The sequence below is a fragment of the Daucus carota genome, chromosome 8, assembly GCF_001625215.2.
Source record: "Daucus carota subsp. sativus chromosome 8, DH1 v3.0, whole genome shotgun sequence".
NCBI classification, from domain to species: Eukaryota; Viridiplantae; Streptophyta; class Magnoliopsida; order Apiales; family Apiaceae; genus Daucus; species Daucus carota.
In genome coordinates this window covers 28,932,381-29,160,726 of record NC_030388.2, presented here as the reverse complement: position 1 = coordinate 29,160,726, position 228,346 = coordinate 28,932,381, and the positions used below count along the sequence as shown (strand labels likewise).

At 34.5% G+C, this 228,346-nt stretch overlaps 21 protein-coding genes, 5 long non-coding RNA genes and 1 other non-coding gene across 52 annotated transcripts; 18 read left to right on the top strand and 9 right to left on the bottom strand.

The window, feature by feature from the left end:
* Positions 1-2,046: 2,046 nt before the first annotated feature.
* LOC108198880 (uncharacterized) lies at positions 2,047-5,070 on the bottom strand. The gene is made up of 4 exons (XR_010286263.1): positions 4,530-5,070; positions 3,548-4,170; positions 3,410-3,478; positions 2,047-2,268 (listed from the first exon to the last, which is right to left on the bottom strand). It is a non-coding gene; the product is annotated as an uncharacterized LOC108198880 (long non-coding RNA).
* Positions 5,071-9,383: 4,313 nt separating this feature from the next.
* LOC108199010 (cytochrome P450 CYP72A219-like) lies at positions 9,384-11,910 on the top strand. The gene is made up of 5 exons (XM_017366777.2): positions 9,384-9,500; positions 9,661-9,878; positions 10,163-10,404; positions 10,491-10,866; positions 11,382-11,910. The coding sequence occupies exons 1-5, from the start codon at positions 9,389-9,391 to the stop codon at positions 11,805-11,807; spliced, it is 1,374 nt and encodes a 457-aa protein (XP_017222266.2). The 5' UTR covers positions 9,384-9,388; the 3' UTR covers positions 11,808-11,910.
* A 1,711-nt stretch (positions 11,911-13,621) lies between these two features.
* On the top strand, positions 13,622-17,034 carry LOC108198947 (cytochrome P450 CYP72A219-like). The gene is made up of 5 exons (XM_017366720.2): positions 13,622-13,950; positions 14,675-14,892; positions 15,175-15,416; positions 15,503-15,878; positions 16,512-17,034. The coding sequence occupies exons 1-5, from the start codon at positions 13,671-13,673 to the stop codon at positions 16,935-16,937; spliced, it is 1,542 nt and encodes a 513-aa protein (XP_017222209.2). The 5' UTR covers positions 13,622-13,670; the 3' UTR covers positions 16,938-17,034.
* A 238-nt stretch (positions 17,035-17,272) lies between these two features.
* Positions 17,273-22,490, top strand: LOC108197782 (uracil-DNA glycosylase, mitochondrial). The gene is made up of 7 exons (XM_017365481.2): positions 17,273-17,632; positions 18,056-18,285; positions 18,779-18,937; positions 19,628-19,658; positions 20,074-20,209; positions 21,172-21,255; positions 22,147-22,490. The coding sequence occupies exons 1-7, from the start codon at positions 17,365-17,367 to the stop codon at positions 22,211-22,213; spliced, it is 975 nt and encodes a 324-aa protein (XP_017220970.1). The 5' UTR covers positions 17,273-17,364; the 3' UTR covers positions 22,214-22,490.
* Positions 22,491-22,900: 410 nt separating this feature from the next.
* LOC108199330 (uncharacterized) lies at positions 22,901-36,605 on the bottom strand. 2 transcript variants are annotated; one of them, XM_017367107.2, is made up of 11 exons: positions 36,209-36,605; positions 35,663-35,706; positions 35,335-35,415; positions 34,885-34,992; positions 34,326-34,417; positions 34,069-34,143; positions 33,916-33,985; positions 24,023-24,124; positions 23,648-23,756; positions 23,428-23,490; positions 22,901-23,350 (listed from the first exon to the last, which is right to left on the bottom strand). In XM_017367107.2, exons 1-11 carry the CDS (start codon positions 36,423-36,425, stop codon positions 23,262-23,264), a joined length of 1,050 nt encoding a protein of 349 aa, XP_017222596.1. In that variant the 5' UTR covers positions 36,426-36,605; the 3' UTR covers positions 22,901-23,261. The 2 variants fall into 2 exon arrangements, with proteins under 2 accessions (XP_017222596.1, XP_017222598.1); XM_017367109.2 differs by lacking the exon at positions 35,663-35,706 and having other exon boundaries at positions 36,209-36,434.
* On the bottom strand, positions 28,367-33,909 carry LOC135148312 (uncharacterized). 2 transcript variants are annotated; one of them, XM_064082954.1, is made up of 4 exons: positions 31,247-33,909; positions 29,856-30,960; positions 29,546-29,782; positions 28,367-29,409 (listed from the first exon to the last, which is right to left on the bottom strand). In XM_064082954.1, the coding sequence occupies exons 2-4, from the start codon at positions 30,958-30,960 to the stop codon at positions 28,496-28,498; spliced, it is 2,256 nt and encodes a 751-aa protein (XP_063939024.1). In that variant the 5' UTR covers positions 31,247-33,909; the 3' UTR covers positions 28,367-28,495. The 2 variants fall into 2 exon arrangements, with proteins under 2 accessions (XP_063939024.1, XP_063939023.1); XM_064082953.1 differs by having other exon boundaries at positions 29,856-33,909.
* A 1,066-nt stretch (positions 36,606-37,671) lies between the features above and the next one.
* Positions 37,672-43,032, top strand: LOC108197048 (histidinol-phosphate aminotransferase, chloroplastic). Its single transcript, XM_017364526.2, has 10 exons — positions 37,672-37,799; positions 37,953-38,211; positions 38,593-38,676; positions 38,804-38,958; positions 39,086-39,183; positions 39,406-39,514; positions 41,546-41,703; positions 41,922-42,064; positions 42,156-42,296; positions 42,590-43,032. Exons 2-10 carry the CDS (start codon positions 37,957-37,959, stop codon positions 42,719-42,721), a joined length of 1,275 nt encoding a protein of 424 aa, XP_017220015.1. The 5' UTR covers positions 37,672-37,799; positions 37,953-37,956; the 3' UTR covers positions 42,722-43,032.
* An 890-nt stretch (positions 43,033-43,922) lies between these two features.
* LOC108197193 (uncharacterized) lies at positions 43,923-49,656 on the top strand. Of its 6 annotated transcripts, none has more exons than XM_017364739.2 (12): positions 43,923-44,384; positions 45,777-45,893; positions 46,024-46,216; positions 46,404-46,570; positions 46,674-46,830; positions 47,111-47,175; positions 47,402-47,483; positions 47,952-48,009; positions 48,176-48,276; positions 48,696-48,779; positions 48,885-48,955; positions 49,318-49,656. In XM_017364739.2, the coding sequence occupies exons 1-12, from the start codon at positions 44,050-44,052 to the stop codon at positions 49,442-49,444; spliced, it is 1,557 nt and encodes a 518-aa protein (XP_017220228.1). In that variant the 5' UTR covers positions 43,923-44,049; the 3' UTR covers positions 49,445-49,656. The 6 variants fall into 6 exon arrangements, with proteins under 6 accessions (XP_017220228.1, XP_017220227.1, XP_017220226.1 ...); XM_017364738.2 differs by having other exon boundaries at positions 46,656-46,830; positions 47,114-47,175; XM_017364737.2 differs by having other exon boundaries at positions 46,656-46,830.
* A 957-nt stretch (positions 49,657-50,613) lies between these two features.
* LOC108199619 (BTB/POZ domain-containing protein At1g50280) lies at positions 50,614-52,935 on the bottom strand. The gene is made up of 3 exons (XM_017367526.2): positions 52,745-52,935; positions 51,512-52,675; positions 50,614-51,248 (listed from the first exon to the last, which is right to left on the bottom strand). Exons 1-3 carry the CDS (start codon positions 52,805-52,807, stop codon positions 50,709-50,711), a joined length of 1,767 nt encoding a protein of 588 aa, XP_017223015.2. The 5' UTR covers positions 52,808-52,935; the 3' UTR covers positions 50,614-50,708.
* Positions 52,936-55,951: 3,016 nt separating this feature from the next.
* On the bottom strand, positions 55,952-64,131 carry LOC108199618 (tricalbin-3). Its single transcript, XM_064082823.1, has 9 exons — positions 62,933-64,131; positions 61,907-62,148; positions 60,770-60,788; positions 59,208-59,413; positions 58,807-58,916; positions 58,603-58,701; positions 57,446-57,890; positions 57,195-57,321; positions 55,952-56,369 (listed from the first exon to the last, which is right to left on the bottom strand). The coding sequence occupies exons 1-8, from the start codon at positions 63,730-63,732 to the stop codon at positions 57,233-57,235; spliced, it is 2,010 nt and encodes a 669-aa protein (XP_063938893.1). The 5' UTR covers positions 63,733-64,131; the 3' UTR covers positions 55,952-56,369; positions 57,195-57,232.
* Positions 64,132-64,677: 546 nt separating this feature from the next.
* On the top strand, positions 64,678-67,433 carry LOC108197730 (uncharacterized). 2 transcript variants are annotated; one of them, XM_017365423.2, is made up of 3 exons: positions 64,678-64,821; positions 65,375-65,715; positions 67,043-67,433. In XM_017365423.2, the coding sequence occupies exons 2-3, from the start codon at positions 65,445-65,447 to the stop codon at positions 67,120-67,122; spliced, it is 351 nt and encodes a 116-aa protein (XP_017220912.1). In that variant the 5' UTR covers positions 64,678-64,821; positions 65,375-65,444; the 3' UTR covers positions 67,123-67,433. The 2 variants fall into 2 exon arrangements, with proteins under 2 accessions (XP_017220912.1, XP_017220913.1); XM_017365424.2 differs by having other exon boundaries at positions 64,695-64,821; positions 65,357-65,715.
* A 1,060-nt stretch (positions 67,434-68,493) lies between these two features.
* Positions 68,494-72,944, top strand: LOC108199854 (F-box/kelch-repeat protein At1g16250). Its single transcript, XM_064083291.1, has 3 exons — positions 68,494-68,725; positions 70,511-71,086; positions 72,156-72,944. Coding segments are annotated over exons 1-3 (1,152 nt in total). The 5' UTR covers positions 68,494-68,723; the 3' UTR covers positions 72,730-72,944.
* A 2,444-nt stretch (positions 72,945-75,388) lies between these two features.
* Positions 75,389-80,299, top strand: LOC108199685 (DEAD-box ATP-dependent RNA helicase 50). 2 transcript variants are annotated; one of them, XM_064083054.1, is made up of 8 exons: positions 75,389-75,850; positions 76,532-77,136; positions 77,289-77,483; positions 78,072-78,259; positions 78,671-78,884; positions 79,263-79,394; positions 79,491-79,663; positions 79,858-80,299. In XM_064083054.1, exons 1-8 carry the CDS (start codon positions 75,448-75,450, stop codon positions 80,093-80,095), a joined length of 2,148 nt encoding a protein of 715 aa, XP_063939124.1. In that variant the 5' UTR covers positions 75,389-75,447; the 3' UTR covers positions 80,096-80,299. The 2 variants fall into 2 exon arrangements, with proteins under 2 accessions (XP_063939124.1, XP_063939123.1); XM_064083053.1 differs by having other exon boundaries at positions 75,390-75,850; positions 76,529-77,136.
* A 656-nt stretch (positions 80,300-80,955) lies between these two features.
* On the top strand, positions 80,956-83,606 carry LOC108197520 (large ribosomal subunit protein uL18c). Its single transcript, XM_017365166.2, has 3 exons — positions 80,956-81,187; positions 82,538-82,699; positions 83,268-83,606. The coding sequence occupies exons 1-3, from the start codon at positions 80,993-80,995 to the stop codon at positions 83,415-83,417; spliced, it is 507 nt and encodes a 168-aa protein (XP_017220655.1). The 5' UTR covers positions 80,956-80,992; the 3' UTR covers positions 83,418-83,606.
* Positions 83,607-85,825: 2,219 nt separating this feature from the next.
* On the top strand, positions 85,826-88,619 carry LOC108199132 (protein NRT1/ PTR FAMILY 4.6). Its single transcript, XM_017366875.2, has 6 exons — positions 85,826-85,946; positions 86,089-86,179; positions 86,277-86,494; positions 86,612-87,034; positions 87,178-87,305; positions 87,420-88,619. Exons 1-6 carry the CDS (start codon positions 85,944-85,946, stop codon positions 88,324-88,326), a joined length of 1,770 nt encoding a protein of 589 aa, XP_017222364.2. The 5' UTR covers positions 85,826-85,943; the 3' UTR covers positions 88,327-88,619.
* Positions 88,620-89,144: 525 nt separating this feature from the next.
* On the top strand, positions 89,145-92,077 carry LOC108198502 (protein NRT1/ PTR FAMILY 4.5). 2 transcript variants are annotated; one of them, XM_064082640.1, is made up of 6 exons: positions 89,145-89,219; positions 89,391-89,481; positions 89,609-89,826; positions 89,932-90,354; positions 90,455-90,579; positions 90,699-92,075. In XM_064082640.1, the coding sequence occupies exons 1-6, from the start codon at positions 89,217-89,219 to the stop codon at positions 91,603-91,605; spliced, it is 1,767 nt and encodes a 588-aa protein (XP_063938710.1). In that variant the 5' UTR covers positions 89,145-89,216; the 3' UTR covers positions 91,606-92,075. The 2 variants fall into 2 exon arrangements, with proteins under 2 accessions (XP_063938710.1, XP_063938711.1); XM_064082641.1 differs by having other exon boundaries at positions 89,191-89,219; positions 89,391-89,451; positions 90,699-92,077.
* Positions 92,078-95,687: 3,610 nt separating this feature from the next.
* Positions 95,688-96,738, bottom strand: LOC108198698 (uncharacterized). Its single transcript, XR_010286094.1, has 2 exons — positions 96,466-96,738; positions 95,688-96,149 (listed from the first exon to the last, which is right to left on the bottom strand). It is a non-coding gene; the product is annotated as an uncharacterized LOC108198698 (long non-coding RNA).
* Positions 96,739-109,363: 12,625 nt separating this feature from the next.
* Positions 109,364-111,373, top strand: LOC108199431 (1,4-dihydroxy-2-naphthoyl-CoA thioesterase 1). Its single transcript, XM_017367239.2, has 3 exons — positions 109,364-109,555; positions 110,038-110,229; positions 111,001-111,373. The coding sequence occupies exons 1-3, from the start codon at positions 109,424-109,426 to the stop codon at positions 111,154-111,156; spliced, it is 480 nt and encodes a 159-aa protein (XP_017222728.1). The 5' UTR covers positions 109,364-109,423; the 3' UTR covers positions 111,157-111,373.
* A 663-nt stretch (positions 111,374-112,036) lies between these two features.
* Positions 112,037-124,883, top strand: LOC108199432 (uncharacterized). The gene is made up of 24 exons (XM_064083274.1): positions 112,037-112,284; positions 113,176-113,233; positions 113,338-113,426; positions 113,521-113,576; positions 113,851-113,926; positions 114,095-114,161; positions 114,710-114,776; positions 114,927-114,993; positions 116,553-116,636; positions 116,719-116,760; positions 117,337-117,492; positions 119,062-119,139; positions 119,419-119,487; positions 119,577-119,642; positions 119,742-119,870; positions 120,230-120,286; positions 120,757-120,846; positions 121,320-121,385; positions 122,650-122,718; positions 122,794-122,898; positions 123,045-123,170; positions 123,890-123,948; positions 124,027-124,063; positions 124,511-124,883. Exons 1-24 carry the CDS (start codon positions 112,156-112,158, stop codon positions 124,700-124,702), a joined length of 2,034 nt encoding a protein of 677 aa, XP_063939344.1. The 5' UTR covers positions 112,037-112,155; the 3' UTR covers positions 124,703-124,883.
* Positions 124,884-126,982: 2,099 nt separating this feature from the next.
* LOC135148256 (uncharacterized) lies at positions 126,983-128,035 on the top strand. Its single transcript, XR_010286222.1, has 3 exons — positions 126,983-127,066; positions 127,168-127,220; positions 127,832-128,035. It is a non-coding gene; the product is annotated as an uncharacterized LOC135148256 (long non-coding RNA).
* Positions 128,036-130,558: 2,523 nt separating this feature from the next.
* Positions 130,559-134,207, top strand: LOC108199434 (uncharacterized). 2 transcript variants are annotated; one of them, XR_010286513.1, is made up of 4 exons: positions 130,559-130,698; positions 130,931-131,037; positions 133,234-133,779; positions 133,938-134,207. It is a non-coding gene; the product is annotated as an uncharacterized LOC108199434 (long non-coding RNA). The 2 variants fall into 2 exon arrangements; XR_010286514.1 differs by having other exon boundaries at positions 130,923-131,037.
* A 4,233-nt stretch (positions 134,208-138,440) lies between these two features.
* On the bottom strand, positions 138,441-140,144 carry LOC135148530 (F-box/FBD/LRR-repeat protein At2g04230-like). Its single transcript, XM_064083824.1, has 4 exons — positions 140,112-140,144; positions 139,107-140,015; positions 138,879-139,025; positions 138,441-138,767 (listed from the first exon to the last, which is right to left on the bottom strand). Exons 1-4 carry the CDS (start codon positions 140,142-140,144, stop codon positions 138,441-138,443), a joined length of 1,416 nt encoding a protein of 471 aa, XP_063939894.1.
* Positions 140,145-143,936: 3,792 nt separating this feature from the next.
* Positions 143,937-147,507, bottom strand: LOC108199435 (F-box/LRR-repeat protein At3g26922-like). The gene is made up of 5 exons (XM_064083823.1): positions 147,439-147,507; positions 145,597-145,659; positions 144,595-145,500; positions 144,367-144,513; positions 143,937-144,260 (listed from the first exon to the last, which is right to left on the bottom strand). Exons 1-5 carry the CDS (start codon positions 147,505-147,507, stop codon positions 143,937-143,939), a joined length of 1,509 nt encoding a protein of 502 aa, XP_063939893.1.
* A 3,783-nt stretch (positions 147,508-151,290) lies between these two features.
* Positions 151,291-173,021, top strand: LOC108199430 (uncharacterized). Of its 5 annotated transcripts, XM_064083434.1 has the most exons (14): positions 151,291-151,411; positions 151,544-151,671; positions 152,258-152,694; positions 152,817-152,948; positions 154,035-154,163; positions 154,526-154,582; positions 155,058-155,147; positions 155,621-155,686; positions 171,035-171,103; positions 171,179-171,283; positions 171,431-171,556; positions 172,379-172,437; positions 172,516-172,552; positions 172,761-173,021. In XM_064083434.1, exons 5-14 carry the CDS (start codon positions 154,104-154,106, stop codon positions 172,950-172,952), a joined length of 861 nt encoding a protein of 286 aa, XP_063939504.1. In that variant the 5' UTR covers positions 151,291-151,411; positions 151,544-151,671; positions 152,258-152,694; positions 152,817-152,948; positions 154,035-154,103; the 3' UTR covers positions 172,953-173,021. The 5 variants fall into 5 exon arrangements, with proteins under 5 accessions (XP_063939504.1, XP_063939506.1, XP_063939507.1 ...); XM_064083436.1 differs by having other exon boundaries at positions 151,544-152,690; XM_064083437.1 differs by having other exon boundaries at positions 151,544-152,690; positions 152,810-152,948.
* A 7,268-nt stretch (positions 173,022-180,289) lies between these two features.
* LOC108198501 (uncharacterized) lies at positions 180,290-181,872 on the top strand. Its single transcript, XR_010286529.1, has 4 exons — positions 180,290-180,556; positions 181,236-181,294; positions 181,373-181,409; positions 181,618-181,872. It is a non-coding gene; the product is annotated as an uncharacterized LOC108198501 (transcript).
* Positions 181,873-201,327: 19,455 nt separating this feature from the next.
* Positions 201,328-214,582, bottom strand: LOC108197758 (uncharacterized). 6 transcript variants are annotated; one of them, XR_010286117.1, is made up of 8 exons: positions 214,364-214,582; positions 213,986-214,057; positions 213,445-213,509; positions 213,090-213,176; positions 203,158-203,221; positions 202,154-203,065; positions 201,927-202,073; positions 201,328-201,820 (listed from the first exon to the last, which is right to left on the bottom strand). XR_010286117.1 is itself a non-coding variant. In XM_017365452.2 (6 exons), the coding sequence occupies exons 1-5, from the start codon at positions 214,502-214,504 to the stop codon at positions 212,053-212,055; spliced, it is 459 nt and encodes a 152-aa protein (XP_017220941.1). In that variant the 5' UTR covers positions 214,505-214,576; the 3' UTR covers positions 211,699-211,945; positions 212,037-212,052. The 6 variants fall into 6 exon arrangements, 1 of the variants encoding a protein (XP_017220941.1); XR_010286118.1 differs by having other exon boundaries at positions 214,386-214,582; XR_010286119.1 differs by having other exon boundaries at positions 201,344-201,820; positions 214,386-214,582.
* A 2,189-nt stretch (positions 214,583-216,771) lies between these two features.
* Positions 216,772-223,524, top strand: LOC108197159 (uncharacterized). 6 transcript variants are annotated; one of them, XR_010286477.1, is made up of 5 exons: positions 216,772-216,907; positions 217,040-217,428; positions 217,754-218,197; positions 218,322-218,453; positions 219,510-223,524. It is a non-coding gene; the product is annotated as an uncharacterized LOC108197159 (long non-coding RNA). The 6 variants fall into 6 exon arrangements; XR_010286476.1 differs by having other exon boundaries at positions 216,789-216,907; positions 217,040-217,167; XR_010286475.1 differs by having other exon boundaries at positions 216,773-216,907; positions 217,040-218,193.
* The last annotated feature ends 4,822 nt before the right edge of the window (positions 223,525-228,346 follow it).

The window sequence follows — 228,346 nt, the reverse complement described above, 5'->3', positions numbered from 1 at the left end:
CGTGTATATTAAGCGCAAGAAGTTACTCTTTTTAAAATTGGTATTTCAAATTTATGTTAACTTATTAAGAATTATATATATATTTTTTTTATGTCGAGAAGGAACGTGTTTTACTTTTACATGGTTTAAGGTTAGATTCTTTTTTAACTTATGGGATTAAATGGCATCTTTTGAAAAAAAATATAAGATCTTTTTTGAACACATTAGCCAATGCCATCGTACTTATTAATACATACTAGCCTTAAACCCGTGCAAAGCACGGGCGACTATGTAATTGTATATTTATTATTTATAATTTAAATTTTAATATTATTTTATTAGTGTTTTAGTATTAATGAATTAAAATTTTATTAAATTATATTAATTGGATAATTATATTCATTCCTGAAAATTTAACTAATTATAAATTATATTTAGAAAAGGAATGGTGGAGTTTTTAGTATCTCCTGGTACATGACAAAGTGTTTGTAATTTGAACAATATAAAACTGTTTAATGGTGTAAGGGGGATAGAACTCTACTTGTTGCAGACGTGTAGTTATAAAGGGAAATGACCGAACCAAACGACTACAAATTATACCTGGCTTATTATATTATAATATAGATATCTACACTATCTATATAAAATATAATATCAAATATGATATAACTCAGATTTTAGTCCCTCATCAATCTTTATCATCATGTTTTATACAGGTTATGAAAATTTTCAATTTATATTGATGAGAATTCTCAGATAGTTGAAGTTTGTTCCTACAGAAGCTTAAGATTAGGTCATTCAAAGATATATTAAAATTACTTTTTATAGCATTAGTGTTTAGGAAAAAGTAAAAATAAATAAATTAGAACGGTCATACATTATGTTAGAATTATTAGATAGAATATAAAAAAAATTATTAAAATGACATTCCCTCTGTTCCATTTAATTTTATACACTTTTTTCGCACATGCAATTTAATTTTCGCACACGCACTTTAAAATGACACTAGTTTTGCAATTTTTTTAAAGATTTGTTTACCTGAATAAAATTTAATATCTAAATTTTTATTTGAAAACAGAGAATCTTAAAAATAAATTTATTTTTATATATTATAACTCAAAATAAGCAAATAACAAAAAAAATACCAAACAACTATCTCATTCCTATAACAATATTTTAACATTTTTCTGATAACAACACAATTTTTAACTACATTCCGACTCCAATACTCATGACATTTTGAAATCGTACTAGATACGTGGTGGATTTCTATTGATTACAAGATACAATTTCTTCAGCTAAAAAGGAAAGTTGTTAGTAATACTAAAAAAATTGTAAGATCACACAAATCCCTAAAATCAATTGTACAAAGCGCAAGTAACATTTTGAAAAATAATTTGGCTTTCTAACATCTTCCATTTTGAAGTCTTGGGAACATAGGATCCCCCATTTTCCATTAGTTTATAAAAGCAGGAGAAACATGCGTAAACAACCAGAACAACTCTCCACTAGCTAGTGAATATGGAAGTAGTGTTTGTAGCTTCAGTAGCAACCTCAGTTATTCTGGCCATACTTGCTCAGTTTGCACTGAGATTATATCAAAGGCTATGGGTTAGGCCAAACACTAGTACAAACTGGACTTTCAGCGTCGGTCAAATAACCCCTAAAGCGTCGGTTAAGTGGCGTAGCTAATGTAGGAGAAGCTATAGGTATAGGCTTTTAGCGTCGGTTAAGTAGGCGACGCTGTTGTCTTGACAAAAGCGTCGGTTATTAGAATTGCCGACGCTATAGGCCTGACATTAGCGACGGTTATCTAAAATGCCGACGCTATAGGCCTAACATTTAGCGTCAGTTGTTTGAATGACCGACACTATAGGCCGACCAGTTGCGTCGGTCATCTAAAATGCCGATGCTATAGTCCTAGCCAACTGCGTCGGTTGTTCAGACAACCGACGCCTAAGGTATTTTTTTAAAAAAAAAAATAATATTTTAAAAAAAATATTTTTATCTCCTTGTAAGCACATGACAATTTACTAGGATCATAAAAATAGACTCGGATTACGTAAGAAAAGTGAACCATCGATTCGATCTTATTAATAATAAATATCACATAACTGTTTATTACATTGAAAAATATGACTCTACAAAGCATTATGTAATCTAAACTTAACAATTAATAGCATATTTATACATTTGAATGCACTGTCAACTTTCTCCCGCGTCCAGGCATGACCACAAAACTAGAAGCATTCACATATTCCTCTCCAGGGAGCTATCAACTCCTAGCATCTGCAAAATATGATTATAATATATCAGTATTGCTTGAGTATTAGTCTTAAAATTGATGTCTTGCCAACTGCACCTATAGATTTTAAAAATCAGAGAATATTAGTCCTTACAGATCCAACGTGCGGATTAATTAAAGGATTTTCCTTAGGCAAGCATGGGGGCCCTAGTTTGTGACTAAGCCATAACTTTCTTGAAACCTATTAATTCCTTGGCTTCAACACATTTAATCAAAACCTATACATCCAGAAGTATGAGCTGTATGGACTTGGTTCATTACTCTTCTGATCATTATAAATCAGACTTGTAAGTAGATAAGAATATATCCGCCTTACAGAGCAAATGCACAAAAAAACAAATAAAAAAAATTCTCATTCAAAATTCAAATTCATATCCAGATTCACATTCAAAATCCTCTCATAATAATACGTCTGCTCAGACAAACACATACATCTAAAAAATCAAAGCAAAATAATAAAGACCCCAGAAAGTTTAAGCTTTCAAGTTAAGAGAAAATAAAACCACAACACCGATCATTCTTGTTTCTTTAACTGTGTATTCTGCAGACATATATCTAGTTCTTCACACTTTAGAAGTGTGTATATGTCATTTGCTATTTAATCTTTAATGTCAGGTTTGCATATGACAATCAAAATCTTAATTGATCTGACATTATCGCTATCGGGCAATGTTACTTGGGTTCTGGACATATTTCATGTCCAATACAAAAATTATTATCGAGACACTATGGCGTACTAATAGGCACATATGTGATATAAGAAAAAAGAGCAAAGAGACTTGCCTTGGTATTAAAATTTATAGGGTGACAAATTAACTGATGGGAGCTTAGCAATCGGTGCTAGTGTTGTTTATGGTAATGTCTGTTTTAAGTACCAGATGATCTTTTCTGCAGATAAACTTTTGAGCACTACAAGTACACTGCTCTTAATAGACAGAAGCAAGTACTATGACTGGCAGCAATTTTCTCTTCATATGATATTCAAATATAAAAGCTCAGAAAATGAAGTTAAGAAGAACATAAATGCATGCTGAAACAGAAACATGCTACCAAAAAAACAGAGAATGCCGAAATAAGCAAAAGTAACAGACAAGTCAAAATTTTATCGGATAACTTAGATCTTACCGGAATTGAAAGCTTTCGATCTTTTATTATCGGAAAAGATGGAAAGGAGAAACTGTCTGCTGGATCTAGCTGTTATACATGCTGACAGGAATAAGAATACAGCTGACATTAACAATAAGAAAGAAAACATTAGAGTACCTTTCATTCTGTTATTTCCCCATAACTAGGATGCTCCTTGGCGCCGGAAACTAGTGCGTGATTTAAGCCCGAGAAGCAATGCCTTGATATATAGCAGCAAGAACTGAAGATAAGGAATGCAAGTAAGGTTGTGACTTTTCAGATCTCTGCAAAGCCAGCACTATACTATTGCATAAAGCAGGTTAGACTAAAAAAGTACACATGGCAACATAAAAGCAGGTTTCTCAGTAATGATCCTCAAAATAAGCCTTCTACCCAGAGACAAAACCTGGATTGACAAAATCAAAGAATAAAAATAAGAACTGAAATCATCATAGTGAATTACACCTGAGAAGAGGCAGCATTCATTAAACATTTTGCTAATGCAAGTCGTAAGAAAGGACTCAACACCATTTGACCAAAAGGTAAAAGAAAAAGAAAAGAAAAACATATAATCACAAGAATCCTCAATCAACATCAACAGAAAAGTGTGTACACCTTATATATTAAGAACCTGAAATGACTAGAAAGCCAAAAAAAATCCAGCAATGGATAAGTAACACAGATGGCCAGTGGAGCAAAGAGTTATTGACTTGATTTTCGTTGCTACGATCAATATAACATAGAGAAGCCAGCAATCGCACCTGAGGAATCGGACCCAGCAGTAGAACTTAATAAATTTAAGAAATTTCAATAAGACTAAAAATATGCTTATATAAGAAGAAAACTGTAGGTATATCCCTACGCAATTTCTACTTTCAGAAATTATAGCTACCGAAGTATTCAACAAAAGAAAAACAGAATAATAAAGCACAATAACGAACAGAGCATAATTGCACAATTCAAAATACTTTCTTTGAAATCAAAAAAAAAAAAAAATAATAAAATCAAAGTAAAAAACAGAGAATCCAGTAACTTAAATTAAAAGAAACATAACAATTAAAAATAAAAAAAATAGATACTCTCAGCCAAATTTTGTTTATCTACCAAAGAAACTACAAACCTTTTGGGTGTAAAAACACACCAGTAGTAGCAGTAGTAATCCAACAAAACCCAGCAGCAGTACTCGAAATCACCAAGCAACACAAAGAATCAATCACAGTAGCAACCCCTGAATATAAAGACCAAATAATCCCAAACTCGAACTTAGTAGCACAAAAGATCCTAAATCAAGGCAACCCGGTAGCAGCCCAAAATCGAGAGTAAAATCAACCCCTAAATCGAGAGAATTGTGTCGGAGCCCTAAATCGAGAGAACCCTAACCCACAACTAAACCCATAAGTGGGGAAGCCCGGCATAATAAAACGATCTGTAGTTGGAATTAATTGAGAGTGGCGTAGAGTAATTAATCGATGGTACAGTAGAGAGTGGAGATTTCTCGGCAGCAGGACGGAGTTTAGAGCAAATAGAAAGAGTTGAAGAGCCTGCAGGCATTTTAGATTAATTTTATTTTTAAAATAAATACAGTTACTCTCACGTGGGTGACTATGAGTTTATGACCCAGCACAAGGGACTTAGAGATTAATTTAGAATTTTGTATTCAAAAATAAAGAAATAATTTCAGTTATAATTTTAAAATAATTATATATAATTTTATATTATAATATAATTTGAAATATATATTATAATATCAATTTTAAAAATATATTATATATAATATAATTTTGAAATTATAACAAAAATTATATATTATATTTTGAAATATATATTATATATTTTAAATTATATATTATATATTATATAATTATATTTTTATTATAATTTTAAAATTATATTATGATTGTGTACAAAGATATAATTATATATGGACAAACTATGCACTAGTGTAATATACATACAAGCTCGTGAAGAGTTTTGTGAATCATGCAGAGATTTGACTTATAAAATTTAATTATTGAAGAAACAAATTTAAAACATTATATATATATACATATATATATATTATAAAAAAATTTAATTATAAAAAATATATTTATAATTATAATATATAAAATTAAATTTAATTATATTTAAAAAATTATATGAGATTATTTTAAAACTATGTTGTACATATAATCATATGTTAAATTATAGTTATAAAATTATATAATATAATATAATATAAAGTCAATATACAGTAGAAACTCTTTAAATGAATACCTGGTAAATTAATAAACTCTCTAAAATAATAAATTTGTCCGGTCCCGACTTGGGGCAATGTGAAAAATTGAAAAATTCGATAAAATAATAAGATAATAATGTTTTGGGAGATCCTTTTATAATTTTCGGTCCCAAGAAAATCATAAATTAATAATTCATAGAAACTGAAAAAAAATATATTACACTCAATTAAAATATGATTCAATAGTTGTCTGTTTTTCTTTTAGATTTTAGGCTATCCTGTGATATATGGATTGAATACTCTAACATATTCATATAATTTATACATGCCAAACTTGCAGAGACTAATTTGCCTTTTTGTTTGGTATTTTATATACAATATGTTTTTTTGTTTGGTATGTACAGTATAATCAATTAAAAACTCTTTAAATTAATAATTATTAATTTATCGATAAATTAATAACTCTCTAAATAAATAGATTTTCATTGTCCCGACATTATTAATTTATAGAGGTTTTAATGTAACACCTATAGCGTCGGCATTCTTTTGACCGACGCTACAAGTGAATCTATAGCGTCGGCGTTTTCCCGGCCGACGCTACAAGTGACTCTATAGCGTCAGCTTTCTCCCGACCGACGCTACAAGTGAACCTATTGCGTCGGCATTCTCCCGACCGACGCTACAAGTGAACCTATAGCGTCGGCATTCTCTTGACCGACGCTACAAGTGAACCTATAGCGTCGGCATTCTTTTGGCCGACGCTACAAGTGAGCCTATAGCGTCGGCATTCTCCCGACCGACGCTACAAGTGAACCTATAGCGTCGGCGTTTTGCCCGACCGACGCATAAAAGTATCTATAGCATCGGTTCTGCCTTTAACCGACGCTAAAGGGGCGATGCAGAAAGTCATTTTTCTACTAGTGAAAGAAGATGGAAAAACAATTGAAAGAGCTGGGATTTAAAGGCAATCCTTATAGATTTCTGCCACTACAAGAAAAACGGTTATTTTCGACCGTCAAAATATGGTCGAAATTAGCTATTTTCGACCGTTAACGATCGAAAATAGCTAATTTCGACCAGAAGAGAGATGGTCGAATATAAGCTAGTCGAAATTATAAATTCGGTCGAAAATAATTGTTTTCGACCGTTAACGGTCGAAGTTAATTTCGACCAACATTGGTCGAAATTATAAATTCAACTGAAATTCAAAATTTTGAAAATTTCAAAAACTTTTGGAAATTTTAAATTTGGCGCCTACAAATTTTTATTCGACTGAAATTGGTCGAATTTATAAGTTCGACCGGATTCGGTCGAAATTCCAAATTCGACCGAACCCGGTCGAATTTAACGGACCAAATTTTTTTTAAAAAAAACCGGATTTATGTGCCTTGCTGATGCGATGATTGTTTGGTTTATTAGGTGGTCTGTTATTGTTGTTTAATTCAGTCAATTGCCCCGAAGAAACGTCAATGATACTAAAATCTACTGGAACACCAAACTGAGAGGTTGGTTTGATTCGGAAACCAGCGACGTAGTGGCTAGTCGGAGGAACGAAGGTGGAGATGTAGCAGTGACGGCGAGGTGTTGGAGGGGCGACTTGCCGCTGTTGCAGTGAGTGCGATGTCTCCAAGGTTGCAGCCCGTACGGAGATGAACAGATGAAAGGAAGCCATTGTCGCCAAGATCTAAAGCTCCTGCTCGCCAAGATCTAAAGCTTCATTGTCATCGTTGAGAGACACGGTGGAAGCCAGGTCATTGCTGAGTGCAGGAGATGGAGGGGAGTAAGAAGAGGAGGAGGAGCGTAGTGGTGAAGATGTTTGGTGGAGAGGGGAGCCATGGGGGAAATAATTAGGCTAGGTGTGGTAGTGATGATAAAAATGGAGTATATTTAAGTGTGTGAAATCCAGATGGGAGTGTACAGATAATAGACTGTGTTGTACCAGTAATAAGGGGAGTAACCGATGGTTAGGATTCATACAGGTAGAAGGACAATCCATGTGCTTGTTCTTGGCCAATACAAGTGTGACACATGGCGGTGGAAATATAGCAATTCTATATACTCACTTGAATTCGATAATATTGAACTTGTGTTTGAATTAGTGTAAATTATATAAATTTCTTATTATATTCACGGTATTAAATTTGAATTAATTTTATTTAAGAAGAATATTATCCTTTGTCATATCCTAAATTTAAAAAAAAATTATTAAATTTAATAGATGTGATACTTTAATAATCAATTAGTAATTGTCTCATACTCCTAATTAGTGTTTATTTTCATATTGGTATTTCGAACTTTTCTAAAAATATTTATCGATGATCCGACCTTATAGATGTTAATATCAACATATTTTAGTCATATTCCTAAAATTTCAATAAGTATTAAATCTATACGATTTGAGATTTTAACAGTCAACTTATTATTTGACCAGTACATCTAAATAGTGTATACTCCTAGTTTGAAAATTTGAATTTTTTAAGTATAATTATCGACGATCCAACCTTATAGATGTTAATATGTATATATTTTAGTCATATATCTAAATTTTCAATAATTAAAAAATTTATTTGATTTGATATTTTAACGGTCAACTGATAATTTGACCATTACATTTAAATTGTGTATACTCGTGGTTTGGTAGTTTGAATTTTTTTTTAAATAATTATTGATGAGCCAATCTTACAGATGTTAAGTTATATATATTTTAGTCATATTTCTAAAATTTCAATAAATATTAAATTTATATGATTCGAGATTTTAATAGTCAACTGAAAATTTGACTATTACATCTAAATGGTGTATACTCTTGATTTAGCAGTTTTAATTTTTTTTAAATAATTATTGATGATCCAACCTTATAGATGTAATGATCGACATATTTTAGTCATATTCCTAAATTTCAATACATATTATATTTATATGATTTGAAATTTGGAGTCAACTGATAATTTGACTAGTACATCTAAATATTGTATACTTCTGGTTTGTTAGATTAATTTAAAAAAAAAAAAAATTATCAATGATCCAATCGCAAAAAATTATTATCAATATATTTTAGTAATAATCCTAAAGTTTGATAAAATATTAATTTATTTGATATAAGATTTTAATAGTCAACTAGTATTTCTAATCCAGCTTTAGTCCAGTCATATCTTGTATGATTGAATAAAATAAAATAAAATTTATGACAACACATAATAAATGATATTCTTGTTTGTTTTAATTTTTATGTTGGTTTATGCAAGAATTTGTATTAAACTAGCAACATTTGTGATTTTATAAAAAAATATAAATTCAATTATATTTTGGCCGATGTAATAATTTCGACCAGAAATGGTCGAAATCGTTAAATTCGACCAGAAATGGTCGAAATTATTAAATTCGACAAGTACTGGTCGAAATTATTAAATTCGACCAGACCTGGTCGAAAATAATAAATTCGACCAGAAATGGTCGAAATCAGTTCGAATTTTTTTGAACAAAATTAGGCGGTTTAGGGCGGTAATTTTCCCGCTCACTTTTTTTGGGCGGGAACTTTCCCCCTTCATTTTGTGGTCAAAACTAATTCGACCAACTAAAAAACGGTCGAATTTATGTCTATTTTCGACCAACTAAATTCGACCGGAAATATTTTCGACCAACTAAATTCGACCGGAATTATTTTCGACCGAGTTTGGTCGAAATAAATATTTTCGACCGTTTACGGTCGAAAATAGCTGCCGGTCGAGATTAGCCGCTTTTCTTGTAGTGTGCATGGAGACATGAAGGAATACTTCAGCATAGCTCAAGCAGCAAATTCCAAGCCTATCAACTTCTCCCATGACATTGGAGCCCGGCTCTTGCCATATGAGCATCGAATCTTCGAAAAGCACGGTACATATTTTTAAGTTAACATACATTTTTTTTTTAAATTTTAGTATAATCAAGTCTTCTGCAGAGTACCATGTCATTTTGTGAAAGATTTTGTACCTAATTTTGTGCATGAAGCATTTTCCGAGTACTGAATGTGGTGGACTGTGATCGTGTTTTGCAGGTGAAAACTCATTTGTGTGGTTTGGAGCCAAACCAAGGCTGAATATTATGGATCCGGTGCTAGTTAAGGAGATTTTGTTTAAGCAGGAGGAGTTTCATAAAGTGTATCCAGATCCGGTTGCTGACCTTGTTGTAGGAGGGCTTTCGACAGCTCATGCTGAGACATGGTCAAGACATCGGAAAATTCTTAATGCAGCTTTTAATGTAGAGAAGCTAAAGGTACACTAAAGATGGACAAACTTGGTTCTTGGTTCTTGCACTTGCTATATAGTAGTAACTTGGATTTTCTTAGTGTGTGTCCACTAACAACCAATTTTTAGTTAGGTGTCAGGATTTTTATTGGCCCATCTTATTAATAATGATGGCCCTGCATGCACAAAAATCTTCCACCTAAGTAAAAGGTAGTTGTTGGTGTGTGTCCATAAGTACACACTAGAAAGATCCATAGTTTTAAGTCGTAGATTTATCATTTATTTATTGAATTGGATTGATTTGTATTGAAGGGCACATTACCGGTACTTCACTTGAGTTGTAAAGATACAATCAGTAAATGGAAGGGATTAGTCTCAGCAGGAACAAGTGAAATTGATGTTTGGCCTTATATAGAAATTCTGGCTCGTGATATGATTTCGCGAGCAGCTTTTGGCAGTTTTTATGGAGAAGGAAGAAGAATATTTCAACTCCATGAAATGCAAGCTGATCTCGCCTTCCAGTTCATGGGATCTAGTTACATCCCCTGGTCGAGGTGATACTAATTTATACGGCACATATTATTTGATTAAGGAATGTCAAGATTCTGAGAATTTGACAGAGATTCTCTATTTTTTTTAGGCACTTCAAATTTGGAGCAAACAAGAAAATGAAGGAATTAAACAAAGAGATGATTGGTCAACTGACTGGAATAATCAAGAAACGAGAGAAGGCACTTGAAATGGGACATAAGGTAAACACTGACGACTTATTGAGCGTATTAATGGATGCCACCAAGAAGGATATACAGGAAGGATCAGGAATGAGTATGGAAGAAGTGATTGATGAGTGCAAATTCTTTTACTCAGCTGGAGCCGATTCAACTGCACGTTTGCTTGTGTGGACTATAGTATGTCTGAGCAAACATGGTGACCGGCAATCTCGTGCCAGAGAAGAGGTTTTGCAGGTTATGGGTGATAAAGATATCGACTATGAAAAGCTGAACCAGCTCAAAATTGTAAGTGAACTTTTTCTACACTCTCGAATCATTTATACTACTTGCTGTTAAAAAATATTGTGACAAAATCAACTAGTGATGGAACTATTAAGGTTAAGGTCTTAAGGTTACATACTGAGTAGGCGTTTGGTTCATGGTTAATAAGAGGCGTAGGGTCATCTCATTCCTTCATTCTCATTCCCGATTCTCATTCCCACTCACGATCCAAATGCCCCCAATAAGGTAGCTCTTCATAGCAAACAACATAGTTACAGAGTTTTACTTTCCTCCTGCAGAGTCTTTTTTGGTCACATTATCACTTGGTACTTTTAATTGCCGATAACAAGGGGCATAGGGTCATCTGACACCAATGAAATTATAAAAAAAAAAACTTTTAAATGTACTTTTTTGTTTGGAAAAATATTTATAGTAAATTTTAATATTGACGCCACTGGATGAAAAACTTCTATATATTTATTTCAGATGTTGTAAATTTTTGACACCGCTTGATATAAATCCTGACCACGCCCCTGCAGATAACGATGATATTGAACGAGGTGCTTAGGCTATATCCACCAGCACCTCTGCTTCTGCGAGCCACTTCTAAGAAGATGAAACTAGGAAACCTCACCATACCCGCGTGGGTGCACTTGACCATGCCAGTCATTTTTCACAACCACGACACTGAAATTTGGGGTGAGGACGCGAAAGAGTTTAATCCACAGAGGTTTTCTGAAGGCATTTCTAATGCAACAAAAGGATCTCCCGTGTTCATTCCTTTCAGTTGGGGTCCTAGAACGTGCATTGGCCAGCACTTGGCCCTGATAGAGGCAAGGATGGCGGTTGCAATGATCCTGCAGAGCTTCTGTCTTGAGCTTTCTCCGGCTTATTTACATGCTCCCGAGCTTAATTTTCTCCTTCGGCCTCAGTATGGTGCTAAAATTATATTGCAAGAGCTATAAACTGCAATTTTTTGCAGTGAAATGGTTCAGGTTTGCTGCTGTATTTTAGAAAGGGGCTACTTATATGTCTTCTAATAATGATCAGTGAAATTTATAATTTGAATTCAAATCCATCCGCACTTGCACATAACCGATGCTTTCAAAGTCATATAGAACTTATTGTGCCATTCCACTAAATTTCATCTCAGCATCAAAAATTTCCTGCAAATGAACCCTGATTCAACAAATAAATGTCTCAGTTTTGTTTTTAATTTCATTTTTCTTTAATTTACAAGTCAACTAATGAGATTTTAAAAAATTATCATGTCGTCAATCAGAACGACCGTTCTTGGGAAACAAAATAATAAGATTCAAGGAAAGAGCGCAATTCAAATTATACTCGAACTTAAACCCGCACCGAACCGAAATATAAACCGAATTTAAATCTTAAGAAACGCGACCTCATCTGATCGTTCATTTAAAAAAATTGAAACTGGAGCTGTTGTTATTCATGGATTCAAATAATTTTAAACGTTCTTGTGTCCACATATTTAGGCAATAATATCCACTCAATCTACCCGGGCCCGCTAGAGCCTCGCCAAGGCTCCTCACGGGCGGTAGACCGGCTCCAGATAGTCTTAAAGAGCCAAATCTTGGCCTCACCATTGTCTTACTAGGCCCCCACCCGACCCTATTAGGCTCCACTTAGACCCGTCTAGGCCCATCTCGAAGTCCATCCCCAATGCCAAAATCCGCATCACTCTACTTAATCGAATTGGTTTCTATTCATTTTTTATTATAGTACTTTCCATCAGAGTAGTACCCTGGATATTAGAATACAGTTTATGCTTATCTATCTATTAAATAATAAAAAACTGCTGAAAAATGTAAGAGAGACCGATGGGCTTTTATTTTCACGAAGCGGACAAAGCGTTGCGCAGGAGATGCTATGATTATTGCATACACGAATCTTAATTGAATAAACTATAAACAAATTCTAAATAAACAATGTACAGGTACAAAAAATAAGATTTCATGTCTGAATATTCACCAGCTCCAGCTCCAGCTCCATTATAAAAATACTTATTCGGTCAGAAAGATGAACGAGATAAGGAACGCATACCAAACTTGCCAAAAAATACTCTGATATATTGACAAAAGGCCAGTTAGGAATGCTGCACACTAAGGGGTAGTTTGGCCGAGGGGGTTATGATTTTTGATACGCAAGAGATGAGATGGGTATAAAATGCGGTATAAGTATCAGTTTTATATTTTTTTTCTATTTAAGCAATTAAATATTAATATTTAATATAAAATTTATCAATAATGCAAAAATATATAACAATAATAAATTTATGAATATTTTAATTATTATAAATAACTAATATAATTATTTTTGAAAAGTTAAATATATTTATTTCAGCAATCAACCAGACACATGATGTTAGATATTATACCTTAAACTCATACCACCGATTTCTCATTCCAAATTCATACCATTCCGCGAACCAAACAACTCTAAACGCGCACACCAATAATCAGTAAGATAGTGTTAATTTTTTTTTGACATATTATCCAAATGTGAGTTTATGAGTTGATTTTAGACAAATTATTGGACTTGGCTTCTTAAATCGATGCTTGAAAGTTGAATCACTTGTGTCCCAATTTTTTACATGTTAGTTAGATACACAAGGTGTCATTAGTATAAGTAAAATCTATACAATATTAATTAAATATTTATAAAAAATTTGAAAATAAATATCAGGTACCAGCACTTCTCATTTTAAATTGTTGGGATCACATGACTCCCCATTTTCCATTAGTTTATAAAAGCAAGAGAACCATACTTAAACAACCAGAACAACTCTCCACTAGCTAGTGAATATGGAAGTACTGTTTGCAGCTTCAGTAGCAATCTCAGTTATTCTAGCTATACTTGCTCATTCTGCACTGAAATTACATCAAAGGCTATGGATTAGGCCCAAAAAGTTGGAAAAACAATTGAAAGAGCTGGGATTTAAAGGCAATCCTTATAGATTTCTGCATGGAGACATGAAGGAATACTTCAGCATAGCTCAAGCAGCAAATTCCAAGCCTATCAACTTCTCCCATGACATTGGAGCCCGGCTCTTGCCATATGAGCATCGAATCGTCGAAAAGCACGGTACATAAATTTTTAAGTCAACATACAATTTTTTTAATTTTACTATCATCAAATCTGTTAGAATATACTATGATCCTAGTAACCCACCTCCTAACACCTTAAGGTATTAGGAGAATTGGTCACTTAACATGATATCAAAACTTAGGCTCGCGGGAGACTTGAGTTGGAGTCCTTGTGACTAGGGACGGATCTACACTGGGGGCAGGGGGTTACTTGCCCCCAGTAGATTCTGTAGTGTGTAATATTTTCTACTATGCAAATTTTCTTAATTACAGCTTTGACACAGTGGTTCAAGCTTGAGTGTGGTTCACCGTTGGTTTTGGTTCGAATCGAATCCTGCCAACTGCACTTTGTTTTTGTTATCCAGGCACTTTTTCTTCCCAGGCTTGTAGTAATGTTTTTTTGCAGCAGTTGGGAACCCAGGCTTGTGTGCAGCAGTAGTAATTGTTCAGATGTTTCTTTACTGCACTTTTGTCCTTATTATATTAGGCTGCAAAAAAATTTTGCACCCACATTGTCGGAAACCTGGCTCCATCCCTGCGTGTGACCCCCGATATTCTCATAATTTATTAAGGACACGAACGTAAGTTTATGCCCCAAATATGGGCGCCCGTGATCCTGCAGAGTACTGAGAGTTCATTTTGTTAAAAAAATTTGTACCTAATTTTGTGCATGAAGCATTTTTCAAGTATTGAATGTAGTTGACTATGATCATATTTTGCAGGTAAAAACTCATTTGTGTGGTTTGGAGCCAAACCAAGGCTGAACATTATGGATCCGATGCTAGTTAAGGAGATTTTGTTTAAGCATGAGGAGTTTCATAAAGTGTATCCAGATCCAATTGCTGACCTTGTTGTAGGAGGGCTTTCGACAACTCATGCTGAGACATGGACAAGACGTCGGAAGATTCTTAATGTAGCTTTTAATGTTGAGAAGCTAAAGGTACACTAAAGATGAACAAACTTGGTTCTTGGTTCTTGCACTTGCTATATAGTAATTCGGATTTTCTTAGTCTGTGCACACTAACAACCACTTTTTAGTTAGGTGTCGGATTTATATTGGCCCATCTTATTAATAATGATTACACTCTGCATGTACAAAAATTTCCACCAATCAAAATCTTCCACCTGGGTAAACGTAGTTGTTAGTGTGTGCTCATGAGCACACACTAGAAAGACCCATGGTAATTTTTTATTTATTGAATTGGATTGATTTGTAATGAAGGGCACATTACCGGTACTTTACTTGAGTTGTAAAGATACAGTCAGTAAGTGGAAGGGATTAGTCTCAGCAGGAACAACTGAAATTGATGTTTGGCCTTATATAGAAATTCTGGCTCGTGATATGATTTCGCGAGCAGCTTTTGGCAGTTTTTATGAAGAAGGAAGAAGAATATTTCAACTCCATGATATGCAAGCTGATCTCGCCTTCCAGGTCATGGTATCTAGTTACATCCCCTGGTCGAGGTGACACTAATTTATATGGCACATATTATTTGATTAAGGAATGTCAATTAAGATTCTGAGAAATTGACAGAGATTTTTTTTAATAGGCACTTCAAATTTGGAGCAAACAAGAAAATGAAAGAATTAAACAAGGAGATGACTGGTCAACTGACTCGAATCATCAAAAAACGAGAGAAGGCACTTAAAATGGGACAGAAGGTAAACACTGATGACTTGTTGAGCGTATTAATGGATGCAACGAAGAAGGATATACAGGAAGGATCGGGAATGAGTATGGAAGAAGTGATTGATGAGTGCAAGTTGTTTTACTCAGCTGGAGCCGATTCAACTGCACGTTTGCTTGTGTGGACTATTGTATGCCTGAGCAAACATGGTGACTGGCAATCTCGTGCCAGAGAAGAGGTTTTCCAAGTAATGGGTGATAAAGATATCGACTGTGAAAAGCTTAACCAGCTCAAAATTGTAAGTAAACTTTTTTTATACTCTCGGATCATTTCTACTACTTGCAGTTAAAAAATATTGGATTATGCCTCGCAAAATATATTGGATTATGCCTCGTAAAATATATTGGATCTTGTTGAAGATGTACCCTTCGAAAGACAGGCTTTAGAGCTAGCTAGGAGAATTTATGAAGTTAAGTTTCATTATTAAGCTGTTATACTCGCTTTTGTGACAAAATTAACTAGTGTTGGATACATACTGAGTAGGCGTTTGGTTCATGGTTAAAAAGAGGCGTAGTTTCATCTCATTCCTGATTCCCAATCCCACTCACGAGTCACGATCCAAACCGCCCCAATATGGTAGCTCTTCATAGCAAACAACATAGTTACAGAGTTTTACTTCCTTCCTGCAGAGTGCAGAGTCTTTTTTGGTCACATTATCATTTGGTATTTTTGGTCACAAGGGGCGTAGGGTCATCTGAGACCACTGAAATTATTTAAAAAAAAACTTTTAGATATATTTTTTTGTCAGGAAAATTTTTTATAGTAGTAAATTTAAATATTGACACCACTGGATGAACAACTTTTATATGTATTTTCAGATGTTGTAAATTTTTGACACCACTTGATATAAATTCTGGTTACGCCTCTGCAGATAACGATGATATTGAACGAGGTGCTTAGGTTATATCCACCATCAGCTCTGCTCCTGCGAGCTACTTCCAAGAAAATGAAACTAGGAAATCTGACTATACCCGCGTGGGTGCACTTGACCATGCCAGTCATTTTTCACAACCACGACAGTGAAATTTGGGGTGAAGACGCGAAAGAGTTTAATCCACAAAGGCTTTCTGAAGGCATTTCTAATGCAACAAAAGGATCTCCCGTGTTCATTCCATTCAGTTGGGGTCCTAGAACGTGCATCGGCCAACACTTGGTCCTGATAGAAGCCAGGATCGCGATTGCAATGATCCTGCAGAGCTTCTCACTTGAGCTTTCTCCGTCCTATTTACATGCTCCCGAGCTTACTTTTCTCCTTAAACCTCAGTATGGTGCTAAAATTATACTGCAAGAGCTATAAACTGCATTTGTTTGCAGTGAAATGGTTCAGGTTTGCTGTTGTATTTCAGAAAGTGGGCTACTTATATGTCCTCTAATAATGACCAATATTTTTTTTAGACGAAGATATCTAAATTAAATAATTTTAGATGTTAAAGGACCCAAAATATATATTTTGCTATAAAATCAGAATAATTTAAGGATAATGGGGCCGTTCTTAAAAAATAATTTCCTGCGTAAAGTAAAAAGGTGGATTAGAAGAAAAAAATAAATAAATTATAAAAATGTTTGAAAAATAAGTAGAAACTCCGAAAAAACAACTTCTGCTTCTCCAAAACAAACAGCCCGTGATCCGATAATATAATGAATACAGGCGCGCGAAGAAAACGCCAACGCTCTAAATTCTCACTCTTTCCCGCCACAACACCATCAACAAAACCCCCAACAAGATGAAAAATCTCCTCTCCCGAACAACACTACCACTACCAAAAATGTCCTCCTCATCTTCCTCTAAAACCCTAACGGACTTTTTCCAGCGCTCCTCAAAACGCTTAAAAACAACCACAACGCTCTCCTCTCCTTCCGATTCCATCACGCTTCCCGATGACTCCGATCTCTCTCCGGACCAGAAATCGAGGATCGAATTTAACAAGCTCCTCGCCAAGTCCAAGCGCAACCTCAAACTATGCTCTCAAAGAGTCTCTAAAGCCTCTACAGGTCGATCTCTTTTTGTATATTCGTATTTATTTAGTTGAATACTCTTCCATTTCCTGTTACCTGCACGTATTTTGAGGTTCTTGTAAAATATAATTTTTTTATTTTTTTAAATTTTTTTTATCTAAATAAAAGTTTGAGATTTAAATTTTTATTCAAAAAAAACTTTAAAAAAAGTCATGAAACTATGCCGTGAACATAACAAGAAATTACATTTTGAATAAAAATTTAAACCTCAAACTTTTATTTAGGTAAAAAAATTTTAAAAAATATATTATAAAACTATACTTCAGAGTCTCAAAATACATGCCAACATGTAAACTAAAGAACCGGTGCGACATATGGGGTAATGTTTAGTTTATTTTATTGTTTAACTAATTGGATAAAAAATAGGAATTAATGTTTAGAAATGTTTTGATGATGAAGGTGATGGTGTGATGAGGTTGAATTTGAAGTTGGAGGAGTTGCTGGTGGAGGAGACGTGGCTGGAGGCGCTGCCGAATGAGTTTGAGAAGCCGTATGCGAAGAAGCTGTGTGAATTTGTGGAGAACGAAATATGTGGCAGTGGTTTTCCGATTTATCCGCCGCCTCATTTGATTTTTAATGCGCTTAATACGACTCCGTTTGATAGAGTGAAAGCTGTTATTATTGGACAGGTAGTTAAGTAACTACTGTTAGCTATATTATCATGCTGGATTGTAATTTGTTTGTTGCTGGTCGGTTCAATTGTTAAATATGCCCTCTGTTTGAAGTCCTTTTTATTTTGGTTTGGTGGTTATAATAAACATACTATTGTTTCAAGTTCCTGTGGCATATGATGCATAATTATCTTAAAAGGAACTATTATATAATTTAGTGGCACAAAAAGTTCACGGAATATGAAAAGAGCAAAAGAATGTGTAGTGACATTATTTTGCCCAGTTTGATGTGTAGATAGAAAATTAAGTCAACACGGACTTGGACATATAAGTGAGAAAGGAGAAATCGATGTAGTACTATAATTTCATATAAATCTTTACATGACACTGTTTTTTTCTTTCACTGGTTGATATTGGAGTTGAATGAAGACGGTATTTTCTTTGCAATAGTAATTAATATGAATTGATTACCGAGTACATGAAACTTGATATGACGTCTTTAACTTGTTAGGATCCATATCACGGACCAGGTCAGGCAATGGGTCTCTCTTTCTCCGTTCCAGAGGGCATTAAAGTTCCCTCAAGTTTAGGAAACATGTATAAGGAACTTAAACAAGATTTGCAATGTTCAATTCCATCTCATGGAAATCTGGAAAGATGGGCTCTACAGGTAAAATTTACGAAATTTTTGTTTCTGTTTATCTCATCTGCCCTGGTTATGGTCATCAGCTATATCTTACGTACATACAACACATTTGTTACTATTATTTTACATGATATACATTATAATTTAACTAGTCTCCAGACATTTGATGTATGCAACTAAGCAGCTTGCCACACGTCTAGTTAATGCTGTATTAGTTCTATTATAAGCTTAAACTGATTTTAATATCCTTTCAATAGTTTTTCAAATTTTGCACCTCTGCACGTTTCAGATGAAATTGCTTAGATTAATCTATGTGATGGTAGGTGGGATTTATAAATTATCACATTGATCCTCAAGTCTCCATTGTCGCACTAAAGAGTTACCGGTTTTTGATCTATGACTTTTTGTGGTTCCTTGCACCTCTTAAATGGATCATTCGAAAGAACAGACTTGCTAGAATGAGAAGAAGTTTACATTATTGGTGGAAACAATGATAATTAATCACCCATAGCAGTTAAAGATTACAAAATCCACATGAAGTTAAAAGAAACTACCAATGTCCTTGTTAGGCTAAGATATCATTTGCCGCCTTGTCATTAATTTAACATTATATTTTCTGTCAGATGTAATAAGTGTGTGTTCTGATGAAACAACATGGAGTCCCTTTCATTTTACTAATAAACTGAATTCTAAGACGAGCGCTAAATTTTTCAGGGTGTTCTACTTCTCAATTCGGTTCTTACTGGTAAGAATTCCATATATATCTGATTCATTCTAAAGTATACAACTATGTGATACTTATCAGATTCTGTGACAATCTTAATATGACTGTAAAATGGATGCTTTCTAAATCTGTTATTCTGAATCTAGCACATTTTACCTCATTAGACTGGGATGGTGTTATTTAGTTCATCCTGAAACAAGCTCCTCAATTCATTGCTTATTGTGTGGATTGTGTGGATACCAGAAATTCATTAGCAAGATCTTAATTTTCAGTTGTGCAAACATATTGCTGCATCTAAAGTTATTTGGAGTATGAGTTACCATTTGTTACAAACACAGGTTCTCCCACTGCATTGTTCTATACTCGATGCCTTGTAGGGATATTATTGTCCTTTTAGTTATGTTTACTGCTTTCACCATTTCTGATTTCTCCACAGTTAGGCAACATCAGGCAAACTCACATGCAAAGAAAGGATGGGAGCAGTATACTGATGCTGTTATAGAGACAATCTCCAAAAAGAAAAGAGGAGTTGTTTTCCTTCTTTGGGGAAATTATGCTCAGGTGAAATCCAGGTACTTCTATCAGTAAGTTTTATGGGTTAAGTTTTGCTAGTTGGATATTTTATCACTTTGTTATATGAATATGCTCTTGTGCAAAGTTCTTAAAGTGGAGCGTATATCTTAGAATTAGGCACGTGAACATATGCAGCAGTGGCTATCTGGAAGTTTTAATTAACTTAAACAAGCTATCAATAAGCACATGAACTAATGACATGTTGATGTCACCATTTAAACAACCTTCCATTACATGTTGGTTGAATAAACATCGTGTAGTTGTCAACATCTATGAACACAGGACACTACTCAGATACCAACTTTTTTTTTTTCTGGAATGCATAAGTGAGCATAACAGCTTTTAAATGGCTGTTTTCTATTAAAGTTGTACTAAGATGCTAGAAACTATTGTTTTAAGCCAAAAAGGAAGAGGAAAAAAAGACATAAGGTAGTGACTCTCAGTGTGATCTGGCCCAAGTTCAAAAAAGACTGGATTTGACCCAATCCGGAAGAAGTTCGAATTTGTCCCGGCCTAGAATAGAAGCCTGGTCTGGCTCGGATATTATCCAAATTTTATATAAAAATTGTAGCAAAATCCGAATAAATTAAAATGTTACCCGAATTTTAATTACTTTTTTTAAGAAAATCAGGCCCAGCCTGATTCGATTTCAAAGAATCCGGACTTTTTGAAGCCCGGCATGACTCCAGCCTGATCCGGTTTTCGGGCATCTCTGCCTGTATGCATGAAGCTGCTTCTGATCATAAGAAATTTTCATAAAGCTAAACTTGGGAAGTTACAAGTCCCACTTGAAAGTCAGTTTGAGCTCAAGTTGTTGGAACCTTGCAAAGAATACTTTGATTTATTTTTTCGCGAGTATTCTTTTGGTCCTCTGCCTGATCAAAATGTGAAATTCATCATTAAGGAGAAGTATTACCCAATTTTTTGCATGCATAAAAACTTATTTTGAAGTTTTTAACAGGTTGATTGATGGGACAAAGCACCACATTCTCAAGGCAGCACATCCTTCTGGTTTATCCGCAAACAGGGGCTTCTTTGGATGCAGGTTATTAATTTTACTGATAATTACAATCACATTGATTTCTGTCTCAAATTGTTAAATTTGGAAGTATGAGCCATTTTCGAAAATTTCGCCAGCAAATCCAGAACTATAAAATGTTCCTTTTATGCTTTCCGTGTATTTAATTGTGTGCACCAGCTATCTGCTTGGCCTAGGTTCGAGCCCAGGAAACACCCTCTTTTTGAAAATTAAGGACAGTGCTGTATACATAGGGATTAATCCCAAACGTTGCTTATGCGGGAGCCTTCCGCATCGGGTACAACCTTTATGTGTATTTGTTGTCTGATACCTGCCATGTTAAGAGCATTGTGTTTGCATCTTTTAGGAATCGACTTGTTTATTCGCTCTTATGGTTAAGTGTACCAACAGCCTGAACCAATATCGTGAAATATATTCTGGACCTGGTGATTTTGTAGTATATTGGACCACATTAATACACTTGAAGCAGCAGCATAAAAGTAAAACATCTGCAAAATGTTGAACCAAGTTGCAATTGTTTTTTTTGCTTACACACTGCCGTGATCAGATAAGAAATTGATTAACAGAAATATCTTATCAGCATCACCAGGCATTTGACAAACTAATTAACAGAAAATAAGGTAGATTATAAGTTTTTATTTGGATAAAGATCCTGCTGGGCAGTTTGTTAGTTTCTGTAGTCTTCAGATATTGATATCTCATATTATTGTTCATGATCTGATAAAGATACAATTTCGTTAACTGTATCATCATTGCAATAGGTAGAACTGGTTAATTTCTTTAGGAACATTGTCTATAAAAGCATATCTATGAACAACATATTTCTTGTAACAAGTTAATGGTTAGATTACTCTATGTAGTACATGAAATGTCCTTGATTACCCTCCCGTTATACAGGCATTTTTCTCGCACAAACCAGCTGTTGGAAGAAATGGGAATGTCTCCCATAGATTGGCAGCTATAATCTAGAGAAGTGACCAGCAACCCTGATGTAGTTTTGTCTTCTGGGCTCAGATATCACGACTGTTACTCACCTGGACACGTGGCAAATGTCGGACCCGGATTTTAGTTATAGGTTTGTAATGTATCATATGTAAGGGGTCCTAATCTAGCATTGAATTTTTCCTTCAACTGTTGAAGTCGATTCCTGTTTAGTAGCTATGTTTTTGGCTCTAATATGTAACTGGATTTTTTAAGACGTAGCACTGGTTATTAGTTGCCAAAACAGCTAAATTTGTTTATTATCATCTCATATCTAAACTTCAGAACCTATATTGTTGTAACTGATACGTGCTAATGTTTAACCATAATTTGCAGTAGATTTTTGGAGTGAAATTTGTATCACAGGAAAAAAGTATTGAGAAGCTGTTATAGGACAACTTTTAGTCTCATGTGATTTGATCAATTTCAGATCTGAAACAGAAATAAGGTCTTCCTAGTTCCTGCCCTTCCAACTGTATAAAATATGGCCTCCCATTTAGAATTGGAGAAAGCTTGAAATCAATTAAAATTCCGAATTTGAAAAGAATTAAACTGAAGTGTGGCTCCATAACTGAAGTTTCTTGTGAGCTGTCTCACTGCTCAGTAATTCTGCAATGGTGTGTACAGGCTCAGTGTGAGCGTAATCGTCTGCACTGTCTAGGTTCTGTAGTTTCTTAATTTGTCATACTAATCAAAGTCATTTCATATTAAGATTTTCCAGGCAGGCAGCATTTCTATATACAAGGATAATTTCAGAGGTCATGTAGATGGACGGATTTGTACAAACATTAAAGACGGCTTATACAAGTTGGTCAAATGCCTTACTATTTCACGAAATTCTGGTTATCATCTCCCCCAGTACGACCATTCAACTTTTTTGTAGTTATACAAGGATTACATTCAAGTTGTAGTACAATACCTATAGGATCATCAGAGCATGACCCAAGCATTCTGCAGTTGGTGAGTAGACATTGACATAGAATATTATCCCGAACCCTCCCCTTGTCGTGTTCACCAATGCATGCAACGAATCAAGTCATGCGAGGTGATGCAGCTAAGAAGCTTTCGAAAGCAGAGTTTTTTTCTTCAATGTCCCTGAATTCAGCTCTCCTCCCATGGCCTGCAATTTGTTTTAGCCAATCAATATATCAAAAGAAGTATTTGGGATAAAAGACCAGTTTTTCTAAATCAACCTACCTGGTAATATCCATTCAAAATCAAATTGCATCAACTTCTTGACACTCTTAATCTGAATCGGAACTGCCAAACACAAATAAATAGCATATACAAGTTAGAACACGTAACAGCCTACTTCACCAGCTGTACTACTTGACCTTTTCTGTTCATGCACTATAAAACATTTTCTTTGTGCACTCCCTCGTGAACGAGTGATAAACACTAATTTCATGTCTGGTACCCGAAAACCAGTTGTATGTCTCTGAAATGCATAGTCCAGATTCATCCATTGCCACGTGATCCCCAGCAAAAAGCACCTTGAGTGACTTGTGTAACAAGCAGACGGATCCCTGCCACAAAGAAAACAAATTGCAGGATATAAAACTCAAACTATAACATTTTAACCGAGTAAAGAAGCATCAATCTGATTAATGGATTTCCTTTTAACCGACTATCCAGAATAAAATAAAAAACAGAGGTTATCAACTTTGAAATATGGACATATAAGATTCAAGTTTAACAAATTCCTGCATGTTTCAAGCAATTATATCGACACAGATCACATTGAATAAATTGCTGGTCAGTCTATGGATAACATAAATTCATATCTACTCACTTTTGTGTGGCCTGGAACGTGTATAAGCTCGAGATCATCAGCAAGGCTCCATGGTCCAGTCCCGTTTAGCTTACGCTCTACGTCTTCAGTAGAAGAATCAACCTGTTGAAACATATATACAGCAAATTAATATAGTAAAATATCATTCTGATTAAACAAATAAGAGCTAGAATTATGCTGTGAAGAGTTTACAGATGATTAACTTTAGACCTGTCCCAAAAAAAATTTATTGCGATCTACATAGTGATTTAAATGTCGAAATGAGAAGGTGTTTCAAGCTTGGGACTTGGGACAGATGAATTGTTTATATAAACAGTGTTTATTCAATATACATAAATAAGCAAGCTGATTCAGAAATTGCTGTGACATGGATAGTTTGCCTTGAAGGCGGATCAAAAGGATATTGTCTATACACTTATCTTGAACCAGGTAAAGACGGGTTTGCCTTTTCAACTATAAACCTGCAGTTTACTTAGTTCTGTCGAGTGCTTTCATAAACGGACCTTTGATGTGTAGCAAAAATATTTTTATAGAAGCAATATGGAGATTGTTATGGCCAAATATCAACTCGGAAGATGATTGCATAAATCTCGCCTTAATTCAAGGAAAGGACCGATCTCCGGGATCGTCCTCGCCCATTACGTGGACCTCGCCATCTATGTGGCCCAGGAAGTGAGGACCAGCAACAGATGGACCCGGGTCAGCAGAAGGGTCCTCGCCCAGTAAGGGTCCTCGCCCAGTGTGGACCTTCGTCATAGGCATGTGTCGGCCTCGCGGCCCAATGACTGGCGGCCCGTCTTCAAGGAGTCCTCGCCCTCTGTGATGAGGCCTCGCCTAATGCTTACCTTCCTCGCCATCAGCATGGTCCAGGGCACAAGGCCCGGCATCAGGTAAGACCCCGTCTTCAGCCAAGTTCTCGCCCGATATGGAATCTCGCCCTTAATGTGGGTCAAGTCACGCGGCCCAGGTCTTCGATGGGGTCCTCGTCCTCAGCTATTGAGTCCTCGCCCAATACGCTTCTTCCTCGCCCAGTGCGGAATGGACCAGATACGCCTGCTTCTCAGGCCTGATTATTATTGTTTTATCTGGGCCCAGGTCCACCATCAGCCTCGCCCTAAGAGAGGACGGAGGGCTAGCCCATACAGCTGAGTCTGAGGAGGTCCACGTGGGCTAGTGCTGGTCAGCCCACCTAGTTCCATGCTCCTCAGAGGAGGCTGGGCTCCAGAAGCCCACGTCCGTCTGATCTCAGGCGGTGGCCCATCGCTGGAACCAAGGAATGAGAAACCTATTCTGATTAGGTTACTTGTTCCCCAAGAACTACGTCTGGCTTGATCCCTATAAATAGGGTACGTAGGCACATTGTTTGGGGGGAGGTCGCAACCCTTGCAAGAGCGAATACTCCTTCGATCTTGTGAGAAAACCCTAATCCCCCAAACGATCTCAGCCAAAACCAAAATCACCACCCATACTCCGTCGTCCGCCGTCATCGTCCACCACAAGTTCCAGCAACCCTCCCCGAATCTTGTTATCACCAGATTCCTCCGTTAACAATTGGCGCTAGAAGGAGGGGTTTTTGACATCTATTGGAGGAAGGATGTCACATGAGACGAAGAACGACGTTGTCAATCTAAGGAAGGGAAGGAAGACCTCGGAGACTCCGGCTACCAATCAGCTACCGTCGCCTCCCTTGACGTCCGGAACCAGCTATCCAGAACATCTTGAAGGAAAGGATATTCTGAGGACATGGAGCGCTGGACATCAGCATTATTATCAGGAAAGTTCATATTCTCCTTCTCTAAATTTGTGGTTATATTTTCTATTTTGATATTTGCGTAACAGTCCTGGAATCGATGAGATCACTCCCAAGACTCGGGGGTAGCAATGGTACGTTCCCTCCGACCACGCTATCATGTAAGCATGCTATTAACAACAAATTTAGAACCTTTTGTGTATCTTTTTTCGAATCTATATATTTGTGTCTTGTTTGGAGCGTGAAGACCAGGGACAACCTCCCTGCTGCTTTGGAATTCGTCTTCATGTGTAATCGAGGCACATGTTTGACACCCTCGGGATGCCTGGACAACCATCTTCATAAGATGGTTCGAAAGAATTCCTATGCCCTGGTGGCCCGTACTTCCGGTAAACCATCAGGAAGACCCTCAGGGGTGCAGCTTTGGAAAACCCTCAGGGGTTGGAGTTTTTATTCGAAAATATTTTTTATTTGTTCGTCCCCAAGTGCGGTGGAGGGCGACGACCCACCTACTTGGATGCCTAGGATTTAAGTGGATGTTGTCCCTACTGTCCTAGATGCCTGGGATTTAAGTAGATGATTTCCCTACTGTCCCGGAGGTTGATCGTCCCCAAGTGTGGTGGAGGGCGACGACCCACCTACTTGGATGCCTGGAATCTAAGTGGATGATTTCCCTACTGTTCCAGAGGTTGTTTTTCCCCAAGTGTGGTGGAGGGCAACGACCCACCTACTTGGATGCCTAGGATCTAAGTGGATGATGTCCCTACTGTCCTAGATGCCTGGGATTTAAGTAGATGATTTCCCTACTGTCCCGGAGGTTGTTCGTCCCCAAGTGCGGTGGAGAGCGACGACCCACCTACTTGGATGCCTGGGATCTAAGTGGATGATGTCCCTACTGTCCCAGAGGTTTATGTTCCCAAGTGTGGTGGAGGGCGACGACCCACCTACTTGGATGCCTAGGATCTAAGTGGATGATGTCCCTACTGTCCTAGATGCCTGGGATTTAAGTAGATGATTTCCCTACTGTCCCGGAGGTTGATCGTCCCCAAGTGCGGTGGAGGGCGACGACCCACCTACTTGGATGCCTGGGATCTAAGTGGATGATGTCCCTACTGTCCCAGAGGTTTATCTTCCCCAAGTGTGGTGGAGGGCGACGACCCACCTACTTGGATGCCTGGAATCTAAGTGGATGATTTCCCTACTGTTCCAGAGGTTGTTTTTCCCTAAGTGTGGTGGAGGGCAACGACCCACCTACTTGGATGCCTAGGATCTAAGTGGATGATGTCCCTACTGTCCTAGATGCCTGGGATTTAAGTAGATGATTTCCCTACTGTCCCGGACGTTGATCGTCCCCAAGTGCGGTGGAGGGCGACGACCCACCTACTTGGATGCCTAGGATTTAAGTGGATGTTGTCCCTACTGTCCTAGATGCCTGGGATTTAAGTAGATGATTTCCCTACTGTCCCGGAGGTTGATCGTCCCCAAGTGTGGTGGAGGGCGACGACCCACCTACTTGGATGCCTGGAATCTAAGTGGATGATTTCCCTACTGTTCCAGAGGTTGTTTTTCCCTAAGTGTGGTGGAGGGCAACGGCCCACCTACTTGGATGCCTAGGATCTAAGTGGATGATGTCCCTACTGTCCTAGATGCCTGGGATTTAAGTAGATGATTTACCTACTGTCTCGGAGGTTGTTCGTCCCCAAGTAAGGTGGAGGGCGACGACCCACCTTCTTGGGTGCCTAGGATTTAAGTAGATGTTGTCCCTACTGCCCTAGATGCCTGGGATTTAAGTAGATGATTTCCCTACTGTCCCGGAGGTTGTTCGTCCCCAAGTAAGGTGGAGGGCGATGACCCACCTTCTTGGATGCTTAGGATTTAAGTAGATGTTGTCCCTACTGTCCTGGATGCCTGGGATTCAAGTAGATGATGTCCCTACTGTCCTGGATGCCTGGGATTTAAGTAGACGGGGTCCCTACTGTCCCGGAGGAGGTACGTCTGAACTCTTTGTATTCTGAACTCGTTTTCAGAGAAAGGTCGCGACTCTTCAAGGGAAGCCGACCGTTGAGTAGCTCGGAGAAGCTTTGAAACGAAGAAGAAGAACCTCGCCCCCTGCTACAGGCGAGGACAAAGGAAAAGACGAAGTAAGTAAGCAAGAATAAGACGCAAAGACCAGAGGCACAGTCCTCGCCCGTTGAAGAGTCCTCGCCCTGAATGCTAGCGAAGCAATGTTCGGATGCATGAGGACGGCGACTGCATATGAGAACAAGGGAGAACTTCACCTTTTGCTAAAGGCGAGGACGAGGACACTCGGATAAGGGAGATGCGTGAAGTGAGAATGAAAGTAAACAAGGGGAAGGACAGTCCTCGCCCTCTTAGATTTCACGAGAAAGAGGGCAAGGGAGGGGTGAATCCTCGTCTTCATTTATGAGCATACAAGGAAGAATAAAAATAAGAGGCTAAGAGCCTCGCCCGAGGATGGATCCTCGCCCTGTGCAGCTATCTTAAAGATGAGTGGTCAAGGGAAGGATGAGCCCTCGAGGTGCAAGTAGATATAAAAATTATCAAAAAGACATGGCGAAGACGACGAAGCAAGATAAATTAAAAGCACAAGACTACAACAGCAAAAGAGTTAGAATTCAAATACAACTGGCAAGGCCAATTACGGAGGGCTCGCACTCCAAATGTACTTAAGACTGTTCAAAATAAAAAGTTCATTCCTTCTGCTACTCAGTGGTGGTGGCCTCACCGTCGCCCTTGTCTCCTGCCTCGCCCTGTGTGGTCTCGCCACCTTTCTTGGCAAACGCCTCCTTCTCTGAAAGGATCTTCGCCTCAAGATCCTTCCTCGCCTTCTCAATGGCGGTAGCATTAGCCTCTTTGAAGCCCACCATGAAAGCAGGAGTAGAAGGGGCGAAGAACGTCGTCCAGTCGTAGTCAGGGTCCGCAGCCAAGAAATTGATAAGATATTCCGAGAACCCAAGGCGGTATGCGTCGCTCAGCTCCTTGGATTTGGAGGCTTTCTCGCCCTCAAGCTCATACTGGAGACCTGCGATGGTAGAGTTGGCGAGGTTGGCGGCTGAAGTTGAGGACTCAGTGAGTTCATTGAGGGTATCCTGAACATTCCTGATCTGGGCATCCCTTGTCTTGATATCATCTTTGTATTTCTTCTGGAGGTCTTTCAGACGATTCGCGGACGTTGTTGCCTCGCTCTTTAGCTTCGTGTTCGCCTTTTCCAGCTCTGCTATGTGAGCATTTTTGGCGGCAAGGACGTTGAGTCCCTGAAAAAACGCCTCGCCCAATCCTAACTTGAAGCCATGTTCAGCTTCATCAGCTTTCTTTGACGACCAGACTTTGACGTCCACAGCATCATAGTTGTCTTCGGCCAAAACACTGAAGGCGACAGACACAACAGAGGGGGTCGACTCCTCGCCCTTTCTTGGTTTCTTTTTTGAGGCTGCAACTTCGTCTTCGTTCCCCCGTTTTTGCTTGTTCCTCGCCCTCAATTCTTTCTCAGGTGGAGGGGTCTGGTTCCGGCGAGGAGTAGGAGTGGCATTCACAGAGATGGTGGGGCGAGGCTGAGAAACGGGGACTTGCCTTCCAGCAAAAGGGTTATTACCAAAAGGCAGTTCGGCCATCTTCCCTAAAAAAAAAAAAAAAACCAAGTGTAAACATTATGCGATGAATATATGATTGGCAAGGAACATGTATCAAGAAAACAGTCAAGCGTGAAAAAGATAAAGGGCGAGACGCGAGCAGACAAAGGGCGACGCTTCTACCTTTACCAGTCAAGGACGCTAACGACTTTTTAAGGCACTCTAGAGCTTTCTTCGACCGATTCCTCTTGTCGAATTTTATCAAAGGGACTTGGCCAAAACCCTTGTTATAAAAGCCATATTCGCGAAGCGATTCCGGAGTAACGATCTCGTCGAGCTTCTTCTGGGCGGCATCAAGATTGTCAACAGCCTGGGCACGAGTCAAGAGCTCGCCCTCGAGGTCGGTTTGTTGAGGTTTATCTGATAAGGAGTTAAAGTTAAGTACAGATGATAGACGGGAAGGTGAGAAGAAGGTGATGAAGATTATACTTACAAGGGTCAAGATTAAAAGACACCCTTTGGCGAGGAATGTCGTAGAAGTAGAAGTAATCCGGCTTCCAGAATTTCATGTTGCTAGGATTTCCAACGGAGAAGCCTTTCTTGTGATGGCAAGGATGGAGCGTTAGATAGAAAAAGCCATAATCGTCGCCTGTCTTCCTCAACGAGAGAAAGTGATCCATCTCAAGCATTGAGGGTTCGGGAAACCCAAGGCGGCGATACACTATGTAGATACCTATGGCAAGCCTCCAGCTGTTGGGACCGACTTGGATTGGGGCGACGTCATAATGGTTTGCCAACTTTAGCAACCACGGGTGCATAGGCCATCCGAAACCCAGCTCCGCAAGCTTATTAGTTACCACCATGCGAGGACATGGGAGACCGTCAAAATTGAACCTGTGCATCCTCATGAAGCGGCGAGGCCTATACCACTTGCCTTGGAAATTGTAGTACTCAATCATCCACATTATTTCGTCCGAGGAAATTTGCGAAGAGAGTCCCGCACAGGTTACTGTCTTATTGACATGGCGCTGTCGATTCCTCTCTTTCTCTGGGACGTCTTCGTCAAAGTCAAAGTCATAGTCGTGATTGAAGGTCTCTGGAACAAAAGGGTTGTTAGCAGGCGAGGGGCATTCCATCTCATAACGAATTGGCGAGGCAGATATAGCGTTTGCATCATCCTCGCCCTCAGATAAGTGTTTACTACGGCTTGATTCCCCAGTTTCAGTTTCATTATTGTCCTCGCCCTTTATGTCTTCCTCGCCATTTGAGTGATCAGCATAGGCATCTCTGACCATTTGAAGCTGCTTCCCCTTGCCAACTCCCAAGAGGGGGCGAGAATGACCGGAACGTTCGAGGTTTTTGAAGAGGGAATCCGGAGAATCGTCATCCATCTGGGGATTGTACACACTATCTTCGTCGCTCGAGGAGATGCTGAGAACTTCGAGTGGATCTGGCCGGCGAGAAGGACCGGCCCCGTCCTGATGAGCCCTCAGCCACGCCTGATCTAAGACGTGGCCAGCTTTTGGGTCGACGTCAAGAGATGACCACGAATCGACCTGAGCATTAGCGTTGGGAGGAGATTGTTGAGAGTTCGTCATCTGAAAGAAAGATGGCGGGGAAGGAATCAATGCGGGGAAGGAATCAATGGTGATATTTAGTATGGGGCTACAGATAAGGAAGAAAAGAGAAAATAAAGTCATGAAGGGCGACGACGTTGGTAACAGGTCCTCGCCCTAAGCAAGCATGTTATCGATTTGACAGAGCCTTCGCCTGCAATTACTCTAACTCTTGCGAGCGACGCTTATGTTAATAATTGGGAAACCCTAGGTGCCTACGTGGACAAATAAAATTGAATTTGAAAAGGAAGAAAGAGAACATGCGTACCTGCAATTTCTGAAAGCGGTAGAAGGTGCGAGGCTTTGAGAAAAGCGTCGCCTGATGCTACCAATTCAGGAGAATAATCCAGCAGCACTTCGTGTGTATACTTTTGGAGTGAAAAGAGCTGCTCTTATATAGAGGAAGGAAGAGGCGGGATAATTACTGACATCAAAGCCACGTGGCACGCCCCGAATGGCCAGTTTTCTCACGCTTCGAGGCAGGACTTTTGAATTCTGCTGGCGTCTCTTGTGTAGCCAATGTGATTTTTCCACCATTTTTGCAAGAATCTCTGAGCCAAGACGAAAATTTTGATATATGACGAGCAACAACAGGCGAGCACTTACCATCTTCCTCGCCCGATGCTTTTTTTTCCGCACTTATGTTACAAGGAACTGGGGGGTTGTCGTTATAGCCAAATTTTGCGTCATCCTTCGAAGATAACGTCTACCTCAGCGGGTGATTGTCCTCTCACTCATTTGATGATCGTCGTCTACCTCAGCTGATGAGCTTCGTCTACCTCAGCTGATGATCGTCCTCGCCCTCAGCAGATGATCGTCCTCTCACTCAGCTGATGATCGTCCTCGCCCTCAGCAGATGATCGTCGTCTCACTCAGCTGATAAGCTTCGTCTACCTCAGCAGATGATCATCCTCGCCCTCAGCAGATGATCGTCCTCTCGCTCAGCCGATGATCGTCATCTACCTCAGCTGATAAGCTCGTCCTGAGCTGATGATCGTCCTCGCCCTCAGCAGATGATCGTCCTCTCCCTCAGCTGATGATCGTCGTCTACCTCAGCTGATAAGCTTCGTCCTGAGCTGATGATCGTCCTCGCCCTCAGCAGATGATCGTCCTCTCCCTTAGCTGATAAGCTTCGTCTACCTCAGCTGATGATCATCCTCGCCCTCAGCAGATGATCGTCCTCTCACTCAGCTGATGAGCTTCGTCTACCTCGGCTGATGATCATCCTCGCCCTCAGCAGATGATCGTCCTCTCCCTCAGCCGATGAGCTTCGTCTACCTCAGCTGATGATCGTCCTCGCCCTCAGCAGATGATCATCCTCTCACTCAGCTGATGAGCTTCGTCTACCTCGGCTGATGATCATCCTCGCCCTCAGCAGATGATCGTCCTCTCCCTCAGCCGATGAGCTTCGTCTACCTCAGCTGATGATCGTCCTCGCCCTCAGCAGATGATCATCCTCTCACTCAGCTGATGAGCTTCGTCTACCGCAGCTGATGATCGTCCTCTCACTCAACTATCGATCGTCCTCTCACTCAGCTGTTGACCATCTTTTCACTCAACTGATCGTCTCGCTCAGCTAAGCCTCACCTTCAGCTCACCCCTTAACGGAGTCCTCGCTTGAGGGGCGTCCTCGCCCGTTGCTGATTCTAGCAATTAGCTAACCGGAGTGGAAGACTTATACCATCCTCGCCTTCAATGAGTCCTCTCCTGGAGTCATGTCCGGAATGTGATACTTGATTATCTAAATGACTTGGCTCTTTGATGGAGTCCTCGCCCAAGGATGGAGCTCGCCAGAGTACTATTACAGGAAACCAGCCAACTAACCATCTTCCTCGCCTGAAGCTTCTTTAAACCCTTTCGCACTTATGCTTCAAGGGCTTGGGGGGTAGTTGTTATGGCCAAATATCAACTCGGAAGATGATTGCATAAATCTCGCCTTAATTCAAGGAAAGGACCGATCTCCGGGATCGTCCTCGCCCATTACGTGGACCTCGCCATCTATGTGGCCCAGGAAGTGAGGACCAGCAACAGATGGACCCGGGTCAGCAGAAGGGTCCTCGCCCAGTAAGGGTCCTCGCCCAGTGTGGACCTTCGTCATAGGCATGTGTCGGCCTCGCGGCCCAATGACTGGCGGCCCGTCTTCAAGGAGTCCTCGCCCTCTGTGATGAGGCCTCGCCTAATGCTTACCTTCCTCGCCATCAGCATGGTCCAGGGCACAAGGCCCGGCATCAGGTAAGACCCCGTCTTCAGCCAAGTTCTCGCCCGATATGGAATCTCGCCCTTAATGTGGGTCAAGTCACGCGGCCCAGGTCTTCGATGGGGTCCTCGTCCTCAGCTATTGAGTCCTCGCCCAATACGCTTCTTCCTCGCCCAGTGCGGAATGGACCAGATACGCCTGCTTCTCAGGCCTGATTATTATTGTTTTATCTGGGCCCAGGTCCACCATCAGCCTCGCCCTAAGAGAGGACGGAGGGCTAGCCCATACAGCTGAGTCTGAGGAGGTCCACGTGGGCTAGTGCTGGTCAGCCCACCTAGTTCCATGCTCCTCGGAGGAGGCTGGGCTCCAGAAGCCCACGTCCGTCTGATCTCAGGCGGTGGCCCATCGCTGGAACCAAGGAATGAGAAACCTATTCTGATTAGGTTACTTGTTCCCCAAGAACTACGTCTGGCTTGATCCCTATAAATAGGGTACGTAGGCACATTGTTTGGGGGGAGGTCGCAACCCTTGCAAGAGCGAATACTCCTTCGATCTTGTGAGAAAACCCTAATCCCCCAAACGATCTCAGCCAAAACCAAAATCACCACCCATACTCCGTCGTCCGCCGTCATCGTCCACCACAAGTTCCAGCAACCCTCCCCGAATCTTGTTATCACCAGATTCCTCCGTTAACAGAGATGAATAAATCAAGTAGCATAAAAAGTACAAATATTAAATACTTCTTCTGAGTGGATAATTCTATCACAGTTTAGCCTCTTCGACCACTTCATATGATCTGCAATATCATCCCTGATCACAAAAGGAGCAATAATCATTTACAAAAGAGAGATTCGCAACGCTCCGTGTTATATATGTGATATAGTAATTCATACCTGTGGGTAAGGAACATGTAACGAGCTCCACCCATCATTTCAAGTCTACGGGCCAGTTTATCTGTATATTTTGGACTGCAAGACCCGTGATGGCCACGTTATTCAAGTAAACCAACAAAAATTTCGGTGCGAGCAAAAAACAGAAAGAGGTTCTCACTCTAAAGCTTCTTTGTTTCCAGAACATTTTAATCCTTGATTTTATTAAACATTATAATGGATGCGAACACCTGTTTGAGAAATTAAACAAAATATCATACCTGTCTACAAGAATATTTCCTTCAGGATGGACGATGAAGTATGAGGCAGCTCCAAATGACTTCTCAGAATGATAACCACAATGATATATACCCTAAAACAATCACTCAATTTTGCTTAGCTAGAGAAAAATAATAAATATGTAGAAGAAATTTAGACTTCAGTTTTTAAAAAAATTGGTAAGTCATAACACAAAGTAATAAAAATATGGTAGTGGTAGGAAACATCGAAGAAAGTTCAGTTACAACTTACAAGTCAATAAACCATGCTAAGTACACTCTTAACTAAAGAAAGTATTATAAAAGGAAAAGGTCTTGATCGACTATGGCTAATAGCTTCTTATAAAGTCCGCTTAAATTGGAGGCCGCACTATTAATCCCCTCCAGATATACATACTATACATATGCTTTCTCAAATTTGCGAACTATTTTAAAAACTTAACATGAACAATAAATGATCTGTACACGTGTACTCAAACAACACAACAAAATCGCTGTAAGAGAGAAAAGTGGTATTATATACAGACGCACACACATATTTAGCAATGCATAAAATGAGTACCGGAATTCTCTGCTCATTAACAGGAATAGGAAATGTCTTCTGAACCTCCAAGATATCAGCAGGAGGTTTCTCTGTGCGGATTGAGCTTGTTGGACATGAAAGTAAGGCCTATAGCATCAATGATTTAACTAATATAGTAAGTTATTCAAAAAAAAAAAACTAATATAGTAAGGATCACAATATAAACTTATAAAAAGTATTATTGTTATAATTTTATGACATTATATTAGATTTTCTCCGGAATCAACTGTCTGATGATAAATGGTGATTTTGTATTATTCCATCAAAGCAAACATAATACATATTGTACATATGTATACTAATAAACTATCATTTACTACTGCAACCAAATATGATTGATCAGCCAAATATGATTGATCCGCATATTTCCGAATAATGATAATTAAGTTTATAATAATTTTGTTCCATTGAAAATGAAGGCAATAATACCTGTAGAGCCTTTACTCGTTCTTCTTTACAATCTGGCTGTTTAGACACTGCTGACATGCCATCAGCTCGGCTGAAAATTTCCTGAGAAGGTTAAAGTAAACATTGTCATATAAGTTATGCGGGTGCTTGCTTGCTTGCTAGTTGCTCGTATGTACACAATGAAAGCTATAGATTATAAGTGGCCTATTCAACTAGATATTAAAGTGCTTTGGTATATGACAAATTATTTGGTCTTTCTAGGGCGGAGGTCCCTAGAAACACACTATATACGGGTTTATGCTGAGGTTAACAGATTAATTTTGTATGATCTGTTGAAATGATAGAGTACCGGAGCCATCCAGCGACACGTATCACAATCTATGCATGTATGATCTGCAATTCAACAAATACAAGACATGAAAACATTTATATTAATCAAGGGTAAAATTTTAGTTCCAGCAATGAATGATCACATTAACAAAACGAACCGATTTATCATGTGATAATTTCACCATGTTCAAGAACCAAGATCCTTTCGAGAATTAAAAAAAGAACTACAATTTATGCGATTTCCCCCTTTCTTTTCATAAAAAAGATTGCAATTCATATTTTAAACTAAGCTGGTCAAGTTAAAAACCAAACAGAGACATATTATATAAGTCCCTCTGCCGGCATCATAAGGTCCTACCACCTTGTCACGTAACATCGTATCAGAGCTCATTCAAGAATTCGAAGCTAATGAGCTCGATATTCTTGAAAATTTAATTTCAATTTACCATCCACATACTAATATGTTAGACACACACGCTAGACACGAATCAATGACCTCTTGATCTGACAGTATCTTTTAACGTCACAGCCAAAAACTAATATATAGAGAAAGATGGAAAGTTACCAACAAAGAAGTCTCCAGGAACGTTGTGGGGGCGTCTCTCCCTCTTGGAGAAAGAAGTTTTAGTGGATCCCTGAGCATCATAGCTCTTGTTCTGAGATTGGACTGCTTTAACAACAAAAGGGCTATACTTCCTGAGATGGGTACGTGAGTTAAAAGATTTTGTCAAGTTAAAAGTATTCATAGGTCCAGCTAAAGCTGTAGCTCCACTAACTTCCATCTCTCTAAGTCTCTCTCTCGCTCTCTTTCTCTGAGTCTCTGGTGAAATAAAATAAGTGGGTGTTTGGACTTGGGTATGAAATGCTAGTAGTATTGTATGGGAAAGTAGAAACGTATAGTATTCAATAAGATTAGAAGAAAAGACAGAGAAGACTTGTTATAGGGATGCACGCACACCAGGATGATGGACAGGATCGAGACACATCACACATGCCACGTTTACTCTGCCCTCATGTATATATGTCTTAGCATTTTATTGTTATCCATTTCCGTAAGAGCATCTTCAACAGCTGGCTCAAAAGATGTCTTAAATCATAATTTGAGGCATTTAATTAAAAATATTACTCTAATAGTGTCCTAATAATACGTTAAATCAGTTGGACAACTTACTACAGCTCTATTTTTAGGGCTCACCTACTTGAGCCTAATTTCACTTTTAATAATAAAATATCATCATTCCCTCTCTCCCCACTACTTTTCTTTCTACTTTTTCATTCAAAATATTAATATTTTAATAATAAGACTTGTAAATAAGGCTTCTTGTTGGAGTGAATGCATAAAAATGATGTCCTAAACTACTAGAACATCATATTTTATTATTTTTATATGACATCCATTAAGACACTCTTGAACTTGCTCTAATGGTAACTTTTTATAATATATAAAATAATATTATATCCATTACTTTCTCTTACGATCTCTACTTTATAATAATAAAAATACTATTCCACCCAATACTTTTCTCTACTATCTTAAATTTATTATTAAAAATAAATGAATCTCACCATTTTAACCACTCCTCATTTAACTTTATTCATTTTTTACAATTTTTCTTCATCATCATATCCAATCCCGATGTATATTATTTATTGGGACATAGCGAACAATTTTATGATCGGACCTACTCCATCCCTATCTTCTGTATTAAATCATTTGTTTATACAAACTGAGCAACGCCCTTTTTTCTTTTATATAAAGTATTGTGGTGTTTGAATGGAATTATAAAAGCTCCACAATCCGTAAATTAGAAATAATTTATAAATCATTTTTTGATTCATAAATCTGAATATGGAAAACTAAAAATACTAAATATTCTCTGCCTACTTACCAAGGACTGTTTGGCATTGCTTATTAAACAGTCAACTCGTCAAATACCCAGACCTTAAAATTTCTTCGAGCCAAACGAGCCCTTACCAAGTGGCGGCCAGGACTAGATGAGTTTATTCTGAAAATAATATATAAAAAAGAAATTATACACATGTACAAACAACAGGGTATGTGTAAGTACTAAGTACTTGTCTCCATTTCACTTCAACTGCTGCTTTGAGTTCCAGGGTTTATGAATTGAACTTCACTTATCATCTTCAGCTCTAAGGTAATGCTTTCTATTCCTCTCATCTACATTATAATCTTCAATCTTTATGTATGAATAAAGTTTCAATCTTTCTATCAAGATTCTGTCTTTTGTCACTAAAGATTCAATCTTTTTCCAAGATTTTGTGTTTACTATTGAATTTGTATGTTGCAGATTAATGGGTGTGATTGATATATGTAAAGGCTCAACTTGCTTGATTAAACCCCAAATTAAGCTCACTTTTGGTCATTCAGATAGGCCCAATTGTTGTTCTTTTGAAAGGAGTCAGAAGAGTAGTTGGGTTTCTTGTATGGCATCTACTGTGCCATTGAATGATGTGAAAGAGGGACAGAAGCAGCATTTGACTGGGGATTCTTTTATTCGACCCCATCTTCGGAAATTGTCCCCTTATCAGTCTATTTTGCCTTTTGAGGTGATTTTATTATGACCCGTTTCATTTTGTTGATTATAATTCTTTTAGGGAGGGCAAATTTCGAGTTTAGGGCTGTATGTGTTTTTGTAGATGTGTCAATTTTGTATCGTTCTAAAATTTGTTTACATGTGGCAAACGACATTAACTAGGTGAAAGAAATAGTACTTTGATAAATGAATCATCTTGGGTCATATTTAGATCAATTTTTGGTGTCAGTGTCATTAATAGGATTCATATTATATGAATCATGTCTATAATGGAGATGGGTTCGAGCCATGTTTTGATGCTGGTGGACATTGCCAACCTAGGATTTTTTTGCATAAGAGACTGCAAGTTGTAATGAGAATAATTGTGTAAATAGCATATGTTTGGACCTTACAGGTTTTGTCAACTCGTCTTGGTCGAAAGCCGGAAGATATTATAAAGTTGGATGCAAATGAAAATCCATATGGCCCACCTCCTGAGGCAAGTCGTAGTTTCCTGAAAGCTGCTTACTACAACCTCCAATTATTAATTTTAGCCTAGGTGTGCCTGTTGTATGCTTAAATATATACTTCAGCCTTATGTAATGTACTTTTTATAATTAATGCAGGTTTTCGAGGCTTTGGGGGCAATGAAGTTCCCTTATATATATCCAGATCCTGAAAGTCGTAGATTACGTGCTGCTCTTGCTGAGGATTCTGGCCTTGAGGATAAATATATTCTTGTAGGCTGTGGAGCAGATGAGCTCATAGATTTAATAATGAGGTCAGTCTTCAATGTTTTGGACTGGGAACAGTTCTTGATCTAAGTCTTGCAGGCTCTAAGTTTTCTTCAAATATGCTCGTTCATATTTTGTGTGGCTCAAGTTTCCTTGATGACATATAAATTGCAGATGCGTATTGGAGCCAGGTGACAAAATTGTTGACTGTCCTCCGACGTTTACCATGTATGAATTTGATGCAGCTGTTAATGGTGCACTTGTGATCAAGGGTAAAGTCCCCTTTTTAGCTTGCTTGAACATAATAAATAAATCTTTTCATGCTCTGCAAACAGCGAAGAAGATTCCTGGATTTGGACTCAGTTTTGGTGTTTATATATTTCTCACTTATTTTTCAACATTTTCTTTGTAAACTTTTGTTAGAGGCTGGTATGCATCATTGATCATCTCCCTTGTTGCATGCATTAGCTCACCTCCTGTCATCTAATTTACAGTACCAAGAAAGTCAGATTTTAGCTTGGATGTAGAAATGATTGCTAAAGTTGTCGAGCAGGAGAAGCCAAAGTGCATTTTTCTAACTTCTCCTAATAACCCAGATGGAAGGTAATATGATATTAGTTTTTCTGTGTTCTGGTTTATCTTAGCTACTGTGTTATGCTTTTTACTCATTCTGCTTATGCAGAGTTAGCTTCTCGACTAGAGTTATATGCATCCCAGCTTTACCATTCGTTTCCAGCATTATAATGGTCTCTTAATTTAATAATGTCCACTTGTCCAGTGCATATTTATTATTTTGGAATAAAACCATAAAGATAGAAGGTTCATATGGATGTACTTTTTTGAGTCTTTCTCCTCGTCATGCCAAGTAAATTGAGATTTTATGTTTCACTGTGTAACTCCAAAAGTAATTAAATCTGTAGAGATATTAAAAGTTAATTGAAGAATATTTGCAAATTATAAACATTTTTATTTAATTAATTTATCTTGAAGGATGAATTCTCTTGCAAGTTCACTTCTTATTTTGACCCCTGGTCTATATAACTAAAGAACACAAGTCCTATACATGCATATATATATTGTTAAAAAAAGGTACATATATTTTCTTCTATGTCCTGTATCTAGGTTTCTTTGATGATTGATGAATCCCATGTCCCTGTACTTGTGTCCCCTGTCACCGTATCTGAGTCCATTCTTCCTAGCTACCATTTCTATTTGATTTAATCATGATTCAAAATTATTCTTCAAATTAATGATTTTTGGTTGCAAGTGGATTTTCACTGTTAAGTATAAATCAAGTTTAATTAGATTGTTGTATGAACAACTACTCCTTAAGGCCATACTTTGCTCTTTTGCTCTGGCATGTAACTGAATTACTTCCTAAAGACCACAACATTGCTCTTTTGCTTCAGCATGTGTGTTGGACCTAATCACTCCATACATAGGTGTGTAAACCACTGGTTGATCTTCTTCCATTTGCTGTCCACGCCAACTAAAAACTGTGTAGACTTTTATATTATACTCCCATGTACAGGGATTTTTTTAATCACGCATTAATACACCATCTTGGTCGCATAATGCAAATCCAACTTGGATGCTTTTTGTTTGGTCAATATTTCCGTGCATTTCTCGACAAGTGAATAGTGCTAGATGCCTAGATACCAAAGACAATTTTTATCTAGGATATATCAACTCAACAAAATGCATCCAAAGTTGGGTTTGCTTTATGCAACAAACAAGCTGTATTAGCGTTTGAAAATAAGAATCCCTGTATAAGAAAGTTTAATCAGAAAGTCTACACAAAGTCTAGTCGGAACTCTGAATGGGGAGTTGACTGAAAGATGACAACTAATGGTCCGTACATCTATTTATGTGTTAATTTGGACACTTGGTAAAGTGAAAAGCAATCTTCAAGGAGAATTACTAACTTTAGGATATCGAGCTTGGGCCTTGGGCATTGTGGATGTGATTTAGAAGGCTGATGAAGAAATTTCTGAATTGTACACTGATAAAACAACTGGTCAAGTAGTCAAGTACAACTATGGTGGCCATTGCTAAGAGCCTTGTTTAGCATGACAGAACTAAAGGTGTTAAAATAGACATGCACTTCATTTATGAGGTGTATCAGAAGATGATTGAGCTCACTACATTCCTACAAAGCAAAGCATTGTTGCCTGAGTTTTAAAGTATCTAATCTCAACTTGCCTTTGTATAACAAATACAACTCAGTTTGAAGGGAAGCGCCAATATAGTCGAAGTGAATGGAAGAATATTTGCAGTAATTGTAGATATCTTTAGGTTGATCTGTATGGGAATCATGTAGATTATTCCCCTTGCCCAGAATAGCTAGAACAGCTATATGGTTGACAGGCAGAGACTTAAACAATGGGTGTCTTGTCAGTATAGGCGTATAACAACACAATTTAATAATAAGAATTATTTATACAAAACTGCAAATTAATTTTTGGGAAGCGATCACTCTATAGGAACTGTATAAAGAACAATAATACATAACATCCTTGGTATGAAAACTAGTTTCCTGACGGTGAAAAAGTGAAAAGTTAGCAATACATGTCATCTTGACTAGGTTTTCAGTAGGTTTGGTTTCATGAAATGTATTTGCCATGTTTTTAACAGTGTAATCCATGATGATGCTCTCTTGAAGATACTTCATCTGCCTATTCTGGTTGTATTGGATGAAGCATACATTGAATTCTCAGGAATGGATTCGAGAATGCAGTGGGTGAAGAACCACGAGAATCTAATTATCCTCCGGACATTTAGCAAAAGAGCTGGTATATTATAAGTGCTTACAGTACAAACCAAAACTTTATAATGTGAGAACTATCTATATGCATTTGTGGGGTTTTTTTTTGTCCAGAAAAGAGAACTATATGTCTTTCGTAACATCCTCTCTTGCCCACATGGATTTTGAATACTAAAAAATTAGATTAATTTCTTTTTTGATGCGACAATGTCGAAGTCTTAATTTGTGAACTAAACTTGAAAATAGCTTTGGCTGGACTTCGTGTTGGATATGGAGCATTTCCACTCAGCATTATAGAGTACCTTTGGAGAGCCAAACAACCATATAACGTGTCTGTTGCTGCTGAAGTATCTGCATGTGCAGCATTAAGTAATCCAACATATTTGGAGGTATCTTATGACTTGATTTTTTAATTTTTGCTTTGCAACTTATATTGTTTAGTTCAAAAATATAGCTGTTTGTGCTCATTTTCTTTAACAGACTGTTAAAGTGGCTTTGTTGCAAGAAAGAGAGAGGCTATTCAATCTATTAGAAAAAGTGCCGTTTCTCAATCCATATCCAAGTCATTCAAATTTCATTCTTTGCGAGGTTACTGGGGGAAAGGATGCTAAGAAGCTTAAGGTACAGTTTCTTACCGGATATCACAATTTACAGCAAAATTTTGGTCCTGGCATAATAGAATTGTCCAACTGTGTGGACCCATAACTGTTTACAAATGCTATCAATAATCACGATTGCTTCATGTTTTCTTAAATCTATCATCACTTTTTTAATCCGAGAGTTTTCATATCTAGTTATGGATAATGTGAGTTGCATCGGAGCTTCTTCTGCTAGAGTTTGTAAAAATTTAAAATCGCATTGTTGTTCTGTAGTCCATCAATATTAATGTTTGTACTGTTTTTGCTTAATTCCAGGAAGACCTCTCCAAAATGGGTGTGATGATTCGCCACTACAATAACAAAGAATTGAGCGGTTATGTTCGTGTCTCTGTTGGTAAGCCCGAACAAACCGATGTACTAATGAACTGCCTCAACACCATGTCTTGATTCAAAACTGAACCCGAGGCTCATTCTTGGAAATAGATGGATTGTGCTGAACAAATTATTTTCACAATCATGTATGTTCCAAGTTTACAATAATGTAGTTTACGACAGAAGACATGGTATTGAAGGTTTTTCGAGAAGTCCAGCATTAGTGTACACTGGTACGGAGAACTGAAGAAAATTTCGAGTATCTACTCATATCAGCTTTTAATTATGAACGAATGTCTAATACTGTATCAATTGTCAGATTCCGACCATTGCTAGTTGTATTTTTATGACAATAATTGATGATTAGTAAGTAGATAACAGAAGATGGCATGTTTACTTGCTGGAAAACATGATCTGATGTTTTGCCCTTGGAATGTTTGTCAATGTTTAATTATAATTTATACTAAAAATCAAAGTTAAACAATTTTGGAGTTGTAAATGCATGAACTTCACAACCATGTTACATTTTCGGTCCTACAAAAAATATGTTGCATTTTCTGTGGCATTTGAAATAATTAGAAAAATAATGGAGATCTTCACCCATTTTTATTTTTATTTTTACAATTTGTGCTTATATGCCTTTTTAAAGTAAAAATATTTATTTTGATATTTCCAGAATAAGCGAGAGTCGAAATTACATATCTTTCAATATTTGTTGAGGCACGCGAGAGTCGAACTCGAATAATGTGATAAGTTTGTCACTTAATATTTTTGTTTTAAGAAAATAATAAACATAATAATTTAAATTTTATTAAACAATAATTTGAAAATATATCATAAATCATTTTTACAATTTTTATTTGGTCTTGGAATTCTAATTTTAGAATCTGTTTATGATGATAGGCGGCTGTATTATTGGGCCGTTTGTTTGCGAGAAGGATAACCTGCTTCTTCTTCTGACTTCTGCTTTTTTTTATCTATTTATGTAAAGAAGTAAAAACATTTTTAAAAAACTTAGAATGTAGCTTATATCTCACAGTTTCAGCTGTTTCTTTTCCAAACACTTTATTAATTTATTACTTCTACTTCTTTAGTTTAAGCATCCAAACACTTTATTAATTTATTACTTCTCACTTACGGTCTACTTCTCTAGTTTAAGTAAAAAGTTAGTCTTTTAAATTTAGCCAAACGCTCCATTATGTTTTGGTTTTTTTAGAAAAAAACATCAAAGAATCTGAGATTTCGATGTATCTAGATCAGCTGTAAATAGGACGGTCGCCCCCACCAAAAATAAAAAACCCAAAACCCCGTAACCACAAAAATGCAATTCAAAAACCCTAAAACCCCAAAAAAATCCCCAATCTAAAACCCTACCGAAATGATCATCATCACTCAACACCACCATGATTAATCACCCCCATCATCACCCCTCCACGGCTCCGCCACTCCGCTCCCACTTCTCCCTGGGCCCACTCGATCACGACCCCACCGCCCAATTGATCGCCAGAGTTCGCCTCTCCGATATTCTCGCTTACGACGGTGTTGCCACTTCTTCGTATTCGAAAGCGGTGCAGAGGCTTTCCGAGTCTCTTACGAGGCGTAATGCTGCGATAATTGAGCTCAACTGTGAGGATGCTGCTGTGGTGAGGTGCGGCTTGGAAGCTTCTAGGTTGTTCTTTAGAACCAGGTCCCGGAATGGTGGTGGGGGGAGTGGTGTTTATGTTTATCGAGCCGGAAGGTATCGTTTTTTTATGTTTTGTTTCGTTCATCGTATTTTATGAATTGCGTGATGATTTAAAATCGTAGGTTTATTTTATTTATGATTGAAATATCTTGATTAACTGCATTTAATCTTTTATGTGAAATTAATGTAGTTCCAGTGGTTTTTTTAAGGGTGCTTATTGGCTTTTAGAAGAGACTATTGTTTTAGGGAGCAAAAGGGGGGATGGATTGTTGCGTGTTTGGTTGGCTGGATTGGAACCGAGATGAATTGGGGCGAAAATTTGTGTGAAGTAATGTGATTCCTGTAGGTTCTTAGAGAGTGTTTATTGGCTACTAGGATAGACTAGACTTTTTGGCAGCACAGTGCTTTGTTTTGTTGGTGGGAATATAATTGAGAGGATATGAAGTGAAATATGTACTAATTTGTGGGTTTGTATATGAATTTTTTGGTTCAGTCATTTCCGATCGATTTAAACCAAAATTCGAACCCATTAATCATAGGAGTTAGGACAGAGGCTCCTTCTCCTTCATATTCATTTTCCTATACAAATTTTCATATTATTTGTCAGATAACAGTGAAGTTAACGAGCAATCATTTTCCCCCCATTTGATTTTTCTTCTCACAGTAGTTGGAATACAAACTTACGTTAGGAATTTATCCTTGCGAATGTCAGATTTTCATTTATGTTGTTTGATGAACCACCAATTCAACTTCCACTGATTTTTTTCCACACACTGGAGAGTTTGACTATGTTCATGCTTTAATCTTTATAATCTTTATATTTAATCAAGATTTAAAACATTTTTGTAACCTGTGCCCAAAATTAGACTTGTTGATGCAGGAAAATCATTATGTTATAGCAAAGCAGTAAATTATACGATATCAAAGAATAATTTCAATCAATATTATTCGCAGAAAAAGTTATAGTCAAAGCTAAGTTAATATGTGGGGGATTACAATGCTTATATAGAGAACAAATATCCTAATTAAATAACCTAACGGACTAGAAACATTTGGGCTTTATTGTATATGAAATACCTAATAAATCCTAACTCCGCATATAAAACATATAGATAACTGTATTATTTATTTCTACACTAATTATAGTTAAATTAAATGATAACATATACATTAATACCTTATTTTCGTTCCCCATCACTTGTATGACGACTTGTTCAAAATGATGATACTGACCCTGATTCACCTTTTTGTTGAGATTTGTATAAGATATGGGTCACTGAGAAATAGTACAATCACATTTTGGGTTCTGTCTGATTCTCTTTCTTCAACTTATTCTTTGGCATTTAGTTGGTTGTATATGGTTCTGTCAATCTTTTCCTTCTGTTATTTGACACAAGGTTTCTTGTGGGACTTGGAATTAATACTTCATTAGTTTGTCACTGGCAGGGCATTGGAAGATACAGATTCATCTCCCCCATGCATGGCAGATGTTTTTAAATGCATGGGAAAGGCTGCCCGTGCTGCCTTAAGTGCAGTCGCCAGACATCTTCGTCTACGAAGCGAGTAAGCTAACGATCATTGGTATTTGTTTGTTTATTTCACACAAAACCTTATTAAATTTCAGGTGCTGTTTACTTCAGTCAATTTGCATTCGAGCCTTTTTAATTTACTTGATCCTTATACATTTTTGCAGTGTATTTAACTATTTACTTGATGACAACCCATTGCCTGCTAATGAGGCATCTTCATCGGTTCTTGTAGCAACCTACTCTCATGCAGCTTTACAAAATGGAAAAGGAGTTATTACAGGAGGGATGTTAACATCAAATGTTGAAACTGAGAAGGGCTTGTTAACATTGATAGCGGCAGATGCTCCTGGTATTCAGGTATTTTTTTTCTTGTATAGATATCTGTCACCAAGTTATTGTCTGTGAAGTTGATTGAAGATAGAAAAGAACTTATTACGCATAAATTTGGTTATTTCTTAATGAAATAATGAGCATCTTTACCTTTGAAATGCATGATTAAAATGTTCATACAATAATATCCATTAGCTATTTATTTTCACCATAGGTTTGTGACCCTAATGGTCAGTGGTACCTAGCAGATGATGGTTCATCTCCAGGGGACCTGTTACTACTCTCAGGTAGATCATTAAGCCACGCTACTGCTGGTCTTCGCCCTGTTACTTCATATAGAGCAGCAACTGATAGCACTCTCATCGCTAATAGTGGTGGAAGGTAGTTGCATATTTGTCATAAGTAATGCTCGTGGGAAATACTCTTTCTAATTTCTGGCTAAGCCTAATTAATGTGCCTCTGGTAGGACATCTTTGGCATTCAGGCTGATGCCGCAAAGTAATGCCATATTAGATTGCTCGCCTGTTTCTGCAGCTGGTCATGTCATCCCCCAGAGCTATGTACCAATATCTGTAAGTCAGTTTATGGATGACCTTTCTGCTGAGGAGAATGTTCCATGCCATCGCACTGATAATGCTAATGTAAGTGGGTTTAAAGCTTATGCACGCAGCGAAATGATTATGTGCCTCTTTTTTGCTTCTTGTCTTCTTCTGTTAGGTTGGGTTGGCTAATAAAAGAATTTTTTTGGAGAGTTTAGGCTTTTTTCTTGGAAAATTAAAATTTCTTTTCATTCTAAGGTTTGAAATATACGTTATATATTAAAATTTCAATTTTTTGTCAGGTACTACTTCAAATTGAAAGAATTTTACAATATAATCTTATTATATATTGTGTGAGTTTTAATGCTTAGATCTTGTTCAGCAGGTGGCATCAAATAATCTAAACAAGGAGCCATCATTAAGAAGCATACTGTCGGATCCTTTATCGTAAGTTGTGATTGCTGGCTTTGTTTTCTTATGGTTCAGCTTAGAAAACATGTCTCTAGTTGTTTCCACAAGCTATGAGATCTTTCACTATATGTAATTATTTTGGTAGATAATGCTGATTAGTTATTGATTGCCCATAAATGATGATTTCTGCAGTAATTATCTAGTAAAATATGTTCGCAACTAGTAACAATTGTCTTTTTTTTTTTTCGTCCCTATCCTTCAGGGGTGCATTTCTTGAAGATGCCATGTTTGTTTCATGTGGACATTCATTTGGTGGTATGATGCTAAGAAAGGTCATTGAAATAGTAAGTTACGACATAAATATTTTTTGTTACACTTCCTAATGATTTTTTTTGGGATGCATTTGTAGATTTTTCATAAAAGAACTGGGGGCCATTGAAAAACTCTAGGGATATAATCTGTGTGGACAAAGATATAATACAGGCATACAGTGTAGTAGCTTACCTTAATTATTTCAGAAACAATTTCCCCTAGCAACTTAACAAGATGATGAGTTAAATTTGAATGCCTGTATCTGGAAATGTGTACGCCTTCAAAAATAAATTAATGGATTTACTTACTGATTTGTGTATCTTCTCATTTTGAACAAGTACCAACACTGTTTGTCGGAGAGCTGGAAATTTATTTAGCCTTTAGAATTGAATTCTGATTCTGCAATGCCTTGTAAAATAACATAAATGGATGTACTCTAGTCACTAATTGTATAACTTTTATATTTTAACACGTCACGACACTTTTTGTCTTCATGACAGTCAAAATGTGCTCTCTGCAATGCAGATATTGATTCTGGTTCTTTGATTCCCAACCATGGTACTCTCTCAGTCTCTCTATATCTTTCTCTCAGATAGGAAAAGCAAATATATTCCAATTACATTTCCCATTGTTTTATGCATGAGTAGATTTACTTGAGTTATCCCCACCCCCACCCCCCTGGTATTGCGGTCTTTGATTTTTATTTTCTCTGCTTTATATGCAGCTTTAAGAGCTGCGGCTACTGCTGTAAAGTATGAGGATGACAAAAGGCTCTTCCATAATTCAACTCTACGGAAGCGTAGAAAAGAAGTGGGTAACCACAGGGTATGGGAACTTTAGCTGGTTTTAAATTATTACTGTAAAAAGTATACATTAATTTCAACCATTAATTGACACTTGACAGAAGAAAAATTTAGCAGTTATTATGGTACATTTCACTTCTTAAGAGTTTAAATAAAACTGAGTGGCTTGTTAAATATGTCGAGACCCCAGTTTGATGTTACTACTTGTAATCCCTCTATATACTAACATGTGCCCTAGATCTGTTTTCTCTTGTGATGATCAACATGTTTTTGTGCTTACAATTCCATCGCTGAGGTGTATATCTTGTTGTGGAAGTGGAACTAAAGTGTTTGGTGGTCTTTTTGTGTTGGTTTGATCTAGTAGGTGAAAATATTACATGATGATTTCTGTCTGGTTAATGTTGTAAATATTAGTGGATTAATAAGAGATATATATTTCAGGAAAATGGGGATGTTGCTGCCGATTATGGGGTACAGAGAGTGATACAGTATCCCTTTGCAGTTAATGAGAAGGTGGTTATAAAGGTGAATTTGTGAGCCCTGTAGCATTATGCTGTTATCTGCAATTGTTATCCCCTGGAACTCTGGGGTTGTAATATAGTAAACTTAGAAAACCAAATAACTTTCCAGGGAAATAGGAGGACGCCAGATAAGTTCGTTGGAAAAGAAGCTATTATCACATCACAGTGCCTCAATGGCTGGTAAGTGTCGAGGTCATATCTTTCTTACAGTGACATTTATGCCATATTATTCATGAGTTCACAGGACCAGGATACTAAAGATAGAAGTGCCACCCTCTCATCTAGTATGCCATTTGTCATGCTCATATTGAACCTAAATACCTTTTCTGCTTTTACTCCATTTTACAATTTCATCTCTAGAGAGTTGCATTTCTTTAGATAGAGATGAGGGAAGTCGTGCTGAGTTGATGATTTCTTATTGAAAACTTATGCTGAATGTTCCAACGAGGGTTTCTGAAGTTTTAGAATCACCACTTTATCGCAACTTCAATTGATGACTGAAATTGAGATTGTCCATGTGATTCATACATCTTTTCTTGTAGGTACTTGCTTAAGATCATTGAAAGCGGAGAAAATGTCCGACTACAATACCGTTCTCTCCGTAAACCGATAATATCACAATCATCAGAGGATAGATGCCCATCACAACCAGTACAGAACAGCGGGTGATAGATGTAATAGGTATTTTCAGGCTAACTCCATGACTTGGATAGAATCTCACTTTATGTTGCTATATGTGATATATGTAAGATCTTGTTAGTTGTCTATTAGTAGAGTATGTTTGTGTAGCCATGGTGATTTACACTCGCCACAGTATTCTCGGGGTTGGTGTCATTTGTAAAGACGAGACGCTAATTCAGTTATTACACACCTTAGTGCAAGTAAGTGGCATCATACTCGCACATATTTGTCTAATTGTTATCTTAATATTAACGTCACTGTACATAATCAGTTTAAATATGAGATGCTGGACAATTTTATAGAATGCCCACTCGATACAACAGTAACTATACACTTTTCTTCTTTTTTTTTTCAGTTCAATACTAAGTTACCAACAGTGCAACCGATGGTACAGTCCTAAGTATTTTAATAGGCTAAACATGACAAATAAATGTATCAGATTCATTAGTATCATTAGTAGTATGGTGAAGTCGGTAAAAATTAGAGATTTTGATGGTTTGAGTACGTGAATATCGAATATTGGTGTTTGTTAGAAGTTTGGATTAAAAAAACTAATTTTGTAAAAGTTACTGTAAATTTTAAGTTAGATTACTAATTTTGGAAAAGTTAGATTTGTTAATCAAAATATTGGCACGTGTTGATTTAAGGTATAAAAGAGTAATCATGTAATCATTTAATAAACAGTTTCATCCATAATAATTAGTTCAATTCGTTAATCAAAACAAAAGATTTTATACAAGTACAAGGTTTTACTTTTTAGCAATATTAACTTTTACACGAATAAACCATTATTGTCTTAATACAAAACAATTAATATAATCAGTCAAAATAAATATTTGGAGGTTTTAGCAGCATTAACTTTGCACGAGTGAACCAGTTCATCAGTTTTGTATTCGAAAACATGCTGTAGCATTCGATAAATAAATATTTGATAAGCAAATCTTCATCGAATAAATAATGATTTCAGTCTCACCATAAGAGATATAATATATTTCTGGTTCGATGATTTAATAATCATAATAAATAAATAAAGTTCTTGTCCCAAATATATTCATTTATCGTGTTTTACCTCTATAAATAAACACAAGTAAATGAATATCTTTGAGAAGGAAGAACTTATCAGTTTATCAAGATCATTAATTTATAGAGAGTATCACTTGTTGAAACTTTTTTTATATAACAACATTTATTTAGGCAGTGAAGGTAACCATGTTCCACAAGGTCAAAAAATATTACAAGGACAGAAACATAGCTAGCAAAATCTTGGCAATCCTTTACTTGGAGCCTGAGAAATCAGAGGAGACTTCCCACTCTTTCCCATTCTTGACATTTGGCCCTTCATCCCCTTACAAACTTTCTCCAGCTCCATAACCCTCCACTGCATCCTTTCAAGGTTCATCCTCATCATTTCATTCTCTTCTGCCGCACTTATCATCTCTTCTTGATCATCTTTAAATCCCGTGTCGAGTTTACAGTCATTGATCATGATATTATGGCCACCACCTCTGTACAAGGCCATTTGGCTGTGCTTTTTTATCGCGACATTGATCATGGCTGGATGATAATACTTGGAAGAATGGGAACGGTTTACATGAGAAGGGTCGAATGGGGGAGAATTAGTAATGTTGTTGCTGATTGATCTGCAGCTCTGAGCAGCAAGAGCTTCGACTGCCACCCTTGGGGGGATTCTCGGGTTTTTTGCTAGCTCTTTGCATGTTTCTAGGCTTAGCTTGTTGTAGTTCAGACATCTGCATAGCCTTGATCTCTCTTCCAGTGTTAGACAAGGATGAGACTGCAGGCAACAAATACAGATACATAATTAGAGCATTTCCAACAGTGTTGGTTGAAAATGGTTGGCTAAATTGGACCTGTAATACGTTATGTAAAATTTGTTGAATCTGTAAGACATAGTGCGTAATACCGATATTTATCAAGAGGTTGTTCAAAAACACAGCAAATATAACAATTTCTGAAAAAGCATAGTGCTTGATACTGATATTTATCAGTGCATCTCCTGTTAATAATGTGATCGAATGAAAATGATGAGATAAGTACCTCGAGATAGATATCAACAGCTCTGTATACTCCATCAAAGCAATCTCTTGCACAATCTGTTAAACTCTCTGCAATGCGAAGGAATCTGGAGATCTTCAAGTTCTGATCAGGAGCTATTTCTCTTATATACTTATCAACTAACCAGCCAACTTTCTTTATCTTCTGTAAATACTCTTCTTTACTATAAGTATAGACAAACACTCTAACCAATCTCACCACAAGATTGACATCGTAAACCCCATGTCCATCATTTGCAGAAACCAATAAATCATCCAATGTTGCTTGATCAAGAACAGAACCGATCAGTCCCTCTAAACCAGTCCTGCAGTCTCTACTTATACCAAAAGTCGAGACAAGTCTCAATATCCAGAACAATCCTCTGCAAGAAAACAAAGATTGTCCAGTGGAAATGACCCCATAAACAGCTGTGTCTGCTAACCTAGAATACTCCAATTTGGAGTAAGTTTTGATCATTAGGCAGTGTTTTGATTGAGCACTGGTTTTCAGGTAGTTCAGGATGAACCTTGTTAAGAGTAAACTGGAGTCATCAGTACCATGAGCACCGAAAAGCTTGACAAATCTTTCTATAATGATAGGTGGTAAAATGGTTAGTTCATCAAACCACCATAATGATCTTGATGAGCTTCTTTTGATGCCTAGAACTTCAGGAGTGGCGCTTTTCATTGAGGAAGACAGCCTGAATGGAGATGCAGTAGCTTCGGGAGAAGATGATGACGAAGATGAGCAAACAAAAATGTCTGAATTTTGTGCAATTTTTGCAAGAAGCATGTTCAAGAGTTTTTCAATTAGGCCAGAGGAATCTGCAAATGCAAAGATGGATTCACAGCTTACTAGGGAAGTTAGAATTTCTTTCTGAGACCACGAAAACATTTCTTCAAGAAAAGTTTCTGTCTGGTGCAGTAGATTGAGAGCTGAGACTCTCTCATTCATCTCCAGAAACACAGCACAACAATAAAGGAGACAGACATTCGACACAGTTATCATACTAGTATCACTGTTGTAACAAAATCTCGAAACCAGCTCAAAACCAGAAGGTCCTCCTGGAAAACCATCAATTTGAATCACTGAATTCTTGATCTGGGCTCTTCTCTTTTCATTCCTGACAAATTTCCGTAATTTCCCTGAAAACTTCAAAATTACTTTCTGCGAAAAAGAGTAGCAATTAGACACAAGTAATATATGATCAGTTTAAGAAGTATGTATTTGGATTACCTCATTCAGGAAGAATGTTTGCTGACCATTGATATTGATTCGAAGATCACAAAGTTCTGCCATGGCTGCTAATGCTGCATTAATTTTCAAGCCTCAGATAGAGTACTAAGCAATAACAGTACTGGATATTAGAGAATATAGTATAAATGTGTTTGTGTTTGTCTTTGCTAAGGACATGTCACATACTCACATGTGATAAGAATTTGGTTATATCTGCAAAACAACAGTAGAGTCAAGATATACCTTTCTGAGCAAACTACACAAGTGTAATACGGGTGTCAAGTGACCCCACTCTTAAATTCCAAATTCCAAGATGTTACCGGGATCATACTGTATTCTCGACACTCCCCTCACTCAGCCCATCATAGAACACGTGGTCGCTGACGATGGCTTATGAGAATCATACCAAACAATATTAACAAGAGTTAATTGCAAAACGCATCTCTTTAGTTTGAGTAAATTGCACTTTATTATCTAAATTTTAGATGATTGTAGAAACATGTTTTGGCGACGCACCTTGAACTGTTTTGACCGGTTTTTGTCTATTTTGACCTATCACCGTGAAATTTAAAACGATGAAATTGACTTAAGAATGAACTAAGATGTAATGTTATAGGTTTTTAAGTCTATTTCACCCTTTTAATTTAACAAAGCGATAGGTCAAAGTAGATGAAAATGGGCCAAAATGGTTCAACATGTGGCACTAAAATATGTTTCGGGGTGCATTATGCAATTATCTAAAGTTGAGGTAATAAAATGCAGTTGAACCAAACCAACAGGATACGTTTTGCAATTACTTCTATTAACAACTATTTAAGAGACTAGTAGGTTTTATCTAATTTTACAAGTGTTCACGAGAGATAATAACTTGTACTTTAAAACTCTCAAGGCACCAACTAGGATCTGTTTTATTAGTCTGACTAATTTTCATGATTCCTGATGCCCCTGACATCGATATACAATGATTTATCAACTGCGGCGCCAATCATCAGGGTCTCGACGTCTAAAATATCAGGGTCTCGACGTCTAAGAGAGCTTGACAAGCTCTCACAACCCCTGAACTTGTCGTCTATCGCGACGTTTAAAAGATTATAATGCATGTATCAAAAATATAGATCGATAAAGATTGATAATACTCAAGTTGGTAGATAAGACACAGAAGAAAATGTTGAGAAATTATTGATAACAAGGGGGTGCCGGGTGCTGCCCGGATGCTGCAAGTCAAGAACAAAGCCCATAGCTTTCGACATTATTGGAACTCAGTTGTCTCATACTTGCTCTTGTGTCCCTTGGCTTTGTACTTACCTGCAGCAGCGGTTTTCTGACATGTGAAACCAGGTCCCGCCGCGAAGAATATTGAATATCTTATGCCATGCTGGATATTGTCTTATTGACATACATGTTGTGTATTTCTCGCGGAACTAGAAAGAAACTATTATTGCCATGCTGGATATTGTCTCATTGGCATACACGTGTACGTCTAGCGGAACTAAAAAGGGATTAGCCGCACTCAGGGTTCTAAAGAACCTTGATATATGATATAATCCCTGATTAATCCTTAAAACATATTTAACCGATTTACTGATTACACTCCGATTTGACTAAAAATTCCCGACTTATCGAAAAATACGGTTAACCGACTAATTCCAATATTCTAGTTCCGTCGCTGCTTGATGATATATGCCTGCCATGGAGACAACAGTCACCAACCAGGTATAAGGCCCTTTCATAGCTTAAAAGAATATATAAATGTACCGAGTCCTAGATTTATTTGATAACAAAATTACTCTAGGCTCAGATGTGAATCTCACATAAGTGGTATCTATTTGACAGACCTAGTCAGAGAATGCATTGTATATGTGAGTATAAACAATCAAATTCAGAGCAACAGGCAGCATGTTGACGTTAAATATCATACACCAACTTGAGCTTAGTTTACAGAGTCCCAGTAATGGCAAATACTATCGATATGTCACAGCAAATTTTACTTATCGTTTGTGTGTGTTGTATCAGTCGATCATAGATGAACCAGCTTCTGTACTGTCTATCCCAGGCAATACGCGATTAAGGGTATCATAGACTACGAAGAATCAACAAAAAGCAACTGCAAATATGATTCAGCAACTCGCAGTTTCAGGCTAGCAAACTGGAGAACATGACAAAGGTTATAGACTTGACTGGCGAAATTCTGACATCTTTCGAGAATGCTCCTTGTGAGATACAGCGAGTATCTCAAGTTTGTATTATGCATTGTTGCATTCTTAAAATAACTGTCAGAACTCACAAGGAGAGTTGGGCTGGGGCAAGATAAAATTAAAATATGTGCCACTTTGTTTAACGGTAAACAAAATTCACACTAGTATTACGAAACTTCTACGAAAAATCAGCATAGCAAGAGAAACAACATGAACTAACAAACCAAAACAAGAGTCCGGGGACAAACTGGTCCACCCTCATCTACAGGTAGACTAATTTCATCATTTCTTCCCCTTCTTCCTTCGTTTTCCCTCCAAATATTGAACTTGAAATTACTAGTACTCCGTAAAAATTTGCAATCTAACAGACGATAGCTGCATCAACTGCTAAGCAATTTAAATTTAAATGCAAGTATCCATCAAAATGCATGGCATACACATCGTACAGTCAAAGATTTCTTCTACACATGATTTGTTTAATCCAAAACCCTAGGCTTACTCTTATACACATAGTACAGAGTGCAAGAATCAATGTAGGTACCTGTGATCTGTTAGTTGTTAGTATTTTATAGCCACTGAAGTAGAGTACAGAAACTTATCTGATACATTCTTTTTTTAATCTTGTACGGTTATTCCTGTTTCCAACGAATTTTTTGTAATTAACTATTTTTTTTGGCAAATTAGATGGAAACATAATTATAATTGCATAAAACATAAAGCAAGGATCCAAATAAGTTATTATCAGAATAAAGAAGCATGACTAATCCTGGCAAACAATTACACTTTACCTTTTATTGCTGAGTGTATTTCCAGGATTTGAGATGTAACATTTACTTGGCCAGTTAAGATGAGGCATCAAAACTGAAATCCGAAACTACTGCTTTCAAGTGCCTGGAGTACATGCAACTAATCTGTCCGCTAATAGTAATATCTTTGTATATTCAGACAGATAACGAAACAAAACAAGGACGTGTCTATCCTTTAATCACTTTTTTCCCTTTTTCCTCTTCCACACTCCAAGACCAAACAAGAGTTTGGTCTATTTTATAATGAAATACCATTGAGTCTGTACAATTTAAAATTTCCACTGGGTAAAGCTTTCCGAAATTTTAATTCTATTGATAATAGGTAACCGGCATTCCATCTCCAAACAACTATACATGAAAACTAATAAATGCACGTACAAAAAGTAATAAACATCTATGCTAAACCAAAATAACCAGACCCGATATGTGCCACTCAGAAGTTGGTAAACTAAATGTTTGTGTGTATTTCCCAATAAGGGAAGGAAACTTTTCTTTTAGTATTTCTTTTTCATCCCCATACCTGAAATACTGCACCGAAAGAATATTCGTCTACACTGTATAAACACAAAAAAGTATTAAACTAATGCTCTCCTCCTGTCTACAAGGTATAGAAATATTGTTAACCTGCAAAAAAAAAAAAAAATCCATCACTTCACCAATCTAACATGAGGTTGAAATGCCAAAGATAGAAAATGATATTTATCGGTACAAGATTATATGACAAGTTGGAATGAGAACGAGGTCACTAATTGTGCCTATATAGTGGACTGTAAATGTAAGCTAGGCAAATTGTTCCATTAATCCACCCTTCATAAAAAATCGAAACTCATATGTTTTTAATAGAAGAAAGATAACAAAGAAGGAAAGATATGGAGGCAAGCTTTACTTCGAGTTTGTTTTTGCCTTGAGATGGAGGAGAGATTTATAGTTCTCTGTTTCACACATCCATCCCTTCAAGTTCTAATTTTATTGTTTACTACATAACTATCTCTATATCTGATATTCACAATTAAAAACATGCTTATGGGATTAAAAAAAGTTACATGCAGCACCAAATATCATAATTTACTAAGCAGAACATAGGATCCTGGAAGACCTAAATATATAATTCTCAAAAAGGAATTTTCAGTTACAAAGTGAATGGCCTATTTTTAAGTAGAATAAATTATCAAAATAGATTACTCTAACAGAGAGATAAAAGGATGCATCGAAAGGTCAAACATAAACTTCTGCTAGATCATGGTAGTTAATAGTGACTTGGCGAGTATCATACGGTTAACGAGTTAAAAGAAAAATACAAAAAATATTATCACTATTATCAAGTAAACCACAGTAAGAAATGAGAGAATGCAACATTGTCGATGCTTTAAGACTACTAAAGACACTATAGATAAGGAAACATCATTTTTATAGGAAGCAATATAAAAATGCAGGGATTTCAAGAATTACTTCTTTGAGCATAACTCTTGTTCTTCAGAAACTGTACATCAAGGATTGAACAAGGAAAAACCGGCCATATTTAACGCGATAAGCACTGAGATAGTTGTGATCAAGGAAATCCAAAATAGAGCAGAGCCTGTACATGACATCTCCTTATTAAAGGAAAGTAAATCAAGGGAAAGACACTATTTTTCTACAAAGTAAACACTAAATCGTCTTGAACATGAAAAGTGTCTAGATTCTAGACTGAAGAATAATACCTTTGGATTTTTCAGAGTCACCTCCAAAATTTGATGGCACTGATTCAATATTAGGACCAACTGATCTCAATGTCGATTTTGAACTCGTGACATTATCTGGAAATTTTGTGTCACCTGTTTCAGATGCTACAATCCCTTGAAATTCTTCACTTACAATTAAAGCTGCCAACACATCCATAAATGTTTCTGTTCCACTGGGCAAATTCTTTTTTGGATGCACATAAGTAGCATTATCTACTTCAGATTCAGCCAACTCGTCATCTGAAGCATCAGCACGTGTCGATCTTTCCCTAATCACTTCATCTTCTTCATCCTCAACATATGCTTTATATGTTAATCGAAGTAAAAGTTCCCCTGCTGATCCCTTCCCGAACGGTCCCCAGCCTCCTTGCAAGGTCACAATCCTATCTGCTGGAACAGTATCTTTAAGAGATCCCAGATCAACCTGAGAAAGGTATATTATGAAGACTAGTGTACCAGTGTGGCGAGAACCATTAATAATGAACACTACAACTTTGAAATGAGAGTTAGGATGCAGCGAGTTCAAGATCAATGTCATTACTGTAGCTACTAATCTATTTGATACATTAAACATAAAAAAGGAAAGCCGTTTAGTGCTGTAGATGCATAATTGTTCAAAGCAATCACTGGCAAGCAGCAATAAGTAATTTTTTTTGTCAATGGTAGTTGGGATTACAAATCCTTCGCTAAAATTCAAGCTCCAAACTGTATCTCCAATCAAGTCAAGTTAATTCAAATTTCTAACTTTGTTTATTTTTATATTTACTTTTGCTAAAGAGCAATTTAGCTCCGCTGTTAGTCCAAGAGCGAGTGAGTGACATAAGACTCTGTATATAAATATATATTCATCCATTCAAGTCAACCAATTTTTTTAGCAAAAACCCATCTTAACATTTTTGCCAGCAGCAAGAGGACTTTCTGCTCGCTTTATAGTTTCCAGATGATAAATTTGAACTTCTACCGTTCTCCTGGGTTATGAAATTGTATCAAAAATGTTTCTCACTTCATTTTATAATTACAAATGTCAAGACTATCAAATTAATTTTTAAGGTTTAAATATATTAAACTATTCTAAGGTCACTAAATTACACATCAAGCTGTTTCAAGAAATCATTTGCTTAAGAGTAAAAGTTCACCTCCCCGGTTCCTATACTCAAATCTGCAAAGCCAAGGGAGTCATTCACTTGTATATACAACTTTTGTTTTCCAGGGTTTGTAACCAGCATAGAAAAGTCCTGCTCAAGTAAGGTTTTGTTAGATGTAAGACTAAAACTGAAACTTGACGACTAAATCTGTGCAAGTTTAACAATGCATGAAGGCTAAATGACAAGAAACGTCACCTGATTCCAGATTGGCTCACCAGGAGAACCAATGACAGTTGTCTGACTGTTCTTTTTACTACGTATGACTTGATCTCCCAATTTTAGAATAACATATGGGTCTGTCTTTCCTGAAAGATAGTATATATAAATATTAATATATTATAAAAGCAGGACACAAGAGTCATCCTAAGTGTCTATAAGTGCCAGATTATCTGATCAGCCTTTGCAGTGATGAAGTAATGGACATCGTTATCTCAATGTTTCATTAACCACACTATCTAGATTAAGCTGAATTTATCCTGGGATTTTCGGTAAGTGTAGCAAAGAGAAATTCATTCAGCTCGGACAGAAAAAGAGGAAGTTGTCTTAACTTTAATTGTAAAAAAAAAAAGAAGTTCAAATTGAGAAACAACTGGTACCAGGAAAAACATAAAAGAGCTTTCTAGCATCTACAAGGGTAACCGATAATTCCCCCACATAGTCCTTGTTGCCTTCTTGTACTTCTCCAGACCTAAAATCAGTAGGAAGGGGACCAACTGCTTTTCCCTTCTGGAAATCTAAAACAATCTTCTTTGGACGAACAAATAGTCGTGGTAAATCCTCAGTCAAAAGCTTCGTCAAAAACCTATAGGCACCAGTCAACACACATTCAATATTATCATAGTGATTGAAATTAACATCCACTTGAACACACAGTAAAATTGACAAAAGGAAACACCTCTGGAATATCATAATAAACTATAATGCCGTAATGATTGTAATCAGATGAGCAAGTGAAAGTAGTAAAGAAACTGATCTAAAACTATATAATTAGAAAGAACATAGTATGTCAATTTTTCACTTAAACGTGTAATCCCTAAATTTATCTACTGTGGACATGAATTTGAGTAATGTAGACACATCTGCCATGCCAACAAGTTTATCAAAATTTGCTAACTAATAATAATGTAGAGGACAATACAATCAAGAACATATTTATCCAAATAGTATTAATGTAATATCTTCACTCTTCAGTCATATGAGACTTCTCATTTAAGGTGTGTTGGTTGAAGCTTAAACCTCCCAACCAGTGCTTAAATGGCACTAGGTACTTTTTCTCACAAAGAAGCACTTGTGTGAGAGATTTGAGACTCACACATCCCATTCAGTGTTATCGAAAGCATTAAGCGCACCGAGGCGCCAAACTCTCTGGAGCCTAGGCGCAAAGCGCAAAAGCGAGGCGCGCGCTTCTTTGAAGCTAGGCGCATGTTTTACAATTTTTTTTATTTATTATTTAGGATATATGTATATAGGTTTATAACATAATTTATACTTCATAATATATTAAATCACACTTTAAGCCAAAAATAATTTAATTTATCCTTTATAATATATTAAATAATACTTTTAGAGGGAAAAACAATCCTAAACTTAAATATTAAAATTCAAAATTTATGTTTCATAGGCAGAATTCCAGGCTTCCAACCAACCACTCATTGCTTTCATCAACATCAAGGAGTGATATAGGGTCAATTTTATCTCTTAATTCAAAGCGTCTTCTAAAATTCTTTTTTTTGTTATGAGTTAGTACTTTTGGGCCTTAAAAGTGACCCGAAATTCTTTTTTTGTTATGGGTTAGTACTTTTGGGCCTTAAAAGTGGCCCAATAACATTAAATATCTTATTATGCGCTTAGCTTCGCTAAAGCGTGCTTTTCTACCGCTTTGTGCTTCAAGGCTAAAAGCATGCGCTTCATTGAAGTTGCTTCGCCTCGACATATATGAGGCGCTAAGGGTGCGCTTTGCTTCGCTTTGCGCCTAGGCGCGCTTTTCACAACACTGATCCCATTACTTTCATCTAGAGGTAAAATTCTAGAGAGTAAAAATGTTTTATGATTCACAACGTTTAATAAAATTAGAAAACGTGCATCAATATTCCATGGGCAGAAACTAAAAGTTCTAGAGAGGAAATAAACAAAGAGTTCAAAAGATAATTCCACTTACATCGACAGAACTGGAATTGCTGGTGTACATGCAAGAAAGAAAACAGTATTAGTAATCAAATCAAGGATTCACAATTTATCACGAACTAATGGACATCAGTACTCTGTAGATACCACTTTCACAGTTAAAAAGATAAAGAGTACAAAGCATAATTGCATACATACATATTACCGGACCTATTACACAGTAGACTGCAGGGCAAGCCTCATAGTTACCAAACACAGCCAGTTGAAGCCTTCCAGATTAATACACTTACTCATGCATTTGGCTTATTCTAATCACTCCATAAGCATGACTAAATTCCACAAATCTATATACTAGATTTAAATTTGAGGCAAGATAGGACAAGTTAAGTGAGTTGAGGATCACTAAAGAGTAATACATTATTCTTTTGCACGGAAGTCTGATGGCATGTGCTCTTCCTAAGCGAACATTAATTATTACTTGTATATCTTCCTCTAGTATCCTTATTTTTTTTTCTCCCTTTCTCCTTGACAACCAATCCAATTTTGTTGATTACTCACCCAAGAAAAACACATACTTGAATATTCTATATGTATACTTAGATATACATTGCTAAACTTCTGCTTAGCAGGAGTTGCTTGCCCTGCCAAAGTTTTAACAAAAAAAAAGTGGCCATCCCTTGGGGAATTGGGATCCTCTCTTGTTGTACCTCTTTTACCCATTAAATTGGGGTCATGTGAACCCCCTTTGCCTTGATTACGTGCATATATCCAGGATTTTATCAATCACATCTGAGTTCGGGCTTCCACTATGGAGGATTAATAATCACCTCAAAGATAATTACAGGTAGATTGTGTCTAGAAGAAGGAATAAGTGAATGTACATACTTTCAGCTATTATTGCAGTACGAGAGAGATACATGTGAATTATAGGCACACATTTATCCTCTACATCATGTAAATGAAAATAGTAAGAAGAATACCTTCGCCATGCACTTAAAGCAAGCATTGGAGAAGATGACAACATAGTGTTCTTTTTAAATTGGTCCATCATCAATTAAAAAGTAAAATTAATAAAAACAAATTCATGTGAGTTATGATACTAGGGCTTGTTGGAAATTAGTCACTGGGTGAAAAACAATTAATATTTTGATTGATAGAATCCATAACTTACCCATTAGATTGAACAAACGAAATGGAGACAGCTCGAATTTTATCTTTGGAAGTGACACGAAGGCCCACTGAGCAGCTCCCACCCAAGGCTCTGTTGGAATCAGTCTCAGTTTAACCCAAAGTTCCCCATCAATGTCAAAATCTCGGATACCTACTGGCACAACAATGGGAACTATTCCAAATTTTAAGGACAGCATAAGCAACATGCGAGCACCACCAGTGTAACGGAGGCCTATTTGATACCTTCATAAATTAAAAACACGGTAATAAGATGTGCTTGCTGCAATTATGAGATCTAACAGTGGGGGACAAGAGTACAAGTCGCAATATATAATCGAACAGCATGCCAGCTATGATGACAAAAAACTTTACGCTAAGAAATTAATTCTTTTAAGAACCAGACCAGAAGCACATATAATGATGCTGGATTTTCAAGTAAACAAATAAAAGAAAAATGTAAGACTTTGATCCAACATGCTCTTTGGCAAGCTTTTATAATTTTATTAGGAGAACGTGCAATTTTTGAAAAAAAAAAAGAAGCCAAACTATCATAGTATTTATCCTCTATATTCTTCGTTCCCAGTGACTGTTACTATTACTGTAAGCCTCATAGTTCTTGCATGTAACTGGGAGTCGTTTTGCATAATTCCTGCTTGTAGGATGTCAGGAAGAACTTGATATCTTTCAGAAACCATATGTTATTTCTCTCTCCTAAACTGTTGTAAAGACTCTTAAAATGTTATTATTGTATTAAATACCTAATACTTTTTAGCCTCTGTAAATATATTACTAACAATTAAGAATGTTGTAAACGCAGAATAGCATATAACAAACCAGAGTACAAACCAAGTTAGCAGAACAGTTCAGTTGTCCTTAGTCGTCTTAAACACCAAAATGCAACAACAAGCTTGACCAAACATTTAAAATTTCAAGACAACAGATGGAAATAAAAAAAAATACTATTTCACAATAAAGGGAAAGAAAACAGGGATTTCATAACATTGGAATAATTTAAGCAAGTACTTACTGCAAATCATTGACACGCCGTGAGGTTTTGCGTTCAACATTTCGAACAGATAATGGCTCATCTCCTAAAGAGAACTGTTTTATTTCAACCCTCTCCACATAATTAGGTTTCTTTAAATCATCAATGACTGGCTGAAGCAACCCGACGAGCCAACTCTCAAGTCCTGGCTTATAAACCTTCCACAACTTTGCTAGAACCATGTTAACCCATTCCACCGATTCTTTCCTTTGCAAATCCTTTTCAAGGAACGAAGAGAGGCTTGTGGGCACCTGTGGCCACATACCAAGTCTCCCTTCATTGCTTGACCTATTCTTCTTCCTTGACGTCCAAAGCTTATCAAATAAAACCCCCACAAAGAAAAAGAACACGAAAAACCCAAAAATGCTCTTGTTAACCGGAGGCGACGGGATAGGGTGCACGACTCCTAGTTGTGTTCTGAGCTTCCCTACCATGGGGTCTTCTTCAAAGTTAGCAAAATTAGAAGTACCCATCCTAACAGAATCTCGAGACGAATCTCTTTCATCCATTTCATTTGACAATGTATTAGCCACAAAACTTTTAGCAACCCTACTCGCCGAATTAGCAAACTCTATATCTAAATTATGGTTCCCACCATTAGTAGAAATCATACAGGCCCCAAGAACATATCTTTTTCTCTTGTGGGTCATATACAACTTCATCCTACTAGAGAACCCATCTAATGGAGAAAATTTAAGCCTTTTCTTACATGGACAGATTGGTGTAGGCACCCAAAAAATCTGTGAAAAATCACAGCTTGTAGAAGCTGTTTGCATATTCATTTAAACAATAACATACCAAAACTGACACCCAAAATCAAAACTTTGATAAAGGGCATCAAAATTCCACTTCAAAGAACCAAGAAATCACTCATAAGCCACTAAAGTTATAATCTTTTCAGAACCCAACTCAAGAAAACAAAAAGGGTGTTCAAGAATTGTAAAATTTGTCACAGAAACAATCTCAAACAGCTTGAATTATAATGAGACACAATTCAAGAAAAGTAGAGTTGATACAGCTTACTTGATGAATATGCTGAAATTGTGTCAATATATATACAAGCATAAAAAGGTGGAAACTTTATGGTGAAAATCCTGCAAGAAAATGATGATGTGATGATAATAAATTTGAGAGTTAGAAAAAACTTAACGGGCAACGTGGATAATATGTAATCTGCACATGGGTCGGAATTGGCTGCCTTGGTGGGTTTGGATCATTATCATTTTATTCTTCTTTTGCTTTCTTCATTTTCATTTTATTTTCCATCAATTTACTTTACTTGTTGTGCTGGTCTATTTTTAGTTTTCTAGTCAACCATGGGTTATGAATAAAGTTTTGATTTTTACAACTCACACTAAGAATTATTATTTTTTCAAAAAAAAGCTCTCACACTAATATTTTTATATAGAATAATCATCAATCTCGTAAAAATAAATAATATATAATTTTTCTTGTATCATATTAAATAGAAAAACCGAAAATGTATTGTAATAAAGTTGTATAAGCATATCATCTCAAACAATATGTTGTTATTAAATTTTTTCTGTTTGTTAACTAAAATTATTAAACATCCAAATACAATATTATTAATAATCTGTTGATTATATATTAGTAGAAAATATTGATAACATTTTAATTTGGTTTATTTGGAAGAAGAGAAACAAAAATTAATTTCAAATTAATTGAATTGATCGAAAATTAAAAATCGAACTTAAGCAAAACAATTTGCAAAAAGCAAATATTCTTTGCAAAATATATATATTAAACGAAATTACTTCACATCCCAAAACCATACGTTCTATATTCTCCCTTGCGACGGTGACTTTGTATTCAAACTTTCCTGTTTTTGATCTCAAATCTTGGGTTTACTCGTAAGTCTCTCCCTGTATCTATATCTTAATGGTTGTATGTATATCAATGGTTGTATGTATATCCTTCTATTTATGTCTTTTAATGTGCTGTACTATTATTAAATCAGTTGTTGTGTAGTAGTAACTCATGTCCCTTGAAATTTAGTTGCTGTATGATTTGATTGTAAAACAATTATAGTTATGATCTCAAGTGTTTAGCTTGTTATAATCTGGGTTCTTGAAATGGGTATGAAGGGTTTTAATCGTTGTAGTTATTGTAGTGAAGTGTTAGCGATTTAGGTACCCCTTCATGTATTTTTTTTTATGGCTTTGAATCTTTTTATAGAGGTGATTTGAGTTAGAGAGAATTAGGGGGCCATTTCGATTTCCGGGGTTTTAGAGAATTAGGGGGACATTTGTGGGTTGCAAATCGAAAATGTTTTCGTAGTTGTATGTGGCATGAGAACTTCCTACTAATTAAGTGAATTGCAATCATTTTTTTTTATTCATGTCGGATAATATTGTTAATGCGCTTTCGATGTCTATGCACTGATAGATTTGGTGTGGCGTACAGTGGATACAGCTTGGGTCTGTTTAAGTTAAACGGTTGTGGAATTGGCATAAACTTGATTAGGAGGATTGGCATGGCATCAAGGCGTAATATCCGTTATAGTAATCTTGACGTTGATGATGATGACTACTACAATAATGGTGGGAGGGAGGATCCTCGTTTCAACTATTCATTAAACCCCTCAAATGAAATTCCCTGGAAATCTATCGCACTAGCACTTTTCTTGCTCTCTATTGGAAGTGGGCTTCTCTTTTTAGCCTTTTTCATTTACACAGGACACATGGGAGGGGAGCCATACCAAGCATATGGCATGCTCGGACTTGGGATTCTTACCTTTCTCCCAGGTATGCTAATACATCCTCTGATCTATATATATTTGTCATCTTGTGTATATAAATTAACAATTAAACAAATGCCTAGGGCTACTTTGTATGTTGTTTGTTCTGTTCTATTATCAACGGGAATTGGGGACCTATTTTGTTGTCATATGGAGTTATGATTTTTTTTGCTAGCTATGGTTTTTTAGTTTTGGAGACAGTGATGTTGGAGTTTCTTGAAAGTTTGAAATACATACCATACATTGATTGACTGATGATGGTCAGACTCACTTTTTGTTAGTATGTATATGCAAGTTGCATTCCATATTAGCTTCTTCTTTATTCTTTTAGCTCTGGGAAAAACAGTGTATGGACATATGCATTCTGAAACATATTTTTTTATATGTTTTGATCCTTTTTCAATTGTATGAATTAACACCATCACTAGCTACTTCGCCGGAAACTTACTACATTTGTGTCAGTTGTATAAATTAACCCTGTCAGTAGCTAGTTTTGCCGTAAACTTACAATACACTTCTCACGTGCAATGAGCTTAAGAGAAATTATGGAAGATGGCTTAACATATTTATTATGAACATCCAATGTGACAACTGAAGCTAGAGATTCTAATTTTTGGAGTATAGGGTTTTACTTTCCAAAGCACTAGTAAATCTTATTAAAGGTCATTTACTGATAATGCCTATTAGCAATTAGAGATTTAAAATCAAAGGATTGACCATCTCTATTCTCTATGACTACAATCTCTTAAAAGCTCTCTCCAATGATGTATGCTTTAAGATGGAGAAGAGGGGGAAGGGGGGCAATAATCTGGAGATTAATTTTTCTACTGAGGATTTGTGTTTTCATAAGCCTGTAGTTGTAGGACCAAAAAGTAAAGAAGCCTTTCATACTATCGTTTGGTTTTCCAAGATCTCTGATGGACTGGTACACAATAGTTCTGAAATTTTTGCTTAGTTTATTCATGACCAGCTGCTATATGTTTGATATGTCTTTATAGGTTTACTAAGTCACCTATAAGTAGCAACTTTAAGTATGATAAGAGAGTAATTAATATCAGTCATGACAATAGCGCAAATCATTGATTTCATAAAAATAATGTAGTGACTCGCAAGTATATTAATCAAATCTTAAAAAGTTTGCTCTTACTTTTGATCTTTCCAAGGTTTACAATCTCTGGATATCGAAGAATTCCCCATATCATGTTTTGCATGTTTTACTCAATACCATTTGAATTCTCTTGGTAGTATTATGTAATGCCACCTGTCACGTGCTAGATAATGAGTGGCTAGGGATGATTGATTCTTTTGAGATTAACCCAATAGTGTGGCTGCAGGTTTCTATGAGACTCGTGTTGCCTACTACTCATGGAGGGGTGCCCAGGGCTATAGCTTCCGATCCATCCCTGAGTATTGATAGCTTTAATGCCGGAAGACCTTGGAATTTGTGTTGTTTCCACGCATGGATCTTGATAGCATTTTGTCATATAGGCTTTTACAGTTTTTGTTGTTCAGAGAATCATACATATACATATTGCTCTCGTTCTTTAGTTCTGTGTCATGTAAGTTAAGCCTAGACCCTTATTAGTTTTTCCCCTTCTGAAAGTAAATCGTTGAGACATTAGGAACAGAAGGATGTATACCAGATTTAGTCACTCCAGGATAATGCTTTTCCTATATTCCGTGTTTGTTTTGCTTTTGAAGTATATTTCCGATATATTTTTTTTGCTTTGGGTTTGATTTCAAGAAATTGAAATTATATAATTGATCCAAATATCTAATTGGTACATTTTAAGTTCGTTTGTGGGTAGTCGGATATCATGAGTTCCTGCAACTGATATAAATAAACGACCCAATTTGCTCTCGTTACAGTTGAGTTGAGTTGAGTTAAGAAAGCAGCATCACCTGTCCAATTTTGGGGGAATAAGAACTGGACTGCCTGAAATAAGGGAAGCAAATGACGTTCTCTTCTTTCATTTAAAACGTTTTGAATCAAAATATTATTCATCAATCTCTTCTCTTTTACGTCATTTATACTGTAACTCGGAAGCACAATATTATCAGAAGCTATAGGGGATATATAATAAAAAATAACTTAATCGGTTTTATAACAAACGAGTTATATAACATATCGGACTTTCTGGTATGTCCATAAACACACATTAACAAAATGGTGAATTTTTATTTATTCCGTCTAATTGAAAAATAGGTGTTGGTAGACCGAATGCGATTGTTTTAACAACCAATTTAAGAGTCAAGTTCTATGGAGTAAAAAAATATTGAAGTATTGGAGTACAAAATTGATACAATATAATCTAGTCACTTGAATCCTATTTTTTTTGTTCTGCAATATTTGTAAACATCCGACAACCTGCAGATTATGTTCTATAACATAAACATTGTAATCAAAAGATAAAACAGTGACTTTTATAAATCGTAGGACATTATGTTATGCAATATAACTTATAAGCAGAACAACAATCTTAATACTTGTTAAAGTTGAAAGATATTAATGATTAATTGACAATTATGTTTAATACTACATATAAATGATAAATTATATATAAATTTGGGTAATCATAGATATTATTTATGATTAAACTAAAAATTTATGATTTGTACTCCAATACTCCAATGTTTTTGTGTAGTCCATAGAACTTAATTCATCAATTCAAAATGTAAATAATGCAATGTATCCCATACGGACCGGACTCATTCGGGCTGACTTTTCCGGACCGGGCCAGAGCCCATCATTTTAACAGATCCAGTAACCACCCTTCTGTAGTTTGTGTTCGTATATGTTGTCCGAAAAATGAACAATCCAGTGTCCAAACTCCTGATGATCAAATGAGCCTTCACATATCTTCAAATTGATCATGACCCTTTAATTTCTTTGTTCTCTTTATCATCTTCCGCTCATCAAAATTGAAGCTTGTCAAAAAAAAAGTGGAAAAAATTCGAAGCTTTATGGATCTAATTCAGACCATTTCTTGAATTCATCTAATAGCTGTTTGTTTAATGTAAGTGATGATTTTTGTTTATGGGTTTATGATTACATGATAATATCATTGATTGGTTTCTTTTATTTGAATATCTTATCCAGCTTTTGACCTAATTAGGTTTTTAATGTAGAAATTTATGATTCTTGATTGATTTTCTACAAATTTGTAGTGGGTGCTGTATGTATCTTTCAGATTGCTAAGATAGTAAGATATAATGCAGTTAAATGTTACATATTAATGCTAATGTTTGTGAATTGAATTGGTTATTTGTGTTATAAACTATTTTGCGGTTTGGATGGTATCTGTTGTTGAAATTTGAGCTTAAAATGATGAATTTGCTTTCTTGGCGTTCGAAGTTTTAGGAAACTGAGTTTTAGTTCAGCTGGTGAAAGTATGTTGTTATAGATTTTATTTTGTTTATGTTCTATTCTATTGTTTTGTAGGGTTGCATGCTCTGAACCTGTCGTAAAATAAAATTATAAATTGGTGTATGCTGATATGAACAACTTTACACGCACACGCACACACAAGCACACACACGCACATATATATAGATGTTGCTTGTATGAGAAAGTTATAAATGCTACGTTTGATCGGAAGAAATGCAAAGAAATTGTGAAAACAAATGAAGGCTAGACAAAAGAGTATTATTATGAGCATTTTGAATATTATGAACGGAGGTAGGAATGAGGTAGTCATCCCTATTATCGCGAAGTCTAGCTCTAGTATAAATCTTTGTGGATGGAAGGGAAATGGAAAGAAAGTTATTAAAAATAGTACAAATTTCATTAGATGCCCACCTAATTTAATTCCATCCAACCAAGTGGAGCATAAGTGTAGCCATTTTATAGAGAAACAATTTGTGTAAGTATGAAGACTTTGGATTGAAGTAATAGCAAATCATAATAGGAGCTATTACAGTATATAGAGAAACTATATAATCATAACTGTAAGACTTTGGATTAAATTAGTAACTGCATTAAAATTTGCTTGGTTATACGCCAAGCATTAAAAACATGAAGTCACTTTACTTTTCAAAGATATAACGTTACATTGTCGGTGGTGTAACTTTCCACTAAGCGACAGAATTGCCATGCAAAGAAACGAATATTGATTTTCCCGCCTTCAATTTTTTTTCAATCCTTTACCTTTGATTGTTTAATTAATATTATAATATACTTGTCATCTGAGCGAAACAAAGGGTGATGAAATTTATAAAATCACGAAATTATGTTGGCAGAATTCAATTCTTAATCGGTAGGACTTCTAGACCTTGCAATATGGAGCTTAGAAATTTGCTTTGTGTGGAATGGTTCTAGCCTTCTAGGATATATCTTATATATCATTATCTGTACATTGAAGTTGTAATATTATTCTCATTATCTCCTCTTAGTTACAGAGAGCTTAGATGTTGTCTAGTATTATGAAGAATTTTGTTTATCTGCTTGTGATTCAAACTAGAATAATCATTTATTTTTTAATCACTCTTAACTAAAACATCTATGTAATAGGAGTATATGTTTAGAATTACTATTGAAATAATCCTTTTCACCTGTTGCTTTTAAAAACCTCAATACTAGCAAAACCATTATTCAGAAATATATGATGAATAGGAATGATAGAAGCTAAGGTTTTTGTCCCGATGCACTAGCACCATCATGGTATACATTATTTTGGTGATTCATTACATTTTCATTGTCAGATAATATATCAAATGGGTCATGCTATCATACTGCATATATAAGGGACGCTTAGTATCTTGTATGAAATCTTTGGTTATCATCTGGTCATACATTATGTCAGGGAAACAAATAAACAAGCAATCATTCCTGGATTGCCTGACGATTTAGCTCTGAGATGTTTGGCAAAATTGTCCCATGGTTATCACGGGATTCTAGAGACTGTCTCTAAAGGATGGAGAGATGTGTTACGCTCCTCAGATTATTCCAACTACAAAGCTAGAGAGGGATGGTCTGGAGACTGGTTGTTTGTTCTGACTGAAGGTTCTAAGAATCAGTGGGTTGCTTACGATCCTGAGGCTGATAAATGGCATTCTCTTCCCAATATATCTGGAAACAGCTCTACTGGTCAACATTACGGATTTTCATGTGTTACAGTCTGTAATAAATTTCTGGTGATTGGGGGTTCCTATGCACCACGTGATCCAATATTTCCAAATCAGAAGCCTTTCATAACTAGTGATGTTGTGCAGTATGATCCGTTTACTAAACGCTGGACTAGAGCAGCAAGTATGCGAACTCCGCGGTCACACTTTGCTTGTTCTGTGGTCTGTGGCAAGGTTTATGTTGCTGGGGGGCGCACCTCACAATGTGCCAGAGGGCTTGCTGATGTAGAAGTTTATGATCTCGCGACAGATAAGTATGGTTCATAGATGTAACTAATTTCTTTTTTACTTCCATATCATTTTTTATGTTTAATTTAGAAGTAGATATTTTCACGAATGGTCTTTACCAAATCAGGCATCACACAGCTTTACTTCATGACAAACATGGAAATATATCAAATTAATATTTTTTGGCATAAATATTTGATTATTGATATTATTATAGTTCTACATTCCCTATATATCATTACTTCTGTAATATTGACTTCTGTATCAATGGTTACTATCCTCAGAAGAACACTCAACAGAACTACTCGCCCTTGGGAAGTTAGAAATAGGTTGCCCAAGATGCACATTTTCGTTCTGGCAGAGCCAGAGCATAGTCGAATAAAAAATATATAAAAATTATGATAAATGAGACACAAACAATAAAATATATAAGAATAGTACTTGATTCTTAAGTCACATTTTTATGCGTATAAATGATGAGAACTGCCTCCCTACATGCTCTGAAACTGTTGTACAATTTCTGTGATGTCAAAAATTATGTATGCAAGGATCTTAAAATCTTGTCCTGTTTTTAATTGGTTAGCGAATATTTTTAATCATCCACATTTCATGTTTTGAACATAATATAACATTTATATGTACAGAAAAGGTCAAGGGTACTCGGTTGGTCCCCTTGGGTTGAGTTAGAGTCTTTATTGCATATTTTTTACCAATATATTTGTTCGTCAACTTATGCGGAAATTTGTTTAAGACTTGAACATCAGCTTCTTCTTTTGTTGACAAGAGCTTACAACATGCTTATTTCTCAGTTGAATATGTCTTGTTTCCTGTGCTGTCAAATTAACCTTATTATCATGTATACAACCTCTGTCCTCCCGATATGTCTTACTCATGCTATATAAGGAAATAAAAGTAGAGGTCAAATGTAACAGTGCTAGTTTTACCTGTTGTGGGCCCTGTGTAAGCACACCTTACCCTGGTTATACTGATCACTTTTTGTGTCAAGAGTCCAGATCTCACGGCGGGTCTGTGTTTTTCTTAATTTGCTCAAGTTGATAATTTAAGTAGCTTACACAGAAGATAAATCATATGCAGGTGGGAAGATTTGCCACCAATGCCCGGCCCGCTGATGGATTGCTTAGGATTGTCTTACCAAGGCAAATTTTACGTTTTAAGTGACCAGGTAGGGTTGCCCGAGCAGAAGACTTCTGATGTCTTTGATCCATCTGAAAGAACATGGTACACCGTCGATGATGTCTGGCCTTTCTCAAGGGCAATGCACTTCGCTGTCCAAGTAATGACCGATGACCTTGTATACACAGTCGTAGATTGGGGCGAGAGCTGTATCAAGAGCAGAGACACTGAAAAAGGAGAATGGCGCCATGTAGGTTCAGTTCCTCCTGTAAATCTCCCTGATCACCCTCGACCACTGGAAACCTTTGGCTATGGTTTTGCAGCGTTAAGAAAGCAGTTATATGTACTTGGTGGCAGAGTGTTGAGGTGGGAAGAATCGGGGGTGGGGAGATTTGACATTGTTAAATTGAGTTCAGTTCGGTTTTGTGACCCTCTGGTTAGGCCATTGAACTGGAGGGAAACTAGACCAATGTGTGTTCCCGCTTTTGGTTCTATCTTAGGGTGCGCAACCATGGAAGAGAAGACGGCTTCTTAGTGCTGCAAGTTCTTGTTTACATCTCGTTGTCAGCTTAAGTGTTGTTTAATCTTCATTAAAGTCTTGCGTTGAACCATAATGTGACTTCTAAACAAGATGTGTAATTTATGGTCAACATGTAAATCAGTGGTACCAGATAATGTGATGTTTTCATATGAAGAAATAAATCCTCTCTTGTAAGATGATCTCTGGGAGGCATTTTCTTGTTGCGATAAGTTGGGTGCCAAATGTATATTTTCAGTGGAGGCGTGCAGCATGATTGATATATACTGTATCTTCTTTTCTATCAGGATACATGATTGATAGTTGAAACTAAGAGCATGTTTGCCGGAGCGTAATAAATCATAAAATCGGTTTGAATTGAGAAATAAGTCAGAAACTTACTTTTTAAGTGTTAGTTTGAGATATATTTTTTAATGAATTAATTATTTTAAACTCTTTTTTGATAAAAATTACTCTTAAGTTATAAGTTACTTATAAATCATTTTTATTTTTATTATTATATTTTTAATAATCCATAAATCAACTTATATCACATAATTCACATTAAGTCATAGTCACGTTAAGTTATGAGGTTTAAGTTCATTAAACGGGCTTTGACAACATTGGCTTAAATTTAGTTGTTTTTGATTTAAAATTGACATATGTAAAAATGAGAAATTGACTTAAAATTGAGAATAAATCACATGATAAGTGATACTTCCTATCTCCATCTCATTCTTTTACTTTTTTTTTTTGATTGCTCGACATGTATTTTAAAGCGCATATAAAACATAGTTTCATAACTTTTTTTTAAATTTTTGTTTTTTGTATAAAAATTTAGATAGTAAATATTTATTCAGAAGAAGAAAATAATTTATCGAACTATATTTTATGAGAGTATTAGAATGCGTACCGTACCGAGCTCCCATCTTCGATGTAAACAATTGAGGCGGACGAAGGGAGTATTATCTGTGACTTAAAACTAAAATGTGTAATAATGAGAAATTGATTTAAAACTAGAAATAAGTTGATTAAGATATTTTCTCGATAACTTATTTTATTTTATTTATTTTCTCTAACAAAAATTATTCATTAATCACAAATTATTTGTAAATCAGTTTTATTTTTATTATTATATTTTTAATAATTCATATATTCAAATTTCTCATATTATCTATCAATCAGTTTTATTTTTATTATTATATTTTTAATAATTCATGTATTCAAATTTCTCATATTTTAAACCTCTAATTTATCACCTTGGAATATTTAGAATCCATTCTTAAGAAAAGAAAAGTTATTAAGGGTTTTTTCATAAATATATAGGAAAAAGTAAATTTTTGCAAATTTACTTTTCTCAATAATAGCTATTTGCAGTTTTACTACACTAAGTTTCTAAATTGCAAAAATACTACCCCTCCGTTCTGCAACTGAATGCAACCACATGCAACTGAATGCCTCATTTCAAGTTCCGGTTCTCAAATGTCATTTTCGACCTCATCCTTGGAATCCATGTATATATATGGATTCCAAGGATGAGGTCGAAAATGACATTTGAGAACGGGAACTTGAAATCAGGAGTTGCAGTTGCATATGAGGTTGCATTCAGTTGCATATGGTTGAATGCAATCTCATATGCAACTGAAAACTGTAAGTTACAATTGATGTATGGGTGCCCCTGGCGTGGCCATTAAATCAAAATAGAATCAACTGAATGCAACCTCATAAGCAACTGAATTTTTTTAGGGTGGGGTGATATTGTGGTGGATTTGGGTTGCAAGCCCCGCAGGGGCAATATTCAACTGAATATGCAATCTCATAAGCAACTAAATGCAACTGAAAACTGTAAATTACAACTGATGTATGGGTGCCCCTGGCGGGGCCATTAGATCAAAATAGAATCAACTGAATGCAACCAAATGCAACTGAATGCAACTAAATGCCTGATTTCAAGTTCCACTTTTCAAATGTCATTTTCGACCAGATTTTCAGAATATATATATATATATATATAGAGTCAAGTTCAATGGAGTACAAAAAATATTGGAGTATTGGAGTACAAAATTGATACAATATAATCTAGTCACTTAAATCTTATTTTTTTTTTTGTTATACAATATTTGTAAACATCCGACAACCTGCAGATTATGTTCTACAACATAAACATTGTAATCAAAAGATAAAACAGTGATTTTTATAAATCGTAGGACATTATGTTCTGCAATATAACTTATAAGCAGAACAACAATCTTAATGCTTGTTAAAGTTGAAAGATATTAATGATTAATTGACAATTATGTTTAATACTACATATAAATGATAAATTATATATAAATTTGGGTAATCATAGATATTATTTATGATTAAACTAAAAAATTATGATTTGTACTCCAATACTCCAATGTTTTTATGTACTCCATAGAACTTAACTCTATATATATATATATATATATATATATATATATATATATATATGGATTCCAATGATGAGGTCGAAAATGACATTTGGAGATTGGAACTTGAAATCAGGCATTCAGTTGCATATGAAGTTGCATTTAGTTGCAGGGGGAGGGGATATTATTTTTGCAATTTAGAAACTTAGTTTAGTAAATATGCTATTAATTTAGGAAGATGGTATTTTTGCAAATAAGATCCTAAAAAGTAGTATATTTGATAAATTCCCAAGTTAAGTTATTATTATCCACTTTCTTATCGTCTCACCGAACCGGAAAAGAAATGCTAGCGAAATTACCGCCGGCGATAAGCTTCGAGTTCCGCCGGACCGAAGCTCTCCGCCGCCCCTCTCTCTCCTTCACCACCACCTGCAAAAACCACAACAATGATAACGCTACCAGTTACACACCGAAATGGAGAAGAAAGTGTAGTGATAGTGGCGGAGGTGGTTCTAGGGTTTCAATTGTGGCGAGAGCTGCTTATACGCGAAGAAAATTGGAGACTGCGGGAGCGTACGAGCTTATCGACGACGAGACTGGCGAAAAGGTTATTGTATGGGGAGATGAGAAAGATGATGATGACGTGGACGATTCTGGTGTTTCGAAAGATGTGCTGAAGTGGAAGCCGGAGAAGAAGATTAGTGTGAGTGCGAGTAGGCGTAGTGGTTCGGATTCTGAAAGTAGAGGTAATGGATGGGTGATTTATGTTTGTGTGTGTGTGTGTGTTATTTGGTGAAATTGTGTTTGTGTTTATGTTAGTGTAGTGTTTGTTTGCGAGAAAATGTTTTGGTTTTTTCGGGAAGTATAATGTTGTTTAGGATGGAGGGAAATGGAGTCGAAGTTGTAATCAAGCAACAATTAATGAATGGAGTGGAGTAGGGAGATCGGGTTTTGGTGACAAAAATATCGCAATAGCTATAGCTATTTGATTAATATTAAAATTGTTGTCTATGGACTTCGAAATCTCGTTATAATTAGAAAAAGAATGTTCAGTCGGAGCAAGCAAGGGCTGCGTTACCACGGTGGTACACTTTTAGTCTAGAAGATGTATATTTTAGGCTTTGTTATTCGGATTCAGTTAGAAGTGTCCGACATGGATATGTGTTCATGTGTCGGACTCGGTCATATTCTGAAAAATATACATGTATTTGGCCTAAAATAAGTGTCCTAGTCCAAGTGTCCATGTCCGATTGTCGAGTGTCCGACACGGGTACTTGAAGACAAAATGAAGAGTCCAAGTTACATAGATTTTAGGTGCTCGAAATGAAGATTATGAAATATTACTAAATGCTTGCTTCTCCGCTTAATGTGGGGATTATATCTTGCTATCTTCTGTTTTGAAGTTGCTTTTGCATTTTCCGCAGCAGGAAATAAAAGTTTAGCAGGAAATTTTGGAAGATTGAAAGTCCAGAAAGTAAGAAAGCTTGCGAGAGCAACTTCCTCATCGCAGCAGACGGTTAGAGGACGTGAGTATGTTGATAAAGCCTCTAAAGGTACTTTTTCTGATACCTCGGCTGATTCACCTGATGAGAATGAGAAGTTAGCTGTACGGAGAAATTTTGATGCTCTCAGAGATAAGTTGAATGTTACAAGAGCTGGTCGATCACAGGATAAGCAAGATACAACGCAAAGAAAGGCCATGACAAGAGAAGACATGGAGGATTATGAGGATGTTGATGAAGATGAAGTTGACGAAGTACCTAAGCATCAGACTAGATCCCCAAAATACCAGAGGACTGATTCTAGAGCTTCTGATACAAGAACCTCTGCTTCTTCATTTCGAGGGTGGAGCCGTGGTGTGCCCATGGAGGATGAATATGAATATAGGCCAACAGTTTATCCAAAGAAAGGGAAGAAGGGAAATGCTGATAGCGATTTTTTTAGCAGAAAGTCCTTTAAAGATATGGGCTGTACTGAATATATGATGGAAGCTCTGAAGAGTCGGCTATTTAACCGCCCTTCACATATTCAGGTATATGAGTATAATGTATTAATAGATATATGATCACTGGGATAATTCATATAAACAGTCTGAAATCATGAAAACTATTTACAGTAATAGTCTTTTGTAGTACATTCGTTTTTGGAAGTATAACTTTAATATGTTGAAGTCTATGATTGCAGGCTATGGCATTTGCACCTGTTTTTGAAAAAAAGAGCTGCATTATTGCTGATCAAAGTGGATCTGGGAAAACTCTGGCATATCTCTTACCAGTAATTCAACGCATTAGGCAAGAAGAGCTTGAAGGAATTGGAAAATCCTTACCACAAAATCCACGAGTAGTCATACTAGTACCGACAGCCGAGTTGGCTTCTCAGGTCTAAATTGTCTGATAGCACTTGGCTACTGCAACTCTTTCTTGTAGTTCCTTCGTGCTATCTCTTTTGCTTTATTGTTTACATATGTATGCCCATGTTTCTGTACTTGACCATGCTTCTACACTGCATAATGTTTAACACTGTTCCGATTTCCTATTCTTTCCTTTATGCTAAATCCATACCATGCCATATGTATGCATTTAATATTCACTATAATATTGATATCTTCAATCATTAATCTTGTCATCAATATTTATCTTATTGCAATAGTGATTCTCCAACAGTCTCTTTTTCATCAGAGTTTGTAGTTGTTTTTGCTTGTACAATTGTATGTATATACATCGTTCCTTAAAGAGCTGATTGTTTTTTGGTGTAGTGGTAAGAAGAGCCTGATATTGATTTAGTAGGGGGAAAAAAAGACTTTTTATTAATAATACATCCAGCAAAAATAGAGAAACTCTGATCTTTGTTTATGTAAGCAACATCCATGAAACATAAAGAAGCATTAATAAGATTTGTATAGATGGTTTCACGTTTGTTTGTCAAGATTAATCTTCTGATGTTGGTAACGTGGTATAACTTTTGCAGGTCTTAACTAACTGTCGTTTGATGTCAAAGTTTGGTGTCCCATTCCGATCTATGGTTGCCACAGGAGGTTTTAAACAGAAAACGCAGCTGGAAAGTCTCCGTCAGGAGTTAGATGTTCTAATAGTAACACCTGGTCGACTCACTTATTTAGTCAAAGAAGGCTTCTTGCAGTTGACTAATCTAACATGGTAAGTTAGTAGTTTCTACTTAGAGGTTTTTATACATATTGCATGGTTGAGAGATGATTATGACATGTCATGCGTCCATTTATTAACTATAGGGATGTCTCACATTGACAATATGATCCTATGTGTGTGAAATGTTTGGGACACGTCAATGTGGTGATGATGGTCTGTCATGTTACATTGTCAAGTGACTCAAGTTATCACCTCTCAGTAGGGGTCTTGAAATAATTTACAAAGAAAATTTAAGTACTAGTTTAGTTGATGTATAATTTGGTGTTGTTACTTAATATAAAATTAATTAGGGACCCCGTAGCAGCATTTTTCATTTGTATGTGGAGCATTCTTTTGCTAGCTATCAAATATTTTAGAACTGGGAATTTATCATTGCTAATGTTATCTCTAATTTTTATTCAGCACTGTATTAGATGAGGTAGACATACTCTATAGTCATGAAGATTTCGAGCCAGCATTGCAAATATTAATGAACTCTTCGCCTTATACCACACAATACCTCTTTGTTACTGCGACTTTACCAGTGAACATATACAACAAGCTAGTTGAAGTATTTCCAGATTGTGAAGTTATTATGGGGCCTGGTATGCACAGGACAAGCCCTGGGCTTGAGGAGGTAAAATTTCTAATAGAAGTTCTATCCTCACATCGCATTCACAATCAGGTCGCTTATTTTGTAATTGCCTTTGTGGTAAAATTGTTTGCCAGAGTTTCCTAACCATTTGTTCCTGGGGTCTGCTAAAAAGCTATTCGTACTTATTCTATTACAAATGAAATCAAATAATGGGTTTGATTCTTGGTCTCTCTGTATGGAGATGTCTTGGTATTTTCTGAACCATCAGCTTTTCAGTATTAAAAAAATATTACCGTGTCTATGCTAGAGTTTATAAAATGCTTTACATATATTCATTTAATGGATCAGAAGTCTGCAGATGTTTTTTTTTAAAAATCAACTCTTTTGTTTCGTACAAGTTTAACTAGATTTTGTTTCCAGATCCTGGTGGATTGCAGTGGGGATGATGGAGCAGAAAAAACTCCAGAAACAGCATTTCTGAACAAAAAAACTGCTCTGCTGCGACTTGTGGCGGAAAGGCAAGTTGCCAAGACAATAATTTTCTGTAACAAGGTAAGTTCAGGTATATCCATATCAAATTTTGCATCGTGTATAGTAATGGTGAAAGTCCTTTTCTTATAAAAGCTGAGTGGCGTTTCCCATGTATAGATTGAGACATGCAGAAAAGTCGAGAATGCATTACAACGGTTTGATAGAAATGAATATCGAGTGAGAGCTCTACCTTTTCATGCGGCTTTGGCACAAGAAACCAGACTTGCAAATATGGAGGAGTTCCGCAGCTCTCAGCGGAAAGACAGCCTGTTTTTGGTGTGCACTGACAGGTACACTTGACTTCATTCCTGTACTAACACACTTGATAATTTTTAAATGTCCACTCTTTCTTGCTTTTCAAAATTTCTTTTAGTTAAGCTCCCTTAATAGCAAAAAGAACATAAACAGTGTATTGTAGTTAGTCTTAGGAAATAGTACTATTATCTGTCACTTGACTTAAATTGAGATGCTTGTTCTTCCGCAGAGCATCACGTGGAATTGACTTTACTGGTGTGAATCATGTCATACTCTTTGATTTCCCTCGTGACCCAAGTGAATATGTGCGTCGAGTTGGAAGAACTGCCAGAGGTGCTGGGGGTGTTGGAAAAGCCTTTGTTTTTGTGGTCGGGAAACAAGTGTCTCTAGCAAGGCGGATAATTGAGAGAAACTTGAAAGGCCATCCGCTGCATGATGTGCCATCCTCGTATGAACAAATGAGATAAGAAAACTCTTGTAATTTACTCTTAAGATTAAATTAAGATGTGCCTTTTTTTTTGTTTTTGTGGGCGGGAACGATGTGCCTGTTTTTGTATGAATGTAGAAAAAAAGTAATGGGGCGCCCAATTATATACAATGTATTATTTACATTTACTCTTGTAATTTCTTCTTTAGATTATTGTGGGAAATTATAAAGTATGAATTTTGCACTTCGTAGAAGAACAAAAGCCAGAAACTCTAGCCTCTCTCCGTCTTTCCTGTTTCAACTTGCGATGTGAAGTAACCTGAAGAGTGTAGAGAAGTGCCGAATTCATTTACACGAAATAAGATTCTGCTGATACTTCTTGTTAATGTTCTATGCTCCGACTTTTAAAGTTTCATGATTTTGTTAAAAAATCTCGATTAATTCTTAAAAGGATATTTTACCAATCTATTGATTATATTTTGAATTATCTAGGAAATTATTTTATTTTTTTGATAAATTTTAAATGGGTAGGTTAGCCAATTAATTCTGATGTGTTTTTTTAACCAATGATGTATATATTATTAAATATTATTAGTTGAGATCTTTACAAGGAAAGCTTTTACGATTTAAAAAAGGACCAGATATCTTTTTTGAAGAAAAAAGGACCAGATATCTAGTATTTTTAAACATAACTGAGATTTGATGTAAATATTATTTGTAAAGTTCCCGATTATAAAGATGATACATTAATATTTGAAAAAAATTGGATACTCTAGTATTTTACAATTTCTAATCTCCGCGCTTATTTATAATAAAAAAAACTTCCCCATTTTCAATTCTCTCAAATAAAAACAACCCTGAAATTTGGGTGTGAAATTTTCCAAATATATACGAATTACATACACACACCTTATCTACAACACTGGACTCTGTAAAGATGGCTTCAGCTTCTTCCTTATCATTTCTCCCCGGCGCTTCTCTGTCCTACTCTCAACACCCCCCATTTCTCCGGCCAAAGCTTCCATCTTTGCCATCAGCTCCGAAGCCACACTATCAGTCACTAGTTGTTGAGGCCAAGGCAAGAACCAGGCAAGACAATCGTGTTGCTCGTCACGTTCGTATCCGCAAGAAGGTCCCTCTTTTCTCCATTTCACTTACTTTTATCTGTATGTATCTACATTTTGTGCCTACCCATTTGCTTGTTCTTGGTTTTGTGCCTACCCATTTACTTTTTCTTGATTTTGTGCTGACCCATTTGATGATTCTTGATTTTGTGCTTACCCATTTGCTTTTTCTTGATTTTGTACTTGCTGGTTTGTTTATTCTTGATTCTGTGCCTGCCCATTTGCTTATTCTTGATTTTGGAATAATGTGGTTTGGTATGAACTTGGTTTGATTTGATTTATGTTGGTGGCTCAGCTGCTGCATTCTTTTGTCAATTGGTTAGTGAATTGTTGTGTTTTGGTATGTTTGAAGTAGTATCTTGTGATTTTTGCAACCTGGGGAGGTTAGAAAATTATAGTGAAGAAGGTATGAGATGAAATGATGAAGTATAAAAGGGAAGAGTGAACAAAAAAAAAAGTTATCTATTTACTTCTTAAATATAACAAATTTCATTCTAATGCACCCCCCCCCCCCCCCCCCCCCCCCCCCAAAAAAAAAAAAAAAAAATCGTTCTCTTAATCAAGCACAAGTGTGTTTGGATACAGGTGTGCAGTCAAGAATTAGAAATATTGGAGTCATATTTTATCAATGTCTAGGTGGTAAAGTTTTAATGTTTGGCTTTGTGTATGTGTTACTAAACTCTTATTTTGACTTCCCTTCAATTTCTTAAGTTCTTCTCTGTTTTTTTTTTCTTTGCTTAATTGCAAGGCAATGAAAATATCTTGTGTACTGCTAGGTATTTTTCTTCTGGCACTTATATGTGATAATAGTACTTTGATTTGTGAAGCAAAGTAAGCTGACCAATTTTGTATCCAGCGTTCATTTTCTGATTCTCATTAGGTTAGCAATCCGTTTACTTCACCTGCTGATCAAGCATTGTGGATATCAATTTCTAATGCATTAGATATTTGTGTCAACTTAGAACTAGAGAATAGTGACCAGAGAGTGTCCTCGAATTGCCACCTGAGTCTTCGTCATAACTCATCGCCATATTTAAAAAAAAAATCAAACCATCAATTGTTTTGTCGAATTTTAGTCTCTATTCATTAGACCAATTTATAATGGTAAAAATGCTCAATCCCAGTGCACAATGCTCCACGTCAGGAGGTCTACCAACTCCACAATATATGGTTAATTTGTTTACTGGGATTCTACGAGGACTAAAGCATAAGTCACAATTCAGTTCCTACTTGAATTGCATAATGCAGTATTTGTAATGTTTTAGTTATATATGATGAACTCTATTATGAAAAGGGTTCTGCTTAATGATAACAAGACACCTATTGTGCTATAAAGTCACTATATACTGTTCTTGTAGGTTGAAGGGACCACGGAAAGACCAAGATTGAGTGTCTTCCGCTCCAACAAGCATTTATATGTGCAAGTGATCGACGACACAAAGATGCATACTCTTGCGTCAGCTTCAACAATGCAGAAACCTATCTCAGAGGAGTTTGACTTCAGCGCTGGTCCCACTATTGTAAGTTGACATGCTAGTTAATTAACTTGATAGTATATATATGGAAAAAGACTAATGAACTCTAGAACATCTTGACTTCAACATAAAAAAGTTATCTAATTATGAGACCGATATTTGTCACTTCAGCTGACCTGAGATGTTGCATTGCAACAACTGTACTCATATCGTGTACGTAGTATTAAATCTTCAACATCTAGTACATTCAGTTTTCCATAATTTATCCGCAACCTGTTTTTGTAGTCAGATATAGATTGTTATATATGTCTACCTGGTAAAACATACGGTGTATTATTTTTGTATCTAAACAAGATTCTATATGGATTTCTACATGTGAGGTTATTAAAATTAATCATTTAGATCCTTTCAGTCCAAAACCACTTATTAGCTAATTTGCTTTCAACAAATTTGCAATGACTACCAACAGGATTTTAAGCACCATACATATTCATCAAGAAAATGGCATTGACATGTTCCAGTTGTTTTATAAGAATTGCGCCATTCCTATTATGACCTCAATGATGGAAAGCGCCAACTGAGTCATTGCAATTATATTTAATTTTTTGGTCAGGATGTAGCAAAGAAAGTAGGTGAAGTGATAGCAAAGTCCTGCATTGACAAAGGTATCACCAAAGTGGCCTTTGATCGAGGTGGATACCCTTACCATGGACGCATTGAAGCCCTTGCTAATGCTGCTAGGGAGCACGGCCTTCAATTTTAGAACTTGAGTGGTTAATTTAATTTTTCTGTGGATTTTTCCTTTTTTCCCTTTTATGAAAAAAATTGTATGTAGAAAGAAGCATGGAAGGATGAAGGGTCCCCTCATCAGCTAATTGTAACAATGGAGAGTGCTTTTGTCCACTGTAAACTGGTTGTTCAAATTAGAGGAAAAAACTTTGTTTTAGCTGCAGCATGTGTTATATTATTGATGTGTTGATATTTTGGTTTTGGTCTAAAAGTTCAGCACTCACACTGTCACGCCTTCACTGAGCCTTATGTTGTGTTTGGTTGGGGAGAGTGGAATGGAATGATTGGTTGGGGAGAGTGGAATGGAATGAGTAAAAATACTTGAAACTAACATCGATAGGAAGAAAGTTTTGGAATTTTTTTTCGGAAGTGCAAAATTGCTATGATGAGATTTGAGAAGAAATTGAGGATGGAAGAGTATGGAGCATTCCATCTCAAATTAAAGGTGTGATATCTATTACATGATATAAGGAATGGAACGGAGGAAGGAATAAAATTTCATAAAAATTGTCCATAGGATAGTTCATCTTTCATTACATTCCTTCTGGAATTATTAACCCCAACCAAACACAAGTAAAAATAATAAGTACCCCATGATTTTTGTGAATATAATGAATCCAATTAAAAAAATTGGATTCATTTCCTTCATTGTCGTTTAGGTTATTAAATATATCAGTAAATTTGATTTTTAATTTTAGGATCATTCTATGTCATAACGTGGAGCTGGAGTATAACGGACTATAATTAGCAAAATTTCATCTTCATAACGAAAGATATTAAACAAAATTTCATAATTTTCATAATCCACATATTTTATTAAAATAATATTTATGGATCTAGTTTTTATTCCACAGCTAATGTGGAGTATAATTAACAAAGGGAAGCAAAATTTCATTCCATATAATTTCTCATAATCTCATAATTTATTGATGTTTGTTTGGTTTTATACAAGGAAAAAAGAAATAATTATTGCTTAAATTTACCGTGCACCAAAATTTTAAAACATCATTCCAGATATTTTAATTTCAATTTGTAATAAACAAAAAGGATCAAACACTTCAAGCTCTCCCTCTTGTGCTTTTGTCCATTACATAAGTTGTTTGACTTTTTACACGTATTTTTAGAAGGTATTTTCAAAATTTTCTTTTACAAAATAAAAATATTTATGTTATGTTTTAATTCTAGAAAAAAATTACAAAAATATCAATATTTACTATGTGGTCAAAACATCTAAAATTTGTTATGTTTTAATTCTAAAAAAAATTACAAAAATATCAATATTTATTATATGGTCAAAACATCTAAAATTACTTGTAACGTCTGTTGTAATGACCGAGGGAGTACTATAAAATCAGCTTCACCATCTGGTCAAGATCTTACACTGTAGCTGCAGAATGAGACACAGTACTAAAACTTTTATTAAAAACAAACAAATTGAAGCCATCTGTTAGTTTGTTACGTTGTTATTATATTTAGTGCAACAATGTCGCCAAATTGTACCCAGAAAACAGAGGTACTTAAAGTAAAACACATATTACAAAGCAAATGCTCTACATTATGTAACTTCTCTTGTCTTCTGCATGAGAGGCCTCTCTTTCGGTTAATTATAATTGACTGAATTCATAATATAATCCGGTTAAAAATGCAGTCTGCTACAGCAAAAAATGGTCGAAATCGTCGAAAAAGTCACATAAGAAACATAACTTCTGTTGTTAACACTGGAATTTTGCTCATGCTGCAGTACCAGATTCTTTATCTAAGCTTTTCATGACCATATGAAAGAGTCCTAAAGCATGTTTGCCTGGCTTATGCCCGAGCTTTAAGTTATTTTCGGCTTTAAGCTGAAAATTCTTTGTTTGTGTGATAAGTCAGAAGTTGACGTAAAGTTAGAAATAAGACAGAAACAGATTTAAAGACACAAGTCAGTAGGATGTACTATTTTGATTAACTTATTTACATTTTTTATGATTTTTTTAATAAAAATCAATTTCAACAGTAAGATAAATAATCTATCAATTTTTTTTAATTATTAGTTCAATAACTCATAAATCATCTATAATATAAAATTACCCAAATATACAATTTAAGCTGAACACTAATTACAAATCATCCTAAGCCTACCCAAACGAGCTCCTAGTGTCTTACTGATGCAGAGCTTAAGCACCAGAGGGTCTCTACTGATCTGAATATTTCTGCTTAAACACTTAAACACCTCGACCAAGTGGATTTTATTAAGAATTAATCTTGTTTTCACCTGCATTGTTGCTTAGTTCAGCTTTTAGATGCTTGAATTTTTGTCAGCCTACATCGCGGTGTTTTTAATTTGTTCTGTTTAATTTCAGCTACTATAGGGCTTTTAAATTCCTTAACTAAACAAAGTATTAACTCACCCTGCACCCTTGATGCCTATATATAGATTAAACTAGAAAACCTCAGTTGTTCAGTTCATCACATACATCTCTGACTCACTTACTTCGAGCTTGTCAGCACTTTCTCAGCTATGGTAATGCTATTATTTTTACTTGGTCATCTTACTACATTTACAACATTTATAACTCATTCGCCATATTTAAGCGTACCTGGAATTTTCATTGATGATTATGGAATGTTTAGCGTTTTAAGTACTATTATTTGAATATGCACAGGCGCCAAGTAATGAAGGTCTTGAGGATCTGTCTAACCAGACCATGCATAATCCTAGACAAGGAGGTTACAAGCCCACTATTTTCATCTTTGGTAAGTACAATAAACCCTATAATAAATGAGCATTGCTTTAGCTGTTACTAATTGAACTAAGCATGGGTTAATAAAATTCATTTTCGTGCAATTGCAGTGCTAATGTTGCTTGACAGCATAGGCTTTGTTGCAAATATGGTGAGCCTGGTTCTATACTTTTTAACGGTCATACATTTTGACCTGTCAGGCTCTGCAAACACCACCACCAACTTCCTGGGAACTGCATTTTTGCTGACACTTGTCGGAGGCCTTATCTCTGACAGTTACATAAATCGCCTCAACACTTGCCTCCTGTTTGGTGCAATCGAGCTAGTGGTAAGTGTTAACTAATGCTCAACAAATCACTATTTAGTATTTTCTACTTCTGTCCTTCCTGAAAAGCTTGTCACTATATATTAAGGTTTAATGGTAAATTTTTCATGATCATTGCAGGGATATTTGTTAGTGATATTTCAGTCACATTATGCTGAATTGCAACCTGAAGCCTGTGGGGAGTATAGCTGTGTGAAGGGTACTAAAGCTCTACTATTTTACGCCTCAATATATCTGTTGGCGCTGGGGGGAGGGGGGATTCGCGGGTCAGTGCCTTCTCTTGGAGCAGATCAGTTTGATGAGAATGATCCGAAGGAGAGCAAGCACATATCCAGTTTCTTTAACTGGTTCCTCTTTTTTGTATCTGGTGGAGCTTGTATTGGAGTTACAGTTGTAGTGTGGGTAAGCACGAATAAAGGATGGGATAAGAGCTTCATTATCTCTATTGTCTGTTCATTCGTCGGTCTAGTTTTTGTTGCATTGGGAAAGCCATTTTATCGCGTCAGGGTCCCTGGAGAAAGTGCCATTTTGAATGTTCTACAGGTACTTATTATGCCATTCATTCAAGGAGTTGGCATAAAATATTGCCATGATGTTGTAGATCTTGAATTCATAATTTTACACTTATTTTAGAATGAATTATAATAAAATTTTAAGTACTCAGTCAATATTATAAAATTCTGCAGGTCCTAGTGGTTGCTGCAAAGAACCGAAAACTACAGCTGCCACAAAATGCTAGAGAGTTGTATGAGCCGCGCAATAGCCCTGAGCATGCTTCCCAAGGATCTCGCATTAGTCACAGTAAACAGTTTAGGTAGTATATCTGACTATCTTGTCACAGAAATGTTGTCTTTTTGTTTGACAGTAAACTGGACTATTTCATGTTGTTTGGAGAAATATTAAATTGCGTTTTAAAATAAACTGACAGGATCCTAGACAAAGCTGCTGTTCTTGCTGAAGGCACCAAGCCTGATAAATGGAAAGTATGCACAGTGACTCAAGTTGAAGAAGTGAAGATCCTCACAAGAATGATGCCTATTCTTCTAAGCACCACACTCATGAACACATGTTTAGCTCAGTTACAAACTTTTTCCGTCCAGCAGGGCACCCTAATGGACACAAAGGTTGGCAGTTTTGATGTCCCGCCTGCCTCGATTCCTATCATTCCTCTATTGTTCATGTGCATTCTCGTCCCAATCTACGAAGTTTTCTTTGTCCCCTTGTTCAGAAAACTGACAGGTCATCCAAATGGCATTAGCCATCTCCAAAGGGTTGGCGTTGGGCTAGTTCTCTCAGCCATTTCTATGGGAATAGCCGGACTTGTAGAAGTGAAACGAAGGAATGAGTTTGTGAACCATAACAAGCGCATTAGTCTCTTCTGGCTCTCATACCAGTACGGGGTATTTGGAATAGCAGATATGTTTACTTTTGTTGGCCTAATGGAATTCTTCTATAGTGAGGCTCCAAAAGGCATGAAATCACTCTCCACTTCTTTCTCATGGCTTTCCCTCTCAATAGGATATTACTTGAGCACAGTCTTCGTGGAAATTATTAATTCAGTGACTGGCAAGTATACTTCAAGCAAGAGAGGATGGCTAGAAGGGCTTGACATGAACAAGAACCATGTTGAACTTTTTTACTATTTTTTGGCAATTCTCAGCATTTTGAACTTGGGAAATTATGTATATTGGGCCAGCTGGTACAAGTACAAGAAAGATGTTCCGATTGAGCCTATTGACCAGCACGTTCTGACAGGAACTCCTAGTAACATACCGTCCCCTATAGGATGGACTCCAGTGACCTTTCCAACTAAACAAGGGGAAGGAACTGATTAAGTAAATTTTCATGATCAGGTTCAGGGTTATGTACCATTCTATCATGGTGGACTTATGCATGAACAAGATCATTAGTACTTCTAGGAGTTAAAGTAGGGTAAGGTCGCCATACATCTCACCCGCTCCAGACCACACTTAAGAGTGGCATAGACTTGACACATAAGTTTTCTAGTATAGTTTGATAGCAGCACATATCAGTGTCTACTTGGCACTAGGTAAGTGCAGGCATAAGCTAGGCAGTCAGTCCATATCGCTACAAGAGAAACATAAAGTTTGGTTCTGTTCTTGTCTTCTCTATGTGTAAAGTATATTTTGTTATACATTATCCTTTGGGAATTAATCACTTTAGACACTATTGCCTGCAAGTCATTTTGGCTGTAGTATGAATAACAATAATAACAAAATTTCCTCCAGAACAATAAGTACAAATTAAAAAAGAGCAAAAATATAAGTGGGAACTTTTATGTGCACCGAGTCTGCACAGAACAGTTTTTATAAACCAAACAATACCAGTATGTCTCACTCGAAAGTAGGGCGTGTACAAGACACTTTGAGATGTAGCAGATCACTAGTTGAAGTATATCAAATTTTCTAGCCCCTCCTCAAGGCTATACGCACTGATCAGCAACTAAGTGGGCAAAACGAAAGATATCATAAACCAGTTTTAAAAGGTTAGAGTATTCCCTACTTTTGGTGAATCTTCTTTTTGAAGAAATGTTAAATGTTCTTAGTGTTGTCCTAGTGTTTATATCACAAAAATGACAGTATAACAATTTACTTTAATGTGCACTTCTACATAAACTAGTATGTACCTATAAGAAGCTCTTCTTCATTGTTATTACATATTTCCATCTTTATCTCAGTTCAAGCTCATTAAAAGTTTTTTAACTATGGTAATCTTATCAGTTTCATTCAGTCATCTTACTACAATGTAGTAAATAAATTTTATTAAGTCATATTTAAGCGTTCTTGGACTCAACTACTCAAGTATATGAAGTTGTTCAGGCAACTTGAACATAGGATTATGCATGCTTAACAATTAATTATGTTTTGAATATGTACAGGCACCAAATATTGAAGGTGTGGAGGAACCATCTTATCGGACCTTGCATAATCCTAGACAAGGTGGTTATAAGCCCACATTTTTCGTCTTTGGTATATACTAAGATCCTGTACTTCATTTTCATTATAATTTTGGCATGGAAGAAGCATTGTTTTAGCTGTTTCGTGAACTAAGCATGGCCTTAGTAGCTTAGCTAATTCATTTTCCTGCATATTGCAGTGCTAGTGTTGCTGGAAAACATAGGCTTTGTTGCAAATATGGTAAGCCTGGTTCTATATTTTCTACGTGTCATGCATTTTGATCTGTCCGGCTCTGCAAACACCACCACCAACTTCCTGGGCACTGCGTTTTTGTTGACACTTGTTGGAGGCCTTGTCTCTGACAGTTACATGAATCGCCTCAACACTTGCCTCCTATTTGGCGGAATTGAGATGCTGGTATTTGATGCTCAGTATATTATTATTTTCTACTTATGCTCTTTGTGCAAAGAATGTCACTTTGTATTCAGTTTCAATCGTGCATTTGTTTATGAATTATTGCAGGGATATCTTTTAATCATAATTCAGTCGCATTATGCTGAATTACAACCTGGAGCATGTGAGGAGTATAGATGTGTAAAGGGTACGAAGGCCTTCTTGTTTTACGCCTCTATTTATTTGTTGGCGCTGGGGGGAGGTGGAATTAGAGGGTCATTGCCTTCTCTAGGGGCAGATCAGTTTGATGAGAATGACCCGAAGGAAAGCAAGCACATAGCCAGTTTCTTTAATTGGTTCTTGTTTTCTGTATCTGGTGGAGCACTTATTGGAGTTACAGTTGTAGTGTGGGTAAGCACAAATAAAGGATGGGATAAGAGCTTCATTATCTCCACTGTTTGTACATTCATTGGTCTAGTTTTTGTTGCATTGGGAAAGCCATTTTATCGCGTTAGGGTGCCTGGAGAAAGTGCCTTTCTGAATATTTCACAGGTAGTTTTTATGTTATCTATTCAAGGACTTGAGGCATGAACTGATGCTTTTCAGACATATTATAAATTTTTGCTTCATTAAAAATTATGAAACTCTGCAGGTCCTAGTAGTTGCTATGAAGAACTGGAAATTGAAGCTGCCACAGAATTCTCAAGAGCTCTATGAGCTGCACAGTAGCCCCGAGCATGAACTTGGAGAACGCATTCCTCACTGCAAGCAATTTAGGTAGTATACCTGATTAGCTAGGGATACAAAGTGATATGAACTGGACTATTTTATCCTGTTTGCCGATAAATTGAAACTGCGGTGAATTAACAGACAAAACTGACTGTTATTTGGATCAGGTTACTAGATAAAGCTGCTATACTTGCTGAAGGCACCAAGCCTGATAAATGGAAAGTATGCACAGTGACTCAAGTTGAAGAAGTAAAGATCCTCACAAGAATGATGCCTATTCTTCTAAGCACCACACTCATGAACACATGTTTAGCTCAGTTACAAACTTTTTCCATCCAGCAGGGCACCCTAATGGACACAAAAGTTGGCAGTTTTGATATTCCAGCAGCCTCTATTCCTGTTATTCCTCTATTGTTCATGTGCTTTCTCGTACCAATATATGAAGTTTTCCTTGTCCCCGTGTTCAGAAAACTGACCGGTCATCCAAATGGCATTAGCCATCTCCAAAGGGTTGGTGTTGGGCTAGTTTTCTCAGCCATTTCTATGGGGGTAGCCGGACTTGTGGAAGTGAAACGAAGGAATGAATTTGTGAATCATAACAAGCGCATTAGTCTCTTCTGGCTCTCATACCAGTACGGGGTATTTGGAATAGCAGACATATTTACTTTTGTTGGGCTAATGGAATTCTTCTATAGTGAGGCTCCAAAAGGCATGAAATCACTCTCCACTTCTTTCTCATGGCTTTCCCTCTCAATAGGATATTACTTGAGCACAGTCTTCGTAGAAATTATTAATCTGGTGACTGGCAAGTGCACTTCAAGCAAAAGGGGATGGCTAGAAGGGCTTGATATGAACAAAAACCATGTTGAACTTCTTTACTGGTTCCTGGCAATTCTCAGTATTGTGAACTTAGGAAATTATGTATATTGGGCTAACTGGTACACGTACAAGAGAGATATTCCAGTCGAGCCTATTAACCAGCCGGTGCTGACAGAAACTCCTAGTGACAGTCCATCTCCTCTAGGATGGGGTCAATTGATATTTGCCACTAAACAAGGTGAAAGGACTGATTAAGTAAATTTTCATAATCAGGTAGCGCATTTTACTACTTCTAGGAGTTAAAGTAGCATAAGGTCGGTGTACATCTCACCCTCTCCAGACCGTACTACTTGTCAAGTGTCTGGGAATGAAGGCTAAAAGTGCCATTTTTCATAGATAATCAGCAGACTTCCAAATAAGAAATATCAATACAAATTTAGCATCAAACGATCAAAAAAGGACAATGAGAAGCATGCATAAATCATATTTAGACGAAGAAATGTGCACTAGAATCTTCTGAGTTGTCAATGTATAGCTCTTTACCAGACAAATTAAACGAGACAGTATCAAGTATCCGCCAATGAAATAATGCCAATCTTGGTCCAGAACTGCTATTCTCTCATTTTTCACACTTTTCCATCGTTCTTGCTGGATTTATTTTGTGCTCGATTTATTCGTGTCTGCTCATATATTGGACTGCATTTCTGTCTGTTGCACAAGCTACTAGTACCTGACCAGTCTGTTAATGAAACTATGCAGAATTAAGTATGAGTTCATCATCTAATGAACACAATGTAATTCCTATTTCTCTACTAAGTTAGGTCATTTCTAATTCTGTTATTAGTAAACCAAATTACATCAGCTATATCTCACTCGGAAGTAAGGTCTAGAACGGTATTCTCAGTTAAGTAATGTTATTTATGTTATTAATAACCAAATACATCAACTATGTCTCATTCGGAAAAAGGCCGGTCAAGCTACAAATACAAACTTTTTATCCAGAAAGCAGAGTTGCAGACACTTGGTGAAAGCTGAAAACTTTCTGAAATATCAGTAGACTGAATATTTGAATGTCGAAATTTATAGTAAGCCAAATGCTCTTGAACTTGGTCCTTAACAATTAACATATACTCCCTCCGTCCCTCTCATTTCTTTATAGTTGCTATTTTGGGATGTCCTTCTCATTTCTTTCCGTTACTATAAATTTTATAGTACCCACTATCTTCCCCTACTATCTCATATTTAACAATAAAAACTACTATTACACCCACTACTTTTCTCCACTATCTCAAATCTATTATTAAATATTGATAGGTCCCACCACTTTACCCACTTTTCATTTAACTTTACTCATTTTTCATCCATTGTCTTGGACTCCGTGCCCCCTCCAATGTAAACAATTGAGGGGGACGAAGGGAGTAGTCTTTTGCCATTTACAAGAACCTAACATGATTATTTTTTTTTCCCAAATAAATTGCCATTTATCAATTAGATGATAATATATGAGTAGCATCTCTAAAATCAATATATCAATATACTTCAATGCAATTTTTTCCATGTGTATAGACTACAAATGATCTAGAACATCTCCTACCCTATAAAACTTTTAGCTAAAAATGTGTGTTTTATGTCAATAATAAAACTTATAATTAATATGTATAAATTCATCACTCAAACATTACAAAATCCACGTCTAAAATTATAGTCAATATTGATTTGTCACATCAATATTTAATTAAGGGTGCTGATATATACACACTCTAAATTTATTTGTGCACACATGCTGTCTGTATTATACCAAATTATCCTTGTCTTCTATCATTTCAACCAAATATTTTATCAATCAAATATTTTATCAATTTGAAAAGATATTTAGTGCAATGTAGATGAAAAGATGTGCATAAATAAATTTAGATTGTGCATATATCAACACTTTTAATTTATATATTTATATTAATAATAATCAGTCTTTTTTTTTTTTTGAAAATGAGAATAAATCTCAACGAGAATCAGCAATTCACCGTGATAATTCTTTCATTCAAGAAAATTTATTATCTAACCGTCGGACATGCAAGATGACCGGGGAAATTTAGACAATAAAACTTTAATGTCCGAAAAGAAAACCGGTCTTCTTCCAAGAATCCTGAAAATAAAACATGAGAAACAAGAAAAATATAAGTCGATATATTTAACAGATTACATCAAAATATTCCCACAATCATGATAACTCATGATTGAGACAATTAAGCTCTTAATTAAGGCATAATAATAAAATATTAATATCCTTAATTAAGACACAATTAACGCCCTTAAATAAGGCCCAATTAACGCCCTCAATAAAGAGGCACAATTTACGCACTCAATAATTTAGGCAAAATTTACGCCCTCAATAAAGAGGCACAATTAACCGGGCACAATTACCACCCTCAATTAAGGCACAATTAGCGCGCTTTCCTTTCTGAAACCGGATCCGATCCTGAAATCACCGTCACCGCCACCATCGGCTACCACCGCTGTGCTATCGGTCAAGTTACCTCGTCGTATGTGAAGCGAACGAAGCGTCTCGCATGTAACACGAAAAATCGCCAAAACACAAAAAACCAAACAAAACACAAGGATTAAACAAGCAAACAAATACCCACAAACAAACATGATTAAAGTCAACATCTTTCACAATTCCACTCAAAATCATGAGAAAAAGAAAGAATATTGTAAATAATTGTAATAGAAGAGCATACCAGTTGGGCCATGAGGAACCCCATAGGATTTGAAAGTCGGAGCAGCATTATGTGTTTGTGTTCGGATTTGAAACCCGTAGCAGCACACTTCTAATTTTCTCCACATTATCAGTTTTAGATGTATGTATGTCGTGATGTAGATGCAGAGTAGATTTGGAAAAGGGGTTGGGTTGAAAACTTTAGTGGTAATCTTATTCCACATCATTCGAATCAAATCAACAAAAACGTGTGTATGCGTGTGTTATTAAAGTTTAATTGGCAGTGAAATATGTGAATTAATAAAGGTTTGAGCAGAGATTACAAACACAAGCATTAGAATTCAACAATTTACACACAGAAAGTGTTGTATAATAATAATCAGTCTTAGCAACAAGAAAAACAACAGTTTACTCCAACAGGATCTGTATACATCATAAATACAAAGAATTTGGTTGTGATGGCATCACAGAATTTGAAATTTTGTCCTGGCATATGATTTCCCCCAATTATTGAGCAGATGAAAGGTGAAAGATTAATGGGGCAGTTTCAAAAGGTAAAAATATCTTAATAAAATATCTTCTACTTGTGGTCAATATTGTCTATCATAAAGATGGTGCAGCAGTAACTCTGTCTTTTAACTGTTGAGAACTAGTCGGTGCTCAGTAATCACAATTCACAGCTACTTGATGAGATTCTTGGGTTCCTTTGATTAAAGGATCCCAACTTATATTCCGGAATTGTTCGGTTAATAAATGAATCGAAACCGAACTTTTTTGTCTCGAACTTATTTACTGGAATTCGGTTAATTCTCAAATGAAAACTTTAAATCATTATAAAAAAATTAATACGTTATTCTCTAAATTATAGGTTATTTATAAATTTCATTCTTAACAAGAAATCCGATTTTTTAATATTTAAATTTTTGCTTTAATCTCTTTGTCAAATTGGACCAACGGTCATTAGTCAATCATGACGTGGAAATAGACCCTTTGTCAAATTGGAATAATGGTCATTAATCAATAATGACATGAAAATTGAAAAAAAAATAATAATTAAAAACATAAAAAATTAAAATTTTACGGATTGAAACTAAAATTTGATATGTTAATCTATGAGTGATTTCAAAAACACAAGTGTTAGATTTTTTTAATTTCTAGTTTATTAAAATATAGAAATATGTATTTTAATCTCAAGAATGCAACAAATTTCTTTGTATAAAAATACTAATTTGTATATGTTAGTGAACTCGAAATTGGAAATTTTTATCGCTGGTGTTTTTGAAATCACTCGTAAATTAACATATTAAAATTTTATTCCAATCCGTGAAGTTATGATGTTTCATGTTTTTGATTTTTTTTTCAATTTTCACATTAGTATTGACTAACGGTGTTACTCAAATTTTGACATAATGACTTGAATCAAATATTTATGAAAATTTAGATATTAAAAAAAATGGAATTTTAATTCATGAACCTAGATTATAAATGTCCTCAAGGATGAATGAATTAATTTCTCCGAGTATGATTTGTGCAGAAAGTACTGAACTATGAAAATTCAGGCCAAACCAAACCTAATATTTTAAATTGAGGCCGATAAAGATTTCTCAGAGAAACATCAACGGGAAAACAAAAACTGTTTGCATATACCATTGAACATAAAAATCTCACATGATATATGCAAACCACAGGGATTCATTCATTCAAGAGATGATGACAAGAACAAGAACCTTAAAATTTACAAACCAAAATCATCATCTCTCCTTCACCATCTAAACAAATATATATTTCTCCAGCTCCCTCTTGTTTGATTACTCTAATCCTCTTTGAATGTTCTAATCAAACATCAAGTAGCCCAAAGATTTATAGCTAACTAGCTCCCTAACTAAGCCTAACAACAACAGAGGCAGAGGTTCTTGATTCCATTAGCAAACTCATCCACCTCCCATGAAATTTCAAGATGAAACATCGCAGACTCTTTGGTTTGACTTGTCCAAAATGGACCACATCACTTGAACATCTTCATAAGCACATGCCATCACTTCTCCTTCTAGTTGAAGATCCCTCATCCTCTTATCTTCATGCCCTGCAATTTTACTCACACATTAAAAAAACCAAACATAATCGAATCTAACCAAACATATTCGATATATCAGTAATGACAGCTAATCTTATTTTTGGAGAAAGGTACGTAAAACTCTATTTTTCTAAAAAAAAATTATTTTTTGTCAAATAATAAATATAAAATACTTCTTTTACATTTATATTCAAAAATTATGAAAAATGTAATTTTTTAAAAATAAAAACCTTTTTCCTAAAAAAAGGGTTGTCAAAGAGACACGTTAACGTGTCCGACAGGATAAGATATACGCAGACGAGCCGACAAGACGAGAAATATGTACCTTGGTGGTGGAGGGGTGACTTGGTACTTGACCTAGTGGAAGTTCCACCAGGAACAAAGAAAGTCCGGGCTTTTCTGAATGGAGTTGTGATGGTTTTCACCCAAGAAGTGTTTGCAGAGGAAGAAGATGAAGAAGTTGCCATTTTTTCTTTAAAAAAACAAAGAAAATTGTGTGAATGAATGAGTATGAGTAATGTGTAGGCTAGGTTTTATTTATGTGTGTATGATATTGATTGCATTCGAGGGCTTGTCCTTCTCAAATCACTGACCCAAAATATGTTACATGTATGGCCTTATATAACACACACGAAATTATTAAAATAAGTGGAGATGGAAGAACGAGGTGTCATGGGTGTGGGACCCGCGGGGAAATAAGCAAGATCCGTAAGATGAGCTTTCTTTTCGACTTTTCACTCGTCACCACACCACTATAATTTATTTATTATTGATGATTATATACTCCCTCCGTCCCTCTGGGATGTATACATTTGGAATGTATACGAAAACTAAGAAAAGTGTATAAAGTAATGTAAAATAATAAAAAAGAGAAAGAAAAGTAGGTAAAATGCTGGAACCAATGCATATTTAATTGATAGATTTGAAAAAGTAGATGGAAGTAGTGGGTGGGTGGGATTTATATATAATAAAAGTTTACTATTTTGTAAAAGTTTTGAAATGTATAGAATTGAATGGGACATCCCGAAAAGGAAAATGTATAGAATCAAATGACGGAGAGATTATTTTTTTTGAAACCAAGGACGGAGAGAGTATTGATTAAATTATTTATTTCGAGAAATTTTTGTTTGAATGGCTACTTTAGATGATTTGATAAAGCAGATGGGTGGGTAATGGAGAGAAGAAAGATGTTTGAAGTGAAGTTTCGTTCTTTCTTCATTTCTTTGTATGTTTGCAAACCACACACCTACTGCTGTCTCCCCGTTGCACATGTTACACGTGCTACATCTCTCTTTCTGCTCGCTTTCCGGTTTCCATAATATCGTGGAAATCGGAATCAGAACTAATTGATCTGTTAATTTAAAATTTATCTAGAATTTAATATTTATTTTTTTAATAAATTTGAAGTTTTTAAGTCAAATTAGAGTGTAACTGATAAATTAATTTAATAATTTTTAGAAATTAATTAGAAACACGGCTTGTAAGTTATAATTAATATCCCAAATTACATCATATATTACAAATACTTTAGTTCACTATGCATGAAAATCATTAAAATTCTAAATATGAAAGTTGATCCAAAAATATAAAAAAATAAACTATTAAGTTAAATCGTGAGTACATATTAAATTTCTTATTTAATATCAACTGACTCGTTTGGGATGGAAGAAAGAAATAATCACAGTTGCGTCATCTTAGGGTCTTTTTGGGAGTGCTGTTGTAGAAATCAGATAACTGTTTGGTAATTTTTTTGATATTTACTTATATTGAGTTGTAATATAAAAAAATAATTTTTTTGATGAGGTTTAATAGTGAAATTTGTAACAGTTTCCTGCAAAAGCTGAAAATAGCTTTTTCCAAAAGTATGGGAGGACCTGCTTATTCTAAAAACAGTTTTTCATCTAAAAACCGCAGAAAAACTGTTTTAGATTTACCAAATAGTTTTTCACCTGCTTTTCAGCAAAAAGCTGCAGCACCTTGCTTAACTTGACAACTTGAGTTTACGTTGCAATTATTGGGTTATTAAAACCAAATCATACTGTACTTGGCCCTTCCATCGAGTACGGGATTCTATTAATCTCACGTCACTAATTATTACCGATATTTTATTAATCTACTAAGTTAACGGTACGGGAGAACGTAACGTTGCATCTTTTTGGCATAATTGTAATGTCAAAGAACATACCGGTAAAAAATTAGTTTATCTTGTTGCATCTTTACTTGATTAAAGATAAACATTTGTTAATTACAACTTGAAAGCATATTCGAAAACCGCTTACTAATATTCAACTTGTGGATCGCATTATTCATTTTCTAACTCTTTTAGTTACTTCCTTTTAGTTTACCGACAAAAAATATATTTTATTACTTTTTGATATTAAATTATTTCAAATTAAGATACAATATAAGATATATGAGCTAGGTTACGGGGATATTGGAGTACCGGTCGTAATTTTTTAGTTTAAAAATATAGATCTAAAAACGGGGGTGAGCGATTCGTGCTTTGGACTGGTCTCGATGCGAGATGCCTACGTATCTTCTGCGTGGAGAAGAATCAAGTCCAAAACGTAGTTCTAGTTATGAGGGGTAGAGCCCTTTATATAGGCGCTTCGGAGTCAGAAGTCGGATGGAAGTATAATTCCGTGTATCAGACTTCTTATCGAAATATGCCTCGAGACAAGAGGTAAGATAGAACTCTTATTCTTTCGTTGCTGATGTCTATCCGCACTCCGGGATGTTTATCTGTTAGAAATAGACGTATTGTAGAACTTGTATTCGTAACTGGACCTACAATTGGGCCTCTATTAATTAATTACGAAATTAATTAATATTTAAGAGCCTCGGGCCCTATTTAACTGGGCTTTGGTGCTTTTTGGGCTTTTAATATCTAATATTATTTCTGACCCATATCATTTGCCCCCCAACTTTCGACAAGTTTTGCAAAAACTTTTCAAAAGTTGCTGAGTCCTTATCGGCTTTCTGAGCTCCTGACTCATATATCATGCGAGAAAGCTAACTTCTGCAAATTCCCATCGTCCAAGGTCTGAAGTTCCATAAATAGCGCAAGGATTTCATCGATGTTGATTACTTTGAAACAATTCGAGAGATGACTTGAATTGATTGTACAGTAAAGATAGCTCTGTTTCGTATCCTTCGGGATCGTACTTCATTTTCGATTGGAGTACCGGAAGACACGAGTCTTTCTTTTGACTTTTCGAATCATTCTCATGACACTACGAGTCTTTTTTATTGGTACAACAGGTATCCTTCTTAGATGTGTGCTTGTAATGGTGCTCTCGATCATTCCCGTTTTTTTCAGGGCTAAATTCAAATTAATTGGAATTTTTATGATTAAATTCCAATTTTCTAGAATTTTTTGAGCCTTTAAAGAGTTTTCAAAATATTTTTTGAAATTAAAAACCCAATTTTACTATTTTTCCTGATTTTCCAGGAATTTTTCTTGCATTTTTCCCTATTTTTGGAATTTTTGGGGCATTTCTTTTAAGAATTAAATAATTCTTTAATAGAAACTCATCCCTCTCCCTGAGATGCTTCCTTGGCGTATTTAAATTTATATAGAATTTATCATTTATAAGTAGTTTTAAACATAATTATCAATTAATCAATAACATCTTTCAATTAACGATCATTTCGATTATTTTTCAGTTTATGAGTTATATTGCTGAACGTAGTGGCGTCCTACGATTTATAAACTAATTATTCTACCTTTCGGCCTTTTGAATATAACAATTATTACCTGCTACCTTTTGAATATAACAATTATTTTGTAGAACATAATAGGTTGTCGGATATTTATAGATATTATAAACTTATAAATATTTAAAATTAAAATGATTGAATATATTTTATCCAATTTCGAACTTCAATATTCCAGTATTTTATAGGCTTCAGAGAACTTGGATAATATATTATATATATCTAATTTTTTTTTTGAAAAATAAAATTAAAATTTTAAAAAGGGAGGAAGGAATATACACACACACGACAATGGTGCTTCCCTCCTTTATCTAATTTATTCTTATCCGAAATTCACTGCACCTGTATAAATGTGAAACCACTTGAATAACAACAAATCTGACACTCCACCAGTGGTGTCGTGCAATAAACTAATACTATTAATTATTTTGAAGATAATATATTAATGATATTTATAAACATGATTAACCAGCTAATGCGAATTGATGAGGATATTAAGGTTGGGACAAGATTTATAATTGGTGGTTTCACTCCACATGAGGGCAGAGTGTACATGCGGTTGTGATTTTATATTTCAATCATATTTTAAAATGGCCGGTTTCATTGTTTGAATCACGAATATTGAGATATATAATTATAAATGAATGTTACTAGTATAATGGATGCATGTTCAGATTCTTTGTTTATGCTGGAGTTGAAATCTAGCTTTGAGATAATAATGCCACAATTCTACATATTTTTTTACAAGTAATGGGTATGTTTGTGGGGGCAAAAATATTGTATATTATAATTTTCACAAGCACGTATAAAATATCTGATTTTGGAAAATTAACTAAAATATCAATTATTAATGACGGGTAGTTCGACATTTTAATTTTTGAAATATTTCTAGATCATGTTGTATTTTGGATTTTGAAAATCCTTACAAAATGTAATATAATCTGACATTTTAAAAATAATATTTAATATGAAATAGTGTTTAGCGTGACTATATTTTTTTTTTTTTTTTGACAAATGCAAGAAGATGTCATTAACTTGAATATAATACAGCCGGGACAAATCCCCAACTGCCGATACAACCAGGTGGTAAAACAAATAACATACTAAAAACAATTAGATGATTTGTTTCCTGATCGTTTAACACATAGAATTTAAAAATTCTTGAAACTAAAAACGAAATCAAAGACATCCCAAGTGATCCAAACTGCACCAACATCTCTGGAAATAGTACCATCGCAATTGACCGTATCAAGTAAAACTCATTGTTAGCCCAATGTTCAAAAACAACAATCGTATGAATTTGAGATTGGAGAAACGGCACCACAGCTATCTACATGCCGGACACCAGCTATAGACATGCCGAAGGCACCCCAGCTATCTACATGCCGAAAGTGTAACCCCGTGAAGAATGAACAATCTTTGATTGTGAAAGGTGAGCTCTTGCAATAATCACCACCGTCTTAGAATCAATACAATCTTTGCAGATCACCAAAAATATCAATAAACTCATTTTCAATAGATCCAACACCAAATGAACCCAATCACAACCAGACAAAAACATAACAAAACACTCCAAAAGGAGAGACAAGACACACACTCCAAGAGGAGAGACACACAAACACCCAAAAGATTGGATTTTATTGAAAGGAAATTAACGAGAATAAAGGAAAAATGAAGGGGTTGGGGCTTTCCACCGGAGAAAACCAGTGGAAGCCCCTTGGTTTACTTGAAAATGCACAAACCCTAGATGAGAGGAGGGAGGCGGCTAATGTTAGATGATTCTTGTTTTGTGAAATATTTTGTTTAGCGTGACTATATAACACTAAAAAAAGAAAGAGGATATATAATGCACGATCGAGCATTTTAGATTGGAAAGTGTTAAGTCGGATCATCTTCACTATCATTGATATCAGAGTTTTTTCTCAAAAATTATGATAGTGAGGAACAACACCCATTTTATAGACATCAGTCTTTAGATCATTATAATTTCAATTCTTTTTCAAAAAATTAAGTGAACTTGACAAGATGTAATTCAACAATATAATATTGCAATAACATCATTTTTGTCAACAAAACATAATTACACTAAAAACCTTAAACTTCCTACAAAACTCAATATTTTCCACCCCGTTTCACATCTATCTCAAATTTCCGTTTAGCCCGTTCGCTCTACCACCGACTACCGACTAGGCGACTATACATACGGTGGACGCTAGGTCCAACACTACATGCTCAAAATCAAACTTGTAGTACTTGAAAGTGTACTCAAGTATACGTACCGCTAGATGTCATTCAATTAAATGGATCCCATCTCTTAAAGTTATTCCAAAAGTTAAATTATTATTTTATCAAATTGGTGCCCTACACGAAATAATTCAAAGTTGAATTATCGAAAAATGGCATTTTTGTTAGCCACAAAATTTGACTACCCCACGTGTAGCAACCTTGTTTGTCTCTTTTTGTGAGAAAGTCTCAATATTAAAGGCGTGGAGTGGACGATGGTCCATTATAAAACTAGTCACCTTCACTACATATATATTATATTATTAATAATATTTATTATTTTGTTTTATGTAAAGGTGAAAGGATAATATTTGGATATGAAAATGGTAGAAATTAATAGTATTATTGAATTAGAGGTGCGGTTGGTCGTTGATAGGATTATACATAAATGGCACTATCAAAATTATTAATAAGTAAAACGACCCCGGAAATGTGTCGGTAAGTAATAAATAGTGTGTTGTCTTTTCTCTTGGAATTTAGTTGACAAAAAGGAAGAAATGGACTGCATTCTTTATTTTCGTGAAAGATTTTTTGTTGATAAAATTTTGAGTATGCAGAGTAATCATCATTATGTATGAAATTTGAGTCAATAAAGATTCATCATCTAATTAAAAATTTATAAAGATTCATCATCTAATTAAAAATTTTAAAAATAATTTTTAGGGATCATTTGTTAAATCTGAATCATAATTTCCGAATGAATGAGAATTCTGGATGAATAATATTCTGAATGATTGAATTATAGTTTGTTTGTTAAATTTGAAATCGATTTTCTGGATGGCTAAATTTAATTATCTAAATGAATAAATAAATAAATTTATTAATATGATACTTAGTTTGTTAAATGATATATATGTATATTATTAAATATTTATAATAGATTAGAAGTTTGACTTAAAATATTTTATTTAACATTAAACTTGTTTTAAAAAAAAATCAACACATGTTGAGATAACATATGCATATGTTATACTCCCTCCGTCCAATGAATTGTATACAGTTTCCTTTTTGGGACCTCCCATCAATTGTATACATTCCAAAAATAGTAAACTTTTATAATATAAAACATCATTACACCAACTACTTTCTTCTACTATCTCCATTCTATAATAATATAAACACTATTACACCCACTACTTTCTTCCACCATCTCAAATTTATTATTAAATATAAATGGGTCCCACCACTATACCCACTTTTCATCCAACTTTACTATTTTTTACCCATTTTCTTGGTCTCCGTGTCCCAACCATTTGTATACAAATGACTGGGACGGAGGGAGTACTGATCTGTGTGTGAACCATTCAGTCATAGGTTCGAAGGAGCTGTCGTCTAGGGGTTTTTTTGCTCGTCTAGATTTTGAAAGTGTAAAACAAACAGCATGGGCGATTGAAAAAAAGGGTCCAATTCATTTCCTCCATCCGGCCGGTAACAAATGACCCCTTAGAACATCTCCAAGGATGTTATGTATATTTATTAGCTATAATATGATAATATGATATATAGATAATCATCTAAAATTATAGCTAAGAATTCCTAGATTCACTCCAATGGTGTTATGTATAATTATACTATTTAAAATTATACATAATAGCTTTAGAGGTTTTACAAATGTAGCAACCCCAATTTTAGTTATCTAAATTTTTTTGCTAAGAGGTAATAGTTGGAGTGCTTCACTTTTTACATAATATTTAAATAGTGCCACTAGATGCCAACTAGATGCCATGTAGACAATTTAGCTAATAGTTTTAGTCCCTTGGAGATGCTCTTAATGTGTATCATTGTTGTAAAAATTGAAAATTGCAACTAATCAGAGAAGTTGTTGATTACGGATAGATCGGATAATTGGAAGATTTAATTGGATTAAAAATTACAATATTTTTATAATATTACAATTATATATTATATATTAATTTTAATTTACTACATATCATTTAAGAAAATTAATATTAATTTATATATAATATTACAATTATATATAATATATTAATTTTAATTTACTACATATCATTTAAGAAAATTAATATCGATTAATTGAATTTAAAATTTGATTGAAAAGACATCTTACAGGAGGATGAACTAAAAAATGATTTTTATGTTTTTCTTCGAGTAATTTGCACTTATACCATCATTCATCCCATATCCCTGTCCGGTTTTCTGGAGAACTCCACTGTTTTTGTACTAATCATTTATTGGGCTTCAAATATTGAAGGATCTAGCGACCCAACAGACCTTAATTTATTTTACTTTCTCGGACAACTTCCCCAATAGTCTTTAAATTTATTTATAACGTAATAGATAAAAAAAATATAATCATCCTCTTTTTTTTTTTTTACATAAGAGCATCTCCAACGGTGTTGGCTATAATTGTTGGCTAAATTGGACCTGTAAGACATTATGTAAAATTTGTTGAACCTATAAGACATTTCTCTTCAATGGTATTGGCTATATTGGTTGGCTATAATTTAAAAATAGCATGTTATTAATATTTTAGATTGTTAAAATAGAATATATCAGTTCAATATGGTAATAAATGATGTGCAATTTTCTTACAGATTTCTTACAGACCTGTAGAGGTTCGACAAATTTAGCCATCCATAGGAGGTTGGCTAAATTTATAGACAACAGGTCACTGTGGTTGGAGTGTGAATTTTTGAAGTGGTTGGCTAAATTTTTTATTTTTGGCATGACAACTCATCTTTTAGCTAAGGGGTCGTGAATTTTTGAGGTGGTTGGCTAAATTTTTTATTTTTGGCACGACAACTCATCTTTTAGCTAAGGGGTCTTCATGGTTGGAGATGCTCTAAGAACCCGCAGCAGCTACCTTTCGGATGCGTACTGGTAAACCCATTAAAAACCCAACTCATTTTAACTTACGTATTTGTAGGATATTTATTTATATATTTATTATGATCACGAATTTTGGCATCCGCAGTAGCATTGTAAAATTGGCCGTTTAAATTTGACGGGGTCTCACAAGACATACAAATTCACCCTGGGTTCGATTCCCAGCTTTGCAGTTCATGAACTCCCACAAATGCAAATTACACTACTAGAAAAAATCAAAGAACACGAGATTTTTTTAGTATCAACCTAGAGCTAGCAAACACAAGTGATGATAAAATATAGCATGAAACTAATTGAATGGTCTCTACATCTTTATTTGCAGTTCATGAACTCCCACAAATGCAAATTACACTACCAGAAAAAATCAAAGAACACGAAAAAAAATCACATAACAAATCTGCACGAGCTTGGCACGTCAGTGATCGAGTCGAGATTGATGAAATCGGGCAATGAAAGCAGATGCTTTGCTATCAATCCGACGATCACCAATCCATTTCCCTTTATCTTCATCACTTGCCCATATTCTTCTGGTGCCATCGTCCCAGCTATCGTAGTCGCTTCCACTGAAGCAACATGCACTCAACAAATTAGCCAATAGTGATGTCGTTTTTTTCTGCGACTTTCCCATAATAATATCTTGAAGTCTTTGGCTCTCTGACTCTCTGTACAAAATGTACCAATGTATGTGATCTCTATGTTTATGTAGAATGCTGTATATGAAGTAGTGACATGGACTATTGTGCAGCAGAGTGCACATTGTATTTATACTAACAGGAGGGGAACATATGAACCACCCTGATTAGTGTCGGAATGAGGGGTGGATCTAGTAAGAGGCACGTGAGGACACATGCCCTTCAAAAAAACTTTTTGACATGCTTTCACCATTCTAAATTTTACAAAAATTATAGAAGTGCTCCCACAAAATTTGAAAATGTACAGGTTTTGTTTAAAAATGTGTTTGGTGTCTCCAAGAAAATAATCTTAGATCCGCCCCTAGTTGGAACCAGGATTGTTAAATATCCGGGACTAAAATAATTAGCAGTTTAGCACTAATTCGGGTCCTTGAAATCTGTATGTTAGCAGAATACATTTAGCGGCGGGAAAAAAACGTTGGACAACTTAACCCTAAATTTTTAATATATAAAGTGGTGTTACAGTACATCAGCAGGAAAATTGCCTAACTTTAAGATTTTTCACGTCAAGCGCTTTTCTTCGGTGGATGTATGCTACTATCATATATATGTTCGCTGCCATATTATAAGTGAGACTTAAGTTGTAAGTAAGTAGTTAAGCTAGATTTGGCTGAAATGACAATCCTACATAATACTATTGTATTGCATTAGCAGTAAAGCTGACAGTTTAAACAAGTCTAAAGATCGAATGTTGTTCTGTTCCAGTTTTCAGAATCCTTTTTCCATCAGTTCAGAGCCCCTTTGTACACATCCGAAACTTCCTTGCTTCTTCGACTAATATTTATATCCGAAAAGTTAAAGAAGTGGTAATGATGCTTAATTTGTTAAACTGAAAAACTTTGAACTTAACCAGGCGGTCTTTAGCTGTACAAGTTCAGTCGAACATTAGGATTGTAATCAAATTGAGTCGAACATTGTCAGATCTTGACAAGTAAAATATGAGTTCGACATTGAACTCTATAAGTTCAAATTTATTTGTCGTAAATTGAAACTGGAGATCTTGATTAAACTAAAATATTATGCATTCAAGTTCAGTTTCAACTAAACCTGACCATCAAACTGACGAAACTCAGTGGATTAAACATGTAATTCACAAAACGAACGCGATTTTTGGCCTCGATATGGTCTGATTCTTGGCTAGCTGAGACTTGGAAGCATTAGTGAATACAAGTTTTAGTTCTGATCAAGAATAGAGAATTACAGGATACTGAAATGATGGTAAATCCCACCTTCCCAAGACATTAATTCATTAAATAATCTTAATATTCGATCAAATCTCAATGAAAACAGATGATCGATCTCATCTCCGTGCAGACACATATCACATAACCTTTATCACCTTTCTGATATTCTGTTTCTTTTCATAGTACTCTATAAAATGTTTAAATATGACAGAAAAGAGGAGCAATAATGCAAACAAATGATATTATTGCGAATGCGAGCCACATTATTCTAGAGAATGTATCATGCAATTAGTATCAGACATAATTTCGATTTTCAAATGATACCAGTCTCTAATTTAAAATTTAATCGGTTTGTTTGAAGGTTAGTCGAAGCAGAATCGGAAGAAGGCCTGACCAGATTGCGCACCTGCAGATAGATAACATTATATGTGCACCAACATTTAAAGAAACAAGATTGACAACAGGAGTAATCCTGCAAAAAGATATGAAGTTCCTAGTTCTTGCAACTAATTATTACTAATTCGTCGATTCTCGCTCACCCGAGATTTAAAAAAATGTTATGAGTTAGTGCTCTCTTCTTACTGTGATTTTAACTTTTTAAGGGAGAACCGTAGGAAACAGAACCAGATGCACTTTGTCAGCTGCCTTGCAAGCTGTTTGTCCAAAAAAATTAAAACAAATGCAAGCTGTACTTATGTGATCTTTAGTGTATTTTTTATTATATTTTCATAATATATATTTATGCTGGCTTTCACATAGAATAGATATCTAAAAGAATGTATATTTCTGATATGCATACCAAGAAAAGATTTGCAGAGTGAGATATTTAGAATCCAGTGGCAGAACCGAAAGAAGGTGTGTGATCTTAAACGGTAAGTGGGTGAAATATGTATTTATTATAAACATATATTTAATTATTCAAAATTAATCATAAAAAATTACAATAATGTTTGCCGGAAAGGTGATTGAGGTAAAACTACTATTTTTTTTGTTTCAGTAACAAATAATTTATTTTTATATGTGATTATTAAAGCAGTAAACGAACCGAACTCGAACAAAATTTTAATAAATTGAATCGAAACTTAGTTAGACAATTTTCTCGTTCGAATTCGAGTCGCTAACAATCAAACCGAACACAAATTGTTCATGAACATACTAAGCACGAATAGTTTATTAAGAGTATATATCTTTATAATATTTTTAGTTTATTTTTAACTTTATTTGATGCAAAGTATTAGCCTACATATTCTAGTTAAATATTTCCAACATATGTAAGATCTATTTTAAATATTTTTTTATTGTAAAAGTAAAATTAATACATTAATCAAGAATATAATATACAATACATACAATATATGCAATAATGTACATAAATATACTTGTTTATTAAGTTTAACGAATTCGACCGAACTCAAACTTAACAAACCAACTCGCGTCTAACGCCTTGAATGTTCGGTTCGTTAAGATTATCAAACAAAATATGTTATTCGAACTGAGTTCAATCTTATCCAACACGAACACCAAACTAACTGAGCGAGTGAGCGAGTTTAACGCTCGTTTCATTTACAGCTTTAGTGATGACCATTTATCACAATTCTAATTAATGGAAAGATAAATTTTTTATATACTTTCATGATTTTTTATATTTAAATATATTTATAAATTAATTATGTTGGGTGTTAGGAGTTGTCTCACATTGGTTTTGGGAGGGGTAAAAAGTTAGACTATAAGTAGACAGAACAACTCCAATAATAGAGGTGCCAAAAAACAAAACCATATGAGCTTGGTCCAAAGCGGACAATATCATACCATTATTGAGTTATGGCTCACTTAGCTGACCCAATAAGTTCTATCAGAGTCAAGCTGGAACGGTCCATCACAATCTTGCGTCGGCTCCAAAATAAGTCTAAAATGAGGCAGATGGACGACCTAGATAGGCTTAGAATGAGGCATGTGGACTTTCCAATTTGGGTTGACGAACTTCCATTATGGGTTTAATGGACCCAATCACCATCGGGAGGCTTGTTAGGAGTATCGATTGTGGGAGGGGTAAAAAAGTAGAAAGCCAAAACAAGTCCAATAGAATTAAGTCTTTGTGGAGGTGTCTAAAAACAAAATCATGCAGATCGGTACTAAACTCCAATATAATCTTTATTTATTTTAATCTCTATATTTAATATTTTCTGTGATTCTCATATTCTCATTTTCATAAACTTGTTAATTATTTCAATTTATTGTAGCTTAATTATTTATATTGATAAAACAGGTTTTGATTGCCGGATAAAAACGCAACACAAAACATATATCTATCTTATCATTTTTAAAGATAAGGTATGTTTTTCTTAAATGTTTAATTTTAATTAAACACGCCTCCCAACCAATTTTTTTTAATCTGCCTGGTAAAAAATGTCTGAATATGATGATCATGAAAATGACATAAACTTAGAAAAATTGATTTTCCGACAACTTGGTTTAATACCTTTGACCAGGACTTTCAATGCAGTAGATAAGTAGTTTAGTTCAACTTACTATTCATCATCGTACATCCAAGAAAGCGAAAATGGAGTTGACTCCGCAAGCAATCAAAACACAAGAACTAGATATACCTCTTCACGCATTTGGGTTCGAGTTTCAAGAATTGTCGCCGGAAAAAGTCACCGGACGCCTTCTCGTCACGCCGATATGTTGCCAGGCACGCACTTCTACATGTCTATTTTTCTCTATATCTCTTATATCTCTTTTCTGGATTCGTCATGTGAATCACGACTTGCGAATTTTCTAATGTGTGTCCACAAGTACACATTCGAATTCTGTTAATAATGATGATCTGCTGCATGCATAAAAATTTAAACCATTCAAAATCTTCTATCTACGTCTGGCTTATGTAAAATTAAGAATAAAAATTCAGAGAACTATTATGTTCCGTGCCATGATCCATGATATATGTTGTTTTGTAAATTGTAACAGTTATTATTAGATGATGAAATTATTATTATTGTTTGACTTATCTTATTTTTTTCAGCGGTTTCTCGATAAGAATGATGAATTTATGTAACAAGAATTTTGTTATTGGAAAAAAAATGGAATTTTGTTTATCTTGTTTAGGGATTGAAGTCTGATATGTTGTTATTTTTGTGCTAATACAATGAAATATTGTTTCTGAATTCTTATCAGCCGTTTAAGGTGTTACATGGCGGAGTATTGTCAGTGATAGCGGAGTCAGTAGCAAGTGTTGGGGCCTACATGGCAGCTGGCCTGATAAGGGTTGCCGGAATTCAGCTCGATATCAACCATCTCCAAAGCGCTGACCTCGGTGATCTTGTCTTTGCTGAGGCCACCCCTGTTTCTGTTGGGAAATCAATTCAGGTTTTGTTTTTTGCTTGGCACAAAAATTTGCTGTGATATCAGTACACTTCTTTGTGTTAAGTGATTGCTAGGCAGACTTAGAAATTTATGAAATTCAAAGAAACGAAAAATTAACAGAAGTACTAATGTGATTACTAGGGCAATATATCATAGACCTCATTATCGGCTCCTGTCTTCCTCAAAAATCTTAGTATAGATTAGTTTAAAGCATAAAGCAACTCGTGCGATGCTTGTTTGTGCGACTGCATTACACATCAGATGGCGAAGCAGAAAATAAAGCCTTAAAGTGCTAGAATATAATATGATCCTGGCAAACCCTTCTCTCAACACCTCGAGATTTTGGGATAATTGGTCACTTAACAATTAACATGGTATCAGATCTCAGCCTCACTGGAGACTCATAAATGGGCTTTCGATTTGAAAGTGGAGCACATTTGGATTGATGTGTTATTGTTGTCTGATCGACCAATAATTGAGAAACCACCTTATACATTCAGCGACTAATATGTCTGAGAATGAACTGGAATGTCACAACTATCAGCTGGATAAATCATCTTTAGTACTCTTCCGTCTCTTAAAATTTGCCACGTCTTTGCAAATTGTTTAGCTAGTTGCTATTGATTGTGCTAACCGTTACCTAGCCCTTGCTCGTTCTTGTTTGACACCTTTACCGGCTAATAATGAGACACGCCGCATCTTTTTTCCTAGTTGCTACTGATTTCGCTAACAAAAGTAAATAACAACCAAGCTCTGTTTGTCATTCTTGAGCAGGTATGGGAGGTGAAACTCTGGAAGTTGGACAATCCTTCGGATTCTGAGAGCAAGTCAATGATATCTGTGTCACGCGTTACTCTTATATCAAACCTGCCCGTGCCAGAACATTCCAAAGATGTTGCTAAAAACTTAGCAAAGCTTGCAAAACTATGAGCCTCCAATTTGACAGAACTAGAAAGCATATCACCACACAAAAGCTCTGCAATGTAGTCCTCGACAAATGTATGTGGATATTATACGTGCAACCTGTTGTTTAGAATTTGATGAACATTTTACGCACAAAAGTACGAGTGCAGAGCAGATATATTGTAGTTAGCCAATGTACTCCGAATTTGATCAATAAAGTCGCTGTGTTCAAATTCGATCTTTACTGCAATGAGTTTGCACACATTATACTGGCCTTAAAGTTTGCTTGCTATGGAGATTGAAGAGTGAGTTCTTTGGTCTTTTGATTTAAGAGTTTGTATACAGCTCTCCAGGTGAAAGGAAACCATAGAGTACCACTTTTATCGATAATGATTTCATTACTTGAAAATCAAAATTATTTTATAATTTATATTTTTCTAAGGACCTGGGGCCGTTTGGGTGAACTTAAAATAAGTGCTTCTTGCTTAAAATAAAAAAGTGAAGTAGAAGTTAGAAGTTAGTTAAGACTTATAAGTGATTAAAGTGTTTGGGAAAAAAGCAGAAGTATTGAAACAAAAGCTAGGAATCGTAGCTTTTTATAAGTGCTTCTCGACTTTTTACACAAACGGTACGAAATAAGTGCTTCTAACTTAAAAGTCCAGAAGCGGGGCTAAAAAGCCCCGCCAAACAGCCACATAATCTAAACACCCACTTCTAATTATCTAGAAATAGAAATCTTAACACATATATTTAGATTTTTAGCCATGTTATATTCATTTATCATTTTTAATATTTTTATCTTTCAAACAAATATGTAATTAAATACTTATTAATTAATAAAAAATTGTTAAAAACTTACCGTAACGGAAGAAATAAATACTGAAGTTAACATAAACAGTGAGAAAAAAGGGCGAGCCGAAGATGAGTAAAGTGTAAACCCCTTGTATATAAAAGTAAAACCAAAGAGAAGCCTCGCAATTCAATTCAAAATCAAACGACTCAAATATCACCAAGATCAAGAAAGCAATGGATGATTGGGATTTTTTGAGTGCAGAAGATTTGGACAAATTAGAAAGAGATGCTTACCAACAAATTGCTCAACGCAATCTCTCCTCCTCTTCTTCTTCCACCACCACTACTCCCCCAATTCACAAGGTCTCTCTCTCTCTCTCTCTCTCTCTCTCTCTCTCTCTCTCTCTCTCTCTCTCTCTCTCTCTCTCTCTCTCTCTCTCTCTCTCTCTCTCTTTCTCTCTCTCTCTCTCTCTCTCCCTCCCTCCCTCGCTCTCCCCCCTCTCCCTCGCCCTCCCTCTCTCTCCCTCCCTCCCTCTCCCTCTCCCTCTCCCTCTCCCTCTCCTTCTCTCTCTCTCTCTCGCTCTCCCCCCTCTCCCTCTCCCTCCTTCCCTCTTCCTCTCTCTCTCTCTCTCTCGCTCCTCCCTCTCTCAGAATTCACAAGGTCTCCCCCCCCCTCTCTCTCTCTCTGTGTGTGTGTGTGTGTGTGTGTATTTTGTGTGACACTATATATACATTTTACAAACATTTTGATGTTGTCTAGATATTTAGTGATCATATATTTTAGTTGATGAATAAGTTTCGAATATATTTATATTATGGGAAGTGACTCACTTTTCTATCTCTTATCGGGTAATTTAGGCTGCTTAACCCATTCGAGCTCTAGGATGTATTTGTACACCGTTTCTAGTTTCTACTGACATACTAACAATTTATAGCTGTAATACACGGAACTATTTAATGCCCCCCGCACACCCTTCTTATAACTGTATCCAGTTTATTAATTCGTAGTCCTCCGTGGATCAGAACTATAAATGCTAAGTTAGTTACTTTGCAGTTTAATATTTATTAAAAGCAATTTAAAGGTTTAAGTGCTGTATTATGGTGATTTCCGGTTCTATTCGATGACCAAGTCATTTTTTTAACCCATCACACATGATTATAATTTCCGTCGATTACTGGTTCTAGAAGTTCTAAAAAAATGTAGCGTTAGTTAGCAAGGACCTCATTTCCTATTTTTTTTCCTATTTAAACCAGGTAGATGATTTGGCTACAATATCCAGAAATTTACCCGAATCAGCATTAAAAGTCACTGGTGAGGCTTTTTTTTATCTTAAAGTCACCAATAGATGTCTTTGTCTCGTAGGTCTCTTCAAATATAAAATTCTATTTGTAAATTTATAATCCTTTCTTGGGTAGGTGATTGTTCAAAACAACAGACAAAGATCTCTATCAAATTTTTTCTACATGCTAGTGGGAACATCGCTGCCAAATTTTTGTATAATCAGGTATATGTCAAAAGAAGCACACTTTTCACTTTTCAGTTTTTCGTCAGATATATCCAAGTAAAAAGTTTATGCAGTGGAATGGATTTTTACTCAGGTAGTCGTCGAGGCTTTCCGTAAAATTCCCAGAGCTAGCTGGAATGGCAGTGAAAGGTCCTTGCAACTTTGTCATCTCTCCCATATTGCTGAAGTACATTTGAAAGTGCATCAAGTAGAAATATAATAGAATTTGTTTAACTTTTTTCTTTATGAGCAACATATACTTTTTTTAATCTGCAAGGCTTAGCCTAGTGAACACACGTCTTCTCTTGGTAATAAGAGGTTGATGATTTAATTTCAAGTCTCAGTGGAGATGTGCTACTATCTTAATTTAAAAATTTTAAAAAACAATTACTTTCTTTTAATCTTCAGTAAGTTGATTTTGCAGATTATGGATGTTCCCTGTGTCGTCATTGTCATCTGCAGAAAAAATTCTCAGTGACATATCTGGTTTGAATGTTGAGGTGATAGAAATTTTGTTGTTGGAATTAAAACCTTGCTCTGTTTATTTCTATGAATTCTGTTTCTTGTAAAAAGTGCATAAAGCCTGTTTAAAATTTCCATTTTACTTTTGAAATAAAACATTGGGATTTGGCTGTCAAGCCGATTCTAAAGTCAGTTTAATGTTTCAGGTAGAAAACCTAGATCCTTTGGTTCGACGTGCTATAGCTGCAGCCTCTGCAGTTTCAGATCTACGAGGTTAAATTCTCTGCAAGGATTTACGGTCAAATGTTTAAATGATAAATTGTATGGATTTTAGATTTGTTATTATATTGGGATACCTTTTAGCTTCTATATGAGAGTGGTCAGGGTACCATAACTCCATAGAGTTGGGAATGTTGTCCTTTGCTAATAACATATATAGTGGTGCAGTAAAGTGAGAAGGTTAAAGATTGTTAAGAGAACCATACTTAATGTGATTACTGTTAGGAAGATTTGGTGTTCGTTCTGGCAGCATCTGCTCAGAAGGCCGTATACAGCTAAAATTAAAGGACTGTTTGCCCAATCTCTCCTTTTACTACCGTAAATAAACAATGTAGCTATGGTTGTTATTGCTTATGTGGAACAAACCTATAATCTCTGTACCTTTTTGTGGATCTATTGTTTGAGTACTACAGTCTTCAGATTACATATGTATTAAAGGATCTGCCTTTTATATGTGGTCACTATGCAACATTAATTGTGCAACTCCATGTCGATGTCAATATAATAATTCAGTTATTGTTGTTTCTTCCAATCCGTCACAGATCAGTATAGTTGCATTCCAAGTTATGTTGAGTCAAAGCTTCTACCGTTTCAGCGTGAGGGGGTTAGGTATGTGAAATAATAGTTAAATAATTGTAAAGCTTTTGGTGTGAGATAAATATTAGGTTATGCAGCGGTCACTTTGTCATGTATTTCTGTTAGATACTAAAATTGATTTGCTCTTTACTTGCTGTCAAATGATAACCTTGTTCATTCTAGGTTCGCACTGCAGCATGGAGGACGTGTCCTTTTGGCTGATGAAATGGGTTTAGGAAAAACTTTGCAGGTAATTAAATCTTTAAATTTTAGCTGTAAAACTGTCAATGTGAGGTCACATGATTTTTATTTTACTTAATAGTGCATGTACTTGAGTATTTTGTTTTTGAAGTTTTGCAGTGTATTTTGTGATTTGCTTGCATCTCGAAATCAGTACACTTCTTTATTGAAATATATACAAGCACGTTTAGAACTCTTCCAACACACAGCCTCAATATTAGCACAGGTCTGATATACATATGCTATTGAAGTTGTATAAATACTATTAGATTATTAATTATTAAATTAGGAATAGAGCTGTGGATGATTTTGAGATTATATTTAATATAAAGAACCGTGATTTGCAGAGATAGAACTTTTAGTAGTTAAATAAGTATTGAGAACAAATAAAAATGTTAATATATAATGCTGGATTCTATATATATCCCACATCATAATAAAACCATTTGGCCTATGACCGAAATGACCTACAAATTACTGCTTTGCTAAAAATGTAGCATAGGTTACATATGCTTCTCCTGCAATAATTATATCCTGAGACTAAAAGAACTTCCTGAAAAACATGAAACTGATTTATGAGAGAAATTCCACCTATATAAAGATCTTGCTATAAATTTTGGATCAAAAACTTGTACAATACCTGGCAATGTCGGTAACTGTAGATAGGAACATTACTTATCCAGGAAATACTGTAGGAACATCTATGGCATATTAGTGATTGCAACACCCATGTCATGTTTTTTCGCAGACCAAAGATGGCATCAGTACAATTGTGACACTGATCAAGTTTAAATTGTAGTTGAGCAAATTTTGTTAAATGCAGAAACCAGGCTTATAGAGAACCCCATTTGTCTGTGGAGGATATGAGTCCATCAAGGAGGTCGTCTTTCACTTTTGCCCCTCGTCAAGGAGTAGCTTTTAATAAACTTTTCTAATTAAACCTTCTCTTGATTCATTGATCCAAATAACTTGCATGGTGTTAAGAGAAGAGCTGGGATGTAGCCATCACCTCTCTACCCCCTCTCTCTCTATATATACATGTTACAGATTAGTGTGTGTTTGTGTTTTAGAAAGAAACACAGTAATGAAAGAAGAGTACATCTGGCAGGAAACTTTGTTAAAATATATATGTATATATACAACTTTACAACTGCTCTATTTGTCTCTGTTATTTTACAATGAGAGGTTGTGCCTTTATTTATAGTAGTCCTAAAGTTGCCGCCTACTCCTTGAACAATAATGTTGATATCATGTCTGATGTCAACATACTTGGAGGATACATTTATGATAGCACCTGCTGTCATGGCGCTTATGTCATGTGATATGCTCATATTTAACACGCCCCTCACTAAAAAGCCCGTCTTGAATGAAATACCTAATTTGGGATTGAAGAGTGGACTACTAGAAACCCTTGAGCATAATCTTAGTGTTCCAGAAAAGACCCTATCTTAAGATTAACTTATCTTGGGATGGCAAATATGAGAATTTCGGGACTCCCTGTATATATATAACTTTACTACTGCTTTATTTGTATTAAGCACAAAATTATGGTTCTCGTCCTTGTTTCAGGCTATTGCTGTTACCACATGTGTGCGTGATTCCTGGCCCGTTCTTGTTCTCACTCCATCTTCTTTAAGACTGCATTGGGCGTCGGTAAGTCTAATACATATAATACCAAGCGACACCTTAAGTCTTATGAATTCATATTTTATTTTCTTTGAATTTTGTATTACAGATGATCCAACAATGGCTGAACCTCCCATCATCAGATATACTGGTATGTATATTTTAGTTTTTTTCAAGTATCCTTATTCAATTTCTGATTATCTTTAGCCATTTTCTTCTTTACCTTTGATTTAATTTGAATTTTTATGAGAAAATAATTAGCCATTAGCCTAAGCTTAATACTTATATTTATAAGATTTTATTTCTATGCATGCATATATTTTGTTGTAGGACAAAAGATGATAGGTTTATTCCTTCTCACATATGTGAATTAACTTCGAGTTCAGCTGTTTTGACACGAGAATTGGTTCTTCAGTAGATTACAGTCTTCTTATATTCTTATGCTGGTCTGCTGTATTGTTTTTTTTACCTGTGTTATTTTTTCTAATTCGGTTTTATGGGACATCAAAAATTTTAGTTTCCTATCATGCCTCGTTACTGGCTATAAATTCTCTTTGTTTCTGTCAACCTCTGGAGTATCATTGAATATAAGATTTCTGAGGCAGTGACTCTGGGAATTTATTTTTGATGTCACTGTTTCTCGTGAACTCAAGAACGGAATGAGATGCTGTTGTATTAATACTGACTAGTTTGTCCTATGCGTTAGTTTAAATGAATTTCTTTCCAGGTGGTTTTATCTCAATGTTCTGGTTCAAATAAGGCTGGATTCACTATAATTCCCTCAAATAGGAAAGGAACTGTTCGTCTTGATGGCGTATTCAATATTATATCCTATGATATTGTACCAAAGTTGCAAGACACATTAATGGCATCTGATTTTAAGGTAACTGTAGCTAGCGCCTAGCAGTTTAATTGTTTACATAACCTCTCAACTATTTTGAATGTTTCTTCACTAATTTGTGTTTCTGATGTAATATGTCTAGATGTTTATATCATTTGTACTAGAGGCGGGGTTACGAGCCTCGTAGGTGTTCCTTAGGTCATCACATAGTAATTTACAGTATTCAGTATAATAGTCATTCTAGAATTCTTGTTTGCTATTATACTGGAAAATGCCAAGTGAGAAGAAGTTGGAAGAAAACTACTTGAACAAAACTGCTCCCACTCTAAAACTGCATGATTCATGCTTGCTTCTTTGGTGTATGTTTTTTATTCATTGTTACTGTATTAAAGACGCCCAGAGTATGTATATGTTTTTACTTATTCTCCATTTCAAGTACAATGCGGATTGCACTACTGTAACAGTATCTAGGATGAAAAGTTGGGGGCATTATTGAGACTTCCCTGGTTGTGACACATGATTTATTTCACAGGTTCTTTAGCATCCTAATAAACGTAGTTGCACTAAAAATGTTGTGTATTTCCACATCAGATATGAGCAAATTTTTAAGAAACGAGGGCACAAGGGTGGGTAGTGTTGGGGATACACAGATTCACAAATATGGTAAATGTTTTTTATTATTTTTTGGGGGAGCGGAGGGTGGGTGGGTTGCAGCGTGACCTATTATTCCCTTTGGTCTACACTCACTCCGGTCCATAATACATGACGTTTGACTTTTCTCGCATAGTTTTAAGAGCTTTGAAGATGTAGTTTAACTTTTTTTTTTTGAGATCATGTATGGGGGGCTGTATTCTAATTATGTGTGGTGATTTCGAGGGGGCCATTAGATTAGAATAATATAAGGGCTTAAATTAGTTTCTAGTTTCTATTTTAATTTGTTTTCAATTTGAGCGCTAGCCTATATATGTACGATTCTATTCTTGATTCGGTGCTGGACGATTTTATAATATTCTATTTTAATAATATGGATTGATAATCGATATTAGATTCCATATATTAAGTTTAGTTTTTGTTTAATTATGTGATTATGATCTTAATAAATGACAAATGAAGTATTATGATAGTGTTCTTTGTTCATTTTCTAAATCAAATCGAAATATAGCACATATAATATGCAAATTGATCTTTGGGAGATGAAGAAAAATACAGTAAAATCAGATTTCAAAAAAAAAAGCTCATCGATTGACGGGAAAAATTAAACTAGAAACGGAGGGGATTATCTGGGATCATGTGTGGGAGGGGTGTATTTTCATTGTGTGTGGTGACTTCTAGGGGGCCATCTATATGCTCTTACTCCTTAAAAGAAGCCACATAAATAATTGAAAACCAGTTCTAAGTTCTTCTGGAACTATATATGGATAATATTAACGAATGAGAGATTAGGAATTATGTAGTTGTTTACTTATGATTAATAAGATATGATTATATCATACAGCTCTTGTACATTAAGTGTCATTGGGTGCAGATGACCAAATTTCATGCACGGCTAGTTAGGATATCTACGTTATGCTTTGTATTCTATTTTTTAATAAAGTCTTTGTCTTCTTAAAGGTTGTAATTGCAGATGAATCACACTTCTTGAAGAATGCTCAAGCCAAAAGGACCAGTGCTGCCCTTCCCATATTAAAGGTTCTTACTTCCTATAAATGTTGGGGCAAGTTATATTAGGGCTAATGGGGAGCAGGGTATCCTTTTACCGGGAGGCACTTGCATCTTGAGAACAATACGAGTCAGTTTCTTTTTTTTTCATAGATTAAGAATAGATTTCGGTGTTGCGATTTCACACTGAGGGGTAATGTAGGCACTAAGCAACTTATCTAACTAAATTGGTTCTATTGTTTATATTTTTACATTCATAATGTTATTGAAATTTTTTTGACTATGCTGTTTACAATGTTTATTATACAGAAAGCTCAATACGCGATTTTGCTCACTGGAACTCCGGCTTTATCACGGCCAATTGAACTACATAAACAGGTATATTAAATGCTAGTTTGGCTTGTGTTTGTTTATTGAGTGGTTTGTTGCAATGTATTTAAATTCTAACCTTGATGTACTTTTTACAGCTAGAAGCCTTGTATCCTGATGTATATAAAAATGTACATGAATATGGTAACCGATACTGCAAGGGTGTAAGCAACTCTTTTCCCTTTTCATTTCGAGCTTTACGTTCCAAATATGTGCTTATCATAAGGTTGTTATCAAAAGCTTATTCAGCTGTATTTGTCCAGGGTGTATTTGGACTGTATCAAGGTGCAAGTAACCATGAAGAGCTTCACAATTTAATTAAAGCAACAGTGATGATTCGTAGACTCAAGAAGGACGTGCTGACTGAACTTCCTATGAAGCGGAGACAACAGGTACATTTGTGACACAAATACACAATGATGCTTATACTACGCGGGTACTATGCCTGCATATGGTAAAGAAGGCACCACACTTTTGTATCTCGTGATTGTGCCATTTATAAACTTTTTGTAATGAGGTTTTGGTGGTCTTAAAGCAAATATTGCATTTTTGAGATAAAGATTCAGCTGCACCACTGCAGATTAGGGTTGAAAATTGAAATAAAGCTTCGCATAGCTAGTATTGCATATTGGCGTGTGTCTTGGTGCTCGGCATTAGCAGTGTTTGGATCATAAATTCTAGTTTGCTTTGTTGCCTTGCTTCTGAATTTTATCGAGTTTCCATCTCATTGATCTTGCATCAATATATACAGGTGTTCCTTGATCTTTCAGAGAAAGATATGAGACAGATAAACGCTTTGTTCCGTGAGGTGATCATTTTCATGTTTTTATATCGATTCTTGAAACATTTGCTATGTAGTTGGTTAATGTTCTTGTACATGTATAATGTCTGCAACATAATATGAAGCATCGAACCAGAGTGCTGACCTTAGTAATCTTATTATGGTTGATTTATTACAGCATAACTGCTGATTCACCACTTAAATTGATTGAGGTCCATTATTCTATCTTCAGCTATTAGTTCTTAAATTTTGAGGTTCTGGTGTGTAGGCTCTTAGGATATATGATAACATTAACTTGTGCATCTCTAATATTGCACTGCTATTGCTACATGGCGGTCTATTTAACTCTGCTTTACCAGTTACCCTCTCCCTCCCTCTCGGCCTCTCCCCTAACTTATTTATTTTTTGTTTGGCTTCGTATTTGCTTTTGGTAGTTGGAATATTTCAAGCACATTTAGAATCTACATGTAACTGCGACTATTGTCTTGATTTTGTAGCTGGAAGTGGTCAAGATCAAAGTTAAAGCCAGCCAATCCAAAGAGGAAGCCGAGTCTCTAAAGTTTACTGAGAAACATCTAATTAACAAGGTACATATTTAGGTTTCCGACATGAATATCAGTAATGCCAGTATCAGTAGACACTGTGAATGTGAAATGAATATTTGTCTCAATTTCGTTTGATCGAAATGTTGCATGTAGTTTCCTTTATGTTTAAATAATGCACTTTAAGCTTTACTTGGAATTTGACATTACAGTATATAAATGTCTAATTCATGCAGACATTACCCAGTGTACTTGTACTGATGTGATTGAACATATAAAAAAAAGCAGCAGCAAAAAAAACTTGTGCAAAAACTACAAGTCAAATGCTTTATTGCTTGATAGAGATGAACTTAGTAGTTAGCTGTTTTGAATTGTTTAAATGTTTGTTTCAATTACAAGTCAAATGTTTGTTTAAATGGATACGTATATCTATTTGATGTATATTTGCCTATTCTATTAATAATGGAACTTGGTGTATACATATCATACTATGAGGTAACATCATATATTGTCCGCAGATTTATACCGACTCTGCAGAAGCGAAGATCCCAGCAGTTTTGGATTACTTAGGAACTGTCATTGAGGTTTGTTTCCATTGATTGTTCATATATGTAGAAAGGTTTTTAATGTCAGATAAGCATATAATCTGGAGGCTTATTAAAAAACTTTTTTTTTTTTTGCAAGAATACATTATAAGTTTAGGAAAAATACGAATTTCTTAAAAATATATGTGAAAATATGACTTTGCAACTAAATGCAACAAAATCATAAATCTTTTGCAACGAGTATTAATCTATTAACCAATATCACCCATATGCAAATAATTTTTAAAAGTATGTGAAGAAGTCGGCTTCGGTTGCAATTGATAGCTTACCTTATCTTCATAAATTTTTTAGGGAGGTAGTAGAGTTGCAAATGAATTTGCAAATGGTAGTATAGTTACTAATTTTTCTAAAATTCGCTATGTAAAACATTTTATCCATGTGACCACGGTCAGTTTTTACGTTGCACTCGAGCAATCATCTACAGCCTGGTTAGGAACTGATTTTTAAGTAAAGAGTTGTTAGGGCACTTACTGTCAGGGGTTGGCGAAAAGTCATAAGGGAAGACCTGCAGATTTTCCTGTTTGGATAACCTGAAATTTGTGGTGGCCGAAAATTAGAAAAAGGACGTAATTTAATTTACACTTCAAGTAATTATGTTGAAGTATTTGAGTATAGTAAGAGGATTTGATTAAATTTAAATCTGAATACTAAATGACTACTTTGCAGTTAGAGTGCCCAGTCACTGTAGCATGTCAATCTTCCTTCTTGAAAATATAATATTAAAAAACAATGTATATAAAACAGATCAGTCACTCACACATGCACACATTTATATTCACACAAACTTAAAACACCAAGGTCTCAGTCAAACCAGAACAGTAGTCATGACTCGAACTATAGTTAGACAGAGGTAATAGAGTCCTCTCTGTTTGCCAGATTGGTACCATTCTGAGGCTTATGACAACTACAATGTGGATGTATACAGCAAACATATTCTGCACAAGCGGCTTATTAGTATGGCTATGGCCCACCCAAATCATGGTTTATAAATAGCTTATTAGTATGGCCCAAGTAGTTTGTTGGACAATTTACCAATTTCCTGGTGATTTTCTTCTGCATCTTTATGAATTTTGTTATTATGTTCATTTTGTATGTTTACCTTCCTTTAAAAAGGCCATTCTTATAAAGATAGCAGTGCAAGTTTTTCTGCACACCAGTTCTGTTTCTATTGAATAATAGACTGTTCAGTTTTTCTCATTTATATTGTTCAATGCAAATATAGTTATACTTGCACCTATTTCAGGCGGGCTGTAAGTTCTTAATATTTGCACATCATCAGCCAATGATTGATGCAATACACCAATTTTTCCTGGTAAGGTCACTTAATGTACAATGAATTTCTTTATTAAAAACTTAGTAAAGACTTATTGGAAACGATAAATTTCAGAAGAAAAAAGTTGGTTGCATTCGCATTGATGGTGGAACACCAGCAGCATCAAGGCAAGCGTTGGTTACAGAGTTTCAGGAAAAAGATTCTATTAGTGCAGCAGTGGTATTGCACTGACCTTAATAATATGCTAACATTGCATTATATTTCCTATTTTTAAATCATGTGCGTCAGTAGTCTTTATTTGTTACCCATATTTAGAGGATGTAATCTCCTTTTTTCCCGGTGTTTCTTGGACATTTGGCCTTCAGCTATCAATTAGAGCTGCAGGTGTTGGGTTAACCTTAACAGCTGCAAGTACCGTGATATTTGCGGAGCTGTCATGGACTCCGGGGGACATTATTCAAGCTGAAGATCGTGCTCATAGGATTGGGCAGGTAATATCAAAATTTCTAACCCTTGCTTCTCACCTATTAAAAATCACCATATTTCGTGCATTAGATTTATTATTGATGTTTAAGTTACTCTGCTTAACAGTGCAACCTACCTTCCTCTTTTTTTTTGAGGTGGCTTTGAAATTCTGGTTCTTGAGCCACACTTGTCTGCCTCGTAGTTTGGTAGAAGCTTTAGCTAGTATGCTGTTGTAAACTACTTTTTTCACCAGTTTGAGGTTCTTGCAGATGGTCTCTTTAGCTTATGTGATGCAACTTCTATAAATGGTGGCTCTTATGTGGAGAAAGTGGGAAATAATGCATGTCTTCTTCCATTTCTAATTATTTTGTTAAATCTTCTAGATATTAACATATTATATGGTTTGGCTAATTGAGCATGGTCCTAAACTATTAAAACCTGAAGCTTATACTTGCTCTGATGGCAATTTTGAATTGGTTGATATAGTTAGTAGGTCCACTTGTAATAAACATTCCTTCTGCCTTCTGCATTCGAGGGCTGATTTCCATCTGGCCTAAGTATACTGCCCTAATCCCTCTGAAAGCCTATAATCTCCTTGGTCCCGTACTGTATATTTCGGCCTCTGATGTATCAATGCTGTTATGGTTCTTGTTCCATTCTTTTAGGTTTGATCAAGTTATATGCAATATGTTCTGGTTTTATACGTCTTATGAGTACTCTTATGGTTTTTGTGTTGTTCTGTTAGGTTTCAGCAGTCAACGTATATTATCTGCTAGCTAACGACACGGTTGATGACATAATATGGTATGCCTCATCTCCATTAGCTTAATTATGGGCAGCCTAAAGTAATTAGAAGCTAAATTAAACTTCATATATTCGCAGGGATGTTCTCCAGAGCAAGCTGGAAAATCTTGGACAGGTATATTTTATTGGCCTCCTTTTTTTTTACTGTTATTATTTTTAAAATAGAGTATAATGCTAGGAACAATTTTTTTTTAGTAGCTTTTATAAGGACATATTAGTTATGAAATGAATATGCAAGGGAATATATGTGGAGTCATTCATTTTGCAATTGTTAACTGTTACTCCGTCCCATCAGGTTCTTTACGTTACTTTTTGGCACGCATTTTAAGGATCCTATAAAGTATACTTCCGCTATATATTTATTTTTTAAAAAAATCCTGAAAAAAAGTTTAACGTTTAAACTTTTATTCAAAAAAAGAAAAAAATTAAAAAAACGTTATTGAACTATACTTTATAAGAGCCTTAAAATGCGCGCAAACAGTGAACGTAAACATCCCGGTGGGACGGAGGGAGTATTTTTTACTAAGATATGTGTATTCCTGTTTGGTCAATGGATATACAGATGCTTGATGGAAATGAGAATTCGTTGGAGGTTTCTGCTAGCGAGTTAAAAAGCAGCCCTTCAAAGCAGGGACCAAATTTCCCCTCGAGCAGCCCAGGAAAGCAGAAAACATTAGACTCCTTTGTAAAACGGTGTACTAACATTCAAAAACACGAAGACGAGCCTAATGCTAAACAAGCTAGGCACTGTTAAAATGATCAGATGCTTGTGGCGAAAGATATATGGTGCACCCTTTGAAATATGGCATATTCCTTAGATTTAGCTGTAGATTAATTGTAGTTGCAACATGCAAATCGGTCAATAGAGCATGTAAATAGTGAATCTTGCCAAATTTGCAGCTTGATGGTGTGATAATGAAGGTCTTTTGTGACAAGGGTGTGATAATGAAGTTGTGTAGTTTAAAAGAGGTGAAGGCACTACATATTTTGCAAATGAGAGTAATCTTAAAATCCAGACAATATATTCGTAAAAAAAGAAAGAAATACCGAGAATATATAGATCCATCAACAAACAACTTTAATTCCTAGGATGCTATTCCCCCGTTTAAATCAACCCTACTATCTTTGAAAAATTGTAAAAAGTTATCACCACAAAGTTTACGATAGATAGAGCCCGTTTGGTTGAGTTATGACTTAACGTGACTTATCTGATAAGCTCAGAGTTTAAAATATGTGTTTGGATAATTTTGATTTATTAATGATTTATGAGTTATTAAAAATATAATTAATAAAAATAAAAGTGATTTATGAGTAACTTATGACTTAGAAGTAATTTTTATTTAAAAAAAGATTAGTCCTAGAAAAAAATACCTCAAATTAACTTCTGGTTTAAAGTTAGTTTTTTAATTCAGTTTTTGACTTATTACGCAAATAGACATTTTTTCAGTTTAAAATCAAAGATCACTTGAAAACCGTATTTTAAGCCCAGACAAACAGGCTCTATAATATCGACTATAACATGTTTCATTTACAAAAAATACATATCCACACTAATATATCAAGATAAAATGAAATAAAGAATTCTAATGACTATATTACTTAGTGAAGTAAAGAGATTTCAAATAAAATTTTATATTCTTCGAGTTCATCAGCTGCTTGAAAAGAATTCTTTGTTTTGATTGATGGAATAAGTTACGGCTTTGGCCTTGATTATTAATATTTGTGATTGACAATGTAGCTTGTACTTTGTATATTGAGAATTGTTCATTTTTTTTATTGTTGCAAATATCACTCTTATATACTTGTTTAACATTCAGTTGCTCATAGGTTCGCAAGAAGGAAAAAGGATGAGCCCTTTGTTGCATCTGGCACGAGATGATAAAGAGAGAGCTTCGTCTATCGATGAACAACGGATTGACGGAGCTCTTTTGCTATTTTCTTGAAATTTTGGAAGGATTCAGTTGCTCATATTTGCTATTTCTCAAAATTTTATATTATATTTAAGTTTGGGCGAATGATGAGCATTTTAACCCAGAAATGAAAACCAAGGACAAGGTTTAGGCCCAACATGATGAGTTTTACTTTTGGGATTTTCTGAGTAAGCTCTGGGGTTCTGTGAGTGGCTCTTCAAGGAGATGTCTCTGATTGATATGGACGCTTGTAGTTATAATAAAAGGATTCGGTGGTTGTGATCTTAGTCCTGAGAATTCGTAATATATAATAAATAATGTTTATGAAACATAGTAATAAAAAATGAGAGTGGTAATCCTTGGGTCTGTGAGTCGGAAATTCTTTAGTGAATTATTGTTATTGTATGATATTTGTTGTAGGTGTGATGAGTGTTGGATGTTTTGGAGACTTCAATGCGCGATATCTGAATTTGGGGTGTCACACTAAATATCCTAAGGCTGATATTACAATATTAGGTGTATAATCGTCTAAAATAACACAATAGAGTTCAAGATATGGATTTGATGATCATGACCAAGATATATGAGTTGTATTAATGAATAAAAAACATTCATATGTTTCAATAATTATAATATATTTTATAAATGTATTAACATTTTATTAAATATATTGATATTGTCATTTAGAATTTAAATCTTCTGGGCTTAATCTTCATTTATAATCAAAAGTGAAATATGAGCCCCTAGATTAAATAAATTGAACGGTCGCGATTCGCCATAAAACCTAAACATCTTAATATAATCCGCCGTTACCTAGTTCTTTCTCCTTCCAATATCATCGCCTTTCACCGTCCTAAACGCGGCATTCTTCATATATAGATCTAGATATACAAGGCGTATCATCATCTTTCACCGTCCTAAACACAGATTTCCTCATAGATCAAAATATACAAGGCGTATCAACAGCTTTCACCGTTCTAAACGCAGCTTTCCTCATAGATTTAGATATACAAGACGTGTGCATCAGATGTGATCTTATGTATATAAATATGTATTTGTAGAAGTTTTATAATTTTTTCCTAACAAGATCTGGTTCAAAGCCTTTCGTCCAAGTCCTCCTTGTGATTTTACCTTTTTTTTTTTAATACAGATTTCAAGCTATTCGTTCTTGCTACACCGAAATCGTTGGATTGTCCCTTGTATAATAGGTAAATATAAAAATCTACATATAATTTTGTAATTCAATTTCTTTTATGTTTGAATTTTATCTACTCTAATTCAGAAATTTCTTATCTCTGTGTGCAAGAAGTGAAGGAAGGCGGAATTAAAGAGGGCATATGGAGCTCACAATACAAGACATAGGTAAAAATATTTAAATTCCGTTTCCTCAAGAGTATAGTTCTTTGTTGTGCTCTGGAATCCGAGAAAAGGTCCCAGACACTTCATGAATAGTGTTTAAGGTATCAAAACGTCAGATCATGTAGTGTTAAGAAGAAAAAGAGGATAAACGTCTGACGATCTAGTATTTTGGATGGTAACTTGGGACCATCTTCTCCGGCATTGGTATATGGGGCTATTTTCTTGAAAAGTATGATAGTCGGACTAACACCCCTGAAATCGTGACATGTCAGGACTAATTGGTCGTGTTCAAACCTTAAACTAATCCGAAAACTATACTTGACTTCCATTGATTCATGATAATCTCACCCACACCATCATTATTCATCTAATTCGGGAATACACACAGTTCAAAGATTCATGATTTTTAGTCATGTTTATAATACATCTTTCTTTATTTCCTCTTTTATCTTTTAAGAAATATTTATATTTTGGTTTAGGAATTTTATCCTAGATGTGATATTAGAAAGTTTTGGGGGAGCACTATGAAGATGATCAAATTCCCCTTGTTATTAAATTTAGGAAATACTCTATGTCATATTCTTATTAATATTTGTATTTTTATGCACATGCAGAACTTGCAGTAAACAATGAAAACTCGAGAGTCAACCGCTTCCGGGTAAGAATCTTATCACATAATATTGCTGATTTAATGCATATAAAATAATGATGGTTCATATATCATGAATTCTAGTTTAAAGACTAATTAAGATTCTCTATGTGCTCCAATCAATAAGCAAGCTTCATACTACAAGTGTTACTCCTTTTTTTTTACTCACATGTTAATTACTCCTAAAACTGACTACTAATTTATGATTTTGACCTATTTTTTTTCACTTTGGATCTCTTTCCTCACACTTCTTTTTATTTTTGTGTTCATCTTACTACATACTTGATAACTATCGATCAATATATACATGTATTATGTGTATTTCATCGCAATCTTAAAACTCCTCTCAAAATATGCATAGTACTTTAAAGATTTTGATTTTATAACTGTTTCTAACAAAATATGTTTTTGTACATTATTTTTTTTTTGAAAATTAACTAAAAAATTATTAAACTATCGTATATTTGATTTTACAGCTTGAACTATGCAAAAAATTCAATAATGTAACTAATATTTTTTTTGTCAAAAACATTTTGGTGAAGTCATTAGGGGGTGTTCAACATTAAAATATGAATTCTTTATATTTTTTTTCTTAATTTTTAAATAAGTATTCTGAAAATGCACACCTAGCTAGAGGGGTGAATAGGTGTACTTGATGAACTATATCCAATTTTATTTTTTATATGACTAAGTTATACACAAAACAATGGTTAAATTTCACAAATCCCCATCAATACATATTCTTTCACTGTTGCTGTTGTGCATGGTTGCCACCATGGGAGGCGCTAATGATAAATACTTTGTCGACCAGTTGGAAGTTAATATGGACGACTATTTACACTTATATTGTATGTGATTTCACTTATTTACTTGGAACTTTGCATGATGAATATCCAGTGTATTTTATATTCTAAGACAGAAGCAATTTTCATAATGAGGTGCATCAACAGCAATCCTGGAGAGGGCATAAGTTGAAAATTGTACAAATTTCTCTCCAGATACACATGCAAACAGCTGAACCAGCTTCGGCACGTGATCAAACGAAAAGTGGTCTAATAGACCGTCGAATTCCAGTATTTGAAGGCTCTCGGCATAAAGCTCAATACTCTTCAATCTCAAATAGGATCTGATATCCAAGAATTTCAACCTAGGGTTTCAACCTGATATTTAAGCTCACTGGTAGAAATCCCAGGTTGAAATTCTTGGATATAAAATGCTGTTTGAGATCGAAGAATATTCAACTTTATGCCAAGAGTCTTCAAATACTGGAATTCGACGGTCTATTAGACCACTTTTCGTTTGATCATGTGCCGAAGCTGGTTCAGCTGTTTGCATGTGTATCCGGAGACAAATTTGTAGAATTTTCAACTTATGCACGATCATGTATTGCTATTGATGCAACTCGACTACAGATACAGATTCGTCACAGAATATCCCAATTTTACAACTGATATCACATACAATTTACCAGTGTGGATAGTCCATAGTAACTTCCAACTATTTGACAAAGAACTTGTCTTCGGTTCTCCCTTTAGTGGCAAGAACGACATCAACCGCCAAAGAATATTGACCATTGTTTTCCTGCAATTTCAATAAACAAACAATAAATAAAATGAGATAGTTACATAATCAAATTAAGAATAGGGAAATTTGCAAGAATAAACATGTTTTCAAACTTAATTTTCAAATATATTGTTAAAGTTCCTACAGTTGCAATTGAGATTGCACAACCATGATCAATTATAATTGTCGAAATCAAATACACATTATCAAACCAAACTTCGACTCAAACAAAATTCAGCAAATCATATGACTGATACACCTTGATCATAGCATATTTGAAAAACAAGATTGGAGATTCCTAGTCTAAGCCACAAAATGGGATTTCTTGATTATACAAGATATAATTAAACGTTAAGGAACATTGTGAAAGATGAGAGTGATTAGAATTGTACCTGGACTTGGGTTAGTTTAGGAGGTAACAGGGTGCAATGGGATAGATACCCGAGAGCTGCAATGAGACAATTTAGTTGCATTGTACAGCGCAGTGAAATTTTCCAATTGCAGCTCTCTGCTATCTATCCCATTGCACCCCGTTACCTCGTATACCAACCCAAGGCCAGGTACAATTCTAATCACTCTCATGTTTCACAGATGTTCCTTGACGTTTAACTGTATATTGTATGTGACCAAGAAATCCCATTTTGTCGCTTAGACTAGGAATCTCCAATCTTGTTTTTCAATTATAATGATCAAGGAGTATTAGTTATATGATTAGCTGAATTTTGTTGAGTTGAAATTTGGTCGTCTCATACTATTTGTTTGATTTTGGCAATTATAATTGATCATGGTTGTGTAAATTACGTGAATGACCATGTGTGGTTTGATTGTTGTACCAGTGATCATTCCACCATTTTCTAGATATTGGTTAGTCTCTTCTGCTCAATAGAGCCACATAATTTGATCTTACGTAACATATTTGTCTGCTGAATAACTTTCAATTCTATGAATATCCCCGGACTCATTGTTGATTATCGTATTTTCTCTAAACTTTTAAATTTTCTTTTCATTTGGTATGATATTGAATAAGAGGACTCTAAATTGAGATGATTAACATGGGAAGGCATGCCCATGGTAGTGTGTGAAGATCTATATGAAGATGATGGATATGGTAGTAAGGCCATTGTGTGCAACCAAAGTAAAGTAAGTTTATATCTAAACTTATTACTAGATGTTGCTGCTACTCTACTATTAATACTAAATTGAACTAAAATGACAGATGTGATGTACTAGTTGCTTGGAGCCTAGCATAACGCAGCTCTTCCTAGTCAGGTGATATGTGCTTTCTTCATCTTTCGTGTACCGCTCTACTCATCTCTGCTCTTTATTAATATGCAAAATCTCATTCCGACCAAATACCAAACTACCAAAATTTGGTTATCATTATATATATATTTTTTAAATAATTACTATCATTCCGACCAAATACCAAACACTTCTATATTGACTAGGATAATTTTTTTAATTTAACAAACCTGACTCCAGCTATCAATTAGAGCTGCAGGTGTTGGGTTAACCTTAACAGCTGCAAGTGCCGTGATATTTGCGGAGCTGTCATGGACTCCAGGGGACATTATTCAAGCTGAAGATCGTGCTCATAGGATTGGGCAGGTAATATCATAATTTCTAACCCTTGCTTCTCACCTTATAAAAATGACCATATTTTGTGCATCAGATTTATTATTGAGGTAAACTACTTTCGTCACCAGTTTGAGGCTTCTTGCAGGTGGTCTCTTTAGCTTATGTGATGCAACTTCTATGCATGGTCCGCTCTTATGTATATAGATTCAGCTGTCACTAATAAAGTTCTTTAATTCCTTGGATGTTTTTCTCCTTAAACCAACCCTACTATCTGTGTAAAATTGTGAAAAAAATATAATAAAATTTAGCATAGTTAGACTCTATTACTAGAACTTCATATAAAACACATGTCCACACTAATATATCAAAAATAAATATAATTAATTAAACTTATAATTAAATTAAGCTGATCAATTTTGAATTGAACCAAGTTGGGGTCATTTTCTATTATAATATATTTAGATAAAATCTTGATTTGATTGCATATAATTCGGTATGGTTAGATTGAATCAAGTTAGGATCATTCAATATGCTTGATTGTAATATATCTAGATACATTTTAAATTGATTGTATATAATACTGTATAGTTCACGTTCTTATTTTGTATAATATTCAATCAATTTTGGTTTGGATTAAATTGAAATTAAAATTAAAAGAATTCAGATGACAATCAAATCAATTTTGGTTCAAAGTTATAGACTAAAGTCATTTAGATTAAGTGTATACTATTTTATATAATTGTATAAAACTTACTTGAATATTTTAGGAGGTCATGATTCATGTTAATGTTAAAATATAATATAATTTTGATTATAAAATAATAGAAATATGTGACTGATTCTAGATTATTCTTGATACATGCATTTGTTTTTTAATGTTCAATGTATTAGTCTAGGTCCATTTAATTTCTAAAACATTTAAAATTCTAGAAATTAGATGCATCTAGACTGATATATTGAACATTAAAATACAAATACATGTACCAAGAATAATCTAGAATCACCTACACACTTATTTTATTATAAAATAATAGAAATGTGTAGGTGATTCTACATTATTCTTGCACTACTAGAAAATTCTAGAAAATTCTTTTACCCGTTTTTCTAGTAGTGCAAGAATAATCTAGAATTACCTACACACTTCTATTATTTTTTTAGTCAAAATTATATTTTATTTTAAACCGTCAAAGCATGATTTATTAATAACTTACTCCCTCCGTCCCAAAATAGTTGTCACATTTCTATTTTTGTTGGTCAAATTGACTAAGTTTTGACTAAAGATTATAAGTCAATCGCTCATTATTTTATAAAACTGTTATTTTCGGTGACATATTTTTTTTTATTTTGTCAATTGATAAAATATTAATAAATTTCAGTCAAACTTTGGTCAATTTCACCGTCACAAAACCAAATGAAATGTGACAACTATTTTGGTACCGAGGGAGTATTAACTTACTTTTTATTCCTGCATCTCATGTGAGAATGCTATTATGATTCTTTCTTTGCTCTTTATTCCAGCATCTGATGTGAGAATGCTATTATGGTTCTTCCTTCATCATCGGGTGGTTCCCGCACAAAAAACTAGAATAGTGTAGCCATAAAAATTTTCACTGAAATTTGACTCGAAACAGGTTTGAATCGGACGGGCCGAATCGTCACTAATACCGATCATGGTCCGCCGGCTCAAATTGCTCTCGGGACTGGACCGGACTGCCTTACCACAGGGCTGGTCACGAGCCCCCACCGCCGGGTTGGCCAGGTCTAATCAGCATACATGCAATATGTTCTAGTTTCATTCTTGTTAGGAGTGCTCTCATGATTTTTCTGTGGTTGTCGTAGGTAGGTTTCAGCAGTCAACATATATATATTATCGACTAACTAATTAATGACTCAGTTAATGACATAAAATGGCTGCTTCATCTCTATCAGATAAAGTGAGGGCAGCTTAAAATGATTAGTTGCTAAATTAGAGTACTTCTATATTTTTAGAGGGATGTATTTTACAGCAAGCTTTCTGCTAGCCAGTTAAAAACAATCCCTACACAAAGCAGGGACCAAAATTCCCCTCAAGCAGCAAAGTAGAAAACATTCGACTCCTTCGTAAAAGGGTGTAAACATTAATGTTTTCTGTATGTATCCATCAATGTTTTTTTGTTGCAAATTTGCTATAAATTTTTATTCTGGATGTTTATTGATATCTTATATATTTGTCAATATATATTGCAGGTGATCAGGAGAAAGTATATGCAGTATTAAGTAAAGATCAGAAAGTAAGTGCAAAGAAAAACCAGGAGAATTTTGTCTATTGTTCGAATCATTACAAATTGTGAAAAAGTTTCTTGGTATTCTATCATTGATTTTCACTTTATAGAATCAAGGGTCGTCTAACCTAGTTTAATTATTAGTTAACAAGAAATTTTCTCATATACCGCCAAGCAAAACTCGCAGCAGTGCCATAATTTAAAATTTTACTGTGTTTTTTAAAGTTTTATTACAGGATGGTTAGGCATAATCAAAATGTTAAAAGTCAGGCATCTGTGACCTAAATTTATGCAGGTCATTCTAAGCGTCCCTCTGAATTTATACTAACAGAAATGCTATGTGAGAATTTGAAATTTTAGAAAAATGCAAGTTTGGAATATATCATATTTAGGTATTTATTTCTACAAACCAGACTAATAGGTGACAGCTGCATACAAGAAAAAACTTGAAGAAGTGATGAATGAAGGATTAGATGAAGATGAAAGCAATAAGAGGGTTGATTTCTCGAAGGTTAGTGGAAAATTTTAAAGTCTTTTAATTGATAATCAGGATAATTTAAGTTTCAAAGGAAAAGTATATAAATGTTCATCTGCATTTGCAGCATTATTTGGCTTATCCTTACGTAGTTTTGACTTTTGAGTTTGGGACCTGAATTCTCTCATTATCAGGTGCTGGTCACCAGTTGCTGCTGAAGAGATGTTTCAAGCTGGAGGAGAGATCAACAGGGTGGGAGTGAGCAGTTGTGAGAGTCCACAATTTTTCCACTTTCGAGGGGTGTGTCTGCTTTGTAAGGCAACTCTCAGTGCTTCATCTTCTGATAACTTGGCCTCTGCTGTACAGTATTTTATGTCTTCCTTGCTCTTTGCCGTGGTACTGTCTATACCTCTTTCACGACGACTTTTACTATACAGCTACCCAACTACAAGTCTCGGACTAGAATCTAGCTACTACATGCTTTGGATGTATCATATATGTTTGTATAACTTTAGCTTTTTGCTTGTGTGTACATATATTTGTTAGGATGTTATTCGGTGAAATTATGGTATTGCCGATCGATTTATTTGTTGGATTGGTTTCTATTAGTTAAAATGTTTGTTATAGTATTAGACGGTATTGAACAAGGATTGGATGTGTGAAAGTTTTGGACCTATTTTAATGATATAAAATGACAGTGATATAGATTCTTAAGATTATGACAGAAATATATATTTTGTATGTTTAAGTTTTCTCCAAAAACTTGCGATTGACGTTCATAACAGTAGATTACGTCGGTAGTTACCTTACGACGAAAATTTATGTCACAAACGAGTTATCACATGATTAATTAGACGTCATACGTTTAGCTATTATTATACTGAAATTGAGGGCGCTCGCCAAGTTAAACTTGTGATGCTTTTTTACATACGACGCATGTCGAAAATTATGATGTTTTTCTAAACTTGCTACTCGAGAATAACGACAGAATTTTACGATAGTCCGTCGTAAATTCGGAACTTATGGCGGATGGTTTGTGTCTTGTGTAGTGATTTGTGTATCGGTGAAATTCATACTTTTCAATTGAATATTGACAAGCTAAATCAAGAGTACTATTTTTAAGAGATAGAGATTTAAGATTGCATGAGATTAACCGTAGATGCTTGACTTTACATGCTAGACCACGGAAAATAAGAATTGAAAAAGGAACTGAGACAATACCAGAACCTCCATCGAAATTCAGAATGATTGATTCAACTCCACTTCTTGACTGCATTACCAACATATCTTCAAACACGGGAACCATCTTTTCGAGAAAGAAGAAATTTGATTACAATTGATTCCAAATTTGGACCCATCAAACGCTGCACGCTGCACCATCATGTGATCAACAATTTTTTGAATTGATCCCGTATGCAATATTTCTCAAGTACACGACTGATATCATACAATATCAGCGTGGATAGTTCATATTAACTTCCAACTTTTCGACAAAGTATTTGTCTTCGGTGCCTCCCTTGTTGACAAGAACTACACCAACAGCGAAAGAATGGAGACCGGGAGTCGGGGAAGGATATCATTGTTTGACTTCAATTTAATAAACAAACAATAAATAAATGTGATAGTTTCATATATATATTCAAAGTAATAGTTTTTCTGCGTGACAAATAAAGCCATGAATTTGTTTGAAGAAGGTGAAATCTTACCCCTAATTTGACAATTTTTTGTTGCCGACTCATTTTGTTCATTTGTTGAATTTTAATCTCAACTAATAAATAAATGTTGCAGTCAGGCTGCTATTCTACTAAATAATACTGAATTGAACTATAATGACGGCACTAGTACAAAAATGACTTTCCGCGTCACCTCTTTAGCGTCGGTTAAAGAGAAAACCGACGCTATAGATACTTTTATGCGTCGTCGGGCAAAACGCCGACGCTTTAGGTTTACCGACGCTATTGTCACGAATATGCATCGCCTACTTAACCGATGCTAAAAGTCTATACCTATAGCGTCTTCTACATTTGCTACGCCACTTAACCGGCGCTTTAGGGGTTATTAGACCGACGCTAAAAGTCCAATTTGTACTAGTGCGGATGTGAAGTATCAGTACTAATTGCTTGCAGCTTAGCATAAAGCAGTTCTTGCTAACCCCAGCTATGCATATAATCGATACAATAAACAAACGGAAAACATAAATTACTTTTGCGTTTTGTAAGTAATGCCTTGTGATATATGTGACTAAATTGCCGAGTGTCTACCTGTAGTATAGGTTTTGTACGGTTTGTGTACCTAAACCAAGTTAAATAGCAAAAAGTATGCTGAACTAAGAGAAGCAGTACTAAGTGTGAAAAATGCTTTTTCCAAAAGTATGCAAAACACATGCTGTACCTAAACTTTGGCAGTATAAATATTTATCTTAACATTTTACAAGTACCTCGACCCTCAGAGATAAAAGTCAGAGGTTACAAAATAATCTACACGAAGGGAGTTTGGAATTGCAGACCGGAGTTCTTCAATTTTCTCATGACATAAATTCACAGTGATCGAGTCTCGCAATCCAATGTACAATTTCGCCGGTGAACTGATTTTAAGAAGAGGAGAGGCTGCTGAAAAGGAATTCAGCCCGTGGTTCGGTACCGAAATATTAAGTATACAATAGAAAGAAATAAAAAAATTGTTACATTAGAGATTTAGGAATTTCACTACTACAAAACGGCTAAATTTGACCGACAATTTCCGGTCATATTTAGCCAAATTCGACCGCTGACGGTCACATATAGCTAATTATGACCGGAAATAATCGGCCGGTCATAGCTTAGTGGAATTTAATCTTTCCGGTCATATTTAATTAAATGTGACTACTTAAATATGACCGGTCATATATGACCGATTATATATTTGTGGAATTTCGAATAATGAGATAAAATAGGATTTATTTTGAACAAAGAATAAAATAAAAATGGGTTAAATGTTTAAAAATAAAATGACGATAAAAGCAGAAATAATGGAAAGAAGTGACAATTTTTTTTATAAATGGTAATTACGTGAAGTCTATTTGAGAAAGGATATATATTGAAATCATATCAAAGTATTAAAATATATAAATTAGTATATACCAAAGACAATAACTACATTATGAGGTTCGAGATAATTTATTTTAATCATGTTTTTATAATAAAATATTGAACAAGAATAACTAAAAGGTTATATATTAAAATTTTGAAACTTGAAAAATATATAAATATGGGAAAGTGGCTAGAACGAACATCTGTGTAAACCAAGGACTCGAGGCCAATATTTCATTCCTGATTTCTTAGGAAGGTATCATTTGTAGAGTAGTGCTAGGTGCACATAATTGTATACAAAAAAAATTGTACATAATAACATTGCAATTGACACAAAATGTTTTAATTGGGTTAATGATGTGAATACATGAGGCCCATTCCAATTAAAACCCACCACATGTTAACATGTTATTATGTACAAAATTTTGTACACACCAAACATTTTCCTTACTTGCAAAATATATGTGAATGATAGTTCCTGTGAATTACGTAAATTGCAGTGTGTGGATTGATGACTTGTACTAGTGATCATTCATTTAAGATCTTGTTCCATTTCAAATGACATACTTATCTAAGTAATCATTCATCACCTTGTTTCAACATTCTTTCTCTTGGATATTAATTTAGAGAATAATCACTATTTTATCATTCAAGATATATAGCCCATAATAAAAGTGGATTTAATTATCTCCAAAATTCATGTAAATATTATTATCTGAAATATCTTCAACTCATTGTTTGAGGTGTTTGATGGAGAACCTCCTATACTTAAAAATTGTTTTTTTTTTATTGAATTTCCTAAGTTTATGCAACTTATTTGAAAGACTTGATTGAAATTATAGTTCCTTTTCTAAAGCTCAAGGGTGCTTTATTGTTCAAAGCATTCCACCGTTTTATTGATATTAATTAGTCTCTTTTGTTCAAGAAAGCCACGTAATATGAAGTTGTCGCTGGATAACTTTTACGATCTATGAATAATCCCGGACTCATTGATCAGATTAGATCAATTTATTATAATAATAAGACCTCATGGTTGCTATCTTAATCCTTAGGAAGGATCCTTGAATCTGTGGGTTTGAAAATCATTGGTGAGGATAAGTTAGTATAATTATTATGTATGATATTTGTCGCACTTATAACTACTATTATAACTACTAGTGTGGATACCAAGGAGACGTCAAGGGATGCAGGTCTGGAACGCCACACTGAATATTGTAAGATTGATATATACTACCATATTGTGCTTAACATAACAATCCTCTAATTAACACACCAGCCTTCAAAATCCAAAAAATTGATGATCACAACCAAGATATCTAACTTACATTAATGAATAAGAAGCATTCAACATGTCAACATAGTATAAAATATTTTGATATTATCGTTTAGAAGTAAAAAATTTATAGGCTTCACCTCTATTCATAATCAAAAGCAAAATATTAACCCAAAAATTAAGTGAATTAAATGACAGTAATTCACTGTAAAAACCTAAATATCCATCACAAAGGGTGTATACTACCATAAATTTTTATGGTAGTATAAATATTTATCATAACATTTTTATTAAGTACCTCAATCCTCAAATATCCATCACAAACGGTGTATATAACTACCAAATAAAGATAAAAGTCAGAGGTTAGAATAATCAACGCGAAGGGAGTTTGGAAGTACAGGACGGAGTTCTTCAATCTTCTCTGAGCTTGATTTGTTGTCATTACGTAAATCCACACGGATGAACTCTCTCGAACCGACGTACAATCTCGCCGGTGAACTGATTACAAGAAGATCAAGCTTGAATGCCCTATCAACCAGATGCTTCACAGCCTCAACCTGGCCTGGGCCACCATAATACCCCGTCACCTCTAGTTCTCTGCAGAGATTCTCAGGACTCACTTCAGCTAGTCCTCTATGACTCTGGTTGGTCGATCCGACGTTCCTTGGGACGACTAGTGAAAACTTCAAGCAGAAGAAAAGTAATTATATTAACACAATAACATCTTATCTCATTCATTTCTTTAAAATTCATTTGCATATATACAATGAAAAATAGATAATCTTTGTACTCACATCTAATTGTAGTCTGTTCAAAAAAGGAAATGCCTTCAAGATGTAGCGAATCCAGTCGAGCTCGTCTTCACCATCACATGGATTAAGTTTAAGTACCAAATACTTTATGTTAGTAAATGTAAATACTCCTTTTGGCAGGGGCAGTACCTGAAATAGAAATATATTAATTTGTTATAATCATAATTTTTAAACTGAATAATAATTTTGTTTGTTGTCAATTTCACTTACCCGGCGAACTTGTAGGTTGAGAGTCTGTAGTAGAGGTGCATCAACAGCAATCCTGGAGAGAGCATAAGTTGAAAATTGCACAAATTTCTCTCCAGATACACATGCAAATAGGTGAACAAGCTTCGGCAAGTGATCAAACGAAAAGTGGTCTAATAGACCGTCGAATTCCACTATTTGAAGGCTCTCGGCATAAAGCTCAATACTCTTCAATCTCAAACAGGATCTGATATCCAAGAATTTCAACCTAGGGTTTTGACTAGTGAGCTTAAATCTTGCCAACTTATCACACTTCCTCAAAACCAAACTCTCTAGAAAAAAGCACTTGCTAAGTATAACATCCATTTGCTTATCAGTGAGATTCACACTTTGCAAATGAATGTTGACAAGCGCATCAAGAGTCCTATTTCTAACCGAAAGAGATTTAAGGCTACACGAGTTTAACCCTAGTTGCCTCACTTTACTAGCTTGACCAGGGGCACGAAGAATCGAGAAAGGAAACGAAACAATACCAGAACCTCCTTTTAAATTCAGTATGATTGTTTGAACTCCCTTCATGACGGCATCACCCACCCATCTTGCAACATGAGGACCATCTTTTCGAGAAAGAGGAAAGCTGATAACTATTGATCTCATATTAGGACCCATCAAACGCTGCTGCATCAAGTGACCGACACGTTCTATGAATTGATTCCTATGCTCCTCTCTTACATTTAAAGATACATTTCCAGATTCGTCACGCAAGACGCCAAGTACACTACTGATATCACATACAATGTCAGTGTGAGTAGTCCATATAGTCTTCCAAGTTTTCGACAAAGTACTGGTCTTGAGTGCCTCCTTTAGTGGCAACAAGGACACCAACTGCGAAAGAAGATCCATGGGGAGTTGGGAAATTATATCATAGTTTTTCTGCAATTCAATAAACAAAAACAATGAATAAAATTGTGATACTTACATATATTCAAAGTTACATATTTCATTTGTTTTACAAAGGTGAATTCTTACCTCTAATTTGACCATTTTTTGCTGCTGACTCATTGTACTTAGATGCAGTAAATTCCTTGTAACCCTAATTCAAGGAAACAAAGCACAAATCGCAAAGATCAGCAGCAGAGATCTGAATTAGGCTGGAATCCAAAAGATCTGGCAAAGATCTATAGTTAAAATAATGAACACATACAGCACACCTGATACCATCCTCAATCTCAAAGATTAGAGTCTTGTATATATAGAAATCAATAAATTATAATTTAATTGAAACAGACAATCGTTTTTACATACAAATCACATGGAATTACTAAGACCATATAGATCTTCTTGTACATACAAATCTTGACTATCAAGAGCATACAAATCATATCGTACATACAAATCTAGTATATATAGAAAGCCAAATACTGTAATCGTACCTTCTTTTCCAAAGATCTAGCCCTTTTGCCCTATAGAAAGCCTAATACTGTAATCGTACCGTCTCTTCCAAAGATCTAGCCCTTTTGCCTTGATTATTAGGAGATGATGGTATTGTAGACTGATCTATACTATACTATTAAAATTTCAAAGAGATCTATAGCCCTTTTGCCCAAAGAAATTAGCCCCTTTTGCCCTGATAATTATCAGACTGATCTATACTATACTATTAAAATTCCAAAAGATCTAGCCCCCTTTTGCCCCATAATCATCCAATTATGTGATGTGCTATTGGAGACTCATCTACACTATTAAAATCCCAAAGCATTTGTCCCCTTTATATATGGGGTATTTACATGCTCTTAATTTAAACTCTCTGTCACACACATTTCTTTTACATATTTTTTTACTGCTCCAAATGCATTTTAAGCTCTGTATAGTTCTATAACTTATTTTTAATTTTTTTTTAAAATATAAATTTAAACATTATATTTTTATTGAGAATAATAAAAAATTAAAATAATTTATAGAAACATAATTAATCGGAGCCGTAAAATGAATGCCGAGTCTCAAGCCCTTTTTTAATGAATAAATTACATTTTCCCAGTGCTCAATGTAAAGAACCTGGTGTTTTAGGGCGTGTTATAAAATATTTTAATATTTGTAAGAATTTGGAGGATTTGTTTTTTATTTTTATATATAGGTAGTTTTGCACGGAGAGTATTTTTACTTGACTTGATTGCTTAAGTTATATTAAACATTACTATGGTGTTATAGTACTTTTGTACATGAAAAGATGCGTGAGATTATGTATTGCATTCCTTTTTTAAAATAATTCAAAACACATGTTCTATACTAATTTCATGACCTTTTATCAAAATTTTTTCATGTGTTTTCAAAACGTCGCCCCTAGTTCACCAAAATATTAATTAATATACGAGACAAGGGTAAAATAGAAAGAAATTAAAAAATTATTATATGAGGGATTTAGGAATTTCCTCTTGGAATTTCGAATAGAGAGATAAAATAAGATTTATGTTGAACAAAGAATAGAATAAAAATGAATTAAATATTTAAAAATAAAATGACGATAACAAGTGGAAAGAAGTGAAAAATAATTTTTTTTAAAATGGTAATTATGTAAAGTCTGTTTGAGAAAAGATATATATTAAAATAATATCAAAGTATTAAAATATATAGATTAGTATATACCAAAGAGAATAACTACATTAGGAGGTTCGAGAATAATTTATATATTTTAATCGTATTTTTATAATTAAATAACGAATAAGAATAAGTAAAAAGTTATATTAAAAATTCGAAACTTGGATATATATATATAAATATGGGAGAGCGGCTAGAACCGGTGTAACACCAAGGACTAGAGGCTAATATTTCACTCCTTATTTGTTTAGAAGTTATTTATTTGCAAATATATGTGAATGATAGTTCTTGTTAGGGATGGCAGAAAAGACCGATCCGAATGGATATCCGACCGTTTCGGCCCGAATGGATTTTACCGAACCCGATATTTTGGATTTGGATTTGGATTGAGATTTAATTTTTAAACCCGAACGAGTTTGGATTTGGATTTGGATATTAGGTATTCCGTATCGAAACCCGACCCGAAATCCAAATCCGATCCGAACCCGATCCAAACCCGAAACCCGAAAAAAAAATCCGAATGATATATATTATAAACTATATATCATATATCTTGTATATAATTTTTTGGTCCCTGATATATATAAATACTTAAAATTTCAATTTAAAGTTATTATTTAATAATAACATATATTATAATAAATTACTAATTACTAAATACAATAGTGGAACTCATGAGTCATGACTCATGACGACATACCTTATTTTCAACTAATCCTGCAATTACTACTTCCGCGGCTAATCGCTGCCTTCAGTTATCATCGCCACAATCCCACCCCCAAATAGCTGCAAAACACCCACTTGCCGATTTCTAACATATCTTTGAACTTTCCCCTCACCTGCTCAAAACTTCAGCCCCTACCACAAACAATCGAACCAACAAAACAATACTCAACCATCACCCAAAACAATCCTCATTTACACTCTGTTCGTTCTTCACTCCTTAAACACCCATCATCAAAACACCAACTCGGTTCACCGAACCCAGCCCCACCACGGTGCCGCGCATCGCCCCTGGTCGGAGCTCCGTGGTCGCAGTCGTGCAGAAATTCGGGTTTGGATAAAACCCGAACCCGATCCGAAATCCGTTGGATCGGGTTCGGGTTTTGTTTTTCAAATCCAAACGGGTTCGGATCGGGTTCGGGTTTGGTGAAAATTTTCGGGTTCGGGTTTGGATATCACAGATATCCGAACCGATCCGACCCGTTGCCATCCCTAGTTCTTGTGAATCATGTAAATTGCAGTGTGTAGGTTGATGATTTGTACCGGTGATCATTCATGTAAGATCTCGTTTGATTTCAAATGGCATACTTATATATCTAAGTTATCATTGATCACCTTGTTTCAACATTCTTTCTTTTGGATATTATTTTAGAGAATCATTATTTTACCATTCAAGATAGCAAATGATATTATAGTTCCTTTTTAAAATTCAAAGGTGTTTTATTGTTCAAAGCATTCCACCATTTTCTTGATATAGGTTAGTTTCTTTTGTTCAAGAAAGCCACCTAATATGAAGTTAAGTGACATATTTGTCGATCATGTCACTTGATATATAGTTTTCACTTCTATGAATATCCCTGGACTCGTTGATCGGACTAGATCTACTGCCGCGTGGTTGTTACCTTAATTCTCAGGCTTTGTAATATATATAATAATTTGTATTTAGAAACATTGTATAAAAGAGTGAGAGTAGAAGGATTCTTGAATCTGTGGGCTGGATATATACCCATTGATCACAATAAGTTAGCATTATTATTATGTATGATATTTGTCACACTTATGTCTAGTGTGGATACCATGTAGACCTCAATTCAACGAATGAGGGTTTGGGGGCGCCACACCGAATATTGTAAGTTTAATACCATGATATTGCGCTTAACATAACAATCCTCTAATTAACACACCACCTTCAAAATCCAAAAAGTTGATGATCACAACCAAGATATCTAACTTACATTAATGAATAAGAAGCATTCAACATGTCAACATAGTATAAAATATTTTGATATTATCGTTTAGAAGTAAAAAAATTATAGGCTTCACCTCTATTCATAATCAAAAGCAAAATATTAACCCAAAGATTAAGTGAAGTAAATGACAGTAATTCATTGTAAAAATCTAAATATCCATCACAATGGGTGTATACTACCATAACTTTTTATGGTAGTATAAATATATATCATAACATTTTTATTAAGTACCTCAATCCTCAAATATCAATCACAAACGGTGTATACTACCAAATAAAGATAAAAGTCAGACGTTAGAATAATCAACGCGAAGGGAGTTTGGAAGTACAGAACGGAGTTCTTCAATCTTCTCTGAGCTTGATTTGTTGTCATTACGTAAATCCACACGGATGGACTCTCTCAAACCGACGTACAATTTCGCCGGTGAACTGATTACAAGAAGATCAAGCTTGAATGCCCTATCAACCAGATGCTTCACAGCCTCAACCTGGCCTGGGCCACCATAATACCCCGTCACCTCTAATTCTCTGAGATTCTCATGACTCACTTCAGCTAGTCCTCTATGACTCTGGTTGGTCGATCCGGCGTTCCTTGGGACGACTAGTGAAAACTTCAAGCAGAAGAAAAGTTATATTAACACAATAACATCTTATCTCATTCAGTTCTATAAAATTCATTTGCATATACAATGAAAAATAGATAATCTTTGTACTCACATCTATTTCTAGTCTGTTCAAAGAAGGAAATGCCTTCAAGATGTAGCGAATCCAGTCGAGCTCGTCTTCACCATCACATGGATTAAGTTTAAGTACCAAATACTTTATGTTAGTAAATGTAAATACTCCCTTTGGCAGGGGCAGTACCTGAAATAGAAATATATTAATTTGTTATAATCATAATTTTTAAACTGAATAATAATTTTGTTTGTTGTCAATTTCACTTACCCGGCGAGCTTGTAGGGTGAGAGTCTGTAGTAGAGGTGCATCAACAGCAATCCTGGAGAGGGCATAAGTTGAAAATTGTACAAATTTCTCTCCATATACACATGCAAACAGCTGAACCAGCTTCGGCACGTGATCAAACGAAAAGTGGTCTAATAGACCGTCGAATTCCAGAATTTGAAGGCTCTCGGCATAAAGCTCAATACTCTTCAATCTCAAACAGGATCTGATATCCAATAATTTCAACCTAGGGTTTCGACTGAGCTTAAATCTTGCCAACTTATCACACTTCCTCAAAATCAAACTCTCTAGAAAAAAGCACTTGCTAAGTATAACATCCATTTGCTTATCAGTGAGATTCACACTTTGCAAATGAATGTTGACAAGCGAATCAAGAGTCCTATTTCTAACCGAAAGAGATTTAAGGCTACACGAGTTTAACCCCAGTTGCCTCACTTTACTAGCTTGACCAGGGGCACGAAGAATCGAGAAAGGAAACGAAACAATACCAGAACCTCCATTTAAATTCAGAATGATTGTTTGAACTCCCTTCATGACGGCATCACCCACCCATCTTGCAACATGAGGACCATCTTTTCGAGAGAGAGGAAAGCTGATCACTATTGATCTCATATTAGGACCCATCAAACGCTGCTGCATCAAGTGACAGACACGTTCTATGAATTGATTCCTATGCTCCTCTCTTACATTCAAAGATATGTTTCCAGATTCGTCACGCAAGACTCCAAGTACACTACTGATATCACATACAATGTCAGTGTGAGTAGTCCATATCGTCTTCCAAGTTTTCGACAAAGTACTGGTCTTGAGTGCCTCCTTTAGTGGCAACAAGGACACCAACTGCGAAAGAAGATCCATGGGGAGTTGGGAAATTATATCATAGTTTTCCTGCAATTCAATAAACAAAAACAATCAATAAAATTGTGATAGTTACATATATTCAAAGTTACATATTTAATTTGTTTTACAAAGGTGAATTCTTACCTCTAATTTGACCCTTTTTTGCTGCTGACTCATTGTGCTTGATGCAGTAAATTCCTTGTAACCCTAAGTTAAGGAAACAAAGCAGAAATTGCAAAGATCAGCAGCAGAGATCTGAATTAGGCTGGAATACAAAAGATCTGGCAAAGATCTATAGGTAAAATAATGAATACATACAGCACACCTGATGTCATCCTCAATCTCAAAGATTAGAGTCTTGTATATATAGAAATCAATAAATTATTAATTTAATTGAACAAGACAATCGTTTTTACATACAAATCACATGAAATTACTAAGACCATACAGATCTTCTTGTACATACAAATCTTGGCTATCAAGAGCATAAAAATCATTTCAAATCTAGTATATATAGAAAGCCTAATACTGTAATCGTACCTTCTTTTCCAAAGATCTAGCCCTTTTGCCCGGATTATTATCAGATGATGATGCTATTGATGACTGATCTATACTATACTATTAAAATTCCGAAGATCTAGCCTTTTGCCCTGATAATTATTGGAGACTGATCTATACTACTATACTATTAAAATTGCAAAGAGATCTAGCCCCTTTTAGCCCAAAGAGATCTAGCCCCCTTTTGCCCTGATAATTATCGAATGATGATGCTATTGGAGACTCATTGATACTGTACTGTTAAATTCCAAAGAGATCTAGCCCCCTTTTCCCCTTTTGCCCTGATAATTATCCAATGATGTGATGTGCTATTGGAGACTCATCTATACTATTAAAATCCCAAAGCATTTGTCTCCTTTTATATATGGGGTATTTATTACATGGTGTTAATTTAAACTTTCTGTAGCACATATTTTTTTACATATTTTTTCACTGCTCCAAACGCATTTTAAACTTTGCATAGTCTATAACTTATTTTTGAAATTTTCTTTTTATAATAAAAATTTAAATATTATATTTTTATTAAGAATAATAATAATTTAAAATAATTTATAGAAACATAATTAATCGGAGCCGTAAAATGAGTGCTAAGTCCGGTGCTCAATATTCTAAAGAATCTGGTGGGACGAAGAGAGTAACATGTTTTAAGGTGTGTTACAAAATATTTTAATATTTGTAAGAATTTCAAAGATTTGTTTTTGTTTTATAGGTGATTTTGCACGTAGATTTTTTCTGCCCGACTTGTTTGTTTAAGTTATTCTATACATTACTCTGGTGTTATACTTTTGTAGTTGCATTTCATTTTTAAAGTAATTCAAAACACATGTTCTCTGTTAATTTCATGACCTTTTATCAAAAGTTTTCCATGTGTTTTCAAACTTTGCCCATAATATTCGGCCTAGATATATTCAATTCTTGATAATTTTCGTCAATTTTTTTTATCTATTTAACTTTTCATCAAATATATAATTTTTTTACTATAATTAGTTAGTATTATATTATTAAATATCCTTTGTGTTTCAGTAATTTGAAGAAAAAAAATATGATCATATTTCATTTAATATTTTATTTTCGAGTTATATTTATCTTATTATAGAATACCATTTTATTAAAAATTATCATTATTGAAACAATTTTATTATTTTATATATTTCTTACCGTTCCCCAAAATGGATTCCAACATAGTCCATATATAAACTATTCACTTCTCCCAAATTTTAAAATCATTGTCGATCCCAAAAAAAATTTAAATATCATAAAATAAATTTGAAATTGTCAGAAGAACAATTTCAAACTCCTAACCAGCCTCATCTTCTGGTAGCTTCATCTTCTCAGCGTCTTTGACTTGTGCAGGGGATCCTTTAGAGCACGGGGCTCATCTGCAGGGTTTTTATCTTAATTTACACTGTTTTTATTTTTTTTTAAAACATTCTCATGGGCATCTTTAACTTTAAATGATGATTTCTCAAACCCTTCATGCAATGCCTTAAAGGCCATTACAATAACTCCACCTCAATATCCGAACTTATATACACTACAAACAATCATCCCTTTATTAATCTTCAATTTAGAATGCAAGTGACCAATTTGCCGTCATTAATGAAAACATAACTCGTAGCCCTAGCTAGGTGAATATGATGAAATGGCCGACGAGGTTATAATTTCTACTGAATATGGTGTAGCTAATATAGATGTCTAGATGTAGAATTCAGAATTTTTGGCCAAATTTGGTGGGAGGTATAGTTTTTTGGCCTAAATTTTGACAAAAAATTTCCTGTCGAATTTACAGGCTTTTCTTATAGTAATAATTTCTTTTCGCAGAAGCAGCAGACACTACAAGAAAACAGGTCAAAACCGACCGCCCAGACATTGCAATACTAAAACCGACCGACGGTCGCGTGGTTGGTTATAACGCGTCAAAGTAACTGAACGACGACGTTCTGCATGATGTGGCAACATATAAAACCGACCGTATACGACGGTCGGTTATGAGTATGACATGGCACAAGCATAACCGGCCGTTTTCTGTGGCCGTTTTATGTGGTCGGTTATGCTTTCTGCGAAAAAATAATAAGAAATTAATTTTAAATAAAAATATATGTACTTAAGTCCGTGATTGTTGTTTGGTACACCACAACCGACCGCCCTATCTTGTGATCTTGATCATAATAATTGACATGTGATCTTGTGTGTAAATTTATTACATATTTCAATTACATTATTACTTGGATTATTACATAATTCAGGTTCAATTGTTAAAAAAAATATTATCTGCAAAGTGTATTATTCCAACCAGTCCAATCAACATGACTACAGTATAATGGTAATTAATTATTTACAAACGAAACATCTGATTCAAGTGCAACACAGAACCGATTAGAGCACAATGCAGAAAATGATAAATGATGTACGTTGCTGTCTTCTCATATCAAGCTAACAAGATATATGTTTTGTTTTTCAGCCGAACATATTAACATGGTTTTCTCATAGTCTCAAAGGTGTTTATTGTTATTCTTTTGTATAACTCCTTGTAAATATATCTGTAGCTTGATCAACAGTCCATAATGAATAAGTTAATCACTCCTTCACTCTATGCTCCATAATGTATATACTTTGTCTGAACTTTTTCTCTCTACACACCTGATATTTGGATGATAATATGTGCCATCTCTCCATTCCTTTCTTTGAGTTTGAAAGTTGATCCACGACAAATGCTATATATTTTCAAGTTCACGGTTTATAAATGATGCAAACCTGGACAATTCTATTCATAAATTTTTAAATATGTGAGTTATAATAATTAGAACTACAACAAACAGGGCTATTTACGACAGAAAATAAGCCTAATATCCGTCGTAAGTTTACATTTTACGACGGAAATTATCCGTCGTTTGTCTCAAGTAGAAAGTTCGAAAAGCCGTCACAATTTTCCACTAGCGTCGTAAGTTTATTCTAGCGTCGCAAGTATTAACAGGCGTCGTAGGTTATTATGATGGGGCCCATAATTTCAGAAAATTTATTGTTAAACTTACGATGGAAATTCCAGCACTAAAACGACGCCGTTTGTATCGATGGAATATTCTCGATTACTTTTAAATCAAAAAAATTTATATATGTGACTTTACGACAGAAGGTGTTGCCGTCGTAATTTTATACGACAGAAATCACATATCCGTCGTAGGTTAAAGCGCTCAGCAAATTCGTCGTAAGTTGTCCATCATAAATAGTCTTGTTTGTTGCGGTGCAGGGCAAGTGGTATCACATATTTAATCAAGGATATGTTTGAAACTAGTTTCTATTACAGCAGCGACTATATGTGCGCAATGTAGGGGTGAGCAAAAAATCGAATTGAAACCGAAACCGTAACCGAAACCGGTGAAAACCGATAAAAACCGAACCGCCTAAAACCGAACCGATCCGAAACCGAAAATTTAAAAACCGAACCGATTATAACGGTTGCGGTTCCGGTTTTAGGTCAAAACCGAACCGCAAAAACCCGAACCGAACCGATTATTAAAATAAATATTATTTATATTTATATATATATGTATATTACACATAATTTATATAAATATTTATATATAACATATAAATGTGATGAACAAAGTAAAATGAGACGGGGGAGGTTACTAGGAAGTGGGGTTGAAATGTGCTGAGGTTGTTTCGTTAAAATTGTTTTATGCGAACTAGTTCTTCCACCGAGCACTTTCTTTTAGTATCACTACAATTGAGTCGCTAATCTACTTCCATCATGATCCCCACATAATATATAAGTTTCATTTGTAATATGATCTTGTTTAAATCCGATAATATAATAATGTGGTTCGTTATTAAATTTGAAGTATATATCGAACCAACATAAGTTATCTACTAATTTAATTTGAAAGTATGTTTCTTATTTTTATTTATTGCGGTTCTAAAACCGAAACCGAACCGTTTGAAACCGAACCGAGGTTTTTTGAAACCGAAACCGATCCGACGGTTCGGTTGCGGTTGCGGTTTTCAATTTTAAAAACCGAACACTTGCGGTTCCGGTTGCGGTTTTACCCTAAAACCGCACCGATCCGCACCGTGCTCTCCCCTAGCGCAATGTATGTATAGAACTGCAGTAAGAAAGATACACGAAAAGCAGTAATCCCTGGTCTCCCTCAATTATTAATTTACACGTGAATCGATGTCACATATTTCTCATAAAAATAATTTGATTAATTATTTTAATTTTTTTTCATTTGAATAAATATTTCATCATCTAAATTTTTATATACAAAAAAAAAACTTTCACAAAATAATTATATATTTTATATATAACTTGAAATGCCTGTCAAACAATGGAAAAGAAGAAGTAAATAAATGAAAATGACAGATGAAGTATTTACATAGTCTCCTTTTAGTTAATCAATAACTCAATAAAATATGTTTTAAGAATTAATTGAAAAATTCGTTAATAAAATATAGGCTTCAATATATTTGTATGATATTTTTTAAAAAATATATTATGTTTGACACCGAGTGAAATTTCGTCAAAATAAATGAAAGAAGAAAAATTTAGATAATTTATACAATTCATCAAAAAAGTATTTATTTATTTTTTATTTATTTTTTATATTATTTTATATCTATCTTAATATACAAATATACATAAATGATATTCCAAATAAGTTTAAATGAGATTATAAAAATATTAATAATTTTATTAAGAAGTATTAAAAGCAAAAATGTTATGAATCTAAAAAAATATAATTTATATTAGCTAATAATATTAGAGTAATATATAATTTATATTATGCGACCATCACCTCATTTAGCAATCATGTTTACGAGTTTGGGTTTTTAAATCTGATTTTAAATTATAAAATATATATTCATATAAAAGTCAAAAATTAATTTAAAATTAGAAATTTGCTTGAGATATTTTTTGAATGGCTTATTAAAATTTTAATAAAATTATTTATAAATTTATTTTATTTCAAATTTTTAATAATTTATAAATCACAATAAACACATATATTACAATTATCTTTTAGTTCATGAATCATACTCTCTCCGTTCTTAAATTTTGCCTTTTGACTTTTGACACGCATTTTAAAGTGATTTGATTATATAATTAAAAATATTATTTTTAAATTTTTTTTTCTGAATAAAAATACTATATCAATATTTTTATTCAGAGAAAAAAAATACTTTTTGCTAGATGGTCAACGCATTTTAAGACGTGTGTTGAAAGGTAATGCAGATATTAAAAAAAAACGGAGGGAGTATTTTTTTAAGTTCGGCCAAGTATTCTGAATAAAGAAAACCTAACGGTGAAAATAAAGAAAACCTAACGGTGAACCAGCCTGCTCCATGGGCCCTGCTCCCTCCCTCTCAGCTTCTTCAATTGAAACTCTGTGTTTGTGTTGAGGTAATTTTGAGTATTAATGTATGTTTACATTCTTAAAATTAGTTTTTATAAATTAATTGTGAAATAATGTGTTCGGTTTTCTGCTCTTTTGAGGTCTTGGTTTTAAGTTTACTTGATTTCTCTGTTTTGTAGCTTTGCTGATTAATTCCTGAATTCTGGTTCTGGAGTATTTGTTGACTTTTTCTGATAAAGTTTTGAACTTTATGGATGATCAAGCAATTTTCTCACTGCCCTTTATTTGTTTGTTGTTGGGTTTTAAGGTAATTTGAATACCATTGTGAAGCATTTCAAGAATATGTATTGGGGTTCTTGTAATTGCGATATAGCTGCTGACATTTTGTATATATAGATTTATAGTTTTGTAGTGTTATGAGTTCCTTACACATTTAGAAAGCTGGAACTTTTTAAGAGTTCAAGTGTTTGATTGGGATTATGTATCTTGTATGACGGAAGTCGTTCCTTGTAAATTTGGACTCGGGTTTGTTTGTTAGTGACTACCTCAACCTCGGAGCATTCATATGGTATTCAGTTGAATGTTTTTGAGTTTGATCAATTACTGAAGCAGATTTGTTGTGCAGCTTTGATTTATCTTTTTCAATTTCCGATTTTGACTGTGACGGTGTTTGTGTGTTGTAAATTAGTTGCTATGTGATCAGGAGTGTATCTGGAAAGAATTACTAAGAACGAAGATATATTCTCTTGCCTGTGCAGCTATAATAAATAATTAATGACATCTGTTTGCGTTCGATTGTCATATGGTGATTCTTAATTGTTGACAGGGTTTTGACTTGCTAAGTGTTTTGGTTTTTATGTTCTAACTATGCAATTTATGCTCCTATGCTGCAGAGCCTATTTATGATTGTAGGTGGATATCTTCTAACCCTGTCAGACAAAATGTCTTCCTTGTTCTGAAGTTATCCGTCTGCAAAAATGGAACCTAAGAAAGTTATAGCTATATGTAAGTCGCGGGGTAATTCTGAATTGGGGGAAGACAGCCTTTTGTCATACAATGGGGGGGAAGCCTATGCAGTTGATTTCGATAGGCAAACTCAGTTGAGTGATTTTAAGAAAGAAATTGCTGAAACATTTAGATATAGTGCTGAGGACATGTCAATCAAAGTACTTTCTCCCCGGAAATAGAAAGGCACTTATTACAATATCGAAACTCGAAAGACAAGGATCTTCAGCGAATGGTGAACTTTTATGGGAACTTCGATCAAGTTGAGGTGTTAATCTTGACTGAGGATTTTGCTGCCCGGAGCCTTTCAAATGCCTACCAGTAGGTACTTGCAATTGAGTTCTGCTTTATTTGTGATTGGCATGTAGCTTGTACTTTATATATTGAGTATTGTTCATTTTTTTTATTGTTGCAAATATCACTCTTATATACTTGTTTAGCATTCAGTTGCTCATAGGTTCACGAGAAGGAAAAAGGATGAGCCCCTTGTTGCGTCTGGCATGAGATGATAAAGAGAGAGCTTCGTCTATCGATGAACAACGGCTTGACGGAGCTCTTTTGCTATTTTCTCGAAATTTTGTAAGTATTCAGTTGCTCATTTTTGCTATTTCTCAAAATTTTGTATAAATATTTGAGTTTGGGAGAATGATGAGCATTTTAACCAAGAAATGAAAACCAGGGGCAAGGTTTAGGCCCAACATGATTAGGATTACTTTTGGGATTTTCTGAGTAAGTCCTGGGGTTGTGTGAGTGGCTCTTCAAGGAGATGTCTTTGATTGATATGGACGCTCGTAGTTATAATAAAATGAGTGGTTGCGATCTTAGTCCTCAGGATTCGTAATATATAATAAATTGTGTTTATGAAACATAGTAATAAAAAATGAGAGTGGTAATCCTTGGGTCTGTGGTCGGAAATTCATTAGGTAATTACTGTTATTGTATGATATTTGTTGTAGGTGTGATGAGTGTTGGATGTCTTGGAGACCTCAATTCGTGGGACGGAAATGTCTTGGAGACCTCAATTCGTGGGACGGAAATTTGGGGGTGCCACACTAAATATCCTAAGGCTGATATTACAATATTAGGTGTATAATCCTTTTAAATTAACACGATAGAGTTCAAGATCGGGATTTGATGGTCATGACCAAGATATCTGAGTTGTATTAATGAATAAAAAGCATTCATATGTTTCAATAATTGTTATATATTTTATAAATGTATTAAACATTTTATTAAATATTTTGATATTGTCATTTAGAATTTTAAATTTTCTAGGCTTAATCTTCATTTATAATCAAAAGTGAAATATGAGCCCCTAGATTAAATAAATTGAACGGCCGCGATTCACCATAAAACCTAAACATCTTAATATAATCCGCGGTTACCTAGTTCTTTCTCCTTCCAATATCATCACCTTTCACCGTCCTAAACGCGGCTTTCCTCATAGATGATATTTAAGGCATATCATCATCTTTCACTGTCCCAAACACAACTTTCCTCATAGATCTAGATATACAAGGCGTATCATCACCTTTCACCGTTCTAAACGCAGCTTTCCTCATAGATCTAGATCTAGATATACAAGGCAGCTTTCCTCATAGATCTAGATATACAAGACGTGTGCATCAGATGTGATCTTATGTATATAAATATGTATTTGTCCAGGGTGTATTTGGACTGTATCAAGGTGCAAGTAACCATGAAGAGCTTCACAATTTAAATAAAGCAACAGTGATGATTCGTAGACTCAAGAAGGACGTGCTGACTGAACTTCCTATGAAGCGGAGACAACAGGTACATTTGTGACACAAATACACAATGATGCTTATACTTATACGCGGGTACTATGCCTGCATATGGTAAAGAAGGCACCACACTTTTGTATCTCGTGATTGTGCCATTTATAAACTTTTTGTAATGAGGTTTTGGTGGTCTTAAAGCAAATATTGCATTTTTGAGATAAAGATTCAGCTGCACCACTGCAGATTAGGGTTGAAAATTGAAATAAAGCTTCGCATAGCTAGTATTGCATATTGGCGTGTGTCTTGGTGCTCGGCATTAGCAGTGTTTGGATCATAAATTCTAGTTTGCTTTGTTGCCTTGCTTCTGAATTTTATTGAGTTTCCATCTCATTGATCTTGCATCATTATATACAGGTGTTCCTTGATCTTTCAGAGAAAGATATGAGACAGATAAACGCTTTGTTCCGCGAGGTGATCATTTTCATGTTTTTATATTGATTCTTGAAACATCTGCTATGTACTAGTTGGTTAATGTTCTTGTACATGTATAATGTCTGCAACATAATATGAAGCATCAAACCAGAGTGCTGACCTTAGTAATCTTATTATGGTTGATTTATTACATTGCATAACTGCTGATTCACCACTTAAATTGATTGAGGTCCATTATTCTATCTTCAGCTATTAGTTCTTAAATTTTGAGGTTCTGGTGTGTAGGCTCTTAGGATATATGATAACATTAACTTGTGCATCTCTAATATTGCACTGCTATTGCTACATGGCGGTCTATTTAACTCTGCTTTACCAGTTACCCTCTCCCTCCCTCTCGGCCTCTCCCCTAACTTATTTATTTTTTGTTTGGCTTCGTATTTGCTTTTGGTAGTTGGAATATTTCAAGCACATTTAGAATCTACATGTAACTGCGACTATTGTCTTGATTTTGTAGCTGGAAGTGGTCAAGATCAAAGTTAAAGCCAGCCAATCCAAAGAGGAAGCCGAGTCTCTAAAGTTTACTGAGAAACATCTAATTAACAAGGTACATATTTAGGTTTCCGACATGAATATCAGTAATGCCAGTATCAGTAGACACTGTGAATGTGAAATGAATATTTGTCTCAATTTCGTTTGATCGAAATGTTGCATGTAGTTTCCTTTATGTTTAAATAATGCACTTTAAGCTTTACTTGGAATTTGACATTACAGTATATAAATGTCTAATTCATGCAGACATTACCCAGTGTACTTGTACTGATGTGATTGAACATATAAAAAAAAGCAGCAGCAAAAAAAACTTGTGCAAAAACTACAAGTCAAATGCTTTATTGCTTGATAGAGATGAACTTAGTAGTTAGCTGTTTTGAATTGTTTAAATGTTTGTTTCAATTACAAGTCAAATGTTTGTTTAAATGGATACGTATATCTATTTGATGTATATTTGCCTATTCTATTAATAATGAAACTTGGTGTATACATATCATACTATGAGGTAACATCATATATTGTCCGCAGATTTATACCGACGCTGCAGAAGCGAAGATCCCAGCAGTTTTGGATTACTTAGGAACTGTCATTGAGGTTTGTTTCCATTGATTGTTCATATATGTAGAAAGGTTTTTAATGTCAGATAAGCATTTAATCTGGAGGCTTATTAAAAAACTTTTTTTTTTTTTTGCAAGAATACATTATAAGTTTAGGAAAAATACGAATTTCTTAAAAATATATGTAAAAATATGACTTTGCAACTAAATGCAACTAAATGCAACAAAATCATAAATCTTTTGCAACGAGTATTAATCTATTAACCAATATCACCCATATGCAAATAATTTTTAAAAATATGTGAAGAAGTCGGCTTCGGTTGCAATTGATAGCTTACCTTATCTTCATAAATTTTTTAGGGAGGTAGTAGAGTTGCAAATGAATTTGCAAATGGTAGTATAGTTACTAATTTTTCTAAAATTCGCTATGTAAAACATTTTATCCATGTGACCACGGTCAGTTTTTACGTTGCACTCGAGCAATCATCTACAGCCTGGTTAGGAACTGATTTTTAAGTAAAGAGTTGTTAGGGCACTTACTGTCAGGGGTTGGCGAAAAGTCATAAGGGAAGATCTGCAGATTTTCCTGTTTGGATAACCTGAAATTTGTGGTGGCCCAATGTTAGGTCCTGAAACGATTGTAGAAGGGGGGGGTTGAATACAATCGTCACTAAAAATCGCGGCGGAATAATCTGATTTGAATTAAACTTGTTAATCAGATTTTAATTAATTAATATAACAATGTTTTAAGTCGTTATATAATTAATAAGATTCGTTTTAATGTCCACTAAAGTTCGTAGAATAAATTCGACAGGATGTATTCTAACTTAGTGATTAAAACAATCGAGTGATCAAAGCACAGAAAACTGTGGATATAACAATTGCAAGTTACAAACAACTTGAAAGCTTTTACAATGCTTGAACACTTGGAAATGAAGAAGTGAAGCCATATTTATAGGCAAGCACTTTGAACTAGGTATGACATTGAAAGGAATGACTTTTAAGCTTAGGAATGACATTACAAAGGAAGATATGACATTGTTACACAAAGCCATGCCCTAAAACAAGAAAGGAATGACATAATTAAGCAATGTCATACTGCATAGGCACGGTATGACATTTTAAACTTGGTCACTAAGTCATTCGGTATGACTTACACCTCCAAAGCCATGTAGAACATTTCGGTATGACATTTATATGTCATAATAACGCAAGTCATACACACAACTGCCAATGCCTGAATGGATGACACGGTATGACTTTATTAAAAGTCATACCAGACTAAGTCAGGAAGCATACACACGGTATGACATTCCATGTCATGCCAGGTTATGTCTGTTGAGAGCAAACGGTATGACTTATCAAGATAAAGTCATACCGAATGATCTACTCACACAAACAGCCATGGTATGGCATTTTTCAGACAAATCAGAGAAAGCCTTGTAGCAGAGCACGGTATGACATTCTTTAATAATGTCATACCGAGCTATTTGATGTATTAAAACAGTTTTAATAATTAAACAAATATTAGATAATTACTCACTTAATTATATTAATTATATAAATTCATAAATTAAATTAATTCGAAGATGAATCAATTTAATAAATAAATTATACAACTAATTTAATTATTTAGAATAGTGAGATAATTAAATAAATATTTATAAAATTGTATATCTTCATCAACAGAGACTTCCGGCAGGATTAAACTTTGTCGATCTTTGTCTTGATTGAACGACCACTTGTAGTTGATGCAGAATACTTAATTGGAGTAGCTGACACACAAATGTACTGTCTGGTTCATCTGTATCTAGCTGAATTAAATTTCCTTTATCAATTAAACATTTGAGAAGTGGCTTGTTCGTCGATTCTTTGTCTTCGTAGTTCTTCTTCATTAGTAACAATAGTATGGAATCTTTTGAATAAATAAAGTATTAAAACTTTATACCTTCTGGACTTCTGGACGTGCTACAAAAGATTATTTGTACACTGAGGCTTGAACATATTAATGAACTTCTTCCAGTGGTGTGCAGCAGCATCCTGAAATTCTTCAGACATATAATTTCAATAAATCACTTGACGTTCTTCGTACGGATTCCTTCAACAGTACTTGCTATTTACCTTGCTTTCTTATCAGAGTTGAGTTGGTACCTCTTTAATTACAAATAGGCTGAACATATGCCTTTCAATCTCCCCCTATTTGTTTGTTAACATAACATGCAAATTATCGAGAGGATAACTCAACTAACTGATAAGACAAAGGATTAAACATGAATTGTAAATAGCAAAAAGTTTCTGGTATTTCATTAAACATTCACCAGAATTCAAAAGATTACATTAGATTACAAAAGGATGTTCTTACTGAACATATATTACAAATCCCTAATGAATCTAAAGATCAACTTCTCCTTCTTCGATATCAGAAGTGTGAAGGATAGGAGTTGATGGTTCTTCCCTGGTTGGCACTTCAGATGTAGTGGATTCACCACGCTTCATTCGTTCCTTTGCCAGAGCCAGTTGATGTAGTACTTCCAAATCCACAGGGTCTTCTCGGAAGTCTGATGGCTGAGATTTAGTAACATGTTTCATCTTTCGAAAGTACTGAGCAACATTCTTTCGAGTGCAGTAAGCAAGAATCACATCATCAGCATCAGACTTAGCTTTAGAAGCAAAGCCCTTGGTTCTTAAGAGAGTGGAGGCAAGAGCAAGTTGTTTAGCTGGATACTTTGGCAAGGCTTCTTCGTTCAGATAGACAGTGCTGAAGATCTCCTTGTGAACGAACTTAACACAATAAGGATTCCTGACAACCTGAGGACTGTTGAATACAGCTTGTTCCAGCAGTTTGTCACGAAGAAGTTCATTCAGGTTGGAGCTGCGCTTTACCTTATTCCGAAGCACCCAGAGCTCAGATACAGAGAATGATTTCAGAGATTCGACAGATAGTCTGAAAGAACCATTCCTCTGTGTATAGACAATTAGCTCCCATTGCTCTAGCAGGTTGTTGACTCCCACAGTCACATAATTCAATTCCAAAGCAAAGGCATGCATAAAGACATCCTCGTCAGAGTTTACCTCTCTAAGATCATAGATCAGAGATAAGAACTTGTTGTCATCGAAAGGCTCTCTTTGAGGTCCATTAAAAATTCTTCTTGCTATGTCCCAGCTTTTTCCTTCTTTCCTCCTTATATCAAGATTCTTCTGCTTGATTGCAGCATCATAGATTTTCTGTTTCTCGATCTTGATTTGTTCTTCTGTGATCAACTTGTCCTCTAGAAGTTTTTGGAAATCACGAAGCTTACGCTTTCTAGCTTCATTTTCAGCTTTGAACTTCCGGACATTCTCCTCATGTTCTAGGTCAACAGGTTCTTCATCCTGAAACAAATAACCCTCATCAAATATACCTTCTTCTCCTTCTGCTTGACGATAGGTAGCATCGAAGATGTCATCATCATCCATATCCTGTGGATAGTCATCATAACTATCAGAATTGAAAACATTATCGGACTGATGTAACGGTTCTTTGCCTTTAGACTTATGAGTTTCTTTGTCAGGGGCAGATCCAGAAGTGGTATTTCCCTTGTTGCTTTGATTTGAGCTATTGCCTCTATCATCCCTGTCACCTTTGTCTCTATTCTCCCCCTTAGTTGAGGGATCCTCTCCGGAGGGTTGATCATCAGACTTATTGGAGTTTCTGAGGAGTTGATCTAACTTGCTGTCGATGGTCTCAAATTTGGACATGTAAAGTTCATGATTAGACCTCATTTCAACAGCCAAGTCATGGATTTCTTCTTTAAGCTCATCCCTGTAAGAACTGGATGGCCTCTCCTCAGCTTTCTGTTGTAGGGTCACCAACTGTGCACCCTTGAGCTTTTCATTCTCAGCAATCATTCTGGCTAATTCTGCTCGTAACTTAGCCATTTGTTCCTCAAACAGAGCAGGGTCAGTGTGTGCACTCACCTCACGTACACTCAAAGCTGTTTCACTAGCCTCACGTGCATGTGTATCGCTCGGTGTTTGCCTTACATCACTCTGTTCATTCACTCTTCCCGCGGTACCTGTATATACTACCAATGTCCCCTGAGATGGGTTCAAAGGTAGTGGAGGAACAAATTGTCCTCCGGAAGCCTGTGAGGGCAGATTAACTTGCACGCTGCCAAGTTCCGCCTGATCAGAAAAGAAAGGGAGATCAGCAAAGTTTTCATAAATAATACATTGATTTTGAAAATCTGTGCACTCAGTAAACATAGTAACCTGTGTATCTGTTTGGGTTGGCACTAGCGTGAGTGCTAGCGCAGTGCTTGACTCTGTACAAGTTACCGCGGCCGGACGGTCAATTTCAATGGCCACATCCTGTAGAGAGAATGGGTCCAGAGACTGCTTATCTGCCATTTCAAAATCTGAGCCTTGTTGGGAAGGCACAGATGAGGCTACAGTTGTCTCCAAAGTTTCCACCCTTTGCTTCTTTGAGGGAGACAGAGCTGTGGGTTGACTCATCAAACTACTCGAACTCCGTTTTCTCGCAACTTTACGAACAGGTTGCATTGAAGTGTTGGTTGATGTGTTTGGAGAAACGAATATTTGTTGAAGAGAATCTTCAGCTAGGTTATGAACCTGTGTGTTGTCAGGTTCATTGCTGGTAGGCTGGAAAACAAAATCAACGTCACCAACAAAATCACAACCATAATCTGACGTATCAACATTAAAATTAGATGATAAGTTAGAAAGTACCTGAGCTACCTGTAGGTCCTGACGGAAGGACTGCAGCTCTGGGTTGATAGGAGAGTCAGAGGGAAGGGGTTGTGAGGTAGATTGTGTTTGTGGGATGATTTGGGATTGTATTTGGTGTGGGAGAGGTTCAGATGAAGATGGTTGATGCTCGAAGAGATCATAATCCAAATTTTGATCTTCAAATGAAGGGTTAGATTGTTCTGTTTGATGGATGGGGGAGTGATATGATGATTGGTTGGATGAGTGGTGTGAAGATTGTGCTTCTTGGGATTGTTGAGGTGAATGCTGCTGTTGTTGTTGTTGGAGAAGTTGTTGATGTTGAAGTGTAGGTTGTTGAGTCTGTAGGGGTTGAGGTTCTTGAGGTTGCTGCTGCTGTTGTTGTTGTTGAGGTTGAGGTGGATGAGCCACTTGCATTTGATATGGTTGAAGAGGAGCATTGAACATTTGGAGCAAGTGAGGAGTGGTGATTAGTGGAACGTTAGCAAATTTATTCTTGTTATCCAACTGAGTCATAAGTTTGGTGCAGGCACGAGGAACTTGTGCCACAGGAGAGTTGGAGTAGTGTTCCTTTTCAGCGTCGGTCATCTTGTCATTCAGAAACAGCATGATAAAGCGAGGATAAAAGCATGCAACCTTCGCGTTCTGTTCAACCGATCTGTTCCTCAGAGGCCCTAACTTGGAAAGAATGGCTTGAAGAATAAGCTTTCCAAAGTTAATCCGACGATTGTAAACAATGCTGAACCCAATCTTCTGAAGCAGCGAGGTTATCACATTAAAGTTCTTGCGAGTGGTCGGAGCAAACACTTTAGCCAAAGTGTCGAAGAAAAGATCCCACTCAGGCTTCAGATTGCCTTTCAACATTCTAGGTAAATTAATCTCACCCTGATATAAGATTGTCTCGAAGAAATTGGTGAGTTCAGCTTCGGTAGGGAGTTCAGCAAAATTCTCCCTTGGAAACCCCAAAATCCTATTAACATCATCAGTGCTGATAGTAATCGTACGTCCTCTGTGTACATCTCCAGAAATCCGATGATTATCCAACAAAGTAGTATTCAGAGCTGTCGTGTAGAAGTCCTGAATTGGCTGTATCTGGAGGTCTGCATGAGCTGTAATAGCAGTGCTGACGAGCGACTGGCTATTCAGAAACCGAACCCACGGTCTAAATCGAGCTAAACTAGCCTCGGGGTCAAAGAATCCATTTAAGTTTGTCTCCTCGATAACAAAGCGACCGGCCATTGTTTAAAATTAAAAATTGAATTAAGTGAGAATTTTTCAAATAAAATGATAATTTTCAAATTTCTCACGAATTTCAATTAATAATTAAATATCAATTAATTAAATTAATTAATAATTCGAATTAAAGGGTTAAATTCGAATTAAAACTTAATTTAATTTAAAATGGCTAAGTAAGGTCCCCAAACAAAGTCTTAAGCTCCACTTAGTACAAAAATCCCCAAATACTTTCACAAAACCCTAATTTCGAAATACAAGGCAAAGAGGGTTTCAAATCAGTTGACCCAAATCATCAACAAATCGATTTAAACCTACAATCCACAATCACAGTAGCTCGAAACCGGTGTAAACTCGGGCAAACTCGCTTGAAATCGGTTCAAAAACAGTGACTCAGTTCAACTCGGCGACTAGGTTCAAAACTCAACGAAATCGGGCAGCACTTCGACTTGTTTTCTTGATTAAAAGTAGTAACCAGCAAGTTTTTAGGCTTGTAAATCGTAACCAGCAAGTTTTTAATCTAAAACTTGAAAAACTCGAACTCAAGAACAATGTCTGTGCGTGTATACGAGTGTGTGTATAGTGATGAACAGGTATGACTTTCTTTTGTTAAGTCATACGAGTTTTGAAAGGTCGGTATGACTTAACAAAGGAATGTCATACCGAACGAGTGAGTAAGATATTGCGTGAAGAGCGGTATGACATTTGCAAATAATATCATACCGTGTTCTGAACGAGAGGAAGGTGAAAAACGGTATGACTTTCTCAGGGAAAGTCATGCCGCGTTTGCACGGCTTACAGAACACGCCACAGCCGGTATGACATTTTCTAAAAATGTCATACCGAGCTAAAAACAGTAAAAAAAAATAGAATATTAGGATTTTTGATTATTAAAAACAATTAAAACCTTTTGCACATATAATCAAAAATCTAATACACATAATATATAATATATTACACATATATTTTGTAAAATTCAACTTTAATTAAATATAAATACTTATGAATTTAACTTTAATTCATTAAAATGAATTAACTTAAAATCAAATATTTATGCTTAATTAATTTCGAAAAATACAAACTAAATACATATAATTATCTAAATGCATGGAGAATATTACAGGGGAGTATGCAGCACTTAGAAAATTATAGAGACATATATGAACATGCATAATTACACATAAAATTATCAGATAATTTACAAACAATTATATAAAATCTAATAAAGTAGATATAATTACACAGAAAATTCACAATAATATATAATAATATATACAATACATATAAAATATATACAGAGAGAATCATGGCATATTTAACATCCCTAGTTCACAAACCAACTTAGAGAAAGTGGATTCATCAAGTGGTTTCGTGAAGATGTCTGCAATCTGATCAGCTGTGGGTACGAAATGTAACACCACAGTACCATTCATGACATGTTCTCGAATGAAATGATACCTGATATCTATGTGCTTGGTCCTGGAGTGTTGCACTGGATTGTTTGAAATGGCTATGGCACTGGTATTGTCACAAAATATTGGAATTTTGTCGATCGAAATACCATAATCATTTAATTGGTTTCTGATCCAGAGAATCTGAGCACAGCAACTGCCAGCAGCTATGTACTCAGCTTCAGCAGTAGAAGTGGACACTGAGTGTTGCTTCTTGCTGTACCAGGAAACCAATCGACGTCCTAGAAATTGACAACTTCCAGACGTACTCTTTCTGTCAATCCTGCAACCTGCATAATCAGAATCTGTATAGCCGGTTAAGTCAAAACCAGTATTCTTAGGGTACCAAATACCTAAACCAGGTGTACCCTTAAGATATCTAAAGATTCTTTTGACGGCTATAAGATGTGATTCCTTAGGATCAGCTTGAAACCTAGCACATAAACATGTTGCAAACATGATATCTGGTCTACTTGCAGTAAGATAAAGTAAAGAGCCAATCATACCTCGATAGCTTGTGATATCAACTTTCTTACCAGATTTATCCTGGTCAAGCTTTGTGGCAGTGGCCATGGGTGTCTTTGCCGGAGAAGAGTCTTCTAGATTGTACTTTCTTAGAAGATCTCTGACATACTTTGATTGGCAAATGAATATTCCATCTTCCTTTTGGCTTACTTGAAGACCAAGGAAGTAAGACAGTTCACCCATCATACTCATCTCATAGTTACTCTGCATTAACTTAGCAAATCTCTTGCACAAGTTGTCGTTAGTAGAACCAAATATAATATCATCAACATATATTTGAACAAATATCATATCATTATCATGCAATTTGTAAAAGAGAGTTTTGTCTATGACACCTCTAGTAAATTTATTTTCAATTAAAAATTCAGAGAGGGTGTCATACCATGTCCTTGGTGATTGCTTAAGCCCATAGACAGCTTTGAATAGGAAGTACACAAAATCAGCAAATTCTGGATTTTCAAAGCCAGGGGGCTGTTCCAGATATACTTCTTCTTCCAGCTTTCCATTCAGAAATGCACTTTTCACATCCATTTGATAAACTCTGAAGTTGGAATGTGCAGCAAATGCAAGAAATATTCTGATGGCTTCAAGACGAGCAACTGGAGCATAAGTTTCATCATAATCAATTCCTTCTTCTTGAGAATAACCTTTTGCAACCAGTCTGGCTTTGTTTCTCACAACAATGCCATCACCATCTAACTTGTTACGGAAGACCCATCTAGATCCAATTGTAGACTTTCCTTTAGGTCTTGGAACTAGGGCCCAGACTTCTTGTCTCTCAAATTGATTGAGTTCTTCTTGCATGGCAAGAACCCAATCAGGATCAGCAAGTGCTTCATCTATTTTCTTTGGTTCTAATTGTGAAAGAAAACCAGAGAATAGACATTCATTTGTCGTAGCACTTCTAGTCCTTACACCAACATCAGGATCACCAATAATCAGATCAAAGGGATGATCTCTGCTCCAAATCCTTTCCCTTGGAAGTTGTGTCCTTGATGATTCAGCAGTATCATCATTAGGCTGATGTGAATGACTAGTTGATCCACCAGCTCCCCCTGAGCTGTTGCCAGGTTGACTTGATGATCCACCACTAGCATTAGTGGAATCTCCAGCATTATTGCCATTTCCTCCACCATTGCCTGGATCATTATCATTGTTGTCATTACCTGTTGCAACCTCAGGTGGCACATCATCATCTGAATCAGAATCTGGATAGTTGTCAAACCTCAGAGATTCAGATGGATCAGCAGATTGTAAACTTGGTAGTTTAGTGTCATCAAATGTTACATTGACACTAACTTTCACTGACAGAGTATCAATTACAAAAACTCTATAAGCATTATTTGTATAACCAACAAAAATTGCTTCAGATGCCTTTGGCACAAACTTGTTCAAGTTCTCTTCACCATCCTTGAGAACATAACACTTGGCTCCAAAGACATGAAGATGTTTGACATAAGGCTTCTTGTTGTTATACAGATGAAATGGAGTTTTCATATGATCCTTGTTGATCAAAGTTCTATTCTGGGTATAGCAGGCAGTAGACACAGCTTCAGCCCAAAAGTACAATGGAAGCTTTGACTCAGCAATCATAGTCCTTGCAGCTTCGATCAGTGTACGATTCTTTCTTTCGACGACTCCATTCTGCTGAGGAGTCCTTGGTGCTGAATACTGCCTTCTAATTCCCTTTTCAGAGTAAAAGTTGATAAGAGTTTGATTCTTGAACTCTGTGCCATTGTCTGACCTTACAGCTTTGACTGGCACACCTTTTTCCAATTCAACTAACTTTATATGATCAATCACTGTCAAAGGGGTTTCATCCTTAGAAGCCAGGAAGTAAACCCAAGTAAATTTTGAGAAGTCATCTACAATGACTAAGGCATATCTTCCTCCATCAATAGATGCAACATTCACGGGGCCAAACAGATCCATATGCAACAAATGAAGTGGATCTGTAATGGTATTGATGGTTTTGCCTTTGTGAGATGCTCTCTTCGCTTTTCCTTTCTGACAAGCTTCACAAAGATCATCAGTTGAGAATTCCAGGGAAGGCAACCCTCTCACTAGATCTCTCTTGACTAGAGAGTTCATGGTTTTGAAGTTGAGGTGTGAGAGCTTCTTATGCCATAACCAACTATCTTCAGCAGACGCTTTGGCGTAGAAACAGTGAACTTCGTTTCCTGGTCCTGAAGACAAATCAGCTACGAATATATTGCCTTTCCTTATGCCACATAGTGAAGGACGCTTATCCTTGATATGTTTAATGATACATATCTCCTTTTCAAAATGAACATAATAACCTTTGTCACAGAATTGACTGACACTCAGGAGATTATGTTGAAGTCCTTCAACTATTGCAATATCTTCTATGATGATCCTTCCAATTTTGTACTTGCCATATCCCACAGTACGACCTTTGCTATTATCAGCAAAACTGACTGTAGGGCCAGCTCCTTCTCTTATGTCTTCTAGCAGGGATTTATTGCCAGTCATGTGCATTGACGCTCCACTGTCAAGCACCCAGGTAACACGAACAACTCCACTGGCACCCTGCAAAAGACAACTTGATTAGACAGTCTTTGGGACCCACACTTGATTGGGTCCGGCAGTCTTAAAGAACTGATTTCTATTAGGTAATACAACAGAGCCTCTTGGGCTGATATTTGGCTCACTCTTGACTGAACTTACTTCCTTAACACCAGCCTTATAAACCTTGGTTTTAGGCTTTGGAACATAAGTTTCCTTCCTAACTCGAGGAGGACTAGCAGTCTTTGATCTAGCATGCTTATGTTGTGTGTGTTGTCTTGGTGTCGTGTTTTCATTTTTAGCATGCAACTTATTAAAATAAGCAGACATAGTATTGAAAGCACAGAGCATACAGTTATCAACACCACAGAATTAATGACATGAATCAAATGTAGGAGCAACAGGAATATCAGTCATCATAGTAGGAACGTCAACAGATTCTACTCTAACTTTGTTAACAATTTTAAAGTTCTCAGTAGAATGACATCTGTTATCTCTGTTCTTACTGTTCACAAAACTATTAGGCTTGTTGAATTTGGTTCTCTCAGAGTTGACACCTAAACCAGCTGTAGGCAACCTAACATTGCCTTTCACTTTGATTGGTTTCAGTGATGTCGGGATCTCATCTTTCTTCTCATTACTCTCTTTCATTTTAAGGTCTTCCTGTTTGAGTTCATATTTAATGACAACAGGAGTTTCTAACAGAGGTTCAGCTTCTGAGGCCTTAAACAAAGGTTGAGGGGAATCTTTCAAAACAAAAGGAATTCCTCTCTCCTTTGCACTCTTCTTAAAGGGAGTAATGTTACTAGCCTTACCTACAGATTTGTTATAGTCAAAGCCTATTCCAACAGTTCTCTTGATCTCTTGTTTATCATTAAGTTCTTTGACTATCATGGAGGCATCCTTAAAGGCTTTACATTTCACTTTTTCTTCGTCTAGCTGAAGTCTTAACGCAATCTCACCTTTCTCTAGAACTTTGACTTTAGCACATTGAAATCCTAAATCCATAGTCAATTGTTCTATTTTAGGTTTTAATACTTTCATCTCATTCATTTTATAAGCATGAATATCTAAGACTAAAGTATCAATTTTAAGATTGGCAGCTTTCAACCTTTTAATAGCATCATCTCTTTCGAGTCCTAATTGCATAAAAAGTTTAGGGCATGTAGGATCTACCTGAAAGCTTCCAGCAGGAGGAGGTGAAGATGATCCAGCATTAGCCATGAGAGCAACATTCCCAATCTGCTCTTCTTCATCACTGTCTGTATCATCCCAGCTTTTCCCTTCTGCTAGATATGATTTGCTCTTGAAGCTTTGACTTCCAGAGGTACCATGATGCTTTCTAACCAGTGCATCATACTTCTGCTTCAGCTCATCATACGAATCTTTTCTTTTTCCTTGAACCTTGGGCTGTTTGCATTCAGTTGCAAAGTGTCCAGGTTCACCACAATTGAAGCATTTGAACTTGCTTCTGTCCACCATCCCAGTCTTGTATCCTCCTTTGCTTGTAGAAGATGAATAGCCTCCCTTCTGAAACTTACTAACAGTAGGTTTGTATTTATAGGAAGGGTTCTTCCGAAATCTCATGTTTCCAAACTTCTTGGCAAACAGTGATAGAGATTGATCTTCTAACTGTTCAAGCTCTTCCATTGTATAGAACTCTTCGTCACCACTGGAAGAAGCAGTCTGACCCATCTCAGGTACAACAAATTCCTGAGTGGTTTTAGAAGGAACAACAACATCCTTCTTTTCTTCCAGCACCGGTGACTCAACAACTAGAGCTCTTGACTGGTTCTGTGTTTTACCCCAGCCATATCTCTGTTTACTCTGAACTTGCTCCAGTTCATAAGTTTTCAAAACTCCGTAGAGTCTTTCCAGAGAAATCTCATTCAGATCTCTGCTTTCCCTGATGGCAGTGATTCTGTGTTCCAGATGTTCAGGAAGGGTTAAGAGAAACTTCATGTTGACCTCTTTCTTGTCGTAGAATTTCCCATTCAGATTTAAATTATTTATCAAATTATTAAGTCTGATAAATACTTCTGAAATCCCTTCACCGGGATGGGAACCAAACTGTTCATACTGAGCCATCAGTATCTCTTTCTTGTTTTCCCTAACTTCCTCTGAGCCTTCATTGATAATCTCTAATGTATCCCAGATTTGCTTGGCGTTCGTACAATTTACAACAGCATTGTACATCACTGGATTTAGAGATTCAACCAAGATTAGTTGAAGAGCATCATCTAAGTTCATCTGATCACTCTCTTCATCGGTGTACTCAGAAAGTTCTTTCGGAATGACCTGATGAGGTATCAACACACCATCCTCTTCGTGTGCTAATATGACCTTCATCGGAGTAGTAACACCTTTGTCCAAAATCCCGATGTATTTTCTGTTCGCAGTGCGGAGGAATAGGAACATGTGCCTCTTCCATAGACCAAAGTGTTCCTGGCTGAACGGTGGGATTTTGATGCTACTGATCTTTTGTGTACTCATGTTTAAGGATTTGAAGTGAATAGTGTTTGGATGAGATTTGGATTTTTGAAAGAAAAATATTTTAAATCAGAATTAATTTTTGGAATAAAATTAATTCGAATAAAAAATATTTGGACGTTACAGAGTGTGTATAGGATCTGATACGGAAAAATGGTATCAACTGCTCTGATGCCAATTGTTAGGTCCTGAAACGATTGTAGAAGGGGGGGGTTGAATACAATCGTCACTAAAAATCGCGGCGGAATAATCTGATTTGAATTAAACTTGTTAATCAGATTTTAATTAATTAATATAACAATGTTTTAAGTCGTTATATAATTAATAAGATTCGTTTTAATGTCCACTAAAGTTCGTAGAATAAATTCGACAGGATGTATTCTAACTTAGTGATTAAAACAATCGAGTGATCAAAGCACAGAAAACTGTGGATATAACAATTGCAAGTTACAAACAACTTGAAAGCTTTTACAATGCTTGAACACTTGGAAATGAAGAAGTGAAGCCATATTTATAGGCAAGCACTTTGAACTAGGTATGACATTGAAAGGAATGACTTTTAAGCTTAGGAATGACATTACAAAGGAAGATATGACATTGTTACACAAAGCCATGCCCTAAAACAAGAAAGGAATGACATAATTAAGCAATGTCATACTGCATAGGCACGGTATGACATTTTAAACTTGGTCACTAAGTCATTCGGTATGACTTACACCTCCAAAGCCATGTAGAACATTTCGGTATGACATTTATATGTCATAATAACGCAAGTCATACACACAACTGCCAATGCCTGAATGGATGACACGGTATGACTTTATTAAAAGTCATACCAGACTAAGTCAGGAAGCATACACACGGTATGACATTCCATGTCATGCCAGGTTATGTCTGTTGAGAGCAAACGGTATGACTTATCAAGATAAAGTCATACTGAATGATCTACTCACACAAACAGCCATGGTATGGCATTTTTCAGACAAATCAGAGAAAGCCTTGTAGCAGAGCACGGTATGACATTCTTTAATAATGTCATACCGAGCTATTTGATGTATTAAAACAGTTTTAATAATTAAACAAATATTAGATAATTACTCACTTAATTATATTAATTATATAAATTCATAAATTAAATTAATTCGAAGATGAATCAATTTAATAAATAAATTATACAACTAATTTAATTATTTAGAATAGTGAGATAATTAAATAAATATTTATAAAATTGTATATCTTCATCAACAGAGACTTCCGGCAGGATTAAACTTTGTCGATCTTTGTCTTGATTGAACGACCACTTGTAGTTGATGCAGAATACTTAATTGGAGTAGCTGACACACAAATGTACTGTCTGGTTCATCTGTATCTAGCTGAATTAAATTTCCTTTATCAATTAAACATTTGAGAAGTGGCTTGTTCGTCGATTCTTTGTCTTCGTAGTTCTTCTTCATTAGTAACAATAGTATGGAATCTTTTGAATAAATAAAGTATTAAAACTTTATACCTTCTGGACTTCTGGACGTGCTACAAAAGATTATTTGTACACTGAGGCTTGAACATATTAATGAACTTCTTCCAGTGGTGTGCAGCAGCATCCTGAAATTCTTCAGACATATAATTTCAATAAATCACTTGACGTTCTTCGTACGGATTCCTTCAACAGTACTTGCTATTTACCTTGCTTTCTTATCAGAGTTGAGTTGGTACCTCTTTAATTACAAATAGGCTGAACATATGCCTTTCACCCAAAATTAGAAAAAGGACGTAATTTAATTTACACTTCAAGTAATTATGTTGAAGTATTTGAGTATAGTAAGAGGATTTGATTAAATTTAAATCTGAATACTAAATGACTACTTTGCAGTTAGAGTGCCCAGTCACTGTAGCATGTCAATCTTCCTTCTTGAAAATATAATATTAAAAAACAATGTATATAAAACAGATCAGTCACTCACACATGCACACATTTGTATTTACACAAACTTAAAACACCAAGGTCTCAGTCAAACCAGAAGAGTTGTCATGACTCGAACTATAGTTAGACAGAGGTAATAGAGTCTTTTCTGTTTGCCAGATTGGTACCATTCTGAGACCTATGACAACTCCAATGTGGATGTATACAGCAAATATATTCTGCACAAGTGGCTTATTAGTATGGCCCACCCCAATCATGGTTTATAAATAGCTTATTAGTATGGCCCAAGTATGTTGGACAATTTACCAATTTCCTGGTGATTTTCTCCTACATCTTTATGAATTTTGTTATTATGTTGATTTGTATGTTTACCTGCCTTTAGAAAGGTCATTCTTATAAAAGATAACAGTGCAAGTTTTTCTGCACGCCAGTTCTATTTCTATTGAAAAAAAGACTGTTCAGTTTTTCTCATTTATATTGTTCAATGCAAATATTGTTATACTTGCACCTATTTCAGGCGGGCTGTAAGTTCTTAATATTTGCACATCATCAGCCAATGATTGATGCAATACACCAATTTTTCCTGGTAAGATCACTTAATGTACAATGAATATTTTTATTAAAAACTTAGTAAAGACTTATTGGAAACGATAAATTTCAGAAGAAAAAAGTTGGTTGCATTCGCATTGATGGTGGAACACCAGCAGCATCAAGGCAAGCGTTGGTTACAGAGTTTCAGGAAAAAGATTCTATTAGTGCAGCAGTGGTATTGCACTGACCTTAATAATATGCTAACATTGCATTATATTTCCTATTTTTAAATCATGTGCGTCAGTAGTATTTATTTGTTATCCATATTTAGAGGATGTAATCTCCTTTTTTTCCCTGTGTTTCTTGGACATCTGGCCTTCAGCTATCAATTAGAGCTGCAGGTGTTGGGTTAACCTTAACAGCTGCAAGTACCGTGATATTTGCGGAGCTGTCATGGACTCCGGGGGACATTATTCAAGCTGAAGATCGTGCTCATAGGATTGGGCAGGTAATATCAAAATTTCTAACCCTTGCTTCTCACCTATTAAAAAATACCATATTTCGTGCATTAGATTTATTATTGATGTTTAAGTTACTCTGCTTAATAGTGCAACCTACCTTCCTCTTTTTTTGAGGTGGCTTTGAAATTCTGGTTCTCGAGCCACACTTGTCTACCTCGTAGTTTGGTAGAAGCTTTAGCTAGTATGCTGTTGTAAACTATTTTTTTCACCAGTTTGAGGCTTCTTGCAGGTGGTCTCTTTAGCTTATGTAATGCAACTTCTATAAATGGTGGCTCTTATGTGGAGAAAGTGGGAATTAATGCATGTCTTCTTCCATTTCTAATTATTTTGTTAAATCTTCTAGATATTAACATATTATATGGTTTGGCTAATGAAGCATGGTCCTAAACTATTAAAACCTGAAGCTTATACTTGCTCTGATGGCAGTTTTGAATCGGTTAATATAGTTAGTAGGTCCACTTGTAATAAGCATTCCTTCTGCCTTTTGCATTCGAGGGCTGATTTCCATCTGGCCTAAGTATACTGCCCTGATCCCTCTGAAAGCCTATTATCTCCTTGGTCCCATACTGTATATTTCGGCCTCTGATGTATCAATGCTGTTATGGTTCTTGTTCCATTCTTTTAGGTTTGATCAAGTTATATGCAAATATGTTCTGGTTTTATACGTCTTATGAGTGCTCTTATGGTTTTTGTGTTGTTCTGTTAGGTTTCAGCAGTCAACATATATTATCTGCTAGCTAATGACACAGTTGTGTTCTGGTTTTATACGTCTTATGAGTGCTCTTATGGTTTTTGTGTTGTTCTGTTAGGTTTCAGCAGTCAACATATATTATCTGCTAGCTAATGACACAGTTGATGACATAATATGGTATTTCTCATCTCCATTAGCTTAATTATGGGCAGCCTAAAGTAATTAGAAGCTAAATTAAACTTCATATATTCGCAGGGATGTTCTCCAGAGCAAGCTGGAAAATCTTGGACAGGTTTATTTTATTGGCCTCCTTTTTTTACTGTTATTATTTTTAAAATAGAGTATAATGCTAAGAACAATTTTTTTTTAGCAGCTTTTTATAAGGACATTAGTTATGAAATGAATATGCAAGGGAATATATGTGGATTCATTCATTTTGCAATTGTTAACTGCTATTTTTTACTAAGATGTGTATTCCTGTTTGGTCAATGGATATACAGATGCTTGATGGAAATGAGAATTCGTTGGAGGTTTCTGCTAGCGAGTTAAAAAGCAGCCCTTCAAAGCAGGGACCAAATTTCCCCTCAAGCAGCCCAGGAAAGCAGAAAACATTAGACTCCTTTGTAAAACGGTGTAATAACATTCAAAAACACAAAGACGAGCCTAATGCTAAGCAAGCTAGGCACTGTTAAAATGATCAGATGCTTGTGGCGAAAGATATATGGTGCACCCTTTGAAATATGACATATTCCTTAGATTTAGCTGTAGATTATTTGTAGTTGCAACATGCAAATCGGTCAATAGAGCATGTATAGAGTGAATCTTGCCAAATTTGCAGCTTGGTGGTGTGATAATGAAGGTCTTTTGTGACAACTGACAAGGTTGTGGTAATGAAGTTGTTTAGTTTAAAAGAGGTAAAGGCACTACATATTTTGCCAATGAGAGTGATCTATAATACAGACGATATATTCGTGAAAAAAAGAGAAAGAAATACCGACAATATGTAGATTCATCAACAAACAACTATAATTTTGCTATTTCTCAAAATTTTGTATAAATATTTAAGTTTGGGAGAATGAAGAGCATTTTAACCAATAAATGAAAACCAAGGGCAAGGTTTAGGCCCAACATGATGAGGATTACTTTTGGGATTTTCTGAGCAAGCCGTGGGGTTCTGTGAGTCTCTCTTCAAGGAGATGTCTTTGATTAATATGGACGGATGCTCGTAGTTATAATAAAAGGATTTGGTGGTTGCGATCTTAGTCCTCAGGATTCGTAACATATAATAAATTGTGTTTATGAAACATAGTAATAAAAAATGAGAGTGGTAATCTTTGGGTCGGGTCGGAAATTCATTAGTAATATAATTAATATTGTATGATATTTGTTGTAGGTGTGATGAATGTTGGATGTCTTGAGACCTCAATCCGTGGGACGCGAATTTGAGGGTACCACACTAAATATCCTAAGGTTGATATTACAATATTTGGTGTATAATCCTCTAAATAACACATTAGAATTCAAGATCTAGATTTGATGATCATGACCAAGATATCCGAGTTGTATTAATGAATAAAAAACATTCATATATGTTTCAGTAATTGTAATATATTTATAAATGTACTAAACATTTTATTAAATATTTTGATATTGTCATTTAGAATATTTAAATTTTCGAAAGGCTTAATCTTCATTTCTAATCAAAAGTGAAATATGAGCCCCTAGATTAAATAAATTGAACCGCCGCGATTTGCCATAAAACCTAAACATCTTAATATAATCCGCCGTTGCCTAGTTCTTTCTCCTTCTTATATCATCACCTTTCACCGTCCTAAACGCGACTTTCCTCATAGATCTAGATGTATGAGGCGTATTATCGTCTTTCACCGTCCTAAACACAGCTTTTCTCATAGATCTAGATATACAAGGCGTATCATCACCTTTCACCGTTCTAAACGCAGCTTTCCTCGTAGATCTAGATCTAGATATACAAGGCAGTTTTCCTCATAGATCTAGATATACAAGACGTGTGCATCAGAATTGATCTTATGTATATAAATATGTATTTGTATAAGTTGTATAATATTTTGCCACAAGATCCGGTTCAAAGCCTTTCGTCCAAGTCATCCTTGTGATTTTTTTTATACAGATTTCAAGCTATTTGTTCATGCTACACCAAAATCACTGGATTGTCCCTTGTATAATAGGTAAATATAAAAATCTACCTATAATTTTGTAATTCAATTTCTTTTATGTTTGAACTTCATCTACTCTAATTCAAAAATTTCTTATCTGTGTGTGCAAGAAGTGAAGAAAGGCAGAATTAAAGAGGGCATATGGAGCTCACAATACAAGACATAGGTAAAAATATTTAAATTCCTTTTGCTCAAGAGTATAGTTCTTTGTTGTGCTTTGGAATCGGAGAAAAGGTCACAAACGCTACATGAAATAGAGTTTAGTGTATCAAAACGCCATATTATGTAGTGTTGAGAAGAATAAGAGGATAAACATCACACAATCTAGTATTTTGGATGGTAACTCGGGACCATCTTCTCTGGCATTGGTATTTGAGGTCATTTTCGTGAAAATTATGATAGTTGGACTAACACCCCTGGAATTGTGACACCTCAGGACTGATTGGTCGCGTTCAAACCCTAGACTAGTCCGAAAACCATCCTTTACTTCCATTGATTCATGATAATCTCACCCACACCATCATTCTTCATCTAATTCGGGAATATACACGGTTCAAAGATTCATGATTTTTAGTCATGTTTATAATACATCTTTCTTTATTTCCTCTTATTTTTTAAGAAATATTTATCTTTTGGTTTAAGAATTTTATACTAGATATGATATTAGAAAGCTTTGAGGGAGCACTATGAAGATGATCAAATTCCCCATGTTCTCAAATATAGGAAATACTCTGTGTCATATTCTTATAAATATTTGTATTTTTATGCACATGCAGAACTTGCGGTAAACAATGAAAACTCAAGAGTCAACCGCCTCAGGTAAGATTGATATCGTATTATATAGCTGATTTAATGCATATAAAATAATGATGGTTCATATATCATGAATTCTAGTTTAAAGACTAATTAAGATTCTCTATATGCTCCACTCAATAAGCAAGCTTCATACTACAAGTGTTACTCCTTTTTTTTACTCACATGTTACTCCTAAAATTGACTACTTATTTATGATTTTGACCTATTTTTTTTACACTTCGGATCTCTTTCCTCACACTTCTTTTTCTTTTTGTGTTCATCTTACTACATATTTGATAGCTATTGATTAATATATACATGCATGTATTATGTGTATTTCATCGCAATTTTAAAACTCCTCTCAAACTATGCATACTTTAAAGATTTTGACTTTATAACTGTTTCTAACAAAATATGTTTTTGTACATTTTTTTTTTTGAAAATTAACTAAAAAATTATTAAACTATCTAATATTTGATTTTACAGCTTGAACTATGCAAAAAATTCAATAACGTAACTAAGTATTTTTTTTTTGTCAAAAACATTTTGGTGAAGTCATTAGGGGGTGTTCACCATTAAAATATGAATTTTTTATATGCTTTTTTTCTTAATTTCTAAATAAGTATTCTGAAAATGCACACCTAGCTAGAGGGGTGAATAGGTGTACTTGATGAACTATATCCAATTTTATTTTTTATATGACTAAGTTATACACAAAACAATGGTTAAATTTCACAAATCCCCATCAATACATATTCTTTCACTGTTGCTGTTTTGCATGGTTGCCATCATGGGAGGCACTAATGATAAATACTTTGTCTTGGAAGTTGATATGGACGACTATTTACACTTATATTGTATGTGATTTCACTTATTTACTTGGAACTTTGCATGATGAATATCCAGTGTATTTTATATTTTAAGACAGAAGCACATGACCAATTTTCATAATGAGGTGCATCAACAGCAATCCTGGAGAGGGCATAAGTTGAAAATTGTACAAATTTCTCTCCAGATACACATGCAAACAGCTGAACCAGCTTCGGCACGTGATCAAACGAAAAGTGGTCTAATAGACCGTCGAATTCCAGTATTTGAAGGCTCTCGGCATAAAGCTCAATACTCTTCAATCTCAAACAGGATCTGATATCCAAGAATTTCAACCTAGGGTTTCAACCTGATATTTAAGCTCACTAGTAGAAATCTCAGGTTGAAATTCTTGGATATAAAATGCTGTTTGAGATTGAAGAATATTGAACTTTATGCCGAGAGTCTTCAAATACTAGAATTCGACGGTCTATTAGACCACTTTTCGTTTGATCATGTGCCGAAGCTGGTTCAGCTGTTTGCATGTGTATCCGGAGACAAATTTGTAGAATTTTCAACTTATGCACGATCATGTATTGCTATTGATGCAACTCGACTACAGATACAGATTCGTCACAGAATATCCCAATTATACAACTGATATCACATACAATTTACCAGTGTGGATAGTCCATAGTAACTTCCAACTATTTGACAAAGAACTTGTCTTCAGTGCTCCCTTTAGTGGCAAGAACGACATCAACCGCCAAAGAATATAGACCATTGTTTTCCTGCAATTTCAATAAACAAACAATAAATAAATTGAGATAGTTACATATTCAAATTAAGAATAGGGAAATTTGCAAGAATACACATGTTTTCAAACTTAATTTTCAAATATATTGTTAAAGTTCCTACAGTTGCAATTGAGATTGCACAACCATGATCAATTTTAATTGTCGAAATCAAATACACATTATCAAACCAAACTTCGACTCAAACAAAATTCAGCAAATCACATGACTGACACACCTTGATCATAGCATAATTGAAAAACAAGATTGGAGATTCCTAGTCTAAGCCACAAAATGGGATTTCTTGATTATACAAGATACAATTAAACGTTAAGGAACATTGTGAAACATGAGAGTGATTAGAATTGTACCTGGACTTGGGTTCGTGTAGGAGGTAACAGGGTGCAATGGGATAGATACCCGAGAGCTGCAATGAGACAATTTAGTTGCATTGTACAGGGCAACGAAATTTTCCAATTGCAGCTCTCTGCTATCTATCCCATTGCACCCCGTTACCTCGTATACCAACCCAAGTCCAGGTACAATTCTAATCACTCTCATCTTTCACAGATGTTCCTTAACGTTTAACTGTATATTGTATGTGACCAAGAAATCCCATTGTCGCTTAGACTAGGAATCTCCAATCTTGTTTTTCAATTATAATGATTAAGGAGTATCAGTTATATGATTAGCTGAATTTTGTTGAGTTGAAATTTGGTCTCATACTGTATGTTTGATTTTGGCAATTATAACTGATCATGGTTGTGTAAATTACGCGAATGACCGTGTGTGGTTTGATTGGTGTACCAGTGATCATTCTTTAAGACACTGTTAGATTTCAAATGACTTGCTTACCTAAATTATCAGTGAACTTCTTATTTTAACATTCTTTCTTTTGGTTATTAATTTGGAGAATCTGGACTGTCTTATTAATCAAGATAGCTAGCTTTGATCATAAAACTTGACATATAGCTAGGCAAAACTCAATAATCTACTATTTTTTGAAATACCCCTAATTCATTGTTCAAGGATCGTGGATAACCTTCTATTCTTTAAATATCTTTTGTTTTTTCAATTTGAATTTCTTAAGTTGTGCAACTTGTTTGGAAAGACTTGATATTAGTAATTTCTTTATAAATATAAAGGTTTTTTTTTATTGTTTAAAGCATTCCACCATTTTCTAGATATTGGTTAGTCTCTTCTACTCAATAGAGCCACATAATTTGATCTTATGTAACATATTTGTCTGCTGAATAACTTTCAATCTATGAATATCCCCGGACTCATTGATTGGTTAGATTTATTGATTATCGTATTTTCTTTAAACTTTTAAATTTTCTTTTCATTTGGTATGATATTGAATAAGAGGACTCTAAATTGAGATGATTAACATGGGAAGGCATACCCATGGTAGTGTGTGAAGATCTATATGAAGATGATGGACATGATCAGTGGCTCCAGTAAGGCCATTGTGTGCAACCAAAGTAGAGTAAGTTTGTGCTACGTTTCAGGAACGTAGTATCCTAGGAGAAAGGTATTTGGTTCATGATAGTTGATCACATAACGGGGGTGATAGTTGATCGTATAACGGAGGTAATGGGATAAAAATATAAAAAAAAGCAGCAGCAAAAAAAACTTGTGCAAAAACTACAAGTCAAATGCTTTATTGCTTGATAGAGATGAACTTAGTAGTTAGCTGTTTTGAATTGTTTAAATGTTTGTTTCAATTACAAGTCAAATGTTTGTTTAAATGGATACGTATATCTATTAATTGATGTATATTTGCCTATTCTATTAATAATGGAACTTGGTGTATACATATCATACTATGAGGTAACATCATATATTGTCCGCAGATTTATACCGACTCTGCAGAAGCGAAGATCCCAGCAGTTTTGGATTACTTAGGAACTGTCATTGAGGTTTGTTTCCATTGATTGTTCATATATGTAGAAAGGTTTTTAATGTCAGATAAGCATATAATCTGGAGGCTTATTAAAAAACTTTTTTTTTTTTGCAAGAATACATTATAAGTTTAGGAAAAATATGAATTTCTTAAAAATATATGTAAAAATATGACTTTGCAACTAAATGCAACAAAATCATAAATCTTTTGCAACGAGTATTAATCTATTAACCAATATCACCCATATGCAAATAATTTTTAAAAATATGTGAAGAAGTCGGCTTCGGTTGCAATTGATAGCTTACCTTATCTTCATAAATTTTTTAGGGAGGTAGTAGAGTTGCAAATGAATTTGCAAATGGTAGTATAGTTACTAATTTTTCTAAAATTCGCTATGTAAAACATTTTATCCATGTGACCACGGTCAGTTTTTACGTTGCACTCGAGCAATCATCTACAGCCTGGTTAGGAACTGATTTTTAAGTAAAGAGTTGTTAGGGCACTTACTGTCAGGGGTTGGCGAAAAGTCATAAGGGAAGATCTGCAGATTTTCCTGTTTGGATAACCTGAAATTTGTGGTGGCCCAAAATTAGAAAAAGGACGTAATTTAATTTACACTTCAAGTAATTATGTTGAAGTATTTGAGTATAGTAAGAGGATTTGATTAAATTTAAATCTGAATACTAAATGACTACTTTGCAGTTAGAGTGCCCAGTCACTGTAGCATGTCAATCTTCCTTCTTGAAAATATAATATTAAAAAACAATGTATATAAAACAGATCAGTCACTCACACATGCACACATTTGTATTTACACAAACTTAAAACACCAAGGTCTCAGTCAAACCAGAAGAGTTGTCATGACTCGAACTATAGTTAGACAGAGGTAATAGAGTCTTTTCTGTTTGCCAGATTGGTACCATTCTGAGACCTATGACAACTCCAATGTGGATGTATACAGCAAATATATTCTGCACAAGTGGCTTATTAGTATGGCCCACCCCAATCATGGTTTATAAATAGCTTATTAGTATGGCCCAAGTAGTTTGTTGGACAATTTACCAATTTCCTGGTGATTTTCTTCTGCATCTTTATGAATTTTGTTATTATGTTGATTTTGTATGTTTACCTGCCTTTAAAAAGGCCATTCTTATAAAGATAGCAGTGCAAGTTTTTCTGCACGCCAGTTCTATTTCTATTGAATAATAGACTGTTCATTTTTTCTCATTTATATTGTTCAATGCAAATATAGTTATACTTGCACCTATTTCAGGCGGGCTGTAAGTTCTTAATATTTGCACATCATCAGCCAATGATTGATGCAATACACCAATTTTTCCTGGTAAGGTCACTTAATGTACAATGAATTTTTTTATTAAAAACTTAGTAAAGACTTATTGGAAACGATAAATTTCAGAAGAAAAAAGTTGGTTGCATTCGCATTGATGGTGGAACACCAGCAGCATCAAGGCAAGCGTTGGTTACAGAGTTTCAGGAAAAAGATTCTATTAGTGCAGCAGTGCATGGTATTGCACTGACCTTAATAATATGCTAACATTGCATTATATTTCCTATTTTTAAATCATGTGCGTTAGTAGTCTTTATTTGTTACCCATATTTAGAGGATGTAATCTCCTTTTTTTCCCGGTGTTTCTTGGACATTTGGCCTTCAGCTATCAATTAGAGCTGCAGGTGTTGGGTTAACCTTAACAGCTGCAAGTACCGTGATATTTGCGGAGCTGTCATGGACTCCAGGGGACATTATTCAAGCTGAAGATCGTGCTCATAGGATTGGGCAGGTAATATCAAAATTTCTAACCCTTGCTTCTCACCTATTAAAAATCACCATATTTTGTGCATTAGATTTATTATTGATGTTTAAGTTACTCTGCTTAACAGTGCAACCTACCTTCCTCTTTTTTTGAGGTGGCTTTGAAATTCTGGTTCTCGAGCCACACTTGTAAACTACTTTTTTCACCAGTTTGAGGCTTCTTGCAGATGGTCTCTTTAGCTTATGTGATGCAACTTCTATAAATGGTGGCTCTTATGTGGAGAAAGTGGGAATTAATGCATGTCTTCTTCCATTTCTAATTATTGTGTTAAATCTTCTAGATATTAACATATTATATGGTTTGGCTAATGAAGCATGGTCCTAAACTATTAAAACCTGAAGCTTATACTTGCTCTGATGGAAGTTTTGAATTGGTTGATATAGTTAGTAGGTCCACTTGTAATAAGCATTCCTTCTGCCTTTTGCATTCGAGGGCTGATTTCCATCTGGCCTAAGTATACTGCCCCAATCCCTCTGAAAGCCTATAATCTCCTTGGTCCCGTACTGTATATTTTGTCCTCTGATGTATCAATGCTGTTATGGTTCTTTCTTGTTCCATTCTTTTAGGTTTGATCAAGTTATATGCAATATGTTCTGGTTTTATACGTCTTATGAGTACTCTTATGGTTTTTGTGTTGTTCTGTTAGGTTTCAGCAGTCAACATATATTATCTGCTAGCTAATGACACAGTTGATGACATAATATGGTATGCCTCATCTCCATTAGCTTAATTATGGGCAGCCTAAAGTAATTAGAAGCTAAATTAAACTTCATATTTTCGCAGGGATGTTCTCCAGAGCAAGCTGGAAAATCTTGGACAGGTTTATTTTATTGGCCTCCTGTTTTTACTGTTATTATTTTTAAAATCGAGTATAATGTTAAGAACAATTTTTTTTAGTAGCTTTTATAAGGACATATTACTTATGAAATGGATATGCAAGGGAATATATGTGGAGTCATTCATTTTGCAATTGTTAACTGCTATTTTTTACTAAGATGTGTATTCCTGTTTGGTCAATGGATATACAGATGCTTGATGGAAATGAGAATTCATTGGAGGTTTCTGCTAGCGATTTAAAAAGCAGCCCTTCAAAGCAGGGACCAAATTTCCCCTCAAGCAGCCCAGGAAAGCAGAAAACATTAGACTCCTTTGTAAAACGGTGCAATAACATTCAAAAACACAAAGACGAGCCTAATGCTAAACAAGCTAGGCACTGTTAAAATGATCAGATGCTTGTGGCGAAAGATATATGGTGCACCCTTTGAAATATGACATATTCCTTAGATTTAGCTGTAGATTAATTGTAGTTGCAACATGCAAATCGGTCAATATAGCATGTATAGAGTGAATCTTGCCAAATTTGCAGCTTGGTGGTGTGATAATGAAGGTCTTTTGTGACAAGGGTGTGATAATGAAGTTGTGTAGTTTAAAAGAGGTAAAGGCACTACATATTTTGCAAATGAAGAGTGATAAAAAATACAGACAATATATTCGTAAAAAAAGAAAGAAATACCGACAATATAGAACAAACAACTTTAATTCCTAGGACGCTTTTCCCCCGTTTAAACTAACCCTATCATCTTTGCAAAATTGTAAAAAAGTTATCATCACGAAGTTTACAATAGATAGACTATGAGCCCGTTTCGTTGAGTTATGAATTATGACTTAACATGACTTATCTGATAAGCTGAAAGTTTAAAATGTTTGTTTGGGTAATTTTGACTTATTAATGATTTATGAGTTATTAAAATATAATTAATAAAAATAAAAGTGATTTATGAGTACCTTAAGACTTAAGAGTAATTTTATTTAAATAAATAAAAAAAAATTAGTCACCGAAAAAAGTAACTCAAATTAACTTGTGGTTTTAAGTCAATTTTTGACTTCTACTTATATATATAATAGCAGAACAGGTTCGTGTTAAGCCTCCCTCCTGAGCAAATAAATTACCTCGCTCCGAACCTGAGCCTAACTCCGAACCTACCTCCTCCTCATTTATACAAATAAATTACCTCTGAGCCTAACTCCGAACCTACCTCCTCCTCATTTATATAAAAAAATTGTTTTGGACAAGAATTGAACCCAAGACCTCTCTAATTCATGTACACCACTCAAACCACTTGAGCTACACAGGCAATCAACATGTTATTCAAAAGCATTAACCACATGCATTACAACTATTGTATTTATATTCTTTTCAATATCTTATTTATTTAAGATAAGTTATTATTTCAGCTAAGTCTCATATCTTGAAAAAGAATCTGAATAATAGGGCTCGAATCATGATTCCACTTTCTAAAAATAGATATAATTCATATCCGAATAAAAATGAACAAATTCAAATCTAACTTAATAGTTTAAACGAGTACCGATACGATATTATAGAATTTTAAGTAATGAATGTGAGAAATAAGTTCAAAAACTAAGATTTCAGTGAGCATATCTGAAACAAAAGGTTGATGGGCTTTCAACATGGATTATGTCATATTAAATTTTTATTATAAAAGGTAATTTATAAGGAGATTACAATATTTTGGAGAACACTAAATAAGGTAACTAAAAGAATATTCTTATTTAGAATATTTTTTATTTTAAACTTATGAATTCAGAATTGGACGTGTAACTAAATCTATTTTTAAAAAATATAGATATAAGAATAATGTCAAAGACATCAAATTTGGTGTCATAATATGTATCTAAATGATGTATTTTGGATAGCCCAGTGGATAAGGGCTTATCCTCTGTCGTCCCAGGTCTTGGGTTCGACCCTGGCTCATCTCGAGAATATCTTAGAATAGATACTCACTTGTAAGGCTATAAGCCATATTTGTCAAAAAAAAAATGATGTATTTTGGTGTCATAATATGTATCTAAATTTGGTATCATAATATGTGATATAAAGTTGCTTTTAGGGAAATTTTATATTGTTAATCAAAAGTCAATCAGATAATAATAAAAAACGTTTACGATACCTACTAAAAATAGTTGAGTTATAAATTTTACTTGATTTATTTTCAAAAAAAAATTACTTGATTAAAATAAAATAACACAGAAAAATAAGCTATATATATCGATCAATATAACATACCAGTTAAATAAAATGATTCAAACTACAATTAAATTAATTACGCTCAAAAAAGAAGAAATAAATGTAAAATAATGCACGCCACACATATTATTCTAATGATGATTTAGGATATCGTAATTCAACATAGCAAGAACAAGTTTTCATCAAAATCATGTTATGTTAGGTGAAATAATTTAATAATTTTCATATTTGCTATTAAGTTGCTCAAAACAATACGATAACATGTCAATATTATTTAAAACACGACATAAACTAGAGGCCCGTGCCTTGCACGGGCTTTTATGCTAGTTTTCTGCCTTATTACACAAATAGACATTTTTTCCGCTTAAAATCAGAGATACTTAAAACCGGGATTTTAAGCCCACGCAAACAGGCTCTATAACATCGACTATAACATGTTTAATTTACTAAAAATACATATCCACACTAATATATCAAAATAAAATGGAATAAAGAATTCTAATGACTATATTACTCAGTGAAGTACTCAGTTGCTCATTTTTGCTATTTCTCAAAATTTTGTATAAATATTTAAGTTTAGGAGAATGAAGAGCATTTTAACCAAGAAATGAAAATCAAGGGCAAGGTTTAGGCCCAACATGATGAGGATTACTTTTGGGATTTTCTCGAGCAAGCCGTGGGGTTCTATGATTCTCTCTTCAAGGAGGTGTCTTTGATTAATATGGACGGACGCTCGTAGTTATAATAAAAGGATTCGGTGGTTGCGATCTTAGTCCTCATTCGTAATATATAATAAATGGTGTTTATGAAACATAGTAATAAAAAATGAGAGTGGTAATTCTTGGGTCTGTGGGTCGGAAATTCATTAGTAATTTTATTATTATTGTATGATATTTGTTGTAGGTGTGATGAATGTTGGATGTCTTGGAGACTTCAATCCGCGAGATGCGAATTTGGGGTGTCACACTAAATATCCTAAGGCTGATATTACAATATTAGGTGTATAATCGTCTAAAATAACACAATAGAGTTCAAAATATGGATTTGATGATCATGACCAAGATATATGAGTTGTATTAATGAATAAAAAACATTCAAATGTTTCAATAATTATAATATATTTTATGAATGTATTAACATTTTATTAAATATATTGATATTGTCATTTAGAATTTAAATCTTCTGGGCTTAATCTTCATTTATAATCAAAAGTGAAATATGAGCCCCTAGATTAAATAAATTGAACGGTCGCGATTCGCCATAAAACCTAAACATCTTAATATAATCCGCCGTTACCTAGTTCTTTCTCCTTCCAATATCATCGCCTTTCACCATCCTAAACGCGGCTTTCTTCATATACAGATCTAGATATACAAGGCGTATCATCATCTTTCACCGTCCTAAACATAGATTTCCTCATAGATCAAAATATACAAGGCGTATCAACACCTTTCACCGTTCTAAACGCAGCTTTCCTCATAGATCTAGATATACAAGACGTGTGCATCAGATGTGATCTTATGTATATAAATATGTATTTGTAGAAGTTTTATAATTTTTTCCCACAAGATCTGGTTCAAAGCCTTTCGTTCAAGTCCTCCTTGTGATTTAACCTTTTTTTTAATACAGATTTCAAGCTATTCGTTCTTGCTACACCGAAATCATTGGATTGTCCCTTGTATAATAGGTAAATATAAAAATCTACATATAATTTTGTAATTCAATTTCTTTTATGTTTGAATTTCATCTACTCTAATTCAGAAATTTCTTATCTCTGTGTGCAAGAAGTGAAGGAAGGCGGAATTAAAGAGGGCATATGGAGCTCACAATACAAGACATAGGTAAAAATATTTAAATTCTGTTTCCTCAAGAGTATAGTTCTTTGTTGTGCTCTGGAATCCGAGAAAAGGTCCCAGACACTACATGAATAGTGTTTAGGGTATCAAAACGTCAGATCATGTAGTGTTAATAAGAAAAAGAGGATAAACGTCAGACGATGTAGTATTTTGGATGGTAACTTGGGACCATCTTCTCCGGCATTGGTATATGGGGTTATTTTCTTGAAAAGCATGATAGTCGGACTAACACCCCTGAAATCGTGACACGTCAGGACTAATTGGTCGCGTTCAAACCTTAAACTAATCCGAAAACCATACTTGACTTCCATTGATTCATGATAATCTCACCCACACCATCATTATTCATCTAATTCGGAAATACACACAGTTCAAAGATTCATGATTTTTAGTCATGTTTATAATACATCTTTCTTTATTTCCTCTTTTATCTTTTAAGAAATATTTATATTTTGGTTTAGGAATTTTATCCTAGATGTGATATTAGAAAGTTTTGGGGGAGCACTATGAAGATGATCAAATTCCCCTTATTAACAAATTTAGGAAATACTCTATGTCATATTCTTATTAATATTTGTATTTTTATGCACATGCAGAACTTGCAAACTTGCAGTAGACAATGAAAACTCGAGAGTCAACCGCTACCGGGTAAGAATCTTATCGCATAATATTGCTGATTTAATGCATATAAAATAATGATGATTCATATATCATGAATTCTAGTTTAAAGACTAATTAAGATTCTCTATGTGCTCCACTCAATAAGCAAGCTTCATACTACAAGTGTTCCTCCTTTTTTTTACTCACATGTTACTCCTAAAACTGACTACTAATTTATGATTTTGACCTATTTTTTTTTCACTTTGGATCTCTTTCCTCACACTTCTTTTTCTTTTTGTGTTCATCTTACTACATACTTGATAACTATTGATTAATATATACATGTATTATGTGTATTTCATCGCAATCTTAAAACTCCTCTCAAAATATGCATACTTTAAAGATTTTGACTTTATAACTGTTTCTAACAAAATATGTTTTTGTACATTATTTTTTTTTTTTTGAAAATTAACTAAAAAATTATTAAACTATCTAATATTTGATTTTACAGCTTGAACTAAGCAAAAAATTCAATAATGTAACTAGTATTTTTTTTGTCAAAAACATTTTGGTGAATTCGTGTGGGGGTGTTCACCATTAAAATATGAATTTATATGTTTTTTTCTTAATTTCTAAATAATTATTCTGAAAATGCACACCTAGCTAGAGGGGTGAATAGGTGTACTTGATGAACTATATCCAATTTTTATTTTTTATATGACTAAGTTATACACAAAACAATGGTTAAATTTCACAAATCCCCATCAATATATATTCTTTCACCGTTGCTGTTGTGCATGGTTGCCACCATGGGAGGCACTAATGATAAATACTTTGTCGACCAGTTGGAAGTTAATATGGACGACTATTTACACTTATATTGTATGTGATTTCACTTATTTACTTGGAGCTTTGCATTATGAATATCCAGTGTATTTTATATTCTAAGACAAAAGCGCATGGACCAATTTTCATAATGAGGTGCATCAACAGCAATCCTGGAGAGGGCATAAGTTGAAAATTGTACAAATTTCTCTCCAGATACACATGCAAACAGCTGAACCAGCTTCGGCACGTGATCAAACGAAAAGTGGTCTAGTAGACCGTCGAATTCCAGTATTTGAAGGCTCTCGGCATAAAGCGCAATACTCTTCAATCTCAAACAGGATCTGATATCCAAGAATTTCAACCTAGGGTTTCAACCTGATATTTAAGCTCACTATTAGAAATCCCAGGTTGAAATTCTTGTATATAAAATGATGTTTGAGATCGAAGAATATTCAACTTTATGCCGAGAGTCTTCAAATACTGGAATTCGACGGTCTATTAGACCACTTTTCGTTTGATCATGTGCCGAAGCTGGTTCAGCTGTTTGCATGTGTATCCGGAGACAAATTTGTAGAATTTTCAACTTATGCACAATCATGTATTGCTATTGATGCAACTCGACTACAGATACAGATTCGTCACAGAATATCCCAATTATACAACTGATATCACATACAATTTACCAGTGTGGATAGTCCATAGTAACTTCCAACTATTTGACAAAGAACTTGTCTTCAGTGCTCCCTTTAGTGGCAAGAACGACATCAACCGCCAAAGAATATAAACCATTGTTTTCCTGCAATTTCAATAAACAAACAATAAATAAAATGAGATAGTTACATATTCAAATTAAGAATAGGGAAATTTGCAAGAATACACATGTTTTCAAACTTAATTTTCAAATATATTGTTAAAGTTCCTACAGTTGCAATTGAGATTGCACAACCATGATCAATTATAATTGTCGAAATCAAATACACATTATCAAACCAAACTTCGACTCAAACAAAATTCAGCAAATCATATGACTGATACACCTTGATCATAGCATAATTGAAAAACAAGATTGGAGATTCCTAGTCTAAGCCACAAAATGGGATTTCTTGATTATACAAGATACAATTAAACGTTAAGGAACATTGTGAAAGATGAGAGTGATTAGAATTGTACCTGGACTTGGGTTAGTGTAGGAGGTAACGGGGTGCAATGGGATAGATAACCGAGAGCTGCAATGAGACAATTTAGTTGCATTGTACAGGGCAAAGAAATTTTCCAATTGCAGCTCTCTGCTATCTATCCCATTGCACCCCATTACCTCGTATACGAACCCAAGTCCAGGTACAATTCTAATCACTCTCATCTTTCATAGATGTTCCTTGAGGTTTAATTGTATATTGTATGTGACCAAGAAATCCCATTTTGTCGCTTAGACTAGGAATCTCCAATCTTGTTTTTCAGTTATAATGATCAAGGAGTATTAGTTATATGATTAGCTGAATTTTGTTGAGTTGAAATTTGGTCTCATACTGTATGTTTGATTTTGGCAATTATAATTGATCATGGTTGTGTAAATTACGTGAATGACCGTGTGTGGTTTGATTGTTGTACCAGTGATCATTCCACCATTTTCTAGATATTGGTTAGTCTCTTCTGCTCAATAGAGCCGCATAATTTGATCTTACGTAACATATTTGTCTGTCGAATTAATAACTTTCAATTCTATGAATATCCCCGGACTCATTGATTGGTTAGATTTATTGATTATCGTATTTTCTTTAAACTTTTAAATTTTCTTTTCATTGGTATGATATTGAATAAGAGGACTCTAAAATTGAGATGATTAACATGGGAAGGCATACCATGGTAGTGTGTGAAGATCTATATGAAGATGATGGATATGATTAGTGGCTCCGGTAAGGCCATTGTGTGCAACCAAAGTAAAGTAAGTTTATATCTAAACTTATTACTAGATGTTGTTGCTACTCTACTATTAATACTAAATTGAACTAAAATGACGGATGTGATGTACTAGTTGCTTGGAGCCTAGCATAACGCAGCTCTTCCTAGTCAGGTGATATGTGCTTTCTTCATCTTTCGTGTACCGCTCTACTCATCTCTGCTCTTTATTAATAAGCAAAATCTCATTCCGACCAAATACCAAACTACCAAAATTTGGTTATCATTATATAATTTTTTTTATTTAATAATAACTATCATTCCGACCGAATACCAAACACTTTTATATTGACTAGGATAATTTTTTTAATTTAACAAATCTGACTTCAGCTATCAATTAGAGCTGCAGGTGTTGGGTTAACCTCAACAGCTGCAAGTACCGTGATATTTGCGGAGCTGTCATGGACACCAGGGGACATTGTTCAAGCTGAAGATCGTGCTCATAGGTAATATCATAATTTCTAACCCTTGCTTCTCACCTTTTAAAGATGACCATATTTTGTGCATCAGAATTATTATTGAGGTAAACTATTTTCGTCACCAGTTTGAGGCTTCTTGCAGGTGGTCTCTTTAGCTTATGTGATGCATAAGCTAATTGATGCATGTCTAAAATGAAGTTATGTATACCAGCAGTATATAGATTCAGCTGTCACCAACAAAGTTCTTTAATTCCTTGGATGTTTTTCTCCTTAAACCAACCCTACTATCTGTATAAAATTGTGAAAAAAATATAATAAAATTTAGCATAGTTAGACTATAATACTAGAACTTCATATAAAACAAATGTCCACACTAATATATCAAATAAAAATATACTTAATTAAACTTATAATTAAGTTAAACAGATCAATTTTGAATTGAACCAAGTTGAGTCACACATTTCTATTATTTTATAATCAAAAGAAGTGTGTAGGTGATTCTAGATTATTCTTGGTACATGCATTTGTATTTTAATGTTCAATATATCAGTCTAGATGCATCTAATTTCTAGAATTTTAAAAGTTCTAGAAATTAAATGGATCTAGACTCATACATTGAACATTAAAATACAAATACATGTACCAAGAATAATCTAGAATCACCTACACACTTCTTTTGATTATAAAATAATAGAAATGTGTGACTGATCTTAGATTATTCTTGATACATGCATTTATCTTTTAATGTTAAATGTATAAGTCTAGATGCATCTAATTTCTAGAATTTTCATTTAATCTAATACATTGAACATTTAAAGACAAATACATGTACCAAAAATAATCTAGAATTACCTACACACTTCTATTATTTTTTTAGTCAAAATTATATTTTATTTTTAACCGTCAAAGTATGATTTATTAATAACTTATTAACTTACTCTTTATTCCGGCATCTGATGAGGATGCTATTATGATTCTTCCTTTACTCTTTTATTCCGGCATCTGATGTGAGAATGCTAATATGGTTCTTCCTTCATCATCGAGTGGTTTCGGCACAAAAAATTAGATGGTACTTTGTAGCCATAGAAATTTTCGCTGAAATTTGACTCGAAACAGGTTTGAATGGGACCGGCTGAATTGTCACTAATATCAAATCGAATATGAATTAAATTTTAATAAACTGATCTCGGATTGGCGAACTGCATGAGCCTGCAGCCCGGACGAACTCGGACCGGCCCGACCTGCACCTATGCTATTCTTGTATATTTTTCTGTACTCCATTTTTATATTAGTTTCTTTTTTTTTTCCCCAGTTAATATGTCTTTTACGTAAAACCAGACTATATGTGGGAGTGGGGTAAGGCTTTTGGATAATTTTACCGAATTATATTAGAATATTATTACATAAAAATGCAGAAAAATATTGTAGTTCTTCAATTTTTGTACATGGAAAAGATTTAAAACAGTAAAAAAACACAATGCCTAAGTTCATCAAAAATAAATTTTAATTCTAACATTTGTTTGATTATTAATTCATTGTTTGGTTTTAGTTTTTTAATCGTATCAATGCGGTTTGTTCCGTTTTGTAGGGAGAAGTTCTCTTAAGTCATTTATAAAATAATTTTTAATTAATAGAATTCACACGACGTGCCGTCCCTTTTTAAATTAAAAAAAAGTTTGATTGAGTTAAATTAATATACAAAATTAATTAAATTAAATTAAATTAAAAAACCGTCTCAACTCGCAAACTCGTGAATCGATCATGGGTCTGCTTCATCTCTATCAGATAAAGTGAGGGCAGCTTAAAATGATTAGTTGCTAAATTAGAGTACTTCTATATTTTTAGAGGGATGTATTTTACAGCAAGCTTTCTGCTAGCCAGTTAAAAACAATCCCTACACAAAGCAGGGACCAAAATTCCCCTCAAGCAGCAAAGTAGAAAACATTCGACTCCTTCGTAAAAGGGTGTAATTAACATTAATGTTTTCAGTATGTATCCATCAATGTTTTTTTGTTGCAAATTTGCTATAAATTTTTATTCTGGATGTTTATTGATATCTTATATATTTGTCAATATATATTGCAGGTGATCAGGAGAAAGTATATGCTGTATTAAGTAAAGATCTGCAGAAAGAAAGTGCAAAGAAAAACCAGGAGAATTTTGTCGATTGTTCGAATCATTACAAATTGCGAAAATGTTTTGTTATTCTATCATTGATTTTCACTTTATAGAATCAAGGGTCGTCTGACCTAGTTTAATTATTAGTTAACAAGAAATTTTCTCATACCGCCAAGCAAAACTCACAGCAGTGCCATAATTTAAAATTTTACTGTGTTTTTTAAAATTTTATTACAGGCATCTGTGACCTAAATTTATACAGGTCATTCTAAGTGTCTCTCTAAATTTATACGAACAGAAATACTATGTGAAATATTGAAATTCTAGAAAAATGCAAGTTTGGAATATATTATATTTAGGTATTTATTTCTACAAACCAGACTAATAGGTGACAGCTGCATACAAGAAAAAACTTGAAGAAGTGATGAATGAAGCATTAGATGAAAATGAAAGCAATAAGAGGGTTGATTTCTCGAAGGTTAGTGGAAATTTTTAAAGTCTCTTTTAATTGATAATCAGGATAATTTAAGTTTCAAAGGAAAAGTATATAAATGTTCATCTGCATTCTGAAACATGTATAATTCAGGTGCTGGTCACCAGTTGCTGCTGAAGAGATGTTTCAAGCTGGAGGAGAGATCAACAGGCTGGGAGTGAGCAGTTTTGCCCTGTTGACAGGCTGAGAGTCCACAATTTTTCCACTTTCGAGGGGTGTGTCTGCCTTGTAAGCAAGTCTCAGTGCTTCATCTTCTGATAACTTGGCCTGTGCTGCACCGTATTTTATGTCTTCCTTGCTCTTTGCCGTGGAACTATCTCTATACCTCTTTCACGACGACTTTTACTATACAGCTACCTAACTACAAGTATCGGACTAGAATCTACTACTACATGCTTTGGATGTATCATATATATATATATGTTTGTATAACTTTAGCTTTTTGCTTGTGTGTACATATATTTGTTAGGATGTTATTTGGTGAAATCATATATAGTATTGCGGATTGATTTATTTGTTGGATTGGTTTCTATTAGTTAAAATGTTTGTTATAGTATTAGAAGGTATTGAACAAGGATTGGATGTGTGGAAGTTTTGGACCTATTTTTAATGATATAAAATGACAATAATATAGATTCTTGTATTATATAAATTTAAACTTACGACGGAAATATATATGTCGTACGTTTAAGTTTTCTCCAAAAACTTGCGATTGACGTTCAGTAGATTACGTGGCTAGTTACCTTACGACGAAAATTTATGTCACAAACGAGTTATCACATGATTAATTAGACGTCGTAAGTTTAGCTATTATTATACCGAAATTGAGGGCGCTCACCAAGTTAAACTTGTGTTGCTTTTTTTTACTTACGACGCATGTCGAAAATTATGACGTTTTTCTAAACGATAGTCCGTCGTAAATTCGGAACTAACGACGGATGGTTTGTTTCTTGTGTAGTGATCTGTGTATCAGTGAAATTCATTATACTTTTCAATTGAATATTGACAAGCTAAATCAAGAGTACTATTTTTCCGAGAAAGAGATTTAAGTAAGCTGATTGCATGAGATTAACCGTAGATGCTTGACTTTACATGCTAGACCACGGGAAATAAGAATTGAAAAAGGAAATGAGACAATACCAGAACCTCCATCTAAATTCAGAATTATTGATTCAACTCCACTTCTTGACTGCATTACCAACATATCTTCAAACACGGGAACCATCTTTTCGAGAAAGAAGAAATTTGATTACAATTGATTTCAAATTCGGACCCATCAAACGCTGCACGCTGCACCATCATGTGATCAACAATTTTTTGAATTGATCCGTATGCAATATCTCTCAAGTACACTACTGATATCACATACAATATCAGCGTGGATAGTTCATATTAACTTCCAACTTTTCGACAAAGTACGTATTTGTCTTCGATGCCTCCCTAAGTGACAAGAACTACACCAACAGTGAAAGAATGGAGACCGGGAGTCGGGGAAGGATTTCATTGTTTGACTTCAATTTAATAAACAAACAATAAATAAAATGTGATAGTTGCATATATATTCAAAGTAATAGTTTTTCTGCGTGACAAATAAAGCCATGAATTTTTTTGAAGAAGGTGAAATCTTACCCCTAATTTGACAATTTTTTGTTGACGAGTCATTTTGTTCATTTGTTGAATTTTAATCTCAACTAATAAATAAATGTTGCAGTCAGGCTGCTATTCTACTAAATAATACTGAATTGAACTATAATGACGGCACTAGTACAAAAATGACTTTCCGCGTCGCCTCTTTAGCGTCGGTTAAAGAGAAAACCAACGCTATAGATACTTTTATGCGTCGGTCGGGCAAAACGTCGACGCTTTAGGTTTACTGATGCTATTGTCAGGAATATGCGTCGCCTACTTAACCGACGCTAAAAGTCTATACCTATAGCGTCTCCTACATTTGCTACGCCACTTAACCGGCGTTTTAGGCGTTATTTGACCGACGCTAAAAGTCCAATCTGTACTAGTGCGGATGTGAAGTATCAGTACTAATTGCTTGCAGCTTAGCATAAAGCAGTTCTTGCTAACCCCAGCTATGCATATAATCGATACAATAAACAAACGGAAAACATAAATTACTTTTGCGTTTTGTAAGTAATGCCTTGTGATATATGTGACTAAATTGCCGAGTGTCTACCTGTAGTATAGGTTTTGTACGGTTTGTGTACCTAAACCAAGTTAAATAGCAAAAAGTATGCTGAACTAAGAGAAGCAGTACTAAGTGTGAAAAATGCTTTTTCCAAAAGTATGCAAAACACATGCTGTACCTAAACTTTGGCAGTATAAATATTTATCTTAACATTTTACAAGTACCTCGACCCTCAGAGATAAAAGTCAGAGGTTACAAAATAATCTACACGAAGGGAGTTTGGAATTGCAGACCGGAGTTCTTCAATTTTCTCATGACATAAATTCACAGTGATCGAGTCTCGCAATCCAATGTACAATTTCGCCGGTGAACTGATTTTAAGAAGAGGAGAGGCTGCTGAAAAGGAATTCAGCCCGTGGTTCGGTACCGAAATATTAAGTATACAATAGAAAGAAATAAAAAAATTGTTACATTAGAGATTTAGGAATTTCACTACTACAAAACGGCTAAATTTGACCGACAATTTCCGGTCATATTTAGCCAAATTCGACCGCTGACGGTCACATATAGCTAATTATGACCGGAAATAATCGGCCGGTCATAGCTTAGTGGAATTTAATCTTTCCGGTCATATTTAATTAAATGTGACTACTTAAATATGACCGGTCATATATGACCGATTATATATTTGTGGAATTTCGAATAATGAGATAAAATAGGATTTATTTTGAACAAAGAATAAAATAAAAATGGGTTAAATGTTTAAAAATAAAATGACGATAAAAGCAGAAATAATGGAAAGAAGTGACAATTTTTTTTATAAATGGTAATTACGTGAAGTCTATTTGAGAAAGGATATATATTGAAATCATATCAAAGTATTAAAATATATAAATTAGTATATACCAAAGACAATAACTACATTATGAGGTTCGAGATAATTTATTTTAATCATGTTTTTATAATAAAATATTGAACAAGAATAACTAAAAGGTTATATATTAAAATTTTGAAACTTGAAAAATATATAAATATGGGAAAGTGGCTAGAACGAACATCTGTGTAAACCAAGGACTCGAGGCCAATATTTCATTCCTGATTTCTTAGGAAGGTATCATTTGTAGAGTAGTGCTAGGTGCACATAATTGTATACAAAAAAAATTGTACATAATAACATTGCAATTGACACAAAATGTTTTAATTGGGTTAATGATGTGAATACATGAGGCCCATTCCAATTAAAACCCACCACATGTTAACATGTTATTATGTACAAAATTTTGTACACACCAAACATTTTCCTTACTTGCAAAATATATGTGAATGGTAGATCCTCTGAATTAGGTAAATTGCAGTGTGTGGATTGATGACTTGTACTAGTGATCATTCATTTAAGATCTTGTTCCATTTCAAATGGCATACTTATCTAAGTAATCATTCATCACCTTGTTTCAACATTCTTTCTCTTGGATATTAATTTAGAGAATAATCACTATTTTATCATTCAAGATAGCCCATAATAAAAGTGGATTTAATTATGTCCAAAATCAATGTAAATATTATTATCTGAAATATCTTCAACTCATTGTTTGAGGTGTTTGATGGAGAACCTCCTATTCTTAAAATATTGTTTTTTTTATTGAATTTCCTAAGTTTATGCAACTTATTTGAAAGACTTGATTGATATTATAGTTCCTTTCTAAAGCTCAAGGGTGCTTTATTGTTCAAAGCATTCCACCGTTTTGTTGATATTAATTAGTCTTTTTTGTTCAAGAAAGCCACGTAATATGAAGTTGTCGCTGGATAATTTTCACTTATATGAATAATCCCGGACTCATTAATCAGATTAGATCTATTGATTATAATAATAAGACCTCATGGTTGCTATCTTAATCCTTAGGAATTTTATATATGTACCTGTCTTAATCTTTAGGAATTTTATGTATAATAATGTGTATTTATAAACATTGTAACAAAAAGTGTGGGAGTGGAAGGATCCTTGACTCTGTGGGTTGGAAATTCATTGGTGAGGATAAGTTAGTATAATTATTATGTATGATATTTGTCGCACTTATAACTACTATTATAACTACTAGTGTGGATACCAAGGAGACCTCAAGGGATGCAGGTCTGGGATGCCACACTGAATATTGTAAGATTAATACTACCATATTGTGCTTAACATAGCAATCCTCTAATTAACACAACAGCCTTCAAAGTCCAAAGTTGATGATCACAACCAAGATATCTAACTTAATTACGGTAATGAATAAGAAGCATTCAACATTTATTTCAAAAAAAAGAAAGAAGCATCAACATAGTATAAAATATTTTGATATTATAATTTAGAAGCTAAAATTTTATAGCCTTCGCCTCTATTTATAATTAAAAGAAAAATATGAGCACAGATTAAGTAAATTAAACAACAGTGATTCACTGTAAAAATCTTTAATATCCATCACAAAGGGTGTATACTACCATAAATTTTTATGGTAGTATAAACATTCATCATAACATTTTTTTAAGTACCTCAACCCTAAATATCCATCACAAACTGTGTATACTAACCATAAATAAAGATAAAATCAGAGGTTACTATAATCAACACGAAGAGAGTTTGGAAGTACAAGACGGAGTTCTTCAATCTTCTCTGAGCTTGATTTGTTGTCATTACGTAAATCCACAAGGATGAACTCTCTCGAACCGACGTACAATTTCGCCGGTGAACTGATTACAAGAAGATCAAGCTTGAATGCCCTATCAACCAGATGCTTCACAGCCTCAACCTGGCCTGGGCCACCATAATACCCCGTCACCTCTAGTTCTCTGAGATTCTCATGACTCACTTCAGCTAGTCCTCTATGACTTTGGTTGGTCGATCCGGCGTTCCTTGGGACGACTAGTGAAAACTTCAAGCAGAAGAAAAGTTATATTAACACAATAACATCTTATCTCATTCATTTCTTTATAATTCATTTGCATATACAATGAAAAATAGATAATCTTTGTACTCACATCTAATTGTAGTCTGTTCAAAAAAGGAAATGCCTTCAAGATGTAGCGAATCCAGTCGAGCTCGTCTTCACCATCACATGGATAAAGTTTAAGTACCAAATACTTTATGTTAGTAAATGTAAATACACCTTTTGGCAGGGGCAGTACCTGAAATAGAAATATATTAATTTGTTACAATCATAATTTTTAAACTGAATAATAATTTTGTTTGTTGTCGATTTCACTTACCCGGCGAACTTGTAGGTTGAGAGTCTGTAGTAGAGGTGCATCAACAGCAATCCTGGAGAGGGCATAAGTCGAAAATTGTACAAATTCCTCTTCAGATACACATGCAAACAGCTGAACCAGCTTCGGCACGTGATCAAACGAAAAGTGGTCTAATAGACCCTCGAATTCCAGTATTTCCAGACTCTCGGCATAAAGTTGAATATTCTTCAATTTTAAACAGGATTTGATTTCCAAAAATTTCAACCTAGGGTTTCGACTAGTGAGCTTAAATCTTGCCAACTTACAACACTTCCTCAAAACCAAACTCTCTAGAAAAAAGCACTTGCTAAGTATAACATCCATTTGCTTATCAGTGAGATTCACACGTTGCAAATGAATGTTGACAAGCGAATCAAGAGTCCTATTTCTAACCGAAAGAGATTTAAGGCTACACGAGTTTAACCCCAGTTGCCTCACTTTACTAGCTTGACCAGGGGCACGAAGAATCGAGAAAGGAAACGAAACAATACCAGAACCTCCATTTAAATTCAGAATGATTGTTTCAACTCCCTTCATGACGGCATCACCCACCCATCTTGCAACATGAGGACCATCTTTTCGAGAGAGAGGAAAGCGGATCACTATTGATCTCATATTAGGCCCCATCAAACGCTGGTGCATCAAGTGACCGACACGTTCTATGAATTGATTCCTATGCTCCTCTCTTACATTTAAAGATACATTTCCAGATTCATCACGCAAGACACCAAGTACACTACTGATATCACATACAATGTCAGTGTGAGTAGTCCATATCGTCTTCCAAGTTTTCGACAAAGTACTGGTCTTGATTGCCTCCTTTAGTGGCAACAAGGACACCAACTGCGAAAGAAGATCAATGGGGAGTTGGGAAATTATATCATAGTTTTCCTGCAATTCAATAAACAAAAACAATGAATAAAATTGTGATAGGTACATATATTCAAAGTAACATATTTAATTTGTTTTGCAAAGGTGAATTCTTACGTCTAATTTGACCATTTTTTGCTGCTGACTCATTGTGCTTAGATGCAGTAAATTCCTTGTAACCCTAATTCAAGGAAACAAAGCAGAAATCGCAAAGATCAGCAGCAGAGATCTGAATTAGGCTGGAATCCAAAAGATCTGGCAAAGATCTATAGTTAAAATAATGAATACATACAGCACACCTGATACCATCCTCAATCTCAAATATTAGAGTCTTGTATATATAGAAATCAATAAATTATAATTTAATTGAAACAGACAATCGTTTTTACATACAAATCACATGGAATTACTAAGACCATATAGATCTTCTTGTACATACAAATCTTGACTATCAAGAGCATACAAATCATATCGTACATACAAATCTAGTATATATAGAAAGCCTAATACTGTAATCGTACCTTCTTTTCCAAAGATCTAGCCCTTTTGCCCTGATTATTAGCAGATGATGGTATTGTAGACTGATCTATACTATACTATTAAAATTCCAAAGAGATCTAGCCCACTTTTGCCCAAGAAATATAGCCCCTTTTTGCCCTGATAATTATCAGACTGATCTATACTATACTATTAAAATTCCAGAGATCTAGCTAGCCCCCTTTTGCCCTGATAATCATCCAATTATGTGATGTGCTATTTGAGTCTCATCTACACTATTAAAATCCCAAAGCCTCTTTATATGGGGTATTTACATGCTCTTAATTTAAACTCTCTGTCACACACATTTCTTTTACATATTTTTTTTACTGCTCCAAATGCATTTTAAGCCCCGTAGTTCTATAACTTATTTTTAAATTTTTTTTATAATATAAATTTAAACATTATATTTTTATTGAGAATAATAAAAAATTAAAATAATTTATAGAAACATAATTAATCGGAGCGGTAAAATGAATGCCGAGTCTCAAGCCCTTTTTAATGAATAAATTACATTTCTCAGTGCTCAATGTAAAGAACCTGGTGTTTTAGGGTGTGTTATAAAATATTTTAATATTTGTAAGAATTTGGAGGATTTGTTTTTCTATTTTTATATATAGGTGGTTTTGCACGGAGAGTATTTTTACTTGACTTGATTGTTTAAGTTATTTTAAACATTACTCCGGTGTTATAGTACTAATTTTGTACATGAAAAAATTGGTGAGATTATGTATTGCATTCCATTTTTAAAATAATTCAAAACACAGATCTATACTAATTTCAGGACCTTTTATCAAAAGTTTTTCATGTGTTTTCAAAACTTCAGCCCTGGTTCACCGAAATATTAATTAATATACGAGACAAGGATAAAATAGAAAGAAATTAAAAAATTATTATATCAGGGATTTAGGAATTTCCTCTTGGAATTTCGAATAGAGAGATAAAATAAGATTTATGTTGAACAAAGAATAGAATAAAAATGGATTAAATGTTTAAAAATAAAATGACGATAACAAGTGGAAAGAAGTGAAAAATAATTTTTTTTTAAATGGCAATTTTGTAAAGTCTGTTTGAGAAAAGATATATATTAAAATCATATCAAAGTATTAAAATATATATATTAGTATATACCAAAGAGAATAACTACATTAGGAGGTTCGAGAATAATTTATATATTTTAAACGTATTTTTATAATAAAATACTGAATAAGAATAAGTAAAAAGTTATATTAAAAATTCGAAACTCGGAAATCTATACTATACTATAATAAGCCAACATAGTATAATTTGTAGTCGTACAAATTTTTGGTTTGGTTATGTTTGTTTAGTTTGGTACTCTTTCTATAAAACTAGAAGTCTACAAGTCTACAACATATCAAAATTGTTAAATAATTTTAAATACTAAAAACACTCATCTTGTATTACAAGACAAAAACTTTATCATTATCCTTATTTATTTATAAAAAATAAATTATAAAAGCTAAATTTTCATGAGAAAATAAAATTAGTTGATTAATATATTTAATTAAATCCAATTCATTAATCAATATTACAAAGATAATATTAAAATTTAAATTATAAATAATAAATTAAGAATTATATAGTCGCAGCACGAGTTAAAGGCTAGTATATATAAATATGGGAGAGCGGCTAGAACTAGTGTAACACCATTGACTAGAGGCTAATATTTCACTCCTTATTTGTTTAGAAGTTATTTATTTGCAAATATATGTGAATGATGGTTCTTGTGAATCAGGTAAATTGCAGTGTGTAGGTTGATGATTTGTACCGGTGATCATTCATGTAAGATCTCGTACGTTTGATTTCAAATGGCATACTTATATATCTAAGTTATCATTGATCACTTTGTTTCAACATTCTTTTTTTTCGATATTATTTTAGAGAATCATTATTTTACCATTCAAGATAGCAAATGATATTATAGTTCCTTTTTAAAATTCAAAGGTGTTTTATTGTTCAAAGCATTCCACCACTTTCTTGATATAGGTTAGTTTCTTTTGTTCAAGAAAGCCACCTAATTTGAAGTTAAGTGACATATTTGTCGATCATGTCACTCGATATATAGTTTTCACTTCTATGAATATCCCTGGACTCGTTGATCGGACTAGATCTACTGCCGCGTGGTTGTTATCTTAATTCTCAGGCTTTGTAATATATATAATAATTTGTATTCATAAATTAACATTGTATAAAAGAGTGAGAGTAGAAGGATTCTTGAATCTGTGGGCTGGATATATACCCATTGATTACAATAAGTTAGCATTATTATTATGTATGATATTTGTCACACTTATGTCTAGTGTGGATACCATGTAGACCTCAATTCAACGAATGCGGGTTTGGGAGCGTCACACCGAATATCGTAAGTTTAATACCATGATATTGCGCTTAACATAGCAATCCTCTAATTAACACGCCAGCCTTCAAAATCCAAAAAGTTGATGATCACAACCTAACTTACATTAATGAATAAGAAGCATTCAACATGTCAACATAGTATAAAATATTTTGATATTATCGTTTAGAAGTAAAAAAATTTTAGGCTTCACCTCTAATCATAATCAAAAGAAAAATATTAACCCATAAATTAAGTGAATTAAATGACAGTAATTTACTGTAAAAAGCTAAATATCCATCACAAAGGGTGTATACTACCATAAATTTTTATGGTAGTATAAATATTTATCATAACATTTTTAGTAAGTACCTCAATCCTCAAATATCCATCACAAACGGTATATACTACCAAACAAAGATAAAAGTCAGAGGTTAGAATAATCAACGCGAAGGGAGTTTGGAAGTACAGGACGGAGTTCTTCAATCTTCTCTGAGCTTGATTTGTTGTCATTAGGTAAATCCACACGGATGAACTCTCTCGAACCGACGTACAATTTCTCTGGTGAACTGATTACAAGAAGATCAAGCTTGAATGCCCTATCAACCAGATGCTTCACAGCCTCAACCTGGCCTGGGCCACCATAATACCCCGTCACCTCTAGTTCTCTGAGATTCTCATGACTCACTTCAGCTAGTCCTCTATGACTCTGGTTGGTCGATCCGGCGTTCCTTGGGACGACTAGTGAAAACTTCAAGCAGAAGAAAAGTTATATTAACACAATAACATCTTATCTCATTCATTTCTATAAAATTCATTTGCATATAAAATGAAAAATAGATAATCTTTGTACTCACATCTAATTGTAGTCTGCTCAAAAAAGGAAATGCCTTCAAGATGTAGCGAATCCAGTCGAGCTCGTCTTCACTATCACATGGATTAAGATTAAGTACCAAATACTTTATGTTACTAAATGTAAATACTCCTTTTGGCAGGGGCAGTACCTGAAATAGAAATATATTAATTTGTTACAATTACGATTTCTAAACTCAATAATAATTTTGTTTTTTTCGATTTCACTTACCCGGTGAACTTGTAGGTTGAGAGTCTGTAGTAGAGGTGCATCAACAGCAATCCTGGAGAGTGCATAAGTTGAAAATTGTACAAATTTCTCTCCAGATACACATGCAAACAGCTGAACCAAGTTCGGCACGTGATCACACGAAAAGTGGTCTAATAGACCGTCGAATTCCAGTATTTCCAGACTCTCGGCATAAAGTTGAATATTCTTCAATTTTAAACAGGATTTGATTTCCAAAAATTTCAACCTAGGGTTTCGACTAGTGAGCTTAAATCTTGCCAACTTACAACACTTCCTCAAAACCAAACTCTCAAGAAAAAAGCACTTGCTAAGTATAACATCCAATTGCTTATCAGTGAGATTCGCACTTTGCAAATGAAGGTTGACAAGCGAATCAAGAGTACTATTTCTAACCGAAAGAGATTTAAGGCTACACGAAATTAACACCAGTTACCTCACTTTACTAGCTTGACCAGTTGCCCTAAGAATCGAAAAAGGAAACGAAACAATACCAGAACCTCCATGTAAATTCAGAATGATTGTTTTAACTCCCTTCATCACGGCATCACCCACCCATCTTGCAACATGAGGACCATCTTTTCGAGAGACAGGAAAGCTGATCACTATTGATCTCATATTAGGCCCCATCAAACGCTGCTGCATCAAGCGACCGACGCGTTCTATGAATTGATTCCTATGCTCCTCTCTTACGACATTCAAAGTTATGTTTCCAGATTCGTCGCGCAAGAGGCCAAGTACAATACTGATATCACATACAATATCAGTGTGAGTAGTCCATATCGTCTCCCTGCTTTTCGACAAAGTACTGGTCTTGAGTGCCTCCTTTAGGGGCAACAACGACACCAACTTCGAAAGAAGATCCACGGGGAGTTGGGAGATTATATCATAGTTTTCCTGCAATTCATGAATAAACCAAAACAATGAATAAAATTGTGATAGCTACATATTCAAAGTAATATATTTGTTTTACAAAGGTGAATTCTTACCTCAAATTTGACCATTTTTTGCTGCTGACTCATTGTGCTTAGATGCAGTAAATTCCTTGTAACCCTAATTTAAGCAAACAAAGCAGAAATTGCAAGGATCAGTAACAGATATCTTGATCAGGCTCGAATCCAAAACATCTGGCAAAGATCTATAATTAAATTAACGAATACATAGAGCACACACCAAATACCATCCTCAATCTCAAAGATTACAGTCTAGTATATATAGAAATCACTAGATTATATTTTAGTTGAACAAGACAATTGTTTTTACATACAAATCACATGGAATTACTAAGACCATACGGATCTTCTTATACATACTAATCTTGGCTACCAAGACCATACAAATCACATCGTACATACAAATCTAGTATATAGAGAAAGCCTAATACTGTAATCGTACCTTCTTTTATATAGCCCTGATTATTATCAGATGATGCTATTGGAGACTGATCTATACTATACTATTAAAATTCGAAAGAGATCTAGCCCCCTTTTGCCTTGATAATTATCCAATGATGATGCTATTGGAGACTATCTGCACTATTAAAATCTCAAACCACTTGTCCCCTTTTATGGGATATTTACATGCTCTTAATTTAAACTCCCCATGTCCCACTCATTTCTTTACATGTTTTTCACTGCTCCAAACGCATTTTAAGCCTCCAATTAAGTATAATTTTATAACTTATTTTTAAATTTTTTTATAATAAAAATTTAAACATTATATTTTTATTGAGAATAAGAAAATTTTAAAATAACTTATGAAAATATAATTAATCGAAACCCTAAAATGAATGTCGAGTCCGGTACTCAATGTAAATAACCTGTGGGACTGGGAAGTAACATATCTTAAGGTGTGTTATAAAATATTTTAATATTTGTAGGAATATGGAGGATTTGTTCTTTTTTATTTTATAGATGGTTTTGCACGTAGATTTTTTTTACTTGATTTGATTGTTTAAGTTATTCTATACCTTATTCTATAGTGCATGAAAAAGATGAGTGAGATTATGTATTGCATTTCATTTTAAAGAGATTCAAAACACATGTTCAGTACTCATTTCATGACTTTTTATCAAAAGTTTTCCGTGTTTTTTCAAAATTTCGCCCACAATAAACTTCGTGCGTCCTCGCTATATTCAATTCTTGATAATTTTCGTTAATTTTTTTTGTATTTATTTAACTTTTTATCAATCAGATATATGATTTTATTCTTAGTGATCATTCATTTAAGGTCTTGTTCTATTTCAAACATTCTCATCTAATTAAGTTATCATTGACCTTATTTCAACATTCTTTCTTTTGGATAGTAATTTAGAGTATCACTGTTTTATCATTCAAGATAGTGAGAGCGAGAGGATCCTTGAACCTGTGGGCTGGAAAACCATTGGTGAGGAGAGTTAGTATATTATTATGTATGATATTTGTCTCACTTATAACTAGTGTGGATACGATGAGATGTGAGTGTGGGGATGCCACACTGAATATCGTAAGGTTAATACTACGACATTATGCTTAACATATTATGCTTAACGTAGAAATTCTCTAATTAACACAACAGCCTTCAAAATCCAACTTGATGATCACAACCAAGATATCTAACTTATATTAAGGAATAAGAAGCATTCAACATGTCAATATAGTATAAAATATTTTGATATTGTCATTTAGAAAAGTAAAAATTTTATAGTCTTCACCTCTATTCATAATCAAACACAAAATATAAGCCCATTAATTAAGTAAATTAAACGACAGCAGTGATTCACTGTAAAAATCTTTAATATCCATCACAAAGGGTGTATACTACCATAAATAAAGATAAAATCAAAGGTTACAATAATCAACACGAAGGGAGTTTGGAAGTACAGGACGGAGTTCTTCAATCTTCTCTGAGCTTGATTTGTTGTCATTACGTAAATCCACACGGATGAACTCTCTCAAACCGATGTACAATTTCGCCGGTGAACTGATTACAAGAAGATCAAGCTTGAATGCCCTATCAACCAGATGCTTCACAGCCTCAACCTGGCCTGGGCCACCATAATACCCCGTCACCTCTAGTTCTCTGAGATTCTCATGACTCACTTCAGCTAGTCCTCTATGACTCTGGTTGGTCGATCCGGCGTTCCTTGGGACGACTAGTGAAAACTTCAAGCAGAAGAAAAGTTATATTAACACAATAACATCTTATCTCCTTCATTTCTATAAAATTCATTTGCATATAAAATGAAAAATAGATAATCTTTGTACTCACATCTAATTGTAGTCTGCTCAAAAAAGGAAATGCCTTCAAGATGTAGCGAATCCAGTCGAGCTCGTCTTCACCATCACATGGATTAAGATTAAGTACCAAATACTTTATGTTACTAAATGTAAATACTCCTTTTGGCAGGGGCAGTACCTGAAATAGAAATATATTAATTTGTTACAATTACGATTTCTAAACTCAATAATAATTTTGTTTTTTTCGATTTCACTTACCCGGTGAATTTGTAGGTTGAGAGTCTGTAGTAGAGGTGCATCAACAGCAATCCTGGAGAGTGCATAAGTTGAAAATTGTACAAATTTCTCTCCAGATACACATGCAAACAGCTGAACCAAGTTCGGCACGTGATCACACGAAAAGTGGTCTAATAGACCGTCGAATTCCAGTATTTCCAGACTCTCGGCATAAAGTTGAATATTCTTCAATTTTAAACAGGATTTGATTTCCAAAAATTTCAACCTAGGGTTTCGACTAGTGAGCTTAAATCTTGCCAACTTACAACACTTCCTCAAAACCAAACTCTCTAGAAAAAAGCACTTGCTAAGTATAACATCCATTTGCTTATCAGTGAGATTCACACTTTGCAAATGAATGTTGACAAGCGAATCAAGAGTCCTATTTCTAACCGAAAGAGATTTAAGGCTACACGAGTTTAACCCCAGTTGCCTCACTTTACTAGCTTGACCAGGGGCACGAAGAATCGAGAAAGGAAACGAAACAATACCAGAACCTCCTTTTAAATTTAGAATGATTGTTTGAACTCCCTTCATGACGGCATCACCCACCCATCTAGCAACATGAGGACCATCTTTTCGAGAGAGAGGAAAGCTGATCACTATTGATCTCATATTAGGCCCCATCAAACGCTGCTGCATCAAGTGACCGACACGTTCTATGAATTGATTCCTATGCTCCTCTCTTACATTTAAAGATACATTTCCAGATTCGTCACGCAAGACGCCAAGTACACTACTGATATCACATACAATGTCAGTGTGAGTAGTCCATATCATCTTCCAAGTTTTCGACAAAGTACTGGTCTTGAGTGCCTCCTTTAGTGGCAACAAGGACACCAACTGCGAAAGAAGATCCATGGGGAGTTGGGAAATTATATCATAGTTTTCCTGCAATTCAAGAAACAAAAACAATTAATAAATTTGTGATAGTTACATATATTCAAAGTAACATATTTAATTTGTTTTACAAAGGTGAAATCTTGCCTCTAATTTGACCCTTTTTTGCTGCTGACTCATTGTGCTTGATGCAGTAAATTCCTTGTAACCCTAATTTAAGGAAACAAAGCAGAAATCGCAAAGATCAGCAGCAGAGATCTGAATTAGGCTGGAATCCAAAAGATCTGGCAAAGATCTATAGTTAAAATAATGAATACATACAGCACACCTGATACCATCCTCAATCTCAAAGATTAGAGTCTTGTATATATAGAAATCAATAAATTATAATTTAATTGAACAAGGCAATCGTTTTTACATACAAATCACATGGAATTACTAAGACCATACCGATCTTCTTGTACATACAAATCTTGGCTATCAAGAGCATACAAATCATACAAATCTAAGTATATATAGAAAGCCTAATACTGTAATCGTACCTTCTTTTCCAAAGATCTAGCCCTTTTGCCCCGATTATTATCAGATGATGATGCTATTGACCACTGATCTATACTATACTATTAAAACTCCAAAGATCTAGCCCTTTTGCCCTGATTATTACCCAATAATGGTATTGAAGACTGATACTATTAAAATTGGAAAGAGATCTAGCCCCTTTTTGCCCAAAGAGATCTAGCCCCCTTTGCCCTGATAATTATCCAATGATGATGCTATTGGAGACTCATCTATATTGTACTATTAAAATTCCAAAGAGATCTAGCCCCTTTTGCCCTGATAATTATCCAATGATGTGATGTGCTATTGGAGACTCATCTATACTATTAAAATCCCAAAGCATTTGTCCCCTTTTATATATGGGGTATTTATTACATGGTGTTGATTTAAACTTTCTGTAGCACACATTTCTTTCCATATTTTTTCACTGCTCCAAACTCATTTTAAGCTTTGCATAATCTATAACTTATTTTTGAAATTTTTTTATAATAAAAATTTTAACATTATATTTTTATTAAGAATAATAAAAATTTAAAATAATTTATAGAAACATAATTAATTAATCGGAGTCGTAAAATGAGTGCTAAGTCCCGTGCTCAATCTAAAGAATCTGATGAGACGAAAGGAGTAACATGTTTTAAGGTGTGTTATAAAATATTTTAATATTTGTAAGAATTTGAAGGATTTGTTTTTGTTTTATAGGTGGTTTTGCACGTAGATTTTTTTTGCATGACTTGATTGTTTAAGTTATTCTATATATTACTCTGGTGTTATACTTTTGTACATGAAAAAAAATGCTTGAGATTATGTATTGCATTTCATTTTTAAAGTAATTCAAAACACATGTTCTCTACTAATTTCATGACCTTTTATCAAAAGTATTCCATGTGTTTTCAAAACTTCGCCCATAATATTCGGCCTAGCTATATTCAATTCTTGATAATTTTCGTCAATTTTTTATATATTTATTTAACTTTTCATCAAATATATAATTTTTTCTATTATGATTTTTTTACTATTATTAGTTAGTATTATATTATTAAATATCCTTTGTGTTTCAGTAATTTGATAAAAAAATTATGATCATATTTCATTTAATATTTTATTTTCGAGTTATATTTATCTCATTATAGAATACCATTTTATTAAAAATTATCATCATTGAAACAATTTTATTATTTTATATATTTCTTACCGTTCCCCAAAATGGATTCCAACATAGTCCATATATAAACTATTCACTTCTCCCAAATTTTAAATTAATTGTCGATCCCCAAAAAAATTAAATATCATAAAATAAATTTGAAATTGTCAGAAGAACAATTTCGTACTCCTAACCAGCCTCATCTTCTGGTAGCTTCATCTTCTCAGCATCTTTGACTTGTGCAGGGGATCCTTTAGAGCACGGGGCTCATCTGCAGGGTTTTTATCTTGATTTACACTGTTTTTATCTTTTTCTAAAACATTCTCATAGGCATCTTTAACTTTAAATGATGATTTCTCAAACCCTTCATGCAATGCCTTAAAGGCCATTACAATAACTCCACCTCAATATCCAAATACACTACAAACAATCTTCCCTTTATTAATCTTCAATTTAGAATGCATGTGACCAATTTGCCGTCATTTATGAAAACATAACTCGTAGCCCTAGCTAGGTGAATATGATGAAATGGCCGACGAGGTTATAATTTCTAATGAATATGGTGGAGCTAATATATATGTCTAGATGTAGAATTCAGAATTTTGGCCAAATTTGGTGGGAGGTATAATTTTTTGGCCTAATTTTTGACAAAAAAATTCCCGTCGAATTTACAGGTTTTTCTTATAGTAATAATAATTTCTTTTCGCATAAGCAGCTGACACTACAAGAAAACAGGTCAAAACCGACCGCAACACCAAAACTGATCGATGATCGCGTGGTCGGTTATAACGCGTCAAAGTAACTGAACGACGGCGTTCTGTGTGACGTGGCAACATATAAAACCGACCGTATACGACGGTCGGTTATGAGTATGACATGGCACAAGCATAACCGACCGTTTCCTGTGGTCGATTATGCTTTCTGCAAAAAATAATAAGAAATTAATTTAAATAAAAATATATGTACTTCAGTCCCTAAAAACGAAAACGACTTCGTTTTTTTGTTTGGTACCACAACCGACCGCCCTATCTTGTGATCTTGATCATAATAATTGACATGTGATCTTGTGTGTAAATTTATGATTAAACATATTTCAATTACATCATTACTTGGATTATTACATAATTCAGGTTCAATTGTTAAAAAAAAATTATCTGCAAAGTGTATTATTCCAGCCAGTCCAATCAACATGACTACAGTATAATGGTAATTAATTATTTACAAAGGAAACATCTGATTCAAGTGCAACACAGAACCGATTAGAGCACAGTGCAGAAAATGATATAAATGATGTGTTACTGTTTTCTCATATCGAGCTAACTAGGGGTGTTAACGAAACGAATTCGAAACGAATACTATAGTTTTTGTATTTGTATTCGGTTTAAATATACATATTCGGATTTGTATTCGTTTATTATCCGAATAGTTATTTGTATTCGTATTTGTATTCGGTTAAGTTCACGAACTATTCATATTCGTTTAAGGCACTCATTTAAAAGAAAATAAAAAAAATAACTAAATTGCTGACACGTGACAAAAGTTATAAACTCCCATACTTCACCAATTCAAGCAAACTATAAAAAGTACTAATAATACAGACTACAGTCATCCAACTCAAATAATATAAAATTCAAATTACTGATTGAACAAACCTGGATAAACCAGAAGGTGTGACATTTTGTTTCTGATTTGTCGGTCTGTGCCTATAACCAGAAGAGCTCCCCTTACCAGTACATAATCTTATTAATTAAAAATATAATATTTTTCTATATAATATAAAATAATATGTATATATATATATATAATTTAATTTCCGAATAATTAAACAAATAGCGAATACGAATATTTATCTATTCGAATTTGTATTCGTTAACAAACCGAATATTTTTTAAGATTTGAATTCGTATTTGTATTTGTTAACAAACGAATACGAATAATGTTAAACGAATTCGAATACCGAATATTTCATTAAATATTCGTTTCGTTAACAGCCCTAGAGCTAACAAGATATATGTTTTGTTTTTCAGCCGAACATATTAACTTGGTTTTCTCATAGTCTTAGAGGTGTTTATAGTTATTCTTTTGTAACGTCTTTGTAAATATATCTGTAGCTTGATTAACAGTCCATGATGAATAAGTTAATCCATGACAAATGCTATATATTTTTCAAGTTCACGATTTATAAATGATGCAAACCTGGACAATTCTATTCATAAATTTTTAAATGTGAGTTATAGTAATTAGAACTACAATAAACAGGGCTATTTACGACGGAAAATAAGCCTAATATCCGTCGTAAGTTTACATTTTACGACGGAAATTATCCGTCATTTTTCTCAAATAGTAAGTTCGAAAAGCCGTCACAATTTTCCACTAGCGTCGTAAGTTTATTCTAGCGTCGCAAGTATTAACAGGCGTCGTAAGTTATTATGATGGGGCCCACAATTTCAGAAAATTTATTGTTAAACTTACGATGGAAATTCCAGCACTAAAACGACGCCGTTTGTATCAATGGAATATTCTCGATTACTTTTAAATAAAAAAAAATTATATATGTGACTTACGACAGAAGGTGTTGCCGTCGTAAATTTATACGACGGAAATCACATATTCGTCATAGGTTAAAGCGCTCAGCGAATCTGTCGAAGTTGTCCATGGCAAATATCCCTGTTTGTTGTACTGCAGGACAGGAGCGAGTGGTATCACATATTTAAGTACAAGGATATGTTTGAAACTAGTTTCTGTTACAGCAGCGACTATAGGCAACTAGGATTATTGCCCGCTTCGCACGGTGGTTTTTTCAATTAAATTTATTTAAATTATAATAACTAAATTGAGAATTAATATTATAATATTGGTTATTTCGGTTATATGCATTTTAATATTGATTAGCTTCGATTTTATTATTAAGATTAATTTAAAATGTTTAGAATATATAGGTAAAAACATCATATGTTGAAGAAAGTTAAACTATCCGTGAAGAGAAAAAATGTTAAATGAAATTGTTATATTTTCTAAAAACCCATTAATTTGTATGAAAGTCAATTATTTGTCGCATTTAGGATAATGTCATTTTGAAGGAAAAAGGTCCATCTTTATCGCACCATACTTCTTGCTTGTGAAAACAACTGGTTCGCTTTTGCTCTTGCGATATGGAGTTCCAAGTTCATCATCACCCATTATCAGCCCTACATGGAATGATAGATAAGCTTCGGGCGGTAACATATCTGTAAGGCACACTTACTTGTTGCCAGAGTCTGCAACTCCTTTCCTTTCTTGACATTTGAAAACTGTTATATCAAAAAACTCAAGCATATGTTCTATTCTCTTTCTTATCAACTCCAGAAGTTGGGGACCTGGATTATCCTAAATAGCAATCAAAATCAGACATACAGTAATACAATATTTTAATTGCAAGTAATTTTTTTTTTTATAGGAGTCCTTTTGTCTTATTTGATTAACTATACTATTTTATTTTTTTTGGAAACAATTCCTTGCACAACCAAATTCGTTGGACTCAAACAACCATGATTTGGAAGGATCTAATACATAAAAATATGACAAAAGATAAGAGAAATATATGCTGTGTAAATATTTTATAAGCCCTCATCTCTTAAATCATAGTATGAAGATCTTTCAAAAAACAGCAAATTTCATCTCCTGCCCAACGCTACAATACACCGGAACAATGCAGAAGCCATCTGGTTGATGAGTACTAAAAGCATGTACTGTTTGAACAATCTGCAGTAGGATAGTTTATAATTATAGAGCGTAGAAATATGCATGAGCACTTAAAGAAGAAGTTATATGATGCAACATAAAAAAAATTTACCTTCCACCATTTGTATCTAATCCAATAATGTAATAAGTAAGAAGTTATATGAAACACGGCCTTCTTGCATTATTCTCATCTGGTTCTTCCTCTTTTGCTTTTTTCTGAATACACATACAACCAAGCTCAGGCCTAGCAAAATCATTACAATTGAGCCTGTTAAGCTGACTATGATTTTCTCATTTTCGTTTCCCTTACAGTCACTTGGTTGAGAATATATATTGGTAAATCAAGTTTATATAATATAATGCTCTAGTGCATCGTGTAAATTGATAAGATAGTACTGCAAGACAGATTTCAAACAACTTAAAGGCATTTTTTGTAGACATGTCCATAAGGATATTATTCTTGTTATTAAATATCATATAAGGTTGTAATATGAATCATGATATGTAAATATGAATCATGATTTTAAATATTGCACATATAAGCTCATCATAAAAAGGGATCATCTACTCTGAACTTACATAATAATAATAATAATAATAATAATAATAATAATAATAATAATAATAATAATAATAATAATAAAATTTGACTCCCAATTATTAGAAGAGTTTTCTCCACAATCCTCTTATCATGTACTCATTTGCTCCAACCATCAAGTCAATTTGCAATCTTCAGTTAATTTTGCAGTCACATTCTGCCTATACGTGGCAACTTTATACAACCCCTGTTTCTTCAACTATTGAAATTTTTACTATTATTCAAATCAAATATATAATTACCTCCTAAATCTAATATATACAATAGCATATCAGTACTCAAGTTCAAATGTACTTCCCCTAAATGTGGCAATATCCATTATAAAAATCTTAACATTGACACTAATAAGAAATAGATGTATCACTATATGTATAAACTCAAAATAATAAAGAGATTAATCCAAAAGAATAGTATATTATCTTGTTTTTTTTTGGTAACAAAGATTTGTATCTTCAAATTAACAAACAATTATCCAACCAAATTAAAGTATAGATTATTTACTCCTTCGCTGTTTGCTAAAATGAAGTCAGCTGATTATTTAAAAAAAAGAAAAAGAATAGAACATACCTTCAGTAAAATTGCAAACTACATTTCTGCAGCTGTTAAATCCATCTGTCTTTATTTGTGCTCTCTTCCTCAGTGACCCAAGGATACCTTTGTTGCATCATATACAAAAGAAAAAGTTGTTGAGAATGCAACAAAGACTGATTTTTGGACATTAGAATCCATTACCACATATATCATTATAGATGACACATGTGAAATACAAAACATGAGAAATCTGAAACAATACAATCATAAACTTGCAAATGTCGAAGACTACTACTATTTTTTAATGTACTTCACCAGTGTAAATTAAAGATATGCTCTTTTGACAATCCTTTATGTGACATGTAAAAAAGCAGTTAATTAGCACACATACCTCTCTCTGGCAAACCTATCGTATGAGATGTCTCCAGGTTTGGGAGGATTGACCATGACACCCATCTGTAGATAGCAGAATCTTTTATTGTAATGATATCGATTTGCTTAATAATAATAACTCAGGATTAACTTACGAATATTTGTCCAGGGACATTTGGACTGAGCGAAATCAATTATTGATCAATTGATCAATTTTTACTGTTACTCAACAATTACACGTACTAATTTAACACAATTACACACACTGATTTAACACAAAGCATAATGTAGTATAACAAAATTAAACTGGTTAAACACTTAATAAATGAACTCTCTCTGAACTAAATCAAGCACTTGGTATGCAAAAATAAAATATATAATCCAATTGGTTTAAACACTTGAATGATCGAACTATCTCCCTCTCGGAACCACAATCAAACACTTGTTGTGCAAAAAGATTCATACCGTATAAAAAACTCAAATAATACAACTGAAAATCATAGAGAACTTTAATCAAACAGTTTATATGCATCCATTCAAAATCATTGATGTTTACTTACCTCAAAATACTAAGAGATCTTGTCACATCTTCCGCACTCAAAAACTGATATATCTTATCTTCAGCTACAAATCTGTAAACATAACATTTGAAAATAATCGGTGCAAATCTTTTAAATCATATATATAAAAATATGACATGCGAAAATGAGTAACAAAGCAGGTACAAAGAAATGAACGCGAACTCAGATTTAAGAGAGAGAAAAGTAAAAGGATGAGAAGTTTGAATTTCAAATTTTCAAAAATAATGATACAGCAGGACATAAAAGTAGCTGTGATAGCCTGTGATTTGATTTTCGTGAGGTATTTGGCTCGTATCCGCCAAAATGCTTTCAATTTCAAAGCGTGTAGAACACAGAAGTATGTAGAAAAGTATGTACATGTAGAAGTGAGGAGGCGTACAACCAAAAGAAACTGGGAAACTGTGAGAAATGAGTATTTAAGTTGTCCCACCACACGTGTCCAAAGACAGCTGTGACAACACAAAAGAAGATGTATAAATACTCGAGATTCAGTGGCATACGGTGTAAATACGCCTCCTTTTAGGAGGACACACTTGTAAATAGCCGTGGAAAAATCCTTCAGGCTTTATAATTTAAAGGGATGTATGTATAGAACTACGGTAAGAAAGATACATGAAGAGCAGTAATCCCTAGTCTCCCTCAGTTATTTTTTTTTTTTTTTTTGACAAAATGCAAATTCATTCCATTAAATAAAATAAGTCTAGTCGGGACAAATCCTCAGTTATTAATTTACACGTGAATGGAGGACACATATTTCTCATAAAATTTAATTTGATAAATTATTTTAATTTTTTTTGAATAAATTTTTTTGTCGTCTAAATTTTTATATAAAAAAGAAAATTTTTACAAAACAATTATATATTTTATATACAACTTGAAATGCCTGTCAAACAATAGAAAAAAAGAAGTAAATAAATGAAAAAAAACAGAGGAAATATTTACAGAATCTCCTTTTAGTTAATCGATAACTGAATAAATTATGTTTTAAGAATTAATTGAAAAATTCGTTAATAAAATATAGGTTTCATTATATTTGTATGATATTTTTTAAAAAATATATTATATTTGACACCGAGTCAAATTTTGTCAAAGTAAATGAAAAGAAGAAAAATTTAGATAATTTATATAATTCGTCAAAAAAGTATTTATTTATATCTTTTTTTACTTATTTTTCATATTATCTTATATTTATCTTAATATACAAATATACATAATTTTTTATTTTTTTTGAAAGGTACAAATATACATAATTGATAATCCAAATAGAAGTTTAAACGAGATTATAAAAATTATTAATAATTTTATTAAGTAGCATTAAAAGCAAAAATGTTATGAATCTAAAAAGAATATAATTTATATTAACTAATAATATTAGAGTAATATATAATTTATATCATGCGACCATCATCTCATTTAGTAATCATGTTTACGAGTTTGGGTTTTTAAGTATGATTTTAAATTATAAAATATATATTCATATTAAAGTCAAAAATTGATTTAAATTAAAAATTTGTTTGAGATATTTTTTGAATGGCTTATTAAAATTTTAATAAAATTATTTATAAATTTATTTTATTTTATATTTTTAATAATTCATAAATCATAATAAATCACAATAAACACATATTTTATAATTATTCTTTAGTTCATGAATCATATTTTTTAAGGGTTAATTATCAAATGAGTCACTTTTTACGCTCGAAAATATCAAGTGCATCACTGTGAAATTTTTGGTCTCATTTGAATCACTAAATTCATAAAATATATCAAATACATACTTCTAATATCTTTCGAGAAGTAAACTTTATTTTTCATTGAGTTCTACACATTTTTCTTGGCTGTTAGGATAATCAAATGAAAGATTATGAATTCTAGTATTTATGATAATATATTCAGATTTTAAGAAATTTATTTATTATTTATTTGATATAAATTAAACAAAATAATTGTAAAATTTAAAATAAATAGTAAATAAATTTCTTAAAATCTGAATATATTATCATAAATACTAGAGTTCATGACCTTTCATTTGATTATACTAGCACCCAAGAAAAATGTGTGGAACTCAATAAAAAATAAACTTTACTTCTCGAAAAAATATTAGAAGTATCTATTTGATATATTTTATGACTTTTAGTGATTCAAATGAGACCAAAAATTTCTGAATGATCCACTTGATATTTCCACGTAAGAAGTGCTATTTGATAATCAACCCTATTTTATTTTTTAAGCTCGGCCAAATATTCTGAACAGTGTTCTAAAAATCGCAGAGTCAGCCGAGTACTCATTCCGAATACTCGTTTTTAACCCCTCGTCCGATCCGAGTTCCGAGTAATCGGGTTCAAAACCAATTTATTAAAAAACAGTCAAAACTCGGTTTGACTCTGAGTACTCGAGGTCAAATCCGAGTTGGACTTATCAATTTTTTATTGTTTTATTTGAAAATTATTTCAAACGATACTAAACATAAATTTATATATGTTTGAGTCTTTTTTTGCAAAGTATTGACATTAATTAGAAAGTATATGTGTTTTATCATTAAAACTTGTGAATGATTATTATGTCAAAAACTATCAAACAAGTAACCTTTATTTGAATTTCATTATTTCAGGTGTGTTATTAAATTATTAATATTATTAGATAATTTTATTATTAATCAGTATATAACTATATATGAAAGAAAAAACTAATTAAAAAAATAACCGATTAGTTATCCGATAACTCATTCCGAATACTCTCCCGAGTTCTGAGCACTCGTTTTTCCGGAACCAAACCGAGTTGGACCGATTTTTACGACCTTGATTCTGAATAAAGAAAACCTAACGATGAACCGGTCTGCTCCATTGGGCCCTGCTCCCTCCCTCTCAGCTTCTTCAATTGAAACTCTGTGTTTGTGTTGAGGTAATTTTGAGTATTAATGTATGTATACATTCTGAAAATTAGTTTTTATAAATTAATTGTGAAATAATGTGTTCGGTTTTCTGCTCTTTTGAGGTCTTGGTTTTAAGTTTACTTGATTTCTCTGTTTTGTAGCTTTGCTGATTAATTCCTGAATTCTGGTTCTGGAGTATTTGTTGACTTTTTCTGATAAAGTTTTGAACTTTATGGATGATCAAGCAATTTTCTCACTGCCCTTTATTTGTTTGTTGTTGGGTTTTAAGGTAATTTGAATACCATTGTGAAGCATTTCAAGAATATGTATTGGGGTTCTTGTAATTGCGATATAGCTGCTGACATTTTGTATATATAGATTTATAGTTTTGTAGTGTTATGAGTTCCTTACACATTTAGAAAGCTGGAACTTTTTAAGAGTTCAAGTGTTTGATTGGGATTATGTATCTTGTATGACGGAAGTCGTTCCTTGTAAATTTGGACTCGGGTTTGTTTGTTAGTGACTACCTCAACCTCGGAGCATTCATATGGTATTCAGTTGAATGTTTTTGAGTTTGATCAATTACTGAAGCAGATTTGTTGTGCAGCTTTGATTTATCTTTTTCAATTTCCGATTTTGACTGTGATGGTGTTTGTGTGTTGTAAATTAGTTGCTATGTGATCAGGAGTGTATCTGGAAAGAATTACTAAGAACGAAGATATATTCTCTTGCCTGTGCAGCTATAATAAATAATTAATGACTTCTGTTTGCGTTCGATTGTCATATGGTGGTTCTTAATTGTTGACAGGGTTTTGACTTGCTAAGTGTTTTGACTTTTATGTTCTAACTATGCAATTTATGCTCCTATGCTGCAGAGCCTATTTATGATTGTAGGTGGATATCTTCTAACCCTGTCAGACAAAATGTCTTCCTTGTTCTGAAGTTATCCGTCTGCAAAAATGGAACCTTAGAAAGTTATAGCTATATGCAAGTCGCGGGGTAATTTTGAATTGGGGGAAGACGGCCTTTTGTCATACAATGGGGGGGGGGGGGGGGGGGGGAGCCTATGCAGTTGATTTCGATAGGCAAACTCAGTTGAGTGAGTTTAAGAAAGAAATTGCTGAAACTTTTAGATATAGTGCTGAGGACATGTCAATCAAAGTACTTTCTCCCTGGAAATAGAAAGACACTTATTACAATATCGAAAGAAAAGGATCTTCAGCGAAGGGTGAACTTTTATGGGAACTTCGATCAAGTTGAGGTGTTTAACTGGACTGAGGATTTTTGCTGCCCGGAACCTTTCAAATGCCTACCAGTAGGTACTTGCAATTGAGTTCTGCTTTATTTGTGATTGGCATGTAGCTTGTACTTTATATATTGAGTATTGTTCTTCTTTTTTTTATTGTTGCAAATATCACTCTTATATACTTGTTTAGCATTCAGTTGCTCATCGGTTCACGAGAAGGAAAAAGGATGAGCCCTTTGTTGCGTCTGGCACGAGATGATAAAGAGAGAGCTTCGTCTATCGATGAACAATGGATTGACGGAGCTCTTTTGCTATTTTCTCGAAATTTTGTAAGTACTCAGTTGCTCATTTTTGCTATTTCTCAAAATTTTGTATAAATATTTGAGTTTGGGAGAATGATGAGCATTTTAACCAAGAAATGAAAACCAAGGGCAAGGATTAGGCCCAACATGATTAGGATTACTTTTGGGATTTTCTGAGTAAGTCCAGGGGTTCTGTGAGTGGCTCTTCAAGGAGATGTCTTTGATTGATATGGACCCTCGTAGTTATAATAAAATTATTCGGTGGTTGCGATCTTAGTCCTCAGGATTCGTAATATATAATAAATTGTGTTTATGAAACATAGTAATAAAAAATGAGAGTGGTAATCCTTGGTCTGTGGGTCGGAAATTCATTAGTGAATTATTGTTATTGTATGATATTTGTTGTAGGTGTGATGAGTGTTGGATGTCTTGGAGACCTCAATTCGTGGGACGGAAATTTGGGGGTGCCACACTAAATATCCTAAGGCTGATATTACAATATTAGGTGTATAATCCTCTAAATTAACACAATAGAGTTCAAGATCGGGATTTGATGGTCATGACCAAGATATCTGAGTTGTATTAATGAATAAAAAACATTCATATGTTCAATAATTGTAATATATTTTATAAATGTATTAAACATTTTATTAAATATTTTAATATTGTCATTTAGAAGTCTAAATTTTCTAGGCTTAATCTTCATTTATAATCAAAAGTGAAATATGAGCCCCTAGATTAAATAAATTGAACGGCCGCGATTCACCATAAAACCTAAACATCTTAATATAATCCGCCGTTACCTAGTTCTTTCTCCTTCCAATATCATCACCTTTCACCGTCCTAAACGCGGCTTTCCTCATAGATGATATTTAAGGCATATCATCATCTTTCACTGTCCCAAACACAACTTTCCTCATAGATCTAGATATACAAGGCGTATCATCACCTTTCACCGTTCTAAACGCAGCTTTCCTCATAGATCTAGATCTAGATATACAAGGCAGCTTTCCTCATAGATCTAGATATACAAGACGTGTGCATCAGATGTGATCTTATGTATATAAATATGTATTTGTCCAGGGTGTATTTGGACTGTATCAAGGTGCAAGTAACCATGAAGAGCTTCACAATTTAAATAAAGCAACAGTGATGATTCGTAGACTCAAGAAGGACGTGCTGACTGAACTTCCTATGAAACAGCATTCTATATCCAAGAATTTCAACCTGGGATTTCAACCTGAAATTTAAGCGCACTAGTAGAAATCCCAGGTTGAAATTCTTGGATATAAAATGTTGTTTCAGATTGAGGAATATTGACCTTTATGCGGAGAGTTTTGAAATACTTGAATTCGACGGTCCATTAGAACACTTTTGGTTTAATCATGTTCCGCAGATGGTTCAGTTGTGTGCATGTGTTTCTGGAGACAGATTTGTAGAATTTTCAACTTACGCACTATCCAGTATTGCTATTGATGCACCTCGACTACGGATACAGATTCGTCACGCAATATCCCAAGTATACAACTGATATCACATACAATATATCAGTGTCGATAGTCCATATTAAGTTCCAACTTTTTGACAAAGAACTTGTCGTCATTGCTCCTCCCTTTAGTGGCAAGAACGACATCAATCGCCAAAGAATATAGGCCATTGTTTTCTTGCAATTCAATAAACAAACAATAAATAAAATGAGATAGTCACATATTCAAATAAAGAATTGGGAAATTTGCAAAAATACACATGTTTTCAAACTTAATTTCAAAAATATTGTGCATATGAGGTTGCAAAGCGTTGAAAACAGTTGCTTTTCAAGTTGCTACAGTTGCAATTGAGATTGCACAACCATGATCAATTATAATTGCCGAAATCAAATACACATTATCAAACCAAACTTCAACTCAAACAAAATTCAGGAAATCATATGACTGATACACCTTGTGTTGGGTTTCGGGGCAACAAACGCAACGGATAATCGACGTAAAATCAAAATTTTCCGAAACCCTAACCGAGGATCCATCTATAAAGTATGGCTGATCATGGAGATACGAAATAATACCTTGTTGAAGTTTTACGTTAGCGAAAGATGGAGGTCCGGAACAAGCAATCACCACGCAGCCCTCGGTCTAAGGATCGCGTCTCTAAGCAGTCCACACGAACGTCTGATCGCCAAAGATCACCGGAGCCGGTACTAGCCGAATGCAGCCTCTCTCTCTCTCTAGCCTCTCTCTTGATGTAGAGCTGCTAGGGTTTTAATGAAACGAATTTTATATAACACTTAACCCTAAAACAATACATCATTATGTATTTATAGGGAAGAGAGATAGATGGGCCAAACCCTAATCGGATTTGGGCTTCTCCAAACCTAATCCGATTTCGGTTTTAATATTAAATTCGAAATTCTAATTACTTAGTTAAGACCGGCTCAATTAAACAATTTATTTCGAACTTAATCATTTAATTTAAATTCAGAATTTAAATTAAAACACCTTTAAACGTTCTAAGTGTGTGACCCTTTAGGTTATTATTACGTTGGCAATAATTTTAATATCCAATAATAAAATTATAAACAATGAGCGGCATCTAGTAATACATCATTGCTACCCAAGTAATAATAATAATTGGTGATTCAATTAAACCTTTTGTGAATAATGTACAATGTAATATAATCCCTTTAACCTTATATTATAGATCAGACTCAAGACATGTATTGTGTCATCCTCTTCATCGTCTAATCCGAATTTCCTTGATCAATGAGTAGACTATTAAACAAATCAATATTTGAGCACGGCCATGCATTTTATAGTCTTACTCAATCAAGAGGCCAATAATATCACTCCTAAAATAGGAGGTTAAATCCTTTCTAGATCATTCATATTTCTCATACGATTCATAATATACCCAATGTACATTTCATCATCACCCGGTCAAAGGTAACTTTTAGTGTAACCAAAGTATACTAATTCTCATATAGAAATATAATGATATCAAGTCAGAGGATCATTACATCATCATCACAGTGAGAATTTCTAATGACACTTATTAACATGTAAAATCTCACGGTGGGTCATTCCAGTGCCATGTGTGGATACATGCACTTATGTTCTTGACTTTAGCATCACTATACCTATGATCAATGAGATGTGATAATCAGTTAACAAACATACCAGTCTTAATGCATCATTATTGTCCCTTAACAATAATACTCGACTAGGGACATTTAGGAATATTGATATTATTCTCATAATCTCATTTCTAAGTCACGTACTTAGAGATATAGAATTACATATAATATTCCAAGGACATTTATTATGCTTTCAATTTATTACGCAGTAAATAAAGACATAATAAATATTTATTCAATAATCAATAAAACATAATCCATAAATGTCTACGATAAAACACAATAGTATTGTCTCTAGGACACCAATACTAACACCTTGATCATAGCATAATTGAACAACAAGATTGGAGATTCCTAGTCTAAGCCACAAAATGGGATTTCTTGATCATACAAGATACAGTTAAACGTTAAGCAACATTTGTGAAAGATGAGAGTGATTAGAATTGTACCGGGACTTGGGTGAGTATAGGCGGTGATGGGGTACAATGGGATAGATACCAGAAAGCTGCAATGGGACAATTTAGTTGCGTTATACTTTTGAGCCAATTCAGTACAGGGCAACTAAATTTTCCCATTACAGCTCTCTGCTATCTATACCATCGCACCATGTTACCTCGTATACCAACCCAAGTCCAGGTAAAATTCTAATCACTCTCATCTTTCACACATGTTCCTAAACGTTTAACTGTATATTGTATGTGATCAAGAGATCCCATTTTGTCGCTTAGACTAAGAATCTCCAATCTCGTTTTTCAATTATAATGATCAAGGAGTATTAGTTATATGATTAGCTGAATTTTGTTGAGTTGAAATTTGGTCTCATACTGTATGTTTGATTTTGGCAATTATAACTGATCATGGTTGTGTAAATTACGTGAATGACCGTGTGTGGTTTGATTGTTGTACCAGTGATCATTCTTTAAGACACTGTTAGATTTCATATTGGTCGTGTCGTTGAATAACTTTCAATTTCATGAATATCCCCGGACTGATTGATTGGGTTAGATTTATTGATTATTGTATTTTTTTTTTAACTTTTAATTTTTTTTTTTCAATTTGGTTTGATATCGAATATGAGGACTCTAAACACGAGACTAGTTAACATGGGAAGGCATACCCATGGTAGTGTGTGAAGATCTATATGAAGATGATGGATATGATCAGTGGCTCCAGTAAGGCCATTGTGTGCAACCAAAGTAGAGTAAGTTGGTGCTATGTTAGGATCAGGCCGGGCGTAGTATCCCGGGAAAAATTAAGGTATTTGGTTTGTGATAGTTGATGGCATAATGGGGTTACCGGGATGGAAATATGACTATATTATTAGGTGAACCAATGAGAATTCAGATAAAATATTTATATTCTTCCAGTTGATGAACTGCTTAAAAAGAATTGTTCAATTGTTTTGATTGATGGATAAGTTATGGCCTTGGCCTTATATATTAATATCTGTGATTATGAGGACAGGTGTTGGATTGGGATTATGTATCTTGTAAGTCAGAAGTCATTCCTTGTAAATTTGGAGTCGGGTTTGTTTTTTGGTGACTCCCTCAACCTCAGGAGTATTCATATGGTATTCAGTTGAATGTTTTTGAGTTTGATCAATTACTGAAGCAGATTTGTTATGCAGCTTTGATTTGTCTTTTTCAATTTCCGATATGTGTGACTGTGTTTGTGTGTTGTCAATTAGTTGCTATGTGATCGGGAGGGTATCTGGAAAGAATTGCTAAGAACGAATATATATTCTCTTGCCTTTGCAGCTATAATAAATAATCAATGACTTCTGTTTGTGTTTGATTGTAATATGGTGATTCTTAATCATCACACAACTTATAGGGTTTTGGCTTGCTCAGTGTTTTTACTTTTATGTTCTAACTTTGCAATTTATGCTCCAATGCTGCAGAGTCTATTTATGAGTGTAGGTGGATATCATCTAACCTGATTGTACAATATGTCTTCCTTGTTCTGAAGTTATCTGTCTGCAAAAATGGAACCAAAGAAAGTTATAGCTATATGTCAGTCGCGGGATAATTTTGAATTGGGGGAAGACGGCCTTATGTCATTCAATGGCGGGGAAGCCTATGCAGTTGATCTTGATCAGCAAACTCAGTTGAGTGAGTTTAAGCAAGAAATTGCTGAAACTTTTAAGTATAGTGATGAGGACATGTCAATTAAGTACTTTCTCCCTGGAAATAGAAAGACACTTATTACAATATTGAAAGACAGGGATCTTCAGCGAATGGTGAACTTTTATGGGAACTGTCAAATGCAAATTGGATGGCTGTCCATGGCTTATTTATGCATCAAGATTAGCCACCACCCAGTTAATATGCATCAAGAAAATGAACTCAACGCACACATGTGAAGGGGCTGCTGTAAAGAATGGAATTGTTGCTGTAAAGAATGGCAGATTACTGGATTACCATGCTGCCACGCAATTGCTGTCATCCACTGTCTTGGCAAAAGTCCATATGAATATTGCTCCAGATACTTCACTGTTGACAATTATCGCTTAACTTATGCTGAGTCAGTCCTTCCAGTAACTAATGCAGAGAAGCCACTCTCAAGTGAAGTAAACGAGGTAGCAACAATAATCAGTCCACCACCAACTAAGCGCGCACCTGGTAGGCCAAAGATGAAGCAAGCTGCAGCACCAGACGTAATTAAACGTCAACTGCAGTGCAGCAACTGCAAGGGCCTTGGTCACAATAAGAAGACATGCAGGTTTGTCATTATAAAAGGAAGCTCCATTATCTGGTTTTACTCTGTTCTTTATGATCTTCTATGACATTTAAGGTCACTTTGTGAGCTCAGGCTACCTATGTATTTTGTTTGCTAATTGGATGACACATCACTTGTTAACCTTGTTTTTACAAAATATTATCAGAAGCCATAAACGTTTAATGTGACTTAAAAGTTACAAATGCTTGTATCAATTTTCTTTATATGCATCGGAGCCGTTTGGGTGAGCTTAAAATAAGTGCTTCTTGCTTAAAATAAATAAGTGGAGTAGAAGTTGGAAGCAAGATAAGACTTATAAGTGATTAAAGTGTTTGGGAAATAAGTAGAAGCCCTGAAACAAAAACTAGCATTCCTAACTTTTTATAAGTGCTTCTTGACTTATTACACAAACGGTACGAAATAAGTGCTACTAACTTATAATCCAGAAGCTGGATTTATAAGTCCTAAACAAACACCCACATCATATTCTTTAAGGTGCAGTTCTGAAAAAAATACCATATTACTATCCAGGTCTATATGTTCTTAGGTAGGTAGTTGAGATTAATCATTAATCTTTAATCTTTACAGAGTGGAGAGTCGGTGAAAATTAATTCATCAGTTGTTGCTACTTTCCTTTTAGAGATGGACCATAATGATTGAGTATCGGCTAAAACTTGCGTAGTATAGAAGTTTCAAATTTAGGCCACCTACATTCTTGCAAATTGCAGTAGTACTATAGCTCTGGTTTGTTTTGGATTGTAGCGGCTAACCGACCAAACAAACTCAAAAGTCATTTGGATGCAAAACCGCAAAGATATTAAAAAGACAATCAGTTCAAACAGTAGTACTGAGAATAGGCATTTCTAAGTATACGATGAAGTGAAGTGAAGTGAAAACTAAAATAAATTTGGTTGAGGAGAATCGAACCCAGGCACGAAAGAGATTAAGAGCCTGTTTGGCTCCGTCTTAAGTCGGAGGTTAAAACTGTTTTTAATTTTCCGATGAAAAATTGTTTGTTTGTGTAATAAGTTGAAACTGACTCAAAATTAGAAATAAGTCACAAACTTACGAAAACAGGTAGTTTGAAGTATTGACTTAATTTTTTTTAAAAGAATTATAAAAATTACTTATAAATTCATAATTTACCCTATTTAGTAAAAAGAAAAAAACGTAATTTATCCATAAATCATTTTTATTTTTATTATTATATTTTTAATAACTCATAAGTCATTGATATATAAAATTTATCCAAATAAATATTTTAACCACACAGCTTATCATATTATTAAGTCATAAGTCATAATTTTACATATAGTCAAACAATCCCTACACTTTTATCTCGTTTAATTTAGAATTCAAATTAAAATATTACTCATTCTATTTTTTTCATTTTATTTCATCCGAGCGAAGATATTGCGAAATTGTCGGGTTGTGACTTTGAGTTGTGATACAGAAATTATGAACAATAATGGGCAAGGCCATGTGTGCATGCATATGATTGACAAAGATGTCATGCTGCATGTGATCCACGAAAAGGTGATATGAACGAAAAATGGCCTCAAAATTGCGAGACAGAGAGAGATAGATATGTGGACAAAGAAGAGTAAATGTGAACCACTCCAACTGTGGATGCACAAAGAAGCTTGTGATTGTACACAAGATGGTGAGGCATGGAAGAGACTTGGCATTAATGTATGCACCCCAGTCACGTTGCTTCTACTTGTTCAATCATTTTATCCGTCTTTTTCTTCCTAGCCAACCCTCTTCAATTTGCATGCCCTTGTCAATATGTTCACATCTTCAATTTCTCCTTAGATTTTTTTTGACAATACAAACTTATATTTCTTACAAATTCAAATACTTTTCGAATGAGTGAATATCGAACCCGAGTCTCCCGGGATAAAAGAAGATAAACCCACCACTTGGGCTATTCAATCGTGCTCATTTCTCTTTAGATTTGATTTGCCTATTTCCGCAAATATTACTCATTTCGTTCTTCTCATTCTTTGTAAACAATTTCGACATGTATTTTAAAATGCATATAAATATAATTTTATAATTTTTATTAACAAATATTTAGTCATTAATATCTTATTCAGAAGAAAAAGTTAAAAATCATTCCAAAATTATATTTTATAAGAGTTTTAAAATTCGTGATAAACAATCTCGGGACGGAGAAAGTATGTTGTACTTTTGTGTAAAATTGATTTATTTTAACGATCCGTGATATAGTGCTCGGCTTTTCATGTTTTAATCGAAAATATTTGGACTTATTCGAAGTAAAAGAACTGCATACGGTAATACTTTATATTAAATTGCAATTGTGATTGATTAAACATATAACTCATAAATTGTGAATAAATTGATATAGCTGTCTTATTTCATGGATGTGATTTGTTGGGCTCAACATGTGGATACAATACACGATCTAACTTTTTATCAATGGTCAACACGTCCGGTATTATGCACGTGACACAGCTCTTATCCTCATGGCATACATAAATTATTATTTTTATTAGTCTAATAATTAATAAAAAATGATAATACTGTCACACATGTAAATTTTTCGTGGTTTATCTACCCGTCAATGTAATAAACAACTTGTGGGAAATATTTATCACGAAAAAGAGATAGGTTACTTTCGAGTCATAACCGGCCAGAGAAATGATTTTCCTAGTGACTTGTCACTTGCACACAAAAGTTAAATACAGTACATTATACAAGTCGAATATAGTAACCTAAAAATATTATAAAAAATTCAAAATTCAAACATATTAGGTGACGATATGCATAGATTGGAACGGGCAGCCAACGATTTAAGACTAGACTCTGATTATATATACACATGTGTAATTTTATATAATAATATTTTTATTGATAATTTAAGTTACAATTTAGATAATATTTGTTAGTTTTTAAAGACAAGATTTGACTTGATATATAAAATTTACTCATCTGGTATTTTTAATTTAGTCTGTTTACTTATTTGTAACTAACGGGGGCTTGTTTTATGTTTTTAATTTGACTTGAAATAAAAGGCTTTAATTAGTAAAAATAAACAACTTATTTTTTTAAAAATTGAATATATTAATTTTAACAATTAAGCAAACACATGATATATCTATACCCACATTTTTTATTCTAACCTCATGACAATTCGTGAACCAAACAATTTTTAAATTAAACTGTCTCGGTGAAGGTGTTTGTGTGGATAAAATAGGGTGAAATAAAATTAATTAAAAAATCATATTAAAATATCAAAGAGTTATACAAGAAAATGAATAAGGATAAAAAAAATTATGATAAGATTTCCATTATATATCGACTTGCATCCATATTTGCTTTTTACAAATTATTAACATAAAATTATTATTTTTTTATATACGATATCACTATGTAAAACAATATGCATATATATAAATAAATGAAATCACTTACAAACATTTTAAGTCGAATACATATTTCGTTGGAAAACAAACTCTATTATTATTGTCTAGTTTCAAAAAAATCTGGTAATATTAAATATAACATGCCACTCCAATTTTGGTTAAAAATTATTTAGCTCACTTATGAACATTATTGTTTAATATTTATACGTAAAGTAAAGTCATAACAAAAACAATAATTTTGCCCGGCCGCTGGTGAAACCATAATTATAGTAGTGTTGCTTGATACTTGATAGCAACCTATACCATTCTTCATCAACCGGCTTATTTGTACATTGTTGAAATTTGGTGCAGACACGTACCAAGAAATTATAAACAGACCGAGGATGATGCAAATGTATTTATTATCATCTACCAATTTTGAATGAAAAGAAACTTTCCTATGCTCCTTACATCATTTTTCTTTGAACAATACTTTTCTAGCGATTTTAAAATTATTTAAGATCAAATTATTTTTTTTGAAGCAATTTAAGATCAAAATTTTATCATTAAAATAATGTTTTTAATAAATAAAATTCAAGCAACTATTCGTTAAAGAATTAAAAATAATGTAAATTAGATTGATATTCTAAAATTTACCTTATTATATTTGTGAACACATATTTATGATATAGTAGGGTTTTCTTAGG

Excerpts from the sequence above, each read along its gene's own strand:
- LOC108199010 (XM_017366777.2), top strand. The coding sequence starts at position 9,389 with ATGAAGGAATACTTCAGCATAGCTCAAGCAGCAAATTCCAAGCCTATC. Across the intron at positions 9,501-9,660 it reads TCGAATCTTCGAAAAGCACG|GTGAAAACTCATTTGTGTGG; the intron begins GTACATATTTTT and ends CGTGTTTTGCAG. Across the intron at positions 10,405-10,490 it reads AGTTACATCCCCTGGTCGAG|GCACTTCAAATTTGGAGCAA; the intron begins GTGATACTAATT and ends TATTTTTTTTAG.
- LOC108198947 (XM_017366720.2), top strand. The coding sequence starts at position 13,671 with ATGGAAGTACTGTTTGCAGCTTCAGTAGCAATCTCAGTTATTCTAGCT. Across the intron at positions 13,951-14,674 it reads TCGAATCGTCGAAAAGCACG|GTAAAAACTCATTTGTGTGG; the intron begins GTACATAAATTT and ends CATATTTTGCAG. Across the intron at positions 15,417-15,502 it reads AGTTACATCCCCTGGTCGAG|GCACTTCAAATTTGGAGCAA; the intron begins GTGACACTAATT and ends TTTTTTTAATAG.
- LOC108197782 (XM_017365481.2), top strand. The coding sequence starts at position 17,365 with ATGAAAAATCTCCTCTCCCGAACAACACTACCACTACCAAAAATGTCC. Across the intron at positions 18,938-19,627 it reads TGGAAAGATGGGCTCTACAG|GGTGTTCTACTTCTCAATTC; the intron begins GTAAAATTTACG and ends TAAATTTTTCAG. Across the intron at positions 21,256-22,146 it reads AGGGGCTTCTTTGGATGCAG|GCATTTTTCTCGCACAAACC; the intron begins GTTATTAATTTT and ends CCCGTTATACAG.
- LOC135148312 (XM_064082953.1), bottom strand. The coding sequence starts at position 31,062 with ATGACTTTATTTTCTCTTTTCTTCCTTATCTGTAGCCCCATACTAAAT. Across the intron at positions 29,783-29,855 it reads GTCTTTTAATCTTGACCCTT|ATAAACCTCAACAAACCGAC; the intron begins GTAAGTATAATC and ends ACTCCTTATCAG. Across the intron at positions 29,410-29,545 it reads AGCGTCCTTGACTGGTAAAG|GGAAGATGGCCGAACTGCCT; the intron begins GTAGAAGCGTCG and ends TTTTTTTTTTAG.
- LOC108199330 (XM_017367107.2), bottom strand. The coding sequence starts at position 36,425 with ATGGAAGTTAGTGGAGCTACAGCTTTAGCTGGACCTATGAATACTTTT. Across the intron at positions 33,986-34,068 it reads TACATGTTCCTTACCCACAG|GGATGATATTGCAGATCATA; the intron begins GTATGAATTACT and ends TTTTGTGATCAG. Across the intron at positions 24,125-33,915 it reads GAATTATCCACTCAGAAGAA|GTTGATTCTTCTACTGAAGA; the intron begins GTATTTAATATT and ends ATGTTTCAACAG.
- LOC108197048 (XM_017364526.2), top strand. The coding sequence starts at position 37,957 with ATGGGTGTGATTGATATATGTAAAGGCTCAACTTGCTTGATTAAACCC. Across the intron at positions 38,677-38,803 it reads CATATGGCCCACCTCCTGAG|GTTTTCGAGGCTTTGGGGGC; the intron begins GCAAGTCGTAGT and ends TAATTAATGCAG. Across the intron at positions 41,704-41,921 it reads GACATTTAGCAAAAGAGCTG|CTTTGGCTGGACTTCGTGTT; the intron begins GTATATTATAAG and ends ACTTGAAAATAG.
- LOC108197193 (XM_064083348.1), top strand. The coding sequence starts at position 44,050 with ATGATTAATCACCCCCATCATCACCCCTCCACGGCTCCGCCACTCCGC. Across the intron at positions 47,484-47,951 it reads TAAGAAAGGTCATTGAAATA|TCAAAATGTGCTCTCTGCAA; the intron begins GTAAGTTACGAC and ends TCTTCATGACAG. Across the intron at positions 48,010-48,175 it reads TTCTTTGATTCCCAACCATG|CTTTAAGAGCTGCGGCTACT; the intron begins GTACTCTCTCAG and ends CTTTATATGCAG.
- LOC108199619 (XM_017367526.2), bottom strand. The coding sequence starts at position 52,807 with ATGGCAGAACTTTGTGATCTTCGAATCAATATCAATGGTCAGCAAACA. Across the intron at positions 52,676-52,744 it reads AAACATTCTTCCTGAATGAG|AAAGTAATTTTGAAGTTTTC; the intron begins GTAATCCAAATA and ends TCTTTTTCGCAG. Across the intron at positions 51,249-51,511 it reads CTGTTGATATCTATCTCGAG|TCTCATCCTTGTCTAACACT; the intron begins GTACTTATCTCA and ends TGTTGCCTGCAG.
- LOC108199618 (XM_064082823.1), bottom strand. The coding sequence starts at position 63,732 with ATGAATATGCAAACAGCTTCTACAAGCTGTGATTTTTCACAGATTTTT. Across the intron at positions 62,149-62,932 it reads CGGCGTGTCAATGATTTGCA|GTATCAAATAGGCCTCCGTT; the intron begins GTAAGTACTTGC and ends TAATTTATGAAG. Across the intron at positions 58,917-59,207 it reads GCTCTTTTATGTTTTTCCTG|GAAAGACAGACCCATATGTT; the intron begins GTACCAGTTGTT and ends ACTATCTTTCAG.
- LOC108197730 (XM_017365423.2), top strand. The coding sequence starts at position 65,445 with ATGGCATCAAGGCGTAATATCCGTTATAGTAATCTTGACGTTGATGAT. Across the intron at positions 65,716-67,042 it reads GATTCTTACCTTTCTCCCAG|GTTTCTATGAGACTCGTGTT; the intron begins GTATGCTAATAC and ends GTGTGGCTGCAG.
- LOC108199854 (XM_064083291.1), top strand. Across the intron at positions 71,087-72,155 it reads TATGATCTCGCGACAGATAA|GTGGGAAGATTTGCCACCAA; the intron begins GTATGGTTCATA and ends AATCATATGCAG.
- LOC108199685 (XM_064083053.1), top strand. The coding sequence starts at position 75,448 with ATGCTAGCGAAATTACCGCCGGCGATAAGCTTCGAGTTCCGCCGGACC. Across the intron at positions 78,885-79,262 it reads CAAGCCCTGGGCTTGAGGAG|ATCCTGGTGGATTGCAGTGG; the intron begins GTAAAATTTCTA and ends TTTTGTTTCCAG. Across the intron at positions 79,664-79,857 it reads TTTTTGGTGTGCACTGACAG|AGCATCACGTGGAATTGACT; the intron begins GTACACTTGACT and ends GTTCTTCCGCAG.
- LOC108197520 (XM_017365166.2), top strand. The coding sequence starts at position 80,993 with ATGGCTTCAGCTTCTTCCTTATCATTTCTCCCCGGCGCTTCTCTGTCC. Across the intron at positions 81,188-82,537 it reads ACGTTCGTATCCGCAAGAAG|GTTGAAGGGACCACGGAAAG; the intron begins GTCCCTCTTTTC and ends CTGTTCTTGTAG. Across the intron at positions 82,700-83,267 it reads TCAGCGCTGGTCCCACTATT|GATGTAGCAAAGAAAGTAGG; the intron begins GTAAGTTGACAT and ends TTTTTTGGTCAG.
- LOC108199132 (XM_017366875.2), top strand. Across the intron at positions 87,035-87,177 it reads CCATTTTGAATGTTCTACAG|GTCCTAGTGGTTGCTGCAAA; the intron begins GTACTTATTATG and ends AAAATTCTGCAG. Across the intron at positions 87,306-87,419 it reads AGTCACAGTAAACAGTTTAG|GATCCTAGACAAAGCTGCTG; the intron begins GTAGTATATCTG and ends ATAAACTGACAG.
- LOC108198502 (XM_064082640.1), top strand. Across the intron at positions 89,827-89,931 it reads TTGGCGGAATTGAGATGCTG|GGATATCTTTTAATCATAAT; the intron begins GTATTTGATGCT and ends GAATTATTGCAG. Across the intron at positions 90,580-90,698 it reads CCTCACTGCAAGCAATTTAG|GTTACTAGATAAAGCTGCTA; the intron begins GTAGTATACCTG and ends TATTTGGATCAG.
- LOC108199431 (XM_017367239.2), top strand. The coding sequence starts at position 109,424 with ATGGAGTTGACTCCGCAAGCAATCAAAACACAAGAACTAGATATACCT. Across the intron at positions 109,556-110,037 it reads TCACGCCGATATGTTGCCAG|CCGTTTAAGGTGTTACATGG; the intron begins GCACGCACTTCT and ends AATTCTTATCAG. Across the intron at positions 110,230-111,000 it reads CTGTTGGGAAATCAATTCAG|GTATGGGAGGTGAAACTCTG; the intron begins GTTTTGTTTTTT and ends ATTCTTGAGCAG.
- LOC108199432 (XM_064083274.1), top strand. The coding sequence starts at position 112,156 with ATGGATGATTGGGATTTTTTGAGTGCAGAAGATTTGGACAAATTAGAA. Across the intron at positions 120,287-120,756 it reads TAAACGCTTTGTTCCGTGAG|CTGGAAGTGGTCAAGATCAA; the intron begins GTGATCATTTTC and ends TTGATTTTGTAG. Across the intron at positions 123,949-124,026 it reads ACGGTTGATGACATAATATG|GGATGTTCTCCAGAGCAAGC; the intron begins GTATGCCTCATC and ends ATATATTCGCAG.
- LOC135148530 (XM_064083824.1), bottom strand. The coding sequence starts at position 140,144 with ATGAGTCAGCAGCAAAAAATGGTCAAATTAGAG. Across the intron at positions 140,016-140,111 it reads AAAAAATGGTCAAATTAGAG|AAAAACTATGATATAATTTC; the intron begins GTAAGAATTCAC and ends ATTGAATTGCAG. Across the intron at positions 138,768-138,878 it reads TGAACAGACTACAATTAGAT|TTTTCACTAGTCGTCCCAAG; the intron begins GTGAGTACAAAG and ends TTCTGCTTGAAG.
- LOC108199435 (XM_064083823.1), bottom strand. The coding sequence starts at position 147,507 with ATGGCCTTTAAGGCATTGCATGAAGGGTTTGAGAAATCATCATTTAAA. Across the intron at positions 145,660-147,438 it reads TTAAAGATGCCCATGAGAAT|GGTTACAAGGAATTTACTGC; the intron begins GTTTTAAAAAAA and ends TCCTTAACTTAG. Across the intron at positions 144,261-144,366 it reads TGAACAGACTAGAAATAGAT|TTTTCACTAGTCGTCCCAAG; the intron begins GTGAGTACAAAG and ends TTCTGCTTGAAG.
- LOC108199430 (XM_064083434.1), top strand. The coding sequence starts at position 154,104 with ATGATTCGTAGACTCAAGAAGGACGTGCTGACTGAACTTCCTATGAAG. Across the intron at positions 171,284-171,430 it reads ATTCTATTAGTGCAGCAGTG|CTATCAATTAGAGCTGCAGG; the intron begins GTATTGCACTGA and ends TCTGGCCTTCAG. Across the intron at positions 172,553-172,760 it reads AGCTGGAAAATCTTGGACAG|ATGCTTGATGGAAATGAGAA; the intron begins GTTTATTTTATT and ends ATGGATATACAG.
- LOC108197758 (XM_017365452.2), bottom strand. The coding sequence starts at position 214,504 with ATGCCACTGAATCTCGAGTATTTATACATCTTCTTTTGTGTTGTCACA. Across the intron at positions 214,058-214,385 it reads TTTCCCAGTTTCTTTTGGTT|ATTTGTAGCTGAAGATAAGA; the intron begins GTACGCCTCCTC and ends TTATGTTTACAG. Across the intron at positions 213,510-213,985 it reads AGATCTCTTAGTATTTTGAG|ATGGGTGTCATGGTCAATCC; the intron begins GTAAGTAAACAT and ends TGCTATCTACAG.